Source organism: Mus musculus, chromosome 9 (assembly GCF_000001635.26).
Source record: "Mus musculus strain C57BL/6J chromosome 9, GRCm38.p6 C57BL/6J".
NCBI lineage: Eukaryota > Metazoa > Chordata > Mammalia > Rodentia > Muridae > Mus > Mus musculus.
In genome coordinates, this window is record NC_000075.6 from 75729016 (window position 1) to 76004603 (window position 275588).

Sequence of the window (275588 nt, forward strand, 5' to 3'; positions counted from 1 at the left end):
CATTTCTTTTTAACTTTACTTCAAGTAAGTCCTTGAGATGTAGGCAGAAAGAAGCTACATTCTTTGCCAGAACATCTCAAGGACGGTCTAGATCTGACCCATGAACTCTCAACAATATGGCTGCCTAAACAAGACCTGAACAATTACAACACCAGATGACATGCCAACATTAATGAGGAAACTCTCATGAGGTCTCATCCTTGAAGAAAGAGCTACAGGCAATTAAGATTTCTTAATGAAACTAGTCCCCCCCACCAGGCTTCTAAATGATTATGCATCCCATGGTGGTTTGAATGAGAATGGTCTCTTATAGGATCATATATTTGAATATTTTGTCCTCAGTTGGTTGACTGTTGAGCAAATATTAGGAGTTATGTGTTGTTGGAGGAGGTGTGTCACTTGGAGTAGACGTTGAGATTTCAAAAGTCCAAGCCAAGAAGAGTCTGTGTGTGTGTGTGTGTGTGTGTGCGTGCGTGTCTGTCTGTCTGTCCATTCTGGATAAGATGTAAGCTCTCAGCTACTGCTTCTGCTCCATGCCTGCCTGCTGCCACACTTCCTGCTATAATGATCATGGACTCATTCTTGTAAGCAAGTCTCTAATTTACTATTCTTTGTTGCAAGCTGCCTTGGTTCTGGTATCTCTTTAGAGTTATAGAACAGTAACCAAAGCAAATGCCAAGTCGTCAGGCCTAAAACCGTGTACACACAAGGAACACTAAATGGGTCCAGGGTGTTTCATTCATATACTTATTCACACGTGTGTGTGTGTGTGTGTGTGTGTGTGTGTGTGTGTGTGTAAGTAATAGCAATCAAAGAAAAAGAAGCCACGATTTTGAAAGAAAGTGAGGGGGACATTGGAGGGGTTGAACAGAGGACATGTCATGGGGATATAATTACATTTTAATCAATAAACGAAGGAAGAAAAACCTTGACTGCCTCTCTCCTAGCCATTATTCATTGCCAAAAGTCCTTAGCTAGGGGTAGGATCTTCTTTCTCTGTGGCAGGATTATGTTTTTCTCTCTTGAGTTGCACAGCTATTTGCATGCTGCCATCACTACTGAGAGTTCATAAGGGCAGCTGCGCTGCTGTGTCCTGTGCGCATCCCCACCTCTGGACAAAAGAAGCATCCCTGATAGAAGTTGACACTCCCACCAATAGCCAGTAAGTGCTCCTTTCATAACAGCCATGCCGGGACTTTTGTTACTTACTTATTTTTTTTGACAGACCCTCTTGGCTTGGCTTCTTATCAATTTCCTGATATCTATGGGTGTTATGACTGGAACACATGTATCTGAAGATTCTAAAGCTAACGTCCACAGATGAGAGAACACATATTGTTGCGGCCGCCAGCAGCTCGCAACGTGAATGGTTCGACTGAGAAGGCCGCTCGAGCTGTAAGAGAGGAATCTAGACGGGGCGGAAGAAAAAACGGAGCTAAGACAATTTCATTCTGATCAAAGCTCAAATTTTATTGTTGCGACACTAGTTATGAAGGAAGGGGGAGGGGACCCGATTCCCGCCGAATAATCTCTGGTCCAGTAGAAAGGTGCACATGTGTGGCTCCTCAGGTTCCAGCAGTGGGCGTGGCAGAACGAATGAGCAGGAAGCTCCACCCCGAGCAAGCAGGTTTCAGGCTAGGGGAGGGGAGACTACATCTCCTCCCTTTTATTAACAAAATTAAAAAAAAAGAAAAAGCTGGCCTGAGGGGGGAAAATTATCTATGCTCAATAGTTCTGCCTGGAATCTAGGGCTAAAGAGAAAACTTGCTTCACTGGGATTCTTTAACTTTTCTTATGGTAAACTGTATCTGGCTTAAGACTGTCCTTTCTAGTAAACAACTAACTGAAAGGCCTGGAGCTGCAGACTCTGACTTTATAATGCTAATTAGTACTTGGTAGGTAACTTTCTAGTTGAATTTTAAGTAGGGCGTTGGAACTCTGGCTAAGTTTGACTGAACAATGTGAAAATAACACTAAGTTGATATTCCTCCGCATTTTTGGATGATAGGTGGGAAACAGGGAGAAGGCGTTCGACCGGCTCTTTTATTTGGGTGGGAGGCAGTGAAGGGCTTGCCCTTTCAATAGTACGTCTCCAATCTCTCTCCCCCCTATTAATTAAGTTAAATAAGGCAACGCTTAACTGAGGTGATCAAATGATTTTCTCATCTGTAGATGAGTGGGCTTTTAACCTTGGCTTGGGTGGACATGGACCCGATTTCTCCCGTGGGTAAAACCCACACATGTGGCTCTTGGTACCTTTTAGGGAGGCGAGGTAGAGTCGGAAAATATTTTTTTATTTTTAACCAAAATTTGGTACCAACCTCTTTCAAACCGGGTTTATCTCACAGGAAACTCAGAAATGGTCAAGCCGGACCTTCCCTTGCAGTAAGTATCTCTGCACCAAGCGGTGCCCATACTGAATTTGTACAATCACAAACCAGTATGCACAGTTCTGAGTGCTGTGCAGCTCCTAAAGGAGAATTATCAACCTCAGAATTAGCAAAGCCTAAGCAAGAATTATGTCGTTAGTAACACCACGATTTGTGGCTAAAATAGGAGCTGGAAGTCGTTCCTCCTCATCCCTGTTTTTTCCACAGCCTATTGAGCTAAGGACACCTTGCAGTAACAGCAAGGGTGAAAAGCCAGAGGTCAGCTAAGGGGCTAAGACTGTCTATCAAAATAAAAACCAACCTTTATTAATATAGAAATATCTACTTTTCTAGCCCTCTTGGTAAACCTAATTTTTAACTCAGACTGAAAGCCACATGCTGGAAATGTCCTTGGAAAGGAGATAACAGCAGCCACCTGTGTGCTCTAGGGGGGCGGGGATGCACATCCGCTGGTCCGCCTCGAGAATGTTGATTTACCTGCTTCAAAGACAAAATCTCGGACAGTGAGAAAGTAGGAAAGCAGAACTTCTTTTGGGGAACTCTAGGTACTTTATTTAAATGCAAATTGTAAAGCTGAGGCTAGTCTCCGGCCTCTTGTCGGGGAGCTGGCTCAGAGAGTAGCTTTTTTCGGAGCCTGAGTCCTCAAGTCGACTTTTAAGCAAAAGAGGAATTTTAGTCCTCAAGGTGATACTTTAGAAGATTTAGAATCTGTGTTCATCTAACAAATTAATTTATCTGGCAGCCACTGCGCTCTATCTTCATCTCGTGAAAAAACACAAACTGAGTCCCTACCGCAAATTAGAACTGGATCTGGACCCTTCCATTTGTTAGTCAGGGGGTCCTTCTATTTTACCAATATATTAAGTGACCAATTGCTCTTTAATAGCTTTTTCTACTAGCTGTAAGGCCAGCAATCCTTCTGAGGTTAGGGATCTAGGGGAAGTGGGGGATGTGCTCTGAATTAACTTGCTAGGTAATTTAGAATATAGGAATCTCTAACATTGGACTGAATATTAGACCAGTCTAAGATTGAATTAGAAGAGCTGGTCACACTGAAGAAAAGAGAAAAATCATTATGACTCTATTAAATGACTAATTTTACTAAGTCTGAATATACAGTCTCTGATGTACTATTGCCATAAAGTTAAAAGGCTAGAAGCTAGTCTAAACCGGAAAAATGACAAGTAAGGATGGATCTAAAACATGAATTTAATTTAGTTTTTTAGTCAATTCAATCAGGACATGAGTCAACTTACCTACCAGCTCGTCACACGAATTAATATGTTTCTGAAGCGTTCTGTGGAGAAAACCTGTTTTTCCCTTTTCTAATAAGGTAGCTGTTTTAGGATCAATCTATAAGCCAATAAGTAGATCCCTTTAAGATACTATAAAGCATTTATTAAACTCTTTGACATTAAAATATTAAATTTTGAAAATAAAGGTAAGACTTAGATAGTGTGCATGGGAATGCACTAAATAGTATGCACGGGGATACAATTTCTCTCTTTTTTATCTTTTAAGAAGTTAAAGTTTTAAAATTTTACAATACCTACTTTTGAATTAATAACTAGTTGACAAAACATTTTAAATACATGGCTGTAAAGGGGCAGTGACTAATTGCACTTTTAATCAATTTTTTTAAGGAGCAGTTGTAACTAGAAGGCTTGCAAAGTTATTAAGAGTCACATGTGCATAATTTATTTATTTATTAACTAGAAATATGCATAAGCAATTGTAAATTTGAGAATTAATAGTATCTGAGGGATGAACAATTTAAGCAATTGCGAGCTCAGAGATATGGCATTGACTATTAATATACAAATTAAGGTTTGATTGTTCAGCATTTTAAAACACCATCTACAGCACACAACTAGATCATCTGTGCTGGAACAGGGGAAACTGTGTCTTAAGACTCCGCCCCACAGAAGCTAGTTGGGCCCACGTGGGCCAACGATTGGCTGGGAGGATGAGAAAAATGACTTTACAATAATGTTTTCTTTTTGGCCAAAGAATTGTTTTGGGCACAACCAATTTTTAATTACCAATTAATAACAATTATAAAAGCTTTATTTTTTGTAGAAACTTTTGTAGTAAACTAAAACCCTAAGTAATAAAAGGATATTGTCTCTGAATCTTTTGGGTGAGAGCAAGGATTTAAGGTAAACTTTAAGAAGCATTAGTTAATAAAATACTTTTCACTTAAGAAACAATATACACTGAAAGATTAAAACTCTTGGCTTCTTGTATAGAAGCAGAAACAATAAAATTTTTCTTACATAATGTAAAGTTACATTAGCCATACCTAGAGGCAAAATTTTCTAGTGATTACAGTTCACTAGAAGCAAAACTCTTTGAATTAAAGCATTATTTTAAACATCTGAATAGATCTGCAACACTGTTAAAAAGAATTTCTCTTGAACACAGGGAAAAATCTTTCTCAGGCACTGTTTGCAAAACAAAAGAAAGGCCACAAGCCGCTCTGGGGCTGCCCAGAGCCATGTATTGACTCAAACGTAAAATACTTTTTAATCTGAGCATCCTGGCCCTCCTGTAATAAGGACCGATTCTAGAGAAACAATATAACTGTCTACGCCTCTAAATTTTGATACTCTTTCTTAAGATGACTTACAGTTAAAACGTTCTTCACAACTTTAGTGTTGTGAAAAAATTGCCTGTACTACAGTTTCCTGCCAGGCAGCAACTATAATCAAACTGTTTGTCTAATCTATTTACAAAGACAAACATAACTAGATAACTCTGTCACAGTTTTGTATGAAGTGAGCTGTATGAGCGCTCTCATAAGATGATTACTCTTGTAATTATCTTAATTACAGTATACAGGTGAATTAAAGATCTTAAATTTGAAATCAAACTGCAAGCTGCAGTCAATGGAACAATAGCAGTTTTAACCATAATTTTTAAGTTTTTTGTGCAAGGTTAGGATAATACCTGTAACCTTGGGAAAGCAAAACCCAAGTTTAAAACAATTTATTATCTTTAAAATCAATATTAGAAGCATTACTATCATATTACGAAGTTTGGATGTCAATTAATACCTATGAATACCTATTAAAGCAAGCTTTAATGCTTTAATAAAGAGACATTGCTTTAAATCTTATTTTAAATTTTACTATTTAGGATACGAACCACATTAATTATTACCTAAACTAGAAATATCTTTAGAGACCCAGCCTCTTGGGCTGCCTTATGCCATGTGTCGGAAGGACTCTAAACTTGAGTTATCAAATTTAACACTAACCATCTGTAGCAATGTAACAATTATTAATCTTAACCAACAACTTATGAGCTGATTGTGAAAACACTTAGAGCACATTACCAATAAAAAAGAACCAAATGAAGCAGTTACATTTAGACCAATCAGAGAATAATAATTTTTGTAGCTACAATCATAAAATAAAAAACACTTTACCATTGTCAAACACATTAATCATGAACCATTTATTAGCTTTTTTACTCTGAAACTTAGAGGCTGTGCACTCGCCCTTATTTCCTAAAACGAACAGTTTTTCCAGCAGGGGCCCTCTCGCCACGTGTCTGATTCCTGGCTGAAACACGTGGCAGCTCTCGGCTTTGCAGATAAAGTTTTTTATACCATCTTTATTATCCAACACAAAACATAGAACATTCATTCATACAGACTGGACACGAACATACATGAATTGAACACGAGAACAGATTGGTGCACCGGACATTAGACAAGACACAAAAGGGAACAGAGTACTCCTGCTATAAGGCCCAGAGAGATATTTCTCTCTGCTTTTTGGGACATTTTCCTCCCTTATGATGCATTTTTTATTAACTGGGGCAATCCGCCTATTCCTTTTAATAAACCCTTTCTTTTCTCACACCTCATGTAGCTTCGGAGAGCTACGGCCTACCGCCTGATCCATGACTTTAAACCCTTTCTTCTTCCACCTAAGCAGCTTCCTAAAAAGCTGCAGCTAACCTGCCTGTTTCCGTTTCTAGTTCCGATTAACACGCTGCTGACCCAAGCAGAACCAGCGTTGGGTTAGCACTGATTCAAGCTTAATTCGTATCCTACCGCATCCTCAGCAACACTTTACAAAACTGAAATTTTAAGCTAGCGCTAGCATGTGTACCTGTCCGTTGCTCCGATGTCCGATACGAAGATCCTTTCCTGTGGAGCTCCAATGCAGCGTTCCTCTTAGCATCTCTCTGCCATTCTTCAGGTCCCAGTTCTGGCGCCAAAATGTTGCGGCCGCCAGCAGCTCGCAACGTGAACGGTTCGACTGAGAAGGCCGCTCGAGCTGTAAGAGAGGAATCTAGACGGGGCGGAAGAAAAAACGGAGCTAAGACAATTTCATTCTGATCAAAGCTCAAATTTTATTGTTGCGACACTAGTTATGAAGGAAGGGGGAGGGGACCCGATTCCCGCCGAATAATCTCTGGTCCAGTAGAAAGGTGCACGTGTGTGGCTCCTCAGGTTCCAGCAGTGGGCGTGGCAGAACGAATGAGCAGGAAGCTCCACCCCGAGCAAGCAGGTTTCAGGCTAGGGGAGGGGAGACTACAACATATGACATTTGTCTTCTGGGTCTAGGTTACCTCAGAGTGCCTGCTTCCAGATCCATGAATTTACCTGTGAATATCTGTTACTACTTACTCAGTAACAACAAAATAATTTATTGTTATTTGGAATATCTGTTTATATATAAAACTTTGAATCTCTAATATCTTATAAGTTTTTGTTGGATATTTTATTTATTTACATTTAAAATGTTATCCCCTTTCCTGGTTTCCCCCCCACAAACCCACTATCCCATCCCCCCTTCTCCCTGCTTCTATGAGGGTGCTCCCCCAATCACCCACCCACTCCTGTCTCCCCGTCCTGGGATTCCCCTACACTGGGGCATTGAGCCTTCATAGGACCAAGGGCCTCACCTCCCATTGATGTCAGATAAGGCCCCTTCAGCTCCTTAAGTCCTTCTTCTAACTCCTCCACTGGGGTGCCTGTGCTCAGTCAGATGGTTGGCTGTGAGCCTCCACATCTGTATTGGTTAGGATCTGGCAGAGTCTCTCAGGAGACAGCTGTATCACTCTCCTGTCAGCAAGCACTTCTTGACATCCACAATAGTGTCTGGGTTTGGTGTCTGCATGTGGGATGGATCCCCAGGTGGGGCAGTCTCTTAATGGTCTTTCCTTCAGTCTCTGTTCCACTCTTTGTCCCTGTATTTCCTTTAGAAGGGCAATTCTGAGTTAAAATTTTGGGGATGGGTGGGTGGCCCCATCCCTCAACTGGGGTTGGGGGCATGCCTAACCTCTGGATATGGTCTTGACAGGCTCTCCCTCCCCTTTGTGGGGTATTTCAGCTAATGTCATCTCCATGGGGTCCTGGGAGGCTCTTGCTTTCCTGGTATCTGGGATTTTCTGGTTGATATCCCCAGTTCCCCATCCCCCATTGCTCTGTTTAATTTCCTGACCCTCTAGATATCTCTCCCATCTCCTCCCATACCCGATTTTCTCCTCTTTTCCCCTCCCCCTCTTCTCTTCCTCCCAAGAACCTTTCACCCTCTACTTTCCTTGATTATTTGTCCTCCCTTCTAAGTAGGACTGAAGCATCCACTCTTTGATCTTCCTTTTGAGCTTCATGTGGTCCATGAGTTGTATCATGGGTATTCCATGCTCTTTGCCTAATACCCACTTGTCAGTGAATACATACCATGTGTGGTCTTTTGTGATTATAGCAGTGTCAGGATTTGTGTGACACATGCATTTTTTTTAGCAAAGAAAATTTATATGTTAAAAAAAGAATTCATTAAATAAAAGGAAGAAAGAAAGAAAAAGAAAAGGGTATTTATTTAACCCCTGTCTTCTCTTGTTTACTTATGTATGGAACAATGTTAACTTGTGTCTGGGATTCATATACAAGTTTTTGATTTTTAAACATTTATTTATTTACTTTATATATAAGTACACTGTAGCTGTTTCTAGACACACCAAAAGAGGGCATCGGATCCCATTACAGATGGTTGTGAGCCACCATGTGGTTGCTGGAAATTGAACTCAGGACCTTTGGAAGAGCAGTCAGTGCTCTTAATCACTGAACCATCTCTCCAGCCCCATTAACACGTTTTAAGGAGTTAGTAGTTTAGATTTAGATCAAATGGGGCAGATAATATGCTTGCATTTCCCTGCATACCTAGAAACAATAGTAGGATCCAATGTTTATGTCTGAATACATCTATGCATGTGTTTTGTTTTATTTGTGTTGTTCTGAGGTTCAAACTGAACTTCTCAAAGGAAAAAATAACTCATATGTCTTTTAGAATCTATAAGGCTAACCAACAGATTACAATTTCTATGATTGTCAAGATGCCAAATGTGGCAACTGTTGAGCCAGATGAGCTTGGGCTTTGGAAGTCCCCTAAATATGCACCTTTTTGCCCACTTCTATTTTTGACCTAACATCCTTATTATTACCAGGTAAGAGAACATACAAGCAGATCAATTATTTTCTACCAGCTAAAATGCCAAGAATGTCTTCACACACCCGAGGCCCTGCTTTGATGTAGCTAAACTTCCTATCTGATGTTCACACCACACAGTGCGCACACGCGCGTGTATGTATTGTGCATGTATGTAGGCAGGTTTGAACTTCGAGCCTTACAGATGTTAAGATGCTAGATGTCTGCCATTGGACTGTAGCTCTAGAAGGATCTTATTTATTTTTTTAAATAACCATTACTCTTTTCATTGCCGTCCTCTTCCCTAAAACGGTCTTTCAGGTATTTCTTAGAGTGGTTTTCATGATTAGATAAGGTGTTTTAGCTATAGTAGTCATAGACCTTTTCCCATTTTGCTCTATAACTATTTTGGTTACACATGCAAGGATGCTGGTAGGTAATTTGCCTGGGCTATGAGATGCCTTCAAAAGCTCTGTGTGTGTGTGTGTGTGTGTGTGTGTGTGTGTGTTTACTGTCTCTTTTCACTGTAAAGACACCAGACATTTCTGTACTGAATTCTTGTCTCTTCCTCTAAACTCCCACAGAGCAAAGCCATTGGTAACCACACAGGATTTTATGTGGCCAGACGTGCTGTGCAGCCACTGGCTGAACATGTCCTGCCAAGGAGATGTTTCAGCTACAGCTGCTCTTATGAGCTGTAAAGACCCTTTATAAGCTGAGAGAGATCACCATGTCTAGGCTCTATAATTGTGGAATCCAGCCTTAGCTATGGAAAGTCTGCTCTCTCTGGCTTTATGATGTGTACACCACTAATATTCAGAATTTTAGTGAGGCAGTCATTTATTCTTGCTTGTTAATAGCTGCCCCTGTGTGAGGATTATATACACATTATCTGTAATGGGAGAGGGATCATATGGAAAATCACTTGGACCCTCTAACACTGTCACTGTCATTAAACCAAGCGTGTTTACTCATCCTTATGAGTAACGGGTCTTCTTGGTGATGGTACCTACCTCTAAGTTTCTGTCTTGTCAGTCGTGTGAATTTTTATAAATACGTTACTGAGAGTGATCAGTACACATCTGGGCTCTCCAGAACATACAGGTTCATAGTCAAGGAGTTACAGAACCTTACTGAAGAAAAAGAACACTTGGCAAAGAGGAATTCATAACAAGAGTGATTGTGTGGGGAGGCACCTGAAGACGCAACGAGAAGACATGGCAGATAAATGTAGCTTTTCAGGCAGGAGACAGGTTCCAGCAAAACCAACTGTGGCATGAGGAGTTTAAGAAATAAAGATACAGGTTTTGCAGTTTTGAGGATGAATACGGATACTTTCCATATGTAGTACAATTCCATGACTATTTATTTGTTTTACCAGCCACACATCTCAGAATATCATTTCAGTGTGGATTGAAATTATCATTAACAATGTACAGTATTATTTGCAACTGGAACTAAAAAAGAAAATTTTGTTGAAACAGCTTATGCTCACGAGGTAGACATTTCTTATTTGTATTATTATAAAATTTATTATAATATTAGTCTTTTAAAAACTTGTGCATACTCTAGGAGAAAATTCTAAAACTTCTGATGTTTTCTTCACACTTAATGATAGTTTAATTTTTGTTCAAATCTAAGCAGACTTAAGTATGAAAATACTACTGAGTGAGAATCTGCTATTGAGGGTTCTCTAAAGGAAAGGGACTGATAGAATGGATATCTACATATTAAAAGAGGATTTATTAGAGTAGCTTACAGGCGGTGGACTTCAGCCAAGACTCTATTAATCACTTAACTTCCATAAATCCCCACTTTGACCTGAGGGCTACACTGTTTCCCATCTAAGCCCTCTAACATAGACACGGGACTACAGGATTTGGAGGTTTCCCTGTGGGTTTTGGTCTTGATTTGGTCCAGTGTTTCCTCACTATGTTGTAATTTCTTCCTCTTTGGAATGGAAATGCATATTTTCTGCTATTGTAAGTTGGAAGTGTGCAATTTGTTCTGATTTTTACAGGGGGTTACAATTAAGATATTGCTTCAAGTTTCAGAAGAGACTTTGAACTTCAGACCTTTAAGCCATGTCAAGACTGAAATACTATGGGGATGTTCGAAGTTGAACTAAATGCAGTTTGCATTATGATATGGCCATGAGCCTATGGGATCCAGGGAGTATAATGTGGTGGCCTGAATGAAAATGGTTCCCATAGACTCATATGTTTGCATATGTGACCCTCAGTTGGGGGAACTGTTTGGGAGGGATTAGCTGTGGCATTGTTGGAGGAAATGTGTCACTAGAGGTGGGCACTGAGGTTTCAAAAGATGCATGTCACTCCCAGTGTGCATGCGGTTTCCTGCCTGCCTTTTCAGATGTGAGCTCTCAGGTGCGCATACTGCCACGCCTTTGCCCCGACATCATGGGCTCTAACCCTCTGAAACTGTAAGCTCGATTTTATTTTTTTTTCTTTTATAAGTTGCTTTGGTTATGGTTTTCTGTTACAGCAATAGAAAATTAGCCAAGACAGGTTTTAAACCGAAGAAATATCAAAACGGTTTGGTTATTTTTGTTTAGTCAAGGTGAGAACGTGAACCAAGAGAGACTGAAAGGCATCTGAAAGGGATTAGTTCCTTGTGACACCACCCTTTTGATGTTACAGTTATAATTGCTTCTGGAGTTGTTAGGGTGAGAGACTGGGCTCTGGAAGCCATGACAGCTTAGGCGTGGCCACTAGGATACAATAGGGCAATTAAACAAATGAAGCAAGAAAGATTTATTTGATGCAACTTCTACTTTGCTAAAAGTCAGACAGACGTTCACTAGCATTTACCCAGCCTCTGCCACCAAGTCCGTGTAGAGGCTCTGACAGGAGGTTGAGATTTAAATAGAGGGTCAGATGGGTGCATAACTATAGAATCCCAGTTAAGGTGTGATCTTATACTCCATCAGTCTCTAATCCCTTCTGCAAGATAGTCTGACACTTATAAATCCCTTTTTGGGAGATAAGCTTTCCCTCGTATTAACACCAGACAGCACCTATTTCCTCCCCCCAGCATAGGATTCCCGAGGAATTTACAATTTCTTGGAGTCCATTTTTCGTTAGTCTAATAGTCAAAGGTGGGGGCACAAAAGTCTTTTGTACATTGTCACTCCCTCAAGGAAGATTACATTTCCCTACTCTTTTTACCCCTCAGTCTTGAGGTGAAATATCTGAAGTAAATATCACAAACAGAATACAGATAGGAGCCAAAGTTAGAAACCCATTCAATTAGCATCAGGTAACTATGTATAAGAACCGCTTCTCTATAGCATCTTGGCTTTAGGTACTTTAGGAAGGGTTGGCACACATGACTCCATTTTTGTTGAAAATATTGAGGCAAAGTCTCACTATGAAGCTTGGGCTAGCATCAACTCTTCAACTCCCCTGTTCCAGGCTTCTAATTGTGGGAATTATAGGCAAATGCTTGCATGCCCCAAATGTGACTCCATTTTTATTCTGACAAGCTTCTCCTATCTTTGAGCAATAGTCTCTGAAAACATCACTGATCAACCGTCTTGCCATCTTATCCTGCCTATCTCTCAGTGGCATGATGATATCTGACCTGGTCTGATATGAGTGCGTGTAGATGGACTAAGCCACACATGTAAAGGAGTGAGTCCCAACCAAACCTTTATGGCCAATTTATAGCAATTAAGAGCATAGAAGGAGTGGCTCTTTCTTCAGGCCTACATGGAGTCCATTCTTGAATTGGCCTGTTTTGTTGGTGAATCCCCAAAGATTGCAAAAATACTTTTTACTTATTTTTTTTGTCTGTTAACACACAGTAGTTATAAAGTTTTCGAAATCATAACCAACAGGAGCAAATACTCAAGGAAAACTTGCTTGAAGATTTTGTGTACAGATGTACTTCTTAGGTGAAAATGTGCAATAGCTTTTCTTGCTTGAAGTGCACAGTGTGCTTAGGTACCTTTGCTTAAAAGAACAGACATGATGCCATTGGCGATACACAGACACAGATCTGGAAAATGTAGTACCACCCGTTCTCGTTTGGAGGACACCAGATTTATTGTGTTCTTCCAAACTTTGCAACTTAGAAAATTTATGTGATACAGAAAGCATACATTATAAAAGAGTCAGGAGAATTGGTATTGCTACACAGAACTATACATAAAACATTTATGTATTATTTTAGAGTCTACTTCTGCAGCAAAATTAGGAATTACTGATTCAGTGTGTTAAACAGATCTATAAGACCACACACACACATACACACACACACACACACACACACACACACACAAATTAGGCTTTTTATAAATTTAGGAGATAGTGCTCATGACACAAATGAATACATTACTATGCATCTCATAACTATAATAACAAATATACTCCAGGACTTAAGTGGTAGGATTACCTGGAGGTAAGGGTTTTTTGTTGTTGTTGTTGTTTTGTTTTCTTAAATTTGAAAATCACTAGTAAAATACACAATAAATGCCCAAATTTTTATTGCATATTTTATATGTTGATGGTCTAGGTATAAAATATCATGGTCACTTTGCATTTCTTAAGCTTATGTGCTTTCAATGTGACCAAAATTGTTTAAAATGATATATGAAACTCAGGGACACAGCTACAATATTTCTAGCCTTAGATAAATAGGGCATTAAATGTAATAAATGATTTTAAAATGGTTGCTTACAAGTGGCCAATTAAGAGATTTTTGCATGAGCAGATTTTAATGATGTCATCTTTTCTACTCTAACAGGGAGCACCCCCTCTCCCTTCCCCTCCCGGAGTGAGGCTTCTGAATTTTGTAATATGAGAAATATGAGACTGGAGTGATTTTCACAGCAATAAATATTAGCAAAAAATCTTGACTTTGTTAACAAGCCTGACAAAATTAATAATATTAAACTTAAAAATATTAAATTCTTATCTTGTGGAATTACTCACTTTTCCTATCTTACTAACATTAATTCAACAACAGAGAAAGTCTAATTGCTTGTGTTACTTGAGAATCAGGCTTCTCATCTCTGAGGTCTTAGTTTTGTTGCTAAAAAGATTCAAACACAGTCTCAGGATGAAGTCACAGCACCATTTTCTTTAGTATTTGAAAGAAAACCAACAGGGTAAGCTGTCTGTACATCTCTCTCTTGGAGGTTCAGTTCTCCATGGAGGGAAACGAAATGAAGAAGAATGGAAATGAAGAATTTTGAGATAGGATCTAAGAGAGTGGACAGGCTCAGCAGTGAAGGCAGGCAAGCAACTGGGGTGGGAGTTCTTTACAGAAAGATGAGGATGTCCAAAGTGGGAGAGCAAGTGTACTTCGGATTTTAGCAGATACATACATACATACATACACATATACATACATACATACATACATACATACATACACACACACACATATACATACAGACATACACACATACTGGATAGAAAGCGGTGGAGAAGGAACCGTAATCCATTTTGAATTACATCTTAGGAAAGCAGGCAGGCATAGTTGTGGAAATGTGTGTGCAGTTGCGTTGAGGGATAGGCTCTGGAGTACATAAGGTCACTCAGTTAAGGGGCTTCCTATCCTTCAGCTTATCTCCAGGTGAATTAGCTCTCCTGAGAGGTGGTCTCAGATGTGCAGGTGACTGATAGACCTAGTTGGATTAACTCTTAAGGAAAGAGAGAATAGTATGTAGTAATTGAGGCACTCAGCATATCATTTCACAGCACAGGGCTAGGGTGAGAAGTCAGATTCTGCTACTTGGATGGAAAGAGGACAGCTTTCCTTTAACGGGTTCCAGCAAAAGCTCTGGTATCTTCTCCTTCCATATGTATTTATATACATATACATATACATATACATATACATATACATATACATATACATATACATATACATATACACACACACACGCACACACACACACACACACACACACACACGGCCTGCTATTGCCTGTTTAGCTACCTAACACTTTGAATATAAGGTAAAAAAAGTTTTGTAAATAACATTTTGGATGTATTAAATCTGCAATTTATTTTTAAAATCTTTCAATTTAAAATCTAATATTTTACCTAATTCGTAAAATTGCCTAAGTAGTGTCTTAGCTAATAGCCCCTACTCTTTACTATATAAACATTTATGTTATACATTTACCTCTCAATTCTATTTGGGCTTGTATTGTTTTATATATACTATTTGCATCATATATCAAGTTTAGATATATAGCTATTTTTATTGTAACTAAAAAATTAAATTTGATTCTGTGAATATGGGTGTTTTGCCTGCATGTGTGTTTGTGCACTGCATGCGTGTCTGGCACACATGGAGGTCAGAAGAGGGAGAGTGTCCGATTCCCTGGAACTGGAGTTTCAGATGGTTTTGAGCTGCCATGTGGGTGCTGGGAATTGAATCCGGATCCTTTGGAAGAGCAGTCTGTGTGCCTAACTGTTGAGCTATCTCTGTAGCCCTCATTATAATTTCTTTATTAACGTGAGTTATTTTTATTTTTAGATGTGTATGTGGGTGACATGTTCATGTCCACATGATGGATGTGTGTGCCACCTGTGGAGACCTGAGGTTGACGTCAGGTGTCTTATCTGATCATTTCCACCTTATGTATTGAGCAGGGCCTCTCACTTTATCCTGGAGATGATTCTCGAGGGATTCGAACTCTCCTCCTCTGGCTGCTATGCCTACCAAGCACTGCAGTCCTCACACTTGTGAACCAAGTACTTTACCCACTGAGCTATCTCCCAGCCCCAAGATGTTTACTATAAAAAATACTAGCATAAGACATTTTATTAATAAAGAATTCTGATCTATTGCATTCTGGTGTGAGAACTTTTGAAAATTAAGCTAATATGTTGAAAAATTTTTGAGACTAGCTTATGGACAATTACATGATTAATTATCCGTGCTTAATTTAGCAAGATGTATATTACTTAATTGACAGTTCAAATTATTCATGCTCTAATTAGATGAAGTTTGTTAAATGTTTCGTGTGATTTCTAATTTAATTAATTTATTACTATATAAGAACTCCTGAAATGTTGGGTTTTGGTGCTATGTTCATTTCTTTTTGTGACTTCTCAACTTTGTTTATCTGCATTGCTGGCTATTTTCTTAAGTACATGAAGTTATAGAGATATTGATCTTTCTTTTTATGTAAGTCATATATTGTATGGTAAATATATTGTATAATATATATATTGTATGGTAAATGCCTCCATGTCAAATCGTATTTTCAGTTTTTAAGTTTTGTGATTATCAGAGTCTTAGTAGCTTTGGGGGGTATATCAAACATTTGTATGATTTATCTCCTATTCCCTTTCTGTTTATCTTCTGGCTCTTTGAAGATTATCATATCTCTTGAATGATATTTTATTTTTATATTTTTACCTAGTCAATATGGTAGCTTTTTCTACTTGTAAATAGATCCACCCAAATATAATTATTCATGTACTTCAATTTATTTCTACTGTGTAATTTGTGTTTGGTTGGGACCAGCAGGTCATTCTTCAGTGACCGGGTCCTAAGGGGAATTATCAGGGACGAGAACATAACAAAGATTGGAAAGCTTGGGTCAGGAGGTCTTGCACAGCTGTATCTTATGCCATACAAGTTTATGAAAAGTACTGTACTTTATGTACCATTTGCAGGAGAAAAATGGGCCAGAGTCAGTGGGAAGCTATCAAGAAATAGGATGAAGCCAGCAGGTAGCTAGTGGAACAATGTTACTCCAGGGGATCACAGGATATCTCAAATGGGTCATAGACCAAGCATAGAGTGTCCTTGGGACTGATAATTCCAGTCTCTTCAGGGGGAAAAGCCATGTTCTCAGGATGAAAACCTTGACCCTTTAAAGGGGTCAGCCTCAGCCCCAGACAAGACCTTGCCAAGTCTGTCCCTGGGCAAGGACACAGAAGTAGGTTCTGTCTGTCCTTCTCTCATCAGGGCCTCCGAGGAAGCCTTGGATCTGCCTGGCTCTTGACAGTGATCTGCCCATGGTTTACTTTCTCTTGGCTTCCTTTAGATCAGTAGTTCTCAATGGTTGGGTTGCAACCCCTTTCAGGGGTCAAACGATTCTTTCATAGGGGTCACCTAAGACCAACGGCAAGCCAGATATTTGCATTATGATTCATAACAGTAGCAACATTACAGTTGTGAAATAATTTTATGGTTGGGGGGGTCACCACATGCGAACTGTATTAAATGGTCTCAGCATTAGGAAGGTCGAGACCCACTGCTCCCAGTGAATAAGTTTCTTTTTTCAATCTAGTTTATTTTTTAATGTTATTTACTTAACCTGGTATGGCACTTAATACATGGAACCTAACCTTGGTTAGTTCTTTTTTTTTTTTAATAAAGATGAATATTTATTCACTTTACAAAGAGAGTGGTATTCAATTGCCATAAACAGCTCCATTTATAGACAAATAACAACTGTACATCAGTTGCTCCAGCAGCTTGCCCAACATGCCCGTCCCGCTTCGGCTGTGCAGCCTGCTCTGCCCCATGGAAGTCTTCCCAGAGAGCGTTCGTACAGTCATGGGTGGGAAAGACACTCATCTGCTCAGTTATTCTGCAGAAGGGAGCTCTCCGTCTGCATCCCTTACTGAACACCAAGTTAAGTTAGTACTGGTTAGTACTGCTCAGTCCTTCTGCAGAAGGGAGCTCTCCATCTGCATCCCTTGCTGAACACCAAGTTAAGTTAGGACTGGCCCACTCTTTAGAAACAAGACAAATTACTGGTATTGTGAAAAAGCTGTGTAGTACACCAAAATACTTATTTATACACACATAAAAAAATCTTGAGTCAGATTTATCATTTTGAAAGATAAATAGATACCCTAGCCCTGCCAAGAGTGGGTAATGAAAAGGAACAAAAACGTTAAATTACTAAATTATAAAAATAGTTTCTTTCGAAAAAAATTCCAGTAAGGTTATTATTAATATATAAAACCAAAGAGAAAAAATAAACAATTGTTCTCTGATCCATTCATAATTTAAATAAAAATGGAAACCTTTTTAAAAGCAGCTAGGACTGAAGGGTTACAGTCGCATGGTGAACAGGTCTCATCTGCACACTGACGAGTCTTGACAGCCTGCAGACAAGAAACCCCTTAGTATGGCTGAAGCTTTGCTTCTTTAATTACCATTATTTTGTTTTGTTTAAAAAAATATCTCACATAACACTTTAAAAAATAAGTGGTTATTTGGGGAAGCACTCCTACCACCCAACCGGATCTGAGTCAGACCAGCATTGAGTGGACAAACTGGGGAGACTGGGATTTTATTTCTGTAAATCACAACCATTTTCACTTTAACTTTAGTTATTCCTTCATGTTTTATGAAAATGTATCAAATTAGTCATGCTGGATTAAAAACAATTCATTAGTGCTGCTTGCATCTGCTCTGGATGAAAGATACCAACCTGAGATGAGAACCGACTCCTTTACAGCGTCCAGTTCCTGACCCCTATGGCATGCCTGGATTCATCGAAATCAGTTTCCGACAGAACCAATCATTCTGGAGTATTAGATTATAAAGATATGCCATATATCGGACACTCATGTCAGTACATTGCAGAAAGTGTGTCTATTTACTGTGTAAAGTTTATTAACATTTGAATGAAACACTCTTATTTATACAGTTAAAGTCTGGGGCGGTCAGTTCTTAAACGAGTACGTTTATTGTCCTTTATTTACGGAATTTATTGTCTTCAGCAGATTCATGGCCAAAATACTATTGTTATGGAGTATTAATTCAACAGCTTCTTGTAATTTTACTCTTTAGATACGATGTGTATTTACACATATTAATATGACTATCATTTTCTCCTTCCTGCATCTCAAACTATTCCTTTGATATTTTTTCTTTATTTTGTGTCACAACTTTAAGAATTTCTTTTCATGAATCCATTCCCGTGTGCAAAATTTTCTCATTATATTCGAGAGATAGTTTTGAAGTGTGCACATTTCCCCCTTCACCGAAACACTAAGAGACAAGTACTCTCATACTGTTTGCTCCTATTTGACATTTTAGCTGAGAATTTTGTTATCCTTTAAAAAGATTTGTTTGTTTGTTTATTTGTGCGTGTGCACGTGAGTATGTGTGTGCAGGGTAGAGAACAACTTTGTGGGCTCAGTTCTTCCCTTCCACTTTTGTGTGGGTTCTGAGGATTAAACACAGATAGTTAGGTTTGCGTGGCAAGCGTTTTACCCATTGAACCATCTCTCTGCTCCTTGGTTATCATCTCATTGGAGGTGATCATTTGCTCCTAATCTGTTTTAATTTATTTTATTTTTGATCATGCAGTTTATAACAGTACATACCCTTTCCTCACATTTAATCTTCTTTGCAATCTGTTTTGAAAATTTTTTGCTTTCACTCTTCTGGAAATCGCGCCCCTCCCCCCATTGCTATTTCCCGTGACAGTTAATCCTGATTGTCAATTTGATTGGATTTGAGGAATCTAGGAGATAAGTAAAACACCTATCTAGGATTTCCCACAGGAACTTTTCAAATATGAATGGCGTGCAGAACAGCAACTGAGAAGAAACGGTGGCATGGTGGTTTGAATGAAACCAGTCTCTCATAGGCTCATATATTCAAATGTTTGGTTCCCGGTTAGTGGAACTGTTTAGAAAGGATTAGGAGGTAGAGTCTTGTTTTAGAAGGTATGTCATAGAATTGGTCATTGAGTTTTCAATAGAGAGATTCCAGGAAGATATCAAGGAAGAGTAGAAGAAACAAGAAAGGATAAGTATTAGTCAGGGCTATGTATGTGTATATAAATCACAATTCAATGTATTGTATGCTGTATACATAAACTTATACAAAGAGAATATTTATTCGATTAGCTTTCAAACCAGAGACTCGGTCTCTCTCTCAGCCTGCAACCAGTGGGTCAGATGTAAGCTCTCAAGCTACTTCTTCAGTATCATGCCTGTCTGCTGCCTGCCACGCTACCCACCATGATGATAATGGATTAAACGGTTGAAATTGTAAGCAAGCCTCCAATCAAAACCTTTCTTCTATAGTTGCCTTGGTCACGGTATCTCTTATAGAATGCATCCTGAATCTGGAAGGAAGGATACAATATAGGGCCCGGAAAAAAATGAGAGTTGAAGAAAAGAGGAAGGCAACCAGAGTGTGCTAGTTGAATTCCTCCTGATGAGCACATCTACAGTTGCCGACATCCCCTATGACACCAAACTCCAGTTTCTAAGTGGCCTTTCAAAGCACACTGACAGGCTGACTCCCCAGGGAGTGTTAGGACTTGCACTTTCACTGAGGCTGTTCTAGGGCTTTCTTTTGGAGGCTTCTATTTTCTTTGACTTGAGCAGCTGTGACGCGATCTTCCACTAGCTAGAGTGTAGACAGCCATGGTTATGTTGCAAGTCTCTGATTTGCAAGCTACTAACCTAGTAAACATAAACTTGTAATTTTATGTGTGTAATATATAACACATCTCTAATGATTTATATGCACACACACTGTCCTGACTAATATGTTTCCTCTCCTGTTCTTCTCTTCCTTTATATTTTCCTGGAACTCCAGTTTAGTGAAAAGTTTTACTCTACCTTCCAGGTCTTGTTTGATTGCTTATATATATATTTTCTGCTAAGCAATTAACAATATGATCTCTCTCTCTCTCTCTCTCTCTCTCTCTCTCTCTCTCTCTCTCTCTGATGGAGAGTCACTACATGGCTGGCTTCAAACTCACACAATCTTCCTGTGTCAGCCTCCAAGTACTAGGAAGTATTACAGGTCTAGGCTGGCTGCTGTAAGCAATCTCTTTATTAGCAATTTCTCCAGTTCATAATGTGTCATTTAGTTTCTGTTTTGCATGCTCTTTTATAAATTGGAAGATTACATATATACATAAAATTACAAAGAATGAATGCACTGATTAATTAAAATATTTTTCTTCACAATTAACATTAAAATGAAGACATGCAAACATTCCAGATGCTGTCAAAAATCACATGCCACATGGTTCTGGGTTTCAAAGGACATTTCACATAAGTATATGATATGGTTTGAGCAGATCAACACTTTACATACCTCCTAAACCTTTATCACTTTTATCTTTATCACCTCTCCCTTCCATTAGCCCTGTCCTCATGGACAGCTTCTCTTCATGCCATATATATATATGTGTGTGTGTGTGTGTGTGTGTGTGTGTGTGTGTGTGCGCGCGTACATACACACATACAGATCATATGATTTTATAGAGCAGCCTAGGAGCCACGGATGAGAGAATGTATGATATTTGGCTCGTTAGTCTGACTTAATTCACTTGACAGGACAATCTGCAGTTTAATTGCATCCTAATTCCTGCAGACAGCACAAAATGTCTCCTTCTTTATGGCCAAGTGATTAAACACTGGTTCTTCTCCTATTTGCCTGCTTTTCTGGAGACAGACCCAGAGCACTCTGGGATAGAGCTCTGCTTTTGCCCTTTGTATGTCTGTGTTTTTCAAATGTCAGTTAATAAAAACACAAAGATGTTTATATATGTGCTATTTATGTTTGTGTGTGTGCACTTTTAAGGCCTCCACCTTGGTATTTTCTAGAGCAGAGAATACTCTTGTTTGGCTGTCAGTTCCTTGGGCAACAATGCTACCCATTACTTGTGTCCCCATCACAGGTTTCCTGACCAGTTTTTAGCTATTTCTTAAGTTATGTTCTTTTTGCCATCAAAATTCTCTTGCCTGAGAGCCATGAGTTTTCATAGAACAAAAGGAAACCGCCCGGGCAGAGCTCCTCGGGCTCCTTCTCCATTGTCTCTTTGCAACTGGACCTTGTCATCTGAACAGATGAGTCACACTTATCCTCACCATACAGCTCCTTATTTATTTATTCTTCTGCTCATGTTTTAGGACGCTGGAAATCTGAGCCCAGGGAAAGGAAAGAATATACTATACACATCTCTTTCCTTCTAAGAACGACTCTGTTCTCACTCTTCCTGTTTACTGTCGCTGCAGAAAACATGGAACCTCACATCCATCTCACAAGGAAACTTCTCCCCTGAACACTTTTATTCCAAGAGAGATGAATATGTAGTGATTTGCTGATTCCAACACAATAATTCTACTTTTGTAATGGGAATCTTACTGCTTAGTATTTTGTCTAGGCTTATCTTACATATTAGCATTACTTATTAATTTAATGCATATTATTATTATATAATATATAAAATATAATTTAATACTTATTAAGTAATGTAACTTACTAATTATTATGTTAAGATTTGTGATCACTTTGACTTTTTATGTGCCCAGTGCTGAGTTGTCATTTACATAATTAAGGAAGAGGAAGCTGAGATTAAGAAATAATCACCTCATTATTTTAGTCAGCGCTGTACTTGTAAACCATGTTGCAGTCAAGAAAACATGTTCTGAGAATGACCCTCAGATTTGTCAATGCAAAAACAAAACAAAACAACCCTCAAAACAAAATCACAGCTCTCATTTTAAAGGGGAAAAGAGATAATTTATTTGAATACGGATTTAGGTTATCCTAAATTCCAACATGGAAGCAGTTTCATGAAGTTTATAGTTTAACAGAACAAAGAGTCAAGGCACTTTTTTTTTTTTTTTTTTTTAAATACATTAGTGGGCACATAAGAAAGGTGGTTACAGCAAGATGGGGGAGCTTTTTTAGAGGTTTCATATGCTGCTTGATACATTCTTAGCTTCTGGCTTGGTAAAAGCTGGTTGGTTCATAAATTACTAGATTTCAAAAGGTGCTTTGTCTATTAGTCCCGCGATGTTAGTTTTCACACAGAGGTGGCAATAAGTGAATATTCAGGGAGCTAATGCTAGTCCAGATAAAGTCGTCTCTAGATCGGCAACATTCCAACCTCTCCACATCACTGAAGTTCGATCAGTCACAGCTCTTGCCAATATTTCTTGTTGATAGATTAAAGACCTGTGTTCAATTCTGCATCTGCCTTGTAACATATGCATAAACTTTATAAAGTATTAAACATTATTTTATGCAACAGATATTATGTATATAAAATAATATAAGTTATATATTATATAATATATACATATAAAATTACAGAATGTTCATGATTTCATATGAATTTCATGATATGAATTATATTATTGATCAGAATTTATAATATCTAACTCACTGAGTTACCAAGAAGAGAAATTAGATTACACATGTAAAGCACTTAACTTAGTGCTTAAAACATACTAATAGCCAATAAATAGATCCTGGACTTCTCTCAGAAGTTATAAAACTGCAACACTCTTAGGCCAGAACCAATGTCACACTCCTCATGTATCATAATCTTTTATAATATTGTCAAGTATTAAATTGGCTAAGATGAAAAAAATCAAGTCATGGTAAAATTAAAAAAAAAACAAATTTATGTATTTGGGTTGAAAAAACTTCTTAATTTCTTTTTTTTTCCCCACTATATTTCACATGGGCTAAAAAAATCATCAATTCATTTAGGAAATGAGGGTATAACTACTACAAATGAGATTCTCTCATTTCAAGTAATCTAAAAGCAAAGATACTCAGGACATTCTCCAGGGATTAGCTATGCACTTCAGTATGCTATCACTCAGGCCAGGAGTAGCTCAGAACTTAGACTGTTTTGAGAAAAGTAGGCAGAAAGTACTACTAATAAATGATGATGAGTTAGCCAGCTCTAACCCAGGGAACACCATCTCTAAGGCAGTGGGACTATCATTTTGACAATCTCCATATACCCTTCAAGGTCAGGACTAAATACTGGGTACTGAATTGAGTACATCTTCCTTATTTTTCTATATAGCACAAAAGACCAGACAACCTGCTCTTTGACAGCCATTATGCAAGCTCTTGGAATTTTGCTTAATAATGCCTGTGAACCCTATTCCCAAGTTTCCTCTATTAAAATTATATTAAAAAGAATTAAAGAGATAAAGGCTATGAGTTTGGGGAGCAAGGAATGGGAGTTACCTGGGGAAGGTTGGAGAGAGAAAAGGTGGGAGGAAATCATGTAATTATATTTGAATGTCAAAAATGTATTTTTTCCTGGGTTTTCAAACCTTTGTTCGGGTCACCAAACTTCTTACACATTTCTCCTTCTCAGTTTTTACTTTTTAAAAATTTCTATAGTACTTATCTCTGTATCAGTTCAGTTTCCTTTGTCTCTATCTTTTTTTATGATTTTATTTATTTTACTTTAACAGTAGTTCAATAACATTTAAAACATTAATCATTGGTTAATTTTCCACAAAGGAAGTTTCAAATCTAGGCATATTAAGAGATAAAAATCCTACATAACCTTTAAAAGAAATGGATTACTTCTGTTATATGGAACTTTCCAGACTGAAAAAAAATTCAAAAAAATCTACCCCCTCTTTTTACAATGATAAAATAATCTTGATATTAAAACTAGACAAAGTGAACGAATTATGTTCTAGATAAATCTGTTTATGAAAGTAACTGCCAGAAATCTAACCAAGTATTGTTAAAATGAATTGGAAGAGCATTAAAAACATAATATAGAATTCTTATATTCCAGACTTAAGTTGGGTTTGCTATTAGAAAATATATGAGTTTGCTAGAAGATTAAAGAAAGAGGAAAATTTAGATTCTTTATGCAATCAAAACACTTAAGTTATTTAGGAATTAAAAATAGCATTAAGAAAAATGAACATAAAATATGCATGCTGACATTCTAGGCAAATTAATGGAATAACAATGGATACACTCCCTTTTGAATCAGGGCTAAGAAGCATGCTACACATCACCGTTTAATATTGTTTTGGATCTTGTGTAACAGGTAATGGTACATGCCTATAATGTAACCAAGGGACAGATACAGGGGCGTTGCCACAAGTTCTAGGTCAGCCTGTTCTGCACAGTAAATTCCAGGACATCTAATACAGCATAGTGAGACCCTTTCCTAAAAGCATAAAGACAAAAACAAATATAGAACTAAGTATACACAATGATTTCTCCTGACAAGATCCAAAGGAAGGTATGGACCCTCCGCCAAATTTGTTAACTAAGGATAGGACAGGCGAGACACACTGTGGTGGTTTGTATTGTCTTGGCCCAGGGAGTGACACTATTGGGGGATATGGCCTTGTTGTAAGTGTGTCACTATGGGCGTGGCCTTAATACCCTTGTCCTAGCTGCCTGGAAGCCAATCTTCTCCTAGCTGCCTTCAGAACAAGAGGTGGAATTCTCAGTTCCTCCAGCCGCATGTCTGCTTGGATGCTGCCATGTTCCTGCCTTGATGATAATGGACTGAACCTCTGAACCTGTAAGCCAGCCCCAATTAAATGTTGTCCTTTATTATGAGTTGCCTTGGTCGTGGTATCTGTGGAGAGCAGTAAAACCCTAACTAACACACACACATTGATGCCTAACTGCAATGTATTGGCCATTCCCATGAGTAGCAAGATCCTCAGTCTTCCCATGTATGACAGTACCCCTGGGTACATCTTACATACACACATATGCAGTTATTATGGAAGCCACTATTCAGCACTTGACAGGTGACTAGTGTGACCTGAGCGTGCGTTGAGCATGAAACACAACACCAAATTTCAAAGACAGCATAAAAATAAACTTAAAAAAAAAAAACCACCCAGTAGTTCATTAATGTTTGGTAACACGTTGGAATGCTAATATGTTGGGTATGTAGAGTTAAAAGAATACCTTATTAATTACACTGATTCTGCTTAAAACACAGTAGGAAAACTTTAAATTGCATATGTGTTCCACTCTGGGAGTGGACTTATTATTTCTGACAGAATACTCTGATCTGTGGTAAATCCGACTTGAAGAGCTTGAATCTAGCATGGAAAGGGTGGAGAAACCGGAATGTTCTCAGGATGGAGGAGGAGAAAGGCAAGCAGCCTGGACTCTGTTCTGTTCTGTTCTGTTCTGCAACCACCAGTCTGCAGCCACCAGATCTCTCAGAGCTGAGATGTTCAGGGTGGGGAACTAAAGCTGGTGTGTATGGAGTTGTTCACAGGAGGACTCCTGGTTTTCATCTGTGAGTCTCTACCGTTTTGACCATGTGAGAAGGCAGCCAGTTCAAACTATGGTAGTGCAATGGGTAACATTCTGTAGGCATGTTAAGTCTTAGGCTTACCTACAAAAAATGGTGATCACAAGTTTTATCAATTTTTCTGTTTTTCCCACTAGACTCTAAGATTCTTGGGGAAGTGCTGTATGAGTTATCACACTGTGCGAAATGTACATAAAATGTTTTGGGTGTGAAATATACTCCAGATTTACTTCCCGAATCAAGCCAGAATTATTCATACAAACAATTTTTGTGGATCCAATAGTCTAGTCTTAATTTAGTCCTCTTTTGAGATAATGAGAAATTAGAACCCTTTATCTTCTTAACTCCATCTAATATGGACCCCACCCCCCCACCCCGCACCGCAAACCCAAATCCAGTTCATTCATTTTCAGTGTGTTCTGGTGGATCTACTGTGAGCATCATCACCAGCACAGAATATGCATTAAGAAGCCTTTCAATATACAATCAGTGAAAATTCAAGATAATAATTATAGAGAGATTTGAATGGCTCTCTTACTGAATAAATAGTATCACAATCCTCTTGGGCCCAATTTTCTCTTCATTTTTCTTCCTTTTATATAGCTAACAAACAGATTCACAGATTTCTGGTATTATTGACCATCTACTGAGTAAAACTTTGTGATACATATCTCAAGATATAGGAGGTGTGTTTTCTATCTCCATGGCTTTCGAAAAATGCGAGCGAAGCTATGAAAATTCAAGCCTGTCAGATTGCTCAGTAGAAAGGGATCTTGTGTTTTTCTACCTAAGGACATCAAAGCGAATGTCCCTGTTGAGATGACATCTGGACTGAGTCGCAGATGGTGAGCAGGATTTGGATGAAAATAGGATATTATCTGCAGGGACTAGCAGAGCAGTGGTAAGTCACAGAGGAATAAGGTTTAACTATTTGAGGGGAGCATCAGCTTTGAGGTTCCCATTCTCTGTCTGCAAACTTACGTCATGGTGATGGTAAAGAACTGAAAACACGGAAGATGCAGGAGCGAAAGCAGCATTTTAGTAAGTTGCTTAAGTGCTTGTTACAGATGGCTTACGGGAGCTGCAGAGAGCAGGGCACTTTTAGGGAGCCTTGATGGGAGAATTTTAGATGATGGGACAAACGTTCAAACTGCTGGAGGGAAGAGAATCACAGAACAACCACTGATGTTTATGTACGTGTGCATTAGGTGACCAGAAATGTGCAAGTCAGACCCTCTGTACACTAACATATTGACTAAGGAGACACACATGCTTCCGTTCGCAGAGAACCACTGTTCTAATTGTCCTTTTGGTCACAAACTTATCTTCTTCTTTTTAGTCAGAAGATGTTTTGTAAAACAGCTGTCATTATATCAAAATGGATTTTGCTTTCAACGCAGTTTAAAATCTGGTTTCTATTTAGGCAACCTTGCCAGACACTTTTGAACAGAGGTCTCTCATGGTTTCTCGGTAGCATATTGGTGTAGATCATTTGTATTACTTATCATGGGTGGCCTCTTTGAAATATTTTGTAATGGAAAATTTTCCACCCCTTTGAAAATTTCTCCATCTTTGTTTCTATCTTCAGGCTGAGTACTATCTGAACATGTCTACCCATTTCTTTCCTATCTGTTCAGCTATTGAAAAAACAACTGCTTTCACCTGGACCCATGTTTTCTTTCTGTTTACAGCTGTTTAGTCTAATATTCTATTCTGAACTTGTATTCTCCCTGTTCCATCCCTTGTTTCTAATGCTGTATGTGTGTGTATATGTGTGTGTGTTGTGTATGTGTGTTGTGAGTGTGTATGCATGTGTGTGTGAGTGTGTTGTGTGTGTGTTGTTAAGTGCATGTGTGTGTGTTGTGAAATCATGTGTGTGTTGTGAGTGCATGTGTGTGTGTGTGTGCACATGTGTGCCTGTTGTGGATGTGCCTTAGCACCTGCAGAGACTTGACGTGTTTCTCAGCCAGGCTGACAGCCACCGAGCCACAGTGTACCTCCTGTCCACTTTCTCTGTGCTGGAGTTATGGACTTTTAAAAAATATTATTTTATTTATTTACATTCCAGTTGTTGACCCCCTAGCCCCCAATCCCCTCTCCCATGGTTCCTCATTCCATTCTTTCTTCCCCTTGCTTCCAAGAGGGTGCTCTCCCCCACCCTACCAGGCCTTCATCTTCCCTAGGGCCTCAAGTCTTTCCAGGGTTAAGTGCATCTTCTCCCATTGAGGCTAGACCAGGTACACCTCTGCTACATACGTAGCAGCCTCGGACCAGCCCATGTATGTTCCTGGTTGGTGGCTCAGTCTCTGGGAACTCCCTGGGGTCTGGGTTAGTTGAGACTGATGATATTTGTGTGGGGGTCACTCTCTCTTTCAGCTTCTTTAATCCTTCCCCTAATTCAACCATAGGGGACCCCGACTTCAGTTTCGTGGTTGGGTGTAAGTATCTGCTTCTGTCTCAGTCAGATGCTGGAAGTGCCTCTCAGTGGACAGCCATGCCAGGCTCTGATCTGTAAGCACATCATAGAATAGTAGTGTCAGGCCTAGTAAAATTTTCACAAACTGAATCCGAGAACACATCAAAACAATTTTTCACCACGATCAAGTAGGCTTCATCTCAGGGATTCAGGGATAGTTCAGTATACAAAAATCCAGCAACATAATACACTATATAAACAAACTGAAAGAAAAAAACCCCACATGATCATCTCATTAGATGCTGAAAATGCCTTCAACAAAATACAACACCCCTTCATGTTCAAAGTCCTAGAGAGATCAGGAATTCATGGCACATACCTAAATATAAAAGTATTTTGTAGCAAACCAACAGCAACATCAAATTAAATGGAGAGAAACTTGAAGCAATCCCACTAAAATCAGTGACAAGACAAGGTTGCCTACTCTCTCCCTATCTATTAAATATAGTACTCAAAGTTCTAGCTAGAGCAACTAGACAACGAAAGGATATCAAGGGGATACAAGTTGGAAAGGAAGAAGTCAAAGTATCACTATTTGCAGATGATATGATAGTACACATAGTGACCCCAAAAATTCCACCAGAGAACTCCTAAACCTGATAAAGAACTTCAGCAAAGTGGCAGGATATAAAATTAACTCAAACAAATCAGTAGCCTTCTTATACTCAAAGGATAAATGGGCTGAGAAAGAAATTAGGGAAAGCCAGGCATGGTGGCACATGCCTTTAATCCCAGCACTCTGGAGGCAGAGGCAGGCGAATTTCTGAGTTCGAGGCCAGCCTGGTCTACAAAGTGAGTACCCGGACAGCCAGGGCTACACAGAGAAACCCTGTCTCGAAAAACCAAAAAAAAAAGGAAAAAAAATTAGGGAAATGTCACCCTTTACAATAGTCACAAATAATATAAAATATCTTGGTGTGACTCTAACCAAGCAAGTGAAAGATCTGTATGACAAGAACTTCAAGTCTCCGAAGAAAGAAATCAAAGATATCAGAAGATGGAAAGATCTCCCATGCTCATGGATTGGTTGGATTAAGATAGTGAAAATGGCTATCTTACAGAAAATAATTTACAGATTCAATGCAGTGCCCATCAAAATTCCAAAACAATTCTTCACTGATATAGAAAGAGCAATTCTCAACTTCATTTGGAAAAACAAAAAAAACAAGGTGTCTTAGTCAGGGTTTCTATTCCTGCACAAACATCATGACCAAGAAGCAAGTTGAGGAGGAAAGGGTTTATTCAGCTTACACTTCCATGTTGCTGTTCATCACCAAAGGAAGTCAGGACTGGAACTCAAGCAGGTCAGGAAGCAGGGGCAGATGCAGAGGCCATGGAGGGATGTTACTTACTGGCTTGCTTCCCTTGGCTTGCTCAGCTTGCTTTCTTGTAGAACCCAGGGATGACACTGCCCACAATGCCCCCCCCATCAATAACTGAGAAAATGCCTTATAGCTGGATCTCATGGAGGCATTTCCTCACCTAAGACTTCTTTCTCTGTAATAACTCCAGCCTGTGTCAAGTAGACACATAAAACCAGCCAGTACACCAGGATAGCCAAAACAATCCTCAACAATAAAAGAGCTTCTGAGGGAATCACTATCTGTGACCTCAAGTGGTATTACAAAGCAGTAGTGTTAAAAACTGCATGATATTGGTACAGAGAGAGTCAGGTTGGACAATGGATTAGAATCAAAGACCCAGAAGTAAATCCATACACCTATGGACATTTGATATTTGACAAAGAAGCTGAAACCATACAGTGGAAAAAAGAAAGCATCTTCAATAAATGGTGCTGATCTGACTGGCAGTTTGTATATAGGATAATGAAAATAGATCCATATTTATCACCTTGCACAAAGTTCAAGTCCAAGTGGATCAATGACCTCAAGATAAAACTGTATATGCTGAATTTAGTAGAAGAGAAAGTGGGAAAGAGCCTTGAACTCATTGGTACAGGGGAAAAATTCCTGGACACAACACCAATGGCTCAGGCTCTAGGATCAACAATTGATAAATAGGACCTCATGAAACTGAAAAGCTTCTGTAAGACAAAAGACACTGTTAATATGACAAATCGGCAACCTACAGATTGGGAAAAAAAAATCACTAACCCTACATCTGACTGAGGGCTAATGTCCAAAATATATAAAGCACTCAAGAAGTTAACCTACAAAACCCCAAATAACCCAACTTTAAAAAATGGGGTTGGGATCTAAACAGAGAATTCTCAACAGAAGAATCTCGAATGGCTGCGAAGCACCCAAAGAAATGTTCAAAGTCCTCAGTCATCAGAGAAACGTAAAAACAACCCCGAGATTCCACCTTACACCAATCAGAATGACTAGAATAAAAAACTCAGGTGACAGCAGATGCTGGTGAGGATGTGGAGAAAGAGGAACACTCCTCCATTGCTGGTGGGATTGCAAACTGGTACAACCACTCTGGAAATCAGTGTGGTGGTTCCTTAGAAACTGGAAGACCCAGTTATACTACTCCTAGGCATATACTCCAAAGACACTCTACCATTCCACAGAAGCACATGCTCTACCATGTTGACAGCAGACTTATTTGTAATAGCCAGAAGCTGGAAACAACCCAGACGTCCCTCAACAAAAGAATGAATACAGAAAATGTGGTTCATTTATACAATGGAATACTATTCAGCTTTTAAAAACTAGTTATGGGAACCTTGTGCTCTGTCCAATGGAAGGCTGTGAGCATCCACTTCTGTATGAGCAGGTGGAAGGGGGAGCTGGAGGAGGGAGGGGTTTTTTGGAGGGAAAATCAGGAAAGGGGGGTAACATTTGAAATGTAAATAAAGAAGATATCTAATAAAAATTAATTAAAAAAAACCTAGTTATGGGCTTTTATGCTGCACTACCTATAGCTCGTCACAAGGGGGCTGAGAACTGAACTGCATGTCTCAAGTTCACAGAGTAAGCGTTTCAACCTCAGAATCATCTCTACAGCCGGATATAACGCTTTTTCAAAGAACTGCCGTGGGCAGGTATTTTGTTGATGAATCTCAGTGCAGCCCCTCAGTTTTTTCCCTGAGCTGTAGTTCCTAGCTGCTCATCAGTCAAGTTCACTTCTTCACTTTAAGGATAACGTTCTCAGACTCTGCTCGAATTGCTCTTCGTCTTTTATCCCTTTTCTTTGTGAACTGGAATGCCCTTTAGGCAGCTAACCCTCAGAATCCCAGCAGCTATATTTGATTTTGAATTTTGGTGCACACGAATGCTCCGTGGAAAGAAATACTAGAAGAAAGAAACCTTGTTAATTTCAGTAGAGTTGCCTGAAATTTGATAATGGAGATTGGGAACGGGGTACAAAGTTTTAGAAGGATGTTATATTTTTATCTACTTGAGCGTAAAGGTTAAACACATGGTCTAACTTTTAGAAATTATAATATGTTTAAATACAATTTGAATAAATCACAATATATTTTCAGATGTTTTCACAGCCTTCAAAACTGTGATATTGACTAGCCAACATTTAGTTGAATGATTCCCACTAGCTAAATCAGTCACAAACATTTTTAGACTAGCTATATTTGTTTGTCTAGCACCGAAGTTTCAGTGATAGGAGAGCAAATCCCCTGATCCGAAGGCGCTCTTTGATTGTAAGAGGCAGATGTAAGACATACAGGTAGCATCAGGGCATTGAAAGAAGCACATCCAAGTTGCAGTCCCTGGAGTCACGAGAAGGCCTTGAAAGGGCTAAGCATGTAAGAATAATAGTCCATTGTGTTTCCCAAGAGTTGCCGGAAGAACTTCCCCATGTCCACAAGCAATCTTATACTCTATTGTTAATCTTTGCTTGCTACACATGGGGGATGAGCTAGTCCAATTCTAAATCAGTGCCAAAGTTTAAATGGGGGAATATTAGAAGAAATTACAATTATTTGGCCTTATCTTGATCCTGCTAAAATATTACCTTCACTCCAAGCCCGGCTGGTGAGCTTTCTGATCTGTTTGTTATTAATCCACGCTTCCACTTGCTTCCGTCTTGGTTTCCGTGACATGGTTTTTTTTTTTTTTTTTACATATCTAGGCATTTCAGTTTTGAAAAATGCTAGTGGAAATAATGTATACATAGGTTTCTGCATTGTTGTTCCACGGACTCAAAAGGAAAGTAAACAAAGAAAACTTGGACAGGAGTGCTGCTTAGCTACAACTCTTTCAATGTTCTGCTCTGAGGACCTGAAGTTTCTTAGGAAGACCAACAAAAATTTAGGCTTGAGCTCACCACATACATTAAACAGTCATGTTGTCTTCTCTAAAAGTTAGACAATATCATTTTTCTAAGAGTGGGAAGCATGCCACACCACTAAAACCAAGAATGGTATCATAAACTCCAAGTACTTAGTACTGCATGTACTGTGTACTATGTACATTACTACAGGAAGCTAACGCACTTCCCTTTTTACATACTGAGATGAAGGTGCTGTTGGCTGATATCATTTTAAATATCCAACAAGTGATGATATTCTGAGTATATGAAGTTGCAAAAGAAGCTACAACTAAAACTAATTACTGACGACTAAATTTCAACAGGTAGTTAAAGTCATGAGCTTAAGGTTAGCATGACTGAGATTTTATATTGAGACGTTGGAAAGAAGGAAAAATGGTGAAATGTTAAAAAGAACGAAGGGCGAAGGATAAATGTAAACAAGATACTTCGTCATCATTTGAAATAACTTACTGATTTCAAAGTCACTGTTCAAAATGAAAATTCATGTCAATTTCTTAGCCCCTTTTCTTTTTCACTCACCTCGTAGCCTCTAGGCATGCTGAGACACCTCCTGTGTCATTTTTATTCTATAGGTACACACATGGAACATCTATGGCCTGAAAAGTTGTAAGAAATGCAGTCTGTGCTTTGGTGATCTTGAGTGTGATGCTGCAACTTTGCCCTGTGAGGGTGGGCAGGATGTGCAATGAGAAGTGGCACAGACGGCTCCTGGGTGCGTTTTGGGGTGTGAATGTGTCTGTGATTTTCATTACTAGGCTAGCCATCTTTTTATAAAGCAGAATAAACAAGAGTAACAGTTCTCATGCATTAAATTAAAAAGGTTTTAGATGAACCTAGCAAAATGCGAACTCTAATATTTAAAACAAGTAGTATAACGGAAAAACAAAACTTCAAGGTATATCTTTCCAAACTATCAACGATAGGATTATGGTCAGTGATAGGACTATGATCAATGATAAGATTACAATTTGTAAAAGTGGATTGTCTAAACATTTTCATTCAGAAAGGCAGTGGTAACTTTCAATAGTTTTAAAACTCATACGGCCAAAAGGTGGCAGTGTCCTCCTGAGTTTCTGTGTAAGCCTCATTTCTCTAGAGGTGAGATTATCAAGTGTTCTGCCTCTAATGCGCTTTTAAAAGAAACTGTAAGCAGTTTCATCGCTATGACATATACCAAATGATAATTATAACTGAGCAGAAGTGCTTTTCACAAGGACAGTTTTAGAGACTTTTTGTGTTGAACTATTTGAAGTCTTCTGTACAGCACAAAGACAGAGACCTCACACATAAGGAGGCTGAGAGAGACTGATTGATCGATAGAGAGACATTTTACAAACCATTATCCAGTTAACGTGCAGGCTTTACACTTTCTACGAAGTTTTCTGTTGTTTATCTTTCTGGGCTTCTAGTCAGTCTTCGATAGAAATTGGTTCGTTGTAACAGTAGGCGAGCAGTGATTAGAAAATGACGGGAGCAATACAGACTCTGTTCCTGTCAGACAGTGGTTTTCCACTAGTATGCTCACTTTAGAATTCTTTTTCCCAAGAAACAAATAATAAACAATCACAAACAACAGCATGGAAGGAGAGCACATACAAACATTCTTCTTAGAAAATATTGTAGCCGGGCATGGTGGCGCACGCCTTTAATCCCAGCACTCAGGAGGCAGAGGCAGGTGGATTTCTGAGTTCGAGGCCAGCCTGGTCTACAAAGTGAATTCCAGGACAGCCAGGGCTATACAGAGAAACCTTGTCTCGGAAACAAACAAACAAACAAACAAACAAACAAAAAACCAACAACAAAAACAAACGAAAGAAAGAAAGAAAGAAAGAAAGAAAGAAAGAAAATATTGTTATTAATTCTTTGGAAGTTTCACAAATGTTTTGATTGTATTCTTTCCCCTCCCCCAGCTCTTTCCAGGTCCACCCTCTCTCCATACCCACCCAACGTTGTGCTCTTCTTCCTACCCCCCCATCAATACAAACGTGTGTTGCCCAAATATTCTTGGATGTTCCACTGGAACATAGCTGACTTGCCACTGGCTACATTCTTAGAGAGAACGGAGGCTCCCCTCTCCCAGCTGTAACAGCTGCCCATCATTCCTCAGGTAGGGGTAGGAGTTTGTATTCACATCACTCTGCATGCTTGGATTTGGTCTAGCTTGTTTGAATTCCCACTGGCCTTACGTGTGTTGTCACAATCAATGTGATTTTGCACGTGCAGCTGTCCCGCTGTTCTCTGAGAACATCGTTTCTTTGTAGTCAGCTGCTGTTTCTGGCTCATACACTCTTTCTGCCCTCTTTTTTTTTTGCAGCGATGCTCTAGTCTTGGGAGGAAGGCATATGGTATATCTGTTTCATTAGGGCTAAGCATTATGCAGCATGTGCACTTGGTCCAGTGTGGATCCCTTTGGAAATCATCATCCACTGCAAACAGGAGCTCATCAGGTAAGGGTTGAGAGAGCCATGGTTATAACAAGTTGTCATTAGAAGTCAGTTTAGGACTATGTTCATTTAGCAGTATAATAGTTGTATGTTCTCTCTTAGAGCCTATCACCTGTTTAGCCATGGGCTTTGGTCTTGTAATACTGACTGGTGTGGGTTTCATCTTATGTAGCATGAGAGATACCCAATCAGAGAGTGGTTATAAAACTGGAACTACTGTTACATCAGTGGACAAGTCTAGTCAGGCCCGTCATTATTGTCCCTTGTAGAGTTCACAGCCACGAGTGTTTGATGCTTATTTTTATTCTCCAGTAGCATGTAAAATGTTTTATAAAAGCTAGCCAGCTTGGAGAAAGCTTTTTGGATAGTTGCTGAGTGATCTCCTTATATTCCATGACTTAAATTTGTGGTATCTTCTGCAGTAGGATCTTACTGTCAACTTCTGGGGGATAGCCATAAACAACTGCAATAGCCTGTAATATTGGGGGTGTGTGTCTATGAAACTTCACCGGAGAGGCAACACCAAAGATATTTAGAAAAACCTCTATGTAAACCTACTACTGTAGACTCTCTAGTAAACACTCACACATTACACATGTATGTACATAAAAATAATTAAAAATGAAAAATTTCGACAACAGGGTAACTGTGACCTTCCTAGACATAACAGGACAACAAAAGCCTTAGTGGCAGAAATGGGTTACTTCTTTTGTAGTAAACATATTTTAAAAAAAGATCTTAGTATTATAATGAAAACAAGTGAAGGAAATAACTTCAACAAATGAGTCTATCCCAGTTTCTAAATTTGTTCCAAAATCTTAGACAAATACTGAGGCAATGTTTACCTGAGGCAAACTTCGTTTTGCAAGCATTAATAGTCAGAGCCTGTCACTGTTTGTCAGAGTCTTGCAACAGTGCTGTGGATTGTCACCATCTTAAGTAAGGCTTGGCACCATAGTCTGAAAGCAGTACAAGGATTTCAGGTTTGAATTTGTCCAAACACCCAAGGACTTTCATTTCCAGTCTCAGGACACGGAGGAAAAGCCAATGATCCTGGTTGTCGTGCTTGCGATTCTGAACTTGTGAGGTTTAGCTACTTCTCTCCGCTATACGTAAATGGGACGAAATAGTTGTATTTGGAAATACCAGGCAGTGCAATTACTGAACTCTACGCAGCATTTTCAACTTTAAACAAACCTTAAGTACGGTTACCATGTGCTAGACTGATAGTTATTTTTAGTTGATGGGTCAAGATGATTTTTAATATTCAACTTTGTGGAAAAGAATCAAATGCATTAATTTTTTAGTTACGTGTACTGGTGACAAAGATTTTTTGAGTGGTATTTTTATTTTCAAGTCCTTTAGCCACAGAACATAGCCAGCATTTCTAAGACAGCACAGGGTAGGCGAGCTTTAATCTTATCTTCCTTTTACTCCTTGCCTCTCAGAGGAAAGAGCCCAAGTGACAAAGTGTCTTTGGTTTGTCAGTGATAGAAAGAAAAATTCCAAGTCAGGAATTGACTCTATACATTGGACTCATGCTAGATTCACTTGCCTATATGTAGTATTTCATAAAGAATTTATTTAATTAAAAAAAAGGTGAGATCATCTTTTCAGCTGAAGGGGACGACATATTCTGTTATAACTCCTCCTTCAGTGTATTTGGTAAACCCTGGGTAGTGGTGTCACTGGTCATGGCGGCGGAAGAAAATGTTCTTGAGATAAATGTTTTTGGCTGATTAGTTATCTATAGATAGGAGCTTTTTTCTTTCTTTTCTTTTAAACACAAGGCTTCTGGATGTGATAGTGGAATAATACTTCAAGTATTCCATAAATGGGTGTGAAGTCTAATGGAACCTGGTATTCTTATTTAACCAGGGCCAATTCCTGGGCTAAATATTTTGTTTTCCTTTTTCTACATTCACTCCCAGCTAAAAATCTTCTTACACTTATTACTTCATTTGATCTTTATAAAATCCCATGTGATAGGATATATCAGATATCATTATCTTTAGCTAAAGATCAAGAAATGCTGGCAATATTTGATTGTAAAACTATGAAACGCAGGACCAGCATTTAAATTCTTTCTTTACTCAGAATATACTTCTTAACTACCATATTATTTTGTCTCTCCAATTATTTTAAGACAGATTGAGTCTCCCTTAAAATATTCTTGTGGAGGACTAGTCTTAGAATATGTTTCTCATGACAGTTACCAGCTACTTAAATAATTCACTTCATGGCAAATTTTGATTGGAAAATGTTGCACATTATATTTCCATGTCACTAATAGTTTTGCTTATTCTAAATGCATAGTAGCATGCTAAATATTCTTTGTAATTTCATTGAAGGTGTGAAAATCAAATGCAGTTATGATTGCCCTGTAGTTATAAAAGAATATTTTCATACTATGTTATTGAGAATCACAATAACCTTCTAAATATATTATTAATAACCACTGCTTTAAGACAAGGTAACGGGCAGAGGTGTTAAGTGATTTTCAGCACAGGTAACAAAATAGATGGAAGCAAATCTAGTATTTGAATCAGTTCTGTGGCTCAGAGTGAGTTGAGTACATGTCCCCACTGGCAGCTCTCACACCCTTGCTGTCAGCTCGCTCTGTGCATTGCATGCCCCCTTTCCCAGCCCAGAGCTGGTTGTATAATGCCAACTTGACTCAAAGCCAAGAAAATGCTCACAGTGTTCCTAAGCTGACTATATCCATCAACAAGAATGGAGAATGTCAGGACAAGTGCACACTTTAAATTAAACAACTCATGAGCGATAGATCAATCAGATAACTAAGTTTAAAAAAATTATTTTCTCCCTTTGCCACAGCGCTAGGGTTCGGGTGGACCAGATTTAAGATACACTGAGAAGCTTGTGAGAGAACTTCGTGAATGGCTGTATGTCTTTCAAAAACATGAGCTGATTGTGCAGAAAGATAACACAACAAAATTCCAGTCTTTCGATATCCACAGACATGACAACGTTATTTCAGAGACTGGTATATTCTCTTTCTCTGATTACCTGATTAACTGAATAAAGAATATAAACACCATCTCTTAGTGTGTTAGTGTAGGAGAACCAATAACAAAATAAAAAAGAATTTCAATTTTACTGAGCCATGTACTCCTGAAGATAAGCTATGAAGCACTGACACATATGAAACATACTCCCATACATCCTCTAATTTAATGCATTCAATACTTCACAGTTAAAGATTTTTCTCTCCTTTTTTCCGTGAAGAAACTGATTCAGTTAAATTACTGTTTCTACTTACCCTCTGGTTGCGTACGTCCAACGTCATTCGGAGAGTAAGATGTCAATTTAGTTTCCTGATTGTAAACATCAAGCAGATTCTTTGTTAAACACTATACCCTTTACAAGCCCCTTGCACAACTCATGAGCATGGAAAAAATAAGTAAAAGAACCAAAGAATTTTACGACATTCTTTAAGCACAAAATGATAAAAATGATAGTTACTGGGCTGGAGAGAGGGCTCAGTGGTTTAAGAGCACTGACTGCTCTTCCAGAGGACCTGATTTCAATTCCCAGCAACCACATGGTGGCTCACAACCATCTGTAATGGGATCTGTTGCCACCTTTTGGCGTGTCTGAAGACAGCTACAGTGTACTCATATACATAAACGAACTAAATAAATCTTAAAAAAAAAAAGGTAGTTACTTGGTGGGAAGATTCTGGCAGCATTTGGTTAGCTGTAAAGACACTCGTGTCCATATGATAGACAATGAGTTTGGAGATCATGTTCTGTAGTTACTGGTTTGATTCATCTAAATGATTCTGATATCAGTGCATGTGAATGATCTGCACGTCAGTTTGGCGAGGGAGTTATGTTAACACGGTCTTATACTCACAACTGTGGAGCCAAATGCGGTTGACATCAGAAGATTCTGACTGAAGAAAGCTGAGGGCACTGACGATGTTCCCAGCTACCTGGAGGAGTCCTAAAGCAGGATTGGTTCAGTTGCCGTTTGTTCCTGTCTGTTTACTAAACATTTTCACATGAATCTTTGTTTAAGGAAGTCTTTCTCACCGAGGTAAAAAGCATATTTAAAAGTATGCTCAAGCCTGTTGGTCAATATGGATCACAAATAGTTTTGTTTATGAAAATTCACTTGTAGGTAATTATGAAACCATAGCCCTGGTCTCAGTTGGTTTAATTCTATCAATTCATATGTGAGCTTTGCTGATATTAATACAATTATCTGTTTGATATCCAGCATATAATGGCAAATGTCAACAACAAAAACGTATGTGCAAATAAGTAGCATATTTCCATATGAGAAATTCCAGAATGACAGTAGAAACTATAAACAATGTAACTTGATGTTGTTACCCAAAAATGGCTGGAAGGTAACATACTATTAATAAATATTATCCTAGAAAAGCTTTCTAGAAAGATATTAAAAAAACATAAAAGGCATTGATGTTCCAATATAATAGGAAATTATATTGTATTTTTAATTAGAATCCTGTATTGACTCAAATGTGTCACAAATTAGGATTAAACACATTGAAAGAAAGATGCTATACTTTAGTCCAGTAATAATTATTCTTTTTTAAAATTAGGTATTTTTTTCATTTACATTTCCAGTGCTATCCCAAAAGTCCCCCATACCCTCCCCCACCCACTCCCCTACCCACCCACTCTCACTTCTTGGCCCTGGCGTTCCCCTATACTGAGGCACATAAAGTTTGCTCGACCAATGGGCCTCTCTTTCCACTGATGGCAGACTAGGCCATCTTCTGATACATAATTATTCTTTATTGCAAGTATAGTCTGACATTGGCTAAAACTTCAGTTATAATTGATAATTTGAGTTATTTACCTGAGTTTTACTATTTTTTATTGTTATGATGTTATTATTTTTATTATTGTTATAATTTTGACAGTTGTTTTTCTAAAGGATTATGCTAAAACCAGTCACCAGTGTTTCTATCCATTTGCAGAGAAGCATCTTAAAAGTAAAGTTTGGAGTAAATCTACTATCAGATTGCACCTTAGTAACATCAGTGTGGTGCTGAGGAATGTGGAGCTGTAGAAGATAAACCCATCAACAATTCTGGAAGGAAGAAGAAAGAAGGCAGAGAGTGGAATCCCGCTCTCTGGGAAGAGGGCTGGTGACAGGTGAGAGATAAAGAAAACAGTGACACTTGAGAGAGAGTTCTAGATAAGAAAGAGCGGGGAGCAGGATTGGGGTGGGCTGATAAGGCTTTTAAAATTAGGGGCACAGAGATAAAGTTTATTGTAAACTGAGCAACAGATCAAAACGAGAGAAAATGAAAAGCATAAGAAGAGAAATAATAGGATTTAAATATAGAAAGTAACTTGAAAGTGGAGATGGGGAAGAGATCCAATGTGAGTGGAAAATGGAGAAGAAACTTCGCACACTGTGTCAGAAGCAGGCTCTCCAGACACCAGGAGTCTGAACCTCCAAAACTGGGTGTATCCAGGACCGGCATGAAGGTTACCTTGGTGAGGTCAGATGACTGTTGTCCAAATGAATTGTGTAATGTAATGGAGGAGGCCTTATGAGGTACAGGATAGCTCAAGAAAGAACTACAAACCAGTAAAAAAATGTGTAGTAAACAGATGCCCTTATGAAAAAGACAGATTCATAGCTATATTATGCCTTAGTACAGACTCTTCATAGGAAGCTGTATTTTTGACTCTGAATTTAGGTTTCAGTACCTGAGCAAATTGTTTTTTGAAGCAACTGACCTGTAGGAAAAGCATAGAATATTTATTTTTACAACAGGCCTAGAATAAGCTAGTATTCAGTATATGGATGATGTAAATGATTTTCTGGAACAAACATTGTGTATTTACTTAAAATAAACATTTATTAAGAATCTTATTAACAATGAACAATTAAAAAAATCTGACTCTTATTTAGAAACTTTATCATGACTCTGAAACATACTCCTTTTAATGTACAATCCTGTATATTTGTCTCAGAATATCTCTTGGGAGTTTCCAACTCTGATTACATACTAACCATTTAAAGGTATTAATGTTTGACTCCATATCAAGAATTGTGACTTCCTTGGTCTTTGCACAACTCATTATTAGCATTTCTTAATCTACATCCTTGTCTACAAGTGATAATTCTTATATTCAGCCTTATCAGAGGGATTTTTATATGATACAGTTCAAATATTAGTTTTTATACATATTACATGTTATTATATTTCCTAAGGATATTATACATTACAAAGCAAAGCCCATACTCTCTTAATTTTCAGAGGATTTTTGGGTGACGTGTATGTATGTAAGTGTATGTATGTTTGTATATGTATATATGATTATATGTATGTACATATATGATTTAAAAAGTTGGACACATTCTATGACATATTTGAGGGTACTTTCTTAGGCTCTGTATTTATCCTAAAGCTTCGAAGGAGAATTCTATAAAGTCCTTTTAGGATTTATTCATTTTTATGTGTAAGAGTGTTTTGCCTGCATGTGTGTAAGTGCACTGTGTGTGTTCCTGGTGCCCGTAGAAGCCAGAAGGAGGAACTGGATTCCCTGACTGGGTCCAGCTACGACACGAATGTTGAGAAACTAAACCCAAGTTCTCTGCAAGAGCAGTGTGTGCTCTTAACCACTGAGCCATCTGTCAAGCCCACAGTGAAATATTTTCTATTCACTATAACAAAAGGTACTATGAAATTAAATACTATGCATTTAAAGAAATTTTGCTTTATGCAATTTTAAAACTTTTTTCAAATTGGATCATTTTGACTATCAATTGTGAAGCTTATAAATTTTATTTTCTTCTGAGGGTTATTTTGTTCTTAATGGGAATTACTAGGGTAAATTGGCAGCCATGCCTGTCATTGAACTGTCACACTTCTACAAATTTTGAATTGTTCCATTTATTTTTAGAGTCAGCCATCTTCATAGTGTAAAGTGTGGGTTTAAGAATGGTGATTTTGTACCCAAGGAGCTAAAGGGATCTGCAACCCTATAGGTGGAACAACATTATGAACTAACCAGTACCCCGGAGCTCTTGACTCTAGCTGCATATGTATCAAAAGATGGCCTAGTCGGCTATCAACGGAAAGAGAGGCCCATTGGACTTGCAAACTTTATATGCCCCAGTACAGGGGAACGCCAGGGCCAAAAAGTGGGAGTGGGGGAGGGTATGGGGGACTTTTGGGATAGCATTGGAAATGTAAATGAGGAAAATACCTAATTAAAAAATATTAAAAGAAAAAAGAATGGTGACTTTGCCCTTACTCACACACCTCGTTTGATGCTTTTCTCCATGCTCCACTTTATCTGAGTGTCTTCAATGCATCTCTACTCTGCTGAGACTTTGCAAGCAATTTTCATTATTGCTAAAATCTAATTAACAAACTGTGGTCATTTTTAGCCTCCTGCATTGCAATACAGACCATAATAACAGCAATGGGGCAAAACATTGCACTAATCAGAGTTGTGTACAGGAACAGTACTGGTGGGATGAACATTTATTGCAAAAAGGTATTAACTAGATGTGATTATGTGATACGGGTGGGGTATTGATCAACAGCTGCCTCTGTTTTGGTGAGATGGATAACTCAGTGCCTACTCAGTCTATGATATGGATTGGTCGGCAGTTTCCATTAGATACAATAGGTTCCAGGATTCCCAGGTGGCTGCAGGCCTTCAGTTCATATTGAAAGACCAAAGAACTGGGTTCTGGTGTCAGGAAGGATGGTAACAGCAGCAGCAGCTGTGGAGTAGATGCACACACCAAAAAGGAAAAGAGGTCAAGCACAGGAAACAGAACTTAATAGCTAGAGTGCCAATCAAAAGTATTGCTCACTCTGGGATCCTTCCTTCCCTTTCAGTTAGCAATCCAGACTCACCGAGAAGCAAAACTCTTAGCTCCTAGATTCTGTCAAGTTGACAACCGTGATTAACCATTACACAAATGAAACAAACCATTGTCATTCAAAAGAAGGAGGTATTTGTTGACAGGAACAGATATTAACCAAATCTATCAGGCTTACCAACTTTAATTTAATAGAATTTCACTGTAAAAATATAACTGAGGGTTTGAAGAATGAATGTAACTCACTACACAGTTTCTTTTCCTTTCTGAGTCATGGCAATTATCTGACAGGTTTGGAATCTAGTACTTATGGAATCATGAGACTGATGATCTACTAAGAGTGTCTACTCTTTAATGGCTAATTGTTGGTTTATTCTCTCAAGAAATAACTATTATAATTAATATCTACTCTCTTGAACTCATATAAAACAATCTTATGAACATGAATATAGAGCATATTGAAAAATCCTGTTGATATAGTCCTGGTTATTGAATAATAACAAACATCTCAAAAGCTTGTTAATATCTAGTATCTTTATTATCAGTTTCCTAGATTTCATTTAGTAGCTGATGATCAGATAAAATGTAGGCACCCATGGCTACAGTGCCTTTGAGATCACTGTAAGAAACCAAACCAAACCAAACCAAACCAAACCAAACCAAACCAAACCAACCAACCAACCAACCAACCAACCAACCAACCAACCAAAACAAACAATCTGTCAGAAAACAGTTTTGCAGTATTGCTCTGCCTTCCTCTGGACACAGCTCACGCTGTAGATGCCTTTCCAGAATTCTCTTTTCGGCCAGCACCTCCAGCCACCTAAATGGTCTTATGGATACCTACTGACTTTATCTCTTCCAGATACTTTATTTCTACATCAAAACCCAGCAATAACCAAAGCTCAAGAGGGACAAGAAGGAAGTTCTAGACAAAAAAAAAGGAGTTCTAGACAAAAAAAAAAAAAAAAAAAAAAAAAAAAAAAAAAAAAGAGTTACAGAAGCGTCAACTATCTATTGAAAACGTTTCTTCTTTTGAAAACCCGGGAAAGCTGAAATTGGTAAAATTGGGTATGGTTGCATAACAGATCCAAGAGAGAAAGGCATCAGATTTCAACGAGAAAAGAAACTTTAAAGGAAAGGCGAACTGTGGAACTTGTTCCAAAGCAATAAGGAAAGGCGAGGGTTTTTTGTGGAAGTGCCTCTTAGTGATCTTTAAGAATAATTCCTGTGATGAGCCAGGTTTTTCTTCTAGCCTTGCCTCTTCTTTCTGGTGTGTGACTCTGCAGCGTGTTCAATCCCTTGTATAATACATACTCAGAAGTGTGCTTTTTTTTTTCCCCCTAATTTGTAGGTACAAAATCTACCCTATCTTTCAAGTTGCTCTCAAACACTTAGGTAGAAATCTGTCCAGGAATTGAGATGTGGTAAAGTAATTTACTCTTAATTGAAAGCAATTCTAACTTTTCATAAAGTAGCATTTCCTGTTTAGTCTTAGGAGTTTTTTTTCTTATTTTTTTTTTCTCCTCATCAATCATTTGAAAAATCAATGTGGGCTAAATCTAGTCTGTATTAGGGGTAGAGTAGATACTAAAATCTGACCAAGCCTGCTAGCAACTTATTGCCAATACAATGGAAGGCTATATATGTCTGGGTAAGCAATTACATTACAATTATACTGATTGGTATTTTAAATTATGGTTCAGGAAAACAGTTTTTGAGAAATGACGTCAGTTTTATTTTTATTTTTCAAGTATGTTAAAAGATAGATACATATGTAATAAGAACTGCTTCTACCTTTAGTGAAGCTGATTTTACTCTGTAGCCCCACCGTGCTCTTGAGACATAAAGCAAATTCACAGCTTGCAAAATGTATTTTAAAACCCGGAGGTTTTCCATAGCCTACTTGATATATTTTATAAACACAAAAGAGTAATCGATCTGAATCTGTACTGATGACCAAAATTTGGTGTTTGGTTTGGATGCTAAGTAAAAAAAATCTCAGGGATGTTAGAAGTTCAAACTTCTGCTTATTGCAGTGGTATCTGGTCCCTGAAAATCTTCATGGCTGCTCTTCCTTGTGATATCTCTTTTACAACAATGCTCCCTGAGTGTAGTCTCTGAGCTGCTGTTCTGACTGCAGTGGCATCCTGTAATGATGCAGAATTTTCAGTGAGGGAAAACATTCAACTGCACTCTCAAGTTTTCCTAGTGATCTGTACAAGAGAAATGACGTATCCCTCCAGAACCGGAAGCCCCCTCAGTGTCTTGCATTCACTGATGAACTGAAGACCATGAGAAATATGACTGTTTCATTCACTCAGAGGAAATACGTTAAAAGAAATTAAACAAGGAATGAGACACCTCTCGGAAAAGAAAAATAAAACATTAGAATTTCACCACAGTTCTAGAATTCACTGGATAAATTTACCTTGCTATCGGAATGCTGTCCCAGACAATGAAAGCACTGTAAATGCTAAGGTTAAATGCGTGCCTGAGAGGAAAATTATAGCAGGCAGAGAAACATTGCAGACTTCCAAATTTTAAAGGCATTAACCATTAAGGATAAACACATACTTCGCTCATTTCCTCAGATTAGGTATGGCATTTTAGAAAGGTGCACACTTTCTCTATTCTACCCATCAAAATTCAGAAATTCCACTTCCAATTTGTGTGTAGTCACGCAGGGTACCTGATCTTTAGCAAACAAACTGGTGTTTATTTGTACAACTTAAAACAAATCAAAGTACTGAGTGCACTTAGTAATAAATATCTTGTAGTAAGCATGACTACATTTCGGTGGTGATGGAGTAAAAGTTAAGGAAGATAATACTATAAATGAGATATTTCTATTTCAACTATTGATATAGTCAGAAATAAATATTATTTCTGCTTAAATCTTTTCTACAGATAATTAAGTTGGAGCTATCTAATTCTTATCCCTGAATTACAAGTGCTCTTTCTTTGGAATCGAATATATTTACTAATAATTCATTGTCTACTTTTTCTTACTTTAAAATAGCCAGTTGTCGTTAAGAATCAATAAATTTATTCCAATTTTAAAAATTGTCTTTTCAGTTTTTAAGAAGTAAATTTTAATGACTTTCAAAAGCTAGAAATAATCTCAAGTATGGCACTGAGTCATACCAAGTTAATTTGCTACAACCTGAGACTTAATATAGAAGTGTATTAAATGCATTCCATCAAAAAGCCTAAAACATTTCTGTATGGCTGGGTGGCAACGTTTTCAGCCTGTTACTTGAAAACTGGCTTTTATCCTCCCTGGAACGCGTACACCCCATAGATCACTGTTGTCTGTTACATGCATGGCCATAAAATTGCGAAAATGGAGGCTTTTCTGGTAGCAAAAGGGTTAACTTCTTTTTGCTTTACCAGTTTCAAATTACAAGGAGAAGCCTCTTCTTTCCCAGCAGGGCTGTGCTTACATTTCTCCTTAGATCTCTCTTGAAGAGGGCTGGTATATTTGTGCCTGCTGGAGGTGGAATTAACTGTAAGAAGGGGGGAAGAGATTGAATGGATTTACAGGGAGGATTGCAAGTAAATTCAGGGAAACACATTTACTTGAACACTATAACCTTGGGTCTTGTTTTACACTAAGACCATACAAAAGATGTTCAAGTTATCACTAGGCTGCCGGACAAATCTAATTCCAACACCAAGGTGCAGATCAGCGTAGATCTGTGATTCAGACCTCAGGATTTGCTTTGGAAAGAGTTCAAGTGTTGAGAAGAAGTCAGAGCAAGTGAAGAGAACTTGGGAGCTACAGTCTATCAGAAGACCAGCTTTCGTCAGTTCAAATACCAAAGGCCTGATTAGCATAAATTCACATAGGAATGCATAGGTTATTTGATCAAATAATTTTAACCAGCTTTTGCTACATCAACCTCTCAAAAGTTCTTAACAACTGTGGATAATTAGAAATCTGAATTTCAACTTTCTAAGGAATAACTACTCTTGACGTGTTCTAAAATATTTAAAGCAGGAGAAGAAGATGGACTGAGGGCGCGGTGTTCAGAAATATCACTGTCATGAAGAACAGGTAAATTTGTTTTTACATCTCCTGGTGAAGTATACTTCCAAGGAACCTGGATTATTATTTTTTTTCCAAGTGGACAAGAAGGATTAAAAATATCGACTTTTGCTTTTGCACAAAAATGCATTGGACTGTATTTTTACTTAGGGGTATTGTGGGCTTCCTCTGGAGCGGCTGGGTTCAAGTGGGTTATGCAAAAGGAGGCTTGGGAGACAATCACGTTCACTCCAGTTTTATTTATAGAAGGCTACGGAACCATGAGAGACGGGAAATACAGAGGGAAATTCTGTCTATTTTGGGTTTGCCTCACAGACCCAGGCCCTTTTCACCAGGGAAACAAGCATCTTCTGCCCCCCTCTTTATGCTGGATCTCTACAATGCCATGGCTAGCGAAGACAACCCTGAGGAGTCGGAGTATTTGGTGAGGGTGTCCCTGGCTGGAGAGGCCAAAGAGACAAGAAAGGGATACCCAGCCTCTCCCAATGGGTATGCGCATCGTCTGCACTTACCACCAAGGACTCCTCTGACTACCCAGAGCCCACCTCTTGCCAGCCTACATGATACCAACTTTCTGAATGATGCTGACATGGTCATGAGCTTTGTCAACTTAGGTATGTTATTCGTTTATTTGTTCATCTGTGTTAGTATAAAGAGGAAGTTTTTCTAATGTTAAAGTAGCCTCTTGGTAGGTGGCCATGTTTATATATTCATTCTATAAAATTCCCCTTCATAGCTTCTGTTTCATTTTCTATGTAGATATACGATTTTGTTTTATGCTACAGAGTCACATATTTTTTTTAACATGGAAAACTAAAATTAAAGTCACAATTTGGATAGAATTTGGTCCTTTGAGAGCTTATTAAAATTTAATTTAAAGATGTGCATAAAAGGCAATCCTGTAAAAAGGGAAAATTATTAGGATAGCAGTGCTTTGGGCAAAAGGGGAAAAAAAGAAAGAAAGAAATGAAAAAAGCAAGGACCCAGTGTTTATGTGTGGGAAAATAAAACTAACTTTCCAAACCAATTTTTTTGTTAGTGATTTAAAGAGCATGTGAATACATATTTATATGCTACTTAAAAGTTCTCACCTAGGGGGGGAAAAATCTCTAAATGAAATTAGCCAAGATCAAATGAGCTGGTAAATATTAGAAATCAAGGGGCTTCAGTGAGAAAAAATAGTTTAGAAAAGACGTTTCAGTCTCACATTCCTTAAGTGTAATGATTAAAATGTAATCATATCTAGTTGATGTTTGACATAGGCAAGATAGATATAAAACTTGATTTGATAGTATTTATCTATACCAAATTCTCCTTTGAGATAAAAATTTTTAGTTGATAATTCCTAAAAATATCAACAAAGATAATGGAAAATAAGTCTTAAAATTATATTTCATTCAGTACTGGGGCTGTATGGTAATTTTTAAACATTGTCAATCTCACATGGAAGATCACTACCCATGCCCTCTCACAAGAATATTAAATAGCTTACCTACTTAAAATGATTTTACAAGGGCTGTTTTAACTTAAAATTCTTTAGTATAAACTAAAGATGAATTGACTATCTTTAGATGTTTAAAGGAAAGTAACATTAAACATGATTTAGTTTTAAGACTTAAAAATTTAACCAACTAATTTAGTAAACTTTAAAGAATCAAGAACCTTACAAAGTAAAACCTTTAAAAATTTTCGTTGAAAATGAAGTCTGGGTTGACTTCAAGATATTTTACTCTATGCCTAGCAAAAATGTTCTTGCATACTATCTCAAAGGAAATACTTTTTGAGAAGTCAGATAGCAACCAGTCTTGGTGACATGAGGCCAGGTTTGTAATGTATATTTCTTACTATGCTGTGGTCATTTACTCTCGGGAAAGCCTGGACACAGGAGAAGGGGCTTACTATATCATATGCTTTGTGTTACCAGGCACAAAACTCTTACCACTGAGCTTTAGAAAGTCATTGTCTACTGCAAGTCAGGTGCTCTGCAGGTCTTCCCCGTGACATTTCCTTTTGTATATATAATTAGCAGGCTTCTGTGAGAGCTTTCAAATAAAACTTAGTTTTAAATTGGTTTGATCGTTTCTTCTTAGTGTAAGGGGCATGAGAATATTCCTCACAGTACATTTTACTCTGCAGCTTTTTCAGTCAAGCACATGAATGTCAGGAGAAAAGCTTTCGTTCAGCATAACTAAATGCAAAGCACAAAAATCACTATATTTAGATGTAAACATCTTACATGGACTTGGACCACATGAGCTTCTAAATAGAAAGCAAAATCCATTGGTTCACCTTTAGATTAGCTTAGTGATTTGTTCACGTTAGAGAACCGAATCTAAAAGATTAGACTAACTTTACTTAGGAAGTTTATGTCATCTAAAATGTGACAAAAGAGAATTTATGATTAAGAAATAATACTCAGACATTTATCTGTCTTAATAATATATTCCATTAAACTGAATCTTTTGCTCATTTGCAACAGGGGTTCTTATTTTAAAAAATTACTAGTTTCTTGAACTTGTATGCCATTATTTTCTATAAATACAGATAAAATAAGAAAACAAACAGAAAAGAATTTATTCAATGATTTCTAGAACCTTGTTTTACCATTAAGTAATATTTTTTTCGTTTAAATTACTGACATTTTTCTTGTGTTAGTTATGATATGATGGCACAGCTGTTTACAAGATCATATTTATATCAACATAGAATTATTTATTTTATTCTAGGGAAATAACATTAGATTTTAATTTTAGAAACTTTACTCATTTTGATCCTGCTCAAATAGGTGTTTAGTGATGTTCAATAACAAATCATATGTTTTTTTCCTTATTAGTAATCCCTAACTAAACGTCTCATGAGAAATGACTAGAAAATAAATTCTGATCCATCCTGGATGAGTTTCTTGTAGTTGTGTTGAAGTGAAGCTGAGCTGCAACTTTGTCACACTTAGACCACGCCTACTCATATAACCAAACGTTACAGCCAATCACTGCTTAGTCTACCTCACCTCTGTGCCTCTTCCATGCACACAACAAATCAAAGCACACTTGGCTAGGTGAATGTGTAGTATCATTATACACTGAACAAAAGTTCCCATGCTTTTACTGTAACATTAACCAGCAGATAGTACCTGCAACTGTGTTTCACACTGATAGGGAGCTCAAGAGCAATTTATTTTTTTAGTATCTCAAAAACCATCTATGTCATGGAGACCAAGTCCAGTGAGTGCAGCGAGCAGTGGCAGGGCGTGTTTGGAGGAAGGCACCGGGGTGTGTTCGTATGTAGACAGCATCTGCAACACGAAACTCCTTTAACTTAATCCAGATTCAGAGTCGTAGCCAACAGAATATTTAGTTTTAAATATTCTTGTGAATTAGTTTCACGTTTAAAAGTGAAAAAAGATTATAATTTGGGAAAAGATAGAAAAGGAATGTAAGTAACAGGACTTGGGCTATGTAAGCATCGACATACAAACTGAACTCGTTATTTTTACCTTTAAATTATTTTAGCCACTTGTTCACTTAACAGAAACAAATCTAAATGGTTTGATCATATTTTGTTTTGTTATAGTAAGAGACTTACGAGCTAATAATCCCCTACTCTCAAATTGTTGAATATCAGTCAAATTTTTGTTGAATTTGAAGAACAAAATATCATCTTTCTGGTAGTTTTTTTTTTTTAATATCTCTTTCCTAAATGTTTACTTGGTTTATGTATGAAGTACTTAAACAAATGAATAGATTGTGCACCTTTAATATTTTAGCACAATTTCAGTCACATAAAGATACAGTTGTGGGATATTTAAAAATTAGAAAACAACACTTTAGTGAATTATTTAACGATACTAAATGATACAACACTAAATATTTCAGAGCAAACCATAAAAATGGGAAGCTTGTGTTATTTATTGCCTACATATATTTTTCTGAAAGCAAAAATTGACATTTGTGTTTATTGTTTTTGGCTTATTGGTGCATTGATTTCAATTCTTTTTATATTCTATGAATATATACTTATGTGTTAGTACAAAGCATATAGATGTAACTTTTAAGATTTTCATGATTTACAACATGTTTAGCATGTTAGATATGAAAGGAAAAGTACAGGGAACACTAACTTGAAGCTCCCATAGGAAAATCAAGAAACTGTCCTGATATTGAGAAAATATAATGCTTGTGTCCCCATTTATATCATTTCTGCTTTTGGCTGATTCAAGTGCTCAGTGGAGGGGAACTTATACATAAACATATAAAGGTGCAATCTAAGGCATGGAGTCTCTATAACAGAGTTATTAACAGGTGTAATATAAACACATCCATAAACGCACAAAAGATTTTAATGTAAATGATGGATTGAGAGAAAAGACGATTGGAAACCACTGTAGCACCTACCCATGGATTGTGTCCGAAACAAGAGATATCACTATTGGGCCAAACAGCAATCATTCTTTAAATTATTCTGTCTAAAGGAAAAAATTATTGCTAAGGACGAAACTACTTCCCTGTTCATCAGTGATCATTCTCATTTATAATCAAGTCAACTAGATTATGGATCTTAAAGCTACGTTATCGCCAAATGACTGGTGCAGCTGCCTGGAGGGAGATTATTTTAAACATAGTTTAATAATAATAATAATAATAATAACTATATATATATATATCTATATATCTTAATAGTCGTCTACCAAATAGCAAATAGTTTCAAAAGTCTAATGACAAGTTACTGTGGACTTAGGAAGGGATGGATATATAGAAAGAGCTGGAAAGGCTCCAAGCACCGCCTCTGGCTCCTTACTCTCTCCCATCTATAATTACACACCCTTTCCTCTCCCCTACCCCAGATCCAACACTTAACTCTCCCCTTTTTAGTTCTCTAGTTTCTGGAGCCCTGAGGCTCTCTTGGCATGTGGTCTTTACTGCTCCCACCCTTCCTGTGATTTGCCTTTGGTCCTACTTTCTTTATAAGTAAAGGCTTAGATTAGTTGAAAATCAATTAGTTCCAGTTTGAGAGTTTAGGTACAGCCTCCTGTTTTCTCAGTAGTTGAGAAGGAAAAGGTAATGATGTGTTGGTCGCAGCCCCCACCCACAGGGAGGAGAGCACCCCGGGGCATTAGAATCCTTCCACTTCTGCTGTCCCCTGCAGTGATGTCTCCCACACCCCACCCCTCCCCGCCTCCTTTTCTACTCTATTTGAGGCTCCCTTTGATAAAACTTAATTGGTGTTTTACTTTACCATTCTTAAAGATAATTAAAATTTTAAAGGAAAAGAATTAAAACCAAGCAAAAGGTTGGAAAGACTATAGCACTGAAGAAAACTAATTCAGCATTCAATTCTCATACAACTTTTCTTTATATTATCCTTATTTAAGACTAATGCCACTAATATTAAAAAAATATTTCCTTTATTAAATTCTCAAGAGGTGATGATGAGCTAGATTAAGGCAATGCAGATAAGGAAGACAAATAAAATACTTTTTAAAAAAGTACCAAAGACGACAGAGAATGGGGAGTTATTCAGAGCTGGCCTTTGAGGTGTACAGGTGGAAACTGTGCTGGGAAATCCTCCGTCTGCCTCACGCTGGCTCAGAAGCTGATTTAGCATCCCAACCACATTAGCTCTAGCAAAAAGCCCTTTCATACTCTGCATTAAAATACTGACTTGGGGAAAAGAAAAGTATATGTCTCAGTATATGTGCACAAGGAACACACAGACCAGCCACTATGTGCAGTCGTAAATAATGTAGTAGCTTGGCTTTAAAAAAAATGCCACAGGTCAAAGGAAGAGGTTTCCCTAACAGACAGGGGCTGAGATCACAGAGCCACTCATAGGACGGGAGGGAAACACTGAGTCCCTTGTTCTAAGCAGTATTTATGAGGTCTTCTTTGCACCTTCAGTTCATATTTTACGAGCCAGGCTGCGGGGCTTCCCCCCTTGCTCATCTCTTAAAATAATACCCGTGACTAAGATATCCTTTAAGCACACTAGCTAACCTTGTCAGCCAGCTCATTCATTTGGAGGGGAAAGGGGCTTGTTTTCATTTTGTTCTGACATTGGGAAGTTTAAGGTTCAGCTCACAAAGCTTGACAGTAAGATAAAAATAATGATGGGTATATTTATCTACCACCCCTCCCCCAGAAATGTTGAAATAATCCACATGAACAAGTCGTCATCTTTGCAATTGGTATGAGGGTCATTCGAACTTCGGTGGATGGATTAAAAAAAGAAAGAAAAGAAAAGAATATGTTGATGTAAAAAGTGTTTAAAGTGTCAGGGAAAGATATTTGTAGATTAATAAGATGACATTTAGTACTTTTGGAAGAAAAGGACTTAACAACGACACTATAGCTACAGAGATTGTGCTATTCTCTGCTCAGCAGGCACATAGCTAAATCAGTAGTGTGTGATGCTTACATGACAGTCATGTGGAATTTACAATAGTATTATAGCAGTTAACGTAAGAACCTGCAAGTCAGTAACTTCTAAGGCAGCAGTGTCCATGTGTTTGGAATATGTCCTTTCACCTTCCATTTATAAGCAGTGGGGTATTAAAGTCCTCTTAATGCAAGAAATAATTCTGTGTTTTAGAAACAAACGAACATAATTAAAATATATCTCAGATATTGTGTTTACTTAATTAGTTACTAGAACTGAGTGTTAACAACTTCTTGATATTGAATAGGCTTTCTCGAATTACACACCCACCCACCCACGCACACACCCACGCACACACGCTTGAGGACACATGCACACACAAATGCCCCCCACTCCCAAGTTTTGGCAGTTGTCACCAAGACTGACAGGCTGAGGCCCATCCCTGAATTCCACATGGGAAAATGGGAGGAGTGACTACTTCAACTTGCCCCTTGACCACCAAATGCTGTGGCATGCACAAACGGACATATACACACACCAACATCCACAAGTATTATATATACATAAGTGAATGTATACCTTAAGAAATTCATGATCAAGTTCTGTAAAACCATCTTTGGGTTTTATTTGAATGTCTCCGAACAAGAAAAACATTACATTTTGTAACTTTTACAAAATTCTTCAATCATGAACACTGGTGCTATTTTAAGAGAATCCCAGTGTCTGTCATTTGGTGTGCACAAACCTTTCTGCATAGGAAACACAGTTCTTTCAGAATGGCCATCAATGGCAGGTTACTGTTCTTAAGATTCAATTGTGAATTACATTTAAGTGTTGTGTTTGCTATGATTCCCATGATGGAGGTACATAGCATTGAGGAAGCTAGACCATCTCATCTGGAATCCAGTGTTTAAACTGGCAGGCAGTATAGCCTTGCACAAGTTGGTTGAGTTCTCTGTGGCTCTGCCCCTGTCACAGACTGTCAAAGAATGAAATGAATTACTGTGTATATAGCTTCCAGTACAGTGTTTAAAAGACATTATGGCATGAAAAAGCATCTGGGATTGTTATTTGGGTTGCATTTGTATTCAGCATTTATAGCATATTTATAAAAGTGGCTACAATATCTGTGAATCCCAGTGTGGGGTAAAACTGTGAGCTCTTCTGCAGGGGTAATTCCTTCCCCATCCTCACCCCTTCCCACCCACAGTAGTCCTGGAGAGATGACCCTGAGGTCATGAGATTGGGTTAACTAACCCTGCCCCTACTGGCTGTAGCACTTGTAGTGGGCCCTGCCTTTAGGTGTGGGAGCAGGTGAGTGGGCCGGAGGGCATGAGAACAGGAGAGCTGAATCTACTTCCAGCCAGTGGCAGCATTGGGTGGCTTAGCCAGAGCAGTCAGTGCTGGAGAGCTCACCCTGGTGGGCAGATGGGGGAGAGTTGATGGGCTAACCAGCTCAGCTACATCTCAGGCCCAGATCCAGGGCTTTGAGTTGGTCCACTCCAGACCCTACATCATCTGTGAACTGTTGGGGCATGTGAAAGGGCAAGTTTTGCTGATCCAAAACTGCAGGATCTCCATGAAACAGAGGAACAACAGGAGGAGTCCGGGTGAGGATCCAGGATTGGTGGTGTCACAGAAGTCAGAGATCTCAAAACAGACCAATGACTTATTCCAATGAATATTTAAAAAAATTTAATTAGATATTTTCTTCATTTACATTTCAAAAGCTATCCCAAAAGTTCCCCTTTACCCTTCCCCCTCCCTGTTCCCCTATCCACCCACTCCCACTTCTTGGCCCTGGTGTTCCCCTGTACTGGGGCATATAAAGTTTGCTAGACCAAGGGACCTCTCTTCCCAATTATGGCCGACTAGGCCATCTTCTGCTACATATGCAGCTAGAGACATGAGCTCCAGGGGTACTGGTTAGTTCATATTGTTGATCCACTTATAGGGTTGCAGACCACTTCAGCTCTTGGGTACTTTCTCTAGCTCCTACATTGAGGGCCCTGTGTTCCATCTTATAGATGACTGTGAGCATCCACTTCTGTGTTTGCCAGGCACTGGCAAAGCCTCACAGGAGACAGCTATATCAGGGTCCTTTCAGCAAAATCTTGCTGGCGTATGCAATAGTGTCTGCGTTTGGTGGCTGATTATGGCCGCCGGGTGGGGCAGTCTCGGGATGGTCCATCCAGTGAATATTTTTACTTGCAAGTGAAGATGTGTCGACAGATGATACACACTGTGGGATACACGGTGACACACTACAGCTTCCACACCGAGATGTTTTCTGTGGTTTATTTATTTATTTATTTATTTATTTATTTTTGTTTGTTTGTCTTATATTTTCTTTGGGGGGGGGAGGTTGCAAGCGTGGAGGGTGGGTAGGAGGGGATGGGGAGATGAGTGGGACTGGGGTGCATAATGTGAAACAAAACAAAGAAAAACTAACCAACCAATCAACCCTCCAAACAAAACCTGGGAGCCCTGGACTAAAACTGCCTAGCAATTCAAAGATGGTACCATCGGAATATGAGACTAAAGAAAAGGCCCTACTAAGCTTGAGGCCTATCTTATCTACACCCAGTACACTGGGCGCCTGAATGTGGCGTTTACTTACCAGTGTCAGCAGTAAGAACCACACCCTATCTATCCCTGTCTTACCCCAATGTTTGTCCAGAGTCCCAGAAGAGGAAACACTTGTAAGCTGAATCATTTTTGAGGAAAATCTGATTAATATTTATATTGTTGTAATCAGATTGCCTCAACAAAATGTAGGCGATGGTTTAGTAACTCAGCGTAGCTGAGGGCTTTTCATTACCCGTAGGCACATGCTAGAAATTGTTACCAGAATCTCTCAGGACAGATATATGGGGAAGGGACCTTGAGAGAACTGTAGCCTTGGGAATGAGATGCCACCAAGCAACCCTCAGATGTTCAGTAGGGAAGGGAAGAAACAATGAATTCCTAGGCCGTCTTCCTGGCCAAGGTTTCCCACCTATGCTTCTAAGTGAGAGTCACGGAACTCACTGGCAGCCCCTGAAACCCTTGTGATGCAGAGGGCAGGGCTGCAAACTGTGGCAAAGAGCCACTCTTGAGGTACAAACTAGAGATTTTGGACACAAAAGAATGAACAAAGAATTGGATGTTTGGTCTTTCTGCTTCTAGAAATATTTTACTTTTAGTAGAAGCTACACACATGTTGATTTTTTTTTTTACTAGAATAAAATTTAAAGGGAGGATCATATTTTCTCTTGACAGAGAATTATTTCAGGAGTTGAAAACAAACTGGTGAAAGCAACCATTCCATGCTGGAGGAAAAATAAGATCTGTAAATTGTATGTAGGCTGCTGATTTCGGCATTAAAGCTATTGTAGAACAAACTGAGTTCTTAAAAAGAATGAAACAAACATGGAAAATACTCAAAGAACTGCTAAAGAGAGGGGAAATGACATTGACAGAAAGAGCCTTTGCTACCCAGACAGCAGATTGAGCACGGAGCACACAAGAGAGCCAACATTCAGCGAGGCAAAGGATGGAGAACATCACTTCTTCCTTTCAAGGCTTACCTTAAGCCGCTATTTTAAAATGATTCATGTCTGTACATTAGTGTTTGGATTCTGAGTGCAATCATATAATATTCTCACATGCAACATTCACATTCCGTAATTAATGTTGCAAGAAAACATAATGTTATGGTAAGGTAAATTGGGATTATTGTCTTTCTCGCTTGCTACCTCTGCTCTCCCTAGGTAGAATTTTTCTGAGTCACAGAAGCAGAATTTAGTAGAACAGCAGGCATTTCAGCTATTTTCGTCTCATAAATAACCAACCCCTGAGGCTTGAGGCCAAAACCACCTTCCTCTCCTTTAATCACCGGGAAGCACTCACTAGAATGCTCACTTCCCAGTAGTTCAGGTTCGCCTTCAAATTTATTAGGTATTATTATTTTACCTCTTAAATTTTTATATTTTGTCTCTTAAAAAGACATATTTACTTTTATTGTATTTTATGTGTGTTTTGCCTGCCTGTGTGCTATGTGTCTGTGGTACCCCAGGAAACCATTAGAGAGAGACGGAAATTCTGCAACTGGAGTTCCAGATGAGTCTTAGCTGCCATGTGGGTGCTGAGAACTATACCTGGGATGTATGCAGGAGCAAGAAATGCTTTTAAATGCTAAGCCATCTACCCATCCCCAGATTTTTATATTTTTCTTTCACTATTAAGTGCGCAGCAAAGGACAGTTCAACTTGAACTTTATTATGCGAATATCCTGGATACAAGTGGGCAGAAAGGGAAAAGTGCTCACCATATGGGTCAACACTCCTTCTCGCATTCTTTGAGCTGAGGGAGGAGGGTCTACTTCATCCTCCTTCGCTTCCCAACATGGTTTCAGTGTGATGAGTTTGCAGAGACTAGCAGCTTTGTCTTTGAAAACGGAGTATCTTTGAGCATACCATTTCACTTTATTATAACATTATTTTACCTTAACCTTTTGAAGTAGAGATCATAAGAGGAAATTGTAATTTGGACTTAATAAAGTACTGCCACGGGCCTGTGAACCTACATGAGGTCGTCAATTCTCCACTGCTACTGCTACTGGAACGGATGCTAAGGTGTCTAAGGTTAACGGAGACTCACAGTCCACCAGGATTTGAAGAGTAGATGCATCAGGAACAATAGGAAAGATGCGTGCCACTTTTCCTCTATTCAAATAAAACCAGAATGAAGTCTCAAGTTTCATTGACTGCCTTCATGTAGAACTGTTAGGGCTTCACGTGCAGTGTGAACACCAGCGCATGCGTTCCAGCACGCGCTCCCCAGCAGCTGGTACTGTTGTGGGGTGTGTGTGTGTGTGCATAGTTCAGATAGGGCTGATCAGTTGGAAGAGTTCCGATGAGGGTGGATACTGATGATTGCTCCGATTCTTTGTCAACAAAGATTCTCAGCGTCCTAATCGGGGCTACAAGAGAAGTTGCCACCCACTCTGCAACCAGAAAGCCATCTGTTCTCAAGCTGTGCTTACCCATGATGGAACAACTGTCTCTCAAATCATGAATCGAGATAAGCCGTCTCATACACTGTTTCTGTCTCTTGCTTGGGTCCAATGACGTAAAACTAACGAGTAAGACTCCTGTGCTCCGTAAGCAGGGCGGATGATGTCAGCCTCGAAACTCCTTCAGGAGACCTACTGTGTACTCCCCTTTAAGCCCCACAGGCATGGATTCCGTGATAAGCTTCTGATAGGTGCTTTTCACATTACCCTTGTCAGATTCCTGGGACTATTGTGTGATTTTCGTTTTAGCTCAGAGATTATGAAGTAGGCGAAAAAGAATATAAGCCAAAGCTATATACAATTTAATGATATTTGATCGAAAGAAAATAGACATTCTCCAAACGGTCCTTTGAAGAAGGGGGAAAAAGTGACAGTTTTTAATATATGTTTTCCTAAGTCAATTTGTTTTTGGTCTTAAGTTTTTAATGACTGTCTTATGATGAAGTTTTGAGTGAACGAACTCTTGACCTTCAAGAAGAAAAGCCACGGTGCTCAAATAATCATGAAGCCCTTGAGGCCTTTCTGCTGCCTGTAATTCAGATTACGTTTGAATTTCTACTTTCTTATTCCGAAGACGCTCAGTGTCAACCTCATCCTTAACGCAAAAATTGTTCAGTTTAGAATTCAGTCTTAAATTTTGTGACTTTGTTAAATTATTTGTTTGGATTAATTCCCCCCTCCCCCCCAAACAGCTAAGTCTTGGTATTTTGTTTAAATTACAGTAACTATCTTATAAATTATCTAAAAGTATCCATGCAGTATATGTAACTTAGATCATAATATTTACATTGACTCTTGATATTATGTAGTACACACAGTGGAAAAATATAGATTTGATAAAAATCCTAAAAATAACCATTCCAAGCTTTTAATACATTTCTTAAAATATAGAGTAAGACTATATATTCAACTTACCATTCAAATTTTTTTTCTCTTCCACATTAAATGTTTAAATAAATTCATCAGTAAGTAAAACTAGACATACTAGCAAACCTGTAAAAGAGTGTATTGTTATTTAAATATCTAGCTAGAATTAACCTCTTGGGCATAAAGAAAATATTTTTTAAGCCTCAGCTCTTTCTATATAAGTGTGTTATACCTTGAACAAAACCCGAGGAAGCCTTTAGTGGAAAGAGCAGGAAGCAGTTGAGGGACTACACTGCAGCAGAGTTTGTGGCTCTATCAGAAAGCTGCGCAGCTATAGGAGCGTGCGACTCTGGAGGCTTGGGCCATGCTAAAGCAGGTTTCCATTTCACAGTGGATGTTAACTGTACATTCCAGAATGGTACAGCTCAAATACTTACCCAAACAATGGGCTTTCCAAAACTGAAATGTTTGGTCTATGTCTTGACCTTTGGTTCTATGTTTCTTTTTTAGTTGTACTTGATTAAGCCTTTTAACCTGCTTTCTATTGTTAACTAAACCATGATCGATGTTGATTTTGTTGCTTTTACCATGAATGTGATACCGCGTCAGTTTATAATGAGGCAGTGGAAATACATTTCAGAACTCCTAAAACAAAAGAGAGTTCCAAGATCTGGTTTGAGGATCTTTTCCTTGCAGTCTCTTAAATCTGCTCATGCTACTGAACATTGGACAGTAATTACTAGGTAATAATTGAAAAGAAGCTGACTAGTATTCTATGACTGTCTTACTCTTAACTAACAGTTGACTATTATTGTGGGACAAAATAGCAGTCTTTCTCTCTCTCTCTCTGTGTTTGTGTGTATGTATTCTCTTTTTCCTCAAGTGGGACCTAGGAACCAGACTCAGGTAATCACACTTAGTAGCAAGGGCCTCTATACACTCAGCCATATTATGCCTCAAACTGTAGGAAGATTATCATCCAGTTGTTAGTGTTGACATAATAACTCACATTACAAAATACCAGATTATCAAAGTGAAATGACAGAAGTAGAAATTAAGATTTTTTTAACAGTTTCTTCTCTATCAGACACACATCCAGTGTCTTAAATACATAGCAAGTGTTCCTTGCTTTGAACTACATGACTGACGGTGAGAATCCGAGGTGTTAAGTCACTTGTTGCAAATCCTACATCTTATAATAGGACAGGCTAGACTGAGAGCTCCTACTGTTCTCTGCTGTGTTGCCCTGCCTTTACGAGTGCTATTGGATGGCTGTTATAGGAATATTGCTTTATCTCTGTGACCGTCCACATGTTTTCCAACTGTATTATTTATTGAATACGAAATGTTTTCAACACATCAATGGTGGACATAAAATATTAAAATACAATATTAAATGTTTTAGAAAAAAGTCTTTAATCATGATTTCACTGGTCTTCTTGAAGTCTAACTCTTAATGATGTGCCTAAAGTCTTCTGAAGGAAGCAGCCAATCGTGAGGGAGAAGAAGGTAAGCACTCTGTAACCACCGAGGGTACCAGTCTTTGTGCCACGCTATACAAGTTGCCAGTTACAACTTGCCAGTTACGAGGGGTGGAACTATGATTTATCTCTGGTGTTGATTCCGACATTTAATAGACAAACCTAGCGTGAACAAGGAGTAACATTTGGCAAAACAGGAAACAGCTAGGATGTCAGAGTTGCAAAGAGTAAATCGGCCTTGAAGGGCTGGCTGGAGATTGTGAGGATGGACGGAATAAATCAGTGAGAAGCTGGAAGGGCCCCACTGAGTTGGCTGGTACAGAAGGCCACACAGGAAGAACTGGTCTGCAGCTAAAGATCCCTGTCGTGTTTCAGCTTCCCTGATCCAGACTGACTGGTGAATCTCCTGGGAAACCTGCTGGAGGGGAAGCTGAGGGTTGTAAGACAATGGTTGTCTATAAATTAGGAAATGGCTGTTCGGATAGAAACAGACAGGCTTGGTCTCACACACTAGTTGTGGCTGGAACCTCCTCTGTGTTCTATATAACACTGACAACTCTACACTTGGTGCACCTCTTTCGATTTGTCATAGTTATAGAGTGAATGCCACTAATATGCTAAGTGGGTTAACTTAGCTAATTTATTATCTTTGTGCTGTATAAATACTAAGTTCATTGTCTTTTCCTACCCCTCACATATCTTGTTAACTAAAGGCTGAGATTTAGGGTAATTAATTTATTTCCAAAAGAAAATATTTCAAACATAAAAATATTTTTCCAAAACAAAGTGCTGGAATATATAAAGAGAATTTACCCACTTGTCCTTAATTCTAATTAGCAAGCAGGGGCAATACAAAATGTGAGGTGTAGTTGTTAATTTATTAACAGTTTAAAAAATGATCAAGTTTTAACTAGATGTCTGAGAACTAGGTGAATAATCTCTGCCTTTAAAAGTATGCCAGAAGAATCTTGGAGGAGAGCCTGTGATCACTTTACTAAATGGTATAATCCCTAGCTACAGTCTAAACCTTGTCCTTATACCATCAGACTAGTGTAGTTCCCACCTCTTGTCAAGGAAGCTTTGAATCTTTTAGATTCTTTTTTAAATAACGAAATATAAAATAAAAAAATAGCAAAACTCAAAACATCAAAATAGGACAAAATAGACTGGAAGAAATGAGCCCAAAAGTAGGTACAAGAAACAGACTCTCTCACTTACAAGCTCAGGGATCCAATAAAGATGGTGAACTGGAAGCCATAATATATACACAAAGGACCCATTATGGTAAAAAAAGAGAAGAAAAATATAAATCAAATAAAAAAAGATAAAATTAAAAAATGAGAAGAGCCATGACATGGCATTATGGACAAGGCGCCTTCATGGATGCTGTTGAGTGAGTTTCTGTTGGTCATCTTTTTCTGGGCATTCAGTTCACCTTTAAGAGTAGTTTGTTTCCTCATTGAGACTCACTTGGAGGAAACTACAATTTCCTCTGCAAGTGGTTATCCATTGGAGATAGCTTCTGGGTTAGGGATGGGGGCATGTGTTTATTCCTTTCAGCTCTAGGACCACATCTGGTGCAGACCCATTGCAGGCCCTGTGCATTATGTCTCAGTATCTGTGAGTTCATATGTGCACGGATCATATGGACATAGAGGACAGTATCCTCCATCCTCTCTGGAGGTCTTTCACTCTTCCTGTTTCCTCTTCTGCAGGGATCTCTGAGCCTTGAGGGGAGAGATTTGATAGAGACATCCTATTTAGGGCTGAGTGTTCTAAGGTCTTTCACTTTCTGCATAATGTCTGACATGGATCTCCGTATTTGTTCCCATCTGCTGCAGGAGGAAGCTTCTGTGATGATGGATGAGCAAGGTATTGATACATGAGTATAGCAGAACGTCATTAGGAGTCATTTTACTGCTATGTTATTTATTTTTTAGAAGAGAAGTATTTGGTCCTAGGTCCCTGGACTATCTAGTCTCAGTTTCTTGGTTGCCCAAGTCATGTTGGGTATGGATTTGATCTCAAAGAATAAGTAATGGGCCTTATGTCAAATCAGATATTGCTTGATCACTCAAGCGCTGTACCACCATTGTACTTGTGTATCTTGAAAGCAAGACAACATTGTTGATCAAAGGGTTTGTGGATGGCTCTGTGTTTATTTCTTCTTTGGTTGCATTCAGAATACCTTCCTGTACCAAAGATGATAGCACATAGAGGTGAAGGCTCTATGTAGGCACCAGGTCAGCTTCTCCATGTTCAATGAGTTATGTAGGTATTGTCTCCACAAAAGGATGGACCATCTAGAGACTGCCATATCCAGGGATCCATCCCATAATTAGCCTCCAAACGATGACACCATTGCATACACTAGCAAGCGTTTGTTGCAAGGACCGTGATATAGCTGTCTCTTGTGAGACTAGGCCGGGGCCTAGCAAACACAGAAGTGGATGCTCACAGTCAACTATTGGATGGATCACAGGGCCCCCAATGATACTAGAGAAAGTATCCAAGGAGCTAAAGAGATCTGCAACCCTGTAGGTGCAACATTATGAACTAACCAGTACCCTGGAGCTTTTGACTCTAGCTGCATATGTATCAAAAGATGGCCTAGTTGGCCATCACTGGAAAGAGAGGCCCATTGGACAGGCAAACTTTATATGCCCCAGTACAGGGGAACGCCAGGGCCAAAAAATGGGAATGGGTGGCTAGGGGGAGTGGGGGGGGGGAGGGTGGGGGGACTTTTGGGATAGCATTGGAAATGTAATTGAGGAAAATACGTAATAAAAAAAAAAGGTATTGTCTCCAGCAAATGGGATCTTGCTGTCTGTGAAGAGCAGCCTATAGTACTGGCAACAGCCCAAGTTGTTTAGGGGTTTCCTTTGGCCAACAACTCAAACAGATGTAACCCAGTCCCAGGACTAGAAGCTTCATTTGGTGACAAGAAATGTTCATTTTGGCCTCTCCCTCATTATTTGGTGACTTCATTTAGATCACCTTCATTTATGTATATCTTAGGAAGCTTCTACTGTATTAGATTTTTATACAACCCCTCAAATGACCCTTAGCTTTTTCTGTCTCTTCCTGTATTCCCTCCTTGCTTTCTTTCTTCCCTTCCCCTTTCTATTCGATCCTCCCTTTCTCCCACATCCATCCATAACTATCTATTCTATTTCCCTTTCTTAGAGAGATCTATCTGTCTCCCTGCCCCCAATCCCTTATTCTATACCTAACCTCTGTAGCTCTATGTATTATAGCTCAGTTATCATGAACTTCATATCTACATGTAAGTGGATATATAACATGCTTGTCTTTCTGGGTTGCCTCACTCAGGATGACTGTATGTTGAGGTCTTTGATCCACTGGGAGTTTACTTTTGTATGGGGTTAAAAGCATGGGTTTATTTGCATTTTTTTTAACATGAAGTCATCCAGTTTGACCTGAATTATTTGTTGGAATATTTTTGTAGCTTCTTATTAAAAATAGGTGTCTATATAGGATTTATGTCTAGATTTTCAATTTGATTAATGTATCTTTTTTTGTGCCAATATCATGCCACTATTATTACTATATTTCTGTAGTATAACTTGAAATTGGGAATGGCGATGCCTCCAACAGTTCTTTTATTATTGAGAATTTTGTGAGCTCTCCTGGGTTTTTAGTTTCCAGATGAAGCTGAAAATTGTCCTTTCATGAGCTATGAAAAATTGAACTGGAATTTTGATGAAGACTGCACTGAATAGGTAGATTGACTTTGGTAGGATGGCCATTTTTGCTGTGTTATGAGTGTTGGGAACCAAACTCAAGACCTCTGCAAAAGTGGCATGTACTTTTAACAGCGGTGTACTCTCTCCAGCCCCTGCTTTTATTTCTTTAAACTGCTTCTAGAAACTTTCAAGTTTTTCATATTCAAAAATATTCCACTAAAATAACTTAATAAGAGTTTTATTATATTTGATAATTATTTGGAATTTTGTGCTTATTTATATTACTGGTTGTTTTGGTATAAATGACTAACAATGCTTATTACAGAAAAGGTATAACTGCACCTAAAAATTTCACTATCGTTTGTGTCACTGTGCCGTACTGTGAGCTTCCACATTATGTCATTGTGCTGTATTGTACTATGAGTTTCCCCATGGTGTCATTGTGCTGTATTGTGAGCGTCCATAGAATCCAATGTTCATTAGAAAAAAATGATAAAAATGTACCAACGGCAATTTTTGAACTTGTATCAACACATTTGTTCTTACTGGAACGGATGTTTTATCACTGACATTGTCCAGAGTTTTTGAGGCATGATAATGGCAAAAGCAGAGTGAATATAATTGCTTGTGTTCTTGTTTTTAAATTCTCAACAGAAAACAGACCTCTTTCCCAGACCCAGAGTGACTCAAAGGCTAACCTTCTATCCATAATGATCTTAGTAGAAACCCAATGGCATTCATTAAAACTTAAAGTTGGTTAGAAAGAGGGGGAAGATGAGATATTATAAATTAGCAGTAGTATTTATTTATTTTTAATCTTTGAGATTATAATTTGATGGAAACATTTCTCTTTTCCCTTTCCTCTCTCTAAACCCTCCCATGTTCCCCTTCCTGTTCTTCAAGTTCATGGCCTTTTGGGGTCATGGCTGTTGTTGCTAATTGTTATTGCATGCCTATATAAGTATATGTATATACGTTCCTAACTATAACAACAGCAGACACTTTAATTTAAGAGTGTGTCTGATAAAACATTCATTTTGAAATTAGAATAAAATTCATAGCTGGAAGAAGAGGGAATTTATTAATCTCAGTACAAATCTTAACACAAACTGTTGTAAAACTATAAAGTCTTACAATGTCATTGCAGCATTTGCTGTGTAGGGCTTGGGTATAACGGGATATTCATGAAGCAGGGTGGTCAGGAAAGAAATACTAGCACATATAGAAACTTCTGTGCAATACATCATGCTTACAACTAACAGGAATTAAGTATTTAATTAATATTAAAATGAATCATGTTTGATTTAGAATGTTCACTAGGGTAAGTATGAGCTGTTAACAGAAACGGTAAAGTTTTATTAATAGGTTAGACTGGATTAGATCACTACTAAACAATTTTCTCCCCAAGAAAAAGGAAACACTTAAAAGGTCAAGGCCAAGTGCTAATTTGATTAAATATATGTGGAGGACACTTTTAGTTATGTTTGGTGGCTCAATCTTGTAATTTCGGGGTTTGAGTCTTAAAGGGAAGAGAATCAAATCCAGTGGTTTCTTTATTTTTGGTATTATGTAAGTTCTACATATTTTTGCATGCTTTCTTTTTATAGTTCTCTCTTCTTTTTACCAAGCACACAGCATGCTTTCTGAGTTGGAGTCATTTCTATATAGTGAAGGTAGCTAGAAATATAAATGAAAAAAAGATTTTAAACTGTTAAACTGTTAAGCCATTGGTATGTAAGTATGGATAGCTTTTTTGGTTTGTTTGTGTCATTGGTGACAGGCATTCAAAGTTGAGTTACGACTACTCTTTGAGTTTACTAAAATTACTATGAATTCTTTAGCTGCATTATAGATTCATGCATATAAGATATTGTTGTAATGAAAAGTTCTTCTTAAAGCCAAGGCTGTTCATTCTTCTGACTGTTGTAGGAAACACTGTGGGCCTCTTTTTCCTAAACCCCCAGTTTTCTAGAGTAGTCCAGTGGCCCTGTTGCCCGTCCTTCCAGTGATGCCAAGGTGGCATCTGTGCTGACATTTGCCTCTGTACCACTTCTTGGATGCCTCTCCCCTTGGTGAGGAAAATGACCCTGTCAGGCCCCCAGCTCTGCTTACTGCTCCTTCCTGTCTCCTGCTTAAAACATTCAACCGACTCTTGCCTGTTCCCAGTTGTATGTATACAGTATAATCTGTCCTAAGACATGCTAGTAGGCTTGGTTTTGTTTTTATAAGTAGCTTCTGTTCTAAAAGATAAACATCCCCTAAAAGAAACAGCACAAAGACCTGTTTAGCTGCCTAGATGGGGGAAAGGAAAATTAAGAAAAAAAAAAAACAAGACAGAAGAAAGAAATAAAGAAAGAGAGAGAGAAAGAAAGAACAACAACAACAACAACAACAACAACAACACAACTTTCCTTTTCTTTATTCCATTGAAATAACAAAGAAAGTAAGCACAACATAGTAGAAAAATTGCATGACATGGCGCCCTGGCTGTAAAGATTGCACAGAAAGAAGGGACAGGGAATTTCTTCTGGGAAGTACTCCTTTTATCATAAAGTTAAAACAAATTTGGAAATAACTATGAGTTTTCAGATTAAATACATGTTTAATGCACAGACTATATATCTATACCTATATCTACATCTATATATCTTTTTATTTAAACCATGATAAGCCCTGTAATATAAGTTGGCTATGAGAAACTTGTAGTTTGGACAAGCTAGTATTATGAAACTAGTGAGAAAATGGGATGAAATGTATTCTCTGAGTAATATATTTGTCATATTAAATATTAATATAACATTCAAGATATATTATACTCATATAACATGTAATAATATATAATTACATTCTATCAGAGAATCGTTCTCAGAGAGAAAGAGAGAGAGAAAGAGGGAGAGAATGAATACCTATTTGATGAAGGGATTTCTAGCTTGATCTAGGCTAGCAGATGACACCTGGCATTTGAATCCCAATAATTTTAAATCAGAAAGAATACATGCCTTTTAGAGATAAATACAAAGTTCTACTACAGTTCAAGATAAAAACATAACCCTTACAGACCTTGAAAAGTAATGTATGCAGAAGGTTAAAAGTTTGGCTGCACATTCAAGAAGAGACATATTTTGCCAGAAATGTAATTTGAGTGCAGGCGTTGTCAATGTGTAGATTATTAAGAGGAGATGGAAATAGTTCTGTTTTCCTGGTTTCAAAGAAAGATCTGAGATTATTTTCACTTGCTTTTGGGTTCCATGATTTAAAATATGTGTAGAAAAAGTAGAGTAAGTTAATAAGGACTGAATGAATGCAGATTGCGAGTCTGTTCCAAATCATTTAGTTGGTTTAGGAGCACTTGACGGAAGCCTTTCAAAGGTTTTCCATCATTAGAAACATAACATCCAAGCTCCTTCCTATGTTGTACAAGTGACCGAGACCCTAAGCAGCACTCTTGTCTTTTCCCTCCACTCTGCTGATGGATCACAGCTCCAAGCATGCTCACTGACATGTTCTACAGAAAGCCAAGCACTTTCCTTCCTTGGGACCTACGTGCTTGCCGTTCTCATTGCCCGAGCAGTGTAGTCTCCTTTCACCTGGTTAGACCACCATTACCTCAGAGAATTCCTCCTATATCACCTAACCTGAAACAGCGCTCATATTACTCTTTATGCCTTTATACAGGTCTCTATGTGTGTACGTGTGTACATGTACAGAGGATGGCTCCAACCACCATGTGATAAGTATGTTCGTCAACCATTCACTGCTGTAACTGCAGTTTTCTACAGGATACTATGATTTCCGTAACGATAGTTCATCGTTGTCTTCCCAATCCTCGGAACTGTGTCTTACACTCAGTAGCCTCATAATAAATATAGATCAAATGGATAATTTACCTTTTAACTTAGAAAAGGGAAAACAGTGGTGATAATTGCTGTATCAAAATATGTGAGTTGTTATTGCATAGGTGTGCAGCAGGGCATCTTCTAGAATGCAGCAGGTTACTGGTGGTCATACTTGGGTTTGAGGTGAAGTGGATACACAGGTGATATCCACTCTGCTACTCACTCCTTCAAGCAGTTACTGACTTTTTGGTTACAATTAATAGGGACCCACAGTTGGTTTACATGAAGTTAAAAGATGGTCTAATCATGTGGGCTTTTTTTGATTGGAAAGAAAAGGAATACAACCATGTGTGTGTGTTAGTTCTTCGATAATTTTGTACAATGTGTTTTAGCCATATTTATCCCTCCCCCAACTCTTTCCAGATCCACATCTCCTTCCCTATCCACATAACTCCATCTTCCCCCTTCCCCAAATTGAATTTGTGTTGTTCATTTATTCTTGGATGTGTGGCCTTCTACTGGACTATTGTCAATATACAAATGGCTATATTCTTAGAGAAAACTGATTCTCCTCCCACCATTTGCCAATAGCTCCTTGGCCGGTAGTGAGATTCTACTAGCTCTCTTATTAGGAGTGGGACTCGAGGCCTGACTGCCCTCACATGCTGAGACTTGGTCCGATTCCGGCTTTCAAGGTGCCTGCCCATGCTGTCAGAACTGCTGAGTTCCCATGTGCAGCTGTCTACACTGTTGTGTCCTGATTCCTTACTGTTATCCCCCCCCCCTGCTGTACACTGTTGTGTACTGATTCCTTACTCTTATACCCCCTGCTGTACACTGTTGTGTACTGATTCCTCACCGTTATCCCCCACTGCTGTACACTGTTGTGTCCTGATTCCTCACCGTTATCTCCTGCTATACACTGCTGTGTCCTGATTCCTTACTGTTATCCCTACTGTACACTCTTGTGTCCTGATTCCTCACCGTTATCCCATGCTTTATACTCTTTCCTTTCCCTCTTCTGCAAACATCCCTGAGCCTTAGAGTAGGGAGTGTGATATAGATACCTCATTTATCTGGCCTTCTATAATCTCTCTTTTTATTTAAAAATTTTATTTTTAAGCTTACTTTGATGTATAAAACTATCAAAACTATGTATTTATATAAATATAAAAATATTAAAATTCATATAATGTGATGTGTGATAATCTCACATATGTATGCACTATGTAGTGATTAAATCAGGGTAAATATTTATCTTTCAAACACATCATTTCTTTATGGTAAAAACTTCAAAATCCTTTCTTCTATGTTTCAAACTATGCAATTTGTTTTCTTACCTATAGTCATCTATTTTTTTCTTTATTTACATTTCAATGTAAATGGAAATGTCTCCCCTTCGGAAACCCCCTATCCCATCTCCCCTCCCCCTGCTTCTATGAGGGTGCTCCCCCACCCACCCACTCCTGTCCTCCAGCTCAATCTCTTATTCTTTACTTGTTAATCATATGGAGTCTCTTTCTTAATCCCCATCTACTGAAAAGGAAGCTTCCCTTGTGTGGGTTGAGAGATGCATTGACCTATGGGTATGAAGAGACATCATTAGGAATCAGTCTAATAATATGTCCATTTACCAGAATACTAGTTGTAAGTTCTTCTTTAGAGCCTATGATCTGTCTAGCCACAGAGTCTTGCTCTGCTAATGGTACCATGTGTGACTGTAACTATAGCACTAATTGTCCTGGAACTTGTTATGTAGATGTGATAGCCTCAAACTCAAGAGACCTGCCTCTTGAGTGCTGGGATTAAATGTATGCACCACCAGTCCAGAGCTGAGAAAAGCCTACCTGGCTGAGAATTCAGCTCAAGCTGCTTAGTTTGTCTTAACTGTGAGTGCCCCAGAGAACATCAGTTTTCAATACAAATGTCACAGAAGCAAACCATATTACCAAGTACCCCTTCCCCATTGTGATGCCATTTACGCTCCAGTAGCTGAATCTGATTTGATTTATGAGCAGTATGAATATATTGAATTATGAGCGGTGTGCCAGTCAACTAACCCGTGTGTGCCGGTGCTAAGTGAAAACAGGAAATGAACTGCAGTAGCTGGGTTGCGGTGTTTTTGTTTTGTTTACAAATTTGCATTCTTTTGGTGATTGAGTGATTATAACAAAGCCACCGCAATTGGTCAGCCAGAAACTAGGAGTCCGCCAGATGTTTGCAAGGTGTTTATTCTTGAGTTCGGGTGGTCTTCCAGGAAGCAGGGTAACAAACAGTATTTTACAGGCAATGCTACGGAGCTATACACAAAGAAGGTTCTGGATTAAGTAAAACGTTGACCTCGTGCAAGGAAGTGTAAACAAACCAGTGGTTTTGCTGAAGTAAATAAGAGCTCTTAAAAAGTTTTAAAAAGTAGTTTCATAAAAATTCTAACTATCTATGTTAGAAACATTTATCATTCTTACCCTATTTAACTGGAATATAATTAACAGAGCTCTCTCTGAGAGTGCTCTGGTTCAGATAAAAAACACAGAAGATCTGTGATTTGCCTTGGGGAAGTTTGAAGTGGTGTTTCACTTTTAGGATATTATGATGCAGTAGCAATATTCACTTCCCTAGAAAAGTACCATAGTTTTGGTGAGGTGGCTCAGCATGTACGGATGCCTGCCTCTGTGCCCTTATAACCTGAGATCCATCCCTGGGACCCACACGGGGGGAGGACAGAACAGATTCCTCAGAAGATAACAGGAAGTTATCTTTTGAATTCCATGTGAGTGTCTGGCACACATATTCACATGCATGTGCACAAACATGTGAGCATACACATGTACACACTCACTCCCTTGCCCACACACACCAATTTAATTCACAAAATGAAAAAATAAAAACCTTAAAAAATAGAAACTGTATAAAAACCAGTCAATAAAAGGAATCGTCTCACATAAACATCTAAATGTCTGAGTGGCATGAAAATATTAGAATAGGATTGAGAAGAACAGAGCCTTCCTCATTGTTGGGAGCAAGTTCCCAGGAAACTCAAGGACTACCAAAACCAATCCTAGCCAGTTCCCAGGAAACTCAAGGACTACCAAAACCAATCCTAGCCAGTGGCTTTGGGGTTCTTGTCTCACAGATTTGAAGAATCAAAGTCTCAGACCACAGTGGGTAGAACATTAGGGAGAAATTTATTACCGATTCATAGCTGGAATCTTAGGAGGGAGGGAGAGGAGAAGGAGAGTTCCTGCAGACACGGGTCCCAGGAAACACTGAACCAAGGAGCTACAAGTCCGGGAGACTTTTAAAGAATTTAGGCCTGAAACTGAGGTGATTGGGAAGGGGATGAGAGGGTGAGGTCATTGAACTAATCAGGTGTCTAGGGGCCTCCTCAAAATTCCAGTCGTCGTATCTGGCCTCTAATGCAGTTTTCAGTCAGATAGTGAAGAAAGAAGGAAGAGGAAACAGATCTGTCTTCAGGCATTCTTGACCTCCACGGACAGTGTGTATGTGTGTGTCCCCATCCTACGTGATAAGCTTTTATGTCCTGTTCTTATCACAAAGAAAAAATCATGGAAGATATCCTGTTTATTGTTACAGGGTACACACATATTACAGCACCCCACTATGCTTCATAAATATGCATAGTTATTTAAAAATGATAAAAAGTGCAGATGGTCACAAATATTCAAATATATAAATTGAGAGGAAAAGAAATAACCAGAAACTGGATCAGCTACACACAGACAGAGGAAGAGGGTAGCAATTAGTGTATAAAGTGCAAGTTTAATGAAGAAAGAGATACATGACTGGGAAATGGTCTGCTACTGAAGGGAAGAGATGGGTAACGATTAGTGTCTGACATGAGGGTGTATATAATGCCATCACAAACCCCCAGGCTGCCACCTCGTCTAAACTGCTTTGCGTCTCATTTTCCTTCTAATGATATAATAAGGACCATCTGCAACCATGATCATGTGTCTATAAAAATAAACCAACAGCAAGTAAGAACTACAAAACCAACAGTTGAACGTGCTTTTCTAAGTTACTTATTGTCTGTGTACTGCATTTAAATTGATCATTGAAAATAGAGAGGAGAAAGTAACTAAAAATTATAAGACAATGACTTAGCTCTACTTCCATGTTTCCTTTCTTGTTGAAGTTCCAGGTCAGCTCCTATAAAATATCTTCATTGCTACTGAATGCTAAAGGATGAGCAACTTGTAGTTAGGGGGTTTAATCTGCTGAGACATTCCAAGACAGCGGAGGGTCCACGGAAATTCTTCACTGCAATGATGATGCTCCATGAATTTTGCAACTGTTTTACAGGACAGCACTGTGGCCTCTGATTTCCTTAGCAAGAGATGAGAGGTAGGGGTGAACATCAGGGAGACATTGAGTTTGGTGTTCATGTCCCAGGCGCCATATTCTACATCAGTATACAAATGAAGAGTTAAAACAGCTGCCCAATGGTTTAGTATGTTTTCCAAGAGTGACTGGGTACATTTGTTCAATTGAGTTCAGAGGAGTAGGGCACACATCCATGTCACAGAGAGAGGGCCAGAGCACTACAACCTTGTCCCTTTCATGAAAGGAATCGATTCTTGCTTCCCTGTGTTTCCTGGGAAGGACTCCGGCATTATTTTTAATGGTAGGCTGTTGTCCTCATCTTTAACCAAGATGAATGAACATAAGTGGCTTTGTAAGGTCTGTTAAAATAAATAGTTGCTATTGCTCAAGAATTTTCATAGTAATAAAAACCACAATAAAGTAGTAGTAGACATTTCACAGTAAGTGAACAGATAGAAACTAACTGACACTATCCAGTTCATTAATACAAGCTACCTCCTGACGACATCACCACACCAAAACCACTCACAAATGAGATGAATTTTCTATAGAGTTTTTCATTTACTTGGAGATAGCAATTAAATCGCATTGTAAACTCCTACCTTGGGACATACAGAAAGTTTCACGTTTGTCTCCCATTGTCTCAGCATATCTGTGGTGAAACTCAGACTTCTTGGCAAAAGTATAAATCTCATTATAAAAGTCCGTTGAACTAAATATGACAGCTCTGTTTCTTATTATGTGCATGTGCAGTGTAAAGATATTAGCCATAAAATTTGGTGAATGTCCTCTGGGGGATTTAAAATTTTACTATGCTGCAAATAACTTGCAGAATAGAATTTGTTTATGGGCTTTCATGTGTATAGGAAATAATAAATACAACTGACAGTCATGTACATGGTGAATTAAACTGAAGCTATGTGATATACATACAAGGTGTCATTATTTTGTCTTTGAAATAAACTCGAATTAAATGTGACAAAGTCAATATTTCAAAGTGTACATTTTAGATAAATATCTAAGCCCTTTAGAAAATATTTGGTTGGTGTTGATTACCATTAAATATTTTTTGTCCACATAATTTTTGACTATTTCATTTATATAAAGTCTTAATGATTATTTTTGTGGGCATTCAAGAGAACTGTGGCAAAAGTTAAAGATACCAGATTTCAAGGAACAAGAAAGGAAAATTTCAGAATATTTACTGAAAACAAGCAAAAGTATTGGATTTCTACTTATTAATACACATTGAATTTTAATGATTGTCTATGACCTGTTTTGGAGTCTCAAGTTTGGATAATACTTGTATACATTGGTGATTTACAAAACTCATGAGGTCCAGCTCAACAGTTCGAGGCCAACCTGGTCTACAGAGTGAGTTCCAGGACAGCCAGGGCTATACAGAGAAACCCTGTCTCGAAAAACAAAAAACAAAAAACAAAAAACAAAACAACAACAAAAAAAGAGTTCATCAAAAACTGAAGTTAATTCTAGCTTATATACATGCCCTCAAACTGTATCAAAGATCCATAGTCTAATTATAAAACTGTGTACTTTCATAAGACATCTTTCCTGTAAAAAGACCACTTCTTAAAATTTCATTTTCCTGATATTTCAGGAAAATGATGTTGGCATTGCTCCCATCTGATTAATGAGCTCAGTTTGAGATTGATGAAGTCTGATGGTAGCCACACAGCAGAGGAGAGCAGTCATGAGTGGGCCATCTACAAACTCAGACTCCTGCTTAGGAGTCGAAACTTCTTTTAATGGGAGAAATGACTTAACCCAGGAGGCAGAATAATCAGCCCATATGCCCATGTTGCGTTAAGAGACCTAATCTGAAGTTTTATCTAGAGGGAGGGCAGAAAGCACATTAAATTTGAAGGAATGCCTTCGGAATGTAAAGGCAGATTCAAAGTTACTGACAGCCGTTCCTCCAGCGCATGCGCTATTCACAAACCAGCGTGCAGCCAGGCCTGACTTACCATAAGAAACCACGATTGATGACAAATTATAATTTAAGAAGATTTCCTTTTAATTAAATAAAACTACACTATTTAAAATTTAAAATAACGTATAGAATCAATCCATCATTCTGTTTGGTTCTGCTTTGTTTTGCAAGGAAGTGTAGCAAAAACGCAGGTTTTTGGACCCTGCATTTGACTCTCGGCTCAAGAGCTTCGAAAAGTCTTTTTTTTTTAATTTTTTTTTTAACTTATTTTCTGTGTGGTTGTAAGGGAATATTGTGCATACTGTGCATCAAAGGTTATATCTGACAGGATAATATACCAGATAAAATGTTTCTGTCATTTCGGATGAGTATTCCTGGTCAAGGGCAGATCCACTGTGTAGCAAGAATGGGGGTTCTTTTATAATGTTTAGTGAAATAATTCCACAAAACTTTACTTTATAAATTGCCCATTTGTTAAGTTATTCCAAGACTAAAACATCTATAAAGTAGAAATTAGATTACAGTTTATTTCTTTCACTTAACATTGAACTACTAAAACCTGAAGCCGTCTAAACAAATTCATCAGGTTTTTTCCAAAGTATCTTTAGATAGCAGCTTGATTTATTATAGACCTTAGCTTAATTCAGTCTTTTCCTGAATGTTTGTGCTTACGGATCATCTAGCTTTTTAGCAATGAAGGAAGTCTAATCCTTGTGAAATCAGCCTTTAAGAATTAAATTAATTCAGAAAACAATGTAACTCTGAATTGGGGCAAAAAAAAATTCCAAACAAAATCAAATGATAGATGCAATATGCATGAATTTAGTTCCAACTGACAAAATAGAGATAAGTTATTAGCATTTAGCTGGTTAAGTTTACTGACTTAAAAAGTAGTTTAGTTTATCTAGTTTTATAAAGGTTAAATATTTAAACTGTTTGAAATTTTTTATGCTTCTTCCAAGAAGCATAGTAAGATAGCCTGTTTACTTTAAAATTTAATTATTTACCTAAAAATAATTTAGCTTGGGCTGAGGATGTAGTTCAGCTGGTTGCATGCTTATCTGGCCTGCACAAACTCCTGACCTTGATCCTCAGCATCACATCAACTAGTGTGGTGGTTCATAGCTGATGGAGGAAGGAGGATTAGAAGCCCAAGGTCCTTCTCAGTTGCATACCAAGTTCTAAGAGACTATGTGATGCACAAGACACTGTCTCATAAACCAACTAACCAACCAACCAACCAACCAACCAACTAACCAAAGAGACCACCAGAGAGAGGTGGTGTCTTTAGGAGAAAGAATGACTAAGATAGGATCATGTCCTAGAACTAAGGAACTGCAATAAATTCATCCCAAGAAATTATAATTATATAAAAAAAAACTGAGATAATTGAGAGGAATCACAGGCATTTAATTCTCAGCTAGTACAAAATTCAACATCCTTTAAAGAATGGGAACACACAGACTCTCTCACAATGTCTAACTAAATGGAGGGAAATGTGGCATAGTCATAACCAAATCAATAGAAATTAACCCAGTGATGCCAGACCTCACCACGGCAACCGGAAATTGTTGAAAACCACAGGTGAAGACTGTTGAAAGCAGCCAGAGGAAAACAGATACACTGCAGCCGGTAAACGGATGGCTTGAGAGATGACTGATTTCTCATCTCACGAGATGAAAAACAGATGGCAAATGAATAGAATTTCTAAAATAATGAATTAAGTCAAACCAGCATTTCAATATTAAAAATGCGGTTAGAATAAACACACTTATTTTGTCTGAGTGAAAACTGAGATTCTTTAAATAAGAAAATATGAATTGTGACTTTAGGCACCGATAAGATACTTGGAGCATGTTGGGGATGGAGATGGTTTAGTGTTAAGAGAGCATATTGCTCTTGCAGAGAACACAGTTGAAGCACCTCTGTCAGGATGCTCATAATTATGTCTTGTAACTTCAGCTCCAGGTGATTCAACACTCTGGCCTCCATGGAACCTTTACTCACTTCTCTCTCTCTCTCTCTCTCTCTCTCTCTCTCTCTCTCTCTCTCTCACACACACACACACACACACACACAGAGAGAGAGAGAGAGAGAGAGAGAGAGAGAGAGAGAGAAGCAATAAATTTAAAATTTCAGTAAATTGAATAAACATACCAGTATCACAAGAATGTCTACATACAATCCAGATACATTATACCTGAAAGTTAAGCAAGAAGATACTGAGATGACAGATAAAATGAGGCAAACTATGGCCACTGTCAACTCAATACTGCACTGGTGATTCAAGCCAGAAAATAAATCAAAAGAGATAAAAGGCATGAAGATTAAAAAGGAAGTAAGACTGTCTTATTTTGAATAATATACATACAAAGTCTCCAAAGAAGGTCGATAAAAGGAAGAATAAAAGTACTGTAAAAATTGTATAAAGAATAGTAAAAATTAAGACTTGAACAACTGAATTAGGACTTAGGGAGCTCAAGGCTCTTAAGACAGCAAACTTCCTTGAGTTGACTTACAACTCAATCTACAGATCCAATATCAAAATTCAAATATTTGAAAGTTTTTAAAGAGATGTAAATTGATGAACAGCTCTTAAGTGGTCTATGCAAATGTGAGCAATCTAGAATCTTCAAAATAGCCTTGGAAAAGCTAGAAGAATTTTCTTCTCTATTTTCAGAATAAGTCACAATGACCAAGAAAGTGCAGAAACAAAAAGAATAGATGGGTATATCAATGATGTAGCACAGAGTCCCAACATAACGTGGTAGAACTGTAATGGTTCAATGCCAGCTCCGTGCTGGCAGGTCCAGGCGAGAGGAGAGAGGTCCCGGTGCCATAGGGGCTGAGCAGAATGACCCAAGAGAAACACACCAAAAGGGGAGTCTTATCAAAGCAGGAACTCAACTCTATGGCATCAGCCTCTCGCTTAAATAAGTTTGGAACACAGGGAGGGGGATTTTTGGTGGGGTAAGATGACATAGGAGGTGGGGAAGGGTGACAGAGAGTATGGAGTGACTGACAAGCCCAATGGCAATGCTCTACATCAGCAACAGCAGGGCAGAGGCAGGGCCAAACAGGTCTTGCCAAGTCATCCCGATACAGAAGTGACTGAGACAGGTCTCAAAACTTGAGCCAGGCTTCATTGGTTAAATGTTTGCTGCACATACATGGGGCACTGAGTGTCATCTCCAGCACCTTTATAACAAGACAAAAGCAGCAACATTTACTTCCAATCCCACACTAGGGAGGTAGAGTCAAGAGGATGCAGGTACCAGCTGGCCAGACAGCGTATCAGCATAGGTGAACTCTAGGTTTGGTGAGAGATCCTTTCTCAAAATAAAAAAGGTGGAGAGAAATTGAAGAAAACACTAGATATTGACCTCTGACTTCCACCTACATGTACACACAAAACACATATACTCATTAATATGAATACATACACACTCACACAAAGAAATAAAAGTAAAATATATGTTAATTCTATAAGCATGTCCAACAGTATAGAAATAAAAATTGAACTGTTACTTCAAAAGTCATATGACTGACAAAAAATAAGAGAAAGTATTCAATACTCAGTGGGGCAAATTATAATTGTATAGATTAGAATAGCAAATTCTTACCAGAATGACAGCATCAACGTTAGTCCCATGACTGGGACTCTTGCTGCTTGCTAGCAGGACTATAACATGATTTCACTGTTTTGGAACACTGTTTAGTGCCCTCCCCCAAATTAAATATGTGACTATTAGAAATTCATTCAACTCAGGCATCATTCAAGAGATACAAATAGCCTATGCTTACAAAGAGATTTCAACTAGAATGTGTATCACAGATTTGTAGAGCAATTTTAATCCAGTAATATGACTGCTCTGGAAAGTGATCACATCCAAAGACCTTCTAGGTCTATATGATCTGGCCAGAATACAGACACAATTTTAGTATATATCTTTAATCCATGGCAATGAAGGGGAAAGTTAGTTTGTAGAAGGAAGCAGCTATGTTTGAAAGTGATGTCTAATTCAGGGGCAGACAAAATGATGAATTAGAGAAAGATTTGGCAGAATGCGTCAGAAATAGAATGCATACAACTCTAATGAGAAAAGCACAGGAAAGAGATGCTACTTAAGAACATCAAGAGAGAAAGGTATGAGGTTTGGTGTGTGTGTGTGTGTGTGTGTGTGTGTGTGTGTGTGTGTGTATGGTAGTTTTTACCAAGACAGTTTTGCAGAGACAGGTTACAGAGAGAACAAGCTAGACGTAGGTGAAGACAGAATGAACCAGAGAAAGAAGGAGCCAGAAGATTAGAACATATTGCTGAAATTAGTATGATGCCAAGCAGAGCAATTCAGTCAGAAGGCAAGAGAAGCTGGATTGAATCAGTCATCTGGGTATATTAGATTGTATGGAGGCTAGCAGCTTCCAGGCCTAGGCCTAATGATAGAAGAGAGAAACACTTTGGGCTCAGCTCACATCATGTATTGGCACTTTTTTTTTTCTTTTTCTTTTTCTTTCTTTTTTCTTTTTTTAAGATTTATTTATTTATTATATGGAAGTACATTGTAGCTGTCTTCAGACACTCCAGAAGAGGGAGTCAGATCTCGTTATGGATGGTTGTGAGCCACCATGTGGTTGCTGGGATTTGAACTCTGGACCTTCGGAAGAGCAGTCGGGTGCTCTTACCCACTGAGCCATCTCACCAGCCCACTTTTTTTTTTCTTATTAAATAATTTTTTTATTATGTATTTTCCTCAATTACATTTCCAATGCTATCCCAAAAGTCCCCCATACCCCCCCCCCCCCCCCACTCCCCTACCCACCCATTCCCACTTTTTGGCCCTGGCGTTCCCCTGTACTGGGGCATATAAAGTTTGCCTGTCCAATGGACCTCTCTTTCCAGTGATGGCCAACTAGGCCATCTTTTGATACATATGCAGCTAGAATCAAGAGCTCTGGGGTACTGGTTAGTTCATACTGTTGCTGCACCTACAGGGTTGCAGATCTCTTTAGTTCCTTGGATACTTTCTCTAGCTCCTCCATTGGGGGCGCTGTGCTCCATTCAATAGCTGACTGTGAGCATCCACTTCTGTGTTTGCTAGGCCCTGGCCTAGTCTCACAAAAGACAGCTATATCAGGGTCCTTTCAGCAACCGCTTGCTAGTGTATGCAATGGTGTCATCGTTTGGAGGCTAATTATGGGATGGATCCCAGGATATGGCAGTCTATAGATGGTCCTCCTTGTGTACAACTCTCATTAGCATCGGAGGAAAGAAAAGCAATATTTACATAGGTTAATCCATCCAAGCTTCCTGTTTGATACGCGTACAGGTCTAGCAATAGGATTACAAAACTCTTTTATGTATTTTGCTTTTAATGTATTCACAGAATGAAATTGAGTAAGAGCACCGAGAAAGAATGAATAGCCTCGACTATATAAACAGAACTGCATTTCTAAAATACTGCTGAGCAGCAGCAAATTCTCGTCTTCACTGGTATCTCCTTATTGTGATTGTTCAAATTCATCCAAGTGTATGATTAACATTTTTTGTTTTTGCTACATTTAGGATGACAGCAGCACAGATAGCGTTGATTTTACCCCAAACCATCTGTGTTTAGATGCTATTTCATCAAATATTGCTTTAAAACCTTCTGAGAATATTTTTCAAATCTTGACCTTCTCAAGTCATTTGTCTCATTAAGAAAAGGCTCTATTAAAAAGCTTCAGTATATGAATTCAAGCAACATATTCCTCAGTTCTCTTTACAATCCTGAAAGCAACATATTTTGGCATAGGTAAATATGCCAGCATGTATTTTATGAGTGTTTATTTAAACGTGGGTGTCTCTTAGCATCTGAAAATGCCTCACAGCAATGCAAAGCAGGCATGCAGTTTGGATGGGCCAAGGGAGGCTGCCTGTGTGTCTATGAGTATGTAGGTGGCTGAGATTGGATTGTTTGTTGTGGTTGTTTTTTTCTGTTTGTGTGAATCATATGAACAATAGCTTCTGTTGGATTGTTTTTCTACTCTTTTGAGTTTTCTCTGCCTAAATAGTCCAATACAACCATGGTCTAACTGAAGAATTGTCTTAGTTAGGATTTTACTGCTGTGAACAGACACCATGACCAAGGCAACTCTTATCAGGACAATGTTTAATTGGGGCAGACTTAGGGGTTCAGAGGTTCAGTCCATTATCATCAAGGCAGGAACATGGCAGTAATCAGGCAGGCATGGTGTAGGAGGAATTGAGAGTTCTACATCTTCATCTGAAGGCCTCTAGGAGAAGACTGGCTTCCAAACAGCTAGGATGAGGGTCTTAAAGCCCATGCCCACAGTGACACACTTCCTCCAATAAGGTCACACCTATTCCAACAAGGCCACACTTTCAAATAGTGCCATTCCCTAGGCCAAGCATATTCAAATCACCACAAGAATATAATAAATTATTTAAAATATATTATTTAAATATGTTTTATGTTTATTTATATACTTTTTGTTAAAGCGTTTTTCTTGAGATTTGGTGAAATTATAAAATACAACAACAATGAGAAAAGATATGGATTTTATTGTTTATTGCTTGCATTAATGTGGTACATGGGTGTGACTTAAGCACCCCATGACACTGTGATTTTAGAGAAGTTTCTCTAGGGTAATAATGGGTCCAAAAGGATGTATCAAAAGATATAAGTGACTTGGAGAGGCTCCAGATCTGAACAATACTCCCAGAAGTGTTTAAGGCAATATTTAATGAAATAGCATTAAAAGACAGATGATTTTGAGTAAAATCAAGCCTGTCTGTGTTTCTATCCTCTTTGCTCAATTAGTTGTATCTTATGAAGGCATAAATGCTTATTTTAAAACTTAAAAAACCTGAGGACTTTATCTAGTGGCTGGGAGAGTTTTCACCATACACTGGGCAGTTTGTCAATGACATCTACTTTACATTTATTAATGTGTATTTGACGAAGGTCTAGTGTTAAGTGCTTCACAGCCTAGAAACTGTCAACTGGCAATTTACAAAGTCAGTAATCAAAGATGACATTCTTACTACTGATCCGTCCATAACTCAATCAAATCCCATGATACTGTTGGACGATAGACTGAGTTTACTTCCAAGTAAGTTTACTTCCAAGTAAGTTTCTCTAGAGTGGTGGAGAAAAACTTTACTTTTTAAACAGACCCTTGTTCTTAAAAAATATTTGTACACACATAAATAAGCAATAATGAATAAACATTTAAAAATCTATGTAATCCTGTTTGGTTCACTCTTAGTACTTAGGGCAACCCCTGCTATTGTAGAAATCAGGTAACTCTGGCTTTTGAGATTATTATGAACCACGCCAACTGAGTTTTAAAAATGTAGTATTTATTAAAACAATGTACTTGCAGTCTTTAATTTATGGTATGGCATTTTTTTTTGAACTTTTGGTGGATACTACCTATAATTAAATTATTTGTTCATTTTTCGGATGCTTTAATTCTTTATGTATTCTCACTTCACCAACTTGCTAATTACGTGGCTTTGTTTGGAGAAATTAAGTCATGCAGCTCATGCCTAGATACACATTTATACACTCATAATTTCATTTGATATTTAAGAAAGAAGAAAGTCAATACTTCATTATGCCAAATCAAAACATATTGAAAACATACCCATGGTGGTATTGATTATGTGTCTGTTTTTCAAAGCTCTAAAGCAGGGCTGTTTAACTTCAAGTTCATCTCCCACTTTAGTTTTATATTCAAATTGAAAAGTGTTTGTAACTCCTTCCTTTAAATTGTTTCTGACAGAAAATTCCTTTCGTAGTCCCTTGCCATTGATGGGATTTTCAAGTGTTGCAAATTTCCTTTATCTGTTGCTTTCCCTCTGAACAAAATAAAGCTATAATTGGCATTCTAGAAGGGAAAAAAATGGGTTGGTGGAAACTGGACAGAATCCAAGCCTCAGACAGAGAGAGGGATGGAAAAATAGAACAATGTCTCCCATGAGTCCTCAACAATGTGGCTTAGTATGTAGACCAAAAATAGTGTCTATAGATTGAATTCTTGACAATACATGCTGCTCTCTCCCTGCTTCAGTGTGAACACTCTGCACACAATAGGTGGTCAATCAACATGAATTGAATTATTTAGTTATTTGCCATTTGAGTTATTTGCAAGTTGATGGGCAGAGTGGAAGATGTGCTAGCTTTACACCGCTAAGCTTTTCACATGCACACTAGAAATCAAAGAGATCCTGTCTGTTCACTCTCACTGGCCATTTGTTCCATCCACAATATTCAATTGTCTTCAAGTTTTTAAGGAACTTTTAGACATTCTTTGTTCTGAATTTGATGGAAGTTTGAGACAGGGTCTTGGCTTCCATAAAATTAATTGTGAAAAATATTCCTAAAAATGAGGTTCTCTTTCACCCATTAAATATATTATGTAAGACGAGATTATAAGTGTTTTGCACATCTTATGGATGTCTCTCATGATTTTTATAACTGTTTTTTAATATTTTTATAATTCTCTGAATGTTGTTGATTATCTCAATAAATATGCTTCATGCATTCATTGAGTTCTCATGATTGAACCTGGGATTCCAATGAGAGAAAATGTTATAGTGTCTTCTCTGGTTCTGGTGAAGCTAATTTGCCAGGAAATTATTGAAAAAGGTTTTATGACTTTATATATCCATGTAAGGACACACTTTTGTTTAATGTAATATTTGGCAATATGGTTGAATATCCAATTCTAGTATGAAAGCATTTTGATTTTTTATCCCTGCCAATGCGTTTGTTTTTCATTTTGATTTCTAGAAGCTTGTGGAATCTTTTGTTTGCCTCCGGGATCCTAAATTTTTAAGCTGTGTGTCCTGTAGGCTAAGCATCCCCCAGACATATTTACTTATGAAATTCATTATTTCAAATAAATGATTCAAATTATTTTCTTTTTTTCTTCTTCCTCATTATTTATTGCAGAGACATTACTATCTGGGTGAATTTGGAACACCATTTCTCCTGTCTTTTAATCACCCTTTCCCATTTTCTTCTTTTGTGACTCTTTTATTTCTTTTCTCATACATTATAATCTCCCTCTATTCCTCCATTTGAGTTATTTGCAAGTTGTTGGGCAGAGTGGAAGATGTGCTAGCTTTACACTGCTAAGCTTTTCACATGCACACTAGAAATCAAAGAGATTCTGTCTGTCTGGGTGAAGTCCACTTCCCCCTCCCTCTATTCCCCCCAGTTCTTCCCCATTTCCTCCCCCTTTTGGATCCACGCTACTTTATTTCTTTTACTGAAAAAAATTTCTGTGTTTCTAATTGAGCTTGACATATTATATTATATTCTTCTTTACTTCTAAGAGATCAATTTTGTTCTCTCTCCCTCCCTCCTTCCTACCCTTTATCTCCTCTCCTGTCCCTTCCTCCCTTTCCCTCCCTCCTCTACACTCTGTCCTCTTCCTTCCTCCCTCCCTCCCTCCCTCCCTCCCTCCCTCCCTCCCTTCCTTCCTTCCTTCCTTCCTTCCTTCTTTTCTTCCTTCCTTCTTTCCTTCCTCCCTCCCTCCATCTCCCCCTCTCCCTCTCTTCCTTCATCTCTCTCTCTCTCCTTTCAACATTTGTGCTATGAATACAATAGGCTTTCTTAACACATGAAAGAAACTCATCAATTCTGCTAGTGAACTCAAGTGTCTATGTAATAATACATATATACTAGCTAGATTAATACCAAATAACATAAGGAATATGTGTAGCTTGAACAACAGTGTCAGAAAACATATTTTCTGATAATTAATATAGAGTTGGATCAGAGATTCAAGAAGTTATTAAGTTTGAATACATTGGGAGAATATGTACAAATGAACTTTGTATTTTCTATTTAACCTTAAATCCCAGCATAGAAGTGCCTGGGAATGTGTAACAGATCAGCCAGTGAGGAGTCCTCTGCCCTCTTTACAGTATAGTTTCATTTGATAAGATGTAAGGCAATCACATGGGTGGTTTTTTTTTTTTTTTTTACTGATTCTGACACCTGGTGTATTTTTATTAAACTGTTCTGAAGTTGGTCTTGAATTATAGAAAATAATCTTTTAATATTTATGCAGTGATTCATCTCATTCATAATTTTTTGAAAATGTGCTATCAAGAGTTGTTGACCATGTCATATATTATGTATCCCAGTTTCTATTTTTGAACATAAGGACTGAAACAATAAATACTCACTTTGAACTTAAGACAGGTAAAATAGTTAAACAAATAAGTCACAAAACCATACTTTTCTGAATTTTATTTTTCTTTCCCCCCTTTTATTGAAAATAGGTTGTTTTCCTAATCCCAAACACAGCCCCCCTGTTCTCTGCCCACCCTTCTCTCCCCTCCGATCCATTCCCTTTTGTCTCTTATTAGAAAAGAACAGGCAGGTCTTTAAGAGAAAGCAACCAAATATGACAAAGTAAAATATAATAAGATAAAACAAAATCCATCATATTGAGGCTGGACAAGGCAACGCATAGAAGGAAAAGAGCCCCAAGGGTAGGCATATGAATCAAAGACCCAATTGTTTATACACTCGGGAGTACAAACAATGAGAAAAAAAACTAGGCTGCAAGCTGTAGTTTGTATGCAGAAGACCTGGTGAAGACCCAGGTAGGCTCTGTGCTTCCTGCTTCAGCCTCTATGAGTTTATATGAACTTTGCCCTATTGCCTTGTTCTCCTGGTTTCCTCTGTTCCCTGTTGCTCATACTCTTTTGCCTCCTCTTTTGTGCAGTTCCCTGAGCTCTGAGGGGAGGGATTTGATAGAGACATCCCATTTAGAGCTGTGTGAAAAAAACACACAGTTTTTAGTAAACAATTTTCAATAATTTAAAAGGACATTTAAAAGTTATAAGAATGAAAAATTTGAATGTATCACACATATATCATGAAAAAAATTAACAAGGATTTTATGTGTATATATAAAGGACAGTTAACAAGAACATAAGGCATAGATGTTTTTTCAAAATATCTTATCATCTATAAACTGTTCTGAAAATTATTTAGAATTTTATTACTTATTCTAAAAGAAATACATTGCTTCAATTAGCTTTCCCTTCTCTCCAAAAGTAATAAACCCATAAAGAATCATAATGATTCTACCAGGTTAGAATATATTATTAAGTAACAACATAGTGTTAAAATGAATACACACACACACACACACACACACACACACACACACACACACACACATATATATGGCACAAGGATTCTGTCTAAGCTATCATTGTTTATTTGACAATTTCCCCCAAAATAAAGGGGACAGGGATGAATATATCATCTGGAGTAATGCTATTTCCTGAGGCAAGAACTCCTCTGACTTAAGCAAAGGTGATTGAAAAGCTCTAATTGAATTCACCACCGTTATATGAAAAGTCATCCCAACCCTAGACCGCACATGCATAGAACAGTCACTGTGGGTCAGGGATTGAAGAAGGAGCTGAAGGTAGACAAGTGGGCCTGTTAGAAGTGCTGTGCAGCCTTGCAGTCTCTGGGGTTGGAGTTAGCTTGTACCTACACCACCTGCAGCCACTAGTGATGTTTGCCTAAACAGAAGTAGTGAGTACTACGTTCAAAGGCATTCATTCCTAATATGTTCTTATAATGTATATATCTTAGGGATTTACTTATTTTAATTTTTTTATGTGTAAGTACTTTCTTCTTGCATGTATGTGCAACCATATATGTGGCTGTTGCCCACAGAAGCCCCAGAGCCCCAAGAACCAAAGTTATTATAGATGGTTGTGAGTCATCTTTTCTGCTGAGTCATCTCCCCATCCCTCACTCTCACAGTTTTATTCCTTACCTTAGAAAGCATGGAAACAAGTCATTGGCTCTCTACTGCCACTTAGATAAGCACTCAAGTTGATAAGCCTAGAGCTTCCTGAAAGAAAATTGGAAATAAATGGATAAGAATACTGGATTTATTTTCAGTTTGGCCAAGCCCAGAAGACAGAAACCTATTTTTTCTCTGTCTTTTCTGTAGACCAGTGGTTCTCAACTTTCCTAACCCTGCAACTCTTTTAAATAGTTTCTCATGTGGTGCTGACCCCTAACCATAAAATTGTTTTGTTGCTACTTTGTAACTAGTTGCTACTGTTATGAATCATAATGTAACGATCTGATATGCAGGCTATCTAATATGTGACCTCCCAAAGGGGGTGTGGCCCATGGGTTGGGAACCACTGTGGTAGAAGTTTAGCAATTTTATAGAAAAGTTGAGACAGAAGACAAATATGTAAATGCCATAACTGTGTGAAATCTTCTCCTCTAAGGCTAGCTAGCTCCTCCTCTGGCTCACACCAGAGATTCATCTCTTCTCTCTCCCAGAAGGGTATACTGAGGGAGAGAAATACTTTACTTAATTCTTTGTCATCCTTTGTTCTACTTATACACTATTCAAAAGTAGGGCACATGTAAATCTCTTTAGGATATCTTTCCCTTGACAGGGATGTTATACCGTGAACTTTAGATGTCAGCGAGAATAGTCACATTTCTCTGAGCCCGACTTTACTGAAAGCATAGTGTATACTTTAAAGAAATATCAGCTTGAATTGTAAGTTGAGCTTGAGTAAACTCCATGAGTGTTATCAGGCAGATTTAACAGCTGAAGCAGTGAATTTGAGAATGGCATTCGTTTGTTTGCTTATCTAAAAAAAATATACCCTTTAGCTATAGAAACTCTGTCTTACACTTACTTTATCCCCTATAGAGATTTTGAACACATTTAATAGAATTGTGAACTATTTATTTTTTCAAGGATTCTTTCCATAGGGTATGAGTAGAATGTTCCTATTTTTTTTTTCTAAATAAGTACTGCGTATAGTAAAAATGTGGTGTGGAAAGTCTGTTATTATAGAAATAAAGTGTACAGACCCTAACCACGGACAGAGTAGCAGTGTGTGGCTTCACTTGCACAACACGTGTGAGATGACCAGCAGCTCATCTCTGAATTGTAAGGAAAGGAAGCAAGAGTGGAGGTCAGCACTGAGAGAGAGCTGTCTGGGAGGATGGAATTTTATATCTAATTTTTTACAGTAGCACAACGGCTACTAGGTCTTGCGACTCAGGACCCTCTGTTCTTGTAAGCAAGCACGAGTACTGAGTCAGGGGCTCCTCTATCACTCACGCAGAGAACGCTCCCACTCTGTCTTTATGAGATCAGCTTATTAGAGAAGCCACAGAGTGATGTTAGAAGAAAACGCACTCAGCCTTTCATCAGTGTTTGCAGACAATCACAAATACTCACTATGGATGAACTGCTATTTCACAACTTTCAGGATGTAAAATGACAGTTTTTATTCTGCAGGACCTTACTATAAACCATATTATTCTCGGTTGGTTAAATGTGGAATGTTGTATGTTAAGACTTCTCAAGGTCATTCTGTGAAGGTCAAAGGAATCAGATTGGTGATCTCAAGAGGCAGGCAATCTATAAAAGGATCCAGTTTTTTTCCGTCAGAGAGACTATGAGAACTAAGCTCTAAACATTTGCTAAAAGGTGCCTATAAGAAAGCTGTGCCTTTGTACTGGTCTCAAAAATTTTTGCATATTGATACCACAGTCCTTTACTTAGAGTAAATATCATCATTTATTATTATGAAACCATTTTTTATTATATAAAATTTGCTAATCAAGTCTATTTTTGTATTGTTCTACATTAATTTTAACATTAGTATCGCTATGAATATTTAATCCATAAATATGAACATTTGTCTCTAACCTCTAATTAATAATTATCTTTACAAAAATGTTTATAATATAAGAAGAAAATATTTTCCATACTCTAGACTACATTTAAAAATAATGAAATGAGTATCCCTTAAGGAGTTAGTGAGTTTCAGTGGACTGATATTTCTCGGCAATGTGAGAGTAACGTGTAACACTCTGTAGTCCCCCTTGTAGCCATGAAGTATCCATATAGGACGCCTAGTAAATATTATTGCTTTGTGTCTACTCACCTAGAATTCTAGTTTGAGTTTTCTTTAACTGTGCAATAACAAAATTAAAAAAAAACACAGTCACATTGTTATGTTTTTGTAGTTAACAAAACTTTATTCTGCATGAGGAAAGCAATATTCAGATAGTTAACTTTTATTGACCATTTATTATTGGTGTGAATCAAGAAACATATCAAGATAGCAGAAATGTAGGAAGCACAGATAAGTCTCTTAAGCGTTTTATTCATGTGATAGGTATAAGGCAGCATAATCATAATGCAAGAGGGAAGAGATATTTCTTTTGGTGAGAACTCTCCCTCCATTCTTCTCTCCTCCTGTCCCTCCCTCCCTCCCTCCCTCCCTCCCTCCCTCCCTCCCTCCCTCCCTCCCTCCCTCCCTCCGTCTCTCCCTCCTTCCCCTTTCCTCCCTTCCTCTTCTATATATATCCTCCCATTTCTTCTTCCTTTATATGAAAAGATAGCATGTTATCTTTATAACAACACTTTGAAAAAAGACCATTCTTCTTGATCATTTTGGGCTCATTTCTGATTCCTCTGTCTCCTTAAGTTAAATACTTAATAGGTTTGTTTTAGAACATGCCAGGAGTGATTATTTTATAACTGAATATATAAATTGACGCAGTAGCTATTTTAGGGTAAGCAAGATGAGTGAGGAGAGTGAGAAAGAAGACAGAGCAGCATAGCGTCAGGACTCATCCTGGATCTGTCAGCTCAGATGGGAGTTTCTGGGAGGCGCTGGCCTAGTCTGGGTGAGTGGAAATGGAACCAAGGAACAACACCAATGGGCAGAAGTCCTCCATGACAATGAGGGAGGCAGACAAGAGCAAGACCACTTCATAACTATATCGAAGCACAGATCAAGGATAAGAGACAAGCATATTTCAAAATGGCTATGCATCATATCCCATTGTAGACTATAGTACTGGGTATTGTTTCCTTACGGAACTGTAGCTCTATTGTATCTCCCTCATTACTATGTCAAATGCTAAAACCGCCTGATCCTCCAGAAGGGAAGTATTGATTGAGTTGAGCAAAGTGGCTCACATATGTAGTGTCAGCCCTCAGGAGGCGAAGCCAGGATCATAATGAGGTTGACGTCAGCTTGGGTTACAATGCTTGGACAGTGAAACAAAATAAAACAAACAACCTCCTGTAATCTTGGCCCAAATCATCTGTCATACAATCATGACTCCTTTCTAATATTCCTATCCCTGAATCATGTACTCACTAAGTATATTGAAAAAAGCCAATAAACCCAACTTTGTTCATAGAAAAATGTTTCCAGGATTTTGCTGTGTCCTGGGAATTGATACAAAGAGGAGGAAAAGGTTAAATGCATAGAAGGGGAAGCATGATTAAAAATGAAGATGTGAGCATGTAGAAAGGTTGGCCTTGGAAAATTTTACACTGAGTCAGGATTAGTCATCATAATTAGGTGAAACTGTGTGGATAGGGTGGGACAGCTTGCATATATAATCCTTATACTCAGGAGCCTTGGGCAGGAGGATCACAAGTTTCAGGCCAGTCATGTCAGAAACTCAAAAACTAAGCAAATAATAACACAACAACTTTAGGAGCTTTGTCGCAAAGAATATCAAATAAGGAATTGTAAGACCTAGAGGATATTCTTTGTTTTGTAATCAGCTAATATTTTAGTATCGAGGAAGTTCATATTTTACCTAAATTATGGGAAAAATGAAGATGCTACCTTGCTGGTTCACATAAGGGAGAAGAAGCGAAATTTGAATCATATTAATTTTACTTAACCAATCACCTGTTTATTTATTGCTTTAATTGTTTATGATTAATTATTGAGACAATAATAGATGTTCATAGCCTATCTTCTTAGTATCCTAAATTACCATGGAGCACAGCCACTGTCATTCCTTTCCTTCCTTAAGATTAGTTACTTGTGCTTCTAAATTGTTAACAGTTTTAAAACAAAATATTACATAAATATTGGACCATTAATTGGAATAATCTCTTGTGTACTATGTGGAAGCATCACCTGTTAATTAATAAAAGGCTGATGGCCTATTAGCAAAAGGAAGGAAGTAGAAGGTGGGAATTTCTGTAAAGTGACTGGAATTCTGGGAGATAGTCAGAGATGGGAGATTTGCCCTGGACTCAGAGAAAGTTGGATGGGTTATATAAGTTACCAGCTAGTCAGGGAATAAGCCAAAGCTTGTGGTCTAGGCATTTGTGTGTGTGTGTGTGTGTGTGTGTGTGTGTGTGTGTGTGTGTGTGTGTAAAAGCCCAAGGTTACATGTAGTCGTGAGCATTTAGGAATACAAGCATTAGGAAATGTAAATACCAACTGGGTAGTATGCTTTGCAATATTTAAGGAGACAACTAATACTTGCAGTCATATACCACAGTGGTGCTAAGAGGCTCCAAGGGTTCTGTAACCTGGAGTTTGCCTCACCTCTCGCATGATTGTTCATTTGATAAAACCTGCATTCATTTACCAACAAACAGTCTTTACAGGGCCCAGTTTATGCTTCTTAGTGGACCAAGGAAGGGATTCTTGAGAAGTCAGGTTAGCGTCCATACATAGCAGCGTTACACGTTCTCTTCCATACTTTCAGCATCTAGCCATCCTCTTAGAAAGGGTTGTCTGGGTCTTGCAGCTACCCATGATATTTCTGTCTTCTCAGGTATAGCTCATGAGTATGAGATTAAGACAGACTGCCCAGGGATATATTTTTCTAAAACTGAAGATAAAGTATTAATAAATTGTTATCTCTTGTCAAACAACTTCAGTCATCAGTTATTATAGACATAAAAACATTTAGACCAGGGCACATTTTTTTCCAGTTTCCATCAGTGTTGAAATCATTAGGCAAGGAACCTATTTGAGAACACACTATCTTAACAATAAATGTTTATGGCGCGTGTACCTTGAGCAGAAGCAGCTTCCTGTTTATTTCAGAATTCTGACAACTTACAATTTTAAGCTACAACATGGTGTGATCCATCACCCTAGCACTCAAGAAGCAGATGCCAAGCAGAGCTCTGTGAGCTGAGGCCAACCTGGTCTACACAGTGAGTCCTGTCTCAAAAGGGTGGTGGCAGCAGTGAGATTTGTAGAGATGGTTCAGTAATTAAGAGGACTAATTGCTCTTATGAGACTGGGTTTGGTTCCCACACACACACGATGGCTCACAATCACCCATACATAAATTTAGTTCCAGGAGATCCAGCCCCTTTTTTTGTCCTGTGCTGGCACCAGGCATGTACATGATACATATGAATACATACACACACATAAAACATTCATACACATAAAATAAAATAAAAAAATGTAAAAATAATTTAAAACAATCTTATACTATAAACTTATTTTATGATGGAGTATAAATCTACTGATTCATATTTTACCTCTTATACACTTTTGTTGTTGTTGTTTTTGTTTTTTGTTTTTCAAGACAGGGTTTCTCTGTGTAGTCCTGGCTTTACTGGAACTCATTTTGTAGACCAGGCTGGACTTGAACTCAGAAATCTGCCTGCCTCTGCCTCCCAAGTGCTGGGATTAAAGGCATGCACCACCACGCCTGGCTTCTTATACACTTTTATATCATCACATTTAGGTGTTTGGCTTTAAAGCCAGACATAATACAAACTTATTTGTGTCGGTGTACTAAGGTAGTTAAGCTTTCTATTGCTTTACCCAGACTTGTCTGGAGGTTCATGTAGATAAACATGTATGGAGAACATATAATAAAAGCCAGAAGCTCAATGATTCTGATTCCGACTTACCTGCATGATTCTGACTTGACAGATTGTGCTATTATCACATTTTTGATAGATTTTTTTTTTGGTGTGTATGTGTGCTCAGTAAAACAAATCGGAATTTTAAAAGATCCATTAACATTCATGAGCTCAAATAAACAATACTATGTGATAGATTTATTGGTAATTCCTCATGATACCATGTGCAATTGCCTACATAGTCCTGTCCATTGGAACACACAGTGTGCACCATCATACAGCACACGAGGGCTTTTTTTTTTTTTTTTTTTTTTTCAATTTGAAACATTCCAGTGACACAAATGGAAGGTAACAGGAGAAGAATGTGTCAAAAAAGTAGAGCCAATATATGATTGTTAGAGAAATGCTCTCTGCTGAGTTTTGATATTAATAAAGGCCGCAGTGCTCTTTTCAAATAAAATGATCATAGGGAAACTGATTGATACAATGGGCTTTAAATGGAATTATATTTCAATACACCGATACAATGGACTGTGTAGTTGTATTTTTTCCTAATAGTTTCAATTTTGCTTCATACAAAATAAATAATATGTATAAGTTTGGGGAATGAAAATTTCTCTATTAGAGCATAGTGTTGTATCATGTGTTCTCCAATTTATTTTGACAAATCTGAGTTTGGCTCCTATGACCTAAGTCCATTGATGTTGGTTATTTTTTAATGTATATTGTCATTAATTAGGAGTTTTTATGTGGCTGGAGCAAGTGGGGCTGGAGTGAGTGGGGCTGGAGCAAGCAGAGGTCCTGAGTTCAATTCCCAGCAATCACATGATGGCTCACAATCATCTATACAGCTACAGTGTACTCATATACATGAAATGAATAAATAAAAATATTTTAAAAAGAGTTTTTATGCTTTTATTATCATGTGTCAATTATACATTAATGATGGGTTTCAGCATGGCATTTTAGTACATGTACATGACATATATGATCAGTCATATTTACCCCATTTTCTCCTAATTGCTTCTCCAACTCTGACTGTTCTCCATCTTCCTCCTGACATTCATGTCCCTCTATCTACTCTTATGTCTTTTAATAAAAGCTTTATTTTATTTTTATGTTTATATGTATGAAATACATATATTACATACATACCTATACTTATGTATGTGTGTGTCTGTGTGAGAGTTTGTGCATGGAAGTAGTGTCTGCAGAGGCCAGAAGAGGTTGCTTGATGCCCTGTAGTTGAAGTTACAGACAATTGTGAGCTATTTAATACAGTTGTAGGAACAGAACTCCATAAAACCCTCAAACACTCTAAACTGCTTAGTCATCTCTTCATCCTTCTTTTATGTCCTTTTTTCTTTCTCCCACCCACCTAATGACTGAATGAGTCTCATCAGGGTACTGAGGTTGCAATAGGAGCAAGGAGCTTAGAGGTAAGAGTTTGTTTACATGAACATAGATATCTCTCCGGTGAAGGAAATGTTTCTCTTGTCACCAACCATCATTTTCTATTTAAACCAGGGAGTGGTAGGGTGCCATGAATCCTCCAGATCCCATGACAGGGTTTCAAAGTGCCCAGTTTTGTGTGAACCTTTGTGTGTTTAAGAGCGAAATAGCCTCACAGCTTATATAGCTCTATTCTGTAGTAAGTTGAAGAAGACAAATAACACAGTGATTGAATTCTTGCAATTCATTGGTGTCCTAGAGGTTCTAAGAAAATGTCTGTGTTCTTTAACATGGTTTCTGTCAATGCAGGAAAGTCCAGGAAGCTGGAATTGAGATGGAAGAGTGGGCAGGGAATAAGATCCAGAAAAGCATGGTGTTCAAAACTGGCCTATGGCAGACACTTATTGGCAAAGAAGAAGCTGGAACCCTAGCTGAGGGGCCAGTATGCAACAGATAGAATACGCTAAGACATAAATGAAAATGACCTATTTAAAAGTTCCAATATTTTATGAACTGGGCCTTTGAGATTCCAAACTTCTTCCAAGCTCCTGCTTGAAGTCTCCTTGGAAGTGTCTTCTTCCTTAGTCAGTTGCCTCTGCTTCTGCTAACACTCACCACCAACAGAAGCATGGCAGAAGTTGGTGTCCCTCCCCCTCCCTGAGCCCTGCCCCTCTCTCTCTATCTTTGTTGTGATCTTACATTCTTTCCGCACCTTCTTTAATATTTCCTGAGCTTTGGAGGGGATTATGTAGATGAAAGAACTCCTTTGCCTCAGCAAAATAGGATTATGGATTTTATAGTTATTTGATCTTTTTGTTCCAGTGAAGCAGATTTTACTAAAAATGATAGGAAAAAGGGTTGAGGAAACACCTTGCATCTAGTTGATTCAACAAGCATGGAAGGAGCAAATGAAAGAAAACATTTAGTATAATACAAATATAAATGCTAACAACAGAAGAAGAATTTCTGAGTTTTGCTCTTGAGTACTTTTTCAAGTTTTCCAAGCCATTTAACATATAATGCATTGTGGTCCATTAAAATGCTTAATATTTACTAAATTGTCACAACACGAAGAAGTAAGACTTTGCCTTTAAGAAGCTAGGAATATTAATTTTGAGAACATTAATTTTATGTATACCTCTGTTTAAAAAAAAAAACTACTTTGGGAACTTTGATTTTTCAAAGGGATCTCATGAAGAGATTAAAGGTATAGAGCAACCCAGCTGGAGAGTTACACATCATTTTAATATTGAAAACAGTTACAATTTAAAATAAAAGTATCCAACAAAATGAGTATCCAACACACATGTAGTGTTGGATGCCTTTTCTTGGATTTCTGAAAGGTGTAGAGTGATGTTTGGAAAACAGACATTTGTTACCACCTAGTTTTCATTATCCAATTTCTTATTTTCAATTTAGAGGTATTAATATTTGCCACATTTCTAGAATTACTCTTTGCAGGAACCTAAATTACCATGCTGGGTTTTTGTGGGCATCATTTGGTGTTGAAGTCCATATAAACAGGTCTTCTTTGGTTGCTAGCTTCAATGTACTCTGGAATTTCAATTGCTGTTCTGATCAGAGAATAGGTTGATTCTGTGTGATATACTTTTAATACAAATTTTATTAAACTCTGAAAGATTGTCTTCTTGAGGGCTAAACAGACTAGATTCCAGAAGAGTAGATGGCTTATTTAACATTAGTACAAATTATCTGCAGTTTGGAAATGCATACTTTAGATTGGATTCTATGAAGGTCACTGTACTGGTTGGTTTTGTGTGTCAACTTGACACAGCTGGAGTTATCACAGAGAAAGGAGCTTCAGTTGAGGAAATGCCTTCATGAGATCCAACTGTAAGGCATTTTCTCAATTAGTGATCAAGGGGGAAAGGCCCCTTGTGGGTGGGACCATCCCTGGGCTGGTAGTCTTGGTTCTATAAGAGAGCAGGCTGAGCAGATCAGGGGAAGCAAGCCAGTAAGTAACATCCCTCCATGGCCTCTGCATCAGCTCCTGCTTTGTGACCTGCTTAAGTTCCAGTCCTGACTTCCTTGGTGATGAACAGCAGTGTGGAAGTGTAAGCCGAATAAACCCTTTCCTCCCCAACTTGCTTCTTGGTCATGATGTTTGTGCAGTAATAGAAACTCTGACTAAGACAGTCACATATTAACTCTCATAGCTAGGATTATGGTATGAGTTTTGACTTAAATCTCAATAAGAAAATTTGATTAATGGTTGTTATAATTCATAATACTAGATATCACCTCTTTGTAGAATGGAGTAAACATATTTGTGAATGTCTCGGTGGGTACTTGTCATCAGGTAGAGAACTACTTACCTAGGGTCTAGGAGAGGGTTACTTTATAAAAAAATTTATTTTTTTATTATGTATACAGCAGTCTCCTGCATGTATGCCTGAAGACCAGAATAGGGCACCAGATCTCATTAAAATGGTTATGAGCCACCATGTGGTTGCTGGGAATTGAACTCAGGACCTCTGGAAGAGCAGCCAATGCTCTTAATCTACAGCCCTGGGATGGGGTTAGTTAGACTTTATATAGAAAAGCAAACATTTAGATGAACTGGGACAGGTAGAGACTTTACATCATTTTATATAAGTTGACTTCCACTTTAGTCACCAAATGAAGCTGAAACAAATTTTGTTTGTTTGTTTTTTTCGAGACAGGGTTTCTCTGTATAGCCCTGGCTGTCCTGGCACTCACTTTGTAGACCAGGCTGGCCTCAAACTCAGAAATCTGCCTCCCTCTGCCTCCCAAGTGCTGGGATTAAAGGCGTGCGCTGCCACCACTGCCCGGCTGAAACAAATTTTTATAAAATTCTTTAGAGTTGTTAATTCAATAATTTATTCCCATACTAATAAAACAGGAAGAAATAGTAGTGTATGCGTGGAGTAGCAGGTGTTGGTCCTGACATTTAGCAACCGTGGATGAAACTTTCGTGTCACTCTTTATTTCCTCCATGTTCAAAACAATGAAAGGCAGCTCTGAGATGAGGTTTTGCACAGCAGGATGTATCAGTTTATGCCAGATAAATGCTGCTTAACTACTGTCAAGGTACAGTGCCACCATCCATTGATTTAAATTATATACAAAAAATAATAATTCAGATAGCTTAGTTTAGTCCTCTCAAAGCATAAGTTGTGGCAAATTTAACATCCAGAAATGCACTTTCAGTGATTAGCCACCCAGTTAACTGGCGTTTTCTGCCATTACAGCTGCCATGTTCTCAGGCAGGAGTGGATAGCCAGAAGGAAGGTGGGGGACACTCTGTCTATTCTATTGCTGGCTAGAAGTATGAATCCAAACAATGTTCTAAGATAGCCTCATTTGCCTCATTTAGAGAAAGTGCTCCTATTTCCTCTGAACATAGGTCTTTATTAGGGATAAGATAATGATATTTTAAAGGAACACGCTTCACTAAATCATATTAAGTAGTGCTAGTTCAAGTCATATAGCTAAAATTCATCATTCCGGTGAGCCCCAGAGCACAGGGATGGCTCTCTCATCCTCTTGTTTTCAGAGGCTAATCATAGTGCCTGAGCTGTAGGTAGGCAGAGGGCCCCTGATTTCCTAAATCACCTACTATGGTTGAAAATAAACATGAGATTCTTTTGAATAACAAAGACCAGGAATGCTATGTGTTTTAGTCATGACTTGCTTCAGAAGTGTCTCTCATCTGGCTTTGGAGCACAAACATTTTGATGCTTCAGTTCCTCAGTGTCATAACTGGATAGCCATGTTCTCCTTTCACCAATTGTAAGCTTTTCTCTGGTTTAGATCCCCAAGTTCTGAATACTTACAACAGTATCAGAATCATGTCAACTAATTCAAAGAAATTTTTGTACCCTAACACAATTTTTTAAATTTATAAGTCTAGCACATGTATGTATGTGCTTGTGTGTGTGTGTGTGTATTTTAAAAACCTTTTTGCAATAAAATTTTAGGAATGAAACAAGTCATTGTAAAATGTTAAAATTACTGTTGATGATAATTATAAAATGCCTTGGATATTGTGTATCATAGCAGTTTTTTTATAATAATGTCTCATATTATCCTAAGTAATTAATATCTTTGAAAACTCAAAAAACCAGAGAAACTAAGCTATTAGGTCACAGTGAATGTTCCTAAATGAATCCTTTATGTAACTAGCTCATTAGGAACTCCATGGTAGCCTCTAGGAAAAACCTGTCAGACAGCACGCACTAAGTCAAATCGTGTTACCATGTATTTGAAATGCATTGCTCTAAATCCTTCAGCATTTTTTTTACTATTCTCAGGAGAGCTATATTTTTTATTTCATTTGGTGGAAGGTAGTTAAAAGAGGAGAGCTGGGTTCTCACTTCACTCTGAGGACAGAGGTCTGAAGATGTTACACTTCGCCAGAGCAAGCATCCATGAAAGAGCCTGAGAATAGAGGAAAGCTATTTCATTCACATAAGTAAGAAAGTAGGTAACTAAGTAAGTAAGTAAATAAATATTAAGTAAATAGATAACTTGCTCTCATATGGGGAAGTCACTGCAGAAGTGGTCTTTCTTGTGGTATACATTGCAGTCAGGTAGAGAAAGCTTTCTGGTACGTTGTCCCACAGAAGAATGAATGTTGTTTAATATATGCTTCATAAAGCTGGAGGAAGGAGTTTTAAGCATTGCTGTAAGGGAATGATCCCCATTAGAGGACATGTATTTCTCCTGATTGAAACCTTAGACAGCATATACCTCCGAATTACACAACTGAAGCATCACATGAATGTAAATTCTGGTTTTATGGCTCAGCTAAAAAATAAATTTGTTTTAAATCAGAAAAAGATCTTGCTTCATTTATTTGCCTACAAAAATGTCACATAATGTCCTGTGTTACAGACCCCCCCCCCCTCCTCCCCTCTTTGCTCTGTGGCTCCCTCTTTCCTCTGACTTCACTCGAAACTCTGGAGGCTTCTGTGTCATCCTTTTTGTTCTTGTATGAAACCTAGGTTCTGATGCTTGATGCATATTGGCAATCACTTTATAACCTTCACTTAAAAAAAATCTTTGGATAGTCTTTCCATTTAGGATCCAGGAATTTGTATAAAACCAGACGGTTATATTGCATTTGAACCAAAAGGCTGTTGGTTTGTGGAATTTCCTTTAACTGGAAACATGTATGAGTCTGTGGTTTTAGTGTTTTCTCAGTTTTATACTATCCTGCTTGTTTTCATTTTTAAAGGCGGAGAATTTATCATTGATTTCCATATTTTATAAGGAGTTAACATTTTCTCTTCATTCCTTTTTTTTTTTCAGTTGAAAGAGACAAGGACTTTTCTCATCAGAGGAGGCATTACAAAGAGTTTCGGTTTGATCTGACCCAGATTCCACATGGAGAAGCAGTGACAGCAGCAGAATTCCGGATTTATAAGGACAAGGGAAACCATCGATTTGAAAATGAAACAATTAAGATCAGCATATATCAGATCATCAAGGAATACACAAACAGGTATCAACTTTATATTGACTATCCTAACAAGGACTGACTTTTAGTAAAAAAGCCATTCATAGCTTATGTAATTTGCAATACATTTTCTTGAATGAAAGGAGATTCTGAGCCAGGTAAAGAACACTAAACAGTAAGAATAAGGAGCTGGTGAAATGGTTCAGCAGTTGAGAGCTCTCAGTCTTGTAGAGGACCATAGTTTGGCTCCTAGCACCTATTTCAGGCAGCCCACAACCACCTTTAACCCTAACTGAATTTCTCTTCTGACTGATATCCTTTAACACCTGATATGCATGCACACACATATATACTGAATAAAAATGTCAAAATATGTCTAAAAATGAAAAGAAATGAATAAGTAAATATTAAGAATCCCTCTAGCCGGGCATGGTGTCGCACACCTTCATCCCAGCACTCGGGAGGCAGAGGCAGGCGGATTTCTGAGTTCGAGGCCAGCCTGGTCTACAAAGTGAGATCCAGGACAGCCAGGGCTATACAGAGAAACCCTGTCTCGAAAAAAATATCCCTCCAACATTTTACAGAATTTTCTACTATTGACCAATCCATGTATGAAATGGCATCATGTCTCTCTCTCTCTCTGTTCTTTCTTCATCTTTGTCTCATTTTGTCAATTTGCCTTTCAGTCAAGAAAATTTGTGTTTTATTATACCTACACAAAATTTCATATAATATTATTTAAATAGATCAGAGTTCTGTAAACCAGAAAGGACTTGTTTGCTAGGCAAAGGGTGGGATATTATACAATTAGTTATGTGTATTTTGAATAAAGATAGTTCTACTTATATTGATTCTGACAGATAACCAGTGCACATCCTTTCTAAAGATATTTGGAAACTGTATGATAATAGATGATAGATCAAAATATTAAGTGCCTGAAAATATCACTGATAATGGATTGATGCAAATGAAGAAGCAAGTATGAACTATAGTTCATAAACATGTTCTCTGACCTTTAATCTAACACAGAAATGTTTTAGTTAGTCATCTTTGTGATGATTAGCTATCTTTTTTTATTAGATATTTTCTTCGTTTGCATTTCAAATGCTATCCCCTTTCCTAGTTTCCTCTCTGAAAGTCCCCTATACCCTCTCCCCTGCCCTGATCCCTAACCCACCCACTCTCGCTTCCTGGTCCTGGCATTCCCCTGTACTGGGACATAGAATCTTTGCAAGACCAAGGGCCTCTCCTCCCATTGATGGCCGACTAGGTCATCCTCTGATACATATGCAACTAGAGACACAAGCTCTAGGGGGCACTGTGTAGTTCATATTGTTGTTCCTCCTATAGGGTTGCAGACCCTTTTAGCTCCTCGGGTACTTTCTCTAGCTCCTTCATTGGGGGCCCTGTGTTCCATCCAATAGATGACTGTGAGAATCCACTTCTGTATTTGCCAGGCACTGGCATAGCCTCACCAGAGATAGTGATTAGCTGTTTTTGTTGAAGAGTTGACATGTTATAGCCAGACGCTCTTCATCTGCCAGTAGCTTCCATTCAGGAGATCAGAACTTTCTCATGGGGGACTTCTGTGTCCTTTGGTAAATACTTAAGGTTCTATGTGTAGTCACTCTTTACCTTCATAACTCTTTATAGTTTTCTAGTGTTTAGGTTTTTCTTGATGTTCTAATTGTTATAGTTTCCCAAAGAACAATTTATTAGTCTCTCACAATACTCAATGAAGATAAAAAATTGAAGTCAAATACCTTTGACAACCTGTAGAATGCTCATGATGCTAAACAGAAAGTCACATTGGTTAAAAAGGTCTCAAAGGTAAAGAAAAAATTGTTTTAGCTGGCCTTCTTCAGAATTATTTTTTAACTGAGTTTTAGATGTGTAGCACTTATTAGTATCCCATGGAACAGCGATTAAGGAGGATCATTTTAATAAAATTTGCTCTATATACTGCTATTATAAGAGAACTAATAAGAAGTCAGAAAGATCTGTGTTATTTTCTTAATAGTAGTTGTTGGCCACAGGTGAGTTATATTTTTAAAAACTCTGACTGTAGTGGTGTTTTTTACCATTAATTTTTATTGTTGTTCTTAAAGTTAAAATGTCTTGTATGTAGCCCAGGCTAGTTTAGAACTTATAGAATCTATGTCTCTGCCTATCAAATGATGGAATTTCAAGTGTGACCCATAAAGTCTACTAGTGGTTCTACTTATAAAATAGAGGCACAATACTTGTGCATGTAATGAGTCCTATAAAACATCTGTTTGGCATGAAATAATGGTATTCCTTTCAAAGCTAAGTGATAATTGAAAATCATATTTTGAACATTACTTAATATTTCTCAACTCTAATTTTATTTTACTTATAACTATCTTTTCTACAGTGGAAGGAAGGATGTTGTAAACATTTCTTTTTATTCCTGGTTCTACTAAGTTGTTTGATCTGAATTAATATTTTGACATCACTATTATTTATGATGAGGAGTCTGGTGTATTTTAATGGACATTAAGTTGTTCTTGGTTATTTAACATTTCATGTCTTTTTCAGAAGAATGTTTGATACATCTGGCCTTCCTCATTCTGAATCTTTTGACTGACTCTAAATATAAAATTTTATATTGACCCAAATAAAAAGACACCTTTTTCAGGTCTTGTTATAGTTTTGAGGTTAAATGTTCCTTAAAGACCTGTTTGTTACAGGTGTAACAAACAGAAGGGGACTGTTGAGGTTCTCTGGGTGCTGCAGGACTCTAAGAGGTGATAGGAGCTTTGTCAGAGATCCTTATTCAACTGTGGGGATACGGCTTCCAAAGTTGAAACTTTTACTCAATGTTTGTCCATGCATCACCTCATGATTGATGGATCCTTTGTTCAGTCACAAAACCCTACCACAATGCATTTCTCCCTACAAGGCTTCAGTGGTATTTATTGGGCTACTTGATCAGGACTGGGATTGATAAAATCACAAGTCCAAATCACTCTTTTCCATTTATATGTTTATTATTTTAAACATTTCATTTGTAGTAATGGAAAGTTGAACAATTAAGCCCATAATTCTTTGTGCTTACGATATTTTTGTACACACATATGAAAGAGAAAGAGGAAGAGAGAAAAAGAAAGGTATAGAGAAAGAGAAAGGGGTAGAGGGGAAAAACTTTATACTACATATATGCTAAGTAGAATTCCCAGCTGCTCCTGAGTGAGGATGAATGTCAAAATACTAGGATTTAAAAATGTTTCTCTTATATTTCTTAAGCTATGGAAGGAATTTTCCCCAATGAAAATTAGAACTAATATTTTCTCTTTATTTATTTTATTGAATTTTTTTCATGCTAATTTAACTTTAATTCTGTGAGACAGGAATCAAGGTTAAAAAAAAAAGACCACATTCCACAGTGTATGATCAGTTAAAAGAGAAAGAATTGCAATACAAAAAGTAATTTTAAGATTTAAATAAATCTTCAAAATCATTTGCTGTATGCAGTTTGTCATATATATGCACATATGAATATATACCTGCTGCTCCTTAACTAAAATAGAGGTAGGAAAAGAAAATAGTTTTCTTATATTTTCAAAATGTATGTCACATCTCAAAGCTTTTAGTACCAGAATTGTAAAATTTTTCAGAAAGATTTATTTATTTATTTATTTATTTTATGTATGAGAGTACACTATCATTGTCTTCAGACACACCAGACGAAGGCATCAGATCCTATTACAGATGGTTGCAAGCCACCAGGTGGTTGCTGGGAATTGAACTCAGGACTTCTAAAAGAGCAACCAGTGCACTTAACCAGTGAGCCATCTCTCTAGCCTCAGAACTGTAAATTTTTAATGTATTTTCAGGAAACTTCAGAAGCAGTTGAGGTTCTTATAGATTGTACTTTTTGGTTCAGTACTTTTAATAGCACATATGCATTATCTCATATGGGAGCTCTCTGTTTGTAAGGTCCTGCCTTCATGTGCATGTGTGTGGGGAAACTTTGCTATCACTTTGTCTGATGTTTGGGTGTTTCACTTAAGAGACCTCAGCTGATCGATTAGCCAGCTAGCTTGTGAATCCTCTAACAGTGTTAACCACACTGAAAAGTGGATAGAGCCATAATGCCATCTACTTTCCCACTTGTTTCGTCTATGTAACCTACAACTCTTTACATTCTAGATTTTACTCCTACCATCTCTTACATTCCTGATTTATGCTTATGCACATTTAAATGCGTGCAATTTAAAGAAGTGTTCTGATAGGTATCCAAGTCTTTATTTTTCCTGCTAAAGAGGTAACACATTTTTCTATCATTTCATTTATTTTAATCGTTTTATATAAAACCAACAACTCCAAATCTCATACAGAACGCACCGCTCTTCAGTCACACCTCATATATTGACATTATTGAGAAATGAGGTTTCCACACTATTAAATTTTCCAGCTCATGCAGCTGAGCGCCACACGCACGCTTTTGTTGAGCAAGCACAGAGGGCCTAAGGCCGAGTAAATAAGATCTCAAAAGCTCATAGCCTGGGGGACATGGGATGTAGACAGCTTGCCTCACACAGACTTTAATAACAATAATACAATGTGCTAAGAACTATGATGTAAGTATGCACTAAGTGATGTGGAAATGTGAATGAAGGGAAATGAGTTCTTCACGTGGGTGGGGGACCGGTTTCAGGGGAGGGCTCTGGGACTTATCATTCAGGGTGGATAGGAACTTTCTAGAGGCAGAGGAAGGGTTGGATTTTAACTTTAAAATACTATACATTAAAATGTTAAAATACCTAAAATGTTATTAATTAAATCATATTATACAAACAAACTGATCAACAGCCACAAAGGTTGTGATGTACATTTAACAGACACATGTGTCTGATGCTGTACTAAAGTGTTACATTTGAATTAAAAATTACACACACACACACACACACACCACACACATCACACACACCACACACACACACACACACACACACACACACACACACACACACACACACACACACACACTTACACACACACACACACACACACACACACACACACACACACTTACACACACACACACACACACACACACACACACACACACACACACATGCGTGCGCGAGCCTTTTAGGAGTCTGATGCTCTATGGGCATACATTTCTGGACTCCACTGCACAAACATTTTAGGCTAGACTGCCCAAGGTCATTAGCTGCCTTCACTCCTTGGTGTATTTAGCTCTGCTGTCATCATTTCAGTCCATAGTCAGCTTCCCGTTTACACCATCTCTCCCCCTTTGTGCTTCTTTAAGACTTGGGATTCTTCTGTGGACATTCTTCCAAATAAATGTGTGTTGACAGCTTCTACACTGGAAGATTTCCTGGCCTCATGAGACTTGCAGAGCAGAGGAGGACTCTGGAAGGGGGCGGAGTTGATTCTGCTAGTGCAAGGCAGCAGTCAAGCACAGCCTACATTTCTTGGTATACAGGGATCAAGCTTTATTCTATCACTGGTTCTCAACTGGGGCCCCACAGCTCCCTAGGGAACATTTGTCAATGTCTGAATGTATTTTTGGTTGTCACATTGACGGGGATGGTGTGGGATTTGGGTGTATACTACAGGCATTGAATGTGTGGTTATGCTGAGTGTGTATAGTGCGTCCTACTAAACCTTCTAAAAGACACCAGGCATCTCCTTTAACCAACAAAGAATAACCTGATCCCAAGTGCTGATTTTTAAAATATGACACAGAATCAGATATTCTGGAATACTGATACTCATGTTTTTCAGAATTTTAGAAGTCCGTGTTTGTTTTGTATGAAATAGTAAGGGTCATCTAAAAACATCTAAAAACAGCACACAATCTAAACTTTACCTTTTTTCTACATATTACTTTTATTTTTAATATTATAACATAATTAGATCACTGCCCCTTCCATTTCCTCTCTTCAAGCCCTTTCATATCTTCCTCCTGCTTTGTTTCAAGTTCATGGCATTTTTCATTGTTGTTATATGCATATATGTATATATAGCATACGCACATATAAGTTGTATTTAGGAATATATATTATATCTATTATAATATAAAATTTAAATATATAAAAGTATACAACAGTTTATATATAAATATATGTATAATATATAGTTATATATAATAAGTTTCTAAGTACAACCTACTACAGATATCTATATATACAGTCTATGTATGTATGTATGTATGTATGTATGTATGTATGTATGTATGTATCTATCTATCTATCTATCTATCTATCTATCTATCTATCTATCTATCTATCTATCTATCTATTCCTGTATACAACCTGCTCAGTGAGTTTAATGTTACCTGTGTGTATGCTTTCAGGGCTGACTATTTGGTATTGGATAACCACCTGTGATGCTTTCCTCCAGGAAAACTATCTCTCCCACCTTTCGCTTATCTAGTTGTCCATTCTTTGTGTAGGGTTGAGGTCTCTGGGGTTTCCCCATCCTCTTTGGCACATCCATTTGTGCCATCATTGTTTGGCTCATGTTTAAGCAGTCAGATAGGTGAGTCTTTGTGGATATAGCTTCTGCCATTACAACATCTCATGGCAAACTCCATGATCCTCTTGCAATCTCTGTATGCACTCTCTTCTGCTGGGCTCCCTGAGTGTCTGGTAGATGTATCCACTGGGGACTGGGCAAACTTTAAGACAGCGTTTAGAAACTATAATTTATTATTGTGATATGTTTAGCTAGTGAGCTCAGTACCAGATTAATTCCTCAGGAGTGTGGTGGCAATATTTATGTGATGAGACAGACGAGGAATTTTTGTTTGGTAACTGATTATATCACTAATTTTGAGTTCCTGACCCAGTAATTTCCTTCCCATATAAGCCATGATATGAATGTCATGTAAGTAAATTATTTTCCTAGAATTTATAAGTTATTCAAAGAAAAAAATCAAGAGAGATGATGAAAGAGTTTCAATTTGAGAAAGCCTGGGCAGTGTGGAGATGTGACTGTGCCTTGTAGAGATGAAGTAGAATGGCAAATGTCCTAGCAGTTTCTCCAAGCTCTTCTTGGCCACATTCTGTTTTAATATAAAATGTCCCTTATAGGCTCACATGTTTGAATATTTGTCTTCCAGCTGATAGAGTTGTTTTGTTAGAATATGAAATCTTTATTCTACAAGTTTCTTTTGATCAGTGTTTTATCTCTGAAATGGAAACTCTAACAAAGACGCAGAGGATCCAAAGCATCTTACATTCCTGCTTTAGGTTGTGGGAAAATTATCAGTGTGAAATGTGTGTCAGTTGCACTGAGAAGGAAGCAAGAAAACACATTATCCACAAGTATGTCATACAGCACCTTTCATAGAACTATGCAGAAAAATGCAAATGGAGATGCTGTCCATTGCAAGGTCAAAAGAGTATATAAATAAAAGCAGTAAAAATGTTACTGTACTTGTTGGTTTATGATCAAAAGTAAGCATATTAGCTAATCCTCTGCCTCTTGACAAGTGATTTTATTCATAAAGAAGTTTTGTATTTGAACTTCAAGTGTAGTGCTATGGAGACATAACAGTACATGCTGGTTTTAAAGGAGATCCAATATTGTCTAACCAAGATTTTCTTGTGTTAACATAGTAAACGCTTTGTCTTATGAATATGTATTTAAATGCACTGTATAAGCAACATTATTTATCATTTAATGGAGAACCTCTCCTACTTGCTTCCGTTTTCCCTTAGTCCCCCCAAATCACACTCCAATCCTTTCACTTTCTCATTCATTTCTCAGCCATTGCAGTTAGATTTCTAAACCTCTACTGTTGCCTGTCATCCACTGATAGCCTCACTGCCCAAGGATCTCATAGGCTTTCTTTCTCCCTGTTTTCCTCAGTACTTTATATTAGTGAACTCTCTGTTTCATGTGGGGAGTCTTCCAATTCAATGAGTGTATGGATTCCTTGAAGTGGCTATAGCAAACTACTAACAGTGTGGGTACCTTAAAACAATAAGATTTTATTTTCTTCCAGTCAAAGTACTGGCGCATTGCCAGAGCTCTTGACTAGCATGCATGAGGTCCTAAGTTCGATCCTTAGGAACAACAGTCAAATGTAACAGGTTTATTGTGTACTGTTCATGGGAAATGATAAGGCTTTTAAAAACTATTCTTGGTGATAAAAGTTCTTTGTAGAGAAATTTTATAACACACAGGAATTCACACCTAATTTCCTGTAGACTTAGAGCGGGTTTATTTTAAGTTACAATTGTGAATAGAATTGCATGCATGGCCAGGCAGTGGTGGTGCACACCTTTAATCCCAGCACTTGGGAGGCAGAGGCAGGTGGATTTCTGAGTCGAGGGCCAGCCTGGTCTACAGAGTGAGTTCCAGGACAGCCAGGGCTACACAGAGAAACCCTGTCTTGAAAAAAAAAGAAAAAGGATTGCACGCTTGAATGAACTCATAGAATGGCTGCTACTGTGTTCATTGGCAATATAATTTATTACCCTAAAACAAATTTTATTGTCTGGAGGTAATGTGCAAGTTTTTATATAAATAGAAAAAGGAGAAACAAAAGAAATAATTAGAATAAAACAGTTTTGTTCAAGAATAGGAAACCATGTTGGTACCTATGAAATCAGTTGACTATCTGAACCCTTCCAAGGTGAACTAGAATGCATAGTTTTTTGATACCACCCTTTTTTGATTTGTCGTCTGGTGCATTGCAATTTGTCACAGAAATGCAGACATTTAAAGCTTGCACAAGTCTGTGGCATGGTTTCCCTCTAAAGGTATGCATTAAATCTATTGTTAGTAGCAAAGAGGGACACATTAGAAAGATTTGTGTCTTGACCTTAGATATTTTTTCTCTTATGGAATGATGATGTAATACAGTTTTAAAATAATAGAAAATATCACCTAAATGGTTACCTGAAGAACTTCGTTGATGTAACCTATCAAAATGATCCCTTTGTGGGCTCTGGGGAGACATCATTATTGGTAAACTGTTTGCCACTTAAGCCTGAAGACTTGAGTTTGTACCTTCACACCCATGCCAAAGAATAAAAATAAAAAACAGGGTGAGGTGATGCACAGCAGCAATCTCAGTGATGAGGGGCAGGAGCGGGAGCAGCCCTGGACCACCCTGGACCACCCTGGACAACCCTGGACCACCCTGGCCAGCACCTTAGAATAAGTGATCTCTGGGCTCAGGAGAGATCCCATCTCAGAAAGCAACATAGAGAGTGATTGAGGAAAGTATGTCATATCAAATTTTGGCCTCTAAATGCATGCACATACACTTACATGGACATATGTATGTGAACACGTGCACATACATACACTTTACATCCAAAGCTACCTCTTTTTCAAAAATTTTTTATTAGATGTTTTCTTCATTTACATTTCAAATACTATTCCCAAAGTCTCCTATATTCTCTCCCACCCTGCTCCCCAACCCACCCACTCCTGCTTTCTTTGGTCCTAGAATTCCTCTGTACTGGGGCATATGATCTTCGCAAGACCAAGAGCCTCTCCTCCCATTGATGGCCGACTAGACCATCTTCTGATCCATATGCAACTAAAGACATAGCTCTTGAGGGGGGGTACTGGGTAGTTCATAATGTTGTTCCACCTATAGGGTTGCAGACCCCTTTAGCTCCTTGAGTGCTTTCTCTAGCTCCTCCATTGGGGGCCCTGTGTTCCATCCAATAGATAACTGTGAGCATCCACTTCTGTGTTTGCCAGGCACTTTTTTTAATCTCTTGTTTTTCTAGTGTGTTAATGATTGGGGCCATCATCTTTGAAGAAATGATTAGGAAACTATATCATATTTAAAAAAGGAGCAATCTTGAGAGCTATGTAGCCTTTGAGTCTTTTCAAAGATACTGTGATTTGCATTTAAGTAGTGAGCAGAGTGGTTAGTTTACAAGAATACAACTTCAGAGATGATTATCAAATACCTTAAAACTATGAGGAATCCTATTTTTTAAAAATATTTTACATATTCTATATATTTGGTGGCTTTCCCAAGTTAGGAAAAGAAAACAATTGATTGATGTTGTCGATTATAAATGAATGCAGTGGGTCCTGAAAACTTGTGTATGATATGAATCTTCCTGCCTTGCACTTCCTGCTCATCATAAGTCTGTAATATGTCAAACTACATCCTGCATCAGACTTCAGCATGTCTTCAGCCTTTCTCTGCTAAGCACTTTGAATACTTATAGTGCCATATTTGCTAACTAGGTGATTTGATTGTCCTATTCACTTACTTTAATTTCTCTGAAGGCTCAGTGAGTAGTATAAATCAAGTAAAATTGACAAAGTGACTATGGAGTGCCTCAAATATTGATTTTGAGTTTCACTTTCATTTTTGTCAGAAATACTTCAATTTTTGATCTTTCTAAATCTGTGTATTAGTTATTCAAAATTTCTATATTTTAGAAACATCTTTGAGGAGACATTTTGGAGTTCATTACAGCATAGCTTTACTCTTCCCTCTATATAATATGCTCTTTAATAATAAGATTCAAAACAGTAAAAAAGTTCATTTAAAAATGATACTAGTGATTTTTTTTATGTTGGCAGAGTTTCAGTATTTTACAATGCATTTCTGCAGTAGCAGAAGGAGAACATGTGTAACCATTCTCTGTGATTTAACAAACATACGTTCATAAACTTAATAGCACAATTAAGATCGACATGTATTTTTAAATGTTAATAATCATGACATTATTCAGATCGTTCAAGTGCACATGCATTCCTGTTCACTGCCATGATTGTTCCAAGGGAACATGGACTCACAGGGGAAGGACACGCGTTGTCACTGTGGGTTGTGTCTCTCCACTCACGAGGCTTTGCCTCTTCATGCAGTGGTACACTTAAAGACTCCTTCTGGACCTAACTATCCACAAAACTATTATATGAAAAATATAAAGTATAAATCAATTATCCCAAAACAGACGCTGACACCTCCCCTGCCTGTGCTCCTCCGAGAGTCCGCGTTCATCCAAATTGGAGCAGCTACTTTCATTTCTGCCTCAATTCATTTTAATTCTTTTCCTTTTCTTTTTTTCTTTTTTGTTAAGGGGTATGTACTTACAGATGTTTGTTGGAGGGAGCCCTGATGACCAGGAACCAAATTAAGATCATTAAGTTAGCATGAAATGACAATGAGAAACAGAAAGATAGAAATGACTCTCAGATAGTCTTAATAAGTCCTGGGTTTGGGTTGGGAGGTAGGCAATGGATGTCTCACCGCTTGCCACTGGAGTCACCCGTTTCCTTGTTCTTTAATTAACTCCTGTTACTTTTAAAGTGCTTTTTAAAATATTTTCACTTTCATATAAGAAATTATGACCTTCGTTCAAACCTTTAATTTATTTTTCATTCCTCTCTCCCTAGGGATGCAGATCTTTTTCTGCTAGATACGAGGAAGACACAAGCTTTAGATGTGGGCTGGCTTGTCTTTGATATCACTGTGACCAGCAACCACTGGGTGATTAATCCACAGAACAATTTGGGCTTACAGCTCTGTGCAGAGACGGGGGATGGTAAGTCCTGATCTGAATGCTTTTAATGAGGCTTTGCTGAGACCCATGGCTTTTTGTATTATTTAATAGAACCTTTATTATTTATGTCCAAGGCAACACATTCCTTAGGATAATGCAAAATATCCATAAATCAGCACATAGAGTTGTATTTAATTTAATTCATGTATTCTATACATGAATTGCCTAGCTTTGAGCAGGGGTGGGGAACATAGGTACCACTTCTGCTCTTAGGAACATTTTCAACCTGTTGTTAAAGCTGCATATAGAAACTAGCAAAACTACTGCAATATAACATGGAAAGTGTGTGGACCTATGGCTTTGTTGTGGTTCTTGGGGACACACACACATTTTTATCCAAACATATATCTTAAAAAGAAAAAAGTCTATTGGATATTTTCAGGCAACAGAAGGACTGGCAATAAATAATACAAGGAAGGAGATAGGATACTGATGGAGCAAGGGTCAGGAAAAAAATCACACAGTGCAATCTCAGGGGCTTGTTAACACACTGTGATATTTTGTCAAATACAATCGTTCTAGTATCAACCATGGAAGGGGTCACTTTAGGAATCTCAGACAAAATTCTAATTCTTCTGCACTCAAGTGTTCACTGAGGACCTACTTTGTGCTGTGTACTTCGATGCCAGAGATACAGTGGCAGTAAGCAAATGCAGAAGTGGCTTCCTGAAGTTTGTCAAGTGTGAGACCCAAAGTAATGGCCACATGGTGATGTTACTGAGCCTGCTATGGTGTGGGGGAAGAATATAGTGAGTGGAACTGAGCAGTACTCCAAAAGACAAGGAAGACACGATTAGTGGTAGATGTTGTAGGGATGCACTTTTCAGACAAATGGAATAGCCTCTGTAAACTATATAGAAAGAACATTGGCACAATCAAATAAGGGCAGGGAGGCTTAAGCCCTTTGTTTCAGAACCTTGTCAGCCCTTGATCACACAGAGTCCAAACATTCTCATTTAAACCTATACTTTTAGGCCACAAATTATATTTGTCATAATAAGAAGGTAGAACATAATTATTCAAAAGCATGTTAGTTTGTTTTAAAGTTTTTAAATATTTCAAAATACACTTTGTGGGTATCTGTTATCTCATGCCCTACATCCTTCTCGTGTTACACGTAGGTTCAGAAAGCGTGGGGTTCAAAGTCCTTACTGAGCAGACGATAGCCTTATTTAAGCTTCACTATCCATAATTTCTCCCAAAAATCAGGATCAGGACATTGCATCTAGAATGTGACTCACTTAGCTTTTCTCGCTGTAGTACTCTCTCGCCATAATAGACTGCACACTTAAACCCAATTAGTGTCTGTCTGGAGTCTCTCAACAGACGTAGCATCTGCATGTGCTAAGATTTCCTGGTGATTCTGTTTCTCCCATAACCAGGTTCATAGACTGTCTGTGACACCATAAACAATGTGTGACTCCAAGGAATGAGAGGTCAGTCACAAATTAAATATGTCACGAGGTTCATCAAGTGAATGTCTCATGTGCCCCCAAATCCTGATCTAAAAAAAAAATCAGTTCTCATTGAAAGTATTATTAGATAAAGTCTTGGACTCTTCTGCCCCCAAGTGAAAACTCTTCCACAGATTTTTTCATTTGTGATACTGAATTAAAAAATGTTGTAAGCAATTCAATTAGGTTGCATTGTAGGATGTTTTCTACGTATGGACTTGAAATTATTGTTGGGAATCATCAAGTTTAAGTGTCATAACTGTAAACTGAGGAAAATATACTTAAATGAGTTTCCAACAATCCTCCCAGTCTTAGACTGCTGTACACTTATGGTCAGACTGGGAGATCAGCTTTGTGGGGGTGGAGTCAATTGTTTCTTCCTTGGTATGTGGCCCCAAAGGAGAAGAAATTAAATTAGTGGCGTGTACTTATCCCAGTATTCTCCCAAGGGACACGCCTGAAATGTCTAACTAAACAAATCAAGAATCTATGAAACATGATCAGCCTGTTTGTTTCCTTTAATTCCTTCCCCTCCTCACACTGTACACACATTTTCTGTACGTTTGCTCTCCCCTCCACCTTCCCCCACTCTTGCCTATTTCTGTCACTATCCAATTTAATTTCATTTTACTGATGATTTCTTTTCTCTCCAAGAATTTTACTTATTTATTTATTTATTTATTTATTTATTTATTCATTCATTCATTCATTCATTCACTTTACATCCTGATCACAGCACCCCTCCCAGCACCCTCCCTTCACATCCCCTTCTCTATGCCACCCTTCTCCTCTGAGAAGGGGTGGGGGGCTTCCTCTTAGAATCACCTCACCCAGGCACATCGAGTCTCTGCAGGACTAGGCACATCCTCTCCCACTAAGGCTGGACAAGGCCTCCCAGTTTGGGAAACAGGATCCATAGACAGGCAACAGATTCAGAAAAAGCCCCCATTCCAGCTCTTGGGGGACATTCATGAAGACCAAGCTGCACATCTGCTATTTATGTTCGGGGGGCCTAGGTCCAGCCCATGCTTGCTCTTTGGTTGGTGGTTTAGTCTCTGGGACACCCCTTGAGTCTAGGTTAGTTGACATTGTTGGTCTTCTTGTGGAGTACCTGTCCTCTTCAGGTCCCCCAACCCTTCCTTCCTCCAACTCTTCCCTAGCTCATTTTAATGCTTGGTTTTAGGTGTCTGCATCTGTTTCCATTGGCTACTAGGCAGAGCTCTCAGAGGACAGTTATGTTAGGCTCCTGTCTGCAATGACAGTACAGTATCAGGGATTATACAGGGATTATCAGTATACAGTGTCAGGGATTGGTTCTCGCCTTTATATATTGACCTTATAATTGTCCCTGATTTATTTCTCTTATGTTTTATGAGTAATTACGTCTTAAAACTATTATAGTATTCATCATTTGAGCCTAAAATAAACTAGCACTAACCTGTTTTCAAATACTTCAAACTTTTAGAATTTAAGTTTAGGTTTGGATCCTACCTTTTGTGCTTTTCAAAATTTCTGAAGTAGTCAATTGTGAAAATATTAAAATAGTCAAGTGTGCCAGGCTAGCTTCCCTTTTGTGCTCAAGCAGTTTTTAAAGCAAGATTTTTAAGATAGTAAAAGCCAGAAAAGGAAGATTTATTAAATGTGGCCACAGTGGCAAGAGGGACAAAGACTGACCCCTGGCCACTTCAGCCTATCTTTAGGGTCTTGACATGAGGATAAGGTATAATTTGGAAACAAGAGATACACTTGACAAAGCAGTGTGGTCACCTGCCCAGCACTGTCTCACAGCCAAGTTTCTTTTTCGAAGTTATTCTTTACTTCAAGATCATCTGATAAATCCCTTCTCTGGCTTCAATGCTTCTTCCTTCAGCTGGAAGATTTTTTTTTTAAAATTCTCATTTCTCATTGTCCTTTCTTTTAAGAGTATTACAGCCAAAGAGGGGAGCAAAATAGCCTCTTTAGATTTAGATCATAGACTCATGCCCAACATGACTTCATGTCAGTTCTAGTAACTTCCTTCCTTGTGTCTGATCAGTATGCACAAAGACTTAGCAAGAATTAACTCTCTGGTAGCTTCTTTTCTATAGTTCCCCATAGTTGGGACCAGATTTGATCTTAACCAGGAGTGAGGCATACATGGCCTTGGGAGACTGAGGACCCTCCAGGTACCTTAGTTTTAATCACTGCATCCTCATAGCAAATTTACACATGCCATTATTCTCTGATAAACAGCAATGACCAGACATTCCAGCTCCTTGCATTCTTGCTCAGTCCGAATGAAGGTGTGTGTTCTCAAGGCTCTCAATCAAGTTTCTTTCATCCTCTCCTGCAGAGAAAAGTGAAAAACAAGATATTCAAACAGCCAACAGACCACTTTTTATTTGCAACATTGGATTGTGAATATACTTTTAAAGTAAAGTCCTATGTTTTGTTGAGGTCTGGCCTTTGTATCCCACTGTATCAAATATATTAGGTGCCCGATGAGATGTTCATCATCTTATCCTCCTGCCTCCACTTCTTGCACGTTGGGATTACACACGTGAGTCACTCTTCCAGATATATGTGGTGTTGGGTTAGAGTTCAGGCTTTCCTGCGTGCTAGACAATCACTGGCTGGCATCTACATTCCTGGATTTGGGGTGGGATCTTAAAAAACAGAGGTGGGGAGAGAGAGGGAGAGGGGGAGGGGGAGGAGAAGGGGAGAGAGAGGGGGGGAGTAGGGAGTGGGGAAGAGAAAATATTTTGGGGCTGTGAGGAGTAGTCATGGAAACTGGAGGGGTAGTTGATTCCTGGAAGAGGAAATGATATTAGTAAATAAAGAGAATGGCAGTGATGGTGGCTTTGGGGAAAGTTAACCATCTAGAATTGGGCAGAACAACTTTCATGTATAACATGACTGCAGGCACTATTAAGAAAGTGAACAGAATCACTGAAGGAGAATGGAATCTGAGTTAAGTATAGTATACTCTTGCAACTAGATCATGAGTCATAGGAAATTACAGTTGTTGCTTTGATCAACCACAGGAACTTATCTGTGATTGTGTGTTTGAGTGAATGTCAGTTTCATGGTGTCAGGAATTGTGCATCTCTCATTTACAGTTGGTTCTACTGTGCTTGGCACAGTGCAGGACACATGCATTAAAACAAAACAAAACAAAACAAAACAAAACAAAACAAAACAAAACAAAACAAAACTGTCTTGAGGGACAGTGAAGTGACTCAGTGGGTAAAGTCACCTTATGCCAGACCTGATGACCTGACTTCACTCCCCAAGGCCCCGTGCAGTAGAAGGAATGAACTGATTCTTGCAAGCTGTCCTTCACCTTCTATGAGTGCATCATGATATTCACAGACCTCCCCCAACATATACATATGCACCCAAATGTAAGTGAATAAAATGTAATATGCTATACTTAAAAAACTATCCTGAAAATTAAATAAGGCCTTTGTATCCCACATGTCAACAAGAGCAAACCACAGTCCAGTGGTTAAATAGCTTCAAACACAAAATAAGGAGAAAGCCAGAGAGATATATTATTAAATTTTATTTATCCTCCCCTATAAAGAAAAATGGAAAACAGGTCTAAATATATCTTGGAAATCAAAAGGCTATTGAAATAAAAAGCAGCATTATGACTCAGAGAACCTGTGGAAAATATGTCTATCTGTGAAGTCATCTTTTTAGCAATTTGACAAATGAACTGCAATGGATCTGTCATGAGACTTTAAAGATATTTTACTGAATTTTTTTCATGCTTTACGCATGATTTTCTCAGCTCCATTTGTTTGTCTCTACAAAACAAATCAAACATATCTCCTCTTTTTCCCTTTGCAAAATCCAGAAACTTCAGATAAGCTATTTTATGCAGCGTACAAAATAATTTTCAAAGTTGCCCAGCATTCTTTCATGATGGCACTATTTTTAAGAAGATAGTAAACAGGCTTAGATCTTCTATTACTTAAGATATTCAGTTTTCTAAATTGTGAAGACAGAATTCTTGGACTTACTAGGTATTTATGAACATTTCTAACACATATATGTAATTCTTATACACATATGTACATAGTTTATTAGATAGTACTTTAATCTCACTTTTAAGACTTAACATCTCCATCCAACGTCCCAACATGGTAATTTTCCATTCTTTGGTACTTTATGTGTTTAAATCTTCCGAGTAAATTAATTCCTTCTTTTTAAAACACAAATTTATAGAATAATTTAAGGATGGAAAAACAAAGATAGTATTTTGGGGTTCATTAGGATGTTGGTTTAAAAGCCCTGTTTTTAGGCATTTTATATTTGGCAATACTCAGGTTGAATTTTGCCAATGACTTTTTCTCTTTTATTTTCAAACTTGTTTGTGTGTCAAGGAAAATCCAACCCATATGTTTCTGATTCACTTGAATTCAAATCATCAAAATGTTGCTTAGTTAGTATACTGTCTAATGTCCCAAAATAATATAAAGTGCTTTTAAAAATAAGCCTATAAAGTCCTTTTGCTTATGAAGAAAGTCATTATCCATTATGTCAAAGTAAAATTTTGGGTTTACAGTAGGAGATTTACAAACACCACTAAATTTTGTATCCCTATCAAAAGAAAAAGACCACTGGAGTATTAATCAAAATTAAATTCCATTGTAATTGATTCATGTCAAAGACAGAAATTTAGTTAGAGCTTATAGAATTTAAACTTTTAACTATTAATTTATAGAAGATGAAAACTGACTGAACAGGACGACTGCTCTGGATATATAGGGACTCTAAGAAGAAATTAAGAAAATAGATGATGTACTTTGGGTCTCTACTGCTGTGATAAACGCATAACAGAAAGCAACTTGGGGATAAAAGGGTTTACTTCAGTTTATAGTTCAACATCATAGTCTGCTATTGAGGAATGTCAGGGCAGAAACCTGGATGCAGGAGCTGATGCAGAGGTCATGGAGGACTACTGCATAGCTAGCTCATTTAGCCTGCATTCTTATGCAGTCTAGGGCCACCTGCCTAGGGGCTGGCACCACTCAAAATGGACTGGGCCTCCCACATCAATCATTAATCAAGAAAATGCCCAACAGGCTTGCCTTCATGCCAGTGTCCTGGGAGATTTTTCTTAATTGAGGTTCTTTTATCCCAAATGACTCAAGGTTGTGTCAAATTGCCAAAATTCTAGCCAGCACAACTGACCTCTTGTCAATTTCACACAAAAGCACACACATAACTATTCAACTACAACCTTTCCTTTCTCACTGATCCTCAAGATGGTATGCTAGTATTAATATTTCTATATAAAACATTATCTCAAATTTTTAGTCACACAGTCTTTAAAAAAATGCAAACCCTTTAAAATTCCATTCCCTTTAAAATATGCAAAGTCTCTCTACAATGCCAAACCCTCCCCCCAAACATTGAAGTCTCTTTTAAAGGCTCCAAAGTGGCAAAATAACAAGCTGAAGACTTTATTATTTCCAGAGGGAAGGTACAGTCACAACCAAATAATATCAAAACCACACTTTAACAGTGCAAAAACTTCAGTGTCGAGGTCTGGACTCACAGCTCTCGAGCCCCAAAGGACTCCATTTCCCCAGCTTTGCATTTTTTCAGTACACATGGCTTGTTTGACAGGTTCAAGGTGGCCTCACTCCATGGCTGCTGCTCTCTGTGGAGGTCATTCCATGGTACTGGCATCTGCAATATGTTGGGGTATCTGCTGCCCTTCACTGATAGCCTTTCCTGGGTTCTCTTCAGGGACCCAGACCCATAGTATCAATCCTCAAGCTTCCCTGACCCTTTCAATTCTGGGGCTTTTTACTGTACGTGAGACTGTGTGTTCAACAATGGGCTTGTTCAGTTCTAAGCCTCAGCTGCTGTCTAGGCACTCTTTATGCCTTCAAAGGAGTACACTCCTTAGGAGACTCTTACACATTACCAAGGTAGGCTGCTAGCCCAGCGTACAACCTTGGAAGCTGTGGACCACAGCTTCTGTGTCCTGTGCTGACCCCAAGGGAACACTTCCAAGAAGATTTGTCCTCAATTAAGTTGGTTTATTCTTAATCACAGCTGATTCTCAGCCCCAGCTGTCTGGTATCAGTTTCTCCAGGTTTCACTTTAGTAGTTCTGAACTGAAAATATGTATAAATGACCCTGAGAGTCTTTAAGGGATGCTTAAACTTCCCTCTGAAACGTTACCAGCTAGTCATCCGTCAGCTGCACTAGTCTCAGGACTTATCTAAGTTCCCACAAGAGCTCATTAACCTTTGACCACTCTATGGCCTTTCTAGCTTGAAATTTGAAAGTCATTCCCTAATTCTCCCTCAAAACAGGTGGGCAGGCCTGTCATAGGAGTATCACAATCTTGGTACCAATTTCTGTCTTAGTTGAGGTTTCTACGGTTCTGATAAAACACCATGGCTAAAAGCAACGAGGGGAGAATAGGGTTTATTTTAGCTTAATGTTCCACATTACAGTTCATCACTAAGGGGAAGCCAGTGGAGGCATTTGGCTGCAGGAACTGATTGATTCGGATCTCATGAAGGAGTGCTGCTTACTGGCGTGTTCCTTGTGGCTTGCTCAGCCTGATTTATTTTCCACCCAAGATCACCAGCTCAGGGGTTGAACCATCCATAGTGACCTGGGCCACATCAATCACTGATGAAGACAATGCCCCCAAAGGCTGCTTACATGCCAGGCTGGTGGGAAGCCTACATGCCAGCCTACATGCCAGGCTGGTGGGAAGTTTTCCTCAGTTGAGATTTTCTCTTCCCAAATGACTCTAATTTGTGTAAAGTTGAAAAAAAAAAAAACCACTAGCAAGCACAATAGATTAAAATATTAACTCTGAAAACAATGAAACAATGGAATAGTGACCACTCTGAAGGAAGTGTGGAACTACATTCGATGGAAGCAGCTGGTGCACAGTAGGGTAGGAATAAAAGTCCCTTGCTCTGCATTTGGGTGGAGGTAGCTCTCCATGGGACAACTTTATCATAGGAAAAGCTCTTTCATTACAGAGGTAGAAAAGATTGTTCAAATGTGTCTTTTTCCTGAGGTAAATTTACAAGGGCTAGCAGTTCCCAGAGGAACTGAAGTGTTGGTAACATTGGTAACATAGACACACATTTGTCTTCTTCTCAGATGTTAACACTTTTCCTGCTTATTGGTTCACAAAGCTTTTTAAAATTTTATCTTAATAGTAAAAAAAGATTTGTTCACTCACCAAGATCATTGTGAAAACTTAAAAAAAATGTCTTTAGCTTTTTGGACAATAAAGTTGGAGTATTTTAAAACTCTAATTTCCCAGGCTTTTCTTTTTATGTTCTTTAGTCCTTAACTGATAATTTTTATTTTTTAATCTCTGTAATTTCACAACTATTATAATGATGCTAACAAGGGCTAGTATTTGCCTTTTTCTATAACCTTGAGGGATTTAAAATATTTTATTTTTCCTTAATATATGCAAGGATATTTTAACATACCAATGAATTACTTCCCCAATACTATATTGTCCTATATCTTTCTAGATATTTTCTGTTAACATTAGAATTTCCAAAAGTTTCATGGTGACTTATGGTCCATTAGCCTATTTATAATCAGAAACATATATGACAGCATCTAATGGTTTCATGTACCTTAGACCAATGTGCAAATTATCAAATTTATTCTAAAATGTAAATTTCACTCAAGCAAGTTTGCATGAGTGAAAATTGAATCTTTTTTTCTTCTTTCCTGAATTTATTCTTTTAAAATAGAACCATCTGGTTAATAAAATTTATTGTATTACCTTTAGTATATGTGGGACTGTCATTGAAGCCTCAGACGAAGACATCCATATATTACTTTGTGTTGCCAAATGACTATTGATCTGTTTCAAGGGTCAGATGATCTATGTGGCTGATTAATCTGAATATCTTTTGACAGTGCAAATAAGTAGCAGAAGAAATTATAGACCAAGGGCGATCGTTTTCTTTTGACCCTATTGTTTTGAATGCAGTATCTCACTATCAAGTTATTGAAGTTCAAAAGGTTGAACTATATCCACTGAAGGATTTTAGAAAACATTTAAAGATTTAATAGCATTCCTTTCCATTATCTGAATCTTATCTTAGAAAGCAATGAAGTCATTTGGAGCCTACCCCCTTGGTAAATTTATGGTAACAAAAATGACTGCTGGTCTCAAATAAATAAATAGCGAGTCTCTAAATCTTAGAACTGACATGAATCACACATCCTGCCCACTGTTCCAGGTAGAAAAGGAACATACATGACCATGCTTTCTTCTAGATGAATATACCTTCTGTATATTGTTTAATGTTGGGGATAATGAAAGCATGAGTTTTGAATGAGTTATAAGTATAAATGAAGAGGATATCCTCTTGAAGAAGGTTTATCTTTAAATACTTTAAGAAATAGAATGCATAGACAAAAGTAGTTGTTTTCTTTATAGTCCAGAAATTAAATTAATGTGTGAAACAAGCAGATTTTTGGGCCCAGATATGAGAAAAAAAAGTCTAAAAAAATTTACAGCTAATGACCATGGGATTGTTCTGTTATGTAATGAACTACGTTTCCATTTAGTTGACCTTTAGTTGCAATGTAAATTGTTGTATCACAGGAGATCAGCACTCAGAAACTTTCTAAGATCTTATCAGATAACAACAAGCCAATGGTAACCTGAGCGCTTGCTTAACCTTCAGGCACCTCCAACGCTTAAGTACCTTATACAGAGAGAATGCAGTGCACAGACACCCATCATCTTAAACAGGCCGCATTATGCCCACAAGTCAAAATATTTTCTTGCATAAATCAGAGACGGAGACATTGGTGGAGACAAAGGAAGAAAGAAAGGTCACTCAGCTTTTCGTGTACGTGCAGAGGAGAAATACCTAGCGTATACACATTCTCAAGGAGTAAGAGGCCACATAGACATTTTGTAATTGAAGGTCTGAGATTGTTAACATTTCCAGAGAAACCTTACAGCATTCACCAGCTTAATATTCTTTTTTTCCCCCATAGTGTCCTAAGAAAGCATTCATTAACAAAGCAAATCATAAAATTCAGTGTAAAAATTTTCATATTTCTGAGTGGTTTCTGTTTGTATCATATTTTTATATCATTTAAAAGGCATTAAAGCACGGCCTGTCACAATGTCTAAAGTTTTGAAAATCAGGCTTTTGTTTGAGTAATGGCCTTAGATATTTAAAAGGCAGTCAAAGAACACAAATACATTGATCATTTTCATATTATTATTTGTAAAATTATCCAATGAGAAAAACCCATGTACATTCATAGTAAAAATGGCAAGATTTCTACACAAAAATAAATATGGTTGAGATTTCCTCTGGGGTTTGAAGTCTGTATTTTTTAGCCTTTTAAAGCCATGTAAGTTGAGACCCCAGGGTTTTGTGAGTGGGATAACATCTTAGAGCTTATCACAGAATACAGATTTCTCATTTTTAAAAAAAATTTTCAGTTGCCCTCTGTCCACTGCAAAAGAGTGACCAAAGCTCAGTATGCCTTTGTCTCTCATGACTATTTAAACAAACATGATAATTAGTGTTAAATGTATGCATTGTCCAACCAAACAATACATAGTGAATTTCATAAACTATACATGCTTTATTCTTGAGCTTACTCTAGCAAGTCACATTTTCATTCTTTATACATGTCTGCTTGCCGATGCTCTCACCCTGGGCATTGCTCAGACTGACATCAGCTGTTCTGTGCTAATACTCCACGCTTTTTAATCCTACAAAGCCAATAAAGGTTTTACCTTCCAGCAATACCTTTAATACATTTAAAATCATGACATTAATTTATTTCTTCTGTTTGTGTGTGGGGTGTCAGGGTAACGTGTCTGCCACATTGCTAGTGTGAAGTCACAGCACAGCTTGCAGGAATCTGTTCTCTCCTTCTACTGAGTGGACCCTCAGGTTTGGCAGCAAGTACTTTTACCCACCGAGAATCTTACCAGCTTCTTAATTCATCTAAAATAAATATTTAAATAAAATTGGGGGTGGTTAGCTAAAATCACGTTAATGATATTTAAAAAAACTAAACAGCCAGGAGCTCACTAATGGGAAGCATTATGTTGAGCTTCTAAAATCAGGTTTTTAAAGACACCACACTTGTTATTTCCCTCTGCATATGAAGATACTTAGTTGTAGGAACAATAAGAATCTTGCCCATTAACTAAAACCATTTTCAGAGCTAGCTTCTTTCATCTTCAGCTGTGTACTTTATAGCTCTTGTATAAGATCCAAACTGGAAAAAAATCCCATACAGTTTAGAATTTTCTAATAAAACAATGGTATTGAAATAACCATTACAGGAGAATAATGAATGTTAGACAAGCTCAACAAGAAACGTCCTCTGAGTTTTTATACCTTTCCTCAGTATTATGATTTGTCCCCTGCAAAGTGGCAGCATTCCTGGTATGTTTTCTTTTTCAAAATTAAACTACTTCAATATTTCTTTCAGCTTCTTATAGCATCATGATTTTCTAAATTCATAAATTAAAAGAAAAATATTTTTCTCTGTCAGTCATTCACTCCAACGTTAAATAAAGCCAAATTTAACTTATTATGAATTTGATAATGAGCCTCTTTCTCTCACTTCTGTGCTGATGAATAATGTTTTTTGATTGATTGATTTTCTTTTTTTAATTTAAAGGCTTTATTTTTTGAGAATTTCGCGCATGAGTGCTATATTAACATAATTTCCACCCCTCCTTCTCCTTACTACAATTCCTCCCTCACCTCCCTTTCAAATCATTCATTAATTATCACACACACACACACGCACACACACACACACACACACACACACACACACACACACACACATACACTCATAACACACAACTTACTGAGTCAATTTAGTGTTGCTTGTACATACAAGGGTATAGGATGACTACTTCAGATTGGGTAACTTATCAGGGCACATAGTTGAAGTAAACTGATTTTCCCTTTTTGCAGCCACTAAATGCCTGGGACTCATCTAGGAGTGTGGCTTTGTTAAATTTCTCCTGTCTTTGTTACCATGTTTTCTGGTGATGTTGTCACATAGGTCTTGTTTAGACAGCTACCGTGTGAAGATCTCATGGATGCAGCATCCCTGTTATATCTAAGATACTATCTTGCAGCAGGAATTCTGGTTCTCTGGCTTTTACAATCTTTCTCTTCTTCCCACCAAGATTTCCTCAGAGTCTTATGTGTAGGGGTTAGATTGTAGATGTATCCTTCGGGATTGGACATCCCATGGTGCACTTGACCAGTTGTGGATCTTTGTAATAGTCTCCATCTGCTGCAAAAGAGGTCCAGGAGGCCTCCAAATCAATATAGGATACTTCCATTGGCTTTGGTTGTCTCCCAGAACCTGCAGCTAAGACTTTATCATGGAAGGCTCCATGCACTTCAGAAACAGCTTAGAAGAATGGAGCTGGAACTGACCTGGAAACCTGCTTTTGAGAATTAGTTCTCAGAGTGTTTAGTAGCAGAAAATAGAACAAGTATGGATACTTGCATAAAGCAACCAATAGTCCTATCCAGATGTAAGGTCAAGAAATCACACAAGTGAGTGGACTGGGAAGTACTCCACAATGGTGCAGTACACTTCTGCCTTGGGAGTTAATGATGGTAATCTAGTTCGATTTAAGTCTTGTTCAACAAGAGGGAATCTGTGCTTGATATTATAAACCCAGACAACTACCAGTGGCTGGAGAAGACATATACCCTAGAAGAGAACCTACTATTACCATTCTCCTAAAATACCATAATCTTCCTTTTTCTTTTGAGACATCCCTTCTAGGCTGGCACATTTATTACAGTTGAGGACACTACAATGATTAATAGTTATCCATAGATTACATTAAGTCTCACATTTAGTTTGTAACCTTTGGATTTGAGAAAATCTTATAATGATCTGAATCTGCCATTCTATTGTCACAGAATATTTTACATTGACTCCCATGCTTTGCCCATGCATTCCACAGTCCTAGACAGTTGTCAAGTTCTAAATTTCACCACTGTTTACCTTCTTGGGCACGTAGCATAATTAATATCATGCAGGACATAGCCTTTTTAGTGTAACTTATTTCATATAGGACCATGCATTTAATTTTTCTCCATGTATTTTTCCCTGGTTGAGATCTCATTTCTCTGTAATCATTGAATATTATTCTATCATCTGGATATACTGTAGCCTATTTATCCACTCATCTAATGAAGCATATCATGGTTGCTTCCAACTTCAACTTGGCACATTTAATACAGTATCCATAAATACTTTTTTGTGCAGGCATACATCTTTAACTCTATGCCAAGGTTTGTAGCATTATGTAGTAAAAGCATGGTTAGCTTTGAGATGGACTTGGTGGCACAGGCCTGCGATTACAGCCAGTTAGGATGCTAACTTAACCATGGTAAGTTCAAGGATTGCCTGGACTGTACAGAAAGCTCAAGACAGACTAGGAAAACTCAGATAAGCCATGTCTAAAATAAACACAAATAAAGGGGCTTTGAATATAACTTAGTGATAGCATGTTTGCATTGCCTGAGGGCCTATGTTCAATACTTATTACCTACAAAGTGTTTTATAAGAATTTACCAAACTTTCCAAAGGTGTTGTACAATTTTTTATCTCCACAAACACAGCATGTGTTCTTCTGATTTTGGCCATTAAGTGTGCATATCTTGATGGCATTGGATGTGAACATGCCTTCACATGCCATCTGCATGCCCTCTTTGGTATAGTGGCTGCTAAGTCACTGCCCCCACTCTTTTTTTTCTTTTTCTTTTTTGAGACAGAGACCCTGAATGTACTTTATAATGTCATTCACTTTGTGATTCTCCTGTTTCTGTGTCTAGAGTGCTGGGTTGCAGTATATAGCTCTAATCCTGGCTTACATTCTTTTCTTGTTGACTTTTAAGGAGGTTATTTATGAATTCTGGGTGATAGTCCTTTAACATTTTCTCCATATCTGTAAGATGTCTATCATTACCTTCACAGAAGAGGAATTTTTATCCTAGTAAAGTTCAGTTTATCAATTCTTTCATTTTATGGATCCCATTACCCCATATTCGTATAACATATCAATGAATACTCAAGCTTGTGGTTTATCCAGTGAAAGCAAATCCACTCTAAAGGGGGCCCAACAGGCAGTTTCTAAAACTCACTATTTTTCCACAAAAAAAAAAAAACCAACCTTGAATCTACCCTGTCCCCTTTCTCACCTTCCATCCTCCCAACACCCAAGCTAAGCAGTGGACAGTGACATCCCTGGTCTTGGGATCTTGGCTATCAAGATTATGTTTGGGAAAGCAATGTATCAGAAAATGTTTTTCCTAAAAATGTTTAAAAGAAAATTCTGTTTTTATTTGTCAGCATGCTTGGATAGTTTTATTCCCTAAGCGGAATTGCTGTTTTGAAAACCCTGTATTCTGAGCACGATCACTGATGATATAGAATCGTGATTATAATATTTAAAAATCTTTGGTTTTTGCTATGTATTCTTTTTGTTACCCAATACTTGTAAATATACTGTATTTGTGGTCTGTTTTATTTATGTATAATTATTTCTAAATAGAAAATAACTTACTCTTTAATTTTTGAGGTTATAATTACATTTTACCCTTTCCTTTCCTGCCTTCAAAATTCCCACACACCCCTCCTCACAATTGTTATTGCATGCATACTCATATATGTATGTGTATGTATATATATGTATATATGTATATATATGTGTGTGTGTGTAAATAGAATTTCTCAGTTAATGCAATCAATGCTACTTGTATGTATGTTTCTAAGACTGACCATTTGGCACTGGGCAAACATTAGTGGGACCTCCCCTCCCACTCCCAGCTTTCCTCAGTCGTCTGAAGTTCTTTGTGTAGGGTTTAGGACTCTGGAATTTCCCCCATCCATAATGTTCATTTGTATCGTCCTTGTTCAGTGCACATTGAGTAACCATGTTCATGAGATTCTATGGGTGTAGCTGCTGACATTATTAGGAGACATAGTTATATAGCAAACTCCCTGATCCTCTGGCTCTTACAATTTTTTTTTGCCCTGCCCCCACCTCTTTCACTGTCCCCTATGACTTAGGTGTGGAAGTGTTTTGTAGATGTATCAATTGTGAATAGATGTGATAGAATATACTTTCTGTAGTCTATTAAAGTTGCGAAGTTGCTGGGTATAGAAGTACATACTTATAACAGCAGCATTTGGGAGATGGAGACAGGAGAACCAGGCATTCAAAGTCTTCATTTGTGTATTGAGGCCAGCTGGACCACATGAGACATTATATAAAAAACAAAACAAAATAATTGAACAAGTCAAAAAAGGAATATCTCTAGCTATTTTATCATATTCATATAATTTAACAACTAGCTTTAAAAGCAGTCTTATGTTTTAATTTATAATGTATTTATTACTGAATGAGGACTATATTATAATTCTCATTTAGTTACCCAAAGTTTAGCATTACAACTCAAGAACACACATGGAAATAGTTTTTAAAAGCAGAAATTTAAAGATAAGTGTTACTTAGAACTGGAGGATTTTAAAAAATTGTTGAAAGATACAGTTCACTATTAAAAAATATATATACATACATATGTATATATATATGTATGTGTGTGTGTGTGTGTGAGTGTGTGTGTGTGTTTTCTGCATTTATGTCTGCTCCACAAGCATTCCTTGTGCCCACTGAGGCAAGAAGAGGGCGTTGGATCTCCTAGAGTGTAGTTACAGATATTTGTGAGACATTGGGAGCTAGAAATTGAACCTGAGTCCTCTGGAAGTGCATTTAGTACTCTAAACCACTGAACCACCTCTCCAGGTCATTCCGTCATTTTAAAGCTTCCATTTAATGAAAATGGATATGAAAAACTTCTGCTACATCTATATTTTGTGTTTTATTTTCTGTAAATTCAAAAACGTAGCTATGGAGCAACACGCTCGACAAAAAATACGTCAGAACATCTCATGGTCCAGTCCATTCTGGGCTCTTCACTATGGCTCTACTGAAGCTCTGAGGGAAAAATATTTTTCACAGTAATGCCATCATCACAAATACTGTGAAATAGTTATACATGATACCACATAACATCTCTATTCTTTATATGAGTTTAACTTCTTGGTGATACCTAAGTTCCCAATGTAAATTATAAATTGACAACAGTGCTTTACAGACAGCTCACTGGGAAGAAGAAAGAGAAAAAATCGTCCGAAGTCAGGGGACTTTTCAGGGGTTCTGTGCTGCTGAGTTCAACGTACAGCCTGCTGTAGGTTCACAAGGTCAAGGGGAAAACTCAAATTAGTGACCAACAAAGAGCTAACAACGGAAGTTGATAGCGTGGTTATTAATATTTAAAGCAGAGAATGGTGATTGGAAGCCCACACATAGCACCCCCCTGCCCTGCAAAGGGCTATTATTTTCTTTATAGAGTGATGTCTTCATTTCTGTGAAATAGACACTTGGGGAAAACAGTCTGTCTTTCCAGGACTGGCTATTTCTGAACTATAAATGTTTTTGTTTTTGACAGCTATATTACATGTGCCATTGACAGACTATGATGAGAGTTGTTCTTGTTCTTCACAGTGTGGGGAGTATTTTTATAGAGAGACTTGAGAGACCATAATAAATTACTAGCACCAAGAGGGGAAAAGATACTACTATAGGGTTGAAAGTGATCTTAAAATAGGACCCTGCTCCCTATCCACAGCTTTTGACAGTGATGGCTGCTGGGGCAGAAAGAGTCACTTTACCTTTGGAGTATGACTGCTGTTAGGATGTCTATGCCTAAGTGGATGTTATACCACCATGTACATGTCATTAGCACCAATCAGAATCAGTGGGTGAATTATAACAATTAATTATTCATAATCAATTTAGAAGGAGGACCTGGTGTTAGAATGGAGATGTGATGAGTGTCTCTGAGGTGAAGGGATCTGCAAAGGATACATTCAGGATACCTTGTATACATGTATAAACATTTCAAAGAATAAATTATAAGTATTATTTTAAAATCTGACCGCTCTGAGTCTTATTTTAAAAAGATACAACCTTTGCTTTGTGAGGAATAGAGTTGGAGATGCTCGTTCAGCAACAGGTGGAACCTGGCTTCAGTCCTGGGCATCTGTTGCTCTTGTTTTAGTGTCGGAAGTGTTGAGTTGACTGAGCACAGGAACATTGTCAATGAAAGTTTGCATCTTTTTTTTTTAAAAAGAGGAATGCTTGTTATCTTGTTATTTCCTATGTATGAAGGAAATAAAAGAAATGACTGCTAAATACATTTCTGTTTAGTTACTTGTTTGTGCTGGAGAAAGCACCTTGCTCTATAGCCCAGGCTGGCCTCACACTGAAAGCAGCTCACATGCTTCGGTGCAGCCCTGATTGCTAGATCACAAGAATGCATCCCTATATCTGGCCCCAAGTGTTTTACGTCAATATCGGGGGAAGGGGTTGCATGTGGACACTCACTATTAATCAGGTATTTGTATTTGGTGTCTGTTCTCTTCACTTATTTTCTCATTGTTAAAATATTTTATTGACCTTCTATTTTCATGGTAGTGGTAACAGCATATGATCAGGTATAGGATGTAAAATTAAGGTCAAATCAGGTCAAATCTTTACTGAAGTACACTGTTCTCCATGATAAAAGAGTTCTGGATAAGTGAGTGCAAAGTAATGATTTCTTCAGACACCCACAACTTTACCATCAATGCATTGAGTGCTTTTCCAAGACTGTTGTCACCGTGTAAACTAAACACCAAGCACTAGGTAAATCTTATGGCCGATACAAGTAAAAATAAATAAATAAATAAATAAACAAATTTCAATTTTAAAAGCATTTCTGATGGATATCAAAATTCATCGAGAGTTTAGAGTCCTCGGGTAGATTCCTGCTAGTCTGTGGTTTACCACAGCTTTATCTACTTCTATTCTTTTTAAGGAAAAAAACATTTTTTTTCTCAGTGTAATACTTTTTTTTTTTTTTTTTTTTTAGTATAAAAAGTCACGTAATTGGAAAGAAGACTAAAAATAATTCATTCTTCTTATGGTTTAGTGAAAAGAATGTTTCTGCTTTCTTAAAATAAATGAGGGCCATAAGACAAAATGCTAGCCAGGCTTTCTGGGTATGAGAGGGATGGTGTCTGCAAGGCTCATAGGGTCCCAGGGGAACGGGGCTATATAAAGACAAGAGCTATGAAAAACTGAGAGCTTTTGTGAAGATAAACTGCAATTTTTGGTCTGAGATTCATATTTCAGATGAAAATTGGGGCCAAGGAGGAAGCATTTGGTGGGCTTTGCCATGCGGGAGGCAGTGAGCTCTCATTTCAGGCTGAGCCTGTGGAAGAGGCTGGACTTGTTTTCCATCACCCCAGTCCTGCCCTCCAGACTGTCAGATATTTGAATTTGCTGAAAAGCGTCCACACAGGACACAGATCTCTGTCTCTACTCCTCTGTGTGTCTCAGCCTTTCTTTCCCCAGGTCTTCCTTTCTTAGGGTCTCCAGAGCTTTGGTTCTCAAGAACTGTGTTTCCGGTCATGTCCCAGCTCCTTGCCAATGTTTCAGCTCACACGCATAACTTCTTTCTCCAGCCCCTATCACATCTCAAAGTCAAGGATGCAGATCCTCTAAGGCAAAGTGTTTAGAGATAGAAGCAAGCTTTAGGGAAAACTCCTTTCCCTTTCATGCTTCTATACTCTGAATGTGTCCCAGTCACAGAGGAAAGTGAGTTTCTTCAAAAGCTTTATATTACTTGGAATTGTAACTATCTTTTAATTAAAAAATTTAAATTAAAATATAATTATATCATTTCTCCCCTTCAACCAAATGCCCCATGCTGATTGAGTCTATCCTTCCCTGTATGAATGAGGATTGCTGACACACGTTAAGTCCACCAATGAGTCAGTCATGCAAATGGCAAGACTTCCCCCAGGTCAGGCTGGGGTAAGGTGTTAGGGAGATAATGGCAAGGCCTTCCCCAACTCAAGTCCGGATACTGATGAATGGTTAACTTATGACTAAAAACACTACATGCAAAGGGTACCATCTGTACAAGGAGTACCACTAGCTCACCTCCTTTTTCAGCTGGGTATAGTAAACCTGCCTTCTGGTTTATCTGTACATTAGAAATACAGGAAGTTTCTGGAAGCTGGTGCATCTCTATGAGAGTGTATACATCTGCTCAATTCCAGGTTTGTGTGTGTGTGTGTGTGTGTGTGTGTGTGTGTGTGTGTGTGTGTGTGTGTGTATGCATCTGTTGGTTCTTTGCCAGGTCAATCCCAAAGGTGCGCAGGTCTTGGCAATTCCTCCCTCCAAACTTTCTTATGTCCTTTCCCCAACTCCTCAAAATCAAGTTCACTTTCCCCTTGATTAGCATGCATGTTTGTTTATGTGTAAATATGTAAATAAAATCTGCTGAGTCAGTTTTGTGTTGCTCATATGTATACAATTTCAGGGATGACCAGTTGATATTCGGAACCAGCTAGGGAGCTATTTCCTGGGGAAGACTAACTCTCTCGCTTGCAGTTGTCTTTAGTTGCCTGCAGTTCTTTGCTTGGAACAGGTTTGGTTATAGTCTCCCCTTTTGTGATAGCATTGTGCATTGGTTTTGTCTTTGTTTAGGTCTTTCTTAGGCAGCTATACTATTGCAGTATCATAGATGTAGCTTTCCCATAATTTCTAGGAGACACAAACTTACCATGAATTCCGGGTCTTCTGGCTCTCACAGTCTTCATACCCTTTTGTTCTGTAACATTCACTGTTATATGAATAGTTTGGTAGATGTATCCACTGAGCCTGAGCAACCCCAAATCTGTTGATCTCTGTGTTATTACCAGTCGTAGATTTCTGTAATGGTCTCTGTGTAATTCAAAGAGAAGTTGTTTTGATGAGAGGTAAGAGCTACCCTTACCTGAAAGCATGAGGATAATTAGAATACAGTTAGAAACTATACTGCTTAGAAAAGGTGCAGTAACAGGTTCTCCTCTAAGACCCATAGTCTTATTAACCCTGGGTTTCCAGTACCAGGCAACATTCCTCCTTTATGAGCAGGCTTTAAGTCCAATTAGACAGCTGTTGGTTTCTGCCAAGACATGACTGCCACTACTGCACCTTTGAGTATATCATTGTGGTTCGTAGGCATACGAGTGGTAGGACTTTTGAATGCTCACAGCTTGGCAGCTTGCACAGCACCATCTGGGACTGTAAAAGGTAGACCAAAACCTCATGGAGGAAGCTTTCAGTTCAGATCCATTTCAAATCTTCTGAGTCTTACATCTTAAGTGGCGTCTCCAGCAATAGAAACCTTCATCCTCTGGGAGGCAACCAAGGGAAATAGAAATAAAGTATATTTTTGGAGTATCTTAGGCTATCATGATCAATTTGAAAGGATGTTTCTCATGCCTGGTACTTTTTTGTTATTGTTAGTATAGATTTTGTGTGGAACATTATCAGAATAAGTATGTGGCATAACTTCATTTAAGTGATATATATATTTCATTAAGATAATATATATTTATATGTATACATTGATTTTAGGTAAATATAAAATAATGATTTCCTAAGGATTTTGTTTTCCTCTTCTATCCCTCTCCTATATTTATTTCCCTTCTCTCTCTCCAATTAAAGACCCTCCTCTTCATTTTTTGCTCCCCCATCCTATCACCTAGATCTGGCTAGTTCTATCACTAGTCTGCTCCTGCCATGATCCTGGCTGCTCTAGTCACTTCAGGTTTTATACTCACATCTCAAGATTTGAAGCTATGAACCATAGATGAAAGAACAGGCAGCATTTGCCTTTCTTGATCTGGGTTATCTCTGTCAAAACTGTGTTCCAAGGGAGGGACCACCCCTTTCTCAGAGGTGAAGGGGGATGGCAGAGGGGCCATGTGAGGGGGGAACTTTCAAGATAGGGGTATCTGTGATCAGGATGTAAGGCGAATAACTATCTAAACGGGAGAGAAAACACTCCCTTTTATAGTTCTACTCATTTGCCTGAAAATGTCATGATTTCATTTTTTTTAATGCTGAATAGTATTCTGTTGTGTATATGTATTAAATTTTTATACTATGTTTTTGTTGTTGAAGGACATTTATTTTAGCTTGCTTCCATTTTCTTGATATTGAGAATAGATTAGGACCTGTGGAGTGCTTTGGGCATATGAAAATTAGTGTCATAGCTAGGTCATTCAGTAGATTTATTTTCAGTTTTTTTGAGGATTCTTTATAGTGTCCAGAGTGGCTACACCACTTTGTATTCTTACCAGCCTTATTATTTTTTAACCCTTCTCCTACCTTCTTTGTACTTATCCCCTAGCCCCTTCCTTAAGAGTCCCCTTTCTCTATTTTATAACTACTTTTGTTGTTGTGTGAGACAGGGGCTTGCTATGGAACACTTCCTGGAATGATACCAGCTATACACAGTTGGCCTAGACTCGTAGCAAAATGTAAGGAGGGAATTGGTTTGGACCCCCAGAGTCAGTATAGGACATATCCAGACACCAAATTCTCAGCACAAGAAAGATTTATTACGCCAGAGGGGCAAGTCATGGTGGGGCCTCTGGATCACGCAAAGGCAGACAGCAAGAAGCAGCAAGTGTTCTCCCCCCCCCCCCAGGAGTGAGTTTTTCTTCATTAAATCATTTTATTTATTTACATTCCAAAGTTGTTCCCCTTTCATGTCACCTGCCCCCCAAGCTTTTCATCCCATTCCCCTACCTCTGATAGGGTGCTAACCTCCCTATCCGCCCACCCACCCACCCTCCCCCACCTCACCACCACCAGCATCTCTCTTCTGTGTGACCTCAAGTTTAGGAGAATAGGGGAAGTCTGTGCTAGGGTGAATTGGTAAATCCTGGTTGGACATGTTAGACAAATAATGAATTTTGATTGTTGGATCATGACGTTATTGTCTCAGGAATGGGTCAGTGGCCAGATAAGGGAATGGACCTTGGGGACTCACTTTAGAAATGCTATCTACCAGTTTAGCAAAGGGGAGTAGATTAAGAGCAAACCTGTCAGGGCCAAGACTGTTAGCCTTTCTTCCTTCCTTCCTTCCTTCCTTCCTTCCTTCCTTCCTTCCTTCCTTCCTTCCTTTCTTTCTTTCTTTCTTTCTTTCTTTCTTTTCTTTCTATCTTTTCTTTCTCTCTCTCTTTTCTCTCTCTTTCTTTCTTTCTCTCCTTTTCTCTCTCTCTTTCTTTCTTTCTTTCTTTCTTTCTTTCTTTCTTTCTTTCTTTCTTTCTATTTATTCTGTAGGGATTGTACAAGATATCTTATGTATAAGAGATGCATTTTTGTTTTTCCTTTTTATTATTTTCAAATAATTGTGTACAATCCATTTTGATCTGTGGCCTTTTCTCTCCTCTCGAGTTCCCACCCTTTCATCCCCAGTATTTTTCCTCTCAATTTTATGTACTTTATATTTTTTGTAAACCTTCTTAGTCCACTTAGTGCTGTCTGTATGGGTGTAGGACCATGCAGTGAAACCTGGGTGGCCTATCAGGGACTGTGCCCTTGAAGAAAAGTGACTTCCCTTAGCCCTATCAGCCATCAGTTGCTGGTCGATCCTCAGCTACATGTGAGCCTTTGTGAGTCCCTCCGCTGTCCATACTGGGAGTTTGCCTGGTTTGACAACGTGCAGGTCTTCTGCCACTGTTGCACCAGAAGGTATACTTTACCAGGATATTTGTGGTTGTAGTTCCCTGGATTTGAAGCTGGTAAACTGTTGATAACCTAACCTTGCTGGTAACATACATAGTATTTTCCAGCTCATCAAAAGTTAGCCATTAGGAACGGCTGGAGCTTCCAGTCTTTATCAGCTCGATTTTTTTCATATCCCATGACTCAACTATTTAGTTTCTTCATAATGGTGGGGTTGTCTTGCCATCAAGTTCTGGAAGTTAACCAAGAGAAAAAGCAATAGCTTATAATTTTAGGGAGGGATGGTCTATGGGACTTAACTGACAAACAACTGAAAAGAAGTAACATATACTTGGCATAAAGATTTTTATTTGGTTCTCTGTTTTGTCTGGGGGAAGCATTGTCCCCTGTTAGTAGGATGACTCCATATGTGCATGATGCATGCACATGTATGTGTGTGTGTGTGCATGTGTGTGCGCATGTGCATGGATGTGTGTAGATTATTCAGGCCTGTCTGTAGCATTTTCAAAGTTCTTCAGTGTTAGTTATTCATCTCCGTACTCAGTCTTCTATCTTGCCACCTTTCTCTTCCTTTTCTCCTACTTCCTTCTTTCCTTCCTTCCTTGATTTCCTTTTTGAGATAAAGTCTTACTATGTAGCTCTGGCTTTCCCAGAACTCACTATGTAAAACAGGCTAGCCTTAGACTTAACAGAAGTCTGCCTGCCTCTATCTCCCTAGAGTGCTGGGAATAGAGGCATGCACCACTACACTCGACACATTCAGCTGCCATATTTATTAATCACAGAAAATTTCCTGCTCTCAGGGCATATTGGTGTGTCAGGACATGCTTGTCAATATTTTTTGAGACTTCTGTCTTAAGCATATTTAAAAATGTGTGTGTGTTTCCGTGTCCATGCGTGTGTGTTTGTGTGTGTGTGTGTGTTGCCTGCTCAAACACATGTAAAGATGACAAAAGAGGTAGTCAGATCCCTCAGGAGTGGAGTTACAGACATTTGTCAGATATTCTGCTTATTAAATAGGTGCTGAGAGGTTCCTAACTCTGGTCCTCGTGGTAACACAGAAAGAAATCTGAACCACTAAGTTGTTTCTCCAGCCCCTTGAGAGGTCATTTTGCCCTAATTTGTCAGTCACAGAGTTCCACACCTGTTTGGTATGTTAGTCCATTCATTCTGTCTTTTGTTTTTGACATATTTAAAAATAGCATAGAATTATAAATGTATGACATGTAAAGGAGAATGCTTAGTTTAAAATTGCTTGTTTAAATGTCACTCTAAAAATGAGAGCCCAGAGTTTCAGGAAAGACATTTCATTATTCTTACACTTTACTTATTAACCAGAATATGAAGAATTGTTAAAAGAAAAATCTAACCATGTGATCTAAAGTTCAAAAATTTTTTCCCCAAAATACCACCTACCTTTCAGGTTCCAGTAACATCAAAATAGTTTAAAATCTAAGCCTTTTTTGTTTGTGTTTGAATTTATGGCTAGGTGTGAATCCTGTGAGAACTTGAGCAGCCATGCTATGTTATGTTTGGAGTACTGGAAGTTCGTATGCTTATATCTGGAACTAGGTCTGCCTTTCTGCTATATAACCCAAGCTATGCATATTTTCATCAAAGTTGAAATCTGTAGCTAGATTAGAAGATTCATAATTTAAGGCCACACTGACTTTAAGTATGCATGGAATTCAAGTAGATAAAATTATATCTTGACTAAAGTGCTTAGAATGCAATATGAGCATAATTTAGTATATAGGGTAGGCAGAAAATGCTATACCTTTAAAATAATTGATTTCCAAAAAGGGCAAAATCCAAGTATATTTGAGTTACTGAATCCATGGCTTATGTGTACTAGAATCAAACTTAGCACAGGCTGAACATGAGATCAAGCAGACATGGCAATGTAAAACAAGGGACTGATTGGCTTTCTGTGTAGTCGGCAGTGACGGGTGTTGTATGTCTTGCTTCAAAGACAGGGGACTTAATTTGTTCATATTCCATCACAGGTGTTTTGGGTTAGTCAGTCAGCAACAATAGGTTTACAGGAAGGTTTAAAGAATTTATTCTAATGTCTTATAGGGATATCAACACTTAGACTCTGATAAATTCTTAAATGAATGCTTTTCAGATCGCATATCCTCCAGGGAAATGAAATGCCCTGATTTAGAAGCACTTAGCAGTGCATCAGCTCGACTCTGCTTTCTGTCAGAATATCTTCAACAACCCTGTTTTGAAAGAATTAAAGATGTTTGACTTTATATATATTTTTTTTTCCAGAAGAAATCACCTAGAAATATAAAGCAGGAAGTTTAGGATAGGCTTTCGGTACAGTACAGTGATCTAACTTCTCTGCTAAGGTAAATCTGAAAGAGACTCAGCTGGGTTCTTGGTGAATTTGCCCCAACCCTCTGTTCTCAGTGTTTATTCAAACCAGTAAGGTTGGAGTGGTAGAAACTGAAATCTTAAATCTCCATTCTCTATTATAAAACAAATTTTAGTAGAATGGAGTTCAGTCTCATTTATCTTTCTAATGATTTCTATTTGAGGACAATAATCTGTTCTTTGGTAGACACCGTCATCCTATTGTTTGCCCACATTGTATTTAACAAAGCAGTGGCAAAGATGCCCATGTATATGCTAGCAATTTATTTTTTCTTTTTTATCACCTGGGACCTGCACAACAATTTTAGGGTACAAAAAGGATAATATTTGCATACAGAGATTGACTGGGCATTCTTTATTCTATAGGCAAAAAGATAATACCAGTGCCAGCATAAAATTCTAGGCTCCTATACTTTAAAAAAATTAATTACTGTGTTTCATAACCCAAGCATTTTATTAAACATCAGCTGAATTTATTCTTTACAAACGGCATCCCTTTGTCTCTAGAAGCCTTTAGTGAGAGCACTGGAAGGCTGCCACATTCTTCTGCAAGCCTTCAACCCTCTTCACCTCTCTCCCCCTCTTCCTCATGTGTAGGAGAGCATGTGTGTATCTAAACTTGAACAACTCCTCACAACCAAGTTCTTTGCCTCCCGTTATCCTTTCATTGCATCTCTGCCCCTGCCCAGAACATAGATTTCCGACACAGTATTTTATAAGGGAGCTATTTTCTTCTTTAGCATTATCTCTTGCATTAGTACAGAACTGCTAATGTCTTCTGATTGCTGGTCTATTAACCTAGAGAGCTCCTCTGATTCTTTGAAGTCTCTGCTGACTCTGATTCTGATACAGAAGACCATTTTAGACCTCATTCTATTGCTTCCATCCCTCTCACGCAGGGAGAATATATTTTCTACTGTGTCACTCTGCTAACCAAGTCCCAAAGTAGAACTAGCTCCTAGCATTTTACAGAAATTTAGATTTAAAAGGCTTGCTGTATTTTCTCTTTGTTTCTGGGCTTAGTGATGAATTGATTGTAATAGAGCTAGAAACAACTCTGACTTACAGCCTCAAAAGTTACTTCTTTATAGTCTTTAGTACCTTGCTCTATATAGCTCATTCCTCCCCGATTCTCTTATTGAAAGTAAATGCTTTTTTTCTCACATAATATATCCTGATTATGGTTTCCCCTTTCTCTACTCCCAATTCTTTCCCATTTCCCCTCCTATCCAGATCCACCTTCTTCTATCTCTCATTAGAAAACAAATGGGCTTCTAAGGAATACTAATAAAATAAATTAAAATAGGATAAAAAAAAACCCCCACACATTGGGATGGGACAAAACAAACAACCAGAAGTAAGAAAGCCCAAGAGACGGAATGAGAAACAGAGACACACTCAGGAATCCCATAAAAACTGGAAGCCATAATAAATATGCAAACATATACTGCAATGGAAAACAAGATAAAAGAAAATATATAGACTGGGCGGTGGTGGTGCACACCTTTAATCCCAGAACTTGGGAGGCAGAAGCAGGTGGATTTCTGAGTTTGAAGCCAGCCTGGTCTACAAAGTGAGTTCCAGGACAGCCAGGGCTACACAGAGAAACTCTGTCTTGAAAAAAACAAAACAACAACAACAAAAAGAAAGAAAGAAAGAGAGAGAGAGAGAGAGAGAGAGAGAGAGAGAGAGAGAGAGAGAGAGAGAGAGAGAGAGAAAGAGAGAGAAAGAAAGGAAGAAAGAAAAGAGAATATATAAATAAAATCTTACTGTTTTTCAACAGGAAAAGCCCTGACATGACATTATGAGACACTATGACACTTGCAGACAGGAGTCTCCAAAAATGCCTCTGAGTTTGTTTTCTGTGTGCCAACCTGGGCATGCACCCTGCATTTAAGCATAGTTTGTCTCCCCAGTGAATCTCCCATGGAGGAAACTAAAATTCTTATTTGCAAGTGGTTATCAGTTGGACATTGCTTCTGGGTTATAGATGGGGGCATGCATCCTTTTCTTTCAGCTCTAGCACCCCATCTGGTGCAGACCCCTGCAGGCCCTGTGCATGCTGCGTCAGTCTCTGGGAGTTCATATGTAATTCAATCATGTTGATTTAGAAAGCCTTGATTCCTTGATGTTCTCAAACCCCTGGCTCTTACACTTCTTTTGTTTCCTCTTCTGTAGGAATCTCTCTGCTCCAAAGGGGAGGGTTTGATGGAGAAATCCTGTTTAGGGTTGAGTGTTCCAAGGTCTCTTTCTCTGCTTATGTGGCTGTGGGTCTTTGTGTTTGTTCCCATCTCTTGCAGGAGGAAGCTTCTTTAATGATGACTAAACAAGACACTGACTTATAATTATAGCAGAATGTCATTACGAGTCCTCCCCAACGACTTTTAAAATAGTGGCATTTGGTTTTAATCTAGGTCCCTGGGTTATCCAGTCTCAGGTTCTTGGCTACCCAAGCAGTACCTAGATATAAGATACAATTTCCTAAACACATGAAACTCAAGAAAAATGAAGACTGAAGTGTGGACACTATGCCCCTCCTTAGAAGTGGGAACAAAACACCCATGGAAGGAGTTACAGAGACAAAGTTTGGAGCTGAGATGAAAGGATGGACCATGTAGAGACTGCCATATCCAGGGATCCACCCCATAATCAGCATCCAAACGCTGACACCATTGCATACACTAGCAAGATTTTATCGAAAGAACCCAGATGTAGCTGTCTCTTGTGAGACTATGCCGGGGCCTAGCAAACACAGAAGTGGATGCTCACAGTCAGCTAATGGATGGATCACAGGGCTCCCAATGGAGGAGCTAGAGAAAGTACCCAAGGAGCTAAAGGGATCTGCAACCCTATAGATGGAACAACATTATGAACTAACCAGTACCCCGGAGCTCTTGACTCTAGCTGCATATGTATCAAAAGATGGCCTAGTCAGCCATCACTGGAAAGAGAGGCCCATTGGACACGCAAACTTTATATGCCCCAGTACAGGGGAACGCCAGGGCCAAAAAGGGGGAGTGGGTGGGTAGGGGAGTGGGGGTGGGTGGGTATGGGGGACTTTTGGTATAGCATTGGAAATGTAAATGAGCTAAATACCTAATAAAAAATGGAAAAAAAAGTTAAATCAGATATTGGCTTGTTATTCCCACACTTTGTACCATCATTTCACTAACATATCTTTTAGGCAGGAGACCAAAGGGTTTGTAGCTGGTTTGATGTATATGTTCTACCTTTGAGTGTATGCAGAGTACTTTCCTGTCCAAAGAATCTAGAACACTGGGGTGAAGACTCTGTATAGACACCAGGTCAACATCTTCACATTGGTTTTCATACTACCCCTCAAATGGCTCTTATTTTCAGCTGTTTCTCCCCACATTCCTTCTTTCATCTGCCTCCTCCTTCTCCACTTGCCCCTCTCATTCCAGCCCCTGTCCCAGTCATTCATAACTATGTATTCTTTTTCCTTTTCCTAAGGAGATTTATCTGTCTTTCCTAGTCCCTTACTCTACACTTAACATCTATGGTTCTATGTATTCTAGTTTGATTATCATTGATTTGACAGCTAATATTTATATATAAGCAAATACATGCATACATACATACATACATACATAATACATACATACAACAATTGTCCTTCTGGTTCTGGGTTACCTCACTCAGGATGATATTTTCTAGTTCCATCAATTGTTCTGCAAATTTCATTTTTTTTTTTAAAGGACTGAGTAACACTACTTCATTGTGTAAATGTACCACATTTTCTTTACACATTTATTTGTTGGAGGACATCTTGCTTGCTTTCAATGTCTGGCTAATATAAATAGAGCAACAGTGAATATAGTTAAGCAAGTGTCTATGTGGTAGAATGAAGTGTCCTTTGGGTATATGCCCAAGAGTGGTATAGCTGGATCTTAGGGTAGATCAATTCCTAGCTTCCTGAGGGACTACGACTGCCTGGCTGTACCAGTTTGCACTCCCACCAGCAATGGGTGGATGTTCCCCTTGCTCCACATCCTCACCGGCATGAGTTTTCATCTATATTGTTGACCTTAGCCACTCTGTTAGGTGTAAGATGGAATCTCAAGTAGTTTTGATTTCTATTACCCTGGTGGCTAAGGATAGCGAACATCTTAAAAATGTTTCTCAGCCATTTGAATTTCCTCATTTAGAATTCTGTTTAGATCTTTATCCCATTTTGAAAACTGTTTTATTTGTTTTCTTTCTATATAGTTTGGTGAGTTGTTTATATAATTTGGATATTATTCCACTGTCATATATGTAGTTGGTAAAATATTTTCCCATTGTGTAGGCTGTTGCTTTGTTCAAATGCATCCCTGTTTGATTGAAGTTGTTAAGCTTTTGCCATTGCATGACACGTGTGAGTCCTAATGTGCCCAACTGTGGATTCAGGCTAACATCTTTACCTTCCCTATATTAATGGTCATTTAATTTCACATCCCAATTTAATTTCCATTACATATTCAATCTGTTTTTCAGTCCTTGTGTCTATTTTTCTAACTTGGAAATGAATACAAACAAGGACAGCTTTGAAGAGCTTTGGTAATATAAAAACCACAGTTTTCTCTTTTTTTTTCCCCACAGTTTTCTTAAATAATAATAATTATAATGGTTTAGGCTCCATCTATTTCATATTTCCAATACCTAACATATACTATAGATTTAATTATAAGATTAAAAATGATAAATTAAATTTTAAAAATTTCACTATTTTAATTATATGTAATATATTCTATGAACATAAATTTTTAAGGCAGTATTATTTTTCTATAGCTAAAACCAAAAATACTGAGAATCTTTGGAATTAAGAAAAAAAAAAAGAAACATTGCAAACAGAAGGAAACTTGGAATGTGGAGTTAAGTGCTTTTTTAATTATAAAAGTCAATGCATATTGTAATGACTAGAAAACCTTTTTTTTCCCACTGTGAAGTCCTTTACAGTAACCGGTTTCAGAATCAGAAAGATCATATATTAAAAATGGTCCCTGCAGTCATCAACATATACAAGTAAAGTCTAGCTACTGTTAAATTAACACTTCGTTAAAATATCAAAGTAAAAGTTTCAACAAATACTTTTTTATGTTATATTTCAAAACAGGACAAAAAAAAAATGAAGAACAGATTGCCAGTTCTATTCCACAGCAGTCAAGTTTCTCAGTTTGCATTTTCTTTTCTTTTGCTGAGCTCTCTGTTGCTGGAAACTCTTAAACCGATTTCAAGGGCTACACCTGAATAAACACGTTGTAAAAGTGTTTATGTATTGAAGTGGCTCAGTTCAAGGTATGGTATTTGGCTGGAACTTCTAATTTCTCTTTTTACAGCACAAGGACTGCCAGAAGGAGGAAGTCTGAGCTGAATTAATACATTTGCTACAGTGGAAGTAAAATGGAAACTACTCTAACCACAAATCAAACTGCCTCTTTCATTTATGCCAATGATAAAGTTTTTCTAAGAAGTATATACACTCTGGCCCAGAGCCACCATAAGTTTGCATTTGAAAGGAAAACTTGTATGCTTATTTGTTTAAGGTTTACTGCTTGGGTTATTTGTAAGCCTTCTCCTGGTAGGACTGACTGCAGAAGGGCTTGTGGGATAACTTTTCTCTGCTATAGGACAATTGTTGACGATACCCATGTTGCCTGGATTGGTGCAAACTTTCTTTTAAGAACTAGCATCGCAACATGTGAAGGACCTCTGTGTCCCTCACAACAGCTGTGTGAACTCTTGCAACACACACTTATTTTCTGATGGTAGAAAGTCTCTCTGTACAATTCATGCGCACAAAAACCTGCTTATGTTGCCAAAATACACGATCTTAAAAACAAGGGCTTATTTGGTCAAATGACACTGATGCTGTCTTAGGGGTTTGCTTCCCTTTTCTTTATTCTTCGGTTGGTTTGGTCTTGTAGTGGACCTTGTAGTGGAGGTTGCTTCATAGTCTTGGCTGAATAAATATTTTAAGAAAACATGCACATTTCTCAAGGGGCAAGCCAGAGTCAATCATGCACATATTTCAAGCCATGTTATATATTACCCTTACAGGATCAGTAACTTCATATCTAGACTAGTAACTGCAATAAGTCTGAGTAATTCCCATGTAAAGCTACAGCAGAAAACTAAATAGTTCACCTTTATTTTTTGGGTGGGGGGTGATTTCCATGGAACTAGAAACCAATCAATGGTTTTCTTTGTGTCTATATAGCGTAGACTATATATTAACTACATATATATTATATACATCATCTAGTTTCATTTTATATAAACATATAATTTAAAGTAACAATTACTTTAAATTGGAAGCATAGTAGTAACTAACTCCTATAATGTTTGTGAAACCATATTTAAATAATGCATAGAAAGCACCCAGAAAATTATATAGTATACTCAGAGGAAGTACTCCAAACATACTGGTACAATTATAAATATTATTGCTACTCCATGGGAAAGGCAGTTTAATTCACCTCAGTTTCTAGAGCCTAGGACACCCTGACTTTTAATACACTCTGGTTTCTCCCTCTTTCTCTGGTGTGCAACCATATGTATAGATTAACAAGGGTCTAAGATATAAACTAAGTACAAATCAAGCAAGCATTGATAAGCTCACATAGGATTTCCTTCTGTATTGAGAGTTATATCAGACTTCATTTGAGTCTTCTGAAATCTCAGGCAACTCTCAGTTCATGGAAGCTCACTGGGAGAGGAATTTAGGAATTTCCACATTACTGAGGCCATCTCTCCAGCACTGCCCAGGTGAGATGCAGGGCCACTCTACTGAGTGCCTGTCCAGCCCCTCTCCTGGGCAAAGTGGGAGAATACACCCTGGTGATGTGGGTATGGGAGAGCTGGCAGGTTGACCAACTCAGCTACCACCTTGGCCTCAACCCAGGGCTTTGAGTTGGCCTACCCCAACATCTGTCCCATCTATGAACTGCTGAAGCATGTGAAGGGGCCTCTCCTGCAGATCCAAAGCTGCAGGATCTCCATGACACAGGTCAACAGCAGGATATCCAAGAGGAGTTCTGGTGAAGATGTATTATTGATGGTGTAGCAGAAGTCAGAAGCCTCAAACCAAACCAGTGACTCATTGCAATGAACATTTGCAAGATGTATGAATAAAGGGTATACTATGTGACACACAGTGACATACAACAACATCCATAGCAAGATGTCTGTCTGTCTGTCTATCTATCTATCTATCTATCTATCTATCTATCTATCTATCTATCTATCATCTATCTATCTATCTATCTATCTATCTATCTATCTATCTATCTGTCTGTCTGTCTGTCTGTCTTGTTTTCTTTTTGTGGGGAGATTACAAAGGTGGAGGGTGGGTATGAAGCAATGGGGAGATGAGTGAAATTGGGGTGCATGATGTGAAGAATCAATAAAAAGTTAAAAAAAATCTACGTTTGTTCAAAAACATTTTACAATGAGAATGGAGTTCATAAGAGGCTGTATTTCCAGAAGTCTCCCAGAATGACAGGAAGAATGCTAATGGTAGAGGAAACAACTTTAGGAAGTTTCCTGATAGTGGCCAGAAGTGAGAGGGGAATGGCTAGCGGAACTGACTTACCCAAGAAAAGCTGAAACTGGCTGGAAGAAGTAGAAATTCCCTTCAGGCATGTCAATCTTTATCACTTAGAGAAAAAAATTATAGGGCCTTTAATGCAGAAAAGCCCAGAGTTGACTTTGGAAACTATATTTGATGTGGAAATTTCTAGGCTGTTGGAAAGCAAGTCTATCACTTTTCTTGAATTCAGTGAGGAAGAGTAGCCATGGGATGCCACCTGGTATGCCTCTATGTGTTCTATGCTGTGGTAGAGGGGACAAGAGAGACAAATATGCCTAAATATTTATTTAATCATCAATATCAAGGTTTATGAGAATCCAATCCTTAGTTTATAAAGTCTATAAAGAAAACATTCTGATAATGCTTAAATTGTTTTCTCCTCTTTAAAGTAGTTCAGGCTCATTCATACTACTTTATCTTTCTCATAAACCACATGTTTATATATTTTGTTCTAGGCCGCAGCATCAATGTAAAATCTGCTGGTCTTGTGGGAAGACATGGGCCTCAGTCAAAACAGCCATTCATGGTGGCCTTCTTCAAGGCAAGCGAGGTACTTCTTCGATCCGTGAGAGCAGCCAGCAAACGGAAAAATCAAAACCGCAATAAATCCAACTCTCATCAGGACCCCTCCAGGATGCCCAGTGCTGGAGGTAAGATAGAATGAGCATGACAGTTGTGCTCTGAGAATTATTGGGTCATATGTTGCAAGTCAAGTTGCCACAATAAATTTGCCAGCTGCATATACCTTCATTTGGTACATTAAATCATCTAAGTGATGTTTCTAGCATCCCCAGAATGTTTCACCGGTGAATCACTCAGTAATTCATTTAAAAATAACTATGATGTGCCTTCATGTGTTGAAAGATTCCATTCAAATTAAAATCAAGCTGGCAGTAATAAAGTTATGAAGTGGCTAAGTCAACAAAGTCTAGCCAAAATGAAATGACACAGTTTGCAGGCTGACTTCCTCAAGGAATGGTCAACCAGATGAATACAGCATACAGTTCCTTCTTTCCTGTTTAGGTGTGAATCATGTAGCTCTTTCTAGAAGCAGGAGTATGGCAGACTGTCAGTCAGGATGTGTTTGAATGGAATCTTTCAACACATGAAGGCACATTATTATCGGGTGGGCTGATACCTGGACTATCCAATTTTATGCATACATAAAACTTTTCAGCAAAACATTACAGATGTGCAGCTGATATAAATCTACTTTGATTTCAATTTAATCTCCTTTTGGTTGGAAGAGGAGATAAAAGCATCACTGATTAGAGAGAAGGGCCTTGGTTAGTCTAGGCTACAAGCATGTTTCATATGAGGTGAAACTGATGTCTACATTATTAAAAGAATCTATATCCATCTATGAAAAATAGATTTGGTGGCTGACTAATCCTAGCATATGTTTACTGACGTATATGCTTCTATGTTTACAACCACCATATATGCACAGTACTTTGCAAGGCACAATGGACAACAGATGCATAGAATAGCTGTGACTCTCGCCAACAGTATTTCAGCAAATTAGGAATCCAATTTCAAATAGCTTTTACTAATATTTTTAAAATCTCCATTTTTTTTGAGGTTACTTCAATGTAACAAATCTAGAAGCCGAGATTCTCAAAAGGTGGAATTCATTCACCCTCCTAAGGTGTAGTTGCCAGATTAATCATGTTAGGCAGAAATTCATTTGGTATGCTTAGAAAAAGAGGCAATAGGAGATAATTATATATGGTACTAAGATTTGCTGACTTAAATGCTACATATATAAAATGAATCTTTCAAAGAGAGTTCTATTGAAGAATAATGGTAGTTTTATACTACTTTGTTAAAGACCCTCACAAAATATTTAGTTTGGCAAAAACTATAGTCTCTAAATATGAAAATGGAGAAAAATAGTCTAAGCCCTTCTCTCTCCTTGCAAATGCTACCTTGTCAAAGTTTATATATATATATATATGTGTGTGTGTGTGTGTGTGTGTGTGTGTGTGTGTGTGTGTATTCATATAGAAAGTTTCTGAATTTGACTGGAATATTTTTAACTTAATGTGGCACTGTGCATCAAGAAAGGAGTTTTCTAAAACTGAGTAGAATCGTCAATAATTTTTGAGGAAACTGGAAAGCACAAAGGACAGCCATGCTCTTATTATTCAAGCTTATAATTATTCTGGCAGAAGGTTCCAGCAACCAGAATCATCAAAGCCCTTTTCCATGTGGGCCAACTCTATTTATCTTCTCTTCTTGACCACAAAGTAACAAATGTCCTTCTATAACCATCGATGAATAAAACATATGGAGCAGCAGTCAGGAGCCTTTTCACCAGTTCCCCAACACGTTTAGTGTATGTGCTTATTATAATATAGACTAATATTTCTTTTTTGCAAAGTTTGTCCTTGGCAAGCATCTCTGTAAAATATGTGGTAGATGGTTTTGAAGCTCATTCATATTTTGATAATAAGAAAGTAGCTGGTTTTCTGTGAGACGTAACCTTTCAATAGGTAATAATCAAGCAGACTGGAAAAGCCTCCAAGGGTTTGGGCTAAAAGGTGGGGCTGAAAGAGAGGGAATGGTAACATAAACAGAACACTTGATACTTGTGAGGCTTGAAATGCCAGGGAAAATGTAAAATTATCCAAAAATAAATAATAGATGCTATAATAGTACCGGGCTTTTATAATAAATGATAGAACAAAGACTCCCTGACGAACACAGGGTAGAGGCAGGTTAGAGAAAGTAATGATAGAAGTTTGTCAAATTGCAGTTTTATACGCATCTCATAAAGTATTGGAAGTCTGAAAAAGCACTTGGCATAGGCGAATCAAAATCCAGGACAGGTCATTTTGGCTATTCTAGTTCACTTTTGTCCTGTTTCAAAGGGTTTTATACTGGACATGGTGAGGCACTTGTATAATCCCATTACTTAGGAGGCTGAGGCTAGAAATCCAGAATTCCAAGCCAACTTGAGTTCTCTAGGGTTTGTGTAAAAACAATAAAAGAGAGGGAGAGGGGGAAAGGGAGTAGAGAAGCAAAGAGAGATGATAAAAAGAAGGCATGAAGGGAGTGAGTGTGGGAGGGAGAAGACAGAAGGAGGGCTAAGGAGAAAAGTATGAGTCCTTCCTTAGGGCTTCTCAGTGTTCCCTGTCCTGTACATAATCCTACAGGAGAGGCTAGAAAAGTATGTGCCCACCAAATACTTATGATTGGGCCTGGAAAACCAACTTCCAAATTCAAATGAATATTTGTAGAATCATTGCTTTTAGATTTTTTTCAGAGATTGCCAGTCTCAGGTCCTTTGTCAAGAAGGTTGAACAGGATCCTGTAGAAGATAGTGATAATGTCACATTGACCATGCACAATTTCTTTCTTTTCTTTTCTTTTCTTTTCTTTTCTTTTCTTTTCTTTTCTTTTCTTTTCTTTTCTTTTCTTTTCTTTTCTTTTCTTTTCTTTTCTTTTCTTTTCCTTTCTTTCTTTCTTTCTTTCTTTCTTTCTTTCTTTCTTTCTTTCTTTCTTTCTTTCTTTCTTTCTTTAAATTTGGATGGTAGAGGAAAGAAGAAAAGATATTAGCTATGTTTTAAGCCAGCCATTCTTGAGGATACAAAGGCTTTTGGTTGATAAGGTTTTCAAGGAACCCATGGACCATGATGTTGTTTCAAGAGTTACATAAAGTACTCCAAACAGCAGAGTATTAAGAGTCTGTGAAAGCTAACAGGAAATATGCCAAGTCCCAGCTCACTCCAGAACTCTGGAAAACATTTTACCACATGCTTAGTACTAAGAGTCCTTGAAAGTGGATCTGGTCATGTGGTCGTCCTGCTTAAAGCCTTGATAGTGTCTCAGGGTCGTTCTCTCACACAGTTAATCCTAACTCAAACATTCTGCATGTATTCTCAAATAAAATAAATATTACCTCTTGTCTAATGTATACAATGGAAACATACCTTTTTGAAACATATCAATCCAAACAAGAGACTAGAATCAATTAAATTATCTAGGATGCTTTTTAAATATATCACCAAGAAAACATCATAAATGATATTTTATGTATTTTAGATGTGATTTAGTCATATTCCTAGCAAAATGATCTGATTCTTTTAAAATGTCACAGTATTTTTAATAAAACTAGAGTTAGTGTAATCATATAATTTTAAATGAACATTTTACTTGTTCTGAGTGAAGTCTCTAAAATTAATACTGGAATGAAAATCCCACAGTGTGTGTGAGCCAGCCCAGAAAGTGTGAGAGTGCTACTTGTCTGCCTTGTGGTGACTTGGATGAGGGAGCGATGTCCCTCCCTTGCCCCTTGCTACCAATGGCAGGGAGGAGAACTGACCCCAAAGACACCAGAGCAGGAGAACTGGCCTTACCACTTTCCTGCCTCAGCACCTGGGAGAGCAGGCCTGCACCTCACCTAGGGAGCACAGTAGACCTGGCCCTGGATGTAGATGAGCCAGCCCCTAGGGCACGAGAGAGGGAGACCAGCAGGGTGAGCAGCTCAGAAAACTCTCATGCCCAGATCCAGGTCTTTGAATTGGCCCACCCCAACACAACATCTACCCCATGCTGGAGTGCATGAAGGGGTTGGTCCTACAGATCCAAAACTACAGGATATCCCATAAGATAGGGCAACAGCAAGATATCTATCAAGAGTCCCAGTGAAGTTACAGTATTGTCAGAGTAGCAGAAGCCAGTGGCCTTGTACCAGACCTATGAGTCAATGCAATGAACATTTGCAAGCAAAGATGTGTGGACAAAGGGGTGTACTGCGGGACACACTGTGACACACTACAGCTTCTGCAACAAGGGTTTTTTTTTTTTTTGGCTGTAGAGGGGAGGTTGTAGGGGTGAAGAGTTGTTAAGAGGACAAGAGGAGATGAGTGAGATTGAGGTGCATGATATAAAAAGAATCAATGAAAAGTTAAAACAAAAGGAAAACCCCACCATGCTACATACATAAAAATATTTCTAATCTAGATGATCTGTATAGAAATTAACATTTAAAATTGATTGTTCTGTGAACTGTGACAGGTTTTAGGAATCTTTCCCAAGTAATTACTCTGGCACATCCAGTACGTCATTAGTTAACCCTGTATCCTTATTGGCACATTTTCTATCATCTATCCCTTAATACGGACTGCATCACTTCCTAGGTGTGTAGTCTGGGATATGACCACTAGGTGACTGTTGATCGTAATTACTCAGAGTTTGTACGGAATCAAAAGTGAGACCAGAAGGACAAACAGTGAATGGAGACATTTGGGAAGCTTTTGTCTAGAGAAGTCTAGCAGCTGGTTGGAATCCTAAGTTTGTAGATCGAATTTGATGTCAGCAGCCTTGAAGGCACTGGTTCTCTACCTTTCTAAGGCTGCAGCCCTTTCATGCAGTTCCTCATATTACCCAACCACGAAGTTATTTCACTGCTACTTCATAACTAGCTTTGCCACTGTTGTGAATCCTAATTTAAATATCTGATACACAATATATCTGATAAATAATTACTGTGAAAGGGTCATTGAATGCCCAAAGGGGTTGTGAACCACAGGTTCACAGGTTACAGCTACTCAAAGGTGCAGATGCCATTTGTGTGGTTTCAGGGATGCTTGGCTAAACAGAATTAAGGTAACCTTCCAGGTAGCTGTTAATTTATTGGTTACTGTTTTGTGTCACAGATTTATCCCCTCCAACGCACACCTATTCCTATATAAATGAAAGCAGCACTCCCTCTGGGCCGTGTTGTACACATTCAAGTTGGTAATTCACATAGTGTAGCAACCTGACTCTCTTTTTAGGTTTATCAAAAGTTTCCTGGAAGAATATGTGAAAGTCACCTTATTGAACAGTCTGTTTTGAGCTTCATTAGGCTACATTTATCATTTTCTGTGGATAAATTAATTTTTGTCCTAATTCTCTATTTGCTTACTTGTTTTTTTGAAAACTAAAAAGAGAAAGTTAAAAAATATCATTTGCTTTGAAAGAGAAAAACGTTTCAGCGTATTAGTTTATTTAAACTGTTGTCATGCTTAAATGTTCTGTTTTGAATCTCTCTATATAAAATATGTATACATATAGATATCTGCATCTATCTACTATTCCTCTATCAACTATATCTAACATATATCATACCTACTATATATCATCTAGAAGTTATCTTTGATAACTCTTAAATTCAACATTGTTGATAGATATATGGAAGTTTTTTTGTTTTGTTTGTTTTTACCTAATTTAGTCAATTATCGTTCCATTTATATACTCATTTGCTATTTCTTTTTCATATATATATTTATTTTTATTGATCCTCCCTTGTGACCTCCCCTGAAAAATTAAAAATTAAAAACAGATACTACTATTACTACTACTACTACTACTACTAAAATAAAAACAAACCAAGAAAGCAAACAACACAACAACACAACAAAACCAAAACAAGTCCAATATGTGTTATCCATACAACTCTCTGGAGCACGGTCAAACTCTCAGTGGCCTGTCCCTTAAGTAAAGCTGAGTACTTTTCCTCCTACACCCCCTCCAGAAGTCACCGATTGTGGGGAGCCGACTTCAGCATCCTTAACACACTTTCTAAAAGTTCTCTAAAATGGGTTCCTGTTTAGACTGTTACTCTTCAGCACAGACCACGGATATAGCCCCCAGATGTGGTAGGGCCTGGACCCAGGCAAGGCCCTTGAGGACAGCCCGGACCACGGACATCCACTTGACCTCAGGAGACAGTACGGGCCATTCACATCAATGTGGCCCCTGGAGGCAGCATAGCCCATGGGCATCAACATGGTCTCACACTGCAGAGACCATGGACATCCGCATGGACTTTGGTGGTAACCTAGACCATGGACATTAACACAGACCCAAGTTGCAATAACACCATAGGCCCAGACACGGCCCTCTCAAGTTGCAGTTCAGGCCACCCATATCAGCATGACCCCAGTCAGACCACAGACTTCAGCATGGCTTCCGATGGCAGCTCTTCATTTGATGTTTCAATAGTCAGTGCTCACAACATTAAAAGTTTATATAGATCTCAGGGTTTTTACTCCCCCACTTCTATTTCATTGTGGGTTTTTTAAAATTATTTTTAGGGAAAAATAGAATGATATTTTAAATAAAAATTAAATTCATATTTTTCTAGAAATCAGTCATAAAATTTGCATAAGTACTTAATATTTTCAACATTTGACATTATTTTTCCAATGCTACTACCATTAAAACCATGCCAGGGAAATATTATAACACCTGCATTATGTTTGAAGTAAGTTAGTGTATTGTTTGTAATATTGGCTGTGGCACCAGAACTTACTAGTAATTTTTATCATGACTTCTTTTTAAATTTTAATATATTTTTATTTATTAAAATACAAACATATAATTTCTTTCCCAGTAGTCCTCCCATTTCTCCTTTTCACCCCATCTCAAATTCCTGACCTCCACTTCTTTGTTATAATCACACATGCACACAAATACAAACACAAATACATACACACACACACACACACACACACACACACACACACACACACACACACACACACACACAGATGAAAATTCAGTTTCCAATTCCATTCAGTGTTGTTTGCAAGCGCATGATTTTAGGGATGGTCATTTGGTATTGGCTAAGCAATTAAGAGCCTTATCTCTACTAGAGCCTTATCTGTAAGGGAAGATACTTCTGCTCTCAGTATCCCTCAGTTACCTGGAATACTTTGTTTAGGGATGGAGGTTCTATGAGAGATTTCCTGCTTCATGTTACCTGTCTATTGTGCTTGTTCTGAGATAGGCAGCTAAGTAAGTTGAAATATCCTGGGTGAAGCTTCCTTGTCAAGCTCCTTTTCTCCTTTTCCTCCTTCTCCTCCTTCTCCTCCTTCTCTTTCTCTTTCTCTTTCTCCTCCTCCTCCTCTTCCTCCTCCTTCTTCTTTTTCTCCTTCTCCTCCTTCTCTTCCTTCTTCTTCTTCTTCTTCTTCTTCTTCTTCTTCTTCTTCTTCTTCTTCTTCTTCTTCTTCTTCTTCTTCTTCTTCTTCTTCTTCTTCTTTTCTGGTCATACAATCTTTCTGCCTTCTCTTTTTCAGTGTTGCTTGGCAGCTGGGTGTGACTGTTGGCAATTCCTCTATTGGCAGCTTACTTAGCACTATCCTGGACTATGAAAGTTAGTCTCCAGGGAGGTGGGTCTATGGTCAGACTCAGCTTGTATCCTCCAAGACCTGTGTCCTACATGTGTAGTGTTATCAGCATCAAGGCTACCTCCAATCTTTGGGAAGCATCCGAGGGTATAATTGGATTGATCAACAACTCAAACGAGGGTTTCTTATGAATGGTATTGGGGTTTTTTACTAGACAGACTAAAATTATTCAGGAGCATTGTTGGACCAAGTATAAACCATTTAAAATGTACATCTATATGTAAATATACAATGGTATGCATTTTAGGAAAAAGTAAAAAAAAATAGTATGTTTCTTTATGGGTCTTCTAAACACCTTTAGTGTGAGTTTTTTTTTTAACCTCCTTCTTCCCATTCCTTCTGAACTCACCACATTACCACTTCCTTAGTCCTTCCTTAGATCCTTCATCTTACTTGCCCTGCTACCTCAGTCTCTAGTGATTCTTCTTCCTTCCTCTGTGGTACCTTTCTGATCTCTGAGTTTCTTTGGTTTCTCCAGGTTATCCAACAGACATGTGACGCTATGGAGCCAGGAACTTAACCTCACATGAAAGACATGCGGCATTTGTCTTTCTAAGTCTGGCTTACCTCATTCAGTAAAAATTATTTTCTAGTTCTACCTACTGCCTGACATTCTGACTGGGATGATATAAAATCTCAAGTAGCTTTAACTTTCATTTATTTGATTGCTTTTATGCTTGACTCTTTTGGTTTTTTGACCCATTCGTCATTCAAAATGATGTTTTTGGTTTCCATGGATTTGTGCACTAACTAGAGACTTGCATGCTGTCACTTCAAGTTTTATTATGTTATGGTCAATATAGGATACAGGGAGTTACTTCAAAATTTCTGAATTTCAGAATGTATTTTTTATTACAGAAGCTTCCGTGACCTGCTGGATATGTTTATGTGTATAAATACACACACACACATCATTGGGTTTCGGTGGAATATTCTGTAGATATCTGTTAATTCCATATGATGTATACCATTTAATTATGATATTATTTTTCATCCAGATGATTTATCTATTGGAGAACGAGAGATATTAAAGTCACCTACTATTAATAGTTTGATGTTAATCTGTTTCTTTAATTCCAGTAGTAAATTCTGTAAATGAAATTGTTTTCACCAGAACTTGGTGCATACCAAGTTGGTGCATACCAACTTGGTGCATAAATATATATATTTAGGATTGCAATGTCTTCTTAGTTAATTGCTCCCTTAAGTAGAATGAAGTGTCCTTGTCTATCTACACTGTCATGTTTCCATTTGTAGTTTAGTTTGCCAGGCATTAGGAAAGCCGTATTTGTTTGATTCCTGCTCCCGTTGTATTGGAATTCTTTCCATCCTCTCACTTTCGGGTGATGTCTACCTTTAAATCTGAGTTTCTTGGAGATAACAGAAAGGTAAAGTTTTAAAAATCCATTCAAATAGCCATTGCCTTTTGATTGGAGGGTTAAGGCCACTAATATTTAAAGCTATTATCAAAAGGTATGTGTTGGTTTTAGTCATCTTGTTTGGTTTTTGCTGGTTTTAGTCACACTTTGTGTCTGAGTAATTAAGGGAATTTCTATAGTCTCTTGATTTTGCTTACTCCTTTCTTCTGTCCAAAGTACTTCTTCCACATTTTACTTCGAGTTGCCTGATGGTTATGAATATCTTAGCCCATTTGGATCATGGAAAGCTTTTCTTTTTCCTTCAATGCTGGCATATAGTTTTTCTGGACACAGTAATCTTGACTGACAGTTGTGATATTTAGATCTTGGAATACATTGCTTCAGGTTCTTCTGGGTTTAAAAGTTTCCACTGAGGAATTAGCTGTGTTTTTCTAGTAGGTTTTTCCTCTATATGCGATTTGTGTTCTTTCTTTTGAAACTTTCAAGAATCTTTCTTGTTTTTTTTTTTTTCTTTTTTCTGTGAATTTAGTGACATAACTATGATTTACCACAGGGTTCTCTCTGGCATGCCTGTTGGGATTCTGTGTGCTTCTTGCATCTTTATGAATATTCTTTTAATTAGTTTATGGAAGTTTTTTTCTATCATCTTATTGAAGATCCAGTTTTTGCCATTGACTTGTGATTATTCTCCCTCAACTACAATTTAAAGATTTTGTCTTTTGTTGGCATCTCACATTTCCAGCATGTTCCTTTCCTATGAGTAAAAAATTAATATTCTCTCCTAGTTTGTTCTAGTTCCTCTACTTATCTTCAAGTCCTACTCTGTCTTCTACTTGGCCCATTCTACTGTTGGAATCCCTTGACTTTTCCAGTTGAGTGATTTAGTTTCTCAATTACAACTTCATTTCAGCTTGAGTTCTTGACAATGGTTTCTCTCTCTTCTGTGAATTCAGTCACTTCATTCAGACCTATGTTTGTGTTTCCTTGCAAATCCTTCAGGTACTTTCTCACTTTGAGTTTATTCTTTATAATTTTACTGAGTTGTTTATGTCTTCCTTAAATTCCTCATTTTTTGATAAAGTTTATGACTTTTCTTTAAAATTCTATATCCTGGGGTTCATCTATAATTCTCACTGGAGAACATTTCTGTAGGATTGGTGGATTTTTGGTGGGGTAGTGGAGGCGGTGTCTTTATCCTTCATATTATTTTTAATATGAGCTCTAGTCATGTGGTCTTTTGCTGTTTGTATATTTAATGTGGGCACAGCATGCCAGGCTGGGGCTTAGGATGTGCCACCTGGTCTAAACCTGGAGCCTTGGAAAGATATATTTCAAGCTCATCAGGCTGGTTCAGGCTCTTGTGATTTCAGGTCTTAAAATTAAGTAATATACAGGCAGGATAGGGTCAGGCAGACTCACCAGGCTTGCCCCATATACAGGATGTGTGGGCCTGGCTGAGCCTGAAGAGGGGACTGGCACAAATCCCTCAGAACTGGGAGGTCAGAACTGGGAGAAGTTGTGAAGGGGAGTATAGATATGTTGCATGTGTCTTCATGCAGTGTGGCCTGTCCTGAAGGTCTGGGTCTGGTGATTTATAAAGTGGGGTATGGAGCCCCAGGAGAAGGTCAAGATTCTTGGCAATCTGTGGGCGTCCCGGGGTTGGGCACATGACTCCATCTGTAGACCCACCTGTACATCAACAGCAGAATTATGTCCATTTTATTTAATCTCCCAAGGGCTGCCAGTCAATATTTTTAAAGCTATAAACATCATTTCTTAGACCTTCTTCCTGCAGCTTACGCTGCCAACTATTGAGAGTGAACCTAACTACAGATTTTGCTGATTTGGGTAAAATATTTACTTCACTGAGTGCCCATTAATTTTTATTTCTGACAGAATAAGCATACAGGTATAACTCTCCATGACATCAGACTCTTGGAACAAGAATCCATTATAAATTTAATTGCTCATTACCTTTTTGTAATAGTATATATATATATATATATATATATACACATCTATATATATATATATATGAATAAAAATGTGTGTATACATATGTGTATATATATCACTTACTTTTAATGAAACTATTAATGAAATGAGATATTTGGGCTTTTAAATTTTATTTATTTTCCTTTTTATAAACATGGAATTCTAATAACCATACATGTAGTTTATATTTATCATCTATTTTCTGTCTGTCTGTCTGTCTGTCTATTTATCATCTATTATCTATCTATCTATCTATCTATCTATCTATCTATCTATCTATCTATCAATGTGTGTATGTAATATATTCATTTTATATTTATGGTTAAAACATACTCATTCACTGCCTCAATAAAACTGTTGTATTATTCAGATTAAGGAAGAAGTTTCCCTGAAAATGAGAGGACAGAAACTGAAACAAAATTTTCTTTATTTCTCACTATTAACATATATTTATTCAATCATTACATAAGGGGGAAATTATACTATCTCATTTTTTAAACTGATATCAAACAAATAATCATTTGAAATAATTATAAAGATAACAGAGTCACCATTTGGTTTCTGGTTCGAGACTCTTTTATTTGCAATTCAGTCATTAAGTTGGAAGGTGAAATAGTGACACGAAATTTCTTTGAAGGATATTATCTATTTCTCATTCATTTCCCTCTTTCTCATTGGAAATAATACAAAGATTTTAGAATGTTATTTCTAAAGAGTGGGGGAGGATTCCAGAGACAACACAGGAAATGTTTTGTAAAGTTTTACATTTAAAATGCGTTTTGCTATATTTCAGATGCAAAATAGAATTTTATATTTACATTTAATTTATTAAAACAATTATACAAATTTTAACATCTAAAAAATATATTGCAAAATATGTAATAAAAATAATGTATCTGTGAAATTATTCATGGAAAACTGTAGGGAATAAGTACATTAATTCACCAAATATTTATGAAATATATATTATGTGTCAATTGCTATTTCTAGTACTTGGTATATATCAATGAAGCAGAGTCAAGCAGGTTTTCTGACTTGGTGAAGATTTATGCTAGGGGAGCACAGAGAGAAGTAATGCATGTAAAGAGTAACCAACGGCAGAGAAGGTCACTGAGTGTAAGTGAGATGTATACCACTTGTTTATGTGATCAGAGCAATGGGGACTGTTGGCATCAGTGTTACAATATTAAACGTGCTAGTTAGTGAACAACCCTTTTACAGAAGATGGTGCTTGAAAATAACTGAACAATACAGCACTCAGCTGTGTTGATATCCATGCAATAAAATACCAGGAAAAGAGTACAGCAGAGTCAGGGCCCTGAATGAGGTCCAGATTCAACTGTGTGTGTGTAACAGGAGGTAGCTGTTATGGGTAGCACAAGGCAAGGAGGAGAAGAATTACTGGAAATGAGTGAGAGAGGTAAGGGGACCACCTCACAGCAAGCCTGTATTCACTCTGTCTCATGTTTGGTGATGCTGGAACCATAGCAGGGCTTCTATCAGACAAATGTATATTTAATTTGATAAAAGCCCACTTAGTACTTTATTGTAGGGGTACAAGGGGAGAAAGACTACCATTCATGATATGACAGTAATTCTGGCTAGTGACGGTGGCTTGGTCCAGGAGTAGTGGTGGAGACTGTGAGAAAGTGGGTTTGAAATCTATTGACAGTTGCGTGGGAGACTTCCTGACAGATTGGACGTGAGAATGAAGAGAGAAGGGGGTGGGTTGTCTGAGCTATTTTCTGACTGTTTTTGTTTTTTGTTTTTGTTTTTTTTTTTGGCCTGGGTACCTCCATTAGTCATGGATGAAAATGCCTAAAGTGACTATGCATATATGTCTTATATTGACAGCACTTATTTAAATAAGATCTCCAAAGAAATTGGCATCTCCTCTGAAAGTATCTAGGCAGAAAATATTGTATGAACATACAGCACATATTTATATAAATAACCACTGTAGTAGGACTGAATTAATGAATAATCACACAGCTAAAGTTAGAACTCAGTGAATGACAGCACCAGCCTATGCCTGATGTATAAATGGCAATAGAAATCTTTTCAGAACTTTATAAAGCAAATGATATTATCCACATTCTACACATGAAAATTGATCAACAGCCAAAATTCTTGGTCAAGTCTCAAATTCTTGTTTTACATCTTCAAACACAATATCTTCTGGAAACCTTATCTTATAATCTCATAACAGAAACTATATACCTCTATACCTTAGTAGGCAGTCATTTGCTTAAAACCTGAGTTTTTGTTTTTGTTTAATCTGTAGATTATAATACCAGTGAACAAAAACAAGCCTGCAAGAAGCACGAACTCTATGTGAGTTTCCGAGATCTGGGATGGCAGGTAAGATTGCTCAACTTGGGGCTTCTTTTCTGTTTTATCTAAAATCCTTAGTAAGTCTAGTCTTTGTTAGTAATTGTTCCTATATAATAACCATTTTGAAGACTATTCAGCATGTGGTTCACACATATCATTTTCTTGTTATTTTTTCCTTATTGGAACATAATTGGTTGGGTTTAACAACTATCTAGGGAATAAGACAATACTGTCCTTTAAAAATCCCAAGTCTTTTGTTTTGCATGAGTCATTTGCATTTGCAGATGAGTCATGCAACTCACTATGCAGCCCACAATGTCTTTGATTCCCTCTTCTGCTTCAGTGTCTCATGTATTAGGATTCTAGGCATGTACCACCATGCCCTGCATATATAATAAATATTTACCAATGTGTTCATTTATATACACACATGTGTGTGCTTGTCTGTGAGCATATGTGTAGGCTAGAAGAGACCATCATGTGTCCAGCCCTTTCCACCTTACTCTTTGAAATAATTATCTCTCAACTGAGTCTGGAGCTCATTGTCTTTGGGGCTATGACGGTTGCCAGAAAGGGCCAATGATTGTCATGTCTCTCCTATTTCAATGTAGAAAATCCTAGGATTCCAAGCAAGCATGACTGTAGTGGTAAATTATTAAACTGCTCCGAGCTCCCGGTGGATGATCACATTACGCACCAGAGTTCTCTGGATTCGCGAATGAAAAGACACACACAAGCTGTGTAATTTTTAATATGCCATACTAGCTCCATGACTGGGTCACTCCTGGACTCCCCTTTGCTATTCTTGAATTGATGCTTGCTAAATCTGTATTTCATCTCCGCTACCCCAGACCCAATTGGGGGAGTGGCCCCTGGGGCCGCTTTCCTGGATTCTTACTTGTCCAAGGGCTCTTAAGTCTGATTTCTGCTTCCCCATCGTGGTGATCCTGCTTCTTCTCTCTCTGCATCTCTTTCCCAGGAATTCCAAAAGTCCCACCTCAGTCCTCCTGCTGAGCCATTGGCTGCTGGCTCTTTATTGACCTGTTTAAAAAAAAAACCAAAAAAACAAAAAAACAACTGTTGGTAGGGACCTGCAGTGTGAACTTCCTTGTAAGCACAAATCAAACCCCCAACACATGACAGACTTCCCTTCCCTCATCCCCTTGTCTCCCAGATTTTTACCTGGGTGTTGGGTATCCAAACTCAGGCCGTGTGCTTTCGCAGTCAGCACTCTCACATATTGAGTCTTCTTCACAGCATCTCTAGAACTTTTAATCTCATGAAGATAAAATACTTGCTTGGATTATTATAAATACCTACATTAGCTCCACTACCATCACAGTTCTGTTTAGGAAATAGAAATTCCAGCTATAAAGTTTTAATCATAAACCCAGTTTGCAAGAATACTTTTCTTTCACTTGAAACTCTTATTATTTTTTTAAAATATGCTTCACAAACGAGGTAAAAAGGAAATTTAGAAAAATAATTTTAACGGTTCTGAAAACAATTAAATATGAAGTTTTCAGATTTCTTTTGGTATTCTATTACAACAAATTCCCAGTTTATGAGCCACCTTCAGAGTATTATATTCACAAAATTAAAATGATACAAAATAATATTAAGATGAAACTATATATTTTATTGGTATTTTTGTTTTTAAATATTTTATTAGTTACCTTGAAATTTTCATCTAGCATATTTTGATCATATTCACTCTCCTTCCTTAACTCTTCCCAGGTCCTTCCCACTTCCTTACTCTTCCAACTTTAGATTTCTTAAAAAAGAAACCAAGACCAATTTGTGCTGTTCAAATATTTTAATAGAAACTTATTTAGGGGTGGGGTTACATACACAATTCCCTTCTCCACGCTGAGATTTGGTCTGGCTTTGGGTCTTGTGCGTGCTGTCACAACTACTGCAAATTGTGTCTTTTAATATCTTTCTGCTCTTCCTTCCACAGTGTGAGCTTTGGAAGGAGGTGGGTGTAGTATATATGTTTCATTTAGGGCTGATCATTCCACAGTCTCTTGTCTAGTATGGATGTCTGTGTTAATCACTATGAACTGCAATACAAACTTTTGTGATAAGGAATGAGAGATACAGTAGCCTATGGGTATAACAAGTCATTAGGAATTGGTTAACAATATGTCCATTTAGCAGCATAATAACAGTAGATTCTCCCCTGGAACCAGGTAACTTTCATCTTGTAGAATGTGACATATCCAAATGGAAAATGGTTGGTTACTCCTATGACATTAGAACCACTATTGCACCAGTGGGCATGTCTTGGCAGGCTAGTCATCATTGTACTTGATATAGTTCACAGTTAGGGAGATTAATTGTGCATCTGGGTACCAGAGGTTTTCCACGGAGATCTCTGGCCAGGCCTGGTGTGAGGATTCCAGCGAAAAGAAGGGAATGCGGGCAGGGAGGGGAAGTTGCTTCCCTGCTGTGCCAGTTGGCTCCACCTCCATCTCTGCCTTGCTGCAATTCTAGGCTGCTCTTCACTGAGTCGGGTCGGGCGGGTCCAAGGAGAAGCCAACTAGCCAGTGAAGAGTGCCTCAGGGCCTCAGGCAGCGGGGGTGGGATGTGGGGTGGGGTGGTGGGGTGGGGGTGGGTGTTTGGGACAGCCAATCTCTCCCCAAGTGTTAGAGCTCTTAGGTCACCTTTATTTCCCGGATCGGACTTATATACAGTTTTGGGGATGATTCAGGGTTTGACAGCAGGTACTGCTCATTGTAGAATCTCACTTTAGAATCTCACTGGTAACAACTCTTAAAGAAGCAACCCATCCCTGGCACTGGTTTTCTTTATTTGTTAGCTTGTCTTGTCTAGTAGGGGCATTGTTTAGAGTAATTCCATTTTAAAACTTTCTCTGTATGTGTAAGTATATATACATATACATAGGGAGATTCTACAGTGATATATTTCTATGTGGAATTTAATAAAAGGTCTTTAATGTTATATACACCACGCTCTACCCTACAATCCCCGCTTCCACTCAGATTTAACCTTTCTTGTTTCATTAGTCCCACTTAACACTTTATATCGATGCATTGCATCTTACTTTTCTTAAATGCTCCTCCCCATATCTCCTTATAATTTCTCGACTTTTACAGATATTTCAAATAAAATACACATATCTGAAGATTCAAAGGTAACATTCATAAAATAGAGAAAAGGTGATATTTGTCTTTCTGGTCTGGGTTACTTCATTCATAATGATTGCTTCCAGACTCATCCGTTTACCTGCTAATTTTATTTGTATTAACAGCAGAATGATATTCAAAAATATAAACATACTACAATTTATTTTCCATTCATCAGTTGATGGGCATCTAGGCTGTGTTGATTTTCTACTTATTATAAATAGCTAATGTGGATGAGTGGGCATTTCTATAGTAGGATATAGAGTTCTTCGGTTTTACGCCCAAGAGTGCCATGTTGGATCATAGGTTAGATCTACTTTAAGCTCTTTGAGGCATCCCAGTGATGAGAGTCATAGTGACTGTACGTTTCTGTCTCACCAGCAGTGAATAAATATTCCTCTTTCTCCATATCAGCACTTGTCATTTATATTTGTTTTTACTTTAGGAATTATGACTAATAGAGAGTGAAATTTCAAAAAGGTTTTTACTTTCTTTTTTCTGGTGGCTTAGAATGTTGAATAATCAAAAAATAGTTTCTTAAATATTTGTATGCCATATTTTGAGAACTAAAGTTCTTTTTGCATTTTTAAAAATTGAGTTGTTTATTTTCTTAATGTTTAATTGTTTTGATTCTTCATACAGCCTAAATATTGACCCTATGTTAGACACACAGTTGACAAAGAATTCTTCCCATTTTGTAGGTTGCCTCCTCAATGGAGTGTCCTCTGCAGCATAAAAAGGGACATTTTACGATTAAAGTTATATTTATATTTGTTTCTCTGGGAATGGGGAGATCATTGGATACTTCTTAACTTCCTAAGATTTTTCATGTGCAGTATTCAGGAATTTGCTCTAATTAGTTTTGTCTAAAAAGACTGTAGATTAATATGAGGATGAAAGGAAAAACAGGGGATAAAACAGAAGGTAAAGCTCCATCAGCTTGCAAGACCCTTACAGTAGGGATGACTTAACAGTAGGGATGATTTAACAGTAGGGATGACTTAACAGTAGGGATGACTTAACAGTAGGGATGACTTAACAGTAGGGATGACTTAACAGTAGGGATGGCTTAGCAGTAGGGATGACTTAACAGTAGGGATGACTTAACAGTAGGGATGACTTAACAGTAGGGATGACTTAACAGTAGGGATGATTTAACAGTAGGGATGACTTAACAGTAGGGATGGCTTAACAGTAGGGATGGCTTAACAGTAGGGATGATTTAACAGTAGGGATGACTTAACAGTAGGGATGACTTAACAGTAGGGATGACTTAACAGTAGGGATGACTTAACAGTAGGGATGACTTAACAGTAGGGATGGCTTAGCAGTAGGGATGACTTAACAGTAGGGATGACTTAACAGTAGGGATGGCTTAACAGTAGGGATGACTTAACAGTAGGGATGATTTAACAGTAGGGATGACTTAACAGTAGGGATGGCTTAACAGTAGGGATGACTTAACAGTAGGGATGACTTAACAGTAGGGATGACTTAACAGTAGGGATGACTTAACAGTAGGGATGACTTAACAGTAGGGATGACTTAACAGTAGGGATGGCTTAGCAGTAGGGATGGCTTAGCAGTAGGGATGGCTTAGCAGTAGGGATGATTTAACAGTAGGGATGGCTTAGCAGTAGGGATGATTTAACAGTAGGGATGACTTAACAGTAGGGATGACTTAACAGTAGGGATGACTTAACAGTAGGAATGACTTGACTTAACAGTAGGAATGACTTAACAGTAGGGATGGCTTAACAGTAGTAATGACTTAGCAGTAGGGATGACTTAACAGTAGGGATGACTTAACAGTAGGGATGACTTAACAGTAGGGATGGCTTAACAGTAGGGATGGCTTAACAGTAGGGATGGCTTAACAGTAGGGATGACTTATGAAGCAGGGGTGAGAATGAGCTCAGCCTGTTCTCCATGGCTTTTCCTGCTGAAGCCTGCATGGCTTTTGGGTTTGACCTGACTAGGGCAACAGGGTAATGAGGAAATGACAGATGTGCTTAAAAAAAAAGCTGGGATCAGGTGAACTGCATGCTCTGATGGAGACGCACCAGCAGCAGCCCAGAAACTCAGCACATTTATTATATGAAACATGAATGAAGAAGGGCAGGGCTGGCCTCTCTCTCTCTCTCTCTCTCCCTCTCTCTCTCTCTCTCTCTCTCTGGCTTCTGTAGGTGAGCTGAGTCCAGCTGCAGTTATCCTTGAGGAGGAAGCTGCAGCTGATGACTTCTGCATATACTGCTAACATCTGTACTTAACCAATGGAAGAAGGCCTTGCCATTCCCTTGAGTTTGAGGTCTTGGAGTCTTTGACAAGGCCATGTTCATGATAGCAATATACATTCCCTCTGGACTTCATTTGCCCCTCATGTCTGCCCATTTTTATTACTTAGATGTTTAGGGAGTCTTTACTTTTAGTCCCATTGCGTTTTGTTGCAATGCTCAATACCAGACTGTAAGGATGGCAGAAAGGAAGAACAGACAGCCACTTTTCTCAACAAGGATAGTTCTTGTAATATTAGCAGTGGGGACAATTTGCCCCTAAGGCCTTCTGAATTTCTAGGGTGTGTCAATGTAATTGGGTCATATCTGCAGTATTGATATTGTGTGTTCAAACACTCTGCAAGTGGGTTTTAATTAATTACCGATTATATTTGCTTTCATTATAAGAGTTGCTGTCATACATATGTGTGGGAATCTGTGTGACATATCAAATCTTGTCTGATCTCAGGGCTGCAACCCTCCTTTATCCACACGGAGTGCACTGAGATCAGCAATTGACTGGTAATATTAAAAATCTTGGTGACAGCTGCCAATTTCCATAGTTTCATAAAGATCCTTTGTCTAGCTGGAGATTGGGCGAATGCCAACATAATGTACAGTTCCTCCAAACCCACCTTAGAGCACAAACTATCTGCAGATTCTCCTCATCCCACGGCTCACACCCAACTTACAGAGATACTTACTTTATGCCCTTGCCCTTGCCTCTGTAGTTTTCCCTGGCCTGACCAATGTGTGTTCTCTGCAGTCAAGGACCCACACTGGATACCACTTGCCTTGGCCTGCAGAGCTTTGGAATGAAGAAGTGACAGATTATAAACAGAAAAGCTGGGATTGGGTGGGTCATGTGTTTTGATGGAGACATACCAGCAGCAGCCGGGAAACTCAGAACTTATTATATCCAGGCGAACAAGATGGAGGTGTGCTAAGTAATCCTGATAGGGGGTCTCTGGAGGGAGCAGTCTCAGCCTGTATTCATCCTGGAGGAGGAAGCTGCGGTTGATACTTTCTGCACATGTTGTCAACATTCATACTTCAACTTGGGGAGGACTTACCATTCCTCTAAGCTTGACCCAGGGACCATCTTGCCATTCCTCTAGCCTAATCGAGGGGAGTCCTTGCTATTCCCATGAATCACTGCGATCCTTGACATGGCTGGGCTCGTGTCAATAACACAGATTCCCTCAAGACTTCATCCTCTCCCCACATTTTCTGGGTCACTTGAATGCCCCAGAGTTAATCATTCCCAGTTTAAACAATATTTAGAATGTTATTTTGTGATCATAGTTTTATTCTCAAATGCTGAATGATTAATGTATGCTAAATTTTATATAGTAACCTCTTGGGAGAAATTAGAAAGGACATTTTTTGTGTGAAAATATTTATACTTCAGTTGAAAATCTCAACTAAAAATGAAAAGATATAGGAGAAGCGGAACTTTTAGAATAATTGTTGGACTAAGAAAGGAAACTTTTTTAGGTTGAGTATCTTTGATTACTGCTTAAGAATTATCTGTCTTTACTGTCGTTTGGATGATATTATTTTTCTTGCTTTTGTATATTTCAGGACTGGATCATAGCACCAGAAGGGTATGCTGCATTTTATTGTGACGGGGAATGTTCTTTTCCACTTAATGCCCATATGAATGCCACCAACCATGCCATAGTCCAGACCCTGGTATGTTCTATGCTTATGGGATGAAGGATGGTTTATAAGACAAACACAGTATAGAGTTGCTTTAGAGAAAATTTAATTATCAACCTCAAGTTCTTAAATTCCTTTGTAACTTGTAGCTGGAGCAACAATTATGGGTATAGTAAGAAATTAAGATTGGCTTAAATCAATAATCCTGCTCTCGGAATTGGTACAAATTCAACTGGGAAAACTCAAGTAATTAAATAATGTTGCTGCCCTGCATAGATTTTCTTACTACACGATGATTAGCCAGATGAGTTTTTAAACTAGAAATTCACTAGTACTCTTTACTGAAACATTGAATAACAGCTGCGTGATCTTCATCTGAGAGCTTTTGATATGATTATTTTAGGCAAGTTCTTGATATACTTTTGTATTACAGTCACTGAAAATAGTATATACGTAATAGAATAATTTCTATGGATTTTTCCCTATCCTCCCTTCCTCTTTTTCCTGTTATTTTTCCCAAAGGAAAATTACCTCCCTGTTTTCTTCTTCCATCCTTTCAGATATTTAGAAAGGATTGAATTTCTAGTATCCTCAGCATATTCTTGTGCATGAGATAGGAACACATTGACTCAGTGACCTGTGATTATCCTACACCTATTGAACATACACAGCCTCTCTAAGCATCCTGATGTGTCCTCGGGATGGTCTCTGGAAATCAGCAGCCTCTTATGAGGTGCGCTAGATTATGTTATAGAATCGCTACTTAGTGTCTGGGTTAATATGAGAACTGTGATTATGTATCTGGGAGAAGAAGAAGAAGAAGAAGAAGAAGGAGGAGGAGGAGGAGGAGGAGGAGGAGGAGGAGGAGGAGGAGGAGGAGGAGGAGGAGGAGGAGGAGGAGAACATGGTTTTAGAATCAGGAAGCCATGATGGAAGTAGAGTTGTTTTGCTGATGGCAGAATGATGCTATTGTTCGAGGGAGGCTTATTTAGGAAGTTTTGCTCCAAATTCTTAGACTTTGCACTTGACCTTGAAATTTTACCTTTCCCCTTCATCCATCTAAACTCAAAAGCTGATGGACAGAGTAGCTAGTTTCTAAATAAGGAATCATATAAATATAATATGATGTGATATGATATGATATGATAATATTTAAACATACATATCAAGTAGTAAAATACTTAATGCTTACCTGGGATTGCTTTCCTTTTGAAGGTTCATTTTCACTCAGGGAAGACTCTGCACTACCCCTAGAGCTGGCCTTACAGGTGGTTGTGAGCCTCCCATCATGGTTCTGGGAACCGAACCCCTGCAAGAGGAGTGAGCACTCTTAACCGCTGAGCCACCACTCCAGTCCCATGTCCAGTTTGCTTACTTGTTTCTTTTGAGCGCCGGGGGATAAAACTCAGGTCTCCATGCTTTCAGAGCAAGCACTTTGCCAAACGGAGGCATCTTCCCGCCCCCTCTCACACTCGTTTGCCTGGCCAGTTCTCTCTTTCAGACTTAGTCCTCCTTTGCTTGACCCTTCCATTGGACTGAGCCTCCCTCTCTGCCTTCCCAGGATCCCAGCACATTCACTAGTCTGTGAGCTCATCACCGCACACTCATCTCTGCAGCTGGTGTGGCTGGCCCTCCGAGTGTGCATTCACAGCTCCTTGATTTGTCACCTTTCCCCCCTGTCCCTTTACAGTCACAAGTGTTACACACAGGTGGCCCACCATACATGTTAGCTGATCTCAGGGGAGCCAATGGTATATTTCTCTGGGAAATCCTTTTCATTTCCTGGGATCATTCTTGACTTTATTGTAGACTAGCCTGTCCTGTAGTGCTCGTCAATAGTGGGTAAGCATGGATTTGATTAAAATTTTTAGAAATAAAACCAGGGAGAGGAAAAGAAAGAAATCAAATAAGTGTTTCAATAGCCACATATAAAACACTCTTTTCATGAGATAGGCTACTTTAATGATTGTGTGTGAGGTATAAAGCAAATCCCCCGGGGAGAATTCAAGTCAGATGTGCCTTCTCCTCATAAATACTCCTTAGTATGGGTTAGCATCCTTGAGCAATGGGGAGCAGGTTGGCTCTGTGAAGATACTGTACTTAGATTTCTCCTGGTCGATTGTATGAGGCATGGTGCTGATCCATCGTTTGAAGGGACAGTATGGCCACTATGTGTGTAGTGACAGAGAGGAACAGCTGCTTTTAGTTTGTGCACTGAACAGTTTTATGTAACCTTGACACAAGCTAGAATTGTGTCAGATTGCCTTGTGGTGAAGCCCGGGTGCATTTTCTTGATTGATGATTGATATGGGAGGGTTCAGCTCAGTGTGTGTGTGTGTGTGTGTGTGTGTGTGTGTGTGTGTGTGTGTTGGGGGGCACCTCTGGGCTGATGGTATGGGGTGCTAAGAGATAGCAGGCTGAGTAAGCATGATGGATAAGCCAGAAGGCAGCATTTCTCTATGGCCTCAGCTCTTGCCTCCAGATTTCTGCCTTGACTTCCTTGGATGATGGACTACAGGTTATAAAATGCAATCATATCTTTTCTCTCCAAGTTGCCTTTGGCCACAATGCACTATTGCAGCAATAGAAACTCTAACAAGACAGCTTATAAAACAATGCTACTTGACTTCTCAAACACTTCTTGATCTGTTTTTGTTTCCATTTGTAAAATAATAATGCCTGAGTAAGAAAACAGAATTCTGCTTCTTTTGACACATATTCAATATATCAAGGTTCCCTCAGGCTAAGCATGGATACTAATAAAAAAATCTTTCATCAAGTTATCTGCTTTCCTTAGTTACTTTATTTTTTCTTATAAATATATAAATAAGTCTTTTCTTTTTATGGCTATAGTCTAGAAGTGATGTTAAAGGAAAAACAAAAGAAATCTTGATGTGAAATTGGAAGACTTGCTTATTGCCCTGTTATATTAGACACATCATTACAAAACTCAAGTTCCCGTTCGAGTTTGACTTTAGTGTTTCTGGTATTGTGAATGTTTTTACATTTGTTCTGCGAAGCATGTGGAGCAACCAGACAGGCATGCTCTTTGTAAAGGAAGAACACGTTAGTGGCTAATACATTCGAAGAACCATTCAAGAACAAGCCATCTTGTTTGGAGCTGCTGCTCATTGAGGCTGCCAAGGCCAGTGAAGCCTGGGGTTTCTCAGTCATGCCTGGAGGGTTATAGGAGAAGAAGCTGAAGAGGAATATAAGCTGTATCTGAAATCCGGAGACATTCTCCAACTTGTAGTTTTGTGAGGCCTTAGGACATTTTAAGGTCATGTGGGATCACTCATTTGTCCTGTGTTCCTGCTCACACGTAGGCCTCCTAGACCATTTCAGCCAGGGCCCTGTGAAGCCAAAACTTTAAGAGGTTGTGTTTGCTCGTTTGTAGATCCCTTAAGGCTCATCGTGGGGACTTCCCATAAACTCCTTTGGGGAAAGGGCCAGAGTAGGTGGGAGCCGTCTTCTGACTTCTAGCTCAATTATTATAACGTACAGGCAAACTTCCAGTGTGATCAAAACGAGCCCCGAGCCTGTATTTAAGCATTCCACTTTGCCACACGGCTACGTTTTCAATCTCTTAAGGAGAATGGATATTCAATTTGTGAACTATCTGGGTCTCGGGCTTCAGTTTCAGCTTGCATTTTGGCAGTTTTCTGCGCAGTGTGTAGGGAAAGGAAAACAATGTTAAACTCCAGTCTGCTGAAAAGGAGTTGAACTTATTGCTCTAAAACAAGGACTAGATTTCTTAGAAAATTCTTATTCTCTCATAACATTATGAGGCACCACAGTTCCTTTTTCCTTCTCTCCTCAAAGCCCCTCCTCCACCTCCTCTTTCCCAGATCCACTCCTCCTGTTCCCCACTCTCCAACAAAAGAAAGAATGTATGGACAAACAAATGAAAGAGAGAAAGGAAGGAAGGAGGGAAGAAAGAAAGAGGAGAAGAATAGGACCCCCAGGGATATCCAGTGAACATGGCCTAACAAGATATAATAAGACTGGGCACAAACGCTCACATCACAGTTGGCTATGACAACCCAGTAGGAGGAAAAGGGTCCCGAGTTCAGGCAAAACAAATATAGATTTTATTTCATTGTGGTTTTTAGCTTATCTTTCCCGTGGAAAAATAAAAGTTGGCACAACGTCTGTGAGGTATCGTTTAACTATCCTATTACAATATTTTGCAGACTTAGAACTTTCTGAAGTTCAAGTGTGTCTTCACTGACTTGAGCCTACAGCCTCTGTTACTCTAGGAGTGTGTGTAGAAGAGACTGGGTCAATTACAAGCAGGGCAATACAAAATGTTATGCTTTTCTCTAAGAAAAATTCTGAAAAAAAATATACTCCTTCCAGAGCTTGCCTTATTTGATGAACTGTATTACAAGCCCCCACCCCCACACTTACTTAGAACTGTCCACACCCACACTTACTTAGAACTGTTGGGTTTCATTCTTAGTGACTGTTGATCGAGAATGTGCCCTGCCAATCAGCCCCCACCCAGTTATCAACAGGGTATAAAGGAGTCAGGCGACGAGTTCCCTCATCAAAGCGTTGTGATATAAACATCATATTCTTAAAGATGGCAATGAAATAAATGTTCACTGCACTTTGCTAACAGACATATCTCTTTCTTTTCCCCCTTCTTTCTTTGCCAGGTACACCTGATGTTTCCAGACCATGTTCCCAAGCCTTGCTGCGCTCCAACCAAACTAAATGCCATCTCGGTCCTGTATTTTGATGACAGCTCCAATGTCATTTTGAAAAAGTACAGAAATATGGTAGTACGTTCGTGTGGCTGCCACTAGCTGGAAGTGCCTGTGATAATAACAAAACAGATCTGTGCTATGTTTATGACCACAATAAAAAGCAGGGGAATGGGGAATTTCCTAAAATCAACCTGGGTCATTTCATCTCTCTATGTATGATATCATGTATATACACTTCTTATTTATTTAAAATTATGTATTCTCTTTTGGATACCTTACCAGTAAAACCTGTTAAAGATCCCCCTATTATATAATAGATTCCTATTCTAACTTTTGTTGGGGTGTGGTGGGTCCAGTTTAACACTATGCTAACATTTTTCCCAAGGCTAATATAAATAACTTTCTGATATTAAGTAGAATTCCTTTGACAGCTTAATGTTGGAGGGAAATGAATATATCTGACATATTGCACTAACTAAAACTAAGATAGGATATCTAGAAATAAAGTAACTAACAACCAAAATTTTAAAAACCACATTGTTTACCATTTGTGCTTCTTTGGCTAAAGTAAAATGTGGAACTGGATTTGAGTTAGTGATCAGTAGGCAAGACACAGAAGCTGGAAGACTTTGTAATTCTTTTAACTGTTCCCTTTAATGGAATTGGTGGACCTCTAGAAACATGCTGCCTCTTGCTTCTGACCGGCAGATTTTTTCTCTTTTGTTTTGTTTTGTTTGTTTTTCTTTTGTTCTGTTTTTGCAAGAAGATGAAAGCTTCAGGCTTGAGTCTACTTCCACCTGTTTCCAAACTGACACAAAAAAGTACCTCAAATAAATCAGCCCAGCCATTATCTAGAACACTACTGCTACAGTGGGTTTTTTCTTTCTTTCTTGTTTAAAACTTAACCCAAAGTAAGGAAATAATCACATGTACTCCATTCCATTCCCTACAGACAAGAGTCATTTCATGCATAAAATGTGCTGGAACCCATCACGTCGACACAGTGTCTTGCTGTCACTTGCCTTTATAATAGACATTTCCAGCTGATGTGATATAAGGGATTTTATTCAGTGTGAGAATATTGTCATTAAACTGAAAAAAAAAATTCCCAGAGTTGCTTTGACAGAACCACCATTTTAAAACAGCTAAATCCTGTTTTTCACATTTTTTGGGAAAAAACTCAGTGAAAACCCCCAATTTTACAAAGGGATTTTGGAAAACTTCCTCTGAGCATGAGTAAGTAGGGTAGGGAAGGTTCTGGGGTGGTGTGAAGTGTGGTGCGTGCGTGCGTGCGTGCGTGCGTGCGTGCGTGCGTGTGTGTGTGTGTGTGTGTGTGTGTGTGTGTGCGCGCATGCTTTTCTCTCTGATGTTTATTTATTTCATCTCTGTTGGAAGGGTGACTGGTTACTAAGGTCTTTCTCCAGCCCACGCTGACTTTCTGAGGAGTGGGGCTCTAGTCTTCCAACTTTTTGTGAGCTCCGTGGTGAGGCTTGTAGCAATCAACTGAAAATATTCATGGAGCGCCATTCCCAACTCCCCGCTTGTAGCTTTCAAGCAAGAATCCATCCTTACTAACTTTCAGACATTGTGGCTTGTTTGTAATTCAGATATTTTACAATGTTGTTTTAAAACACAGTTTACAATATAGAAACTATGATATTGATGATATTGGGGGATGCACTAAGTAATATATTTTTAGTTAATAACTTAATAGTGTATCAATGAGGATAAGGCTAGAGATTAAGAAATAGAATTCTATTATATTATTCTTAAAATGTACTACTTGGATGTATGTTTACATTTAAAATTTATTAAACTCATAATGTCAATCTCTGTTGTGATTTGTGTGTGTATGTGTGTGGCATAGTTCTTTACTAAAAAAAAATAAAATAAAATGGGAATGCATCCTGAACTAAAATATTTATCAGATGTAAAATGTTTCTTAATTATAATAGGTCATGAATTGCTTTCAGTTGATGACGATCCTTGTACTTCTCATAGTTCACTCAACTAATAAGTGGACAAAACACCAGTCTCTGATTTATAGCTTTAAAAAAAAAATCTGTCCAAACGTTAAAGACATATTTAAAATAGTAAGTATAATTAAGAGTGGGAAAACAGTTAATTTTTTTTCTTGTTCGTGTAGAACAAGAAATAAGGAGGGTGAGAATAGGGACTGTGGAGGTGGCTCAGTGAAGTGCTGCATAGAAACATGAGGAGCTGCAGTCAATCCCCAGAGCCAGCAGGATGCTGAGGTGTGCACACGCAGTCTCAGTGCTGACGAAAGGGAGAATCACCAGGCGTTTCCAGCCTGCCCAGGTGGCGAGAATCAGATCCCAGTGAAAGATCCAGTCTCAAAAACCAGTGTGGGTGTCTCCTCAGCAGGGATGCCCGAGGTGGCCCTTGAGCCTCCACTTGTATGTGTGCTCATACATACCTGAAAACACAGGGGCACACACGTGTGTACATACAAAGAAACACTCTAAGTGACACTGATTTCGCATCTTCCAAAAATTATATGTGTGTGTACTCAGGATAGTCTCAAATAATTGTCCTAAGTTCTTAATATTATCTTAGTAATATTCTAGCTATTACCAGAGACAAAAATTTAGTTTTTAATAGGTTTAAGTCTTTATAAGTAGCTAGGGTGCTGGCGTTTTTTGTGCACTTTGGAAATGTTTCTACTTTACACGTGTTCTGCTTTGTGAAAGTGCTTTATCCAGTTTGGAAATAAGGGGACATAAATCATAAATACTCAAGTTTTTTTTTTAAATAAAAGAAACCAAGGCTAAAGAATTCTACATCGAGCTAAAGAAAACAGACTGAAAACCCAAAATTATTTTTCAGCCGAAGAACCATCACTTCATATTCCCTGTATCATCGTCATCAAATCCGAGCCAGAGCCTGCTGGCAACTCTACGCCTGGCAACTGTGATCTCTCAAGACATTTACAATGAATAATTAGCTTCCACTGCAGTGTTGCTCAGGGCAGAAGAAATCCTTATTCCCAAACACAGGCAACCACCTTGTAGCTGTCCACTCTAGTGCTCAATCTATCTTTCAGATCCCGTCTTGAGTCACGTGTTCTCGTACGCTTTCTGAGTCCCCCTGTTTGAGGGGAGGCAGGCTGGAAAGTTTGAAGTGAAGAGTGAAGATACAGCAGCTGATAAAGCAGACACATCACCGAGTCTACATCTGTGTTCTATCAAGTTGGAGAAGATGAAAACAGGAGAAAGTATGAAGACTTGTGAGCGATGGCAGTGTTTCCTCTTATTTACGTATAAAGCAAGGCTGTACTTGTTTTGGGTAGAAAGGTGGCTGTTATAGAAGGAGCAAGGGGGCTCAGAAGATCAGGCCACAAGGATATTCGTTAACGGCATCTGAAAGGCAAAGCGCTCAGAGAGGAAAATCAAGAGAACCCACAGCCTTTACAAATCACAAAATTTCAGAAAAGTAAAACCCTAAATTAAATTTTGCCCTTTTACTTTCAATTCTAATGAAAGGTCAATGTTGATACACAACTGAACTGTACCTTCAGCTCTGGAAATTATTTAATTGTTCTGTGTGTGTGTGTGTGTGTGTGTGTGTGTGTGTGTGTGTGAGAGAGAGAGAGAGAGAGAGAGAGAGAGAGAGAGAGAGAGAGAGAGACAGACACACACAGACAGACAGACAGACAGACAGACAGACAGACAGACACACACACACACACACACACACACAAAGGAGACTACTACATTAGGTGCTTCCAGACATTGCCTCTGCTGAAATAGAAGCTGACCTGATTGAGGGGATTGTAGGTAGTATTTTGTCCTTTCAGCACACATGGCTACTAATGAATAGTGAAATTCAGTAAAAGAGAATTCAAATGGTAGATTATATTTGCTTTCCTGAAAAATATCCCAGAAAGAGCAATTTTTAAACTTGAGCTGTATGATCAGTAAGATAGCTTAAGTTACAGAGTAATCGTTATTCTGTCTGCAATAACATATGCCCACTTCCAGACACATGTGTGCATATATATATATATATATATATATATATATATATATATGCATATATATGTGCATATAATACTCTTTTTATACATACCTTTTTTGTTTAAATAATTTTTAAATTTAAATATATTTTGATCATATTCCCAGTTCTTCCACATCCTCCCCTCACCCCTACTTTAAGTTCTTTCTCAAAAAATAAACAAACATAAACCCAATAAAACAACAAAACCCTCAAACCAAGAAAACAAAATAAGGCACCTCCAAAACAAGACAAAACAGCAAACTGCAATCAAATAGAAGCACACATTCACAAAACTGTGGAGTCCATTGTGTGCTGGTCAACTCCTGCTGAACATGAGGCCTGCCCTGGAGTGGTAGAAATATTCAGGGTCACTTTCTTTTGGAGAAAACTAATTTTTATTCTTACAGTAGGTATACGTGATAGTTCAGCTGTTAACCTTTTTCCTAGTGGCTAGGCATTTATTTATTTAATTTACTCATTAATTTATTCATTTAAGATATAATAAGTTAAAACATACCAAGAGAAGGACATGAACCCAAGAGAAGGCACAAGAGTCAGAGATTTTATTAGTATACTAGTGAGTCCCATAAGAAACACATAGCATACAAGCAGAGGACCTGATGCAGACCAGTGCAGGTCCTGTCTATGGTGCTTCCATCTCTGTGAGTTCCTATGAGCTTTGCTTGTGTTGATTTAGAAGGCCTTGCTTTCTTGGTGTCCCCCATCTCCTTTGGCTCTTACAATCTACCCACATCCTCTTCCTCACAATTCCCTGTACTCTTAGGGGAGAGATTTGACAGAGACATCCCCTTTAGGGCTGAGTGTTCCAAGGTTTTTCACTATCTGCACAATGTCTGGTTATGGGTCTCTGTATTTGTTCCCATCTGATGACGGCTGAACAAGGCCCTGATCTATAAAACATACTCTTAAATGCATTGCAAGGCTGTAAACAAAGGAAAGGAATTGTTAAAAGTGAGGAATAAATCCATGGAGGCCAGATATAAGGCTGATATAATCCAGAGAATGGAGTGTCCACTGTGTTTTAGTCACCAAGCCTTAATGGCAGGAACAAATACTTCTCCCTATGCCATGAAAAGGACCATATTAGAGACCACTCCGTAAATCCAGAAACCAACCAGAACCAGATAGCAAAGAAATTTGATGTGTCTCTGCATGATGAGAGGAAAAGAGCCTTCTGGGGTATTTGTGTAAACTTGTGACCAGAAATCACACTTGTGAATTTTCACGATCCTCTAGTGGATCTGAAAATACATTGGAGAAAGAACAGGGAGATGCTGTCTGGGGACTGCAGTGCCATCCCAGGCCTTGAGGTCCACCCACTGAAAACATGTGAAGCTCATAGCCAAAGTGATATGCAGGAAGTACTGTAAGGGTTAAACAGAACAACATAGGTAGCACAAATCAGAAAGGTTATCCAGTTGTTGAGTATATCCTTGATAATGTGTAGATATGATATGCTTTTTGAGGAAAGCAAAATCTTATATGAAATATTTTAAGTGGGCTGATAGGTCCAAGAAGGAAAAAAAATTAAACTTTACTAGATGTGCTGGTTTAGTGAGTTAGATCTGCAGACATTTTTCCCTAAGACGACAGCAAGATAGATGAAGAGAGGGCAGTTTACAGGGGAATTGAAAGTTCATATGTATCAAAGGATGCCCTATCATGTGTTTATTTCAGGTTACTGAAGTGAGTTTTGGGCTAATATTTGGCCCATCAAACAAAGCATCATACTCAAATTGGAAATCAGTCAACACATACTTCCTGTCTTCGAAATTTTGCTAAGGAAAAAAAATGTCATTTAGAAGTATGAATTTAGCCAAAATTATCTTCCCAAATCTTAGGCAATATAAAAACATTTCAAGGCAGATAAAGCAAGAAGCTAAAAGAAAATTTAGTATTAAAAGCAAGTCTGTTGCTAAAAGATGTACCTCAAAAAAAAAAAAAGAACAATTGTATTGTATTTAAAATAGAGTTGAGATAGAATGACTGGCACTATCATCATAAAATGCATGTGATTAGATGTTGGTAATTGAAGAGGGTGTTTGTTGTTTGCTTGAGACAGGGTGACACTGTTCTGAGGTGATGGATAATATAGTTTTGTCTAATGATGACTAAACAAACATCTTCAGCTTTTTCCTCAGAATTCACGGTGAAGATTCCTGATAAAACCAGACCTGAAAACTAGTATGTCCCATCTAAACTTTTTCTATAAAAAGTATACTGCAGCTGGAGAGATGGCTCAGCGGTCAAGAACACAGGCTGCTCTTCCAGCGGTCCTGAGTTCAATTCCAGCAACTACATGGTGGCTCACAACCATCTGTAATGGAATCCCATGCCCTCTTCTGATGTGCCTGAATACAGCCACAGTGTACTCACATATATAAAATAAACAAATCTTTAAAAAAGCAAAACAAAGCTTATAGTTTTAGGCTTTTGTGTCTCTGACATAACTATTCAAACTTGCTTCTCTATTTTCAAAGCAGGTAAAGAAATGACTTAAAGGGAGGAGGGTGGCTGTGGCAGAGCACTTCATTTGTAGAAACAAGGTATGGATGACATTGGTCTCAAACTAAATTATTCTAACAGCCACTCTATATCAGCATGGGAGGTACTCGCAATGTCATAAAATTCAATCAGTTCACACAAATACAATAGGAAAAGAAAGGAAAGAAATGTGTCTAAGGGGCAAAATGATACAGAAGCAAAGCAGAAAGGGGTCCAGATAATCATATAACATTTAATGCAAACAGACTAAAGCAATCATTGCTGCCTTGGTTGATTTTAAATAATTGTTTCAACAAGTATGCTCATGACATGCTATTAAAAAGAAATATGCTTAAAATTTAAAACTACAGGAAAGATGAGGATAACACAAAGGGACATACAAATATTAGAACAGTATCCACTAAAGGAAACTGGGTAATTATAGTAATAAAATAAATTACATTGCCATTTTAAAAATCTTTATTAGAGGCAATGAGAGATATTACATCGGAGCTTTCAACATCATCTACTCTTAAATTTTTAATGTTCCTAATACTATAAAATTGGGGGCCAGAGAGATGGCTCAGGGGTTAAGAACACTTGTTCTTTCAGCAGATCCAAGTCCAGCATCTATTTGGCTGCTTGTAGCTGCTTCCTGTAATCTCAGCAGTAGGAGGATCTGACTCCCTCTTCTGGTCTCTTTGAGCACTGCACTCACATGCACCAGTCCATGCCCAAATACATGTGCACATAGTTAAAAGTAAAAACTTTGCACATAGTTAAAAGTAAAAACTTTAAATAAATAAGACAGTTTTTATATTAATAAAGGTCGAATGTACCCTTTTCACTGTAAAAGTATTAGCAAATTTCTCACAAGAATTAATAGACTAATAGGAAAAAAAAATAGGGTCAGTTGGAAGAGGGCAAATGTACCTGGTTAGCAAATATGATTTAGTAGTCATGTGTGGAACAACCATGATATATAATGCGTTCAAGTCAATGTTTTACCCAACTTCAAAACATAAATTCAGCAACTTAAAGAACATTTTTGGCAAGAATATATGATTATATTGAAGCAATTTATCTTTTTTTTTGTCCCTGACATGTATGACTACAATCTGAACAAAGTTTGTCTTTTAGAAAAAACTATAACTAAGTAGTGTGCTTTCTTTTAAATATGAGGACATATGAATTTTTGTTATATAATATCATAAGGCATTGTTTATATTAACTTTACTAATCCAATAACAATAAGCTGGGTGTGATCATATCCCCATTGCCCAACAGGTAGAAGTCAGAGGCAGGAGGACTGTAAGTTCAAGGTCAACTGACCTTCAAATGGAAAAAAAAAAAACCACACGATCATCTCATTAGATGCTGAAAATGACTTCAACAAAATACAACACCCCTTCATTTTCAAAGTTCTGGAGAGATCAGGAATTCATGGCACATACCTAAATATGATAAAAGCAACATGTAGCAAAACAATAGCCAACATTAAATTAAATAGAGAGAGACTAGAAGCAATTTCACTAAAATCAGGGACAAGGCTGCCCACTCTCTCCCTACTTATTCAATATAGTACTCGAAGTTCTACCCAGAACAATTAGACAACAAAAGGAGGTCAAAGGGATATAAATTTGAAAGGAAGAAGTCAAAATATCACTATTTGCAGGTGATATGATCATATACTTAAGCAACCCCCAAAATTCCACCAGAGAACTAGCACACCTGACAAACAACTTCAGCAAAGTATCTGGATATAAAATTAACTCAAAAGAAAATCAGTAGCCTTCATATATACAAAGAATAAACAGGCTGAGAAAAAATTAGGAAAAAAAACCAACCTTCACAATAGTCACAAATAATATAAAATACCTTGGTGTAACTCTAGCCAAGAAACTGAAAGATTTGTATGACAAGAACTTCAAGTCTCTGAAGTAAGAAATCCAAGAACACTTCAGAAGATGGAAGATCTCCCATGCTCATGGATTGGTAGGATTAACATAGTAAAAATGGCCATCTTACCACAAGCAATCTACAGGTTCAGTGCAATCCCCATCAAAATTTCAACTCAATTCTTCACTGAGATGCGAAGAGCAATTCTTAACTTCATCTGGAATAACAAAAAACCTAGGATAGTGAAAACAGTTCTAAACATCTGGGGAAATCACCATCTTTGACCTCAAGCTGTATTACAGAGCAATAGTGATAAAACTGCATGGTATTGGTACAGAGACAGGCAGAAAGATAAGTGGAAAGGAATTGAAGACCCAGAAATAAACCCACATACCTATGGTCACTTGATCTTTGACAAAGAAGACAAAATCATCCAGTGGGAAAAAAGACCGCATTTTCAACAAATGGTGCTGGTTCAACTGGCGGTCTGCATGTAGAAGAATGCAAATTGATCCACTCTTATCTCCCTGTACAAGGCTCAAGTCCAAGTGGATCAAGGGCATCCACATAAAACCAGATATGCTGAATCTAATAGAAGAGAAAGTGGGGAAAAGCCTTGAACACATGGGCACAGGGGAAAACTTCCTGAACAAAACACCAATGGCTCAGGCTCTAAGATCAACAATTGACAAATGGGACTTCATGAAGCACTTTTAATTCCCATCTTGCATTGTTCATTTTGTATTTGCAGATATATTCAAAACATAAATAGGTGCCATAGTCAAGAGTGGGTTAAGCCTTTGCACAACTGAATATTAACAGACAACTTTATATTCATCAAAGATAAGGAACAATCTTAACTTTAAACATCATCTGATGGAAGCACAGTGTGTGGTCAGGATGAACGTGGATGACTGGAAGAAGTTTGTGTGCTGGACCAGTTGTTTACTCTCCCATCTATTGCCAAATTATGCTTTTATTGATCCTAGACCAATGAAGTAAAAGTACTTAGCTACTATATTTGATATATTAAATATTGTCTATTAAATATGTATTTATGTGTTTATATTCATGCTGCCTGGTGGTACTATTTCTTAATGGCAAAGGTTATTTGCCAATGTGGGTACTAATATCCCTATTGTTTATATCTAGTCAGGTGCCAACATTTTATAAACATCATTTAATCAAAAATAAGTAGATAAAAGAATAAATAAATTTAACAAACCCTTTTAATTTGTTTCCTTTTTTAAATAAAGGAAAAAAAGCCTTATGTTTTGGGATGTATGCCATTGTATCTAGCAACCTGAGCTCAATATTTAGTATTTTCATTTGTGGGATTTTTTTTCTTTAAATTTCTAAATTTATAATTCATGACCGACCTCTCAATTTTTATTTTCATATACTACTTATACTGTTCCACAACACCAGAAAATATCCAAGTCAATCATGTGTACTTTGTTTAAATATGCCCTTAGAGGTGCGGAGAAATAATACAAAGATGTAATGGGAAATGTATCCACTAACTTAAGTGTGAAACAAGGAATTAACAGAACTTTCCATATTTCTAATAGATTTATTCTGGGGCTTCTTAAACTTTGGCCCAACTGACTTTTTTTTTTTTGTGTGTGTGTGTGTGTGAATGTCAGTTCTCTGAAGGATGAGATATTGGTTAACATTCACCACTTTTACCCATGAGATCCTACGGCATTTCTCACAACCCTGACAAGTTAAAATCTCTCCAGATCCTCCCATGTACTTCTCATGGGGAGATTATGGTAAGAGTTGCTGGCTTTATTCAATGAGATAGATGGGAATTTTACATCAAGAAGTTAACAGAAGGTCATAAATAACCCCACTCCCAATTATCTATAAATACATAAATAGTAAGAAATAAATATTATCTCCAAAAGTTGAGACAAATCTTGCAAATGGAATATATGGATCAGGGTGGAAAAGCTAGCTAATGATACAAGATGAAGAAACAAAGACCTTCCTCCTAGTGCAGAACTTAAGACAAATATTACGGTATTAGGGGAAAATGGGCAGATCTTGATGGTGACCTAAGATATTTGACAGCACACAAGAGGGAAGAGGTTATGGAAACCAAATAAGCAATAAAAGAAAATGTCCCTAAACTGCAGTGAGATACCATGAGTTGCCAAACAGATGGACAAGAGCATATCTGTGTCTATAGCATAGCTGAAACAGTGTAGTGGAGTCGGCTGCAAAGTAGGAAAGTACTCAGAGGTGGTTTTGCAAGGCAATAGGATAGCTGACTGTGCTTACCAGTTCATAGTAATCCAAAGCAAGTCACTACCAAGCAAGTGATTTTAAGCTAAACGACGCAAGCAGCGTGGTAATCTATACTGATCTACTGTCAAGAAAATGAGCATGAGAGAGAAATCTTAGTATTTCATAATTTACAATATTTCCCTCCTTAGCACCCTCATCTGACATAAGAACAATGAAAAGAAAAGATACTGTCTGGAGAGGTTGCAAGCCAGCAAGATGGCTCAGAGGGTTGGATGCTTAGCACCAAGGAGGATGACCTGAGTTGGTCATGGTATCTGCCACATGGGAGAAAACCAATTCATGTAAGTTGTCCTTTGATTTCCCCGGTGTGCTGTAGCACATGCACACATACATTTGTACACACAGATACACACACACACACACACAAATAAATGAATATATATTAAAACATAAGCAAGAGGGTTTCCTTAGATATCTGAACAATGGTAGCTGGCATCACACCCATTATGGTGTTTCTTGTCCGTAAGGTTTTGGCTACATATACTTTGAAAAAAGTAATTGTATAAAAGATACAAGTATTTTCTAACAGCTTTGCTTCTTCTGTTTGTTTGGGGCAGTGAATTCATCCAGCCACCAAACTTGGACAAAGCTGAGTTAGTATATATAATTAACATCAAGGCAGTATAGAGTTTTGTCAAACCAACAAATATATAAAACCCACATTACTTGATCATGACATCAATCAAACAGGGAGGCAGAATTCTGATGCTCCTTCTGGGAGTTCTGAAAAATATTTTTACAAAATATGCTTTATTTAGAAACTTAAAGATGTTAAAAGATGAAAAAGATTCAAAATAAACTGTTTAATTTTTTTATAAACATAAATTAAATCTAGACAGAATGCTGAAATAATAAAATGTAACAATATAGACAAAATGCAGCTATAACAGTTTCACACTGCTGGCCCTAAACCTAGCAATCTTAAATAACAACATTGTTCTGTCTCCTGCTTCTGAGAAATGGCTGGGCTCAGCCAGCTATTCACTCTGGGTCTCTCCTGTGGTTATAGGCAGACAATGGCTGGCACTGGAGTCATCACCGAGACTTCCTCAGATGTCTGGCAGTTGATCCTGGCTGTCAGCTAGGACCTCAGCTGGATCTGTTGGCTGGAACATCGACACATGACCTCTCCTTGTGCTCTGGGTTTCCTCAGAGCATGATGGCTGCATTCCAGGAAAGAACATCCCCAGAGAATCATGAGAAAGCTGTTTTGTCTTTTATTGCCGACCCTTAGAAGTCAAGTAGCGTCAATTCTGCTGTTTCCAAACGCATGTGAGAATCAGGGGAGGAACAAATATTCCACGTCTCAACTCGAAAGAAAGTTTTGCTGTGTCTGATGAGGGATGGGATAGCTTAATGCAGCTATCCTGAAAAAATACAATCTGACAAGGTCACCAATGTACTAGGGGGGTAAGGAAGTGGAGAGGGTGATGAAGTGTGGTTTGGGTAAATTCTTTTCTTCTTAGGTAGTCAAGCAATGGATACATTCTACATCAGAACAACTGCATGAAAATGTACTGTTTAAAGATGAAAAAAAGTCAGGATATAGCAGTTTGGATGTGGGCATCTAGGGATAACAAAATGAATCATAAAGTTTATGTTTTAAACAAAATTCTTTAAGGATGCTGCATTAATTTGTATTTTAATGTAAGACTAAATGTAAAAATATGTGACTTTATACTAATATAGTTAAAAGTAAAGCTGAAAAGAATGTGTGACAAGTCAAACATTTAACAATTATGGATATTTATCACAACTATTCACAGAGCTCTATCTGTCTGCAGGCCTCTATACTAGGGACTTGGGTATAGATAGCTAGAGAAGGAAGCTGGCATTGGTTTGCCCTGCAGGGGAAGCTGTCAGAGAAGAAACACAAAGCAGAGGCTTGTTTTGCTCAGCATTGCTCACAGTTTTTGTTAGTGCAACGGCTCTAAGTAGATTTCTAAAGACATCGTTCCAAGATTCCCATTCTATGTCATAATTTAGACTACTGAAGGCCTCATTGAGGGATCTTGAAGATGGAATTTGGGTGGCTACTCCGATGACTGTAGGGCAGGGAGATGACCTGGACCATCTTGACGGATCCAAGTAATCACTTGAAGTCTTAAAATCAAGTGGCGGAGACAGAAGAGCCAGAAAGTCACATAAAACATCAGCAGCAGCATCATCATCGTGGTCTTGGTTGTCTGTCAGCAACAGGAACAGCAGCAGCAGCAGCAGCAACAGCAGCAGCAGCAGCAGCAGCAGCAGCAGCAGCAGCAGCAGCAGCAGCAGCAACAACAACAACAACAGCAGCAGCAATAGCAGCAACAGCAGCAGTGGCACAATGAAAAGGTGAAGCTATAAAGGAGATTAAATTGTGGAAAGGCAATGCTAGCTCTGAGGATGGAGGGATAAGGCAATGTGGATGAATCTGAGAACAGCTATCAACACCAACCGGTGAGCAACAGGGACCCCATTCTTTGTGTCGCAAGAAACTGGATGCTGCTGAAGAGAACGTGGAGCCAGGATCCTCCCGAGTCTCTCAGTACTGCCGACCTGCTGCTTTATGAAGCTCAGAGGCGCTGATTGAGCCAACCCAGACTCCTGAATTTAGAGCTAATAAGTTTTGTGAGACTAATTTATGTGTGTGACAACACAGTTCTCAGCTTTTATATATAAAAAATCCCTTTCTCTTGTTATACAAAAGCTTACCTTTGTTTAATATCCTATATAACGTGAATCGATATCTATATTAGTAATGTATGTTGTTATTAGTTTTTAACACACAGGAAAGAAAGTTACACAGAAGTTTTAAGCAACAACTGTCAAGTGTTCATAAGTCTCTGGACACTTAACTAGTTTCTCTGTTTTGTATCAGGGATTTCTTTTGTACTTTTACTTCTAAAAAGATGGTTCAAAGGCAAAAATGTGCCTGCTACTTCTTTTGTTCACATTGAAATTTTCCTTAGAACAGATTAATGGACTGTCTCAGCTAACAGTATAGAGTCCCAAAGCATTATGGTCCAGATTCTTTCATCTTTTTGTTTATTCTAGCACCTCTCTCTATGCACCACCTGTGTGAGAGTAAATGCAGAAACTCATTGTTTTGTCTATACAAAAAATAAATCTATCAAATACTACCAGCCTCAAAACACCAAAACTTTAAGGTAGTTTTCTGTTCGCACAGACTTTCTTTTTTTATGATTTTTTAAAATTAGATATTTTCTTTATTTACATTTCAAATGTAATCCCTAAAGTTCCCTGTACCCTCTCCCTGCCATGTTCTCCTACCCACCCACTCCCACTTCTTGGCCCTGGCGTACCCCTGTACTGGGGCATATAAAGTTTGCAAGACCAAGGGGCCTCTCTTTCCAATGATGGCCGACTAAGCCATCTTCTGCTACATATGCAGCTAGAGACATGAGCTCTGTGGGTGCTGATTAGTTCATATTGTTGTTCCACCTATCGGGTTGCAGACCCCTTCAGCTCCTTGGGTACTTTCTCTAGCTCCTCCACTGGTGGCCCTGTGTTCCATCCAATAGATGACTGTGAGCATCCACTTCTGTATTTACCAGGCACTGCCATAGCCTTACACTATATCAGGGTCATTTTAGCGAAATCTTGCTGGCATATGCAATAGTGTCTGGGTTTGGTGGCTGATTATGGGATGGATCCCTGGGTGGGGTAGTCTCTGGATGGTCCATCCTTTCGTATTAGCTCCAAACTTTGTCTCTGTAACTCCTTTCATATGTATTTTGTTCCTTATTCTAAGGAGGAACAAAGTATACACACATTGGTCTTCCTTCTTCTTGATTTTCTTGTGTTTTGCAAATTGTATCCTGGGTATTCTAAGTTTCTGGGCTAATATTCACTTATCAGTGAGTGCATATCAAGTGACTTTGTTTGTGATTGGGTTACCTCACTCAGGATGATATCCTCCAGATAAATCCATTTGCCCAAGAATTTCATAAATTCAGTTTTTAATAGCTGAGTAGTACTCCATTGTGTAAATGTACCACATATTCTGTATCCATTCCCTTGTTGAGAGACATCTGGGTTCTTTCCAGCTTCTGGCTATTATACATAATGCTGCTATGAACATAGTGGAGCATGTGTCCTTATGTGTTCCCAGAGTTGGAACATCTGGGTATATGCCCAGGAGAGGTGTTGCTGGATCTTCCGGTAGTACTATGTCCAATTTTCTGAGGAACTGCCAGACTGGTTTTCAGAGTGGTTGTACCAGCTTGCAGTCCCACCAACAATGGAGGAGTGTTCCTCTTTCTCCACATCCTCGCCAGCATCTGCTGTCACTTGAATTCTTGATCTTAGCCATTCTGACTGGTCACACAGACTTTCTAAGAATCTTTCCAATTCACTCTGTTTAGCTATATAGTTAACTGATATTTCTTGAATAAGGAAAAATTACTTGTTTAAAATTTAAGTATCTTAATTGCTTAAAATATGTCTTATTTAAATAAATGTATCCATATGTTTTCCTTCCTTCCTTTCCCTCCCTCCCTTCCTTTCTTCTTACCTACTTTCCTTACATTTTTCTTTTATGAGACTGGTTCTTACTTCGTACCAAGGGCTGACTGGAGCTTGGTACATTACCCAGGCTGTTCTCAATCTGGGTCAATCTTCTGGTCTAAGCTTCCAAAGTGTGGGGATTGTAGGTGTGACACAACACCCCTATCTGAAATAGTCCCTTTTAGTCACTGTTTCTAATGTTAGTATATGTATTTAGAAATAACACTACCATGGCTGCTATATAAAGAATGAAACTAGTTTCTGGGTGTGAAATTGTTTTTGGTATTGATATTATCAACTAAAAATTACATTCTCAATCAAGTATTCTGAGGTACTTCAACAGTAAAAACAAACAAACAAATAAATAAAAGCCCTGTTATGAGTATATTTTTCTTCAGAAAAAGAGTGTGAGAATTGAAATTTAAAGTTGAAAAATAAAATTTGTGCTCAAATTGGAGGCCAAAAGTGAAGAGTTGTGAGTAAATCTTCTTAGAACTGGTGATTCTTTTCTGATGTATCTAATACATATATTCAAACACGAAAATTATGATGGCAGCCGGACACAATACATAATGTTATCCTAGATTTGTAAGTTCTGTTGACTTAATTTAAAACAACTATTTCATTTTAATATTATAGAAATTTCTAGCAGCTTAACCGAAATGAAGAATTTCTAGATTATTACTACATAAATTGAAATTACCGTTTCAGTAAGATGTTAATATGTGTATAGGTGTATGAAATGCTGAATTATAAAATTTATTGTTGTATAATTTTTATTGGTACAATTTATTTGTTACTATTGCCAAACCTGTATACAATGCATTCTGTTTACCTTTACCACCCACCTTCTTATATCTCTCTTCTACCTGCATCAAACACCTTCCTTCAGAAGTTTCTTTCCCACAGTCATGTCTTTTAGCTTTGTCTTATGCCTACTGAGTTTAACCAGAGCTGTATGTTGACCATAGGTGTAGAATTATCCAGTGGAGTCTGGTGGGCTTATCAGTGTATATACTTCTAAAGACAATGACTCTGCTTCCCCTATACATATATCAATAGTCAATAGTTCCCTGGGAAGAGTATGGCCGAATGAGCTCAGTCCATCAAATCTTAGCATGATTGTTGAACTATTGTGTTGGAAAGGTGGCAGGAAATAAGGAATGGAGATTGCATACATAGGTGGGAAACATAGATCGAAATCTATTAAGTTTATAATTAATGTACACTAATAAGAAATCCAACCAACCAATCAAACAACCAACCAAATCACTGAACCAACCAACTAACTAAACCAACTAAACAAACAAACCATCCAATCAAACCAACCAACCAACCAACCAACCAACCAACCAACCAACCAACCAACCAGCCAACCAGCCAACCAGCCAACTAAACAGCTTAGCTATAAGTACATTCAGATACAAATTTCTGTGACAGTTGTTTTAGATCTTTAATACTTGTGTAGAATCCTGATGGCTATGATGTCACAGGTATCATTAAAAGTCAGGAGTGGAAAGTTAATACTTTATGTGATGATAGAAATATATTTTAGGCCACTGGTATCCCAATGTTTAAAAAATCATGCTCTTTTATTGTGTAGCATATAAAACAAAATATATACACTTTTATTTATGTGTAAATTATACACATAGCACTTTCAAATAAGTAGCAAACTACAAGGATTGTGCAATGTATATATGCAATATATTACATATATAAAATACATAAATATGTTGAAATGGGTGACATTATTGAAACACTTGTAAACTTGTAAGAATTTTAATGAAAAGAACAAGTATACATAAAACAACATTTAGTGAGTTCTAAATTTTTGCTGAAATTTGGGCATAAATTTTCATCTTCCTAAATACCAACAGTTTAGCATGCTGTCAATGTTGGACCACTTTGCTAAGTTTTGCATTAAAAATGCACATTACTATGCTTTTCTAGGAAAAGTTGAAAGTACCTTATAATTGGCCACAACTCTTTTTGACAAATGAAACATTTTCTAGAATAAGTTTTACAAATTCACTTTTAGCATTCTTTCTTATTAGTAATATATATTTCATTTACAGATTGCAGTTTTCATTGGAATGTTTTCAAACCTATGCATCAAGTGATGTGGTCATGTTCAGCACCCTCTTGACCCTTCTCTCTCTCCCACAGCTCCTCTTTGCAAATGAGCACCCTCCTCTCATGCCATTTTTATGAAATCTTGATTCCACATGTCAGAAAGAGTATCTGGGTTATTTTGCATAAAATGACAATTTCCAGTTCTTTCTATTGTCTTGCAAGTGATGAAATTTTGTCCTTTGCAGTTGTGTAAACACCACTGCCTGTATATACACCACACGTTCTTTTTATGCTTCTAATTTTATTTATTATCAGTGTGTGTACAACTTGTGTGTATATGTATGAGTGTGGCATGTCTGAGAGGCACACATCTGGAGGTCAGAGGACAAGTCTCAGGAGTCAGTTCTCTCCCTCCATCTCAGGTTACAGGGATCAAATTCAGGTCATCGGGCTTGCACAGCAATGCTTTTACCCACTGAGAAAGACTTCCTTCATTTATGTATGAGTGGGCACACAGACAAGTTTTGGAGAGAGTTACAATAAATAAGAACTTGCCAGGATGTCTGCTGTGCTGACTTGGTTTCATTCAAAAATAAAGCCAGGAGTTGAATAGCTGGATCACACAGTATTGCTATTGTTGGTTTCTTGAGGAACCTTTTGACTGATTCCCTTAGCAGCTGCACTAATTGAAACTTCCAGCCACAGTGTATACATTTTCTTTCCCCACACATCCTTGGTAGCTTTGGTTAAGGTTTATTTCGTGATGGTGTCTGATTAAACTGAATGACATAGACTCATCCTGCAGTTTAACTTGAATGGCCACATAGCTAAGGATTTTGAACATCTCTTTTTATATCGATTGGCTATTAATACCTCTTCTTTAGAGAACTAATTCATTTATCGATTTATTGCTTAGATTATTTGGCTTTTGCTCTTGATTTGGTTGATTTCTTTATATATTATCATTGACGAATAGGGTTAACGTCATTGACAAATAAGGTTGCATGAGATTTTAAAGCTTCTCTACAGCTATGGAAACAATCAGCAGAGTAAAGACACAACACAGAAGGGGAGAAAAATGCTATCGGCCACGCATTAGACAGGAAATTAACATGTATAATCTATAAAGAATTGTCAGTGTTCCTTTATAAACATCTCTCTTAGCTTCAAAGCCATTTTTGATGGTTCTGTCTTGGCTGTCAACTTGACTGCACCTGGAATTAACTAAAATATGACACTGCTGAGTACCTCTGTGAGTGAGTTTCTTAATCAGATTACATGAAGCAGGAAGACATAATCTAAATGTGAGAGTGGCATCGTCTGTTGGCAGCCCAGATGAAGGAACATGGAAAAAAGATCTTTGCTTTCACTGGCTAACCTCACTCTCAAGGGCAAGTTCACATACCTGATTGTTGCCGCATTTTTTTCACCAATATTAGAAACATCTTCAGGAGTCTATCATAGACTGAAGACTAGCAGCTCCCCAGGAATCCTCCAGCTCTCCAGTGCCAGATTAGGATTGCTGGGACATCCAATCTTGTGGACTGAGAAAATACTGAATTTTCTACCTCTTCTATATTTGGTATCTATGTATATATACAATAATATTCACACACACATATATAATAGTAATAAAATATATTGAAAAAATGTATGTATATATATTCTGTCGGTTCCTCTGGGTAATCATACTTCATGATGTAACTGTGTTTCCCAGTGTCTATGCTCAGACATATTTTATAACATACACGTTTGCTGGTTATAACAAAGGTTGTGATTTTTTTGTTGTTGTTAAAAAATGATTCCTAGCTCTTAAATTATTTGGAGAAATATCACTTTTTGTAATTATGAAATAGATATTCAATGTGAATAAAATGCACATATAATTTTAAAGTTAGTTTAATAAATTGAGTACATACATACTACCAAACTGAAAAAATAAAATTCATTAGACACATATCTAACCTTCCTTCAGTGACATTTCCCACCATCAGTCAACTATGGTATTTACATATTATAATATCATAGTGTAAACTTCAAAGACATGCAAAAGTATGACATTTGGGGTAGTTGATGAATATGCTTTTTGACTTTGTGATATAATCTTTTAAATATAAAGTCATTTAGCTTAATGTTTTTTTTTTCCATTTTTTATTAGGTATTTAGCTCATTTACATTTCCAATGCTATACCAAAAGTCCCCCTTACCCACCCACCCCCACTCCCCTACCCACCCACTCCCCCCCTTTGGCCCTGGCGTTCCCCTGTACCGGGGCACACAAAGTCTGCGTGTCCAATGGGCCTCTCTTTCCAGTGATGGCCGACTAGGCCATCTTTTGATACATATGCAGCTAGAGTCAAGAGCTCAGGGGTACTGGTTAGTTCATAATGTTGTTCCACCTATAGGGTTGAAGATCCCTTTAGCTCCTTGGGTACTTTCTCTAGCTCCTCCATTGGGAGCCCTGTGATCCATCCATTAGCTGACTGTGAGCATCCACTTCTGTGTTTGCTAGGCCCCGGCATAGTCTCACAAGAGACAGCTACATCTGGGTCCTTTCGATAAAATCTTGCTAGTATATGCAATGGTGTCAGCGTTTGGATGCTGATTATGGGGTGGATCCCTGGATATGGCAGTCTCTACATGGTCCATCCTTTCATCTCAGCTCCAAACTTTGTTTCTGTAACTCCTTCCATGGGTGTTTTGTTCCCACTTCTAAGGAGGGGCATAGTGTCCACACTTCAGTCTTCATTTTTCTTGAGTTTCATGTGTTTAGGAAATTGTATCTTATATCGTGGGTATCCTAGGTTTTGGGCTAGTATCCACTTATCAGTGAGTACATATTGTGTGAGTTCCTTTGTGATTGTGTTACCTCACTCAGGATGATGCTCTCCAGGTCCATCCATTTGGCTAGGAATTTCATAAATTCATTCTTTTTAATAGCTGAGTAGTACTCCATTGTGTAGATGTACCACATTTTCTGTATCCATTCCTCTGTTGAGGGGCATCTGGGTTCTTTCCAGTTTCTGGCTATTATAAATAAGGCTGCTATGAACATAGTGGAGCATGTGTCCTTCTTACCAGTTGGGGCTTCTTCTGGATATATGCCCAGGAGAGGTATTGCTGGATCCTCCGGTAGTACTATGTCCAATTTTCTGAGGAACCGCCAGACTGATTTCCAGAGTGGTTGTACAAGCCTGCAATCCCACCAACAATGGAGGAGTGTTCCTCTTTCTCCACATCCTCGCCAGCATCTGCTGTCACCTGAATTTTTGATCTTAGCCATTCTCACTGGTGTGAGGTGGAATCTCAGGGTTGTTTTGATTTGCATTTCCCTGATGATTAAGGATGTTGAACATTTTTTCAGGTGCTTCTCTGCCATTCGGTATTCCTCAGGTGAGAATTCTTTGTTCAGTTCTGAGCCCCATTTTTTAAGGGGGTTATTTGATTTTCTGAGGTCCACCTTCTTGAGTTCTTTATATATGTTGGATATTAGTCCCCTATCTGATTTAGGATAGGTAAAGATCCTTTCCCAGTCTGTTGGTGGTCTTTTTGTCTTATAGACAGTGTCTTTTGCCTTGCAGAAACTTTGGAGTTTCATTAGGTCCCATTTGTCAATTCTCGATCTTACAGCACAAGCCATTGCTGTTCTGTTCAGGAATTTTTCCCCTGTGCCCATATCTTCAAGGCTTTTCCCCACCTTCTCCTCTATAAGTTTCAGTGTCTCTGGTTTTATGTGAAGTTCCTTGATCCACTTAGATTTGACCTTAGTACAAGGAGATAAGTATGGATCGATTCGCATTCTTCTACATGATAACAACCAGTTGTGCCAGCACCAATTGTTGAAAATGCTGTCTTTCTTCCACTGGATGGTTTTGGCTCCCTTGTCGAAGATCAAGTGACCATAGGTGTGTGGGTTCATTTCTGGGTCTTCAATTCTATTCCATTGGTCCACTTGTCTGTCTCTATACCAGTACCATGCAGTTTTTATCACAATTGCTCTGTAGTAAAGCTTTAGGTCAGGCATGGTGATTCCACCAGAGGTTCTTTTATCCTTGAGAAGAGTTTTTGCTATCCTCGGTTTTTTGTTATTCCAGATGAATTTGCAAATTGCTCCTTCTAATTCGTTGAAGAATTGAGTTGGAATTTTAATGGGGATTGCATTGAATCTGTAGATTGCTTTTGGCAAGATAGCCATTTTTACAATGTTGGTCCTGCCAATCCATGAGCATGGGAGATCTTTCCATCTTCTGAGATCTTCTTTAATTTCTTTCTTCAGGGACTTGAAGTTTTTATCATACAGATCTTTCACTTCCTTCGTTAGAGTCACGCCGAGATATTTTATATTATTTGTGGCTATTGAGAAGGGTGTTGTTTCCCTAATTTCTTTCTCAGCCTGTTTATTCTTTGTGTAGAGAAAGGCCATTGACTTGTTTGAGTTAATTTTATATCCAGCTACTTCACCGAAGCTGTTTATCAGGTTTAGGAGTTCTCTGTTGGAATTTTTAGGGTCACTTATATATACTATCATATCATCTGCAAAAAGTGATATTTTGACTTCCTCTTTTCCAATTTGTATCCCCTTGATCTCCTTTTGTTGTCGAATTGCTCTGGCTAATACTTCAAGTACTATGTTGAAAAGGTAGGGAGAAAGTGGGCAGCCTTGTCTAGTCCCTGATTTTAGTGGGATTGCTTCCAGCTTCTCTCCATTTACTTTGATGTTGGCTACTGGTTTGCTGTAGATTGCTTTTATCATGTTTAGGTATTGGCCTTGAATTCCTGATCTTTCCAGAACTTTTATCATGAATGGGTGTTGGATCTTGTCAAATGCTTTTTCTGCATCTAACGAGATGATCATGTGGTTTTTGTCTTTGAGTTTGTTTAAATAATGGATTACATTGATGGATTTTCGTATATTAAACCATCCCTGCATCCCTGGAATAAAACCTACTTGGTCAGGATGGATGATTGCTTTAATGTGTTCTTGGATTCGGTTAGCGAGAATTTTATTAAGGATTTTTGCATCGATGTTCATAAGAGAAATTGGTCTGAAGTTCTCTATCTTTGTTGGATCTTTCTGTGGTTTAGGTATCAGAGTAATAGTGGCTTCATAAAATGAGTTGGGTAGAATACCTTCTACTTCTATCTTGTGAAAAAGTTTGTGCAGAACTGGAGTTAGATCTTCTTTGAAGGTCTGATAGAACTCTGCACTAAACCCGTCTGGTCCTGGGCTTTTTTTGGCTGGGAGACTATTAATAACTGCTTCTATTTCTTTAGGGGATATGGGACTGTTTAGAAGGTCAACTTGATCCTGATTCAACTTTGGTACCTGGTATCTGTCCAGAAATTTGTCCATTTCGTCCAGGTTTTCCAGTTTTGTTGAGTATAGCCTTTTGTAGAAGGATCTGATGGTGTTTTGGATTTCTTCAGGATCTGTTGTTATGTCTCCCTTTTCATTTCTGATTTTGTTAATTAGGATTTTGTCCCTGTGCCCTTTAGTGAGTCTAGCTAAGGGTTTATCTATCTTGTTGATTTTCTCAAAGAACCAGCTCCTGGTTTGGTTAATTCTTTGAATAGTTCTTCTTGTTTCCACTTGGTTGATTTCACCCCTGAGTTTGATTATTTCCTGCCGTCTACTCCTCTTGGGTGAATTTGCTTCCTTTTTTTCTAGAGCTTTTAGATGTGTTGTCAAGCTGCTAGTATGTGCTCTCTCCCGTTTTTTCTTGAAGGCACTCATAGCTATGAGTTTCCCTCTTAGAAATGCTTTCATTGTGTCCCAAAGGTTTGGGTACGTTGTGGCTTCATTTTCATTAAACTCTAAAAAGTCTTTAATTTCTTTCTTTATTCCTTCCTTGACCAAGGTATCATTGAGAAGAGTGTTGTTCAGTTTCCATGTGAATGTTGGCTTTCTGTTATTTATTTTGTTATTGAAGATCAGCCTTAGTGCATGGTGATCTGATAGGATACATGGGACAATTTCAATATTTTTGAATCTGTTGAGGCCTGATTTGTGACCTATTATGTGGTCAATTTTGGAGAAGGTACCATGAGGTGCTGAGAAGAAGGTATATCCTTTTGTTTTAGGGTAAAATGTTCTGTAGATATCTGTCAGATCCATTTGTTTCATCACTTCTGTTAGTTTCAGTGTGTCCCTGTTTAGTTTCTGTTTCCATGATCTGTCCATTGGTGAAAGTGGTGTGTTGAAGTCTCCCACTATTATTGTGTGAGGCGCAATGTGTGCTTTGAGCTTTACTAAAGTTTCTTTAGTGAATGTGGCTGCTCTTGTATTTGGAGCATAGATATTCAGAATTGAGAGTTCCTCTTGGAGGATTTTACCTTTGATGAGAATGAAGTGTCCCTCCTTGTCTTTTTTTGATGACTTTGGGTTGGAAGTCAATCTTATCAGATATTAGGATGGCTACTCCTGCTTGTTTCTTCATACCATTTGCTTGGAAAATTGTTTTCCAGCCTTTCATTCTGAGGTAGTGTCTATCTTTTTCTCTGAGATGAGTTTCCTGTAAGCAGCAAAATGTTGGGTCTTGTTTGTGTAGCCAGTTTGTTAGTCTATGTCTTTTTATTGGGGAATTGAGACCATTGATGTTAAGAGATATTAAGGAAAAGTAATTGTTGCTTCCTGTTATTTTAGTTGTTAAAGGTGGCATTCTGTTCTTGTGGCTGTCTTCTTTTAGGTTTGTTGAGGGATTACCTTCTTGTTTTTTCTAGGGCGTTGTTCCCGTTCTTGTATTGGTTTTTTTCTGTTATTATCCTTTGAAGGGCTGGATTCGTGGAGAGATAATGCGTGAATTTGGTTTTGTCGTGGAATACTTTGGTTTCTCCCTCTATGATAATTGAGAGTTTGGCTGGGTATAGTAGCCTGGGCTGCAGTTTGTGTTCTCTTAGTGTCTGTATAACATCTGTCCAGGCTCTTCTGGCTTTCATAGTCTCTGGTGAAAAATCTGGTGTAATTCTGATAGGCTTGCCTTTATATGTTACTTGACCTTTTTCCCTTACTGCTTTTAGTATTCTATCTTTATTTAGTGCATTTGATGTTCTGATTATTATGTGTCGGGAGGAATTTCTTTTCTGGTCCAGTCTATTTGGAGTTCTGTAGGCTTCTTGTATGTTCATATGCATCTCATTCTTTAGATTTGGGAAGTTTTCTTCAATAATTTTGTTGAAGATGTTTGCTGGACCTTTGAGTTGAAAATCTTCATTCTCATCCACTCCTATTATCCGTATGTTTGGTCTTCTTATTGTGTCCTGGATTTCCTGGATATTTTGAGTTAGGATCTTTTTGCATTTTCCATTTTCTTTGATTGTTGTGCCGATGTTCTCTATGGAATCTTCTGCACCTGAGATTCTCTCTTCCATCTCTTGTATTCTGTTGCTGATGCTCAAATCTATGGTTCCAGATTTCTTTCCTAGGGTTTCTATCTCTAGTGTTGCCTCGCTTTGAGTTTTCTTTATTGTGTCTACTTCCCTTTTTAGGTCTAGTATGGTTTTGTTCATTTCCATCACCTGTTTGTATGTTTTTTCCTCTTTTTCTGTAAGGACTTCTACCTGTTTGATTGTGTTTTCCTGTTTTTCTTTAAGGACTTGTAACTCTTTAGCAGTGTTCTCCTGTATTTCTTTAAGTGATTTATTAAAGTCCTTCTTGATGTCCTCTACCATCATCATGAGATATGCTTTTAAATCTAGGTCTAGGTTCTCAGGTGTGTTGGGGTTCCCTGGACTGGGCGAAGTGGGTGTGCTGGGTTCTGGTGATGGTGAGTGGTCTTGGTTCCTGTTAGTAAGATTCCTCCGTTTACCTTTCGCCATCTGGTAATCTCTGGAGTTAGTAGTTATAGTTGACTCTGTTTAGAGATTGTTCTTCTGGTGATTCTGTTACCGTCTATCAGCAGACCTGGGAGACAGATTCTCTCCTCTGAGTTTCAGTGCTCAGAGCACTCTCTGCTGGCAAGCTCTCTTACAGGGAAGGTGCGCAGATATCTTGTATTTGGACCTCCTCCTGGCCGAAGAAGAAGGCCCAAAACAGGACCTTTCTCAGACACTGTGTTGCTTTGGCAGTTCCCAGGTGGTACAGACTCTCACCTAAGCAGACTAAATTCCTAAGTTCCTTGGAGTCCCGGGACCAAGATGGCGACCGCTGCTGCTGTGGCTTAGGCCGCCTCCCCAGCCGGGTGGGCACCTGTCCTCCGGTCCGGAAGGTGGCCGGCTGTCCCCGGCCCACACAGGGTGCTGCCTCAGCGCCTCTGTGCTTCTGCCTGTTCCAGAAGCTGTCAGGTTCTCTGGCGCACCCTCTCACCTGTTCAGACTAATTTCCTAAGTTCGGCGGGTCTCGGACCAAGATGGCGACCGCTGCTGCTGTGGCTTAAGCCGCCTCCCCAGCCGGGCGGGCACCTGTCCTCCGGTCCGGACGGTGGCTGGCTGTCCCCGGCCCACACAGGGTGCTGCCTCAGCGCCTCTGTGCTTCTGCCTGTTCCAGAAGCTGTCAGGTTCTCTGGCGCACCCTCTCACCTGTTCAGACTAATTTCCTAAGTTCGGCGGGTCCTGGACCAAGATGGCGACCGCTGCTGCTGTGGCTTAGGCCGCCTCCCCAGCCGGGCGGGCACCTGTCCTCTGGTCCGGAAGGTGGCCAGCTGTCCCCGGCCCACACAGGGTGCTGCCTCAGCGCCTCTGTGCTTCCGCCTGTTCCAGAAGCTGTCAGGTTCTCTGGCGCACCCTCTCACCTGTTCAGACTAATTTCCTAAGTTCGGCGGGTCCCGGACCAAGATGGCGACCGCTGCTGCTGTGGCTTAGGCCGCCTCCCCAGCCGGGTGGGCACCTGTCCTCTGGTCCGGAAGGTGGCCGGCTGTCCCCGGCCCACACAGGGTGCTGCCTCAGCGCCTCTGTGCTTCCGCCTGTTCCAGAAGCTGTCAGGTTCTCTGGCTCACCCTCTCACCTGTTCAGACTAATTTCCTAAGTTCGGCGGGTCCCGGACCAAGATAGCTTAATGTTTTTAAAGATTTAACTTTTAGGGAATAACAGTATATCTCAAGAAAAATTATTTAGCAAAGAATTGAGCAGATATTCGAGCAGAGGGGAATTAAAAGGGCAGAGTTCTGGCGATAAATGTGATCCACCTGGGAAGTATCTCTCACTTCAGGCTTCTGACTTGAGCATTAGTGGCTGTGCTATAAATAATATAGAAGAGAGTTGGTTTCTTTCCCATAGTGTTAAAGAATCTTTCTCCCCCCCCCCTCCCTTCTTTCCTCCTACCTTCTCCTCTTGTTTATTTGTTTTGTTTTTTGATGCTGGGTTTCTCTGTGTAGCCCTGGCTGTCCTGGAACTTGCTCTGTAGACCAGGCTGGCTTCGAACTGAAAGATCCCTCTGTCTCTTCCTCCCAGGTGTTGGGATTAAAGGCGTGCGCCACCACGCCTGGCTTTGTCTTTCAATTCTTTAACTGGAAGAAAAAAATGAACTTGATAAAGGCCCCTGGTGGTTGCATTAACTGCGGTAACCTAGACAATTGTTTTCTCAGAAACTCTCTTTAACTTGGGTCTAAAGAGGCACACCATGCACCAAGAGGCTTGCAAAGGGAATTTGTTTGTGTGTGTGTGTGTGTGTGTGTGTGTGTGTGTGTGTGTGTGTTTGCTTTTGCAAAAGGGAGAAACTCTAACAATTTTAAGGTCTGGATAGCATTGGTTTATGTTATATATGGTTCATTCATAGTTTTTAATTTTGTATCAAAATAAACAATGGGAAGAGATAACAAAAGAGGAGTTAGTATGAATTTTAAAGGCTTAGTATCTATAAAGCAAACATAAATATTTGACTATCTTTTCCTGGCTAATAGGGCTCATGTGTGTCTGGGTTTTGGTTCATTTTTCTAATATTTACAAATCCCATAACAGGTTTTAATTCAATTTTAGAATGGTAAAATTCTGTCACTACATTCTTTAATAAAGTACCATTAATCTGAAGGTGGAGCTGACATTATTGCATAGTTTAAAAAATTAAGTCAGTCCAGTCACCTGGATGTCAGTTGTCCAATAAGCAGGTCCGGGATAAGCTCTAGCAACAGGAACAGGGACATTGGGTTCCATACGTATTCCTGTGACACCCGAATAAAAGCAGACCATCTAGGATACACACTCAACTGAATGTAAAAATCGGCTTCAGGAGGCTCTTGGCAATTGTGAAATCTAACCTGAAAACTCTCCTCTTGTTATATATCTAAGAACATTTTATTCTTTGAGAATTTCAAACAATATATTTTAATCATATTCACTTTCTTTTTAGTAAAAAAAAACTAATGTTTGAGTGTTCTGCCTGCATGCACATATGCACACACACACACACACACAAAACTCATATTCACATGCGCACACTCACACAATACATGTACAAACTCACACACTCACATGCATACACACTCACTCACATGCATATACACACTCTCACACTCACATGCACACACATACACACATATACACATTCACATACACATGCACACTCACACACATTTCATATATCATATATCTCACATATATTCCATATATATACATTCCACATAGTATATATTCTCTGTATATATTATATGTATACACATTCCATATATATAGTAAATATAGTAAAAAGAAGTCTGTTAAGGATTTCTTTTTCAAAAATGTAAGCCTGACTATTAAACTTTCCTTTTGTATTCATTTACTTATTGAGGGAGCTCAAGCATTTCTGTGTTTGCAACACCTTCCAGAAAAGAATCCAAAACATGTCTTGAACCATGACATGTATTTAAGGAAAAGGTACCTGCTGATATAGCTTTCAAGGCCCAGGAGAAACAGATTAAGACCAGTTTCCCTGGGTTCCTTTCTCTGCTTCCCCCTGTTTTCCTGTCTTCTGTGGGGTTAGGAAGAAGTTCATTGTCACCCAGGACTCTTGTCCTTGCTGCTTTGTTTGCAGAGACAGATTCAGTTCAAGGTTTCCTCATGATGAAGTGCTGTGTCTGGTAGCACCAATGCTAGTGACTTCTTGTCCAAATGTTCTTACCAGTCTGCTCACGACAGTCACCTTCAATAGTCACCAGCAGTCTGCTCATACCCGTCATCTTTAATACTCCCTGCTTTGCTCGTTGTCTTTTTAGTAGCCAACCATCACCCTAAATGAACTTTGTCATTTCTCAGGAGCATCCGGCAGTCTCCATCTGAGCTGGAAGAGTCATGGATTCGCTTGTATTCTCCATGCACAGGCCTGAGCAGAGAGTCTGATTTCTAAATGATACGAATTGAACAATCCAAGGTTTCTAGTTAGATAAAAAGAATTTCAAATATCGACTACAGGTATGAAATTTCATATGTAATATTTGTGATGTGTGTTATTTTCCTAAAATAACAATACTACTACAACATAGAAATGAAAAATAATAAAAAATGTGAACTAAAACATTTTACAAACTACTTCCAATTTTCCTTTGTAGTAGTAATCAGCCTTTTCTTCTGGCTGAAACATTGGGCGTGTTCCTTGAATAGTCTTCTTCTTTTCTTGGATGGGTTACTGAGAAGGTATACTAACATATGAGTGCACGTGCAGCTTTTGGCTTTACGTTTCTGCCCATGCTACTGTTTGATGTGCACAGATGGGAAATTTCCTTTCTGTGAACCTCGGCATGCTGGGCCTTGCTTTGTTATTGTTTGACATTCTGAGACTGTTTTACACACATTTACAAAGAAAAATGTTTGGCCCCTGATAAACGAATGACAAGCTGATATACAGGCAGGAGGACTGTCAGCGAGGTTCTGTTAAAGGAGATCTGAACGTCTGGCCCCAGCTGTGCAGCTAGCTACTCACAAGAAATGACTAATCCTGGCTTGGCCAAAGTTAGTAATTATTTTTACTGTTGATGTGAAGATCAAAGGTTATTCCAGGAAGTCGGGCTGGGACAGTGTACTTTGCTATCTGACAACACTGGGGATTTAGCAAAGCTATCATTTGGGTCCCGGTTTGCACATTCACTTGGTGCCAATGCCTGAGGGTCGTGTAGCAGTGTAAATAATCTTCCTGTGACAGTCATTATAATTGGCTGAAAGTAAACGGATCTACTGGATGTGAATCATCATTGCCCTTTTTGCAAGCATCAAGTCCTGACTCTAAATGTCAGGGAAGCTGGGTCATAGTTTTAATAGTGTGCCGTTGTTTGAATCCTTATCATTAGTGAGACATTCTGACCCTTTTACCATTAATTTGTTTTGTTTTTTTTTACCAAAAAATTTATTTAAGAGCTGCCTCTTGTAGATCAGACTAATGCTTGAAGGGATTATAACGATTGAAAATTCACTGGAAATCTTAAATGTTTAAGTTGTCAATGATATTCATATATATACATTTTCCTCCAGACATGGATGAACTCTCACTTGGGACATACTCCTAAAAAGCACTGCTCACTCCATCCATGTTTCTCACCACATCTAATATATCTGCAAGTCCTGTCTCCAGTGATGTGTCAGACTGAGTATTCTCGAGGATAAACAATGAAGACAGAGGAAGTGTTACTTCCAAATACGGATTTGGTTTCTAATTCCTACTGTGCTAGACTCTGCTGTGAACATTTATGATGTATTATCTACTCAGTGTCTATATTCAAGCGAGCAATATTATCTTCATTTCTAGGTAGGTAAACTACGGCTCCCTAAATGACTTGTAATGACTTGTAGAGGCTGACTTACAAGAGATACCTGCTATAACTCAAAACAAGTCTTTCATAAAACACACAGGATGGTACCTAGCAAGACAAGATGATGATGATGTGTGTGTGTGTGTGTGTGTTTTCACTTTATTGTGACAAGTTGTTTTTGCATTTTCAGACATTTTTATTTTATAAGTCTGGTTCCTGATTCTATAGCACTTGTTCTCTATCCCAGAAGAGCATAGTAAATACATGGCAATGAACCTAGATAAGACACATCAACATTGTAAAGGTACATTTCTACAAGGATCTGTCAGTGACAAAGAAACCGCAGGACACTGCAAAGAAGGAGCAACATTTGAAACAGGACTGACTTTTGTCTATACCAACACTGTGAGTAAAGTATGTATACATAATATTTATTATCTTTTACTTATTGTTGTAATTTTAGATTATATATTGTATTATATATTACCCTACATTTAAACTAAAAATTTGAATTAATATATTTTTCAAATAAATCATAATAATACCATTTCTCCTTCCCTTTACTTCTCTTAATCTCTGCCACACATGCTTTTGTTCTCTCTCAAATTTCTTCATTTTCAATTACATTTATACATCTACATATATTCCTAAATAAGTAAATACAACCTGATTACCTTGTACAATATTATTTCATGTACATAGTGTTAGTGCTGACCACATTTCCAGGTGATGAAATCTCACAGCACATTTTCGGTTCCTCTGGTTCTTGCATTGCTTCTTCTCCTTCTCCCATGATGCTCCCTGAGCCTTCAGTGCAGAAGTTGTGTTGTAAATAGATCAGCTGGAGCTGGGTGCCACACAACCACCCACTCTGTATTTTTATTGGTTTCTGTTTTTTTATTAATTAGATATTTTCTTTATTTACACTTCAAATGTTATCCCCTTTCCTAGTTTCCTCTCAGAAAAATCCCTATCCCCTCCCCCCTCTCCCTGCTCCCCAACCCACCCACTTCCAGCTTCCTGGCCCTGGCATTCACCTGTATTAGGGCATAGAATCTTCACAGGACCAAGGGCCTCTCTTCCCAGTGATGGCCGACTAGGCCATCCTCTGCTGCATATGCAGCTTTTGTAATGCTGTTTGTCTTAGGTAAACAGAAGGTTGGTTTTTGTTTTGTTTTGCTTTGCTTTTTTCATTAATTTGTTTACTTCCCAATCTCCCCTTTCCTTCTCCACCCCACAGTCTCTCCCACTTCCCTCCCCTCCCCTCCCCCATCTCCCCTTCTCTTTCTCTTCAGAAAAGTGAAGGTCTACCAAGAATATCAACGTGCCTTGGCGTACATATCTGCATTAGGACTAGGCGCATCTTCTCCTATTGAGGCTGGACAAGGTAGGCCAGTTAGCAGAAAGGGATCCAAATACAGGCAACAGAGTCAGAGACAGCCACTGTTCTGGCTATTAGGGATTCCACATGGTGACCAAACTGCACATCTGTTAACATATGTGCAGAGGGCCTATGTCCAACTCATGCATGCTCTCTGATTGGTGGTTCAGTCTCGGGGAGTCCCTATAGGCCCAGGTTAGTCGATTCTTTAAGTTTTCTTGTGGTGTCCTTAATCTCTTCGGCTCCTTCAGTTCTTTCTTCCCTTGTTTCACAGGATTCCCACAGCTCCCTTTTAATGTTTGGCTGTGGGCCTGCATCTGTTTCCATCGGCTGCTGCATCAAGCCTCTCAGATGGCAGTTATGCTAGGCTCCTGCCTGCAAGTATAGCAGAATATTAATAATAGTGTCAGGGGTGGGCTCCCTCTCAAGGCCTTGGGTCTCAAGCTGGGCCAGTCATTGGTTGGTCATTCCGTCAATCTTTATCCCTGCCTATCTTGTAGGCAGGACAAACTGTGGATCAATCTTTTGCAGCTAGGTTAGTGTCCCCATCCCTCCATTGGAAGTCTCTCCTGGATATAGGAGATGGCTGTTTAAGGTTCCCTATTCCCCATTACTAGGAGTCTTAACTAGGTTCACCTCATAGATTCCTAGGAATTTCTATTGTCCTAGGTTTATAGCTTGTCCCAAAGATGCTCTCTCCCAATTAGTTTTCTCTCAAACTTCTTATTCCCTCCATCCTCTCTACACTGGATCCCTCCTGGTCCCTTCCTCTTCCCCTCCCTGCATCCACCCCTGATGTCTATTGTATTTCCTCTTAGTGAGATTCAAACACCTCCTCTAGGACCTTCCTTCTTACTTAGCCTTTGGGGGTCTGGATTGTAGCATGGTTATCCTGTTCTCTATAGCTAATACCCACTTATAAGAGAGTACATACCAAGCTTGTCTTTTGGGGGCCTGAGTTACTTCACTTGGTCTTTTATAGTTTCATCCATTTGCCTCATTCAATTTCTTTCTTCAAATATTTCAAGTTGTCATCATGCAGGTCTTTCACTTGCATAGTTAGAGTTACATCAAGATATTTTATATTATTTGTGGCTATTGTGAAGGGTGTTTTCCCCCTAATTTTTTTCTCAGTCCTCATATTATATGTATAAAGGAGGAATAATGATGTTTTTAAAATTAATTTTGTATCCAGCCACTTTGCTGAAGGTGTTTATCAGCTATAGGAGTTCCCTGGTAGAATTTTGGGGGACACTTAGGTATACTGACAATATCATCAGTGAATAGCAATACTTTGACTTCTTCCTTTCAAATTTGTATCCCCTTGATCTCTATTAATTGTCTTATTGCTCTAACTAAAACTTCAAGTGCTCTATTGAAAGATGATGATAGAGTAGACATTCTTATCTTGCCCCTAACTTTAGTGTAATTGCTTTAAATTTCTCTCAACTTAATTTGAAGTTGGCTATTGGCTTCTTGTATATTGCTTTTATTGTATTTATTTATGTGCCTTGTATCCCTAATCTCTCCAAGACTTTTGTCATGAAGGATATTGAATTTAGTCAGTGGCTATTTTGCATCTATTGAAATGATAATCTTTTTTATGGTGGATTTCACTGATGGAGTTTTGCATGTTGAACCATCTCTGCATCTTTGGGATGAAGCCTACTTGATCATAGTGGATGACACTTTTTATGTGTTCTTACATTCAGTTTTTGACTTTTTTTTTTGAGACAGGGTTTCTCTGTATAGCCCTGGCTGTCCTGGAAATCACTTTGTAGACAAGGCTGGCCTCAAACTCAGAAATCTGCCTGCCTCTGCCTCCCGAGTGCTGGGATTAAAGGTGTGCACCACCATGTCCAGCAGTTTTTGACTATTTTATTGAGGAGTTTTACGTAAGATTTCATTAGGGAAATTGGTCTGAAATTCATTGTTGAATCTTTGTGTGACTTAGGTATCAGGGTGACTTTGACCTTATAAAATGAATCTTGCAATGTTCCTTCAGTTTCCATTTTGTGGAATAATTCAAGGAGTATTAGTATTAGCTCTTCTTTGCAAGTCTGGTAAAATCTGCTCTAAACCACGTGGCCTTGTGCTTTTTTTTGGTTGGGAGACTTTTAATGACTGCTTATATTTCCTTAGGGTTATAAGTCTATTTAAATTGTTTATCTAGTCTTGATTTAACTTTGGTAAATGGTATCTATCAAGAAAATTGTTCATTTCATTTAGATTTTCCAATTTTGAGGAATAGAGGTTTTTGAAGTAAGACCTAATGATTCTTTGGGTTTCCTCTGTGTCTGTTGTTATGTTTCCCTTTTCATTCCTGATTATGTTAATTTGTATATTTTCTCTTTCTGCCTTTTAGTTTGACTAAGGATTTGTCTATCTGTCTATTTTCTCAAAGAACCAGCTCTTGGTTTCATTGATTCTTTGTATTGTTCTTTGTTTCTAATTTATTGATTTTGCCCATGAGTTTAATTATTTCTTGCCATCTACTCCTCTTGTGTGTGCTTGATTCTTTTTGTTCTCGAGCTTTCAGATGTCCTGTTAAGTCAAGAGATAAGATCTCTCTGATTTCTTTATGAAGTCCCTTAGTGATATGAGCTTTCCTCTTTGTACTGCTTGCCTGTGTCTCATAAATTTGGGTTTGTTGTGTATTCATTTTCATTGAGTTCTTTAATTTCTTTATTTCTTTCTTGATCCAGTAGTCATTAATTAGAGAGTTGTTTAGTTTCCATTAGTTTGTAGGCTTTCTGTTGTTTCTGTTGTTGTTGAAGTCCAGTTTTAATCCATGATGGTCAGATAAAATACAGAGGATTACCTTAATTTTCTTGTATCTGTTGAGACTTGCTTTGTGACTGATTAAATAGTCAATTTTGAAGAAGGTTAAATGAGGTAGTGAGAAGAAGGTATATTCTTTTGTGTTTGGGTAGAATGTTCTGTAGATGTCTATTAGGTTTATTTAATCATAATGCCTGTTAGTTTCATTATTTCTCTGTTTAGTTTCTGTCTTGATGACTTGTCCATTGGTGAGAGTGGGGTATTAAAGTCTGCCATTATTAATGTTTGGGGTTTGATTGTGATTTAAGCTTTGGTATTTTTTTTTCAAATGTGGGTACCATTGCATTTTGGGCATAGATACTCAGAACTGAGATGTCATCTTGGTGGATTTTTTTTCCTTTGATGGTTATGAAATATCTTTCCCCATCTCTTTTGATTAATTTTGGTTGTAATTCTATTTTCTTAGATATTAGAATGGCTACTTCAGTTAGCTTCTTGGGTCTGTTTTCTTGAAAAATCTTTTCCAGTCCTTTACTCTGAGATAATGACTGTCTTTGATGCTTAGGTGTGTTTCTTGTATGCACCAGAAAGATGGATCCTGTTTTCTCATCCATTCTGTTAGCTTGTGTCTTTTTATTGGGGAATTGAGTCCATTGATTTTTGAAAGATATTAATGACCAATGATTCTTAATTCCTGTTATCTTGATGTTGGTAATGGTAGTGGTGTGTGTGTTTCTCTTCTTTTGATTTTGCTGGTGTGAAATTATTTACTTCCTGTGTTTTCATGGGTGTAGTTAACCTCCTTGGGTTGGTGGTTTCCTTCTAGTATCTTCTATTGGGCTGGATTTGTACATAGATAATTTGGTCTTGTCATGGATATCTTGTTTTCTCCATCTACGGTAATTGAAAATTTTGCTCAATATAGTAGTATGGGCTGGCATCTGTGGTCTCTTAGAGAATGTGGAACATCTGCCCTGGCCCTTCTGGCTTTTCAAGTATCTCTTAAGAAGTTAGGTGCAATTCTAATAGGTCTGCTTTTATATGCTACTTGGACTTTTCCCTTGCAGTTAATATTCTTTCTTTATTTTTTATACTGTACATTTAGTATTTTGATTATTATATGGCAGGAAGATCTAATCTATTTCTTGTTCTGTAAGCTTGTATGTTTATAGGCATCTCTTTCATTATGTTGAGGACATTTTCTTCTATGATTTTGTTGAAAATATTTTCTGGTTTTTGAGCTGGGAATCTTCTTCTCTTCCTATTATTCTTAGATTTGGTACTCTCATAATGTCCCAGATTTTTCTGGATATTTTGTGTCAGGAGCTTTTTAGATCTAACATTTTCTTTGACCAATGTATTTCTATCATATCTTCTACACCTGAGATTCTTTTTTACATCGTTTGTATTCTGTTGGTGATGCTTGCATCTGTAGCTCCTGTACTCTTATTAGGTTTTCCATCTCTAGGATTCCCTTGGTTTGTGTTTTCTTTATTGCTTCTATTTTCATTTTCAATTCTTGAACAGTTTTATTCATTTCCTTCACCTATTTGATTATATTTTCCTACATTTCCTTAAGGGATTTATTACAAGGGATTATTTCTTCTTTAAAGGTCTCTATCATCTCCATAAGATTGGATTTCAGATCATTTTCTCATGCTTCAGCTGTGTTAGGATGTGTACCACTTGCTGTAGTAGCAGGGCTGAACTCTGGTTATGTCAGGTTACCCTGGTTGTTGCTGATTGTGTTCTTAGGTTGGCCTCTGGCCATGTGGGTTTTGTGGTTATTTTAGGTTCAAGTGCTGATTTCTGAGTTTTTCTTTGTTGGATGGGCAGTCTTTGGATGTTTTCTCCCCTTGGTTTCTGTTTCCTCTCAGCCTTCTGATCTGAGTAGCCTGAGGTTCTGCTGACCACAGAATCTTTAAGAACAGTAGGGTGTCTCCACTGGGGGTCTTGTGGCCTGTGTGGAGTCTAGGGTTTTGTTTCCTAAAGTTGCTCTGAGGTCCTTATTACCAGCATGGTCTGTGGTCCCTGGTCCCTTTTCCCTCTGGGGAAAAAGACAGGGTTGTCTGGCAGGAAATGGAGCACAGGATATGAGGTGCAGTTTACTGCTCTTGTGTGTACTTTCAGGGGAGTTGGTGAGCAAGGGCTTGGGGCAGGGGTCTTGGTTGGTGTCTCTGATGGAAGCAGGCATCCAGAAAAGTAGGCAGAATTGTGGGGCAGGAAATGGAGCACTGCCAAAATGATGACTTTAGTGCTATATATACCCTACATTATGCTAGAAAATATGAGTTAGCCCTTCCAGAGTCAGTCTTAAAACTCTGCACAGAGCAGGCATTCAATAAATTCAGTAAATATTTATACAATGAACGAAATTTCTAGAAGAAAATTTAAATATATCAAGTACTTAAAAGGTCACTTTAGTATATATTTTTAACTCTCCTAATTGTTTACATGATAGTGAGTACATTTGGTTATGCGACTCTCTTCATTGTTCATTCTATAATTTAGTTTTAATCTCTCTTTCAAAGATCCCTTTGTAAAATTTTTTGACTTAAGTCCAATGAAATGTGGTACCTTGTAAAAGTTCACAAATGTCTTTCATGAGAACAGGACTCATGGTTGATGGCTACTAGACACAACTGAGTTAGGCATATATAAGGCTGCATGAGAATCAAAAGTGCTTGCAAAGCACATTTCCTGGAATGGGAATGTTTTAAGTAGAGTGAGGAGCTACACCAAGCTTCTCTTTGTCCTCCACAGAATAATCTTCTACTGAGACAAAAATTGTTGTTGTGTAGATACTGTAGAGCCCACTAAATCAGTAGTAGATAACCTCTCTAGCCTTATGTTCATTTTCACTGCAGCCAAGTGAAAATATAGAGTGTACAGACATATACCTGTTTGCCTAAAACACCTTAATAATGTCTGAGGACAGAATTCCTTCAGATGACAGATAGGCACCTCTAACCTGGCCTCTCTCTACCTGTCCAGCCTTATGTGGCACCATGATCCTTCATCTCCCACCACTGAGATTATATAGTCCCATAAGAAATTGTATTAATTGTTCTCATTGTCAGAGAACAATTTATATATTTATAAAATATATAAAGTTAATTGGTGTAGTTTTTATCATCTGATTTTTAAATTCACATTTACTCTAACAGAAGGTAAGGTACAAAATCTCTGTACCATGGACTCTGTATCTAAATGGCACAACTAGCCAAGGCTGGCCCTTTCAGGGAAACTTCTCTCAAGTATTTTTAAACATGTAGGTTATCATTACCTGTAAAATTTACACTCTGAAATTAATTTCAAACTTTCTCCTGGATCAGTACTGACACATATATCTGGGGATTATACATCTCAAATAAATATCAGAGAGTTTGAAAAATTTGCACAAATTTTAATTAAGAAAAATTCCAAGGTGCAAACTAATCTATGCACAGTCACTCATGGATTTATGGTTAGGGAGAGCTTGTAGAAAGACGCCTGCTTCTGGAAAGAGTATACTGGTGAGGGAACAGACACGAACTGTGAGTGAGGGCATCAGGCAGCTCAGAATTGGATGAGAAGAGGTTTTGGAAAAGTCTAGGCTGAGGAAACTTTTAGTATGGCTATGAAGTAATGTGTTTTCATAATGGAGATGTCCAGAGCTTCATAGCTTTTAACCTAGGCAATAATAAACAGGATGTTATGATGGCTTGGTACTAACACAGTAGTTGAAAACAAAAACAGAGGGAAAAATTACTAAAGTTTCAGAGTTTGGGTGTTTGCATTTTTAAAAGTAGTAATCATTTGGATATGAAAACAGCACACTCATTATGCCTTAAACGGGAGTAAAGATTCTTAATGTGAATGAAGTTTATGGAATAATAAGATCGGAATTCCCTGAAATTATCAACCATTTGATCTTTATTTTCATCATAGGAGATTTATAGACAGCAGGTGTAATTCTGCTATGTTTTCTGGCAGTTTTATACCTAGAACTTTAAGCATAATGATAGCTCCTGTTTTTTCCTTTTAAATACAAAAGGTTTTCTCTATTGTGTATTACAAGAAAAAAGAGAGGGCTCACAGTGACTTAATTTCCCATAATCCCTCACTTTGCTGTAAAGTGAACTTCAAACCGTTAAGTGATGTTTTATGTAGGTGTGACTTAAGAGCTAAAGGATACAATCATATGCTTGAGTTTTATGTGAATGTTTTGCTGGTCTTGGCGCTTTTTACTTTTATTTGTTTTGTTGGCTTTTACACATCCATATGCTAAGGTTTGGGCCTAGTGAGGCCATCATTATTGTAAACAACCCCCTAGCTTCTGAAACCCAGAAGCATTATCTTCTGATTGCAAGAATACCTAGCAACATTGCTTATGTTTTAATTTGAGCTATGTAACAATCTGTGGATGTATTGTTTACATATGAATTTATCTTCCCAATATTTCTTTCTAAACCTCTACATTTTCATTATAGAAATGTCTGGAAAAAATTAAGGTCAAGATGCATGAATGCCAGAGGATGTAGAAGCAAGGAAATACGATGACTTAAAAGATGGGTTTTGTTCTCAACCATCCGCATTAACCACTTATACTATTCATGGCCACTGGATACTTGCCACTTTTCTACTTAGCTATAGGAAGAACTTGCCCTTGAGTTTCCTCTTTAAACATTTATGAGAAGGGTCTTTGGGAAAGTTACTTCAGTAAAAGTTACTATAATTTCAGCACAACTAGCTTATGTCATGTTAAATGGCATAAAAATAAGAGATAACTGATACAACTTATCACAGACCAATTTAAGGGTAAAATAAATAATTGATCATTTTCCTAAAATATATTTACTTAAGTTAGCTATTATAATTAAAATAATTACTAAAGAGGAAAATATTATTAGTACAATGGCTGATTATTATATTTCCAAAAATTAATAAGCTTCTAAGGATTAGTTTTTAATTAATATAATTTTACTTATGATGAAATGCTATTAAATACTTTAATACATGAAGTAAGAAAACAAAGTTCTAGAGGCTGGAGAAATGTCTCAGTGGTTAAGAGCACTGACTGTTCTTCCAGAGGTCCTGAGTTCAAATTCCAGCAACCACATGGGGACTCAAAAACATCTATAATGGGATCTGATGCCCTCTTCTGGTGTGTCTGAAGAGAGCTGTAGTATAGCTACAGAGTATTCACATACATAAAAATAAATAAATTAAATTAAAGGAAAAAGTTCTAGAAAATTATAAGAATTCATATAAGTTAGCAAAGAATTAGTAGAAAAATGAATAAAGAGTTGCAAAGGCAAGCTGTAGAAGAAGAACCTAGAATGGTAGCTCAATATTGATAATTTTAAATAGTTCTGTAAGTTGTAAAAGCACTTAGAAAAATAACAGTGAGATGATAACATCATACCCTAGTTTACAAATGTTTAAGAGCAGAAATGTGCTAGCTAAGATAGATAACGCAATTATATTCAAATGCACATACTCTGTGTAATAATCTATGAAACAATTGAGATGCACATCCTATGACCTATCTTTTTTATGAATGAAACAGAACAATTGAGTTTACTTGGTTGTAATTTTGGGGAGGTAACAGGGAGATGCATTTGGAATTAAGAAAGCTGCAGTCTAATTTGTTATATTATAGGCCAATTGTGAAGCCTGTGTTCTAAGACATCATAAACAGAGCCTAAGACTCAAACCCAGCAGTAATGTCTCTACTCTATCCCATTACAAAGGACAAGCAGCTGCAATCAGTGAATCAATGGGCAGATTCATGTGCCATTTGCAGGTTTCCCCATTTGCTCTATAGATATGTAGGGCTAGATAATTTTGTCATTCTTTGTCATCGAGAAAGGCATGTGAGTGCTGTGTTTTATCAGATGTTGAGCAGAATATCTGACCTCTACTATCTCCATCACATTTCTTCAGTGAAATAATGAAAAATGTCTTCAGCTATAGTTGGATGGCAGCAGTAGATAAACAGGACTTTATATTATTGCAAAGAAACTTATATACCAATCAAACATTGGTATATACTACAATTAATACATTAATAGTTTATTTGGTGTGAAGGAAATAATACTGACTCCAAAATATAGACATCGTTTTGAATATTGATACTATTGTCTCTGAATGTTATATTTAATATTCAAGATCAAGCAACTTTGAAAACTCAGGACTAGAAGTCAGAAATAGTGTCTACACCCACAGACTGTCATTCCTGGAATTCCTGCTAACCTACCTGATGGACTGTACAGATGGCATCTGATATTATAATGGCTTTAACTCCAATAGCAGCCAGTGAGACTTCTACACATTCAGTTCCTTTTACAAATATACAACAAAGAGAGGAGGTAAAATTGAGAGAAACTGTGTGTGCTAAGGACAATATAATTCAGAATAGAGTTATTTAAATCTGTTTATGATCCTCATTGGCTAAAGTGAGTGAAACCTACTTTAAGTATAAATGGAAAAAGAAAGGAGAGCAAGACAAACAAATATCAAAGAATGAGAATAGTTTTTTATGTATTCAACAAAACCATCGAGAAGACAACAGGAAGCTGTATTTTCTGCCTGGATCCAAATTCCCACATGGTGGGAATATTCCCTTTTCTATTTTTCATTTCACCACTGTTTCTTCTATGTTGACTTCTTTTTTTTTCTTTTTTATTAGATATTTTCTTTATTTACATTTCAAATGTTATCCCCTTTCCTAGTTTCCCTTCTGAAAACCCCCATTTCCTCCCCCATATCCCTGTTCCCCAACCCACCCACTCCTGCTTCCTGGCCCTCTCATTCCCCTATACTGGGGCATAGAACCTTCACAGGACCAAAGGCTTTTCCTCCCATTGATGACCGACTAGGTCATCTTCTACTACATATGCAGCTAGAACCACAGGTCCCACCATGTAAGTTTTCTTTGATTGGTGGTTTAGTTCCAGGGAGCTCTGGGGGTGCTGGTTGGTTCATATTGTTGTTCCTCCTATGGGGCTGCAAAACCCTTCAGCTCCATGGGTCCTTTCTTTAGCTCCTTCATTGGGGACCCTGTGCTCCGTCCAATGGATGACTGTGAGCATCCACTTCTGTATTTTCCAGGCACTGGCAGAGCCTCTCAGGAGACAGCTATATCTATGCCGACTTCTTTCTAATGCATGCTAAACATTCCATTCTTTGTTGGGGAGCAAACAAACTCTTGCTAAATAGCATTAGATTTTAAGCTCTGCACAACAAACATGTTTCCTTCTAGACTTTGCTTGTTCTTGAATATCCACACCACACCCCCCACATTAGCACACATAGGCATGAGCATGCATTATCCTTTGGAAGACATTTGTGTATTCATTGTTTTATTGCTTAGCATTTGTTTGTCAAGATATTATTTGTTACAAAGATTTTTAAAAATAGTGCAAAGGACTTAGGGGGATGGAGCAATGCGTAGAAGCTTTTGCTTTTGTATCAGGGCCTGAAGTAAAATCCCTAGAGTCTATGTCAGGAATGCACACATAATCACAGTCTGGGAGCAAGAAGGGAAAATAGGAGAATTGAAGACCATCAGTCTAACGATATTTCCAGTGGAAAGGAAAAATGAAAGAGTGGTAGAACAGAACATTATGTTATCCTCTGGCTTCCACACATTTGAATGGTGCACACATCTGCACACACATGTGTATATATACCACATGTACCCTTAAACAACATACATAAAATTATAAAAATATGCCACGTGTTTTATTTTGTTCTAGATATTTGTCTTCCTGCAGCCATTTCCTGAAAGGTATTTCTAACTTGCTAGTTTTCTGTTTTGTTTTTTGTTTGTTTGTTTTGTTTTGTTTGTTTGTTTAGTAAAGCAATGTGAAATAAATGATGATTAAAAACAACCAGAAATTCATTTTTCATTGTGTCCTAGAATAAAAGACTGACTATGCAATTTGTGACTAAAGATCTATTCACATTTTTTAATCTTTTTAAAAGAAAACATACAAATTGCCATAAGATACATGAAAAAGTATCTAGCATGGTAAGTTATCTTGGAAACAATAAGTATTATTTAAGAATTCTGGTATACAAAAGTCACACACACACAAATAGCATCACCAATGAACTCATGGAGGAACTAAACAGGAAAAAACCATTTATGAACAGCCTCAATGAACACAAAACACTTACAGTGGGAAAACCAAAACATCGCTGGAGATATCACAACTCACGAGTAACAAATTTGGAATTTATAGCAATCAGTTAAGAAAAATACTTTCCTATAAAGATATGAACTCTTTTAACCACAAAATATAAAATTTCACATTTCTATGACAAGAAAGGATACAGATAAAATTAATTCACCAAATGTGAAATAAAATGTTTTTCATTTTTCTTTTTATTAAAAATAGATTCTTTTCTCATGCAATATATTCTGATTATAGCTTTCTCTCCCTCTACTCCACCCAGTTTCTTCTCATCCATTTCCCTCCTGATCCACTCCTTTTCTCTCCCTGATTAGAAAAGAACAGGCTTTTGTCATGTTTGTCTAAACATGACAAAATACAATATAATAAGATGAGGCAAAAGCTATCATATTGAAGTTGAAAATGGCAACCCAGGAAGACAGGAAGAAAAGAGTCCAAAGAGAAGGCACAAGAGTTAGTGATCCACTTGATCTCACAGTCGGGGTCCCATAAAAATACTAAGCTAATAGGTATAATATATATGCAGAACACTTGGTGCAGACCCATGTAGGCCCTGTGCTTGCTACTTTAGTCTCTGTGAGTTCATATGAGACTTGCTCAATTTTGCCAGAGGGCCTTGTTCTCCTGTGTCCTCCATGCTCTCTGGCTCTTACAAGTTCCACAGAATTCCATGTGCTCTGAGGGGAGGGATTTGATGGAGATTTCTCATTTAGACTTCCTTTCCCCATAATGATATCTTCTCATCTGCTACCAAAGGAAGCCTCTCTGATGATCACTGTATAAGGCAGTGATCTATGAGTATAGCAGAATATCAATAGGCATCATTTTATTGAAAATTTTTTTTTAAAAAAGGACAGTAGCATTTGGTTTTATCCTAGGGCTCTGGGCTAGCTAGTCTCTGGTTCTTGGTTGGTTCCTTCTCAAGGAGTCAGTCTTCAGTCAAATCAGACATTGGTTGGACATTCCCACAAATTCTTTGTCACCATTGCCCTAGGGTAGTTGCCCACGGGACAGATTTTTAGCCAAAGGCTATGAGGCTGGGTTGGTATCCATGTTTCTTTTTCCATAGTCTGAAGAATACCTTCATTTACCAATGAGAGTTGAATGTAGGAGTGAATATTCGATGTAGGCACCAGCTCAACTTCTCCATGTTCAGTGACTTGTATGCATATTATTCTTGGCAATGGGACACTACTGTCAATTTGGGGAGAGCAACCCTTTGTCTAAGCAACAGCCTGAGTTATTTGGGAAATTTCATGGTATTCAGGACTTGGTCAACAACTCAATCGAGTGCAACCAAGTCCTGCCATTCAAAGCCTCACCTGGTAACATGAGATGACCAGCTGAGACTCACTGTACCCCCTATTACTAGGAGTCCTCCTTAGGGCGACTTTCATGAATTATGGGTAGTTTCCCACTATGTGTTTCTGGAGGTCTCATTATTTCCATTTTGAGGCTGTACTACAGAGCTATAGTAATGGAAACCACATGGTATTGGCGTAAAAACAGACAAATTGATCAATGGAATTGAAGAGCCAGACAGAAATCCACACACATATGGACACCTGATTTTTGATAAAGAAGCCAGAAATACACATTTAAAAAAAAAAAAAACTAAACAAAGCATACTCTTCAACAAATGGTCCTGATCAAACTGGAAGAATGCAAATTGATCTATACTTATCTCTTCACCAAAAACTTAAGTCCAAGTGGATCAAAGACCTCAACATAAAACCAGATATACTAAACTTTATAAAAGAGAAAGTGAGGAATAATCTTGAATGCTTTTGGCTCAGGAGATGGCTTTCTGAACAGAACACTGATAGTGCAGGCACTAAGATTAACAATAAATGGGACCTCATGAAACTGAAAATCTCTCTTGGACAGCAAATAGCACTGTTATTCCAACAAAGCAGCATCCTACAGAATGGGCAAAGATTTTTTATCCAGTAGGAGACTAATATCTAAAATACATAAAGAATCCAAGAATCTAGATATTTAAAAAATCCAATTGAAAATGGGATAAATACCTAAACAGAGAATGTTCAATAGAGGAATCTCAAATGACTGAAAAACAAATAAATGTTCAGTGATCCTTAGCCATCAGGGAAATGCAAATCGAAATGACTTCGAGATCCTGTCCTACACCTGTCTGAATGGCTAAGATCAATAATTCAAGTGACAACTCAGGTGAGGCTGTGGAACAGGGAACACATCCTTTATCCATTGCTGGTAGGAGTGCAAACTTGTACAACCACTTTTGAAATCAATATGGTAGTTCCTTGAAAAGCTGTGAATCCATTTACCTTAAGATCTATCTATACTACACTTGGGTATATACCTACCCTACCATAAAGATACTTAATCAACCATGTTGCATCTCTAGTCTTAATAGCCAGAAACTGAATACAACCTAGATGTGCCTCAAAAGAAGAATGGATAAAAAATGTTGTATATTTATATGATGGAATATTACTCAGCTGTTGAAAAAATGACATCATAAAATTTATAGGCAAATGGATGAAACTAGAAAAAAAATCATCCTGAGTAAGGTAATCAGACTCAGAAAGAGAAATATGGTATACATTTTCATATAAGTGTATATTACCTGTTAACTAAATGATAACACAGCTACAACCCATAGATCCAGAGAGGTTAAGTAAAAAGGAGAGGTCTGGGGGAAATGCATGCCTCTCCCTGGGAGAGGAAAATAAAATGGTTTTTACAAGAGGAAGGTGGACTGGGGGGCAGTTAGGGATGAGTGTGAGGGGATCAGGTGGGGAGAGGTGGGGTGGGGGGAGAGAGTACAGGGAGAGACAACTGAACTAGGGAGCATTTGAGATGTGGTATAGAAATCTAGTGCTGTGTGACATAATTCTAAATGAACTATCTAAATTTTTCCCACTTAAGATGGCCCTAATAATGTAAAGAATCACTGTATTATGAGTTTTATAATTTCACATTTAGAAAGGTTTCTTTATTTGGTAAGTTTTAGGTTTGTGTATGTATGTATGTATGTATGTATGTATGTATGTATGTATGTATGTATTTTAAACTCCAGATTTTATTCCCCTCTTAGTCCACCCTCAGACTGTTCTATATCCCATACCTCCTTTCTGCCCCCTGGCTCCCCGAGGATGTTCCCACTGCCCCCCCCCCCCAGTCCTCTAAACTCCCTGGGGCCCCCAGTCTCTTGAGGGTTAGGTGCATCTTCTCTGACTAAACCCAAATGTGTTGGGGGCCTGGTAGTTGAAGTTGTTTCTGGTAGGTGACTTGTCTGATATAACTTGAAAATTTCAGTATTTGTGTGAATGTATGTGTACATGTGTGGCCTTACATATATTTCATATATAAATTGTTTAATTTAAAACAGGCAGGCGTTTCTACAATGAGACTTTCTACTGTTATATGTTAATCTTCCACTATATATTATTCTGAAATAATATATAGTGATTTTTTTTACAAACTTCTTCTTGTTTGTTTGTTTGTTTTTGTTTTTTTATGAGACAGGGTTTCTCTGTGTAGCCCTGGCTGTCCTGGAACTCACTTTGTAGACCAGGCTGGCCTCGAACTCAGAAATCCACCTGCCTCTGCCCCCCAAGTGCTGGGATTAAAGGCGTGCGCCACCACTGCCTGGCTTACAAAGTTCTTATAATGGAAATATTTTAAAAGTATCAAATGTTAATCATAGGAAAGTTAAAAAAACGTTTTTCTCTTTATAAAAATTTGGTCAATCATCAAAAAGTCAAAGAAATATTTTCCATAAAATATTGAAATGATGTATGGAAAATCTGAAAGTAAAACCTCTGTACAATATAACTAAAGTGACTGCATTTATTTATGTAAAATGAAAGCGACTCTTAGAATATAGGCAATACTTTTTCTTTTGTTACTGTGGTTTTCTTATATTAAGGAACACTGTATGATCTGTCTTCTACTTAATTAAAAGCATTAATGGGTCTTTCCAGATGTTAAGAGCATGGGCATAAGTGTTTTGACATCAGCTGAATGGATGAAGCCACCTGCTAGCTCCACTCTTGGCTTTGTGGGTGATTTGCATTCCTGTGGCCTGTTGCTCCACATGAGCACGCTCAACACTTCATAGCCCTCAGGCCTGCTTAATATCACCAATGCCTGCCAGTTATGAGAGCTCTCTTCTACGTTAATATGAGCACATAACAGTAAGGATCTACTCCTTAATTTCTCTCTTTAAAAAGAGTATGTTTTCATATGAACTCACCGAGACTGAGACAGCATGCATAAGGCCTGCACAAGTCTGGGCCTGATGGGGTTCCAGTGCTGAGAGGCTAAATGGATACAAGTCATCAACCCTCACCCACAAGCTATATCCAATTTGTGAGATAACCACTCACAAATGCAGAAATAATTTTCTTCAATGGAGTCTCACTGGTCATGCAAACCTGTCTTAAGGGTCCCGTGCTCAGCAATAGAAGCTCAAGACAAAACCAACTCAATGGCATTTTTTGAAGGTCTCATCATGCTTTATCAGGGTCTCTCTCTCCCTCCCTCCCCCGTTCCCTCCTGCTTTTTTCCCCTCTCTCTCCCTTCCTCCCTCCCTTCCTCTTTCTTTCTTTCTTTTTTCTTTCTTTCTTTCTTTCTTTCTTTCTTTCTTTCTTTCTTTCTTTCTTTCTTTCTTTCTTTCTTTCTTTCCTTTCTCTCTCTCTCTCTCTCCTCTCTCTCTCCCTCTCTCTCTTTTCTCTTCCTCCTCCTCTTCCTCCTCCTCCTCCTCCTCCTCCTCCCCCTCTTTCTCCTCCTTCTCTTCTTCTTCATTTTCTTTCTTCTCTTACAGGTCCTCGGCATATAAATTCTGGTTTTATGTTCTATGGGATTTCTGTGTATGTGAGTATCCGCTTCCATAGGTTTCTTTAGTTTTCTTTTCATCTGTTTGTTTGTTTTGTTGTTGTTTTTGTATTGTCATATTTTGGTTTATTTGTTTTTATATCATCATCATTATTAATTATCTTAGATGCATGTCTGTATCCTAATGAAAGAAAAAAAAAGGGTGGATTTGGGTGGGTGGGGAAGTAGAGAGATTTGGGAGGAGTTGGGGTAGAGGAAACTATAATCAGAATGTATTGTATTAAAAATCTAATCTCATTAAAAATATCGTGTTTTTCAAATATCCTGTGTATTATTATTTTGAAAAGGCCACAGGAAAAGATATTATTTTATGTTTACTTAAAATATACAAATGATGTACTGTTATATTGGTATATATATACAAATAGTTTGCACAAAGAAACACTGGTTGGTGTGACAATTTTCCCCACATGAGCCAGAGACTGTCTAAGAGTGAAAGCAACAGCAACAACAATAACAACAGCAAACAAACCAAAACAAACAAACAAAAAAACCCCAGTATAAGTTAAGGGAAAATCCTCTTTGAATATGTGAGAAGAGTCTAAGAGATTCTCAAGGTAATATAGACCCTTAGTTGACTCCCAGAACTTGAAGATAAGACTCTACTGTTGAAGATAGCACTCACTGAAGATAAGACTTTACCGTTGAGGATACCACTCACTTCAGACACAGGGCTTGGAACTGAGCTAGAACTGACCCGGAAGCCTCCTCTCTGAGGACTAGTTCTCATAGTATCTAAAAGTGAAAGGCAAACAACTGAGTGGGAAAAGCCACCAAGAGTCTTACCCAGGTGTAAAGTGTACAAACTAAACTAAGGACCAGCATGGGAAGATATTCCCAAGAGTAAAGTAGTGGCACTTATATCTTGGTGGAGGGATAGTCTAATTGTAATGAGGGGTGTCAATTAAGTTGCAATTAAGAGGAAATCAATAGAAAAAGATATATATCTGGTTCTAAATCTAGTCAACTATCCACAGCTGGTGAGGCAATGGAAGAAGATCCTACTACTACCAACTTCCTAAACTAGTATAATCCCTAACTGCATTCTGAAGACTTATCTCTACATCTACAGATGAGTGTGGCCCTCATCTCTCATCAAAGAGCTTCTTTTTGTAGCTGATGGAGACTATTACAGAAACTCAGAGCTAGTCAAATTGCAGAGATCATCCCATCCAGCTGTTAGGTGTCCATCCCCAATTCACGTGTAGATAATACAACCCTTACACCTAAGGCTCAGAGAACAGCAAAAGAAGGGTAAGAGAGATTTCAACAGTCAGAGGACCAGGACATCTGCTGTGAGATAATATATTCTATATGTAACAGGAAAGTCACATCCATGAAATTTCAGCAATATGGTTCTCTGAACAAGACAGACCTAATGATGATACCAGTTGAAATGCCAGTGTTCATAGGAAAACCACATAAGGCTGTATCCTTAGAATGACTTTTGAGACAGGGAGAGTCAGTATTTTCCAGAAATAAGCCCTCTGATGGGTTAGTTAATCCCAAACTGTCAGTCTTAAATATATACATATGTGATCAACACTAAATGGACTCAGCAGGATATATATATATATATATATATATATATATATAATTTCTATACCTACAGATAAGTGTAGCACTCACCTCTCATCAAAGAAGCTTCTTTTTGTAGCTGATGGAGACCATTACAGATATACAACAATTAAAGAAGAAGTCATAAATTTAAAAGAGAGTTGGGGATACAGAATGATCTAGATGTGGAGGAGGGGTGGAAACAATATACTCATGCACGAAGCTCTCAAAAAATTAAGTTAACTTTTCTTGCTTGATTTAGGCCAACATAAAATAAAATTAAATACTTTTGATGTGCCAAATTAAGATAAAATAAATGTATTCATTTCCTAAATCATTAACACATTATTCCTTCAGAGAGTCAGTGTTCTGTATTTTTAATGAACAATTATGTATGAGACCAAAACTATGCATCAACATTATTATGCACAGGATCTTTCTTTATTTGTCGATTTAGACTATACTATCCATATGTGTTAAGATTAAACTTCATGGACTAGAACCAAATTAGTACATAAACTTGACATTTCCTGTCCCAGAGAGAGTAGTTAGGTGTACCAGAGAAGTTAAGGGAGTGGGTTATGGCTCTTTGTGTTGAGAATATATTAATATAAATGGAAAAAGAAAGACATAATGGGAGGAATTTAATGAACAGTTTATTTTAAATTATGTTGACACTACTTTTTAACAAAAAATTAAAGTAAAAATATAGGCTGAGAAAATTTCTCAGTGAGTCAAATACTTGCTGGGCAAGCACAAGCATAAGAATTTGGATTTCCAGAATTCACATAAAGCTGGATGCAGTGGTGTGTGTGTGTAATCCAGTCCTACAAGCGAGGTAGGAGGTGGAGACAAGAAAATACCTGGAAGCTCAAGGGACAACAAGACAGGTACTTAGTGGTGAACAAGGAATCCAACTTTATATAAGGTAGAAGGTGAGGACTGACACTTTAGGTTGCATGTACACACACACACACACACACACACACACACACACCTCACAAAGAGAGGAAGAAAGACAGAGATAGAGAGACAGAGAAACAGAGAGACTCACAGATACACAGACAGACATACAAACACACAGAAACAGAGATGTATAGAAAGAGATACACACATATGAGAGAGAGACACACACACAAATAGACATACATAGGCATACACACATGTAAATATACCATGTGTTAAAATCTATATGACCCATGACTGTTGGGGGATACTGAAGAAAGTACTATTTAAAAAAAAAGGAAAACTAACCTGAGTTTTCAACATTGAAAAAACAAAAGACAAAAAGCATCATAAAAGCAAAACATGAGGAAATATTAGAAAGAGTGCAGCCAACATCAATAAAATAGAAAGTGAAGTCTATGTAGACTAATAGAACTTAGCACTAACTCACTGAAATTATAGTTAAAGTTGATATATATCTCTTATCAAATTAATTGAGAAAAATTTTTAAAAAGTGAGACAAGGCACAGGTTTTATCTAGATAGGAAACCAAACACCATTAGGAAATCTAAAGTTATTGATAGTCAATAAGAGAAGGTTATACTCACAGGAGGAAACATGGAGACAAAGTGTGGAGCCGAGACAGAAGGAAAGGCCATCCAGGGACTGCCCTATCTGGGGGTCCATCTTATATACAGACATCAAACCCAGACACTATTGTGGATGCCAAGAAGTGCTTGCTGACAGGAGCCCATTATAGTTGTCTCCAGAGAGGCTCTGCCAGAGCCTGACAAATACAGAGGTGGATGCTTGCAGCCAACTGTTGGACTTAGCATGGGGTCCCCAATGGAGGAGTTAGAGAAAGGACTGAAAAAGCTGGAGGGGTTTGCAACTTCATAGGAAGAACAACAATATCAACCAACCAAACCACCCAGAGCTCCCAGGGACTAAACCATCAACCAAAGAGTACACATGGAGGGACTCATGGCTTCCACACATATGTAGCAAAGGATTGCCTTGTCGGGCATCAATAGGAGAAGTCCTTGGTCCTGTGAAGGCTCAATGCTCCAGTGTAGTGGAATGTGAGGGCAGTAAGGTGGGAGTTGGTTGGTGGGGGAGCACTCTCATAGAAGCAGGGGGAAGGGGAATGGGAGAGGGGGGTTCCGGAGAGGAAACGGAAAGGGGATAGATAACACTTGAAATGTAAATACATAAAATATCCAATAAAAAAGGGCAAAAGAGAGAAGGTTATGAACTACTATGTATCAACAGATTTGTCAAATTAGATGAAATAGTCAAGTTTTGAATGATATAACAATCAAAGTTAATTCAAGAAAAATGTCTCACTTCAATACTATGCCCACCAATGAAATGGAATTCAAGTAATAGTATTTTTTACAATGAAAATTCAAACCACTATAGCTTTAGAGATGTTCTAAACTTACAACACTGAAGTATTATTAATTATACACATTCTTCCAGATCTATAATAGCTCCAATAACTCTTGTTTAACTTTAGAATGAATAAAATTAAAAATAATTGAAGAAAGAAATTATAAACCACTCTTTAATGAATGCTAAAATTATAAATTCCAAACTAAAATGTAATTGTAACAAAATTTTATCAATCAATTACATATTAAATATACATATCTGTATGTATATATGTTTTTATTTATTAGCATATTATAACCAATCATATTTTATCCAATGAATGGTTTATTTAACAAGAGAAAATTAGTGTAATTTACTATGTAAGAATATTAAAAAACAAACAAACAAACCTAATATGATTATCTCAGCAAACTCATCAAAAGCACGTGAGAAAACCAAACGTCCACTGCAAATTTCTAAAATGCCCATGTAGTTAAAAAAAACTCATTCACAATAGATTTTCAAGTAGAAAAAGATGGGAGAATCCTAGAATCGGTAAAGGATGTCTTCAAACAAGTGTACTGCTAACATCATGCTGGGTGCTCTTTTTGCTAAACTTAAGATGGGGTCATGAAGGACAATGAATGTCTCATATATTGTACTTAATATTGTGTTAAATGTCTCAGCTGTTGCAATAAAGGGAAATAAGTGTAGCTAACAAGCTACAGAAAGAAAAGAAATCAAATTATAACTACTGAAAGATAAAGAGGGTTAAGAACACTAACCACAAAAAGAAAGAAGAGCAATCAATGCACACTCTTCAGTAATACCTTTAAATATTAGTGGCCTTGACTCCCAAATTTAAATACTTGGGTTAGTTGAATAGGTAAAGCAGTAAAATGCAACTTTTTCCATTTTTCTTTAAAATTTTAAAAAATTTTATAAGAAATTCATCTCATCTTCAAGAAAGGCACCACAGGAGAGTGAAAGGTTGAAAAACTATTCCAAGCAGATAGGAACAGGAGACATCAGGCATCACTATCCTAATAACTGACAAAATGGACTTAGTAAAATTAATCTGAAGTGATAAAGAAGAGCATTTCATGCTGATAAAGGAAAAGTGGTCTAAGATGACATCACAATGTTAAACATATATGTACCAAATCTTGGTATACACGATCTTATCCAAAGCGTACTTCAAGACACAGACTAATATCAACTCAGTAACAGTAGGTGAATTCAGGACCCCATTTTCTCCTAAAGACGGATCATATGGACAAAAACAAAGACCAGAAAAACATCTTAAGTAAATGACATCACACAGCAAATGGACCTTACAGATACTAAGGACATTTGACCTAAACACGTGATATTCAAGAATCTCAGAATAATGTTAAGGGAATACTTTAAAAATTCTGATTGCATATGATGTCAGCTGTAGCTCTTCTTTCTTAATGTACTTGCAATCTAAGAGCTAATGCCCTAACATGAAGGAATTCATATTTCCTCACATATGGTAGGCGGCCTAGTTATTAGACATCACAGCTGTATGCCTGGTTTCAGCAAAATACTATGGGAATAGGCTAGTCTCAAGCATGTCACCTTTATAATCATATGACATTAACAGCATCACCACAGGAAGAGACTACTGTTAAATGGAAGAGCTGAAGCAGCCACAATACATAAAATAGGGTGTCTTTACAATGACCTCACTGATAAACATTAAAGTTAACTGAAGTGAATATGGTAGCCCTTGAAAAGAGGTGTCTATGTCAATACTACTGTTTATGTGTTTTTTTTTTTTTAATTTCACTGTTACTCTCAGTGGATTATAAAGTTGAACTCCAGTTAGATTAGATGGAATAAGATATTTGTCAAGATAAATACTTCTTTATGTGATAATTTCATGACAGTCATAGGTTGATGGCAGGAATTTTAATATTCTGCAATTCCCCTAAGGCCAGCTTTAATTGCAGAGTAACTTCAGTGGAATCTCTAACCATTAGTCTCAACGGATTATAAAACTGAACTGCAAGTAGATTGGAAAGTCATTTGTCAAGATAAGTACCTCTTTACGTGATCATTTTGTGACAGTCTTAGGGTTAACGCAGGAATTATAATATTTTGTAACACATTGAAGGCCAGCTTTAATTAAAGATTTACTTTAGTGGAACCCCCAGTGAGAAATATAAAGAATTCTGTGTGTGGAGGTGGGATGTATGGTGGTGTGGTTGTGTGGGTGTGTGAGGTGTATGGTGATATGAGTGTGTGGGTGTGTGGGCTGTATGGTGGTGAGGGTAGGTGGGGTGTGAGTGGGTGTATGGGGTGTGGGTGGGTGTAAGTGGGTCCGGGTGGTGTGAGTGTGTATGCATGTTTAATTCCTCAGTTGTTCTTCCTTTGATATTTTAGATAGGGTTTTTCACTGAACCTGAGACTCAGATTCAAATAGTCAAGCATTTTCCAGTCTCTACCTTCTCAATGCTGAGATCATAGGAATGTGATTGAATGCCTAGCTTGTTTCTTCTTCTTCTTTTTTTTTTTTAATAGGTTGAAAGAGTTTGAAGTTAGGTCTTCCTGATTGTAAGGTAAGCACTTTACTGATCTAAATCTACGCTTTTGTTTCTTCTATCTTCTACAACAGAAGTCTTTATGATTTGATTATTTTTTACTATTATAAGGAAGACAAAAGGGCCATCCCCATTAAAAGCAACTCACAGATTCAATGCAATCCAACACTATCTTTCACAGATCTTGCAAGGTCAATTCTCAACTTCATATGGTGGGGAAGAACTGGGTGAAGTAGACAGAATAGAAAGTGTCTTTGGATTATATTGTATGAGAAAAGACTAGATTTAATGAAAGGAAAAATGGAAATCTACATCTTTAATTTGTTCATTCTTACTATACCTCTTTTAAGTAAGAAAATCTTAAAATTTCTTTCTCTTTAACCTCATTTTATTAGAGTTTACTAATTATGCAAAAATAGAGTAAATTTATCTTTAATTGTCCTCAAAATGTATAAACCATCAAACAAGAATTATTCATACATTTATATATTTTAACTTTCCTATCCTTGAGGTTTGAGAAAACCTTGAAACAGAAGTTATATGATATTTGCTTCACTCAAATATTGACTATGATGTCACCTTTTTTTTGCCACTATAACAATGAGCTAACCTCCCTTGTGTCTAAGTTTATGAAATAAACACAGTCTAATGCCAAGAAATCCAAAAGCAGGAGTATTTGCCCACACATGTATTTAAAATCCTCAAAGGTAAGCAGTTTGGATTGTGTCTAGATTGTCTGTGTTAAGAAAATATTTCTTTCATTTTGACTCTTATATGGAAACTGCATAAATCCAAACATCTAGAAAACTGGGGTATTTCGGCGAACACAATTTCAGAAATTTTTGAAAGAATCAGTGTAAGCTAATTCTGAATATTTTAAGTACTGCAAAGATTGTATTCAATATTACAGTCTGTGCTGCCCTTGAACGGACAGTTTTCAGTTTACATAAAGTGAAGGGGGTGCTTGGAAATCAGCTATGGAGCAGGAGTGAGGAAAGAGGAGAAATTTGGACAGCACAGTGGCTATCAGCACTTCCTAAATACAGAACTGTTTAATGAGCTGACCATTGGCAGACTGGCAGGGGTGTTGAGAAGCTGGAGGTCTGTACTTGATTAGCCACGCTGCTTTTCACAGTGCCATGTCTCATGAAGTAGCAGGAATAAGGCAGAAGGAGCAGTTGCTGTACCTCACTAGAGTCAGGACGATACAGCAGCTGACTTAGATAACAACTTGCCATCTATGTATCTTTATATGCTTTCATACTGCACATTTATAAATATTTATTTTGTGATATACCAAATTTTACTTTAGTGATCCATTTAGGATGATATTGGCTTTGGGCTGCCTCTATTATGTTGAGATATGTACTCAGTATCCCTACTCTTTCCAGTACTTCTATCATAAATTGAATATTGGATTTTATTAAAAGACTTTTCACATCTAACGAGAGGATCTTGTGTTTTTTAATCCTTTAGAATTTATATGGTAGATTATATTTATTATTTTCCATAAGTCAAGCCATCCCTGCATCTCTGGGATAAAGCCAACTTGACCATGATGGATAATATTTTTTATTTTAAACTTAATTCGCATATATTTTACTGAGAATTTTTACATCTATAGTCATCATGGATTTTAGCCTATAATTTTCTTCCTTTATTTTTATTTACTTCTTTAAAATTTATTGGTTCTTAGTCTAGTTTTGGCATCTGGACAGTACAGACCTCATGAAGGATTATTTGAAAAAAATCCTTTCGTTTTTGATTTTGAGGAATAGCTTGAAGAGTGTTAGTGTTAACTTTTTGTTGGAATTCTGGTAGAATTCTACACTGGATACATCTGGGACTGGTTGGTTTTTTGTTTTGTTGGATTTTTTGTTGTTGTTGTTATTTTTTAACTTGAGAGATTTTTAATAATGTCTTCTCTAGATCAACTCCCCATTTTCCTTCCTTTTCCTAGCTTGTTAGTTTGCTATATGCTAGATTTCAATTATTCTTCCCAGATTGTCTTGGGACTCCCTATGTCACCTAGGTCAGTTTCATCAGTAGTCTTGCCTCAGCCTCCTAAGTGTTGGGTGTTTATGTTCCCATGCATTTTATGTTTTATACTAGTTACTTTAAAGATTATATGTATATACATAACTGTTCACATTATATTGAATATCAATATTCAGTAGAACATGGAAACATGACTATATGAATTTCCTTTATTTATGTGATAAATATCTTATTTAATATACAACCTACTTGTAGGAGAACACTACTTCCATGTAGCTATATATCATCCCTGACTCTTACAACTTTTTAGGCCCCTTTCCCCAATGATCCCCAAGTCTTGAGACTCCTCCATGTGATAAAGATGACCCATTTAAGGTTTCTTTTATTCCCTGCACCTTGTCCAGTCATAGGTCTCTATATTAATATACATTGACTTTAGAAAGACATGTCTATGATGAAGGCTGAAAGCTACACTAATCTATGGATATAATAATAAATTACTAGAAGTCAGTTTAATACTATGAACATTTATTTGAATAATAGTAGTAAGTTCTCCCCTAAAGTATATAACCTATCTAGCCACAGGTTCTTGGCCCTAAAAATATTGCCAAATGTGGATTTTTGTCTTGCAGAACAGGCCTTATATCCAATCACACATGACATTTGTGGTAGTATTGCACTAGCAGGCCAGGGTTCTCATGTGGCTCTAAAATTAACAGTTGGACAATATCGAATATTAATTTGTTTTTCAGTAGTATGCATAGCATATTCTAGCACTATAAAACCTATCTGGAACGGGTGAACCTTCCACTGAGTACCAGCTTGATATCGTCACGTCCTATCACTTAAGTATGTCATCGCCTCAGCGTTAGGGTTTTACCCTCAAATTTTGCAGGATTAACAAGACATTGACAACAGTTTTACATAGATCTTGTTTGGATAGTCATAGTTCCTGTGAGTGAACATCAATGCTTTGAAGATAGTTTGTACCACACTCTCTCCTTGTTCTGGCTCTTATGTTTTTTTCTGTGACTTCTTTTCCAATGTTCCCTGAACCTTGGATGGAGTAATATAAACACTCCATTTACGTCTCGGCAGACAAAGGTCATTTATTCTAGGTCCTTCAAACAATTATGAGTCATTACATGACTCACATGAGTTCAACTCTGACTCACTACAAAGAGACATTTGTTTGACCATAGCTGAGAGAAGTAGTAATCTATGGGCATAAACACAATCATGTAGAACACAGTTTAATTAGTACACCATGTTCGTTTAGCAAAACAACATAAATAGTTTTCCAAGTAAGAAATATGCCTCCATAGCAGGTCTCAAAACCAATCATAAAGTGGTTGGTGACCCCCATAACAGAAGTACCACTGTTTACCCATGGATACATCTTGCTCAGTAGGACAGTAATATTGCACAGAGATCTCATACTTGAGTGAGAGAGAGGATGATTTTTTTCTACCCTATCAGACTGCATGTCACCTCAGACACTATGAAAGCTAGCTACCAGGGAGGTAGCCTCAAGCTCAGTTCCAGCTTGATTTCTTGCTGTCTTGTTATTGATGTTTGTTGATGATCTTTTACCATGAGTATCATGATACAAGTAACTGTGAATCATTTACTGGACATTCTGATGGTTATAAAACTCTGGGTTTAAAAAAAAAACAACTCTGGGTTTTGCTTTGTTTAAATTTTACAAGGTTAATTAATATTTTTGACTTATCAGGCAATTGACCAAATTTGGCCCAGGACACATGCATCAGCTTTTTTCTGCTTTCTTTTCTTTCTCCTTCCCTTCCTTCCTTCCTTCCTTCCTTCCTTCCTTCCTTCCTTCCTTCCTTCCTTCCTTCCTTTCTTCCTTCCTCCCTCCCTCCCTCCCTTCTTCCCTCCATTTCTCCCTCCTTTCTCTCTCTCTCTTCCTTCCTCTTTCTTTCTTTCTTTCTTTCTTTCTTTCTTTCTTTCTTTCTTTCCTTCCTTCCTCTCTCTCTCTCTCTCTCTCTCTCTCTCTCTCTCTCTCTCTCTCTCTCTCTCTCCCTCTTTCTTCCTTCTTTCTTGTTTTTGCCATCCTGGTAATGAATTTAAGGAATTTGCAATGTGCAAGTGATTCTAGGAGTTAAAAAGTACTTTCTTAAACTTGCTTTTGAGTTCTTCCAGTTCCATTATTTCCTTGATATTCTGTTTCCCAAAGGCTCACTTGTTTATTGGTTTGTTTGTTAAATGGAAACTGTCCATTTCTGTTACTGTGCTTTGCCTAAGGCTCTGAGACCATGTACAAGTAGAGGAGAAAAGAAGGAATGGTGTTATTTCTGCTCTTTTGAAGACCAGTATCTCCATTAGAGAGATATTTCTCTGTATAGAACTTTGGACTCAGCTGATTCTCAAACCTGGCCTCTACTGCTGTTGCAGTTACTACCAAAGAGCTGCCTAGATAAGACAAAAGAGAAAACAGAACAGAAACCATAGTAACACTTGGGAAATTCCCTCTGCTCTGCCAGTTTCCCTCTCTGGTTCTTGTTCAGGGTTAAGGTGGGTCTCTGTGTTTGGTTTGAGACCCAGGGAAAAGGGACTGAGGTGCACATTTTACAAAAAAATGCAGACCTGTCCTCCAGGTTCTCCCAGCATCCCTCAGTCACTACCTGGCATACCCTGCTCCCAAACCCTGAACTTTTCATCCTGAGGGCTGACCTGGCCTTCCCCCGGAGGCTATTCCCTATATAATCCAGACATTTTTGGTTTTCTTCTTTCTTTCTTTATTCTTCCTCCTCTCTCCTCTCTCCTCTCTCCTCTCTCTTCTCTCCTCTCTCCTCTCTCCTCCCTCCTCCGCCTCCTCCTTCTTTTTCTTCTCCTCCTCCTCCTCCCTCTCCTTCTCTGTCTCCTCCTCCTCTTTCTTCTTCTCCTTCTTCCCTTTCCTCCTCTCCCTCCCCTCCTCCTCCTCCTCCTCCTCCTCCTCCTCCTCCTCCTCCTCCTTCTTCTTCTTCTTCTCCTCCTCCTTCTCCTCCTCCTTCTCCTGTCCTCCTCTTCTCCCTTCCTCTCCTCTTCCTCTCCTCTCTCTCCCTCTCCTCCCTCTCTTCTCTCCTTCTCCTTCTCCTCCCCTAAACCTCCTCCCTCCTCCTCCTCCTTTGCTCTTTTTCTCTTTCTCTTTCCCCTCCCTCCACTCTCCACATGATGTCTTCCCTGGCCTCAGTCAACTTCCCAATAAACCTGGCTTTAATTTTTTCTTTCTTTTTTTTTTTTAAATTGAATATTTCCTTTATTTACATTTCAAATGTTATTCCCTTTCCCGGTTCCACTCCCCCTCCCTGGAAACCCTCTATCCCATCTCCCCTCCCCCTGTTTCTATGAGGGTGTCCCCTGACCTACCCACCCACTCCTACCACCCCTCCCTGGCATTCCCTTACACTGGGGCATGGAGCCTTCACAGGACCAAGGCCTCTCCCATTGTTGCCAGTCAAGGCCATCCTCTGCTACACGTGCAGCTGGAGCCATGGGTCCCTTCATGTGTACTCTTTGGTTGATGGTTTAGTCCCTGGGAACTCTGGGGCATCTGATTGGTTGAATTGTTGTTCTTCCTATGGATTTGCAAACCCCTTCAGTCCTTTTTCTAACTCCTCCATTGGGGACTCCATGCTCAGTCCAATGGTTGGCTGCAAGCATCCACCTCTGTATTTGTCAGGCCCTGGCAGAGTCTTTCAGGAAACAAATATATCAGGCTCCTGTCAGCAAGCACTTTTTGGCATCCACAATAGTGTCTGGGTTTGGTGACTGTGTGTGGGATGAATCCCCAGGTGGGGCAGTCTCTGGATGGCCTTTCCTTCAGTCCCTGCTCAATACTTTGTCTCCCTATTTGCTCCTATGAGTATTTTGTTCTAAAAAGGACCGAAGCACCCACACTTTGGTCTTCCTTCTTCTTGAGCTTCATGTGGTCTGTGAATTGTATCTTGGGTATTTCGAGCTTTCAGTCTAATATCCACTTAACAGTGAGTGCATACCATGTGGGTTCTTTTATGATTGGGTTACCTCACTGAAGGTGATATTTTCTAGTTTTATCCATTTGCATAAGAGTTTCATGAATTCATTGCTTTTAATAGCAGAGTAGTACTCCATTGTGTCAATGTACCACATTTTCTGTATCTATTCCTCTGTTGGGGGACATGTGGGTTCTTCCCAGTTTCTGACTATTATAAATAAGGCTGCTATGAATATAGTGGAGCATGTGTCCTTGTTATATGTTGGAGAATCTTTTGGGTATATGCCCAGGAGTGGTAGAGCTGGGTCCTTAGGTAATATCTGGCTTGAATTGGCCCATTTCACTGATGGAGGAAAAAAAAAAAAAGATCCCTCTTGTGCAGCGTACTGTAAGTTCAGCAGACCTGTGTCCTGTTTCCTGGCTGGCCAGCAGCTGCCCTGGAGTGCTTTGTTCAGCTTGCTTTCTTGTATAACCCAGAGCCTCCTTCCAGAGGCAGCGCAGCACACAGTAGGCTGGATTCCTCTCACATCAAGCATTAATCAAGCAAATATCCCATAGACAGGCTCACAGGCCAACCAAGTGGTGACATTTTCACAATTGAGGTTCCCTATTCACAGGTCACTCCCATTTGTGTTGACAAAAAGTAATCAGCACCCTGTTGCTCTGGTATTTATTCTGTACTAAGTTTAGATTAAGTAATACTAGAAACAGCAACAACAACAGTGTTGACTTGCCACATTGGATCCTTATTTTGGTGTCTGCCCTTTGTCTTTACCGCGTACTTCTCTAAGTATTCATTATACTGTCCGTTCAGTCTGTGCAGAGCTTATGTTCATGCTTGGTGACAGGGACAGTCTCTCTCGTGTCCATCTTATTTAAAACCATAATCTGTTTTGGAATTCTTAAAAAATAAACAATCCAAGCTGACTTTGGATTTGCTTAAAAGAGGCAAATCTCCTTAAAGATGTTCTGAAGTAACTTGCTGAATTAGTGGGTGTTGAAGGCTGGGACTAGAGGCCACATGAGGACTGATGCCATTAATCCTGTGACAGAAACTTCTTGATCATGGGACAGCTGTCAATGACATTAACTGGCAAAGGAGACACTGCTGTCAGCAAGGATTTCCCTCCAAAGTCAGAGCTCAAAGCAGTATTCATTTTAACCCCAAATGCTAATTTGCTACAGCAATTGTCTTGAAAATTAGTTTTTCGTAGGTGAGTGCAGTTTGAGCACAGGACAATCACATATCTGGTGTTTTGTTTTCTAAGTTGAAAGCCTGTGGAAACATATTTTATGGATTGTACTTCATGAAGAAAATGTTTCTAGCATAACAGTATTCAAAGGCTGCTGGCCAGCCAGGAAACAGGACACAGGTCTGCTGAACTTACAGTACGTTGCACAAGATGAAACAAACTATGATATAAAGCCTGAAGAAATACATTTTATGGATTATACTCCATGAAGAGAATGCTTCTAGCATAACAGGGCATTCAAAAGGAGTTAGTCAGCCAGAAAACATGCATGACATATGTCTGTTGAATTTACACTATCTTGCTTTATTTGTTAATAATACCCAGAATTAGTATAACGGTGTGGCATGTAAGTTCTTTTGTGTAGCATTGCTTGGAAACATTTAGAGAAAACACTACAAACATACCATCCTCAGTATGTGACTTCAGATTCGTAATGCCACATTTTCTTTCTTCCCACCAAGGAAGGACAAACTCGATTCTTTCCGCCCAGGTCATTTTAGCCTTAGTGTGTAGTGGTTAAAGATGCAAGCCTTGGGGAAGGAAGCCAGCTCTACAGATCATGCAGTTTGTACTTCACAACACTTACTCTGAAGTGGAAACACATGCTTTCTTCCCTTGCAGCCAGCCACTAAGTAGCTTTGCCTCTCTTACCCAGCTTAGTGACCTGGAGGCTCCTTATCTTTGAAATGCAGATAAGGCTGGGAGCTCCAAGTCTGAGAAATTACTGAAGGGACTCAGTGGAGGGCACAAAGCCTGCTACAGAAGAGACATTTGGTAAATTTCAGTTACACTTAGTTTTGTTAACACTGTAAAGCTGGTCAATGAAATATATCTATTTCATCTTCCAAACTTTTCAAAGTTGTTTGTGATTTTGAGTGAGATAAATAGTAGCTGTTTACAATGAATGCATCTTTAGTGATTAGCAATCCTCTCGCTCTTGGTAAATGATTAGAAAATTGAACAGCTTTACATTTAAGGCATTCCTTCATTCTGCTTCTTCAGGGTCTTAACAGTTGATTAGAATCTGGGATATGTCTCCTAGATCTCCTTTAAGTTTATCTTAAAACACACTGCACAACGCTCTTCAGAGTTAAGAATTTAGGGCAAAGGTTAATGGGAACTCAGCTCCTGACTTTAATGACCTTGGTTTTTGTTTTGTTTTTTTTTTTTTTTACATAATGTAGAAAAGTTCAAACTTTTGAAAAAAATTCTGGAAAAAAATTGGGAGTATTTCTTGGCTTCCACATAAAATGCTTTAAAGAAGAAATGGTTGCGGGGACACAACAGTCTCCTGTCATGTCTAGAGCAAGGTCCAGAAAATGTTTTCAAGACTTTGGAAATGTTTGAATAGTACTGCTTTCTGAACTGCCTGCTAGGCATGCACAATGATTCATTTCCTTTATGTAGAAACCAAACCTTTAAGATGATAGGTCAGAGAAGGTGATTTGAATTATATTGCTTTGGAAAAAAAAAAATCCGAGTGAGGCCTTTATGCTCTGTTAGTTACACAACACTAAAGTAAAACAAATGAGTCCTGCTGTAAACGATAATTTATGGCTTGTTCTTTCATAATAAAAAAGTTGAAACTATAATCTTTATAAGGTTTCAACATGCCGTATGTAGTATGTAATACTACATACTATTTACTACATACTGTTTCCCTATGCTAAGAAGTGAGAAAAGAGAATGTAATTGCTTTTGCTCAAGGGCACAGGAACAGTACCAACCCTGACAGTTACCCTGGGTATTTTCCAAAGAACAGTTACTGATCTCTGACACTTCGAGTGTGGTTTTCCATTCAGAGGTTAACCGATTCCTGAGTATCCCAAGCTTTTAATTCCTGAAACATGATCCTGTTGGCATGCACAGGTCTGCTAATAGTTTTGGTTCTCTTTGTAAGACTATGACATGGTTAGGCTATGGTGGTTCTTTTTGGTTTTTAGCATGGAGCTTGCATCCGTGCTTGATTCAGAACCAAATCAACCGACTAAACAAACAAAGCAAAATGGTTTATGAAAGTGTATTCCTAGGGGGCGAAATCTGTGAGAAGAGAAGTTATGAGCCAGAGATGCCTTGCTCAGCCTGTTTCTGTTATTTCATTCTTGGAAGTGTATGCTTTAGGCAAAAGAGCTGGGTTTTATGTAGCTATTGTTGAGGCAATATATGGTCCTTACTGTAGGTGTTAATAGTCTGACTAATAATTTTCCAATCTACCCAACTTCATAGTAGATATATTATATTACATTATTACATATTTATTATGTCTTTTAATAAAATGTAACAGAGCTCAGAAAAACAAACGTTTTAATTTAATAGCACATCTTACCTATTTTACTTTAAGAAATTTTAGGATAGGTTACAGTGAGGATTTTAAACAATGATCTAAATATATTCCTCTTATAACTAGTTCAGTTAACATGAAAGTATTTTTTTCATCAATGCTGAGATTTGAGGCAAATGACTTTACAGTATTGTTTGAATTCTAATTGCAAACCCAAAGGGATGTCCCAGGAAAAATGAAAGTAAAGATTTGGACTGGCCTTGGAAGAGGGAAGCCATGCTATACCTGGGAAGTCCCTGCAAAGTTATAGTATCAGGAAAATGGTAGACAGTGTGCTTAGGAACTTGTCAAGACACTTGGCCCAGCTTCTGAATCTCCTCCCAAGTCTCTTGCTCTCCCTCTCCCTTCCCCACTTCTCTCTGAGGCAGGGTCTTGTTCTTAGTGCTGGCTAGTCTTAACTCACTATGTAGACCAAACTAAAATGCTTGTTTTTAATATTTTAAAATTTAATTTGTGTGTGTGTTCACATGTGTGCCTGAATATATGCATGTATGCACATGTGTGTACGAGCCAATGAGGAACAGAAGTGTCAGATGCTCAGAACTATAGTTACAGAGGGGATGAGCCACATGTGAGCACTAATGAACTGTACTCAGTTCTCTGCAAGAGCAGCCAGTGCTCTTAATTTCTGAGACATCTCTCCAACCTCTCCCCCAAACCTAATATTCCCCAATAAGCTATAATTCTACTGAAATATTAATGTTTAAAATAGAAAGGAATGGCCTTAGAAGAAACTGAGTGTGTTCTGGTTAGCATGTCTTTAGCTACAGGACTTTGTATTAAAATCACGTTGTTTAATATGATTGCTAAGCATACCCCTCAAGTTCTTTTTAAACAGATATTTGTCAGCTTCTAAAATACCAATCAGCAAAAATGTTGCTTGAAAACAAATTCAGTGTTTTCATATATTATTGAGATACAGGTCTACCTCTGTCGTATTGGTATTCAAAAATATAGAGCGGGACATTTTTATTGGAGATTTAAATATTTCCATTTGTCTCATTCATGTTCTTGTATTAACTTGTCCTAATCTCTGTTTCTGTCACCATCTCTTGCTGTTTCCCTGTCCCCCTCTCCCTCCTGAGATATAAGAAGCAGATGCCACAGAGTGAAGATTAGCTTAGTGAATAGAGAAGCTAAGCAAATTCAGGGTGGTCAAGATGTCTGTGACTGAGCTTGAAACAAATGCTTAGTCATGGTCATTTTAAGATGACTACAGCCTGGCCAGTAGTTAGAGTGCATCTTATGATTCACTAGAGGCTTAATTAATCCTTGCCCAGATTATGGGCCAACAGAAATAGTCAAATAATATGTGTTATGTGTGTTGATAAGTATATTTATTTCAAAGCAGTATACAGTTAAATCAAAATACTTGGTTATTTAAAAAATATAAACTCTTATTTTATAAAGTTTTAATACTGTTTATTATTTATACAAGTAATTTGTCTTTTAGTTCCAGTGAGTTCTATCTTGTGAGATGGCTTCATCCCAAATCAGAAAGTGGTTGGCTAATTACCCCCATAATATTTGTGTCCATATTGTACCAATGGGCCTATCTTGTCAGGACAATCATTATTGTAGCTCTCAGGGTTCACAAGTGGGCAATGCTATGGATTATTTTTATCATCCAATAGTGCACAAAAGACCTTCCAGAACTATGACAACTATCTAATAGAGATAAAGCTTCCACGTCAGCACCAATTCTATGTCCCATGGCTCTTACATGTGGTATATTCAGAAATAAAATATTATAATCAAGCTCTAGAGGGTCTTCAAAAACAATGTCAATGGCTGGTAATGCCCTATGGAGTCTCACTGGCCAATTACTCATACACCTGACACTGGGCTTCTTGATAGCCTTTCTAAAAGAAGCATTGTCTCTCATTTATAGGCTATATGTATATATTTTCAAAAGCCTTTAAAATAGTAGGTTTCTACATGGCTTTTTTAGACAACCTACTGCTTAACTGTGCTAAATAGACATGGTATTCACCTGATGTTTATTATCTTACAGTTTCCTCCCATAAATGCCTGTTAATTAAGTGTGGGGAGCGGGTGTGGTGGTAGTCCCAAGATGGTGCCCGGGACCGCAGCCAAGTCTTAATGACTTGCTCCTGACTTCCTCATACACCCAAAAATAAGCCACATCCATTGTGAGAACTGCACAGGCGCACCATGAGGCAAGATCAGGCCATTTGACGAAGGCCAATGAACTGAGATTACGTGGACTGGGCTGATGAGGCGTGGTTGAGGGGTTATATAAGGGATTGCGATTGGGGGCTAGGGGAGATCCCTGCTTGCATGTTGAAAGGTTCCTGAATAAACTGCTTTGAGAAGAATGCTGTGTCGTTGCTCTTTTCTGCTGGTTGGAGACAGAAGTGACAATTAAGACTCACTATTATTCAAGGTCTGGAGAAAAAGAGATGTGGGCTGCTCAGACTTAACTGGGGCATACATATTATACCCCATCTCCTCAGGACTCTGGTGTCATCATAGAAGAAGATGTACAAAAAGAATAAATTATTATCTTCTGATGGTCATGAATTTATTGTAAAAAGAGAACTCGCATTAACATCAGGAACAATAAAGGCCATGTTGAGTGGTCCAGGTCAGTTTGCCGAGAATGAAACCAATGAGGTCAATTTTAGAGAGATCCTCTCATATGTGCTATCAAAAGTGTGCATGCATTTTGCCTACACGGTCCGCTATGCTAACAGCTCCACTGAAATTCCCGAATTTCCAATTGCACCTGAAATTGCACTGGAAATGCTGATGGCCGTGAACTTCCTAGATTGTTAAATAAAATAAATTATAATAAACGTTTATTTTTCAGTACTTAATACCTGTAGTTCAGTTAGTAATTTTTCACATATAGCATGCTACCTGTATAAAATTGAACTTTAAAATTAATCGCTGAGCAGATTCCTTCTGTCATTTGCATAGCAGAGTTGAAATTTATTTGCTATATCAACAAATTAAGGATGTTTCACAATCCAATAAATAAATAAATAATGCCAGTTTAAAAAATAAAAAGAGTAAGATCAGCACTTCTGAGAATATGTTTTATGGACAAGACAGGGCATGGGATATGTTAATTGACAGCATCTGGAGTATATGTGTAATCCCTGCAAAAGAGAAAAATCCCTGCATAGATGAGGAAAGGCTTTCAAAGTACCACTATAGTTGAGGCTCTATTGGCTACTGATGGCCACTGGGAGAGGGAGTACACCAGTTTTCTTTAGAGAATGCAAGCCACTGAGAAGCCAATGTTCCGGATGATGGCCAGATGCCTACTTACATCCTGTTATCACAAAGTGGGGAGAATATGGGAAGAGCAGGAGGGGAAAGAGTTAGGAACTCTTTGTCCAGAGCATAATAGAAAGAAGCAAGCTAAGGACTGGGGACTTGCCCCAATGAAGAAACCAGAGAAATACCCAGGGAGCTGAAAGAGACTGAAGCCCCATAGAAGAACACCAATATGAACTAAGCAGTACACTCAGAGCTCCTTGGAACTATACCACCAATCAAAGAAAATACATTGTGGAACTTGTGGCTCTAGATATATTTGTAGCAGAGGATGGACTAGTCGGTCATCAATGGGAGTAGAAGCCCTTGGTCCTGTGAAGGCTCTATGCCCCAGTATAGGGGAATGCCAGGACCAGGAATGGGAGTGGGTGGGTTGGAGAGGTGGGGGAGGAGGGAGGGGATAGGGGATTTTTGGAGGGGAAACTAGGAAAGGGGGTAACATTTGAAATGTAAATAAAGAAAATATAATAATAATAATAATAATAATAATAATAATATAATAATAATAAAGGAATGGGGACTTGCTGATGAATGGGAAGTTTAAATTTAACCTCACACAGATGGAGTTATCTCCTGTCCCAAAACACTAGTTTGAGATAAAGTATGATTGAGAAAGAGGAAATCTGACAAAGAGAATCTCAGGGAATTATGAAACACTGTTAGTAGATTTGTTGCCTTCATGGGCATTAAGGTATCTAGGGGTTGTTAGTGGAGAAAATACCTTTACTGGAGAGAAAGATGTAAAATTCCATGCTGAAGTCTTCCAGCAACCTGAGTCAGGTTCTAGGGGAGACATGCGCCCATTAACAACATGTCAGGTTGCACAACATATAGTTTCCTCTATGTGGAGAAATAACTTTGAAGTTTGGCTCCAAAATCACATTGAATCTGGTTTAGAAACTTTAGTAAAATAATAAGTTATATAATATACCACGATGATGTTAAAGACGCGAGACATACTAAAGTGGGTGCTAATTCAACAAAAATTTCAATATAAGCAAATCAACTTCAAAGTGGTGTTCGTTGCCCTCCTTTGCCCTGTACCTGCATAGCGTGGTGCTTTGTCCCTAGGAAAGACAGTTAGTTTGGGTTTACCAGAGTGTTCTCTTGCAGGCTCTGTTGAAATGTATAAGAAGATGACTGGCCTTATGGCCTGGCACTTTAACTCATCCCAAACCTTGCTATGCTCACCATTTGGAGTCTGTCTTCTCCTTGTAATTTTGTCATCGCTTTGCCTCTTTGTCAGGATGTGAAACATCCTCAGCTCATCCTTTGTACTGTTGGACGCTTCCTGAGGGCACGGAGAATCACACAGGCCTTCTCTTTTGCCTAGATGCCCCATCACCAAGGATGTACTTGAGTGTCATGCTAAAAATGCAACTTCCAGGAGGCCAGCTCTTCCTAAAGGGTTTCTCCATAATACATGCCAGGAGGGGACACTTTGCTCAGGATCCTCTGCACCCTCCCTTCTCAGGGTTCCATTTGGTTATGTTATCAGGTAGTTTGAGGTGTCACTACTATTTGAAGGTAAGATTTTTTTTTTGTAATAGAATTGTAATAAAAGAAATACTTCTTCTCCAAGATGTGGGTCCCAAAATTCCAAACTCTGTAGAGTTTAAAATGTTTCTGCTCTGTGCTTCATAATTTTATTTAAAATTATATTTTATTTCTTAAAACCAACTCACTCCCTGTTTATACTCATGATAGGGTTTATTCTTCTCAAAGCAGATTACTGTTATGCAATAAAAACGGCGAGGGGGGAAATTATTAGCTTAAAATGTGATATTGCTACAACGGAAACAAAGCAGGTTTGCATGCGAACCACGGCAGAGTAGACTTGGCTGGCCTTCTGGTTGTTGTTTTTATTATATCACTGGGACAAAGAAAGAAGGGCACAGAGGGAGCAGAATCGGGAACTTGTGTTTGAATTTCATTATTTTTCCTTCTGAGTGTGGGATTTCCTCCACAAAAGACTTTGGGGGGAAGATAATGATTTGAGAATAAAGCAGTGAGTCGAAGCAAATGGTTAAGAAGTAAGGGATGTGCTAGCTGTTGTATTGGCTGAGCTAACAGAAACGTATTTACCTGCTGCTAAGTGAAATGTTCTACTTTAAAAGTTTACATAGAAAATATAGCATGGACCGTGTGGGCTAAGGTTGGCCTTCATTTTTTCCTCCATCCTCACTTTTTCACATGATTTCCATTTTTATCATGATTATAGAAGGTTTTTCTTTTTTGAGATTATAATTTAATTACAAGTTTTCTCTTTTTCCTTACACCCCCCCCCAAACGCTCCTACATAACCCCCCTGTTCCTTTTCAAATTCGTGGCCTATTTTCTTTGTTTTTAATTTTTAGACATTTTGTAGCCAAAGTTTTACTTATACCTTATTTCTTCTTTCCCTCTTATTGAAAATAGACTTTGCTTGCATAAAGATCCTGATTACAGTTTCCCTTCCCTCTGCTCCTCCCACTTCCTCCTCTCCTTCGCTCCCACCCAGATCCACTGTCTTGTCTGTTTCTCAGTAGAAAACAAAAGGGCTTCTAAGGGGCAATAGTATAACATAACAAAGTGAAATATAATAGATAAAATGAAAAAAAAGCATCGATGTTGGACAAGACAAGCAAACAGAAGGAAGAAGGACACAGAGAAGGCACAAAATTCAGAGATGAACTTGTTCGGACACTCAGGAATTCCATAGAACACTAAACTCTAAGCCATAATATATGTGCCGAGGATCTAGTACAGAGTTGGGCATACTGCCGCAGTCTCTATGAGTTCATGGGATCTTAGACTGTGTTGGTGTAGATTTTAGAGGGTCTTCTTTTCTTGATATGCTCCATCCCGTCTGGCTCTTTTGCTCTCTTAGGCCCCCCTTTCCTCTTCTTCTTCTACTGGGTTCCCTGAGCCCTGAGGGTAGGGATGAGAGAGAAACAGTCCGCTTTAGGTTTGAGTGTTCCAAGGTCTCTCACTCTGCATGCCTGGCTGTCGTTATCTGTATTTGTTCCCATCTGCTAGAGTAGAAATTGTATCTGGAGGTGGCAAATCACCTCAGTGACTTATAAAGATAGCAGAATGTCATTAGAAGTCATTTTATCTCTGCTTTTGGTGTTGTTTGTTTATTTTCGACCAGTTGTTTCCGGTTTTACCCCAGGTCTCTGACCTGTCCAAAGGATACCGTTTCAAAACAGTTTCCCTTAGACCCCTGCCTCTTCTGAAATGTTTTCTCAGCCAAAGGGAAGGAGGATGTTGTAGATGTCTCGTTTAGGCCCGAGTACTGCGTGATTCCTTAATCTCTGCACTCTGAGGTGCTTCATGTCTCTGCATTAACTGTTATCCACTTAAAAACTGAAGTTGTTCTAATGAGCCCTGAGAGCCAAACTCATCTGTCGATACAAAGATAAAGGCAGTTCCCATAGACAGTTTTATGTGGAGTTTTTAAAATTTGTTTCATCCAATGAGATCTTGTGAACTCATTCCCAAACTGCATCGTTACAACCATAATTTAGGAAAAAAAAAGTAATTTATGGTGGTTTCATAATTCCTGTTCTCAAATTCTTATACCCATTTTTCTATTAATTTATTCTTAAGGCTTGCATTAAAAACAATTACATAATGAATGTATTTGAACAAATACTCACTAGTGAGTCTTGGAGCATTTTGTTAAAATCATAGTGGCTTTGAAGTATAATTCTTTTTTTATTAGATATTTTCTTTATTTACATTTCAAATGTTATCCCCCTTTCCTGGTTTCCCCTCTGAAAACACGTTTTCCCATCCCCCCCCCCCCCCGCGCCCCCTGCTCACCCACCCACTTTTGCTTCCCTGTCTTGGCATTCCCCACTGGGTCTAGGGTAGCAAAGATGGACTATAGATTTTAGTAAGTAATAACTCAGGAGTATTGGAGGGGAGGCATCAGCAATGTGGAAGTTTGGGAGTGGCCCAGTCATTGAGCTAATTAAAAGATGTTAAATATAAGGCTCTGTGTGTGTGTGTGTGTGTGTGTGTGTGTGTGTGAGAGAGAGAGAGAGAGAGAGAGAGAGAGAGAGACTCATTTGAGAATCCAGAGCATTGGGGCAGGTAGAGAGGAACTTGTACCTCCGGGAAGATTGGAATGGATTAGTCAACTACATCAACATATATTTACCTTTAAATGTTGTAAGTATTGTCATTTCCAAACTGCTGTTTGGGCTGCCAGATGCCAGATGAATTTACACGGGACACTCAACAATAGTTGCATCTATATGTACAAAGTTGATATTATATGCCTTTATTTATTCTTCTATTCTTAATATTATATTTATCCAAATGACATACATTATCTCTTTGAGTCCATATGGTATTGAGAACTACCTAAAATAAAGTAAGCTCAAGAATACATGAAGATAATATTTTCCATGGGCCATATCTCCTGTCACTGTCCAAGAACACTGTCGATTAGGTAAACTTTCCTCTGCCTCTGTCTCGTGAGTGTGGAGAGTATAGATAAATAGCATCACACCTGGCTTAAAGTATTTCAGAAACCCAAATACTGAAAAATTCTACCTTAAAAGATAAAAATGTATTTTTAAAGATTATAATTTCTAATATCCTATTTATATTCTTCCAGCTTGGTGAATATTTATTTAAAAAGTATGCAATAATAAAAAATGTAAAAATAATGCAATTTTATCTATTTTGTGTGAACTTCTAAAATCAAAGTATTTAGATAAAGCATGTTGAAGATAAGAATTAGGGCTCATAGTCATTAGATGGAACACAGGGTCCCCAATGTAGGAGCCAGAGGAAGTACCCAAGAAGCAGAAGGGGTCTGCAACCCTATAGGAGGAACAACAATATGAACTAATCAGTACTCCCAGAGTTCATGTCTCTAGCTGCATATGTAGCAGAGGATGGCCTAGTTGGCCATCAATGGGAGGAGTGGCCCTTGGTCTTGCTAAGATTATATGCCCCAGTATAGGGGAATGTCAGGGCCAGGAAGCAGGGAGAAGGTGGGTTGGGGAACAGGGGGAGGGGGTAGGATTTAGGGGATTTTTGGAGGGGAAACTAGGAAAGGGAGCATTTGAAGTGTAAATGAAGAAAATATCTAATAAAAAAAGAATTTAGGTTCTAGGCATGTTTAGTAATGTACTAAACTAACATAATCTCTGGGAAGCCACAAATACAGGCTCCTTGTCCTTTTTTTCCCCATATCATTATTGCAATTCATGGTTTAATTTCAACTTTACAGAATTATTCTGTGAAGCATATTGTATCAATGAATTTGTATGTGTGAGATCAACTAAAGTCAGCTGGGCACACCGAATGCATTAAGTTATTTGTGAGAAGTCAGAGGTATGGATGTCATTTGACTTAGCTGCATTTCCGTTGCTGTGGCAAATACCTTGACAAAAAACACCCTGGGAAGGGTCTGTTTGGCTTATAATTTCAGGCCACCCTTTATTTAGGGGAAGCCAAGACAGGAAGTTAAAGCGTGGAATTCACAGTTAAGGGCCAAGAAAGCAGAAAAACATGGATGCTGGTTTGCTGCTTAGTACTCTTTCCTCACTCACATTCCTGGGACAAGCCTGTGTAGTGCCACTCACAATGGGTGCATTCACCCCTCAATCAAAACAGTCTCCCACCCGAGACAGGGTCCCAGGCCAGTGTGAGCAGTGACCGACATAATTCCTTGTTAAGACTTCCTTCCTGGGTGATTCTTAGCTATGGCAGGTTGGCACTGAAGCTGACTGGCACAACTTCAATAATCTTGAGCCTGACAATTCCCATAAGGCCTCTACTAACAGTTATCTTTACAGGTTATTAGGCTGAAAAAAAGCTCAATAAGATTATCAAGGATATGCAGAGGAAGAAGAGATTATATATATATACATACATATACATACACACACACACACACACACACACACACACACACACACATATATATATATATATATATATGCTTATTTGTTTTTTAAAGAGTTGCCTTTAATTAGCAATAATTGCCCCTTGGATAAACCTCATTGGCTATGATATTGCCACTACGCAAAGCTAAGAGTTGACTTAAAAAAAAAATCAATCTCCAAATAAACTTTTGCTTGAGAAATAATTTTGTTACATTCATTTGTACTTTCAGGAACATTAGATAAGGATTTTCAGCTTATATCACACAGGGACCTTCTTATATAGTCCTATATTTCAAGTGGGGGGTATCATATTAGAGCAATGGTAAAGGGAACATTTTTTACAATGCATCATCATAGAGCTTTTCTCATTCCATTGAACTTGATAAACATCGACCACCTTCTCTTCTAAGCTTTTATCTTTATTATTGTACATATTTAAAAGTGATAACATTTTTTGCCTATACTTGTAATGAGAAAATTGCATTGGAGACCTGAAGTGAGGATGTGTCACCCCTTTTGTTAAAGCTCTGTAGAGATGCTCTTGTTAGTGTGACATGGTACCACATCCCTAAGGGGAACTACTCTCCATAGTGTTGGAAAATAGGAACCTCTACACTAATCCATAAGCTATTTAGCTTGTCAGCAATTGAATTTAAAAGATTAAGTTTCTGTACTCAATTATAACATACATTTATATATAACATGTTATATATAAATATGCATATAAATGCATCAGAAGCATGCATTTCTAATAATAAGGGTATACAGAAATTTGAATAGTTACCAATGACATAGTTGAGAAACCTAGACATTTACGTTTTGTGAGAATATTTTGTATTGAGTTTTGCTCCTTATTTGGTTGGTTTTAGTTTTAATGTCTATGAATATTAGACTGAATAGATTTGTGTGCACCATGTGTGTGCAGGAGACCCCACAGACTAGAAAAGCATGTTCGAATCCCAAAACCTGGAGTTACAGGTGGTTATGAGCCACCACAGGTGCTAGGAGCTGAGCTCAGATCCTCTGCAAGATTAATAAACTCTCTTAATTGCTCTTCTTTGTCTCCATTCTCCTTCCTTGGAGTCTCACTGATATTTGATCAAAACCTATCTGAATGTTTATGTTTATTTTTCTGCTGTATAGCAATTTCATCCAAGATAAAAGTACCCATCTTGGAGAGAAGCTTGTTAAGATGCAGGATATTAAAAGAAGGCAAAACAATATGTTGGGGTAAAACATTCATTCTGGTGGGGATGCACTTGAGTTAGTCCCCTATAGAGACAATTCAAAAGGAAGTTCCTGAATTTGAGCAGATTCACAGCCCTTAACACCTCTAAAGCATATATAAATCGTGGAAGACTTGGACTGAGAGACATGCTTAGAACACTTGAACTGCATGGAAGAAGCAAAGATCAAACAAACTGCCTGCAAAAGGCTCGGATCTACCAAGCTGCATTGAAATAAAACTCTCCAACTGCTTCAGCTGCCTCTACACTGTGCTGTAAACCCCAAACTTCTTCCATGAGCTGCTATAAATGTTGGAATGATCTTGGTATTGATGTTAACTTTGAGTAATTCTGTTCCTTTAGGTACCTTGTAAACCACTATATTAGTTTTTTTTCTTTTAAACTGATGTGATAAAATTACATGACCAAGGCAATAGATAAAAGGCAGGATTTATTTGGGTTTATGGTTCCAGAGACATAGCAGTTTGTTACCATCAAGAGATAGAAGTATGGTAGATGTGTGTGATGGCTGGAGTTGGGAGGGTGAGCACTTGAGCTACAAGAAGGAAGAAGGAAGAAGGAAGAAGGAAGAAGGAAGAAGGAAGAAGGAAGAAGGAAGAAGGAAGAAGGAAGAAGGAAGAAGGAAGAAGGAAGAAGAAGAAGAAGAAGAAGAAGAAGAAGAAGAAGAAGAAGAAGAAGAAGAAGAGAAGGAGGAGGAGGAGGAGGAAAGGGGAAGGGGAAGGAGAAGGAGAAAGAAGGAGAAGGAGAAAAGTGGGCTTTGAAACCTCAAAGCCTACCTCTAGTGACATAATTTCTCCAGCAAGACCACACCTCTGAAACTTACCCAAATACTGCTACTAATTAAAAAAACAAGTATGCAAATGCCTGAGACTACGGCATTCCTGCAAGCATCATGACTGGCAAAAAATGATCCAGGTGAGGTAAGACAGAAACTTAGTTAAGCTCAACTCTGTTAGTAGGCACTAGTGCAAACTTCTTTTTTTTTTTTCATTTTTTATTGGGTATTTAGCTCATTTACATTTCCAATGCTATACCAAAAGTCCCCCATATCCACCCGCCCCCACTCCCCTGCCCACCCACTCCCCCTTTTTGGCCCTGGTGTTTCCCTGTACTGGGGCATATAAAGTTTGCAAGTCCAATGGGCCTCTCTTTCCAGTGATGGCCGACTAGGCCATCTTTTGATATATATGCAGCTAGAGTCAAGAGCTCCGGGGTACTGGTTAGTTCATAATGTTGTTCCATCTATAGGGTTACAGATCCCTTTAGCTCCTTGGCTACTTTCTCTAGCTCCTCCATTGGGAGCCCTATGATCCATCCATTAGCTGACTGTGAGCATCCACTTCTGTGTTTGCTAGGCCCCGGCATAGTCTCACAAGAGACAGCTACATCTGGGTCCTTTCAATAAAATCTTGCTAGTGTATGCAATGGTGTCAGCGTTTGGATGCTGATTATGGGGTGGATCCCTGGATATGGCAGTCCCTACATGGTCCATCCTTTCATCTCAGCTCCAAACTTTGTCTCTGTAACTCCTTCCATGGGTGTTTTGTTCCCAAATCTAAGGAGGGGCATAGTGTCCACACTTCAGTCTTCATTCTTCTTGAGTTTCATGTGTTTAGCAAATTATATCTTATATCTTGGGTATCCTAGGTTTGGGGCTAATATCCACTTACCAGTGAGTACATATTGTGTGAGTTCCTTTGTGAATGTGTTACCTCACTCAGGATGATGCCCTCCAGGTCCATCCATTTGGCTAGGGATTTCATAAATTCATTCTTTTTAATAGCTGAGTAGTACTCCATTGTGTAGATGTACCACATTTTCTGTATCCATTCCTCTGTTGAGGGGCATCTAGGTTCTTTCCAGCTTCTGGCTATTATAAATAAGGCTGCTATGAACATAGTGGAGCATGTGTCCTTCTTACCAGTTGGGGCATCTTCTGGATATATGCCCAGGAGAGGTATTGCTGGATCCTCTGGTAGTACTATGTCCAATTTTCTGAGGAACCGCCAGACTGATTTCCAGAGTGGTTGTACAAGCCTGCAATCCCACCAACAATGGAGGAGTGTTCCTCTTTCTCCACATCCACGCCAGCATCTGCTGTCACCTGAATTTTTGATCTTAGCCATTCTGACTGGTGTGAGGTGGAATCTCAGGGTTGTTTTGATTTGCATTTCCCTGATGATTAAGGATGTTGAACATTTTTTCAGGTGCTTCTCTGCCATTCGGTATTCCTCAGGTGAGAATTCTTTGTTCAGTTCTGAGCCCCATTTTTAATGGGGTTATTTGATTTTCTGAAGTCCACCTTCTTGAGTTCTTTATATATGTTGGATATTAGTCCCCTATCTGATTTAGGATAGGTAAAGATCCTTTCCCAATCTGTTGGTGGTCTTTTTGTCTTACTGACGGTGTCTTTTGCTTGCAGAAACTTTGGAGTTTCATTAGGTCCCATTTGTCAATTCTCGATCTTACAGCACAAGCCATTGCTGTTCTGTTCAGGAATTTTTCCCCTGTGCCCATATCTTCAAGGCTTTTTCCCACTTTCTCCTCTATAAGTTTCAGTGTCTCTGGTTTTATGTGAAGTTCCTTGATCCACTTAGATTTGACCTTAGTACAAGGAGATAAGTATGGATCGATTCGCATTCTTCTACACGATAACAACCAGTTGTGCCAGCACCAATTGTTGAAAATGCTGTCTTTCTTCCACTGGATGGTTTTAGCTCCCTTGTCGAAGATCAAGTGACCATAGGTGTGTGGGTTCATTTCTGGGTCTTCAATTCTATTCCATTGGTCTGGTTGTCTGTCTCTATACCAGTACCATGCAGTTTTTATCACAATTGCTCTGTAGTAAAGCTTTAGGTCTGGCATGGTGATTCCGCCAGAAGTTCTTTTATCCTTGAGAAGACTTTTTGCTAACCTAGGTTTTTTGTTATTCCAGACAAATTTGCAAATTGCTCCTTCCAATTCGTTGAAGAATTGAGTTGGAATTTTGATGGGGATTACATTGAATCTGTAGATTGCTTTTGGCAAGATAGCCATTTTTACAATGTTGATCCTGCCAATCCATGAGCATGGGAGATCTTTCCATCTTCTGAGATCTTCCTTAATTTCTTTCTTCAGAGATTTGAAGTTTTTATCATACAGATCTTTCACTTCCTTAGTTAGAGTCACGCCAAGATATTTTATATTATTTGTGACTATTGAGAAGGGTGTTGTTTCCCTAATTTCTTTCTCAGCCTGTTTATTCTTTGTATAAAGGCCATTGACTTGTTTGAGTTTATTTTATATCCAGCTACTTCACCGAAGCTGTTTATCAGGTTTAGGAGTTCTCTGGTAGAATTTTTAGGGTCACTTATATATACTATCATATCATCTGCAAAAAGTGATATTTTGACTTCCTCTTTTCCAATTTGTATCCCCTTGATCTCCTTTTGTTGTCGAATTGCTCTAGCTAATACTTCAAGTACTATGTTGAAAAGGTAGGGAGAAAGTGGGCAGCCTTGTCTAGTCCCTGATTTTAGTGGGATTGCTTCCAGCTTCTCACCATTTACTTTGATGTTGGCTACTGGTTTGCTGTAGATTGCTTTTATCATGTTTAGGTATGGGCCTTGAATTCCTGATCTTTCCAAAACTTTTATCATGAATGGGTGTTGGATCTTGTCAAATGCTTTTTCTGCATCTAACGAGATGATCATGTGGTTTTTGTCTTTGAGTTTGTTTATATAATGGATTACATTGATGGATTTTCGTATATTAAACCATCCCTGCATCCCTGGAATAAAACCTACTTGGTCAGGATGGATGATTGCTTTAATGTGTTCTTGGATTCGGTTAGCGAGAATTTTATTGAGGATTTTTGCATCGATATTCATAAGAGAAATTGGTCTGAAGTTCTCTATCTTTGTTGGGTCTTTCTGTGGTTTAGGTATCAGAGTAATAGTGGCTTCATAAAATGAGTTGGGTAGAGTACCTTCTACTTCTATTTTGTGAAATAGTTTGTGCAGAACTGGAATTAGATCTTCTTTGAAGGTCTGATAGAACTCTGCACTAAACCCATCTGGTCCTGGGCTTTTTTTGGTTGGGAGACTATTAATAACTGCTTCTATTTCTTTAGGTGATATGGGACTGTTTAGATGATCAACTTGATCCTGATTCAACTTTGGTACCTGGTATCTGTCCAGAAATTTGTCCATTTCGTCCAGGTTTTCCAGTTTTGTTGAGTATAGCCTTTTGTAGAAGGATCTGATGGTGTTTTGGATTTCTTCAGGATCTATTGTTATGTCTCCCTTTTCATTTCTGATTTTGTTAATTAGGATTTTGTCCCTGTGCCCTTTAGTGAGTCTAGCTAAGGGTTTACCTATCTTGTTGATTTTCTCAAAGAACCAACTCCTCGTTTGGTTAATTCTTTGAATAGTTCTTTTTGTTTCCACTTGGTTGATTTCACCCCTGAGTTTGATTATTTCCTGCCTTCTACTCCTCTTGGGTGAATTTGCTTCCTTTTCTTCTTTTAGATGTGTTGTCAAGCTGCTAGTATGTGCTGTCTCCCGTTTCTTCTTGGAGGCACTCAGAGCTATGAGTTTCCCTCTTAGAAATGCTTTCATTGTGTCCCATAGGTTTGGGTACGTTGTGGCTTCATTTTCATTAAACTCTAAAAAGTCTTTAATTTCTTTCTTTATTCCTTCCTTGACCAAGGTATCATTGGGAAGAGTGTTATTCAGTTTCCACGTGAATGTTGGCTTTCCATTATTTATGTTGTTATTGAAGATCAGTCTTAGGCCATGGTGGTCTGATAGGATACATGGGACAATTTCAATATTTTTGTATCTATTGAGGCCTGTTTTGTGACCAATTATATGGTCAATTTTGGAGAAGGTCTCGTGAGGTGCTGAGAAGAAGGTATATCCTTTTGTTTTAGGATAAAATGTTCTGTAGATATCTGTCAGGTCCATTTGTTTCATAACTTCTGTTAGTTTCACTGTGTCCCTGTTTAGTTTCTGTTTCCACGATCTGTCCTTTGAAGAAAGTGGTATGTTGAAGTCTCCCACTATTATTGTGTGAGGTGCAATGTATGCTTTGAGCTTTACTAAAGTGTCTCTAATGAATGTGGCTGCCCTTGCATTTGGTGCGTAGATATTCAGAATTGAGAGTTCCTCTTGGAGGATTTTATCTTTGATGAGTATGAAGTGTCCCTCCTTGTCTTTTTTGATAACTTTGGGTTGGAAGTCGATTTTATCCGATATTAAAATGGCTACTCCAGCTTGTTTCTTCAGTCCATTTGCTTGGAAAATTGTTTTCCAGCCTTTCACTCTGAGGTAGTGTCTGTCTTTTTCCCTGAGATGGGTTTCCTGTAAGCAGCAGAATGTTGGGTCCTGTTTGTGTAGCCAGTCTGTTAGTCTATGTCTTTTTATTGGGGAATTGAGTCCATTGATATTAAGAGATATTAAGGAAAAGTAATTGTTGCTCCCTTTTATTTTTGTTGTTAGAGTTGGCATTCTGTTCTTGTGGCTGTCTTCTTTTTGGTTTGTTGAATGATTACTTTCTTGGTTGTTCTACGGCGTGATTTCCGTCCTTGTATTGCTTCTTTTCTGTTATTATCCTTTGAAGGGCTGGATTCGTGGAAAGATATTGTGTGAACTTGGTTTTGTCGTGGAATACTTTGGTTTCTCCATCTATGGTAATTGAGAGTTTGGCCGGGTATAGTAGCCTGGGCTGGCATTTGTGTTCTCTTAGTGTCTGTATAACATCTGTCCAGGCTCTTCTGGCTTTCATAGTCTCTGGTGAAAAGTCTGGTGTAATTCTGATAGGCCTTCCTTTATATGTTACTTGACCTTTCTCCCTTACTGCTTTTAATATTCTATCTTTATTTAGTGCATTTGTTGTTCTGATTATTATGTGTCGGGAGGAATTCCTTTTCTGGTCCAGTCTATTTGGAGTTCTGTAGGCTTCTTGTATGATCATGGGCATCTCTTTCTTTATGTTTGAGAAGTTTTCTTCAATTATTTTGTTGAAGATATTAGCTGGCCCTTTGAGTTGAAAATCTTCATTCTCATCAATTCCTATTATCCGTAGGTTTGGTCTTCTCATTGTGTCCTGGATTTCCTGGATGTTTTGAGTTAGGATCCTTTTGCATTTTGTATTTTCTTTGACTGTTGTGTCGATGTTCTCTATGGAATCTTCTGCACCTGAGATTCTCTCTTCCATTTCTTGTATTCTGTTGCTGATGCTCGCATCTATGGTTCCAGATCTCTTTCCTAGGGTTTCTATCTCCAGCGTTGCCTCACTTTGGGTTTTCTTTATTGTGTCTACTTCCCCTTTTAGTTCTAGTATGGTTTTGTTCATTTCCATCACCTGTTTGGATGTGTTTTCCTGTTTTTCTTTAATGATTTCTACCTGTTTGGCTGTGTTTTTCTGCTTTTCTTTAAGGGCCTGTAACTCTTTAGCAGTGCTCTCCTGTAATTCTTTAAGTGACTTATGAAAGTCCTTCTTGATGTCCTGTATCATCATCATGAGAAATGTTTTTAAATCTGGGTCTAGATTTTCGGTTGTGTTGGGGTGCCCAGGACTAGGTGGGGTGGGAGTGCTGCGTTCTGATGATGGTGAGTGGTCTTGATTTCTGTTAGTAGGATTTTTACGTTTGCCTTTCGCCATCTGGTAATCTCTGAAGCTAGCTGTTTTAGTTGTCACTGTTAAGAGCTTGTTCTTCAGGTGACTCTGTTAGCCTCTATAAGCAGACCTGGAGGGTAGCACTCTCCTTAGTTTCAGTGGGCATTGTATTCTCTGCAGGCAAGCTCTCTTCTTGCAGGGCAGGTACCCAGATATCTGGTGTTCGAACCAGACTCCTGGCAGAAGTTGTGTTCCACTCACTAGAGGTCTTAGGATCCCGTGGGGAATCCCGTGTGGGCCCTTGCGGGTGTCAGGCGACTCCGCTGGCTAGGTAGCCCGGGGCTCCAGTGGAGCGGAAGGGGTTTGTGCCCCAGATCAAGCCCGGGTAGCCTGCTTCCCTATGTACCGCAGTCTCAGGTTCCGCGCGATTGGATTGGGGCAGGCGCTGTGTTCCACTCACCAGAGGTCTTAGGATCCCGTGGGGAGTCCCGTGTGGGCCCTTGCGGGTGTTGGGCAAGACTCTGCTGGCAAGGTAGCCTGGGGCTCCTAGTGCAAACTTCTGGAGTCTGATGCCAAGCAGGTTTTTTTTTTTTTTTCCCCCACATATTTAAACACAGCAAAGCTTTGGAAAAAAGTTTCCATGTGAACACTATCAAAACAAAGCTTTTGGCTTGGCTACATTGAAATGTCTTTGAAAACTACATCTCTTTAGCAAAGCACCTGTGACCATTCCCCTAAGAATGAGTTCTATTGACTAATAAGCAGTTCTCAGGATAAGGGCCTAGGGAGGGAGGGTTGGTATTAAGAATGAGTTCTGTTGATTGGGAGACAGTATTCAGGACTCTGGGCCTAGAGAGAAAGCATGATGACAAACTCTTTTTCAAAGTACATGGAACCTCTTACATGAAGATAGGGTCTATTGTTTGAGAAACAATGCCCAGTAGGATGTGGGATTCCAGTGACTAGCAAAAGATCACCAGGCTATCCAACAGCATCCTGGTGAACAAGTGTCAATTTCTTCATTAAAAGAAAAAGCCTGTCTTTAACAATTCCAGTTTCTCTAGTGCTTATCTGCAAGCACATGGACCTTGTGTCTTTCTACAGGGGACATCCCATTCAAACCACATTCTACTCCTTGGTTCCCATAGACCTGTGGCCATATCGTAATGCAAAGTGCATTTAGTCTAACTCCAAAAGTACCATAGTCTTTTACAGTCTCAACAGTATTTAAAAGTTCAAAGTCCAAAGCCTTTTCCAAGACTGTAGGAAATCTCTTAATTGTAACCATGTATAAAATTTAAAGAAAGAAAAAAGCAAATTACATACTTCCAACACATAATGACAAAGTATGTACATTAGTTTTCCGAGGCAGAATTAGGGTGGAAACAAGAATTCTTAGGAAAAAGCTTTGTCTGCAAAGACCTATTGACTGATTAGAGCTTCAGTGGTTGGGGAGATTGGAATGTTTCAGATCCAGAGGCTAATCACCTTATCTTGGGCTAGCTAACAGCCCTAAATAGCCAGTTCTCGCCTATCCCTGTGTCAGAACTAACATCCTGCAACTAATAGATAAAAGCCTTTTTAAAGCCTATTGACTTATCAGACAACTAGCTTCCACTAACCAAAGAGCTAAGAATGTAAGCCTGTCCCCAGTGACAGCAGCAGGACCACACCTCCTAAACCTACCCAAACACCACCAGCAACTGGAGATGGAGCAATAAAATGCTTTAGATTTGGGGGGACATCTCATTCAAACACTACATTCACATTCCTATAAGCGACCCCCCATAAAACATTGCTTTACTAAGTTGAATCTGGTGGTATCCCTACTTTGGTCTGTTGTCCCACATTAGTTCACTATATGAGGTGAGAAATTGTTTATTTGTCCCCCCAGAAATAGTATCACACAAGACCTGTATGATACTTAACACACTATCATTGACAAAACATTATTTTAATGATGCCTTCAAATGATTTTTTCCAACTGTAAAATGCCTCTTCATTGCTCTTTGATCATATTTCTTTTTGTGCAGTCTCTCTTTCTTCTTCCTCCCTCCCTCCCTTCCTTCTCTCCTCTCTTGCTTTCCTTTATTCTTTTCTCCCTTTCTCTCTCCCCCTCCTTCCTCCTCCTCCTCCTCCTCCTCTTCTTCTTCTTCTTCTTCTTTTTCTTCTTCCTCTCTCTCTCTCTCTCTCTCTCTCTCTCTCTCTTTCTCTCTCTATGTTTTTTCAAGACATGGTTTCTCTGTGTAGCCCTGGCTGTCCTGGAACTCACTCTGTAGACTAAGCTGGCCTTGAACCCACAAGAGATATGCCTGCCTCTGCCTCCCAAGTAGCTGGGATTAAAGAAGAGTGGCACCACTGCCCAGAGCCTTCATTCTTATTAATATGGGATAAAGACTGGGTTCTGTGTAATGCTCTAAACTGTGAAAATTAAACAAATGTCCCATAGCCAGTGGCTCACTTGACTAGGAGATTTACCGTCTTTCAAAACAGAATCTTTTTTTTTTTTTTTTTGGTCTTTTTCTCTAGGCCTTTGGTAGCTTAGACTTCTATTTGCTTCCAGTAAACTAACAGCAGGGTCAGATCATGGGTGGTACCAGCAGAGCTGTGTTATCAGAAAAACTTCAGAGAGTATTTGTTTTGGCAGTATAGTTTCTCCAGAACATTAACTCTTATCTTCAGGTAACACTTCCTATTAAACACCAACATTCCTTACATTCAGAAACAGCCCATGTGAACAGGGCCCAAACTAAGAATTTCCATATTGGTCTCCTGTCCCCACAGCTTTCTGCATGCTTTCTAACCTGTTATTTTTTTGGTGATTAAATAAGAGAGAAATCCATTTGTAGACACCTGAGAAATGAACCAAAATAGTGCATTTTATCTAACTTAAGCAAAAACAAACAAAAACAAAAACAAAACAAAAAACCCACATATACATTCAGCAAGAATGCAGTCTAAATGATGGCTAGCATCATAGTATTTGAGATTTTTGTTATAGCAACTGTATTATACTAAAACAAAGGGACTTTTACTTACCTAAGAGTTTTTTTTTTGGTCTTTGTATCAGCAAATCCTTTGTAATAACTTCATCATGTTTCATGCAAAGTTATGAATTTGAACTTCTTTCTCTCATCTGTACAGCCATATAAAATGTATGACTATATGAAATAGACTTTACATTTCATTTTTATTTTACTTATTTTTGTTTTACATTTATAAATTTTTCTGTTTTGTCATGGACATATGATTTTTTTTTTTTTATGGAAGCTACTTGTAGGCCCTAGGAATGTCATGGAAAGTATTAGCTGGAATTTAGCAAATTTGATCATCCATTTGTTTGGAGTTTTGTTAACTTGGGATATGTGTGTCTAACAGGTAATAACTTATTAGTACTTAGAAATCCTCACTTACAAAATATCTCCACAGAATGTAACTTTATATGCACATGTAAGAAATTGTGTTGACTTTATTCACAAAAGGCCCAATTAGGTGGTAAGCAAAGGAAGTATAGCATTCTGTAATCTAAAATTCTCCTCTGAGGAAATCTCCTTCCTCAGATATGAATCTAATATCCATTATGGGTGATTCAATGGGCCTCAAGGGTTCTTATTATTTCAACCCAGTAAAGCTATAAAAATTGTAAGGGTAGCAACAAATTGATATACATGGGAAAGAAAATTGAGGTGTTTACATTCATTATTGTAGACACCCAAATGTAAGAACATTTCAATTTTTAGTAATTTTATAATTTCTTATTACAAAGTAAAATATTTGCAATCTGTTTTGGGGGCTTTTTTTTTCTTCCCTCTCTCAACTTGACACAAGCTAGAGTTATCCGAGAAGAAGGAATACAACTGAGGAAATGTCTCTATAAGATTGGCCTTTGAGGATTCTTTTGATTTGTGATTGATGTGGAAGGACCCAGTTCACTGTGGAAGGTGCCAGGCTTGTGCCTATATAAGAAAGCAGGCTGAGCAAGCCATGGGTGAGAAGCCAGTGAGTAGCATTCCTCCACAGCCTCTACTTCAGTTCCTGCTTCCAGTTTCCTGTCTTGACTTCCTGCCTTGACTTTCATCAATAGACTGTGACCCAGGATGTGTAAGGTACACAGACCTTTCCTCCCTAAATTGCTTTTTGCTGTGGTGGTGGTGTTTATCATAGCAGTCACCATGAAAGAAAGGGCTAAGATAAAGAAGCCCAAGCTTACTGGGAGAACCTGGGGGTTGAATTGGACAGTGGCTCATGTGTCTCTCCTTCCTGTTCATTTCTCCTGTTACTCTTGTTGGATGCTGTGGCTGAGCAGATGTTTCAGCAAACAATTCACTCCACGATGCATATACCTTTTCACCAAAGATCCAAATCCATCGCTAATGTCTGTCTTCTGGCTAGGACTATGGTCTCCCTTCTCAGCTGCATTTTGAATCCAGGGTACCAGGCTGTAGGACAGGAACAGTGGATGAAGCTCAGTGCAGTCTTCAAAAATATTCTCATCTTTTAGCTCAATCAAGTGATGCTCAGAGTACAAACCAACGGGCAAAGCACAGATCTTCTATGTATGTGAAGAGATAAATATAACAAGATACATAGATGCATAATTGATTTGCAAGAGATACTTTTTAGCACAAGTGAAAAGGTTTGAAATTTCCAAACTTGCTTAGAAGGATGTTTCTGAAACCTGGGCAAATTCAGTTAAATGATGCATTTCTTGTCTTTATTCGAGTTCCCATGTTCGGTTGGAATCTTGAGCAATGAGACCATTCCAGTTCCTCTGAGGTTTCTATCTTCCTCTTCACTTCCTCTTTGCTGCTCTAGCCATTTAATTTTCCTGATGATTGTTCCTGCTGCCACGTTCTAATCTCCTTAGTACGCTAAGCTCATCAAGGTTGGATTTGCCTTGTGGAGCAAGACTGCATGCTCACATCATTTCCGGGCTGGAAAACCAATTGCATCCAGGATGAATTTCTCAAGTTACCATCGATGTAGCCATGATCCTTTTAATAAAAAATATCCTTTATAGTTTCCTGCCTTTTTAGATATATATTTTTTAGATGTGTTTCATTGATTTCTTTACTTTTTTTGAGTATTCTTATTTTATCTTTGAGACTACATAATACCTACATTTATGATTTAAATTCTCTCTTTATTCTAACATATGCTTTTACAGTGCTAACTAAATGTATGTTTTCTATGAATAATTAATAAATATAAATGGGTTTATTAATTATTTTAAATGAAAGGGACATGTGAGCTGTGTTAGATCACAGGTATTCTTGTACTTGTATTAACAGTTTTCACTTTTTGCAAGAACACAAGAAATTTCATGCATTTTTTTTCTGTATAACTTCATGGGTACTACATAAATTTGAACCACACATTAACTTGAAGTGAATATAGGTCAGCTAGTCACTTATTGGTAAATTCGTGGGTAAACACATTACCTCTTCGATATGTTCACACTTACAGTCTTTTGTAAAGTACTAAACATTTTTTTCTTATGAGAAAAGCAGCATCCAAATACAAGGGCTCTTCTATGTAGTGGTTCAAATGGACTCTTAGTGATTCTTTTAGGAATGTCAGGGGTGCACATGCAGGAGTTAAGTGGCTTTCCTACCTCTTTATGTATTGCTATCTCCCTGGTCAGTTCATAAAAATCATAAGGGTGGACTAGCATTGGAACTATTCCTCAATTTTTGGAAGGTCCTAAAAAAATACGATTATGATCTTATTTAAGCAAGGGCATAAATTGCTTACCAACTATGGCATTTAATACTGTGAACACCTTATCCAGATTTGGGGGATTTCTGTTCCTTGTGATATATGGTATACTTATATTCAAAATTCACTTATTTCTGAGTTGATAAGATACATAGATATGTTTGAGTATGCTAACAATATTACCCTAACCTAGATTTTTTTTTATTATATAACTGTAAAACTAATTAAAGGCTTGCTTCAGTTGTGTGGACCAAAATTAACAAGCCTTTTCTATTTTGAAATTTTATTAACAAGAGTAGCCTATTTTGAATTAACAAAAGTATTGCCTATGCATAATTGTGTATAAAGTATTGTATCAACTAATGTTAATTAATGATGAACTTTAAAAAATAAATACAGTGAACTCTACTGATTCAATTGGATATCATGGCTATATCTAGATTAGTTTGGTTTATAATGATTAGCTATATTTCTTTTTTTACTTTCTTTAGTCATCAGAGCACTTACATTTGACAGTAGACATTTGTTTTCAGAATTTCAAAGATATTGTATGATCGTTCTGGCCCTCTAGCCTTCTTTTCCTGAACTGCAATGTATGATGTTCATGTTGGCTTTGTTGTACTCTAGATTTTCCATTCTTTATTTTCTTATCTCCTTGAAGGACTTACTGATGCTTTTCAATCATTGCTTTACCTCAAATTCTTTTTGAATACCGAGGGCACAACCCACAGGACTCAAGGTTAACAAGCCAAAGGACCCAAGTATGTATGCCTCAATCCTACTTGGGAGGGAGAAGAAAGCAGTCATAGAGGTGTGTGGGGGGTAGATGGAGAGGAGACAGGGAGGGAAAGGAGGGAACATGATCAATATAGGAAGGGAACAGGACTGAAGCCCCAGGGCCAGCAGAAAGAATGGAAACAGGCAACCACAGGAGGTAGGGGGTTGGGGGAGCCTTCTAGCATGTGCCTGAGACCTGGGAGGTTAAGAGACACTCAGGACTCAAAGAGAGAGACCTGGGATAAAGTGCTCTACAGTGGGGAGGGAGAACTTGTAGAGTCCACCTCCTGTGGAAAGACAGAACATCAAGTGAAGGGATGAGGTTGCCATCCCATAGTCAAAAACTCTGATGCAGAATTGTTCCTGTCTGTAGGAACTTCAGTAACAAAAATTGAGAAGAGCATGAGAGAAAGGAGATCCAGTGGCAGGGCCAAATTGGGATCCCGCTTAAGGGAGGCCCTGGGGCCCTGACACTGTTACTGATGCTGTGGTGTGCTTGCTGACAGGAGCCTAGCATGGCTGCCCTCTGAGAGGCCCAACAAGAAGCTGAAAGAGTCAGATGCAAATACTAGCACCCAACCAATGGACATAAGCCTGGGACCTCTGTGGTTGAATTGGGGAAAAGCTGGAAGAAGCTGAGGAGGAGGGCAGCCCCATGGGAAAACCAGCAGTCTCAACTGACCTGGACTCCCAAGATCTCTCAGACACTGAACCAGGCAGCAAACAACAGTTGATAAGAGAGCCCTGGCACATATACAGCAGAGGACTGCCTGGTCTTGTCTCAGTGAGAGATGATGCACCTAACCTTGAGAAACTTGAGGCCCCGGGGAGTGGTTGAGATCTGGTGGGAGTGATGAGGAGGGGGGACATCCTCTTGGAGATGGGTGCATGGGAAGGAGGTATGGAATGGGGAGTAGTGGGGGGGGGGGGCAGACCAGGAGGGGAATAAAGACTAGACTGTAAAAAAGGATTAAAGAATAAAAATAAATAAATTAAGAAAAAAAAAAAAGAAGACTGGAAGGAAATCCAGGTGTATTGGCATGAGCCTGTAATATTAGTCTGCAATTGATAGATGTATGTTAGAGGGCCAACTGAAAATCTCAATTAAACAAGGAGTTCTAGGTGGGGCTATAATACATAAGGTATAAGTAAGACTCTGTCTCAAACAATAACAACAAAGAAAATAAAAAGAATGAAAGGAAGTAAAAAAAAATAAGGAAAAAGAAACAAACAGAAATTATAAAAATTCACCTTAATTCATGGTAGACTGACTTTCCTCTGTCTTTTTTTTTTTTCTCAGAGTGCTCTTCTAGGATCAGGAGACTTCAGGGGACATGCACCATGCTGTGAACACCAGAGGAGGGCACTGAGTTGTGGACACCAGAGGAGGGCACAGTCTGTCTTGGGTCAGAGCTGCATACAAAAGGCTGTCAGGGTACTGTGGCTTTTGTCACCCAGCCACACCGTACTGATTTTCTAGGATTAATTTTTGTCTCTAAAGTTGGTGGAGTAAAATAATTATTATGAAATATTTACTAGCTTGGTTTGCTGAAGAAGCAGGTGCTTGTAATTGACGAATCTTAAAGATAGCCTATAAAGACTTCCCATTCTTACCTATAACAACCTCCCGTTCTTAAGTAGTACAGATTGAAAACAAATAATAGCATTTTGTGAAACCACTATATAGGCAATCTACATTTAATCCACAATTAGCATACTTTTAAAAAGCTTATTTATTATTGAGTGTTTGTTTATATTTGTGATGTATATGTGAGCATACATATTCATTTATTTGAGGTCAGGAAATAAGTCTGTGGAGTCAATTGCCTCTGTCCCTATTTACCTGGGTTCCAGGATTTGAACTTAAGTCTCTGGGTTTGCACAGCAAATACCTTTACTTTCTGATTCATCTTCCTGGCCTACAGAATGACTTTCTAAGCCAAAGTGATTTTCATTTCAAGAAGTTCATGGTTTTAACCTTATATATGCATGAGTGCACACACCAAGCATGGGCATTCTCTTTCTTTCCCTTCTATACTATCCTGGTATTCTATTAGTTCTGTTTTCCTGTGTCCTTTGAGCTCTCCTTCCTGCCATCCATTTGGCCTGTTGCCTCTGACACTTGCAGAAGGTTTCCATTAATCTGTGATGGGGCCGTTGTTCCCTGGCATACACATCTCTCCTGCCTCCATCTTCCTCTTGTTTCATCTGTTGAAGAACTATCTCCTGTAGTGACTTCCTGAGAAAAGATGTATAGACAGTAAAATCTTTAAAACCCGCACAGCTGAGAATCTCATTAGTAGCTCTCATATTTGATAACTTTTTCTCATATTTGAGTTGATATTTTCAACTTTTCCAGTTGGGAATTCTCTTCAGAAGTTTTAAGGTGTTTAGCTTCCACTATCCTTTTAAGTATTAGTTATTAACATTTGTGTTCCCAGCGTGATGAAATTTGTCTACAAAATTTAATAAAAGGCAGCTAGGACTTGGGAGGCAGAGGCAGGCAGATTTCTGAGTTCAAGGCCAGCCTGGTCTACAAAGTGAGTTCCAGGACAGCCAGGGCTTTACAGAGAAACCATGTCTCAAAAAAACCAAAAATAAATAAATAAATAAATAAATAAATAAATATGATAATTTAAAAAAAAAAGGCAGCTAGGAATTTATCCATTCACAGTCCCACAGACGGCTGAGTTTAGGTGCTTTGAATAACTTTTGTCCTTTCTTTCTTTTTCTCTTGTAAGCCTTTTCGGTTTTGCGGTTAATTGTCAAGTTTTTACATTTCAAAATCATAAATCTGGTTTTGGTCTTTGAAACTAGCATAGGAATTAATGTTTTCTCAAGGAGAATTACGTATTGACAATTTCTTCTCTTTCTTTGTTCTCTCTGAAATGTTACTCTTCACATTTAAATGCTCAAATAAACTCATAAATAAATGTTCCTACTTTTTCAAAAAAACTTTTATTGATTCTTTGTGAATTTCATGTCATGCACCTCAACCCCACTCATCTCCTCATCCCTTTATACCCTCCACCCAGGCAACCCTCTCTCCAAAAGAAACAAATGAAAAAAACAAAATTCTTGCCTTGAAATGTATGGTGTGTCACTCAGTATACCCCCTTTCCCAGTTTTTCTTGCATATGTTCATTGCAATGAGTCGTTGGTTGGTTCAAGGTCTTTGACTTCTGCTACACTATCAATACTGGTCCTCACTAGGACTCCTCTGGGATATCCTGTTGTTGCCCTGTGTCATGGAAAGCTTGCAGCTTTGGATCTGAAGACTAGGGCTTTCACAGGCTTCAGCAGTTCATAGATGGGCAGATGTTGGAGTGGGCCAACACAAAGGCCTGGATCTGGTCTTTAGTGGTAACTAAGCTGGTCAGCCTGACAGTTCTTTGGAGCTCATACCATCTGGGGCCAGCTCTCTTCACTGCCCAGGTGAGGTGCAGTGTCCTCTCTCCCAAGTGCTGCATCTCCCAAGCTCACACCCTCAGGGAATCTCACTCATGCCCCCTCCATGTTCCTACTGGTTTTTATCTCTGTTTTCCTTACCTATTTGCACATTCAGATCTTCTGACAGTGTCTTCTATTTTCACATTTCTACAACTGCATTTTAAAATCTAAGAACTTTTTGTTGTGATGGTTTTTCTGGTTCTGGTTTTGTTTGTTTGTTTGTTGGTTTTTTGTATTTGCTTTTCTTTTTTTTTTAAATAAACTTATCTTGTTACACATTAAAAAAATTCATTTCACTCTGAGGGTGTTGAAGTATCCAAAAGTTTGATCTTTGTATTTTGTTGGTTTTGTTTTTTTACTAATTCTTTTAAATTAAAAAAAAAAACCAAAACCCTTGTTTTATTCTTACTCTTCTGATTATTCTTAACATGAGTTGATTGTATGTGATTATTTTTCTAGTTAAAAACTACAATAGAATGGCCCTGTAGAGAAACTCAAAATAAACAGCTTAAATAAATAACCATAAAATAAGAGAAAAGGTTGTTGCTTTAAGCTATTTATCTTAGATTAGATTTCCATACAACAGAATCTACAGGATACAGTAAATGGCCGTTTTATAGTAATAACCACGGCGATTTCAGTGAGAACCATTCTTGAACACAATTCCCCACTTGCAAAATAGGATCTGATCCTTCAGTGACTCAGCTGATTTATTTTGTCTCCATATTTCTTAATCACCAGCTGGCAGGTGGATGGTCTAGGACCTCATGGGCTGGAGCTGGCAGCTTGTTGTCCAAGACATTATTTCTTTTTCTGCTCTTGCAGGATTGGGCTTATTTACATGATATTCTTAGTATCTCAAGCAAGACCTAATGCACGAGTGGCTTATAAGCATCTGTTTTGTATTGCGTTTATAAATGTTCTTTTGGCCAAAGCAAACTACACACCAAGCCCAGATACACAGGGTGGAGGAATTGCTCCCATCTCTAAGTGGGAGTATCTGTAACATTATAGAGCAAGATGCATGAGCAGACTCTGCGATTATGTTTATCATCTGCAATGGAATGCCTTCCAGCTGTTTCGTTGAGTATTTTCAAATATCATATTCTGTAAGTATTTTAGGAACACTTTAGCAAGAGTGAATTTTAAAGGATGTGAGTCTGGCTATCAAAGCTCCAGTTGGGAGAAAGGGCTGGAAAAGCAACATCAGTCACTAATAATGAATTTCTTGGGAACTCCCTGTACTTATTTGCACCCCCACACTCCTTTCTCTCTATTGGCATTAAAGCAGTAGGCTCTCTGGCTTAACATCTCCAGGTAGTAAGTATCTGAACTTCCGCTAGTGAGGCATAGATGACAGATTTAGCTCGAGCCCATATCGGATAGATCACAAGCACCTGTAACCCCAGCGCTAGGGGATCCAATGCTTGTCTGCCTCCGTAGACACCTGCACTAATATGTACATACTCCCACACAGACAAAACCTCCCATACATAATTAAAAATGAAATAAATCTTTCTTTTTAAAAATGAGCTTTGAAGTAAGATTTTCCTGATGATATTATTCAGAAATATTTTATGGATAAGATTTTCTATTCTTGTGCAAAATTCAAGTGCTATGGGTTTCTGGCCTCAAACACTAAATTAACACTTAAGCTAGTCCACAAGCCTCTTGCCAGTCATCCTATAATGAAGTCAGAAGTGCTCATGATGGTGGTTAGCAACCCCTCTGTCTTTCAATTTCCTTGTATTCACTCTTTTTTTTTTTTTTGGCTTGAATGAGATGTCCTCTATAATCTTAGGCATTTGAACACTTGGTGCTCAGTTGGTTATTCTGTGGTTACTCTATTTGAAGACGTTTAGGAGGTGTGACCTTGTTGGACAATGTGTTTCATTGGCCGAAGGCTTTGAGACATTTGCCATTTTTACTTGCAGCTCAAGATATGAGCTTTCAGTTGTTCTTGCCCCCATGCCTGCCTGATACCAGGCTTCTTCACAGTGATGGTGATGGACTCTTAATCATAGAACCACAAGCTCAAAATAAAGTCTTCCTTCTATAAGTTGCTTCAAAGTTGGTGTTTTATTACAGTAATAAAAAAGTGACTATTATATAGAGTCTCAGTTTAGTTCTGGCAAGCCAAGAACTCCCTATGTAGACAAGAATGGTGGTAAACTCACAGAGACCTGCCTGCTTCTGTCTCTTGGGTGCTGAGATTAAAGGTGTGCCCCAACCCAATACCACTTGCATTTTTAAAAGTGCAAAGAATGTCTTTAAATTCTTTGATGCTTTCTTAATGGCTAGCTTTGGGCTTGCTCTTCTCAGGTTCTGCAATGCAGTTAACATCCATGTGTTCACTTTGTAATCTACTCTACAATTGTTTCTGCTGGTTTTTTTTTTTTTTGGTGTGGGTTTTAATAATAAATTTTAGCTAGGAAGTAGAGGGTATAGATAGGTTGGTAGGATTTTATCCTTCTTATTTTATCTTATTCAAATAAATTATTTAATAATTATTTCCATATCACCTGGTATTAGAAAATTATTTTGGGTATAGCATGAAACTAATAGAAAAGAAAGTGGGGAAGACCCTCAAACACATGGGCACAGGGGAAAACTTCCTGAACAGAACACCAATAGCTTATGCTCTAAGATCAAGAATTGACAAATGGGACCTAAGAACATTGTAAGGCTTCTGTAAGGCAAACGACACCGTCAATAGGACAAAATGGCAACCAACAGATTTTATCAACCCTACATCCGATAGAAGGCTAATATCCAATAAATACAAAGAACTCAAGAAGTTAGGCTTCCGAGAATCAAATAACCCTATAAAAATGTGGTACAGAGCTAAACAAAGAATTCTCAACTGAGTAATATCAAATGGCCCAAAATCACCTAAAGAAGTATACAACATCCTTATTCTTTTAAATCTTATTGATTTGCAGGGAAATGCAAATCAAACAACCCTGAGATTTCACCTCATACCAGTCAGAATAGCTAAGATTAAAAACTCAGGTGACAGCAGATGCTGGTGAGGATATGGAGAAAGAGGAACAATCCTCTATTGCTGGTGCAACCATTCTGGAAATCAGTTTGGTGGTTCCTCAGAAAATTGGACCCAGCTATATCACTCCTGGGCATATACCCAAAGATGCTCCAACATATAACAAGGACACATACTTCACTATGTTCATAGCAGCCTTATTTATAATATCCAGAAGCTGGAAAGAACCAAAGATGTCCTTCAACAGAGGAATGGATGCAGAAAATGTGGTACATTTATACAATAGAGTACTATTTGGCTATTAAAAACAATGAAGTCATGAAATTCTTAGGCAAATGGATGGACCTAGAAAATATCATTTTGAGTGAGGTAACCCAACCACAAAAGAACACACATGGTATACACTCACTGATAAGTGGATATTAGCCCAGAAGCTCAGAATACCCAAGATACAATTCACAGACCACATGAAGCTCAAGAAGAAGGAAGGCCAAAATATAGATACTTCGGTCCTTCTTTGAAGGGAGACCAAAAAAAAAAAAAAAAAAAAAAAACCCTTCAAAGAGGAGTTACAAAGTGTGGATCAAAAACTGAAGGAATGACCATCCAGAGACTGCCCCACCTGGGGATCCATCTCATATACAGTCACCAAACTCAGACACTATTGTGGATGCCAGAAAGTGCATGCTGACAGGAGCCTGATGTAGCTGTTTCTTCAGAGGCTCTCTCAGAGCCTGACAAATACAGAGGTGGATGCTCTCCGCCAATCATTGAACTGAGCAAGGGTTCTCCAATAGAGGAGTTAGAGAAAGGACTAAAGAACCTGAAGGACTTTGCAACCCCATTGGAAGAACTACAATATCAATCAACCAGACCTCCCAGAGCTTCCAGGGACCAAACCACCAAGCAAAGAGTATACATGGAGGGACCCATAGCTCTAGCCACATATGTAGCAGAGGATGTCCTTGCTGGCCATCACTGTGAGAAGAGGCCCTTAGTCCTGTGAAGGCTTGATGCCCCAGTGTAGGGGAATGCGAGGTGGGGAGGTTAGAGTGAGTGGGTTGGTGGGTGGGGGAACACCCTTATAGAAGCAGAGGGAGGGGTGGGATAGAGGGTTTCAGGGGGGAACCTGGAAAGGGGATAACATTTGAAGCGTAAATAAAGAAAATATCCAATAAAAAATGAGTACTGCCCTCTTCTGGTATTTCTGGAGACAGTGACAGTGTACTCACGTAAAAAAAATAAATAAATAAAAAATAAATCTTAAAGAAACAGACAAACAAACAAACCAAAAACCTGACTCACTATCCAAGCAACTATCAAATGCCAGTACCTCCTCCACTAGTGGTAATATTTTATTTTTATGTCCCTCTCTGTGTTGAGATCGTAGGAATTGTACAAGTTTTGTGCATTCTCAATGAGTTCATTTGTGCAAATGTTCTGAAGTGTCTGAAAAACAATTTACATGATGTTATTGACTCTTCTGTCTCTTATAATTTCTCTCTCTCTCTCTCTCTCTCTCTCTCTCTCTCTCTCTCTCTCTCTCTCTCCTCTTCTGCAGACATCTGTGAACCTTTGGGGAATGGATATTATATTTGGTGCTGAGCACTACACAGTCTTTAATCGACCAGGTCTCATGTTGACCAGATGAGATTCTCTGTGTTAATTGCTATTTACTGCAAAGAGAATGTACTCTGAAGAGGGTTGAGAAATGCTATGATCCATAGGTATGGCAAGAAGTTATTAAGAGTCGTTTTAGTACTATGTCTATTACTAGAATAATACTATTTGGTTCTCTTCTAAAAGCACAGACACACACACAGACACACACACACACACACACACACACACACACACACACACACACACACAAAGCCTATATAGCAACCTTAACAGTTCCATGTGTGGATTCCATCTCACAGAGTGGGCCTTAGATACAACCCAAGAGTGATTGGATCATTTTATAACATCATGCCACAGTGATCATATTTTCTCAGACCAGTCATTGTTGTGGCTTGAAGGGTTGGTTCACAGCTAGGTGAGATTGAGTAATGCTTTTCTTCTCCAGCAGTGGGCATAGAACCATCTGGCAACAACAAACACGAACTAATATGGACAAAACTTTCAGATGAGTACCAGCCTGATGTTTCTAGGTTTTGTGTCTCAAGTATGTAGCATGTTTAGCAATAGGGTCTTACTAGCAAGTTGTGGGTGGTAACCAAGAGCATTGGCAATAGCTTGTAATGTTTGAGGGTCTGTGAGATCCCATTAGTCAAAGATTAATCTTTCCCTCTCATCTCACCTGTTTTTGTTGCTGAGGCCTTTATTTCCTTTCATGAGGTGTTTAGTTAGGGTTCTGCCCCTCTAATTGTAGGTTAGCACCATTAACATCAACTTTCTCCTTCTTTCTCTGTCTCTCTGTCTGTCTCCCTCTTTCTCTGTCTCTGTGTCTCTGTGTCTCTGTGTCTTTGTGTCTGTGTCTGTGTCTGTGTCTGTCTCTGTCTCTGTCTCTCTCTCTCTCCCTCTCTCCCTCTCCATAGTTCTCATTCAGGTATTTGTTCATATCTTCTTTAAGTTCCTTGAAAATATTTATAATATATATTATATAGCTGTTTTGAAATCATTGTCCTGTATATTAATTAAGTATTAATTAAGTTGCTTCTCTTAGAGAATAGTACAATTGTTTGCTAATTTCTGGAGGAGACATATTGTATTTTTTTACTTTTTTTTTGCATTTGGACTTAAGCATCTAGAATTAGGTCTTTAAAGTGGCTCTTAGTATGGATATTTGATATCCCTTTTGTTGGATGGTGTGGTTGTTTGGATCTTTGTTTAATATTTTCCAACACAAAAGGTTGTGGTAGAGTTGAATGGTACTTCATTTTGATGTTCCCGCCTTGAGTTCATGATCTGGCTTATCTCAGTGATGGAGTGTGACAACCTGAGGGCTGAAATAAACTCCTTCTCAAGTTGCTTTCTTGGTCCTGTTGTCTGATCATAGCAATAGAAACCCTAACTATGAGAGTCCTTCTCATGCAATTTATTTACATATACATCAACATATTTCTGCATATAAATACACACATATCTATAGAGTAAGTAGAAAAACACCACAGAAAATAACTTTTTAATAATTATTATTCAAATAGATTTATTCTTTAGGCTTGACAGTGTTTTAGAAATTATTTTACATAAGAATGGAAAAATCTTTTTTCTATATTTCTGCACATGCAATGTATGGTAAAAGATTAGAAAAAGTCATGAGAGCAGGGTAAATCAAACTTATTCTGTAGAGTTTATGGCAATTTTATGACTGATCTTCTTGGCTGCCCTAATATCAACTTTCTTGAATCTGATTAGTTTAGTGCCTGCTCCTAAATTTTGTTCTGAAAACTTTTATCTAAAGAATGTCTGATTTCCATAGCAAAGACACAAAACTTGGCGAGGCCTTCCCCTAAATATGGATTAGGGGAGAGAGACAAATCGAAGCACCCACATACCTCTCTGGAGCCATTGTCTTATCCATCCAGTAAACTTTTTATGTGACAGAGACTTGTGTAGGTTGCTAACTTCTTTAAAGAGGCACATACTATATATGTAATGGGTTACATAGAGGTGATATGAAAAAAAAAAGCATTTCATCACGTCTTTGAAGAAAGGGTAAGAGAGTAAGTAGGAGAAGTCGGTTCTAATTGACCAAGAACAGTTTTGAGTGGGACAAACTACATAATATTTAAGAAAACTGAGGAGAAAACCATTGTTTATCCTAATATTTACTGATAGTGTGAGAAATGAATTTAATGCGTTAATATGAAAAGCAATGGTCTTGCATCAGGAAAGAACAAAGACTGGGACTAACGGCATTAAATGAACAGAAGTGAGTCAGAAGTAAACCAAGAGTGGTTGGTTACTCTCTACAGACCAAGGTATGGGTATCACCCATGTCTTTCCAACTTGGCAAAACAATGGGTTTTATTGGGGTTACTTGCAGGAATATGGGTGAGAGGTTACTTATGGGGCAGAAATGGCCCAGAAACCGCTGCATCACCAAAGCTCACACCAGCATGGGTGAAAATTCACAAACTCTTCCAGGCATTTTGGATTGTTTCTGCTTCTTCCAGGCACCATATTGGGTCTCACAGTTATTTTGAGTTGTTTCCTTCTTGTTTAAAGAGTTTCCCTGCAGGATATAGTATTTTAGTCTAGGAGGAGACTATTACACAGGAGGCAATAAAGAAATGCTGCTGACTGGCTTGCTTCTTGTCCCTTGCTCATTCTGCTTTCTTATAGCATCTAACACTACCAGCCCAAGAATGATACCATTCACAATGAACTGATACTTTCCACATCAATCATCAATCATCAAGAAAGTGTACCTTAGGCTTGGCCACAGATTATTCTTGTGGAGGCATTTTCTCAGTTGAGGCTTCCTCTTCCAAAATGACTCTAGGTTGTATCAAGTTGACATAAAACTAGCCAGTACAATTGACCCCTTGTCAACTTGACACACAAATGCATCATAATTAAACCATTACCTTTCCTTTCTTCTAAGCCCTCACAGGACAATCTACTCATCTCCAAGCACTCAGTTCCTTCCCCAGCTCAAAGTTCCATTACCAACGTGATCCCCCCAAAGCAGAGTTAGATCACAGCAATACTCCAGGACCTGGAACCAGTGTGTATCTTAGAGATGCTATCGCTGTGATTAAACACCATGACAGAAGGAAATTTGGGGAGGAGAATGTTTCTTTCAGCTAATGCTTTTACCACCAAAGCAAGTCAGAACTGGAATACAAAGTGGGGGCATAGAGATAGGAACTGATGCAGAAGCCATGGAGAAAATACATTGCAGGCATTGTCTGGGGACATTTCTTTTCAGTTGAGATTCCCTCCTCCAACATAATTGTAGTTGGTTCAACTTGACACAAAACTATCCAGTTCATTAGCCTAACCAATAATAAAATTATAAAAGTTAATGCATTGCTCTACTTCATCTCTTTCAAAAAGAAAAATAACATAGAACAATATATTGCTATTTTGTCAGAGGAGAATTATAATAAACCTATAACACAGAATCTCTATAACAAATATGAGTTTTGAAAAAAAGAAGTGGTATTTGAAGTATGTCTCTCAGGAGTTAGAGAGTTGACATGGTGATAACATTTATTGGACTCTCTCTGTTACTGCAGAAATTGGCACTGTTGAAATGGAAATCAATCTACAGTTTTTAGTGAGAATTTAAATTATAGTGTTCTTGTGAGTATATATTTTACTATGTTAGAAAAACCTTCAGAAAAACAGAATCCTAAAATCAAGAAATATTTACCACCAAATAAGATATATCATCATAACCATCTGAATATAAATTTTTATCAGTTTGTAAATAAACACAAACACACTTAAGTATTATGTGGAAATATCATTTATTGTGGGCTAGGTTTAAAGCCAATGTTAAGATGGAGATTGCTAGGTGAGAGATGTATTATGAAGTGTTCTTGGAATCCCAGTTTGTGGAAGGGAGAAGGAAACAGGAGTGAGTTGAGCGAGTAGTCAAATTTAGGTTTAAGGCTGAACATGGCCTTTGGAGCTATGGGTAGTCAGACTTGGCCAATTTTTAGATGGAATAGCTAACATGGTTTACCATTGTCCCCATTGGTTACTGGATGGAGTGCTTCCTGTGGAGGAAACAGTTCTTTATACTAAAGTAGATGGCAGTGCTGCCAGCTGAAGCTTTCCTGTCAATGGTAATTCTAGAAGCCATGGCTTCATTGGGAATGTCAAACTCTATTAAAAAATATTCTATGTGCATTGGTGTGAGGGTATCAGATCCCCTGGAACTGGGTACAGACAGTTGTGAACTGCCATGTGGTTCCTGGGGACTGAACCTGGGTCTTCTAAAAGAGCAGCCAGGGCTCTTAACCACTGAGTCATCTCTTTAGCTCCCCCCCCCCCCGCTTAAAATAAAACTCCAGTTTTTAAAATCACAGAGTATATTATAAAGTTAAATATCACTACATTAAGTCATGTAATTAGTTTTTCCTCATTAAGATTTATTGAAGTTTTTTTGCCCCTGTGTTTCCTTTAGACAGGAGTAATTCTGGGTTAAAAATTTTGAGATGGATGGGTTGGCCCCATCTCTCAACTGGGGGCCATGCCTATCTACTAGAGGTGGCCTTTCAGGTTCTATCTCCATTCTGTTGGGTATTTTGGCTAATGTCATCCCCGTTGGGCAGAGACTGAAGGAAAGGTCATCTAGAAACCACCACACCTTGGGATCCATCCCATATGCAGACGCCATACTCTGACACTATTGCTGAAGCAAAGAAGTGCTTGCAGACAGGAGCCTAGTATGGCTGTCCTCTGAGAGGCTCTGCCAGCATCTGACTAAGACAGATGTAGATACTCATAGCCAACTATCAGACTGAGCTTGGGGACCCAAATAGAAGAGTTAGGGGAAGGACTGAAGAGCTGAAGGGGATGGCATCCCCATAGGAAGAACAACAGTATAAACTGACCAGACCCCCGCCCCCGAGTTCCCAGGAACTAAACCACCAACCAAAGAGTATACATGGATGGGTCCATGGCTCCAGCTACATATATAGCAGAGGATTGCCTTATCTGGCATCAATGGGAGGGGAGGCCCTTGGTCCTGTGGAGGCTTGTTGCCCTACCTAGGGGCATGCTAAAGGGGTGAGATGGGAGTTTGTAGGTAGGGAAGCATCCTCTTAAAGGGAAATGGGAGAGGGGAGGGATGGGGATGGGGTTGCAGAGGTGAGACCAGGATAAGGACAACATTTGCAATGTAAATAAATAAAATAACAAAAAAAAGAATTATTGAAGTTGATGTATGTGAATAAATTTAGAATATTCCCTGTAAAGTAGTGGCAACTGGTTGTGAGCATAAATATCAATATAATCTTCGGCATCCAGAAAGGTTATAATCTTTATTATTATCACCATTCTAACAATAATCTCCTCTACAGATTTAGATTGCCTGGTTGGTGGAACATTTCCAATAAAACATTTCATATATGATTAATTTCAAAAGTAAAATAAACTCTTAAAACTGCACATTTATTGTCAATATCCTTTGAATTTTTCATTGTATTTTTAATAAATGTATCTAGTGTAAATATATTAGCAGTTAAAATTGCCTTTTGTCTTCACCTAAAGAGTCTGGAAATTATATGCATAGTCTTTAAAAAGTACTCCAAAAAGCATTTCAAAATATCAACCTACAAAACTTAAGAAATGGGAAGTTATTCAAACTAATCTAGAAAGATAAATGCAGTTTTAAGTCTTCTTATGCTAATTTGTAGCGACTTTTGTATGCTTGCCAAATACTTTGGCAGAAGTAGGAGGGGATTGTTTTGTTTCAAAATAATTATGGAAGTTGGAGAATGTGTACAGTTTTCATCTCCTCCAGCTAATTTATATGTAATATTTGTTTTCTGATGAATTGACTTCAAGGTTCATATTTCAGGGCTTCTCTGTCAGTAGGAAACTTGGCAAGAGCTCTGTCGATAAAGCATTCACTGGTGTTGGAGCCTGCAGCAGTGACTGGATCAACTCCCTTTTAGTGCTTAACTTTGCTCTAAAAGGTTTCTTTTAAAAGAAAAAATAGAAGGGGGGAGGGAAGGAAAATTTTGGATGAGGCAGTTTAGTGAATGGACTTTCTCTCCACCCAAACTTTTCTATTCCCTTAGTTATTGAATCAATAGAACGTTTGTGTGTTATCATGGAACAAAATCATTATTTTTTACTGGATATTTTTATGGAGAGAAATGTAAATTAAGTGCAGGAGAGAACCCAGAGACAGTACACACGTGAACTCATCAGTTTGTCTCCAGGGAAAGAATATGTCTTGTTGGATAAATAGTAATCTGCAGAAAAATACTACATGATTTTTATAGAACATTAAAAACTATTACATTATTGTGTGTGTGCACAATAATGCACACACAAACAAACACACACACACACACGAATAATTGTGCAGTGTGTGTCAAGGCCTACATGTCTGAAGGCCAGAGACTTGTAAGATTCATTGTTTCTCTCTGTCTACCATGTGGGTGCTAGGGACTGAACTAAAGTCTTTAGGCTTGGGTGCAGGCACCTTCACCTGCTGAGCCATCTTGACGACTCTCATATAACTTTTAAAGATGTATCATATTCTAAGATTGCAGTCAGATCTCAAGTCTTATATTCTTGAATTTCCAAAAGGATGTAGTTTCAACCTTAGCTGGCTTATTAGCAACATCTGCTGCTGTCAAAAGTCTATAACTTTTATTCAGTTTTAAAAGGTTGGCAAGTTCAGTATCCTAATAGGTTTTATAGACCAGTTGAGCCGTGTAGATGTAGCAATAGACAATAAGGTCAATGATGAACTGTAGGAGACAGGTAACAGTTCCCACATGAAGATCTATGGTTATATAACATAGAACATTGAGTAATTTACTTAAATAAGCTGTAGACAGGAGATTCTAGAATAACAAATGATACTATTTTCACACTATTTTGCAGGTCCTTAAATCAACAGTTTTCATAAACTAGGATCTTATATCAGAACAGCTAAATCAAAGCACTTGTCTAAGGCTCATTAACTCATATTTTAGCGGCCCCCTCTGTGATTCCAAGACATACTGAAGACTGATAACCCTTGCTTTTGAAAAGACATACTTTCACTAAAATTATCCTGATTCCCACCTCTCATATGTTTGAGTTTCAAATAACATGTAGCTTAGACATTGGCTCATTTAGTACTCGTCAGTTTCATGTACGAGGATGTCAGCAACACTTTCAGGATCCTTATGTGAATTTAAGAGTCTGCTTATAACTTTGATGAGTGCAATTAGTTTGATTTTTTTTGCTTTGTTATTCAAAAAGCATAAAACTGAAAAATACCAAAATGCCAATAGTACTTATTAAAATATAGTTCATGCAAATTTTATGTAAAATAACTCCTGCTGGCTTGCATCTAATTACTACAGAAGTTGTAACTATTTAGTGTCACCTAGACACCTAACATTACTTGACCCTACTGACTTTGTTTGTCTATTGCTGACGATGCTGGGCATTGAGCTGCAGGTTTTGTGTGCGCTTCTTGCCCTCTCTATTGCTGAGCTGAATTCTTGTTTCATCGTGGGAGGAAATGCAAAGTATGGAAAACAAACAGCTGAAATGTTGGTAATATACCATCCAAGACGCTGACTTCAAATGCAAGTCTTCCGGTATGTATGTTTTTATCTGTCTGGGAACCAATGGCTTCCTTTCACAAGCGTGAAGCTGTCATTCACTTGGAAAGGGAAGAAGCGAGGCTCCTGTTGACTTGTGAGTTTCAGGGTGTGTGAATGGATTTGGCTTTATTTCACCAATTAATGGTAGTTATATGTCGCGACTTGGGCCTTCAGCCAAAAACAGCCTCCTTTGTTTCTCTTCTTGGCTATGAAAAGCAAGTCCTTTCAAGTCTCAGTCCCCCTGGTGGGTCTTTTAGCCAGGACAGCCGGAAACACTATAAGAGTCTGTTCAGCTCCTAATGTATGAATTATGTCTTTTGACTGGTGTTGCCACTTAAGTAATTTAAGCACCCATGATTGTGACAGAAAAATAGCTCTTTGACATTTTTGTAATTTCTTTGTCATCCACTGAATAGAAGACATTTAGGACATGCTGTCTGAGCAGGACACAGAACAAAATCGTCAGATCTGGTCATGTCTCAATGTAGCAAATACTTGGCAACCCCAGCAGTTGTAGATAACCAACTGAAGAATCTAAAGCAGGAGTTGTGTTTGCTGTGACCCAATATTTGACCATGTCTAGTGATGACAATCTGTCTCCTGAAGCTGTGAAAATTAGTTGTACAAATTAGCTCACCACAAACTCTATGCAGAAAGCTACTCTTTATTACCATTAATGTGGGATTTTTATTGTGGATCTAAATTCTAATCTATGTAGCCACACAAGTGAAATGCGGGAACCCACCCAGACATTTCCTGTTAGTCATGATATTGCTTTGGGGCTATTATCTTATAAAGGAAGTGTGTCAAGGTTCTTGGTACTTTTGTCTTGTCTTATGTAATTAGTCATTCCAGAAAGTGTGAGTTTAGTACAGAGTGATGCGTTTGTGTGTGTGCTCACACATGTGCATTGGTGTGTGTGTGTGTGTGAAGTTGTGCTGACCACTGAAGAGCGCTTCTTTTTTATGTTCTTATAGATTTCCCCATTTATAATTTTAACTAGCATTCTACTTCAGATGAATAGTATAAGATCTTAGGCTTTAAATAGTGACTTCATTTTGACCATTTCAGTTAGTATTTCCTTTCTATCACTTTCACTAGTAAAGGTAAAAGAGTAGGTTTGGGGTTTTGTTTTAGTTTTTCATTTCATGTAGAACCTAGACAAGTAATTTTCTGGGCCATAAGCCCTGAGCCTTTACAACCCTTCCCTTTTACAACTTATTCATATATTTAGTTTTCAATTTCTTCCTGTCAACCTCTGTATTTTTTTCAATCACATCTCTGGAAATCTGGGATTAATTTTTACATTGAACAGTTTTGTTATGGGAGAAGTTATGTCTTCATAGATAGACTGTAGTTGTGAATCATATCTAAATTCTTTGTTATAATATGACTTTAGTGAATTATAAAAGTATATATGATATCAAAGGTTTTGCAGTTTCTTTATTAGTATCTTATTAAGTTTGTTGATATGGTATGTGCAATAGAAAACCCAAATCACAATATTTTCACTTCCATGTCATAGGTTCCAAGGAAGATTTTACATTATTCATAATGTTTAAATACTGCAACTCAACCTTGAAATGAAATCCAAACAAAATGTGGTGAAGCAAATGATGTGCACATTTGCTCTCTGAGCACAGGAATCTTTGAGTTTTGTATATAACAATTTATTTTTTTATGCACAACATGCCATTTTAATATATTTTTCATTTAAATGGTAATATTTAATTTAAAATTTGTGCATGTTGATAAGTTAGCAACTGGTTTTAATTATAGGATATATATGTGTGTATATATATGTATATATAAAGTTTTCTTCATTGATTTTCAATGTCTATGTAGTAAATACAATTGGCACAGATGTTTTAAATATAAAATATTTAAGTAGGCAAGTAACAGTTTAACACAAAATTGAATCTTTAAGGATATAAACTTCATGAACTAATTTGAAAGTAACTTTTGGTATCTTACATGAAAGAAAATGTTTTTGTTTAAAGTGTGTGTATAGTCAAAATGCATAAAAACATAGCTTGAAAATATTTTAAAGTGATAAATCATTAAATTTCCAGACTTTTCCTGCTCTTCTTGATTTATCAGAACCGTTTTGAATTATATGAGAGTTTTGCAAACTTAACAATTTCAATCCAAAACTTGAAATCTTCATGTGTTTGATACTATTGCTGTATAAAAACTAAAGCAAAAAGAAAGGTTTTGAACTTACAGTCATACACAATGTCATTGTAACAAACACTTGGGAAAAAAATTCCAAGAACTCATAAAGGAAATGTTTATCTTGGCTTACAGTTTTAGACATTTCTGCCCATGGCTGGCTTTTTCCATTGCTTTAGGACCAAGAGTAGACAGAACATCTTCGTAGCAAGAGTAGATTACTCATCTCAGTTGTGTCTGTGGAGGAGGGGCGGGAGAGATGAGGAAGAAGGGAGGAGAGGAGAGGCATTAAGGAAAGGAGAAAGAAAACACAACATGACAGGATATATTAACCCTTCAAAGGCCTGCGGCCCTCTGTGACCTACTTTCTCAGAGTAGTTCTTACCTCCTATTAGTCAATTCAGGTGAATTTATCAATGTGTGATCCACTGATAAAGTGCTCACGATTCAGGCCCCACCTCTACTTACTGCTTTAGTGAAGGTCAAGCCTTTACATCTGTATTTTCATAACAGTTCATTCTGTTTATAGATTTTGAGGATTGATATTTTAAAAAGAGCTTAAAGAGGACAAATATTACTTGCTCCACAATGCCTGGTACCCCCGCTGGAAAGACAATAAGGGTCTTGCAAAGACTATGTCCTTGTAAAGTATGGGGGCTGGGAAGTCTACTTGAAAGATGAAATCTACTTTCAGTTTGACATCTGGGCCGAGGCTGTTGACTTGAGTGTTTACACGTGGCTTCGTTCTACGGTGTGAATTCCTCCAAGTATGTTAAGTGGATTCTCAAAGGGCTTGTCCCAAGGGAGCTCTCTGCACATGAATAATAGAAGTGAGTCAGCCAAAGAATGGGTGATTATTTTTAAGTAGTGTTGGAAGTCACTATGCTTCAGTGACACGGGTCTCTGTATAGTAGAAATGAAGCCATGAAGATTAGCCCTGAGTTAAAAGCTCTGGGACACAGGAAGAGGCACCACTGATGGTAGGAGAACCAAAATGGCCAAACTTTATTATTATTATTATATGTGTACACATGTTTATATGTGTAAATTCACGTCTGTGTGGAGGTAACCATGAATATTAAGACGACAGGCTAGCCGTTGGTTTTGTTTTTCAGGTACTCTTCACCTTTTGGAGGGGCTAGGGTCTCTAGCAGGCTGGAGTTAACCAGGTAGGTGAGGCTGGCTTGCCAGAAAACACCAGATTTCTGCTTGTTTCTCTGTCTTCTCATGGCTGTGATTGCAAGTATGTGCCACCGTGCTTAGCTTTGAAATGAGTGGTGGGCATTGAACTTGTACAGTAAACACTTGACCAGCTGAGCTGGCTCCTGACTATATATGTTTGCCAAAATTTTAAAACCACTGAAACATTTTGCAACACATTACTGTTTTCTCTGTAGTTTAAATTTTATTTTACTTCTCTCTCTCTCTCTCTTTCTCTCCCTCTCTTTCTCTCTCTCTCTCTCTCTCTCTCTGTGTGTGTGTGTGTGTGTGTGTGTGTGTGTGTGTGTGTGTGTGCAGGTGC

The 275588-nt window shown here is 38.2% G+C and overlaps 1 protein-coding gene, 1 long non-coding RNA gene and 1 pseudogene across 2 annotated transcripts, besides 2 other annotated features; all 3 read left to right on the forward strand.

Moving 5' to 3' along the window:
• Positions 1–34794: 34794 nt before the first annotated feature.
• On the forward strand, positions 34795–40145 carry Gm39373. Its single transcript, XR_870927.2, has 2 exons — positions 34795–35054; positions 40027–40145. It is a non-coding gene; the product is annotated as a predicted gene, 39373 (long non-coding RNA).
• Positions 40146–46349: 6204 nt separating this feature from the next.
• Positions 46350–171301, forward strand: Bmp5 (bone morphogenetic protein 5). Its single transcript, NM_007555.4, has 7 exons — positions 46350–47567; positions 99003–99195; positions 110530–110678; positions 144240–144434; positions 157623–157699; positions 164679–164789; positions 169418–171301. The coding sequence occupies exons 1-7, from the start codon at positions 47078–47080 to the stop codon at positions 169565–169567; spliced, it is 1365 nt and encodes a 454-aa protein (NP_031581.2). The 5' UTR covers positions 46350–47077; the 3' UTR covers positions 169568–171301.
• Positions 140733–146954: an enhancer, noted in NCBI's record as "Ex4r". NCBI's record gives its function as "enhancer in nasal cartilages, distal limbs, and ribs" and the evidence as "EXISTENCE:transgenic organism evidence [ECO:0001131][PMID:19096511]".
• Positions 145389–146515: an enhancer, noted in NCBI's record as "ECRD subclone". NCBI's record gives its function as "enhancer in lateral rib" and the evidence as "EXISTENCE:transgenic organism evidence [ECO:0001131][PMID:19096511]".
• A 63872-nt stretch (positions 171302–235173) lies between the features above and the next one.
• On the forward strand, positions 235174–235470 carry Gm34005 (annotated as a pseudogene).
• Positions 235471–275588: the final 40118 nt, after the last annotated feature.

Coding starts and splice junctions, on each gene's coding strand:
- Bmp5 (NM_007555.4), top strand. CDS start 47,078: ATGCATTGGACTGTATTTTTACTTAGGGGTATTGTGGGCTTCCTCTGG. Junction 110,679..144,239: donor CTGTGCAGAGACGGGGGATG/GTAAGTCCTGAT, acceptor ATTTTGTTCTAG/GCCGCAGCATCAATGTAAAA. Junction 164,790..169,417: donor ATGCCATAGTCCAGACCCTG/GTATGTTCTATG, acceptor TTTCTTTGCCAG/GTACACCTGATGTTTCCAGA.